Source organism: Macaca fascicularis, chromosome 10 (genome assembly GCF_037993035.2).
Source record: "Macaca fascicularis isolate 582-1 chromosome 10, T2T-MFA8v1.1".
Taxonomy (NCBI): domain Eukaryota; kingdom Metazoa; phylum Chordata; class Mammalia; order Primates; family Cercopithecidae; genus Macaca; species Macaca fascicularis.
In genome coordinates, this window is record NC_088384.1 from 25,304,809 (window position 1) to 25,530,301 (window position 225,493).

General features: G+C 44.6%; 1 protein-coding gene and 1 long non-coding RNA gene across 16 annotated transcripts; one reads left to right on the forward strand and one right to left on the reverse strand.

Annotated features, from left to right (window-relative positions):
• Nucleotides 1-370: 370 nt before the first annotated feature.
• On the reverse strand, nucleotides 371-217,712 carry SEZ6L (seizure related 6 homolog like). 15 transcript variants are annotated; one of them, XM_074004129.1, is made up of 18 exons: nucleotides 217,411-217,712; nucleotides 206,798-206,900; nucleotides 91,278-92,000; nucleotides 89,998-90,131; nucleotides 87,404-87,596; nucleotides 85,302-85,487; nucleotides 78,354-78,519; nucleotides 73,672-73,838; nucleotides 72,554-72,748; nucleotides 70,581-70,719; nucleotides 43,789-43,985; nucleotides 36,468-36,662; nucleotides 33,115-33,306; nucleotides 18,252-18,446; nucleotides 10,449-10,481; nucleotides 8,235-8,349; nucleotides 6,155-6,257; nucleotides 371-3,711 (listed from the first exon to the last, which is right to left on the reverse strand). In XM_074004129.1, exons 3-18 carry the CDS (start codon nucleotides 91,480-91,482, stop codon nucleotides 3,682-3,684), a joined length of 2,445 nt encoding a protein of 814 aa, XP_073860230.1. In that variant the 5' UTR covers nucleotides 91,483-92,000; nucleotides 206,798-206,900; nucleotides 217,411-217,712; the 3' UTR covers nucleotides 371-3,681. The 15 variants fall into 15 exon arrangements, with proteins under 15 accessions (XP_073860230.1, XP_045219837.2, XP_045219836.2 ...); XM_045363902.3 differs by lacking the exon at nucleotides 206,798-206,900 and having other exon boundaries at nucleotides 8,235-8,343; XM_045363901.3 differs by lacking the exon at nucleotides 206,798-206,900 and having other exon boundaries at nucleotides 8,235-8,346.
• Nucleotides 217,461-225,254, forward strand: LOC135965461 (uncharacterized). Its single transcript, XR_012418914.1, has 6 exons — nucleotides 217,461-217,579; nucleotides 217,970-218,171; nucleotides 222,662-223,132; nucleotides 223,879-224,020; nucleotides 224,741-224,937; nucleotides 225,024-225,254. It is a non-coding gene; the product is annotated as an uncharacterized lncRNA (long non-coding RNA).
• Nucleotides 225,255-225,493: the final 239 nt, after the last annotated feature.

Consider the following 225,493-nt stretch of genomic DNA (forward strand, 5'->3'; position numbering starts at 1 on the left):
CATCTATAAGCCAGGAAGAGAGCTCTCACCAGGAACTGAATTGGCTGGTACCCTGATCTTGGACTTCTCAGTCTCTAGAACTTTTAGAAACAGGTTTCTGTTGTTTAATCCATCTAGTCTGTGGTATTTTCTTTTGACAGGCTGAGCTAAGACAGGGAGGATGGTGGAACATCTGATGATGGCAGTGCCGTCAAATCCATCTTGTCCCTAACATCCCTTGAAGGTCCCAGAACCATTCCAGAGTGGGATGTCCTGTCTTAGCATCCAAAGTATCCGTAGGTGTTACCCCAACCCAATCCCCAGAAACTGGAAACATTCCATTTGGTCCCGTCCTGAAGTGTCTGTAACAAAAATCCCACACACTTGAGTCTTTTTCATCGGTTTTATTAGCATCAATATATACAAAGTGGAAAATGACTTAATTTCATTATTCTAGCTTAGAAAGTTTGTTTTGCTTTTTATTCCGTTTGGCGATAAAATGGAAATGAAGATTTCCCAGGAGAAAGCCTACCTTTGGGGGTGCTGAACAACTCAAATAATATCTGACCTCAAATGACCCATCATGCTTAGTCAAGGACATAGGAAGGTCATGCCCTTTGGATTCACTCAAAGGGCATTTTTGCCTGAGGCCCATGCCTCAGCCTAAAGCTACCCACATATTTGCCAAATCACTACTTCTTACACAACCCTCCTGATTATGCAGACGCTTTGCTTCCTTCTGGGCTGTGTGGCAGTTTTCAAAGCTATCAGCCTGAGGTTCTATAGGCTCTCCAAGGGGTGAGCTTCAAAAGATCATAGTTAAAGCACATCTATGAAACTAAGTAAGAATGGCCATCAGGTAGCGATCAGAATACTTATGTTAGCTAAATAATTCTACAAAAAAAAAAAAAAAAAAAAAAAAGCAAAAAGCTGAGCTCCAAGCTAAAGAGGGTCGAGTGTGTGCATTTTTAAAGCACAGGGTGGTAGCTGACAGATACAGCTTATATGAATTAGCATGTAATACACACCATCACATGCATTCTCTGAAGCTCACAATCTCTGTAAACGTATTTCCCCACTGTTTTAAAAACAAAGAGTGGCTTGTAGGAAGGCTCAGTCCATTCTCGAGTTTCTCAAGAGTGTATCCTATTCAAAAATATTTAATCCCAATGGGTTTTAATATTGATCTTATAAAAACAGACGTCTATGAACTGTAATGAGATGCCTTGCACATTTTTGGCACTATTGTTTTTTTACCTTTACGTATTACAAATACACATTCAGATATTTTAAAAAGAAAAATAGACACCAACCTGTCTTTTCAATCACACTGTACATCGTTGAACTCATATGATCCTTCTCTAGGCTAAAACAAACTTTTAAAACATGGTTACAGGTGCGGTACTACTAAGACAGAACTGAGACACTGGTCTCCTGAAAAAAACAACAATGACAGCAACAACAACAAAAAAACAAAAAACCCAACGCCTTTTCTATCTTTCCAATAGCGAATAAGAACACCTGGGGTGTGGCCTGGCTAGTTTTGGGGATAGGGTTAGGATAAAGATTTATATTTTGTCAGTCTTTATAGAAGGCAAATGTTTAGTTTTCACATAACCATAATATGTTCTAAAATCAAATATTATTAATAGAGTCTTCACTCCAGGTGACCCAGGGTTAGGGTTAGAATAAGCATCCAATAAAATGGATTGGGTTCTGCCTTTTAAGGAAAGGTTACATTATTTTTGTTGTTATCTTTCTCCAAACATGACATTGTTCACTAATGGCCTGGAACACTTCTCTGGTTCTTGCATTAAATGGGGCTTTGGGTCCTGGAAAACAGCCTTTAGCTATTTCTTGCCATGGACCACACAAGCATGCCTTCAGGAGTATACATGCAAGATTCTTTTCTGGCAGAAGGAAAATATTCTGGTCTTAGACCCCAAGATTGAGGTCTGAGTTCCTGCTGGCAAGGAGAGTACATGTGTGCATAAAACCAGCTTTCCCTATCTTGCTTAAGATGTTTTCAATGTAACCACCAAAACATAGATTCCCCACCATTCTCCCTATGGCTAGAAAGATCTTTTCTTGTTTGAAAACCAGCAGACTTGAAACAATTCCAGAGAGAATGGGAGGCACCAAAGAGAGTTCCAAATGCCACTGAGCCCGTGTGCCTGTCCAAGCCATTGACTGTCACCACCACGTCACCGGTCCCAGGGAGGTGAGTCTGCTTTACACATAGTATTTCTTCCATGCACCCGCACCCTCCACCTTCTCTTTATTCCTGTATTTAGAAAAGAATTTTCCAAAGAGTCACACATGCACCAGCTTCACTGGGTTGGGGGAAAGCAGACCCTGATAAAATAGGAGGAATGCCCGTGTGATTAGATGTGGGGCTATAGAATCCTTTCTGGATGAAATTCCTCTCTCTGTTTTCATTGTTGTTCAGGTCAGACGATACAGGATTCCACTGGACGGTTTGCTGTGATTTAAAATCTCCTGCCCCTGTTCTCTGCAGCTCCTCAGTCAGCATTCACACCACCCTCCAACATTCAGACAGCTTCAGAGAATAGAAAAATAGTTTCTTCTCATAGGACCTCCCGCCCCCTGAAATACTTGATGGCAAGTATACTCTGAAGATGACACCTTTTAGAGAATCAGTGCACTTGACTCTCCTCTATTTTGAGAGCTGAGAGATATTCCAGAACCCCAGGAGAAAACAGAGCTCACCCCTGGATTTCCAAACATAGCACCTCCTTTTTCCCATCACAAATCCTTGTCACTGTATGAGTGGGGCCGCCGGTGCCTCCTAAGCCTGTGTGTTTATTATCACAGCTTGAGAGTGGCTTGCTGAACATGGTGATTGATTCTGGCACTCGTAGCATAAATTACGTGCTCTTTCATCGTTGAAAGAGTGTCAAAGAACAGAACATTTTATTAACCCACTTCCCTTACCCAACGATCCCCCTCACCCAATTCTTCATTGGAACTCTCAAATCTCTCATTTTTTCTCTGAAAAATTCCCTTTGGTCATTTGTCACCTTTTAAGAAGGAAAACGTTTTCTTGTTTTGTCACTGTCCAGCAAGGCTAGAGTGGTAAAAGACAATGTTTATGTAACACCTTTGCTACCTTCAGAAGAACTGTGAGAGGGAGGGGATGTGGTAAAACCTTTCGGAAGCTGGTAGAATGGGAAGAGAGGACACAGAATTTGTTTTGGAGCGCAGTTCCCCAAATGGGTTTAAGTACCCATGCTAAATTCCAACCCAAACTAAGCCAACAAGAAATACCCTTTCCAACCTAATCTTGGGACTTAGATTTGTACTGAAAACACCATGGGCATGGTTCCCAAAGATGCATGCAATTCGATGCAGCCTTAGCATGGCATTGCTGATGGGAGAAACTCCATCTGTTGTTTTGTGTTTTTGCTGCCGCGATTTGCCACTTTGCAAGTCTTCCACCTGCCTTCAGAATTGAGGCTGTAACATGAATTTTGCTGAGGCCGCAAAACATCCAAACCCACACCTATTTCACTTTTAAATATAATAAATACAGGGAAGAAAACAGTAAACCTTCAATAAAGAGTCTAAAGAAAAGACAGTCGACATTCTGGGGTTTCAATCAAATGCCACATGGTCTCTGGATGAATGTCTCGAGGAGATTGTGGCTGAGTTCACAAGTCCCCTTCTCAGGTGTAGCTCTCTTTAGATAGAAACCTCATACTCTCTGGTTTCCTGCAAGAGAGAGAAGCACAGATTGGTCAAACCCTTGTGTGGTAGAGTGATATACATAGGGGGATGCAGTTCTTGGCACCTCCGTATGTCCATGCCCTTGGTCGTGACTTTGCAGTGCCCTCTCACTCTGACCCTGACTTGCTTTTGCCAATGGGTTATAAGGAAATGGGGTACAACAGCTGCTTGAAACATACTTGTATGTTTCTGCTCACATCCTGCCCATCTGTCATCACCATGAGCTAGGCTTTAGTCGCTGCAGGAAAATGAAAGACACACAAAGCAGAGCTGAGTCACCCAGCCATCAACCAGACAATGTCAGGATTACCACCCAGCTAAAATGCTGACCCACAGACTGAAGAGCAAATGAATGCTTGTTGCATTAAGCCATTGAGTTTGGAGATGTTTGTTACTCAGCATTACTATAGCTCTAGGTCACTGATACACTCTACTAATAAGTATTCATAATGTCTAGTCTCTAAAATTCTTTATTTCAGTCTGACCTTTTCCCATGATTTCAAAGCAAGCTACATAGAATGCAAAACAACATATGCCCTGATCTACCATTGCCATATGAAATGACTACAACATGTGGGTAGTTGAATTTCTTCAATATTTATGGAGTGTGAGTAATGTATTCCAAGCCCCAGGGACAAGGAGCAAGGAGATAGAAGAAGTCACAGGCTCAGTCCTGGAAGTTGTCACTGTCACATACTTTAATGGAAGTCTCCAGCTCCCATTCAGCCAACACAGATGTGCAATCACATCTATGCTTCATGGTACATGGGAGTGTGGTGGGCAGGCCCCAAGGTGGTCTCCATGATCCCCACCTCCTGGGGCTCATGCCTTTGTGTGGTCTCCTTCTTTTAAGGGTGGGTAGAGCCTGTGACTTGATTCTAACTAGGAGAATACACAGGTACTAGGATGTCACTTCCATGTTTGCATGACACAGGCTTGTGACTTCTATCTTGCAAGATGACTCTCTCTCTCATGGTGACTTTGAAGAAGCCAGCTGCTATGTCATGAGACGCTCTATGGAGAGGCCCACATGGAAGAAACTGAGGGTGGCCCCTAGAAGACAGCTCAAAGAAATTGAGGCCCTCATTCTAACAACCTGCAAGGAACTGAATGCTGTCAACAACCATGTGAGTTTGGAAGTGGATCCTTCCCTGGTTGAGCCTCAGATGAGACTGCAGCCCAGTTGCTGCCTTGTTTGTAGCCTGTGAGTCATAAAGCAGGGAGTCCAGCTAAGCTGTGCCTGGCTTCCTGACTTATAGAAACTATGAGATAATAAATGTGTGTTGTTAATTTAGGCCCCTAAGTTTGCAGTAATATTGTTACACATCAATAGATAACTAATACAGGAGATCAGAGGAAGTGGAGGTGAAGGAAGGTTAGTGGGACAAGAAACAAGTCAGGTTTATTCCCCCCAAACATTGGGAGATGGCTGCACATCGTTACACAGTGAATTTGAAGGATGATGGTTTTGCAAAGTCATAACCAGCCTTTTGCTTCCTCGCATGTGCCCTGGACCTTTGCACATGCTCTCCCATCTGTCTGACATCCTCTTCAGCCCACCGTCCAAGCCCTAACCACTTCCCATGTCTCAGCTATACTCTCACTTTCTCAACGATGCCTTGCCCAACTCCAAGTGTCCTCATTATACATTCTCCTAGCAATTTTTTCATAGTCCTTAAAAAGTATTATTTGTTGTAATCAAAATATTCATGGACACATTGGATTGTCGGAGGTCCAAGGGAGGCAAGATAGCATCGCGATTAAGAGTGTCAGGTTGAATTTGCATCCTGGCTTCAGGCTGTGCATCCTGGCTGTGCGCCACCTTGGCCAAATTATTCTTTCCTCTCTCTGGACCTCAATGTCCTCATCAATCAATTAGAGATAACTGTGGAATGTATTGCAGAGAGCTGCAAGGATTCAAGGAGATTATGCATTTAAAGTGCTCAGCACATGACATGTATTATTATTGATAATAGTAATTCACAAGATGGTAAACTCATTACTGGTGGAATCTGTGTCTGTTCGGGTTCATGACTATGTTCCTAGCACCTAACACAGGGTCTGACACTCAAATGTGTAGGGATGTTTCACATGCCTTTGAATAAAGGGTGGAGCCCAGTGGGATGTGTGGGAATGCTGTACATTGCCACCAGACCACTGGTGGTCTGCTGTCTGTGGGTCTTGGGTGCAGCCTCTTTTTTCTGTGGGTGTTCTGCTGACAGTAATCAGCCTCTTGGGCTCGTCCTCAGCACCAATCACTTGTAAAGAGAGCTGGGTTCTCCCAGCAGTTATCTCTTTAGGGCTCTTCGTGGGGATAAGAGAGGACCACTGGCTGTGCGCAATAGGAAATGAAATGTTTTGTCTTATTGTTGGTGAATTCAGAGCAAAGAGGGAGGGAATTGGAAAGAGACGAGAGAGATCAACTCACCCCTGTCTCATAAATGGGGTTGTCAAACTCGGTTTCCACGGTGATCTGGCTGTAGGGGTGGGAGTACATCAGAGGCAGGCGGAGATTGGAATAGTAGCGACATCTAGGGGAGAGAAAGGAGACAGAAGTTACTTCTCCCCAGCTAGGAGACACATTACAATATTGAACGGGAACAGTTGGTGCCACTTCCTGAGCAGCAGCACCTCTGTAAATGACAACGAGGATGTGTGCAAACAGCCTTTCGCAGGCGAGAATCCTAGTGAGGTGAAAGCAGAAATCATAACTGCTCTCAACTTGCAACCCAGGCAGCGAGAACCAAAGGCTTGTGACCCCCTCTTACTAGGGAGGGGGCGGAGCTTAATTTGTTTTCTCCTGGAAGGTCACTCAGGTCCCTCTTGAATGCAAAGGGAAACAAGAACAAGGATGAGCATTTATTGAGCACCTACTGCATGCCATATTGCCTTAGATCAGCCTTCCTTGACCACCTATTTATTTATTTATTTGTTTTGAGACAGGGTCTTGCTCTGTCACCGAGGTTGTAGCGCAGTGGTGTCTCACTGCAACCTCTGCCTCCCGGGCTCAAGTGATTCTTCTCCCTGCACGCACCACCACACTTGGCTAATTTTTTTTTTTTTTAAAGAGACGAGATCTCACTATATTGCCCATTTCCCAAGCTGGTCTCAAACTCCTGGGCCCAAGCAATCCTCCAGCCTTGGCCTCCCAAAGCGCTGGGATTATGGGGATAAACCACTATGCCTGGCCCATGACCACCTATTTAAAGGTGATTTCTCTGTTACTCACCACACCTAACCATTTCCTTCATTGTGTTTATCTTAGTGTGTTATAATTTATTTGTGTACTTACTCTACCCTGCCCCCAGTAGACTGTGGGCTCCATAAGGGCAGGGACGATTTATGTTAGGCATGTTCCTGCCTCAGAACCTTTGTACATGCTGTTTCCCTGCATGAAACCCTCCTTTTTCACATATCTGCATAGGTTTCTTTTGTTTTTGAAATGGAGTCTTGCTCTGTTGCCCAGGCTGGAGTGCAGTGCCACGATCTCGGCTCACTGCAATCTCCTCCTCCGAGGTTCAATTGATTCTTCTGCCTCAGCGTCCCAAGTAGCTGGGATTACAGGCGCCCACCACCATGCCCAGGCGAATTTTATGTTTTCTTTTTTTGTAGTAGAGATGGGGGTTCCACCATGTTGGCCAGGCTGGTCTCGAACTCCTGACTTCAAGTGATTCGCCTGCCTTGGCCTCCCAAAGTCCTGGGATTACAGGTGTCAGCCATCATGCCTGGCCTGCATAGGTTTCTCATGATCACTTTCAAGTCCTTGCTCAAACGTCATTTCTCAGTGGGGCCTCCTCTAGCTACATTATTTAAAAGTCAACCACCACTTCTATTCCAGAATTCTTGCCCCCTCCCAGCCTTCTCTTCCTGCACTTATCAGTTTTTAACACATATATTTGCTTACATACTTTGCTTACTGTCTATCTTTCCTTGTTAGAACTTGAACCCCAGGAGAGCAAATATTTCCTTCTATTTTTTTTTTTTTCACAAATGATGTTTCTAGTACCCAGAAAACTGCCTGGCACCTAGTAGGTGCTCAACAACAGTGAATGTGAATGAATGAGTGGCTATTCTGGGACATGGTTTAATCTCTTCCTTCTGCATTCAATGCAAGTTTCTATGACCCCCAACACCTGGGACAGTGTCTGATATACAACAGATTGCCAATAGATATTTGTTGAATAAATGAGTGAATGCATGAGTGAGTGATGGAAGGAACTAATCAACATGTCTGGCAATATGTCATATCTACGTCCTCCACTAAACCATAACCTCCTTGAGGGCAGGAATAGTATTTGTCTTACTTGCTTGGAGGCTTCATAATTGCCCAGTGTAAATATTTATCCCACAGAATTGGGCTGAATCTGGGGGCATCTCTGCGATCACACAAATGCCACTATGCTCGAGCTACAGGTGGAGACCTTGAGGCTCAGAGAGGTGAACCGCCCAGTCCCTCTGAGTGCTGGTGGCTGAGTGCTTGGCAGTCGTCTCCCCCATCAGCTCCCTACCTTGTGATGTAAATGTAGGCTCCTCCCAGCAGTAAGGAGATGATGAGGACCGGGATGAAGATAGCCAGGGCCATGTTCCCCCCTTCCAGCGACGTCTCTGCTGCCGCTTCTGCTACTGAACACAGGAGCCAGTGAGGTCCTCATTTCCCAGGTATCTGACTCCCATTGAGTGCCCACCTGCCCAGTTCTCCACCCTTTGGAGACGGCTTTCCAAGGTCTAAGGCTCTGTGAGGGCCTTAGACCTTGGAGGGCCATCTATAAAGACTAGAGGAAATGGTGCTGTTCCTTTGCAAGAGGTCCCAGACTCATCCTTGGGTGGGTTGGCCATAAGAGCTACAGAAAATCACACTGTTTGAAACCTGATCATACCATTCCCATTTTTGGGGGGCTACAGTTAAAATCTGGTTAAAGTCCAATTCACAGGAAGACTAGGAGAAAACCCCAAATTCAGTAACCGGGAAAGCAGATCTGCTGGACATTCCATGGAGTGGAGAAGAGAAACAGGAATGGGTCTGGACCCCAGATGCAGGAGTGGTGGGCGAATCTGGGTTTGTGTGTGTCGTTGAGTTGAACAGTGCTGGTGGTTTCTCACCCACAAGGTTTCTAAGGGATTCTCAGACCTGGTGCTCACCTGTGGAGCGGGGAGCTTGTTGCATGCAGACTGGCGGGCCCCTCCTAGACCTTTTGAGTCCCACTCTCCAGTCCAGGAGTGGGCTCTGAGCATTGGGGACAGCTCTCCGTCCTGCACACCCCAGTGACACCCCAACTCTGAAGGCGCGGCGTTGATTCCCAGAGGCTACCCTTGCACATTCCCTGGCTGCTCTCTCAACCTCCCATTATTTGTGGCAATTGCAAGAACTAGAACAGCTGTTGCAGGGGCCTGGGGCAGAGGGCTGCTTTCCCAGCATAGCTTGAAGGCGGATCCTCCATCCCTTCTAGAAACTTGGCCCCCAGGTTTCCTCTGCCATTCTCCACGGTCACATCTAATAGAGCTTGGCTGTACACCAATCTATAACCCATTAACCACCACTTTATGGGGTCTGAAAAATCAATCCTAATACCCACAATAAATGCATGAGCACAAAACGTTACGATGGCTCTCATAAGCTCCAAGCAACCCCCAGCCCTTTGAGACGTTCTCATGGTTCATTGGTTGGCAAAAGGCAGAAAAAGGATACTCTGAATGGAGACTAACACGAAGTGCCCTCTATTTTCCAAGCGGAGTGTCTAATTCATGCTCCTTCACTTATATTTGAGCCCTGGTTCCACCCGCTTGGATTCAAGTGTTGTCTGTTACAAGGAACAGCCACTAGTGAAATGTAATTTACATAGCCCCAGATTCTAAGTGAACTCATTATTGTCAGAAAGCTAAAGATGGCTCCAGGAATAATCAAAACTGCTTGATTGGGTAAAAACACTTTTTTTTAAAATAAAAGAAACAATATATTACAGTATATATTTTAAAATATATATACTATAATATACTGTATTTGTATTTCCATGTATATACAGTAATATATTACAGTATATATTTTACATCACAGCCCCGGTGAGTGGTTTTGTACCGAATTCAATAGCGGTGACATAGAACGCTGGACATTTCACACACGGGAGGGGTTGGAAAGGGAAGGAACCACAAAATGAAAACAAAACTGAAATAAAATCCTGGATAGATTTTAACATCTGCTCCTCATGAATAAGTCTCAGTTGGGAATTTCTAATAAAAGGAGAGCTGAAGTAAGGAGACATGGGAGAAGGGGTGGGTATGTTGAGGGGAAAAAAGACTCAAGGAAAAATGGACCATTGAATGTTTCCAGGGCAAACTCTTCTCTCTGGAAACCAGGAGGACTCTCAGCCTGAAAGGTGACACGTCACCAGATTTAGTTCCCTTTCTAGAATGGCATCATGAAAAGTTTTACAATAGGGTTATGCCTTTCTCAGGCTCATGGGCTGTGAGCTTTCCTTGTCTCGTTGCTGTTACCATGTAGAGAACAGCTGTCAAATCCCTTTCAGGTTACTCGCAGGATCCTGACTTGCAAATCCCATAATTTTTTTCCCTTACAATATTATTTTAAAATTATCTTTGGCAGTGTGAAGGTAGAATTTATTTATTTTTTTAAGTGTCTAAATAAAGATATTCAAAGACCTGCCCTTGTTTTGTGTGCTATTAGTTTGATTTATTAAACTTTTTTTTTTTTTCATTCTGGAACTCACCTTCTAAAGCATGTTCAAAACTGTCTTGATTAACTGAAAGAGAAATCAGGAAGCATTGGTCAATGTAAAGTGAATTCACTTCATTTGCATGAAATGAGGCCAAAAAATTAGATGCAAAAGCCCATGCCATGCTTTGGTGAAGTTAGTGTTATGTTTTGACTTGTCTTGGGCCACTATAATCAGTGAACGTGCCTGGGGACTCTTCACTTCCTAAGTTCCCAAGAGAAGATGAGATAGATAAGACCCAACGTCAACAACAGTGATAGTGAATAATTACTGAACACTCACCGCGTGTCCAAAATTGTGCCAAGAACTCTATATACATTTGCTCATTTAACCCTCATGACAATCTTGTTAGGTCAATGCTATTATCATCCCCATTTTACAGATGAGCAAACAGAGGTTCAGAGAAGTGAAGCGACTTCTCTGACATCACACAGCTTCTCAGTGATGGAGGCAGGATTTCTATCTGGGTTGCTCAAGCTCTGTGGTTTCTGCTCTCAATCATGTGGTTAGGGTCTTTTCATCATTTTCACATGGGGCAAAGCACGAATGGATTGCGAGGCCCAAGACCTTTATACAAAATCCAGCCAGAGATGGATCTGTTTTCTTGTTTTGAAGACTATCTATGTACACCTCTCTAATTTCATTCTTATTTCTTTTTATTTGATGAGGCTTTGTATTCCATGTGAAACTATTTTTTTTTTTTTTTTGAGAAGGAATCTCGCTCTGTCGCCCAGGCTGGAGTGCAGTGGCGCACGGTCTCTGCTGACTGCACAAACGATTTTTAATCATTTATATTTTCTGTAAAACTTCTCTGGAGGTTCAAGATGATGGGGACTGGCACCCCATCTTTGTCATCAGTCATGGTGGTAGCTGAGCACAAAAAAATACCAACAAGGATGGACGTTTATTACAGGAATGCAAAACCCCAGCGTGAAGGACTTCGATGAAAAAATTGCAGCATTAGGGGATAGGAGAGAGTGGCCACCAAAGGCTTAGCTATACTCATGTCTCCAATCCCAAGACATCCTAATCCATGCCTTGGTTAAAGTCACTCTCTGGTTTACGCCATCATCACACCATGACAACAAAACCAGCTGAAAAGCTAGCTGGCTAACTAAGTGCACACATCTCTGCAGCTTTGGCATCAAGAAAATGGAAAGATTGAAGCAGATGGTCCCGCCCCAAGATGTGAGTCGCACCGTGGTTGAGTGGGAGTGCGTGAATGTCCATGGAATCCTAGAACTGGGAGGAGGCATTGAATCTTGTGTCCCTTGGAGCCCCGTGCTCATGGACCGCAGGGGGCATGTTAAATGCAGATTCCTGGGTCATTCCTGGGACTTGCCAGGGCAGTATTCTCAGGGGTGGACCTCTGCAGGTCTCACCAATGCCCCAGCAGTGCTGATGCATCCAGTGGGCTCACTGGCTCCTCTTTAGAAACTCTGATCTGGGCTCCCCCAGTTAGTTCACAAAAAGGGAAACCAAGGTCAGAGAGGGAAGGAGGCTCACTCAAGGTCACACAGGTGGTCCACAGCAGAACCGGGCTGGAGCCTGGGGGCCCCATGTCCCAGTCAGGTGGTCTCACATTGGCATTGAGTTGCTTCCCCTCCTGCAGACCACAATGTCATGCATCCCAGTTTCTTTTTCTGAAGAGGAAGTGATTTATCATTTGCGTACAGAGTTGGTGGTGGGATGCATCTCAGGAGTGGAAATGGGGAGGGAAGAAAGGTGCAGGGGTGTCCCGAGAGCCTTTCCTGTTAGCAATTCCATCACAGCTGTGGGAGAAAGCAGTGAGCTGGTGCACCTTGTGGGGCTTCTAGGGATGCTAGCCCATAGAAAAGAGAGGTTTCAGGGATCACCTGCAAAATGGAGCCTCTTTTTAGCTTTCCTGGTTTTTTTCTTTTTTTTTGGTCATTTGTGTATATTCTTTTTTTTTTTTTTTTTTTTACAGAATCTTGCTCTGTCACCCAGGCTGGAGTGCAGTGGTGCGATCTCGGCTCACTGCAACCTCAGCCTCCCGGTTTCAAGCAATTCTCCTACTTCAGCCTCCAAGTAGCTGAGATTACAGGTGCACACTACCATGCCCCGCTACATTTGTGTATATTCTGATGGTAGTTTTATTTTCCTATCAGTTTGGCAGCATGTAAAAAACATTGAAAACATACAGTGCTGGTGAGGATGTGGAGAAATGGACATTATTACACGTTGTTGGTGAGCATGGATTGCTCCAATTGCGGGCAACGATTTGGTGACATCCAGGACAACTCCGTATCCACAGGCCTTTGCCCACACCATCAATCCTGCTTTGAGGAACCTGTCCTGCAGGGTGAAAAGTGCCAGCATCCAAGGATTCATGGGCAAGAATGTTTTTGCAAAACAAAACAAACAAAAAACTGGAAGAGAACTGATGTCTCCATCAACAGAGGAAGGGCTGAATGCACTGGGGAACAGGCAAAGTGTGGAATGATGGGTGGCAATTAAAAAAAATAACATGGTGCTACATTTGTAATAAGTAAAACACAAAGTACAGCATGATATGGAACCCCCCCCTTTTTTTTCTTTTGATACAGGGTCTTGCTCCCTCTCCCAGGCTGGAGTGCAGTGGCGCAGTCATGGCTCACTGCAGCCTCAACCTCCTGGGCTCAAGCAATACTCCCGCCTCAGCTTCCCAAGTAGTTGGGACTGCAGGAGCGTGTCACCATGCCCGGCTAATTTTTTTGATTTTTTTGTAGAGATGAGGTCCCACTATTTTGCCTAGGCTGGTCTCAAACTCCCAGGCTCAAGTGATCTTCCCACCTCGGCTCCCGAAGTACTGGGATTACAGGTGTAAGCCACCACACCCAGGTTTTTTTTTTTTTTTTTCTATAAAGCAAAAACAAACATCCCTCTCTCTTTCCAAGTATATCTGCGTGTACAAGCCTAGGAAAAGGTGTGACACTGGAAATTCAGGCTGGCTTCCGCAGAAGAAAGAAAGGGATGGAAGAGAGAGGAAAACTCTGCTCCTTCCATTTGAAACTCTGATTTCTTCTACTTGTTCCATGAGATACCTTCGCAATTAATCCAAGAAGAATTTAAAAAGCCACGTGGCAGATACAAACACGCTGTCCAGGCCAAAGTGGCCCTTTTCATGGTTTTCTTATTTGAGTTTTTTTTTTTTTTTTTGAGACAGAGTCTCGCTCTGTCGCCCAGGCTGGAGAGCAGTGGCACGATCTCGGCTCACTGCAAGCTCCGCCTCCCAGGTTCACGCCATTCTCCTGCCTCAGCTTCCCGAGTAGCTGGGACTACAGGCGCCCGCCACCACACCCGGCTAATTTTTTTTTATTTTTAGTAGAGACGGGGTTTCACTGTGTTAGCCAGGATGGTCTCCATCTCCTGACCTCGTGATCCGCCCGCCTCCGCCTCCCAAAGTGCTGGGATTACAGGCGTGAGCCACCGCGCCCGGCCAAGGTTCATTAAGAAACAAATCCTGCTAAGTTTTCTCCCCTGCAGAAAACTCCTCAACAACGTCAAATTAACTTCAATTAATGTCCATATGACAGTTACAGGGTTCACAGGCAATCTTTACTCAGGAACTTCCCAATACTTAAGCTCTACAGAGCAGGTTTCCTGTACTATCAAAAATAAATTTAGGCCGGGCGCGGTGGCTCACGCCTGTAATCCCAGCACTTTGGGAGGCCGAGGTGGGCGGGTCACGAGGTCGGGAGATCGAGACCATCCTGGCTAACACGGTGAAACCCTGTCTCTACTAAGAATACAAAAAATTAGCCGGGCGTGGTGGCGGGTGCCTCTAGTCCCAGATACTCGGGAGGCTGAGGCAGGAGAATGGTGTGAACCCGGGAGCGGAGGTTGCAGGGAGCCGAGATCGCGCCACTGCACTCCAGCCTGGGCGACAGAGGGAGACTCCGTCTCGGGGAAAAAAAAAAAAAAAAAAAAAAAAGAAGAAGAAGAAGAAAAAGAACTGCTTATATAAGTCATTGTCATTCATGTGATGAGCCCCTGCTTGATACCCGGTAAGATTAAATTGCATCCCCTATGCTAGTGTTTCGCATACTTGGCTGATGACACAATTCACCTGTGCCGTTAAACTGGTCCCTGGGTCCTGCTTCAGACCCAGTGAATCAGAATCTCAGTGGAAAGGGCTCAGGACTCTGTTTATGTTTGCACTAAATGTTTGGAAATCACGGCCTTAAATGGTTCTCAAATTCAAAGTGCATTTGAGAGCTTGTTAAAATGTTTATTCCAGGCCCGCCTCTCAATGATTTTGGCTTGGGAGATCTGGGGTAGATTCGGGAATGTGTGAACACACCTAGGTTTCCATGCTGCTGTGATTGGCTGGTTGGGGGTCTTTCTTAGTAGCCCTGAAAGTGGGAAATTTACAGTCATGAGATGAGGGTTCAAGTCCAAGCTTTGTCTTGTACTAGCTGCATGACTTTGGGAAAGTCACTTAACTTCTCTGAGCTTCTCCTTCTACATCTGTAAAACAGGTAAGATGACTCACCTATTTTAGTGGTCATAAGACTTAAATGAGGTGATTCAGGGTTTTTTTTTTTTTTTTTTTTCTTTTAGGTAGATAAAATTCACATAACCTAAAATTAACCATTTTAAAGTGTTAACAATTCAGGGGCATTTAGCACATTCACAATGTTGCACAACCATGACCTCTGTCTAGTTCCAAAACATGTTCATCATCTCCAAAACAAGCCCCACACTCATTAAGCAGTCCCTAGACAACCACGACTCTGCTTTCTGTCTCTATGGATTTACCCATGCTAGATGTTTCCTATAAACAGAATCTTAAAACATGTGACCTTTTGTGTCTGGCTTCCTTCACTTAACATAATGGCTTTGAGGTTCATCCGTGTTGTGGCATGTGTCAATATTTCATTCCTTTTTTTCTGGCTGAATAATATTCCCTTTTTTCTGCTACACTTTTGTTTATCCATTCATCAGTTGAGGGGCATTTGGGTTGTTTCTATCTTGTGGCTCTCGTGAATAGTGCTGCTATAAACATTCATAGACAGTGTTTGTTTGAACACCTGTTTTCACTTCTTTTGGAAATATACCTCAGAGTGGACAAACTAGCTGGGAACGTAGTTTTAAGTCTCAGAGCTGGGGTTCATGAATAAGGCATTTGGGGATCCACTGGAGTTATGGGTTCCCAAGTAGAGACATAAAACTTCATGCTTCTGTTCCTTCTGGAGGGCAAATTCAGTGCCTTTTGCCTGATTCTCAAAGGGGCATTAATGCAATAAAGGTTAAGATCCACTGGCCTAAAACACTGAACATATTTCCATTACTATGACTGACTGTGCACTTCAAAGATCCAGATAAACGAATCCAAATTTTACTCAGTGTGTTACAACTTAATTTTAGTGATGAGTGTTCAATGGATTCTAAGATGCAATTTTCTCACTTCACCATCTGGGAGGTCGGGGCGAGGCTTAAAGCAATAGTGTGTAATAATAACTGCCACCAGGTGGCGCTCATGATTCGCCGTGTGCACAAACGTGGGGGCGTAAGAGTATCAGGGTTTGCAGAATGCCAGGCAGCACCCTGGGAGATCACCCCGTAGGCAGTGGGAGAACACTCCTAACCCATGGGAACTAATTCGTTGTGAGAAGGCGGTGCAAGAGGTGGGAAATAATTAAGCAGTGTTCTCTAAGCAGGGGTCAAAGGCAGGCAGAGGTTGGACGCAGTAATCACAGTACTTTGGGAGGCCGAGGTGGGAGGATCGCTTGAGGCCAGGAGTAGAGACCAGCCTGGGCAACATAGCAAGATCCCCATCTCTACAAAAATAAAAAAATTTAGCTGGGCATGGTGGCGCGCACTTGTGATTCCAGCCGCACGGGAGGCTGAAGTGGGAGGATTGCTTGAGCCCAGGAGATTGAGGCTGCAGTGAGTCATGATCACGCCACTGCATTCCAGCCTGTGCAACAGAGCAAGACCCTGTCTCCAAACAAACAAACAAACAAACAAACAAAAACAAACAAACAACAAATAAACAAAAACCAGGCTGGTTCACAGGGCAGGGACTAGGGCAAGGCGAGGCGTCTAGGGCGAGAAGTGTACGGAGACTCTTTTTTAAAGGCTGTTCTATGGGACACTTGGTCACCTCCTTACATTTTTCGCCTCAGGCACCTCTCTTGCCTCAACCTCGTCCCAGCCCTGCCTCAATGTAACTGCAAGCCCCTTGTATCAAAGACTTTAGTTCGTTATGGACATTCCTACTGAATTCTGCATCCTTGATGCTTTAATGGGACAGGAGCAATATATATATGTACACATGTGTATGTATATGTATGCATATACATGTATGTATGTAAATGTATATATATTTTAGTACAGAATGACATTCAACTGGAGCAATATTGAGTGGAGGTTAATGTTGAAGACCTGGAGTAAAAAATGATTCTACAGCTGGGTGTGGTGGCTCATACCTGCAATCCCAGCTACTCAGAGGCAGAGGAGGGGGGATTGCTGAGGTCAGGAGTTCTAGGCCAGCCTGGGCAACATAGCAAGACCCTGTCTCTACAAAAAAATTTAGTAATAATTTAGAAAATCAAAAGTGCCAGACTTTGAAGGTGGGGAACTTTTAAATACACTGGAACCAGTTTATTTTGCTTGTTATTTTGTTTGTTTGTTTGAGACAGAGTCTCGGTCTATTACCCAGGCTGGAGTACAGTAGCGTGATCACAGCTCATTGCAACCTCTGTCTCCTGGGCTCAAGTGATCCTCCCACCTTAGCCTCCCAAGTAGCTGGGACTACAGGCACATGTCACTATTCGGGTTAATTTTTGTATTATTATTATTATTTTTTTTGTAGAAATGGTTTCACCATGTTACCCCAGGCTGGTCTCGAACTCCTGGGCTCAAGCAATCCTCCCACCTCCGCTTCCCAAAATGCTAGGATTACAGGTGTGAGCCACTGCGCCTAGGCTGCTTATATTTTCATTTCAACATTTTCATAATTGTGATATATGATAAAAAGCTTAAAGCTTAAAGACCTTTTTATTTATTTATTTATTTATTTTTATTTTTAGATAGAATCTCACTGTGTCATTACAGGCTGGAGTGCAGTGGTGTGATCTCAGTTCACTGCAACCTCCGCCGCCCGGGTTCAAGTGATTCTCCTGCCTCAGCCTCCCGAGTAGCTGGAACTTCAGGCATGCACCACTATGCCAGGCTATTTTTTTTTAATTTTTAGTAGAGATGGGGTTTCACCATGTTGGCCAGGCTGGTCTTGAACTCCTGACCTCAAGTGATCTGCCTGTCTCGGCCTCCCAAAGTGTTGGGATTACAGGCGTGAGCCACTGTGCCTGGCCAAAAGCTCCTTTAGTAAGTAAAAATAAAAATTCTAAGCCAGGAGAAGACATTGTGTCATAGTGTAATTGGCGACATTTTTTTTTCTTTTTTAGTGGTGACATCTTAGATTTAATGAAGTACAGTAGCTCAGCTTTTTATTATTTTAAAATTTATTTTAATTTTTTTGAGATAGAGTCTTGCTATGTCCAGGCTGGAGTGTAATGGCATGATCAAGGCTCAGTGCAACCTTGACCTCCTAGGCTCAGGTGATCCTCCCATCTCAGCCTCCTGAGTAGCTGGGACTACAGGTGTGTGCCCAACTACGTTTTTTTTTTTTTTTTTTTTTTTTTTTTTTAATAGAGATGGGGGTCTCACTATGTTCCCTAGGCTGGTCTCGAACTCCTAGTCCAACTTTTTAGAGCAAGTTCAGAACTCCTGTGAGCCAATCCTGACATCTCCAGGGCCCGTGGACCCTGTGTGGTGAGTAGGTTTCTTTACCTTTACACACGGGCAGGGGCCCGTTCCAGTGGGATGGTTGTCCCAGGATGCAGCGGATGGTCACTTCGCCCATGAGCTCAAAGCCTTCGTAGCACATGAAAGTGAGGGACTCTCCTGGCAGGTAGAGTCGCTTGTACAGGATTTGGTATCCATTTTCAGGCAGCCCTGGGTTGTCACATGCCAGGGACTCCTCCGCTGAAATGCAAGCCAGAAGGAGCTCTGATGAGATGATGTAAATCTTTGGGGAGTCCTGCTCAGAATCTCTGTGATCTAGCTTTGGTCAGCCTCTCCAGCATCCTCTGTCTGCATCCCCACCTCGCGTCAGACTGTTTTCTATTTCTCAAACTCTCCTTTCTGTCTTCCACCTCTGGGCACAGATTACATATGGGCAAGGTAGAATGAAGTTGGCTGTGGAATCAAGGTTAAAATATGAGTTCCATTACTTATTAGCTGTGTGATCGCCAGCAAGTGGCATAACCTTTCTGATCCTTAGTTTCCCCATTAGCGTAATGATGATCAAAGGATTATCTATCTTACAGGAATTTGGAGGACTAAAAGAGATAAATAAAGAAATGCGTAAGATGTTTTTGGCATGTCATAGGTGCTTAGTAAATGATGGACGGTGGGGGTGTTTAATTATGAAATCTTCTCCTTGCTTTTCACCTGACACCTAACCTGCGCATCCATCATGACTAGGTCTTGTCTTTCAACACTCAGTCTTCATTTCTCCTTCTCCAGGAAGCCTTCCTTGATGCCTCCTACCATCAACTGAGTCGTCAGTCTTCTTAGTTTTTCCAGCACTGCATGCACTGTATTGTACTGAATTATTTATCTGTTTCTCTCACTGGAGATGAGCCTGTTAGAGCAAGCTTGAAGCTCAGGGCCTGGGATTTAGTAGGAATGCAATAAAAGGCCCCAACTATTAAAAATAAGCCCACACTGCCATCTGGTGACCATTCTCTTCAGCTGCAGACACAAAGCTCCCGGTAGCCTAAGACACCCAGGCTGGAGTGCAGTGGTGCAACCCCGGCTCACTGCAGCGTCAACCTCCCAGGGTCAAGCAATTCCCCTGCTTAAGCCTTCTGAGTAGCTGGGACTAAGGGCGTGTCCGGCCACACCCGGCATTTTTTTTTTTTTTTTTTTTTAGTACAGATAGCGCCTTGCTATGCCTCTCAAGCTGGTCTCAAACTCCTGGGCTCAAGCAATCCTCCTGCCTCAGCCACCCAAGATGCTGGGATCATAGTATTTATTGGAGAGTTGAACCTACAGGTTTAACCCATTTCAGGCCCCAGATGAAATCTAGTCCTTTTTCAGCACCTGGATAGAATGGACAGCTAGCAAATTGCTTCACACACAGGACTACACATCCGAAAACATTATAAACTTTATTATTTAAAAAATTTTAAATTGTGGTAAAATCCACATAACATAAAACTGACCATCTTAACCATTTTAAGTGTACGGTCCAGTAGGTTAGTGTACTTTTACATTCTTGGGCAACTTATGTCCAGAACTCTTTTCATCTTGCGATTCTTACACTCTATATGCATTAAACAACTTATCCCTAGCCCCTGGTATCCCCCATTCTACTTTCTGTCTCTATGAAGTTGACAGCTCTAGCTATCGCGTGTAAGTGGAATCAAATGGTATTTGCCTTCTGCGACTGGCTTCTTTCACTTAGCGTAATGTCCTCAAAGTTCATCTAGGTTGTAAGATGTGTCAACAATTTTCTTCTTTCTCAAGGCTGACTAATATTCAATTGTAGGCAGGTGCTACATTTTGTTTTTTGTTCATCTTTCGATGGACACTTAGGTAGCTTCCCCTTTTGGCTACTCTGAACAATACTGCTATGAACAAGAGTGCACATGTTAAGATATGCCCAGATTTCTGACCCACAGAAACTGTCAGATAATAAACCTGTGTTGTTTGAAGCATCTTATTTTGCAAGATGAATCTCAAGCATCCCTTCAAGACCCAGATTGCTACCCAAAGGCAGGTGGGAACTCTGTCTTATCACCATCATAACTTTAGAATCTTTTCTGGCACCTCTTTCCCACGCTTAAAACTCATATTATGCTCATACCCAGTACAATGTCTGGTTCACAGAAAGCATTCCTTTATTTACCCAAATAATGTTTATTGAGCAATTACTACGTGCCAACAACATAAGTAGTACTGAGGACACAGAGGTGAATAAAATAGATATAATCCCTGGTCCTGTGGTACTCGTGGTTCAAGGCACACAGTACGATATAGGTCCCAGCTGGAACCTTTTTCTCTGTGAACATGACTTACATCTGGGCTCTACTTAGCTTGAGCAATGTCAACTAAAACAATAGTTACCAAGCTTTCACAAATTAGGAGATTTCAAATAATAACTTAGATTTCTGGATTCTTCTGAAACATTAGAAGATTGGACAATACTGGGTTCACATAGTTACATGGCAATGACTGGCTGGAGTTGAGAACTGGCTTTCCCTGTTAGACCAGGAATATTCTTTACTTTGGCCCCAATCTCTGCCACTCCCTATTGCCTGGCCTTGTAGGCATTTAAATATATCACTTTTCCCATGAAAAGATGAATGAATCAATTGATGAGTATGTTTGAGTCACAGTAATCACCACACATGAAGAATCGGGGCTTTGATCTCCTCCAGTGGGTGGATGGGTAGGAATCTGGCTTCTAGTCTTGAGGTTGAAGGGTTTTCCTTTATACGTCGATAGCAGTCTTCACTGGGACCTATGAACTGTTTCCTTCCCACCCTTGAAATCTAGCCCAGAAGTAGCCTGTGGAAAGAGACTTTCCAGGTCACTGTGCAGCTGGAGTTGCATCTTGGATGACACCATAGATAGCTCTGGCGGGCACCCTTGCATTTATTCAGAAAATATCTCAAGAGTGCTTACTTCACGCCCAGCAATGCATCCAGCAATGGGGTAAGGAGGTGAATCTGACACCATTCCTGCCCTCTAACGCTCATGGTCTGCATGCTCTAAGGGGCCAAGCAAATGTGTAAATGGACAATGTAATTAAAAATGGCAGGTGCCATAGAAGAGAGAAACTCTGAAGACCCTGGCTGGCTGGAGAAGACCGCTAACGCAGTCAAGGGAAGGGGCTGTTGGAATAGTTGAGCGAGAGAGGCAGAGATGCTGAATGTACTTCCCTTTCCACAAGATTCCCAGAGATGAGGCAATAAGTGGTTCAGCTGACACTTGGCCAAGGCTAATCCTTCCACTAATTGAAGGTCATTTGTATACTTGAAGTTTATCCCCTGGCATTCCAGAGCAGGATGGCTATGCAGCCAATGCTTCTGTGTCTGAGCCCAGAGTCAAATCACAAAGCCTTGCTTAAATCAATCATGGGGCTCCCTCCAAGGCAGCACTCTATTATGTGTTTATGGACGAGACCTAAAAGGGCTGGCAAGGGATCATTAACCCTGCAGAGCGTGCCTTGGGGATGGGCTGTAGGAAGGGAGAATTTTATTTTTATTTTCACAGCCTGTGCTTTGTAGTATTTTTTTTTTTTTTTTAATGCAGGGTGGGTCTGCATTATTTTACAATAAACATAGATGGTATAATGAATGTTTTATAATGTACATTATAATATTTATAATATACATTATAAACCCAGTGCCATTCATGTTCTAATGATTCCTCTGAAAATATCCTTAGGAAGTCTTTGGTCCTCAATCCAGCTGAGCTCGCTGCTGCATCCTTGGCAGCCTGGTACAGGATAGGAGCCCAATAAATGTTTCTTGAAAGACCTCACATCATTTCATTTAAAGGCAAATTGCAGAGTAGAAGCGCTTGGGCTCAAGTGTCCAAGGGCTCAGGATTCAGATCCTAGTTGTACGTCTGTGAGCACAACTGACCTCTCTGAGCCTCAGTTTCCTCATCTTGAAAATGGGCTATCTCATGGCATTGTTATGAGAATTAAATAAGCTTATGCACATGAGATAGGCAGCATATAGTGAGCACCCAATACACACTGATTATTTTTATGACTTTTATAACTCTTGTCATATTTTCATACCAATTGTACTGTTGTTTACTTAATACGTATATATACACATATACGTGTGTGTGTATATATATATATATGGAGAGAGAGAGAGAAAGAGAGAGATGGAGTCTCACTCTGTCACTCAAGATGTAGTGCAGTGGCATGATCTCAGCTCACTGCAACCTCAGCCTTCTGGGTCCAAGCGATTTTCCTGCCTCTGCCTCCTGAGTAGCTGGGACTACAGTCATGTGCCACCACGCCTAGCTAATTTTTTTTTTTTTTTTGTATTTTTAGTAGAGACGGGGTTCCACCATTTTGGCCAGGCTGATCTCGAACTCCTGACCTCAAGTGATCCATCCACCGCAGCCTCCCAAAGTGCTGGGATTACAGGCGTGAGCCACCACACCTGTCCTCTTTAATATATTTTTGTAAATTTCTATTTACTTGTTTTTCTATTTAGATTGCACTATATAATTTAGCCTCACTCTAAATAATAATAGTCTTATAATCAGAGGCTTCACATGTCAGTTTTAATTTTTCTAGTTTTCTAAGCCAAATGACTCACAAAAAGTTCATCTGGACACTGTTTAAAGCCGCATGGGTACTCCCGTAATGTATCTAATACTCCTACTCCTCGGGAAATGCAGCCCGGTGCACTACACTTCATCGTTTTTGAACTCCTAGAGTCCAGAATACACTCTCCGGTTTTTTTGTTTTTTTGTTTTCTTTTTAGACTGTAGACTCTGTTACTCCAACATTCCATCCGTGTGCTAGGAGCTGGGTGTGAAGTAGTGAATTAGAGAATCATGGTTTCTGTTCTCCCAGAACTCAGTCGAGTGGGGAACAGAGAGCAGTTATCGGGTCATTGCAACCCAGTGTGATCTCAGTTGTGCTGGAGAAAGCGCAGAGGAGAAGCCTCACTTTCCCTCCCCCTGGTGGGGGAGGCTTTTTCTTGTTGACATTGGTGGCTCCCTTCAGAGAACACAAATCCCTATTGTGTTACCTGCAGTGCAGCAAAATGACCAGCAGGTGGCAGTGGCAACACAAAAGAATTCCCCCAAGAACCTTTCCCTGGAAATTGTCTTTGATAAATTAACAGATTAATTAATACAACACACATTTATTGTACACCTTCTGTGTGCCAGGCATTGTATGCGCCGGGCATACAATGATGAGCAAGGTGAACATGGTCCCTGCTTTCAAGTAACTTAACGCTAAATCAATCCTCTATGTATTCTACAAGTATCTCTTGGTACCAAACCTGTGCTAAACACGGTCCTCGCCCTGGGGAGGTAGAAGGTGGATAAAGTATAAATCATTAGACCTGGATTTGTAAAGGAGGATATTGACAGCTGACCTAGGAGCAGGAGCCCCAGGCTAAGTGCTAGAGTGGCCTTGGGTTATCCTGTGCCCTGGCTCTGCCCCCTATGATATTTTAATTTAATTAGTCACCCAGAGTATTCTTTTTTAAAACTCTCCAGGCGATTTTAAAGTTTGGCAAGGACTCAGAACCACTGCTTTGGTGTCCTGGCATGGTTAACATATGAACTCATCATTTAATTAATTTCCAAAATATTTGCACAACCATTCTGTATTAGATGATTTGCATATATTATTTCTCATCCTCCCGCAAAGTCCTTGAAGGTAATAACAATCATGACCAAAACAGCCAACATTTACAATATTTACTGAGTGCATTCTCTGAGCCAGATTCCATTCTGAGTGTTTTATATCTATGAACTCATTTAGTTATCACAACAACCCTAAGACACAGATGTTACATCTTCATTCCTAATTCATTTTATTTTTACTTTTGAGACAGGGTCTCACTCTTTTACCCAGGCTGGAGTGCAGTGGCATGAACACAGCTCATTTCAGCCTTGACCTCCCTCTCATGTGATCCTCCCACCTTAGCCTCCCGAGTAGCTGGGACCACTGGCGTGCACCACCATGCCTGGCTAATTTAAAATTTTTTTTATGAAGACAGGGTCCTGAGGACCCTGAGGTTACCCAGGCTGGTCTTGAACTCCTGGCCTCAAGTGATCCTCCTGTCTCATTCTTTCAAGGTGCTGAGATTACGGGCGTGAGCCATCATGCCTAATCATCATCCCCATTGTATATCCAAGACAAATGGAGCACAGAACTGTTGGGTAACAAGTCAAAGGTCACAGGCTAATTAGTGGTATAAATAAGATTCAAATCCAGGTGGTCCGAATCTGGTTTTAACCACTGCACCATGCAACCATTTTACAGATGAGAAAACTGAGGCTCAGGTGGAACTCACTGGTGAAAATTCCCCTCAAGCAGGAAGTGGCTGAGCTGCGAATTGAGCTGAGGATTCTCTAGCTTTCAAGTCAGCCTGATTCGATTTTGACCCAGTCCTCAGTAAGAGTTTGAAAACAAGGCCGGGCGCGGTGGCTCAAGCCTGTAATCCCGGCACTTTGGGAGGCCGAGACGGGCAGATCACGAGGTTAGGAGATCGAGACCATCTTGGCTAACACGGTGAAACCCCGTCTCTACTAAAAAATACAAAAAACTAGCCGGGCGAGTTGGCGGGTGCCTGTAGTCCTAGCTACTCGGGAGGCTGAGGCAGGAGAATGGCTAAACCCCGGGAGGCGGAGCTTGCAGTGAGCTGAGATCCGGCCATTGCACTCCAGCCTGGGCGACAGAGCGAGACTCTGTCTAAAAAAAAAAAAAAAGAGAGTTTGAAAACAATGTCATATGGAATTTTTCCCCAGCAGGAACCAGCTCTTGGAAGGCATTTGTGTGTATCTTCAGTGCCTAGAAGATGGCAGAAAAGTGAAAGGAATAGGAGCTTGAATTTGAAACTGGAGGCCTGTGTCTGCTGCACCACCTTGAGTGAGTTGCTTATGTCTCCGGACCCCATTTTTCCTGCCCATAAACGGGCTGGATCTTAGCTGAGACATGGCTGAGCAGTGACATGTAGTCACACTTTGAAATAAGATCATCTAAGGCAGATTTTCTCAACTTAGACAGGGTTTACATTTGGAATGGATAATTCTTTGTGGTGGGGGCTGTCCTGGGCACTGGAGGATATTGAACAGCGTCCCGGACCCTGATCTGCCAGAAGCCGGTAGCACCCCTCTTCCTTGACAAGTTGTGACAACTCATAATTTCTCTAGAAATTGTATTGACACACGTCCCCTGGGAAGCAAAATCGCCTCTGGTTGAAAACCACTGGTCGAATGTTTTAAACAATTCGGGTTGCAACTGGTGTAACTCCAGCCGTTCTCTCCCAGGAGTGCAAATGAATTGGACCGATGGCCTTATAGATCTAATCACAAACCTACCCTCATTTCTATTTTCTTTTTCCATTTTCCTCTGTCTTTAACAATAGGAGAAAATGTATATTTCTGGAGCACATTTGAACAACATGCTCGAAAGCCATCCCCTAGTAACAGTTACAAATGGTTTGCGATATACCCTACAAGTAGTGGAGCTTTGAAACAGAGTGGTGATTAGCAGCCGATGTTAATTGAAGACTTGCTATGTGCCAGGCACACCATTAATTAAAAGCCTTTATCTTTATGATTGTCTTGTTCGTGTTTCAATCTTTCTGATGAGAAAGCTGGCTTGTATAAAGTCTTGGTGCTTGTAAGAGGCAGGGCTGGGGTACAAACCTAGATGTGCCGGTTTTGAGTGCTGTCCGTGTAATAGTAGGCACTTCCATTTTGTAACAAAAGGCCCTTCTTTTACCCAAATCCCCGAGGTTATCATGGATTTCTCTGAGAGACCGCTTTCCCAGAGACAGAGATTTCTAAATGAGGACAGGCACTCAGCTAACACTGGACATGCTGGTTAAGACGTGGCCACAGGAGACGGCTCAACAGTAGAAGCTCCTACTGTGGCCACAGTCTGGCCACAGCACCTGTAGGCTCTGTCCGGGCTGGGAAATCCCTGTGTCTCATATCCCAGGTGTTCTGGGCTCAGGGCTGTGATGAACGAGGGCCTTCCCGGGGAATGGCTGTCTTTTAAGCAAGCTAAGTGACTCCTGGAGAGCCACCCATAAAACCCTGGCTGGATTTGTCAGATTCTTGTTACTTTTAGTGGTGTGGTTTATGTCTCTGGGATGGGTACCTCAGGAGTCGTCCACCACGTCCCTATCAAAGAGGGGAAGTTGCAGCAAAGCGGAGGTGTGATAAAGACCACATTCGTTTTGCTAACAATATCAGCAACAGTAATAGTAACATTGTTTATTGAGCCTCTTGGGCCTGGGGGATTCAAGGATCAACTGGAGACAATCCTAGCAAATGAGTTATGTGTTTGATTCTATATATTTAAAAAAATTATTTCCCTTTCTTACTCTAGGGAATGTGATTCTACAAACATATAAACAGATCATTTCAATAAACTGCAGCAGCTGTGGTGACAGATGTCACTGTAGGTTCCATGGGAATTCTGAGGAGAGAAACACCACCCAGCCTAGGGAATCAGGGAGGACTTCCTGGAGGAGGTGATATTGACGATTCCTTCACAGACCTGTCTCTCCACCCTCCTTTCCAAATAGGCCCCAGGTTCCATGAGAATGTGGGTCATATCTGTTTATACTTTACTGTTTTTTCCAGGGACTAGTGCCAGGGTTCCCAAACTGTGCACCAACGTGACCCAGGATGCCACCAGGAACTCACAAGGGTGCTGTGGGATTTTAAAAAAGTTCTGAGGGCCGGGGCCGGGCACAGTGGCTCACAGCTGTAATCCCAGCACTTTGGGGGGCCGAGGCGGGTGGATCACAAGGTCAGGAGATCAATACCATCCTGGCTAACATGGTGAAACCCCATCTCTACTAAAAATACAAAAAATTAGCCGGGCGTGGTGGCAGGCACCTGTAGTCCCAGCTACTTGGGAGGCTGAGGCAGGAGAATGACGTGAACTTGGGAGGCAGAGCTTGCAGTGAGCCGAGATCGCGCCACTGCACTCCAGCCTGGGCAACAGAGCCAGACTCCATCTCAAAAAAAAAAAAAAAAGTTCCGAGGAAACACAATGATATGTTGGAAAAAAAAAAAAAAAAAAAAGAGCTCGAGATAGTTCACCGTTTCAAACATTATATTGCACCACCTTTTTTTCGATGATGACCCATCATTGCAAAGTTGGATTTTTTTGTGGTGCTTGTGCTAAAAAGCAAGAACTGTGACAAAATCAACATGGAACAGGAAATTAGGGTGGTGAAGTCCCATCTGATCCTAACGTTTGAGAAGTTTTGCACAGCCCAACAGGAATACACATCTCGTAGCAGCAATTGTTGTTATTATTATTATTATTATTATTATTATTATTATTATTAGAGACAAAGTCTTGCTCTATCTCCCAGGCTGGAGTGCAGTGGCGTGATCTCTGCTCACTGCAACCTCTGTCTCCCGGGTTCCAGTGATTCTTCTGCCTCAGCCTCCTGGGTAGCTGGGATTATAGGCACGTGCCATCACACCCAGCTAATTTTTGTATTTTTAGTAGAGACAGGGTTTCACTATGTTGGCCAGGCTGGTATTGAACTCCTGACCTCAGGTGATCTGCCCGCCTCAGCCTCCCAAAGCGCTAGGATTACAGGCATGAGCCACCACACCCGGCCAGCAATTGTCATTATTTCCATAATGAAAAAAACCATTTTTCTTTTAATGTATGTGCATTACTTTTTCAAATGGCTACTACGTTGTGAAGAGGTAACTATTCATTCAGTTGTTTGTACCTAACTGTTTAATAAATGGAATTGTTGGGTGTTTTGGCCTAGGAAATCTCTGAAATAATTCATGCGACACCAAGGGTATTGTGAGTTGAGAAAGTTTGGGAACCTCTGTCCTAACGTGTGCCTGCATATAGGAGGCCTGAACAACTGAGTAAGTTGAATGACTGAGCTGCTCCCAACAATCCTTCTTGGTAAAGGGTATTATTTTCTTTCACAGATGGGGGCTCTGATGCCCAGAGAGGGCAAGTTACTTGCCCAAGGTCACACAGCAGAACTGGAGGGTGTGTTTGACTTTGACACCCAGACTCTTCCCTTTAGCTCTGCCTGACCTGTGTGTTCTAAAAGTGTCCTGGGGTAAATGGACTAGGATTAAAAAGACATGGCTTTGAGTTCCAGGGGACCAAACTATGGCTTCGGGCAAGTGACTGGGCAAGAGGTTGTAGACACCCAGAGCTTATGCAGTTTTCTTTCCTTGTTTTCTTTTTTCTTTTTTGTTGAGACTTCCTCTGCCGCCCAGGCTGGAGTACAGTGGTGTGATCTCTGCTCACTGCAACCTCCGCCTCCCAGGCTCAAGCGATTCTCCTGCCTCAGCCTCCTGAGTAGCTCAGATGGCAGGTGCCCACCGTCAAGCCTGGCTAATTTTTGTATTTTTAGTAGAGACGGGGGTTTCACCATGTTGGCCAGGCTGGTCTGGAACTCCTGACCTCAAGTGATCCTCCTGCCTCAGCCTCCCACAAGTGTTGGGATTACAGGCGTGAGCCACCGCACCACTGGGCCCGGCGGCTCATGCAGTTTTCCGTCTGCTTCATGAACTTCTTGGTGGAAGATCTTTGTCCACTCTTAAGCACCAAAGGTTTGCCCAAAAGCTGAACCGTAGAGTGATGAGGTTGGGAAGATGCTTTTGGGTTTGGTCAGGCTTGAGTTACAATTCTGGTCTTCCTTTCTGTTGCGTGACCTCAGGAAAGCTACTCACCGTCTCCAGTCCTTCTTTGCCTGCTTTTAAGTGGACAGGCATTCACCTATGCAATGTCTGTGAGGCTGAACAGTGTTAGTGCCAGGGAAAAGGTCAGCCTACTGAAGGGGCTCATCAAATCGGTGCTGTTCCCTTTGTTCAGTCGACAAAATGTTTCAAAGCTGTTTTATGTCCGACAGCCTCAACCTTAAAAATGCCTTCAGAACCTAGACTGCATCCTCCCTCTTACTCAGGAGCTGCGCTGCCAGGATCTGACCATCTCTCGCCTCCTGTGTTATCTCCCATCAGCCTCGCCTGCTTGTCACGTCGCTGCCACCACACGCCGGGCTCTTCTTCAGGCTTTTGGGAGTACTGTGTGTCTCCTGACACCCCGCGTGGCTCGTGAACTCATTAGCATAGGTGTCAGGGAAGCCGTCTCTACTCAGACTGCGGATCCAACGCTGAGATCTCAGGGAAAAGTGTCCCCGAAGGGAGGGAGGAAGGCTTGCCTCTTGGAAATCCAGCAGCAGCTGCCGCAGCTCAGAGGGTCTTTAGAGACTGGGTCTCATCGGCGAAGTGCTTTTTCTTTTTTAAAAAATGATGTCTCCACCTTTCAGTATTTTAATAGAAGCTTTTGTTTTAAGCTTTTCATCTCTGGGTCTCTGCAGCTGGAGTTACTAAAGTGGCTGCTTCTGATCACTCTTGTAGTCACTAGAAGGAAATGGGAATGGCACTCACGTCCTAGGGCTGCCCTTGACAAAGGACCACAAACGGAGGGGCTTGGGACAGCAGAAACTTATTGGCTTGTAGTACTGGGAGGCTGGAAGTCCAAAATCAAGGTGTCAGCAGGGCCATGCTCCCTCTGAAAGCTGCAGTGGGGGGATCCTTCCTTCGTGCTCCCTGGCTTGCAGCTGTATCACTCCAGTCTCTCCCTCTGTCATCCCGTGGCCTTCTCTGTATCCGTGTCCCCATCTGTGTTCAGATTTCCCTCTTCTTACAAGGACACCAGTCATTGGATCGACACCCATCTTAATCCAGTATGACCTCAGTTTAACTTGACCACATCTGCAAAGATTCTATTTCTAATCAAATCCACAGTTACAAATACTGTGGGTTAGGACTTCAAAGATGCTATGTCCAATCCAGGTCACAGTTACAGATACTGTGGGTTAGGACTTTGAAGACCCTATTTCCAGTCAAGGTCACAGTTACAGATACCATGGGTTAGGACGTCAAAGACGCTATGTCCAATCAAGGTCACAGTTACAGATACTGTGGGTTAGGAACTTGACATATCTTTTTGGGGATGGATGGAACCTATAACAGGAACCAACCAATGTGGACTTGGCCCAAGGTTCTGGGGCTTGGGGACGAAGTGTGGTTGTGGTTAAGGGGCTAGGGTTAGTACGTGTGTATAAATACACGCACACGCATACATTCACAAATATATATATATATATAGTGTCTAGAAATGTGTCTTACACATTCAATGAGAGATGATTCTTGTTATCTGTACTTCCCTCTGATTATCAGTTTCCTTAATATATGCGTATATGCATATATATGTACACATGTACACACATTATATATGCATACATATACACACATGCATACACATTATATATGCACGCACATGCACACATATGTATATGCATATATACACATGCACATATATGTACATGCATATATTCACACGTACACGTGTTATATATGCACATATATGTACGTACACACATATATGCACATACACACGTAACACATTGCATATGCATATACACACGTACACACATGCATATGCATATACACACATACATACATATTAGATATGCATATATACACATATGTACACACATTATATATGCATATACACATATACACACATATGTACACACATTATATATGCATATACACACATGTACACACATGTATATGCATATATATACACACATATTATATATGCATATATGCATATGCACACATATATACATATATACACCTATGTACACATATTATATATATGCATATATACACATATGTACACATATTGTGTATATATACACATATGTACACATATTGTGTATATATACACATATGTACACATATTGTGTATATATACACATATGTACACACATTATACATGCATATATATACACATGTACACACACTATATATACACACATACACAAAAGCACATGTTTACAGATATGTGTAGTGTGCTTAGCAGTGTGTCTTATACATTCAATAAGTAACTCTTGTTCTTATCTGTACAGTGGGGGCAGTTGCATTTTATCTCTAAGTCATCCTGCAGTTGTATTCTATCTCTCAGCTTCCCCTCAGCTCTGAAATTCTGGGACTCTGACTAAAAAGACAGATGGAGACACAGGGCTGTGTGGTCCAAGAATCCCTGTTACTTGTGGAAACAGAATAATAAAGTCTGCCTTTTTGAGAAGAGAAAATAAGAACACAGAAATGGAAAATTTTCTCTCACAAGAAAAGGATCAGATGTTAAGGGAAATCTGGGAAGTAAGTACTGTGGGCCTAAAACTCTTCATTCTTTTGGGGTCTGTAGAGTAAAGCCCTTCTGCGGGCTGAGGAAGCTGAATTTATGAACTAGCAAACGGGAACTTGGCTTTGGCTGGCTCATGAATAGAGCAGAGAGGAAGGTCTCTTGTGAGTTTGAATTTGGCTGTGCCCTGTCTTCAACGAGAAGTGACAGATATCTCTATTTTTATTTTCCTGCCAGGAATAAAAGAGTTAATGCATGCGCCATTCTTAGAACGACACCTGGCATACAGTAAGTGCTCAGTAAGTATCAGCCTATCCAATGAAAACAGATAAAGACTTTCTTGCTTTCTGGTTGCCTTTCTGCAGTTTGCTCATCTGAATTGTAGAGCTGCTTGTTAGTGCGGTCATCGAAATTTGTGAAGCCTGTTTTAGGTAGTTGTGAGAAGTCACAAAACATAGCCACTATAGGAGGTGGCCAAGTCTATAAATTGTACACAGTGTTACTCACATCAGATGTAGGGGAATTTATAATCAACTTACAAGAATTCTATTTTTTCTTTTCCCTTTTTTCGCTCCCCCCAGAGTTAAATTCTTGGTTCTTCAACACTATCAAGACCTCAGTGTGGCTTCTGGAGTTTGAGCTGGCTGTATTCCAAATGGAGTTGTTCACAACACACTAATTTAAAATATTAGTGCAGCTGACAGTTTCTAACCCCCAAAATACTGTGTAAGACTCTGCTCCTTCCATATAACTTCATGCTTTCTTTATGCAATGACTGTGAACGCTGTTTGTACATCAGAATCCCTGGAGAGCTTTGAAGTAGTATCCTCTTCTTTTTGCACCCAGGCTAGAGTGCAGTGACACAATCACACCTCACTGCAGCCTTGACCTCTCGGGCTCAAGCAATCCTCTCACCTCAGCCTCCTGAGCAGCTGGGACACCAGGCACACACTACCGTGCCCGGCTGATTTCTGTAGTTTTTTGGTAGAGACAGGGTTTCGCCATGTTGCCCAGACTGGTCTCAAACTCTTGGCTGCCTTGACCTCCCAAAGTTCTGGGATTACAGGTGTTAGCCACCACACCTAGCATAGTATCCTCTTCTTAAAATGAAACCAGTGAGGCCAAGGCCGTGGCTCACGCCTGTAATCCCAGCACTTTGGGAGGCCAAGGTGAGTGGATCATTTGAGGTCAAGAGTTCAAGACCAGCCTGGCCAACATAGTGAAACCCCATCTCTACTAAAAATATAAAAATTAGCCAGGCATGGTGGCATGCTCCTGTAATCCTAGCTACTCTGGAGGCTGAGGCACAAGAATCACTTGAACCGGGAGGTGGAGATTGCAGTGAGCCAAGATGGCACCACTGCACCCCAGCCTGGGTGACATAGTGGGACTCCGTCTAAAAAATAAAAATAAAAATAAAAAGAAGGAAAGAAAGAAACCAATGATACCATGCACCTAGGGCTACTTGAGGAAGAAAGAGTGACATTTGGTAGAAGACTTAGAGCAATGCAAGATAAATTTACCATAAATGTTATAGTATGTGTGCCCCCAATCCGTATTAGGTACTGTTGTGCCATAGTAACAATAATAAAAGCCCCTATCGAAAGGTAGAATGCTTTCTCCTAGCAGCCCAGCCTCCCATCGTGAACAAGAGGAAGTGAATCTGCTTCTACCTACTGGGGACCCAATTCAACAAACAGGACTCACAAACGCAGTGGGGCAGGCGAGACGTCCAGATGGGAGTCCCTGTTTCGCGGCTGTAGCAGGTCAGAAGAGAACTCCCTTCAAGCACAAAACCAGGGTTGCAGGTGTATTGGATGGTGGTCCCCACCAGCAGCACAGGATCCGAAATTAAGCGGGTCGAATGATCCACCTCTCCGGGGTCGGTACAATACATAACTACACGGGATGAAACCAGACCAAGTGGACGTCAGACCTCTGGATGACCGTGGGTTTGCTGAGAATTACAGAATGATTTAGAAAGTTTCCTAACTTGGCAGGGCGCGATGGCTCCTGCCTGTAATCCCAGCACTTTGAGAGGCCGAGGCGGACGGATCACGAGGTCAGGAGATCGAGACCATCCTGGTTAACACGGTGAAACCCCGTCTCTACTAAAAACGCAAAAAATTAGCTGGTCGTGGTGGCGGGCGCGGTGGCGGGCGCCTGTAGTCCCAGCTACTTGGGAGGCTGAGGCAGGAGAATGGCGTGAACCCGGGAGGTGGAGCTTGCAGTGAGCTGAGATCCGGCCACTGCACTCCAGCCTGGGGGACACAGTGAGACTCCTCAAAAAAAAAAAAAAAAAAAAAAAAAAGAAAGAAAGAAAGTTTCCTAACTTAGTTCTTTTCCTTTTTGGAAGATAATGTATCTTCTGCCTGATAAAGGTGGCTGGAGAATAGGCCAGGAGAAAATAGCCTTGAATTTAATTCCTCCTTTTCCTCCTTTAAGAATTTGCCCAAAGAGATGGGGCGCAGTGGCTCATGCCTGTAATCCTAGGACTTGAAAGGGAAGACAGAGGTGGATGAATCGCTTGAGCTCAGGAGTTCGAGACCAGTCTGGGCAACATAGCGAGATCCAGTCTCTACAAAAAACACAAAAATTAATGGGGCATGGTGCCATACACCTGTTGTTCCAGCTACTCAGGAGGCTGAGGTGAGAGGATCGCTTGAGGCTGGGAGGTCAAGGCTGCAGTGAGCCATGATGGCACCACTGCACTCCAGCCTGGGCAACAGAGTGAGACCTTGTCTCAAAAAAAAAAAAAAATATATATATATATATATACACACACACACACACACACACACGTACATATATATGAATTTGCCCAAATAATTTGCATCAGGGTCCAAAGACCTATGTATAAGGTTGCACATTGCATTATTATTTGTAGTTTTTTTTTTTTTTAAAAAAGGAAACATTGCAAATAGTTTAACAGGGAAATAGTAAAGTATCATGGAATAGCCATCCCGTGAAATTCTGAGCAACTCTTAAAGAGAAGAAAATGAGGGGGAGCCTTCACTGCTTTCTCTGCAGTGCTGGAATATAGTAAAATAAGTATTCATTACTTTGCACATGAAAAAATCAATATAGATAAAAGGAAAACAATAAACCAATTAAAAGAGAATAAGTTGGACAACATGTATGATATGAAAAGATATCCACATTTCTGAGCAGAAAAAAAGCAGATGCAGGATTTTTAAGAATGGACCTGCTGGGTGCAGTGGCTCATGCCTGTAATCCCAACTCTCTGGGAGGCCGAGGCAGGAGGATCGCTTGAGGCCAGGAGTTTGAGACCAGCCTGGGCAAGATAGCAACACCCCTGTCTCTGCAAAAAAAATGTTTTAAATTAGCTGGGTGTGGTTGTTCACGTCTGTAATCCCAGCATTTTGGGAGGCTGTGGTGGGAGGATTGCTTGAGTCCAAAACCTTGAGGTTATAGTGAGCTATGGTTGACATATGACACATATATAGATGTCTATGTGTGACATGTGATGTATGTATGATGTGCATGTACACACACACAATTGAAGCAATATAGAATAAATTTTTAACAGTGGCATTATTTCCAAAGAGTAACATCATCAAAGTTTTTCACCTTCTATTCTATCATTTTACTACTGCTTGGGTACTATAAGTAAGCATCGTTACCAATGTCATTTTAAGATATGGCTATATATGTCTTTCAATGTCAAGACAGGAGTTTAGCCAATGAAAGCTGTTAACAGCATCCAGTGATTTCTATGGGGAGACCATTGTGCCAAGGGGTTTTTCTGACCTCATTTCATCAGAAGAGAGAACAACAGAGGTGATTTGGTGGGTCTCCTCTGTCTTGGATGGAGGATAAGTGAGAGACCCAGCATGGAAATGCAAACAGTCCCACACAGAAGGGGCCCAATTCAAATTTATTTCCTCCAATTTTGGTCTTTTCTTGGCAAAAAATGAGGCAGGTAAGACTTCTATGGGGAACCAGTTCATGTTCATTCCAATCTCTTAAAATGGTTAAATAATAATGATTTTTCCCTCCCTCCCTTCCTCTCCTCTCCTCTCCCTTCTCTCTTTTTCCCTCCTTCCCTCCCTCCCTCCTTCCCTCCCTCCCTCCCTTCCTTCCTTCCCTTCCCTCCCTTCCTTCCTTCCCTTTCCTCCCTTCCCTCCCATTCCCTTCCCTCCCCTCCCCTTCCCTTCCCTTCCCTTGTCTTCCCTTCCATTTCCTTCCCTTCCTTCCCTTTCCTCCCCTTCCTTCCCTTTCCTCCCCTTCCTTCCCTTCCCTTCCCTCCCTTCCTCCTTTCCTCCCTTTCTCCCTTTCTCTCTCTTTCTTTCTCTCTCTCTCTTTCTTTCTCTTCCTTCCTTTCTCCCTTTCTCTCTCTTTCTTTCTCTCTCTTTCTTTCCCTTCCTTCCTTCCTTCCTTCCTTCCTTCCTTCCTTCCTTCCTTCCTTCCTTCCTTCCTTCCTTCTCTCTCTCTCTCTCTCTCTTTCCTTGCCACCCCTCTCAACAGGGTTTTGCTCTGTCACCCAGGCTAAAGGGCAGAGGCATAATCACAGCTCGAACTCCTGGGCTCCAGCAATCCTCCTGTCTCAGCCTCCTGAGTAGCTAGGACTACAGGTATGTCCCACCACACCCAGCTAATTTTTATGTTTATTAGTATTTTTTAGAGATGGTGTCTCACTGTATTGCCCAGGCTGCTATCAAACTCATGGGCTCAAATGATGCTCCCACCTCAGCCTCCCAAAGCACTAGGATTACAGGCACAAGCCACTACACCCAGCCAAATGTTCTTTTTCACCAGGCTACATACACTCCCCTTCACTGGAGTTCACACCACTCCCTAATGTCTCACACACAGCTTATCTCACTCATTTACATTATGGGCCAGGTTTCTGAAGGCACCTGAGTCTGTGATCCCACTGACGGTTATAAAATGACATTTGTGAGCAATGCTCGTGAATTGGTGGGGTAGGGGGAGTCCAGATTCTACATTAAACAGCTCCACGGCACCCACCCAGAAAAGATCCCTAGAAGGGATTTGCCACCCAGGGACCTAGGGGAAGGACACAAGACCACTCTTACTTTTCTCACAAAATGGGGGGTCGCTGCTCCAGCTGAGGTCCCACTGGCAGGTGAGGGTGTCACTGCCCACGATGTCGTAGCCGGGGTCACACTGGTAGGTGATTCTGGCTCCCCGCACCAGCTCTGTGTGAGAAGTGGTTTTCCAGCCATTCTGGATCTCGGGTAAATCTGAGCAGGAGTCATTCCTTGACACCTCTTTAAAAGAGAAACGTCAGCCTTAGATGGGGGAAGCAGTCTTATTCTTGGGGCCTCCTTTTATGAAGGCTAGAGGGATGAGCGAAGAGAAAAAAAAGCCTCTAGAAATGAGCAACACGCTTCCAAAATCACTTAACTGGCAAGAGCTCGTCGATAGTGAGGCTTTATGGTTACCTCTCTCTGGGGGCCACTGAACTCACTGAACATTGTCCTGGTTTGATAAAACCAGTCTAGGATTTCGAGTCAGACAGAATCCTAGCTCTGCCACTTACTAACGGTGTGACGGGGAGACAGTCGCTTTTTGACTCTGCAGCTCAGGATCCTTGACCTTTCATGAGGGAGTAATTATAACGGCATCTGCCTCACTGTGGCTGCTGCTCACCGGATGTCACTGGATGACTCTCGCCTCCGAGGGTTTACACTCTTTTAAAATTTTTTTTATTTTTGTTTTTTATTTTATTTTTGTTTTTGATTTATTATTATTATTATTGTCATCATCGTTATTTTTACAGGCAGGGTCTCTGTTGCTCAGGCTAGAGTGCGAGGGTGTGATCATAGCTCTCCACAGCCTCAAACTCCTGGGCTCAAGTGATCCTCCCACCTCAGCCTCCTAAGTAGCTGGGACGACAGTCATGTACCATCACGGCCTGGCTAATTTTTAAAAATTTTTCTGTAGAGATGAGGTCTTGCTATGTTGTCTGGGCTTGTCTTGAAGCCTTGGGCTCAAGCAATCCTACTGCCTGGGCCTCCCAAAATGTTGAGATTACAGGCATGAGCCACTGTACCCAGCAGAATTTACACTCTTGTGTAGTCCTCACCAACACTGAATAGGAGATTGGAAAAGTGGCCCTGGGTGGCTTCCGAGGTTAGGTCATAACCACATTGAGGTTCTCCCCTTGCTCTCTGTTGAATCACTCGTTTCAGCAGAAGCAGCTGCCATATTGTGAGGATGCTCAAGCAGCCCTCCAGAGAGACCCACAGGAAGAGAAACTGAGGCCTTCTGTCAACAGTTGGCATTGACGTGCCAGCCACATGTGTGAGCCGTTTGGAGGTTCATCATCCAGTGCTCATCAAGCCTTCAGATGACTGCAGCTCTGGCTGGCATCTTGACTGGAGCCTCATGAGAGACCCCAGGGCAAAGCCATCCAACTCATGCTACTCCTGAATTTCTAACCCAGAGAAACTGCAAGATGATAAATGTTTACTGCTAATTTGGGGTATAATCTATGACACACCAATAGGTGATTAATATGCTCAGCTTCATCCTAAGAATACCTATAAATCCATGAGTTTGGTGAATAAGTAATATATGCATTTTTAATATTCATTAAGAGAAATAATTAGCCATCAAAATAAAAACAAGCTGGGCACAGTGGCTCCTGCCTGTAATCTCAGCACTTTGGGAAGCCAAGGCAGGAGGATTGCTTGAGCCCAGGAGTTTGAGATCAGTTTGGACAATATAGGGAGACCCCTTCATCTCTACAAAAACAATAACAAAACTAAAAAATGAGCCAGGTATGATGGCAAGTGTCTGTAGTCCCAGCTACTCAGGAGGCTGAGGTGGGAGGATTGCTTGAATCCAGGAGTTTGAGACTGCAGTGAGCCATGAAAGCATCACTGCACTCCAGGCTGGGTGACAGAGTGGGACCCTGTCTCAAAAGAAAAGAAAAAAAAAAAACCAATTTGAACAAAAATAAATAAAAATAAACCGTTGGTATATTCTTCAAATCCAATTGCATATCATTAGTGAACATGAAGCATACTCCAGAAAATGCTACCCGCAGCTTATTACTGTGTCTTTCTCTGTAATTGTTCTGTTTTTCTCCTACAAACTCTTGTTACTAAGGTAGCAATGCATGGAAAACTATTACTATTCTTGCTTCAAAGTGCCCACTGCACAGATTTGGAGGAGCGAGCTAATTATGTTGTATAATTAATTTGCAGTTCTTATGTGCTTCTGGGGAACGCAGAGCACCTCCGCCGTCTGCAGGAAAGTCATTCTGAGAACCAAGCAATGGCTTTTCCCGGGATTTCATCATGATTTTATTTGGGGAAAGGAGATCTCATGGGTGTCTGCAAGAAGAAGGGTAAGAAAATAGCTTCGAGAATTGCTTGGTGGGGGGACAGGAGCCTCTATTTTTAGGCCTCTGAAAAATCAGCCAAGCCCTGGATTTGGGACACAGCTGCAGATGCTCAGACTGTGGATGAAAGGGGAGAAATGGGAGCAGACACCAGAAATATGGTCTGCCTTGAGCCAAATGCTTTGAGACGGAGAAAGGCTTGCTTGTCTGATTTTTCAATACGGGCCACCACGGCTTCACGCTCCCGTGGGACCTCCTGTCTCCTTGGTGGCACCCACTGCATTTGTAATTTCTCAGTTGCTGCCACGATATAGAAGAAGCTTGGCTTAAATCTTGTCCCCACTGTTTACTAACTGGGTGGCCTTGGCTAAGTCACTTAACCTTCCTGTTCTTCAGATCCCGGGGCCTGTACCCCAGGGACCCTGATTCAGGAACACGCATTTTTACCAAGTACCCTAAGTAGAGGTTTCTAGAATGGTCCATCCCCATGGGCCCTTGTTAACTTTGCTAAGAATTAAAAAACTGCCCTATAACCTTCTTGTTCTTTGGATTCAGGGCCTGTACCCCAGAGACACTGGTTCAGGAACATGCATTTTTTTACCAAACACCCTAAGTGGAGGTTCTGGAATGGTCTGTTCCCATGGGCCCTTGTTAACTTTAGTAAGAATTAGAAAACTGCCCTAGGAGTTGGAAGACTTCTTTTCTAGTCTTCTTTCTTTTTTAAAGAAATGGTGTGACTCCAGTCATGCCCATTAACTGCTCTAAGCCTCATTGTTCTCATCTGCAGAGTGGAGTCAATAATTATTGCATTGCCTATTCCAATGGGCAATGTGAAAGTTAAGTAACATGCAGGATATGATGATGTTGTGTGAACACTAAGATGAGTTAGATGGATTCATTTGTTTGTTTGACTGAGATATTATGAGCATCTTATTAGACGCTAGAAATACAGGGATCTGAAGTCATGGTTTCAGTCTCATGGTCAAGATTAGCACCAAGATTCAATTTTTGTGCAAAAGAAATGCACAAATGCACTTAATACACACCACCATCTACCATTTCATGCTCATGGCAGACATCACTAATCAAGCACAGCCTTCTGTTTGTTTGAATCAGGTGGAAACCTCCCAATCCTCAAAACAGCACTCCAGGGAGCCACTGTCATTTGATTGGAGTTGACTTACAATATGGAGCTTAGTTATTATCCTAGACTCAGAGGAATAAACACACAACAAATAACCAAAGTCTTCTCAAAAAGTACTGCTTACTCGCCTCTGTTTCTTAATCCCTTCCATCCCATGCATTTGGCCAGAGACAGTGGGCAAAGAACAGGAAACAGTGAATGGGTCTTTGCATCTCTCTGTTCAAAGGTGAATTCTGGGAGGTAGAATTCACATTCCAGAACCATGTAGGCCCAGAGTCTTCCTGTGGAAGGCTCTAATTGCAATCATAGCAGATAAACTTTGGCCACCTTCCAGAGCTGGGCTTAGGCATTTAGGTCAATATAGGAGCTTCAGAATTCTCTAGTGACCACAGGAACCCTTGACCCTACCATCTGATGCATCCATTGAATGGGAGTTACATATGTGTATGGTAAAATCTAGATCCAGAATGGTAAATACCCTTTTCATGCCCATGGCAGGCATCACTAATCAATCATGACATTCTTTGCCATAGACTTTAGGCATGACCTCCTTGGAGTTCTTTCAACATGGTCTTCAACATAAGTAGTAAGCAACTGAGTGGCATCACAATTAGCTAGAATGGTCTGTTTGCCATTCTTGTAAAATTAACTGTGTGTCTCTTTAACAGGAATAACAATCAAGAGCTGTTCTCTCTTTTTTTTGTTACCCAAACTAGCCAAGCTGTGTATCCTTGAAAAACATTCTCTGCAATCCTTTGCCTGCCTCTTCCCCAGCATCAGCTTGTGATCCTGATATTGTCTATTAATGGGACTGCCTTTCTCGTTTCCACTAATGCCTTAAGGGTAGGGAGAATATTCTATTCATCTCTATATCCTGGTATGCAGAGCCTACCAAATAGGAGGTGTCAAGGGATTTTTTTATGAACCAAATCCTCTGGAAAATGGAGATAATGCATTTGAAGATAAAATAAAATAATATATGTTAAAGTGCTTGCCGACTGTAAGTTGTCATACAAATCACAAAAAGTTTCAACTTCAATTAACAAGAACACTTCTTCTTCAAGAAAGTGAACACTGGCCAGACTTTCTGGTTAACCTTGATCAGCCTTGGATAGAGTCAGAGTCAGATTTTTTTTTTTTTTTGGCATCAAGCTGAATGCAGGTTTGGAATACTGACTTGGGCACTAGGGGAGATAAATAAGCAAAACCATGACCTCATCTTTCAGTGGAGAGGGAGAGGACATCTAAGGAGAGAGACAGGAGCCAGGAGACCAGAGATTCCTCCAAAGGCAGCTGAGTCTGGAGGGTGTATTGCCTGGACAGCCAACATGAGTTATCCCCTAAAGCCCAGGGCACTGCCCAGAAAAGAGCAGGGAACCCACACAAAATTGTAGCAATAACATTCTGAAAATATTTAGCAGCACAATCAAAGGTAAAAAGGCCCCTGGGAAACATAAAAAAGAAGATCAATACTCGTGTTAGCCTCTCTGAGAGGAGGACATGTAGCAGGCAGGGATGAAAAATGTTCACCATATGGAAATAAAAACACAAGAAATGTACTTTGGCATGCATGAGGCTTCTTGAGACAGCCCATGGTCAAGGGGGTAGCTTGGTTTTTTAGGTGCAAGTGCTGGTACAGAGGACAATTCATATTATTAGGTTGGCGCAGAAGTAATTGCAGTTTTTGCAAATTAAAACTCCAAAAACCGTAATCGCTTCTGCACCAACCTAGTTAGAGACGGACAATTCTTTTTTTTTTTTTCTTTTCTTTTCTTTCCTTTTCTTTTTACTTTTCTTTCTTTTTTTTTTTTTTTTTTGAGACAGAGTCTCGCTCTGTTGCCCAGGCAGGAGTGCAGTGGCACAATCTCGGCTCACTGCAACCTCTGCCTCCCAGGTTCACACCATTCTCCTGCCTCAGCCTCCTGAGTAGCTGGGACTACAGGTTCCTGCCACCACACCCAGCTAATATATATATATATATATATATATATTTTTTTTTTTTTTTAGTAGAGACAGGGTTTCACTGCATTAGCCAGGATGGTCTTGATCTCCCGACCTTGTGATCTGCCCGCCTCAGCCTCCCAAAGTGCTGGGATTACAGGAGTGAGCCACCGCGCCCGGCCTAGTTGGACATTTCTTTAAGTGAAGGGGGAGAAAGAACCAAAGACATGGAATCTTGCTCCAACCACAGGGTCTTTGGTGGTAGTGGTGGTGGCAGAGGGCTAGGTAGGACGAATTCTCCTTTTCTCTGCTCCATCCTGGAAATCAAGATGCCAATCGAATTCCTGGGAAGTGCAAGCACATTTCCTAATCACTGGCCGAATCCTGCCCATTGAAATTCTTGGGGTGCAACCACCCACCCATTCTTCTGGATGTCAAAGGTTGCTACGTCTTAATTACCCTCTGTGTCTCCCAGGTTCTCCGCTGCTGCCCAAAATGTTGGGGGTGAAGGAAGCTTTGGAGCTGGGAATGAGGAAGCGTGGATGGGAGCTCAGCTCTGCCCCTGATGAGAAACCCTTCATCCTTGGTTGCCCAGGGTTTCTTCTGCTGGGACACAATAGGGCTGGACCAATTCCTCTGTTAGTGCAAGTCTCTTCTGGGGCTGGGATGAGTCGGACTTCATGGTGTCCCAGTCCTCTGACATCTGGGAATGTTGGTAGTTCGGACTAGAGTGGTGACCATAGAAAGATGGGGACACGTGCTTGGATTTGAGACCTATTGTAACAGTGGAGCTGAGAGGATGGATTGGATATGGGGACAAGGAAGGAGGAAGCAGCCTGAGAAACCAGGAGAGCTGTGGTGTCATTTCCTAGGATTGGCAGACAGCAGGGGATGCAGTTGAGTGGTGGTGGTGGTGGGCAGGAGAAGAAGTCATTCTGTTTTGCCATGTTAAATCTGACATGTCTACTGGATGGAGGCAAGGGAGGAGTTGGCAGGGAGTTGGACAGATGGATTTGGAGTTTAAGGTCAAGGTTGTAAGTACGAACCGGTCAATGGATATCGGTACTGTTTAAATCCATGGGACCAGATGAGGGCATGGAGGGACTGAGTCTAGCCGGAAAAGAAGATACAGTCCAGGATGGAGCCTGGGACCCTCTGGTGTTTAAAGGTTGAACAGGAGTGGGGGATAGAGCCAATAATGAATGAGGGAGAGTTACAGGGTGGGAAATGAGAAGGGAAGAGTGTGATTGGATGAAAGCACAGGAGGGGTTATGGGAGTGTGTGAGCTTAGCTTGAATTTGATAGCATTTTTTTGTTGTTGTTGTTTGTTTTGTTTTGTTTGTTTTAGGATGAGTGGGAGAGATACGGTTTGGAGGCCACGTTGAGGATCAGGAAAGACACCTCTTGCATCTATAGCTCCTAGAGTACATGAAGTGGGAGAGGAAGACTGTCCTTGTTCAACGAGGCTACAGGAAAAGAAGAGGTCTTAGAGGAGAGCTGAGCTTCAGTTCAGGCCAGAAGGTGAAGACACTGTTTGAGAAGTTGCACAAATTGGGAAGAAATTAGGAAGTATGTTGATATAAGATCTCAGCTGACCACAAATGAAACATGAGGACAACAGGCTCTCAGCTGACCACACATGAAACATAAGTTATGAGGCACTGTTTACTAAATCCTGGTATCAACCTTGTGGAATAGGTATCACTATTCCCATCTTACAGATGACAAAAAGAAGGCTCAGACAGGTTCAGTAACTTTCCCAAGGCCACACAGACCTTGATGACCGTGCTGGGGCTCAAACCCTGGTCCTCATGACTAGAGAGCCCAGGCTCTTAAACATGACTGTGCCAACACAATGAAAAATCAGTGTAGTACAAAATTTCCAAATAACCTTGAGGAAACCACCTTACCCTGCATCTAAACACAAAGAAAAAATAAATTGACCAGATGAGACACCTACCTATGTAGTTCATGATAAATCCCTGGCCCTTTCCAAAGATGAGGCCAGCAGGGTCCGAATGGAACTGGATGGTTAAGTCTGGCGTGGAGGAGTACAGCTTCTGGGGGCCACTGTTCCCAAGGTACTGCCCCAAGATGTGGGGCATGACCTCGTCGCCATCGTAGATGGTCAAGATGTCACTGTTGCTCAGATTCAGGCTTGGAGGACAGAGAAGAGGGAGAGTCATGTGAAACAGAGTATGGGAATTCAATAAGCCCTTGATTAACTTTTTCAGGCAATACACAATTTCTTAAGTGTGTATGTGTCACGCCCTAGACTAGTTGTCTTACCCCCAGGCTGAGGGTAAGATTGGCATAGACTGCAAATGTGACACAGAGATTCGTAAGTCATTCTTTTTGAGACAGAGTCTTACTCTGTCACCCAGGCTAGAGTGCGGTGGCACAATCTCAGCTCACTGCAACCTGTGCCTCCCAGGTTCAAGCAATTCTCCTGTCTCAGCCTCCTGAGTAGCTGGGACTACAGGTGCACGCCGCTATGTCTGGCTAATTGTTTTTGTATTTTGTAGAGATAGGGTTTCACCATGTTGCCCAGGCTGGTCTCGAACTCCTGAGCTCAGGCAGTCTGCCCACCTTGGCCTCCCGAAGTGCTAGGATTACAGGTGTGAGCCACCGTGTCCGGCCATCAATTGGGTTTTTGAAGACACATTGATGCAATGGTCTTGCCTGCATGGGACTCATTGCAAAGTCAAATGCTGTAAGAAGAATCACCTTCAAAACTCCCATTATCAGCAACCATTTCGTAGGTGACAACTCTGTGTTAGGCACCAGCCTACAGGCTGGGGCTATGACCTGCATCTTTCATTCTTCTTCAATGCAGAACATGCTGACAGCTTGCTAATTACAACTTGCATCTTTATATAAGGTGAAATGATCTTTCCATTTATCATGGGACAAATTCCTCAAAGTCAACTGAGTTATCCATTATGTTTAAGGGGTAGGGCAGAGGTGGGATGGAGGCACCTTATTTATGAGACATACTCAAACCCGTCACCATTCATACCGTTAAAGGATGACACATTTTCAAAGACTCCAATGCAAGAAAGTACCTTGACACTAAATAATTAAACCACAATGGACAGTTAATAATCCAGAAATCACTTCAATATACCACAGAAACATGTGCCATCTTAGACATGCTAGATACAATTGATCTCTAATTGAAAGAATGCCAGAAAATTCACCTTTGGCTTCATCCATCATGGACAGATATAAACTCATATTTCTTTCTTTCCTTTTTTCTTATTTCCCTCTCTCTATCTTCTCTCTCTCATGTCTTTCTCCTTTTCTTGTCTCCTTCTCCTTAATTAATTTTTTTTTGAGCATTTACTATGAGCCAGGCACTGTGCTGCGCTCAGAAGGGTCACAGAGTAGTGATCTATTTAGATTTGTAAGCCAGGGATTGTGGCAGGAGTTATAATCAAAGTAAGGACAGAGAAAATAAGGAGAAACTGAGATTGGGGGCTTCCTGGAAGCCTTCCTGGAGGAGGTGATGTTTCTTGCTCTGAAGCCTCAAGAAGGAGTAGGAGACCCCGAGGCAGATAAACAGAGAGCAGGGAGTCCAGGTGCAGTGGCTTACACCTGTAATCCCAGCACTTTTGGAGGCTGAGGTGGGAGGATTGTTTGAGGCCAGGAGTTGAAGACCATTCTGGGCAACAAAGAGAGACCCTGTCTCTACAAAAAAAAGAAAAAAAAAGAAAAGAAAAGAAAGTCCGTGCATGGTAGTTCATGCCTATAATCCCAGCACTTTGGGAGGCCAAGGCAGGCAGATCACGAGGACAAGAGATCAAAACCAGCCTGGCCAACATGGTGAAACCCCATCTCTACTAAAAAAAAAAAAAAAAAAAAAAAAAAAATTAGCCAGGTGTGGTGGCAGATGCCTGTAGTCCCAGCTACTCAGAAGGCTGAGGCAGGAGAATCACTTGAACCCAGGAGGTGGAGGTTGCAGTGAGCCAAGATTGTGCCACTGCACTCCAGCGTGGGCAGAGAAGCGAGACCCCATCTCAAAAACAAAAACAAACAAACAAACAAAAATTCTGGTGTGGTGGTGCACCTCTGTAGTCCTAGCTTCTCAGGAGGCTGAGGCAGGAGGACTGCTTGAGCCCAGAAGTTTGAGGCTATAGTGAGCTATGATTGTGCTATTGTATTCCAGCCTGGGCAACAGAGCGAGAACCCATCTCACAAAACAAAACAAAACAAAACAAAAAACAAAACAAAACAATAAATGGTAGGGAGAAGGCAGAGGGAAGAAAGGAGTAAGACCATGTTTCCGAAAGGAATTTGCCCAGTGGTCAGTGTGCCTGGGGTATGGGGATAGGCATAGGAGCCTGCAGAGTTCTGCAGGGATTAGACCAGGAAGGGCTTAAATTGCCAAGCTTCGACATTTGGACATCATCTTACAGGAGATGGGGAGACACTGAAGGGTTTTATACAGGAACTGCATGACTGAGCAATTCAGTGCCAGAGGAGAGGTGTTCCAGGAAACGGCCCTGAGCAGAGTTCCCGAAACTGATGCAGACTGACAGTGGCTCTCCCTGCTGATAGCTTCATCCAATGGCCAACGGTGGTGTTTGCTGCTAGTCTGGGAGTAGGGAGGCGAGATGGCAACTATCCATGTTGGTGTTTCAGGTGGTCAGAACGAAACAACAGAAACACAAAGAAAGGTATCGAAAGTTTGCTTCCGGGAGGCAGGGATTGTATTTTATTCACCCTAATACCTTCCACCATAGTTCCTCATGTAAAGTTGCTCTAAGGGGTGGCTTAGGGAGATTTTGATTGCCCCCCAAATTTTCATCAGTTTCCCCTATGCTACTCCCAAAACGTCTTCTTCAAATAAAAGCTATCTGCTTGCTTTGCACACATGTCTTCCAGACAAAGCCCCAGACTCCTCCTACCCCCTGACAGTTTTTAACTAGATTGAAACCCCTAAACCTTTGCCATATTGAAATTCTGGAGTTGCCACTTTTTTCTTGCACACAGTAGGTGCTCAATAAATGCTAAGGTATGAAAGAGCCTGCCAGAGAGTCTACTTGACAGCGAAAAGAGTGAGACTGATGTCAACTTTGGACCTATGGTAGGGAAGGACGTCTTTAGCTCTAAGTACCATAAAACATCGATTGTTCATGAAAGTGCTGGATTAGACTAGTGTGAAACATGGTAGATGGCAAATATATTCCTTAAGCCGACTTCACAGCTGATCCACTGGTAACAGTAGTTTACAGACAATGCGCATCTTGGCTTTATTCTTTCACTTCAATGACAAAATGCAGTAACAGCATCTTCAAGGGTGTAGATAGCTTTCATTTTAAAACCATACGGCAACTCTTTGTTCTCCATAAAATAGGATGGAGTGATGTGCTGGGAAAAGCACACTGGCTTGGAAATCATAAAGCTTTGGCTTGATTCTCAGCTTTGTCACTGTCATGGAAGGTATGTGGTTTTTCTGAAATTTCTTATCTGTGAATCAGCCTTAATATTCCTCGTCTATGTCATGAGCTCTGGGGATGAGGTGAGGCAGGCAGAATGTCTGGACTCAAATTCCAGCTTCACCGTTAGCACCTGAGCAAGCTTGGTGAGGTCATTTGAATGTTATGTTGTTATATTCCACTTTCATTTTTGGCATCATCATCATTACCATCACCATCATCACTATCGTCATCCTCATCATCATCACCATCATCCTTCTTTGAATTTCTGTTTCTGCCAAATGACATCAGATGATTTATGTCAGTGGTTTTCAACTAGGGGCAGTTTTCCTCACAGGTGACATTTGGCAATGTCTGGAAACATATTTTTCCTAACTGGGTGGGTACCATGGGTGAGTGGAGGCCAGGGATGCTGTTAAACATACTGCAGTGCACAAGACGGCCCCTCACCCCAAAAAAGTATCTAGTCCAAAATGTCAATAGGGCTAAACTTGAGAAACCATGACTTACATAAATGCACATTGTAAACTGTGCAACAAACTATTAAATGCAATTTATCCTGTTGTCCTGAAATTTTAGCAGTGGCTCCCTAAGCTAAGAACAAGACAATAGGTGCAGTGCATTCCCACTTTCCAAAGAGAGATACTTGGCTGTTGATTGCATTTGGATTCTCCAGATGCAGAGATCAAGCAAAGATACAAATGTCTTTTGAAGTCTGGCTTGTCTGGGAGGCCATCCCAGGCAGCACTGGTGGGCAAATGAGACAAGATGAAGGGAAGGACTCAATGAAGAGTGCATTGATGAGCAGGTTTCACTGTGCATTTTGGGTTCAGTCCTGCAGGAAATTTAGAGATGGTGCAGAACACATCCATTGGGAGAAGGAGCTGGGGTATTTATCCTCCAGTTCCCATCCTTTATTGACTGAGGGCTGCTCCTGGATGTGTTGAGTCCCTAACACTTCTGGCCTGCCCATGTGACCACATGGCATCAGAGAAAGGCTGGAGAAGTGGACAGGGGCTTGCAGTAGGAAGTCATTATGGGCACATGGTGGCAAGTATTGCACGGTTTAGACAGAGTACCAATGGCATCATCTACTACCATTGATGCAGCTCTTACAGTCTGAGCCCTTCTTCCCACCTCTAGCTTATATAAGAGAAGGAGAAGAATGCATTGGGCCATTGAGGAGGCTGGCAGGAAGGACTGTCTTGAGGGGAGAGGTCACTGTGGGGCATAATAGGAGGAAGGGTAGAATGTGTATCACCCTCACATTAAGCCTAGTGAGGAGGGCTTCAAGGGAACTCTTCGTGACTTGGCAGGTGCCTTTCTTTTGTAGCTTGGATAACAGTGGCTGGATTTGATGCTCAGTAAGATAAATGATAAAATCAGACTGGGGCTGTGTGCCTGCCTCTGGGCAGAGCAAGGAGAATAAAAATGGGTATTGACAGTGAGCATCCCATCGCTGATGACAGTAGGGATATGATCTATGTTTTCTGGGTCTAGTTGTGAACTTTGCAGGCAGAAGCCAACTATAGGTCTCCTTACAAGTGGCCTTGTACTGAAAGGGTGATAGAACCCCAGCAAAGGGGAAAGTTAAGAGCAGCTGGGCTTAGGAGACTTTCCCACATTGAACACCCTGTAAAAGACAAAAAACTCAGCATTCTATATATTCTGTAACATAACAGTGTAGCCAAACTAGGGTCTCCTGTTCCCTTACCTCCCTTGCCTGTTGTCTGCAAAATTCCCTGCCAGAGGAGCACTGTGGCGGGAGGGATGAAGTTTCAAAATGAATGATACTTAGGGTTATAAGATTTTCAGACTGGACTGCACTTATTGTTACCAGAAGACCTATGAAAACGCAGCTTTCACCCAGAGGAAAAAAAATAATATAGAATGTGCCTGAAGGGTCACTGGGAGAAAGAATCAAGTTACTCTCTGCCTCATTCTTCTGAATCTGCTTTTTTGACAGACTGGTTCCAATTATGTACACAGAGGCTGGCAATTTAGTTTTTTCCCCTCAATGCAAAGAGAAGCCTTCATTTTCACTTGCTCATCCATGTATTTACCAAGTGCATTTCGTGCCCCTGGAATCGGACCATTGTAAGCAACCAAGATGAAAATGTGTTGAGTTCACTGCAGGGAGAGCCACGGGGCAGAGCGTGGTTTTCCGCTGAGGTCTGAATTGAGATGTCAGCTAGATACGATCCAAGGAGGCGCTGGGAAAGTGGGATGGCAGTTTGACTCCAGGATGAAGGGGAGATGGAGAGATGCAGGCACGCTTGGTCTGACTGTGATGGGGAGTGGCAGGATCCCCTCTGGGAGAATCCCATAGGACCACAGAGCTTCCCAAGACCAGACCCTGCCCACTCCGGCCCCCCTCAGGTGCCAGAGTGAAAGGCTTTCCACAGGCACAAAGCGTGAGCTCCTGGTGGAAGACCTCAGCTCCCATCTCCCCCTCTACAGTCCACCTCTGTCTTCTTGGTCACTGTCGCATGCTATGCTCAGACCATCAACACCTTTCTCTTGGGCCGTTGGACAGCACCTCGGTGGTTTCCTGACCTCATCCTCACCTGGCCCTGATACTCCTCCCCTTAGCAGCCAGATGAATCTTTCCAGAAAGTAAATCGGATCTGTTCCCTCAACAGATGAATGAGTGAGCAAAATACGGTCTATTTGTGCAGTGGAGTTATTATTCAGCCATAAAAAGGAATGCAGCAGTGGCCCACGTGCAGCACGGGTGAACCTCGGAAACATGACATGCAGAGAAAGAAGCCAGCCCTGAAAAGCCACCTATTGAATGACTCCATTTATAAGGAATATCCAGAATAGGGAAATCCACAGAGAGAGAAGGCAGATGGGTGGTTATCAAGGGTTACGGGGTGAGGAGAAGTATGCGGAACAATTGCTCAATTGGTATGGAATTTGTTTTTGGGGTGATGGAAATGTTTTGGCGCTAGATAGAAGTGTTGGTTGCACAACATTGTAAATGTACCACACACATAGATACATATGTTGTATATCTTAAAATGACTAATTGTATGTTGTATGAATTTCACCTCAATTAAAAAAAAATCTTAGGATAGAGTGCAAACTTCTAACCCTAGTCTCAAGGTTCTGTAGGTCTATCTTTTGCATTACTCCCTGCCCCATCCCTGCCGCCTTATTTCTGACTCTCTCTTCCAAGCCATTATTTTACCTCCAACCAGACTGCATTGCTCACCAGTCTTTCCAAAGCACGATGCTCTTGGCGACCTCTGGGACTTTCCACATTCCCTTCCCCGTGCCCTGAATTCTCCACCTGGGAAACTCCTACCCACCCCTTAGTTTCAGCCTTCTATGATTCACTATTGCACAGAGCCCTCAGCATCCCCTTCTGGTCTGGGCTACAGCCCTTGTGATCACCCTCCTTATGGAGCTCAGTCAGCACTCAGGGCTCCGTTGGTCTGGGGATGCTTGTCTGCAGCAGATCAGGAGCTCCCCGAGGCCCTAGGGCTCAGCACCATGCTGAGTGTGTGTCTCTGGTGAACCAGTGCCAGCTCAGGGCATAGGGCCAGGTTTTGGGCTCAGCTCTTGCACAGAGTGGACTGTGGCTTTGACCCCAACCCCTACCTAGGACCCTAACCCCGACTGGACTCTTCCCTGCTCCAACTTTGGGAAGGGGACTTCTCTCAGCCAGTGCCCTGGCTGCTTTCAGCACTTGCTCCCCAGGGGTTAAGTTGAAAACTTCGATATCAGAGGGAGGCTGACCCAAGGGATTTCTGCCCCGCCTGCCTCTAGGGCTCCTTGTTGGTCATGCCTTCATTCTTCTTGGATATGCAGGTCACCAGAGTCGAGTCCGATGCCACCTGACACCCTGCATGCCTGAGAGACCACTCCAAAGCCAACCCACTGGCTTGTCCAGCTTGTCTAACCTCCTCTCCTTCCCCAAAATGACCCTGCTCTGGTCACATTCTGTGGCCCCTACAAGGTCCTGAGCAGCCATTTGTGGACATGCCATTTAGTGTTCCCACTTCTGGCTGCTTCCTTTAACTCCTCCCTTTCTCAGGGCAGTGAAAACACCGGTCCCATTGGATAGCTGAGAAAGCATTTCCCAGGACCCACATTTAGCTTTTGAATAACAACAGTGCTGTCCGCCAAGTATCAAGCATTCAAACAACCTCACAAAGTAGGACTTGCTCCTTTATGCACATAGGGAAACTGAGGCTCAACCAGGAATGTCAGGGTTCAAACCTAGGTCTGTTGATGACACAGCTTGAGATCTGAACCACAATTTTATACAACAGCCCATGAAAGCTACATATACACGTTTTCAAGAAGTGTGCCCCGACTGAGTCTTGTATCAGAAAACATGACTTAAAAAACCACATATAAAATCTTCATTATAGCTGGGCATGGTGGTTCATGCTTGTGATCCCAGCGCTTTGAGAGGCCAAGACTGGAGGATCACTTGAGTTCAGCAGTTTAAGATTGGCCTGGGCAACATAGTGAAACCCCCATCTCTATAAAAAATAAAAACATTAGCCAGGCACGGTGGCATATGCCTGTGGTCCCAGCTACTCGGGAGGCTGAGATGGGGAGATCACTTGAGCACTGGCGGTTGAGGCTGCAGTGAGCTTTGATTGCACCACTGTACTCTAGCATGGGTGACACAGTGAGATGCTGTCTCAAAAAACAAAACAAAACAAAAAAACAACACACAAAAAAACAAAAAAACCCAACAACAATAAAACAAAAAACAAAACAAACAAACAAAAAATCTGGACCGGGCACGGTGGCTCACACGTGTAATTCCAGCACTTTGGGAGGCCAAGGTTGGTGTTATAGAACACTAGAAGCTATTCTTCCTTTCTAGCTGTGATTTTTGTATTACAGACTTCTTTTTTTTTTAAATTAAATTAAAAATTATTTTTGAGACACAGTCTTGCTCTGTCGCCCAGGCTGGAGTGCAGTGGTGTGGTCTCAGCTCATTGCAACCCCCACCCTCTGGGTTTAAGCGATTCTCCTGCCTCAGCCTCCCAAGTAGCTGGGATTACAGGCACGTGCCACCACGCCCGGCTAATTTTTGTGCTTTTTAGTGGAGGCAGGGTTTCATTGGCTGGGCTGGGCTGGTCTCAAACTCCTGACCTCAGGTGATCTGCCTGCCTTGGCCTCCCAAAGTGCTGGGATACAGGCTTGAGCCACCGCGCCCAGCCCAGACTTCTTGTTTTAAAAAGATTTTGTCTCCCTAACATTTTACATTTCTTGGTAACAAATATTCTTTGTGTTTTGTTCATGGTTATTATTGATCAGGTATAACGGAGTTTGCAATAAAATCAGTGTTAATCTAGTTACTTAGTCTGGGTGGCTTAATTTTGATAGATAAGAGGTTTCTGTTATGGTTTTTGAAATATTTAGAGAGATCTGGGGAAAGATACATAAGAAAGTAATTGCATTTAGGGAGGAGAGCCAGGGAGGGGCTGTTTGCTGGGGAAGGATGGGAAACTCAATTTTCACAGTAGACTCTTTTGTACCTTTGAATTTTGAATCATGTGAATGTAGTACCTCTTCAAAAAAGATAAAAACAGCCTAAGGGACCCTCATTGCTTTCACTGGGGTCTAGAGGGTGGAAGAGGTGAGGATAGAACGCAAATTAGAATCTGACACAGACCAGCGAACCCATCTCGGGTAATGTAATCCTTCTCCTCACCTGCAGAGGGCAGTGCATGCCTAAGCATGGAATGGGCTGACTTCGCGGAGGTGCCCTTTTTACCCCAACCAATCAGGAGCCTGGATATGGGGAGTAGGTGGTAGGTGAGGTTGGTAACTATTGAACTAGAGTCAATATTCCAGAGAGGGCATAGAAAGGCATGATGAGCAAGCCCCCTTTCTTTTCCTTATTCCTTTCTAAACAAACGGTTGACCCTTGGCTTAGAAATCTTGCCTTTAAAAGGCTTTTTCGAGCCTCATTCACAGGACGATTTTAGGTAGGCAAACATACTTTAAAATGTCTAATGTTTATGCATTTCTTTAAATGCGAATTAGAAAAATATATAAATATATGGTTTGCACATCAAACTTCTAATTTCATGGACATTATTTTGGTTGGAGTAAGCCAAGTGAAAAAGGCAAGCCAATTTACATGCATTTTCGGAAAAACAAAAACGGTAACACAAAAAGAAGTAGCTGGTAATAGAACCGGACTGTGGAAACCGCAAAAATTAGCCCACAGACTCAAGTCCAGTTTCTCAGCCTGACCTCCCAGGAAGTCCACAGCTGGGTCTCAGCCCATCTCTTGCTGTCTCAAACACCCAGTACACCAAGCCCCTTGCAGCCCCTAGACCCTTAAAGCCTCCATCTTTCATGCCTTAGCTCATGCTGGTCTCTCTACCTCGAAAGCCCTCTTCTCTCTTCTCTGCTAGACAACACCTTACTAATTCCCCAGGATCCCTCTGTCCACCCCGCATTTACAGCTATGTAATAATTAGCTAAGGTTTTCAAGTGCTTTTCAAAGCACTTTACATGCACCATTTCATCTTATCCTCGGACTAACCCCGTAAGTATGACTATTCACACCCATTTCACAGATAAGCCTACTGAGGTGCCCAGAGGTGAGGAAACATGCTCACGCTCAAACAGCTGGTTATATAGCAGTGTCAGAATCCAAACAGACGTTTCTGGAAGACAAAGCCTGAGCAACAGACCAGCAACCTTCATCTGCCTGTATTGGCTCCCTGAAGTCACATGTCTTTACCCGGATTCCTGGAGGCCATCCAGGACTTGGCACAGGTGAACTAAAGGTCACTTAAATGAAGGAATGACAGCGAATTTATGTCCATTTTCCAGATGAGGAAACTGAGGCTCAGGGGAATTAAATGACTTTCCTAAGAAAACACTATCTTGCACTTTGGGCAAGATCTTTACGGAACAGTAGAGATACTGATGAAATAAATCATAGGATCTAAAGGAAAGAAAAACAAGAATCAAAACCTGTAAATTCAGTTGTATGCATTAAAACTTTGATAAAATATTTGTAGTTTTTTTTTTTTGAAGGCCTTAGAAGGGACATGTTTAAAGTTGTTTTGTATCTGTTTTCTCATCTGATCCCCTTACCCACATAGTCAGGTGGTCAGAGAAAAAAACGTTATGAATCCCATTTTACAGAGGAGTAGACTGAGCCCCAAAGGCCCAGATCCTAAGGCCTCTGTGCTCCTTTCAGATGCGGCACAACTTTGCCAGGCACCTCTCAGCACCACAGAATTGCCTAGGGACCTTTGACCTAGTGAAACCCAATTAAATTTGCTTTCAATGTAATTTGATAAAATGGCAGACAGGACAAGAAACCATGTCAGCTCCAGGGAGGACGTAGAAAACCAGTATCTTTGGCTCCCTAATAGGACACTTTAAAACACACAAAAATGATGACTTTTCTTTTTGTTTCTTTTTTTTTTTTTTTAAGATGGTGTTTCACTCTGTCATCCAGGCTGGAGTGCAAAGGCATGATCTTGGCTCACTGCAACCTCCGCCTCCCGAGTTCAAGCTATTTTCCAGCTTTAGCCTCCCAAGCAGCTGGGACTACAGGCACCTGCCACCGTCCCTGGCTAATTTTTGTATTTTTAGTAGAGACGGGGTTTCACCGTGTTAGCCAGTATGGTCTCGAACTTTTGACCTCAGATGATCCACCCGCCTTGGCCTCCCAAAATGCTGGGATTACAGGCTTGAGCCACCGTGCCTGGCCTGTTTTCTTAGTCTCTTCTTTGTTCTTTCTTTCTTCCTTTCCTTCCACCCTCTCTTCCTCCCCATTTCTCTCCAAAAATATTCACCAAAACGCTTCTCTACTCCAGGCTGTGAACCCACTACCCCATGGTTCTCAATCCTGGCTGCACATCAGAATCCCTGGGGAGATTTAAAAACTCCTGATCCCAGGCTGCACTCCAGACAAATCAGGCCATCAGAAACTCTGGGGGTGGAGACTGGGCATTAGTGTCGCTTAAAACTCCCATCCCCAGGGGGTTCCCCGGGCAGTTGGGACTGAGGGCCGCAGACCCGGAGTTTTCAGCCTGAATGAGACACAGCCCTGATTTCAGAGAGGCTCCCAGTCTCCATCGCCTTTCTTCTTTTCTTCCTTTTCTCCATTTCCTCCTCCTTTCTCCCTTTTCTCAATTTCCTTCTTATTCTCAAAGAGAAAAAGAGTAGGAAAGAGATTCCCGTTCTCGGCCTGCCATCCCTCTGGGCCTGCCGCCACAGGCAGCTTAAGCAGTTTCTCATTTCCACGTCCCTGGACTGAGCCATCTCTGAAGGCAGCGGGCGACGCTCTGGCAAGGTCACTGATAATGTTTTACACCCAGACCCATGACCAGGAAACCCCAACAGCTCCCCAGATGCTTTGCCTACAAAGACGGCTGTCCTTAACTACCCTGGTGTTTCACCTCCAGCTCAGGAGGCAGCATTAAGAGAACAGGTTCAAATTCTAGCTGGAGGACCTCGAGGAAGCAGATTAGCCTTTCTGAGCCTCAGTGTTGCCACCTGTAAAATGGGGATAATGTTGTTGAGAGCCGTAAATGACAATTAATGTCAGGAATTCCACTACGAGAGTATTTTTCCTCTATTACAAAAACTATTTATAAGGAACTAGGCACCCTGCTGAGGGGCAAGGGCGGGATGGCAACAAATCCTGGCATGACGAGACCTCAGTAAGGGTCTTTCTGACCTGTGACTGGAGAAGAGGCTTCCCAGCCCGGGTCTCAGTTTCCTCAGATGCAAATCTCAGAATACACAAATTGCAAAAAAGTCCATTAACAATGGTCATGACCAAGCCACTACATGCTTCTCTCTGTGGAGCAGGCTGGATCCACACACTTTCCCCATTTCCCCATTCAATATCAAGGAAGGGGTTGATCTGGGGATACAAGGCTTTAGAAATAGGCTGCTGAGGCCTGAGTTTTCCAGACCTAGGGGTGACCCCAGATGGCATCTGTGGCCCTTCCAGGAATTTCCTCTGTGGCATTGCCCACATTGCTTCCTTTTTCCGGATGTAAGCTTCCCCAGTTTTATAAAACACGGAGTGGAACCCAGGGTCGTCTACATTCCGGGGCATCTAAGTCAGGGTGCGAGAGCTCGCCTCGAGGGACGCGTGATCGGCTGGTGAGGTTGGATGTGTGTGTGGCAGTATGTGTGTGTGTGGTGTGTGGCGTGGTGTGTGTGATGTGTGTAGTGTCAGGTGGTGTGTGTGTCGTGTGTCATGTGGTATGTGTGGTGTGTGTGTGGTGTGTGTTTAGCGTCATGTGGTGTGTGTGTGTGGTGTGTGTGTGGTGTGTGTGGTGTGTGTGGTGTGTGTTTAGTGTCATGTGGTGTGTGTGTTGGGTGTGTGGTGTGTGTAGTGTCATGTGGCATGTGTGGTGTGTGTGTGCTGGTGTGGTGTGTGGTGTGTGTGTGCACGGGTGTCTGTGGTGTGTGTAGTGTCATGTGGTGTGTGCATGGGTGTGTGTGTGTGTTATGTATGTGGTGTGTGTACGATGTGTGTAGTGTCATGTGGTGTGTGGTGTGTGTGGTGTGTGTGTGGTGTATGTAGTGTCATGTGGTGCATAGTGTGTATGGGGGTGTGTGTTGTGTGTGTTAGACTGTGTGGTGTGTGTAGCATTGTGTGGTGTGTGTGTTGTATGTAGTGTCATGTGGTGTGGCATGTGTGGAGTGTGTGTGGTGTGTGTGGGTGTGTGTGTGGTGTGTGTTAGGGTGTGTGGTGTGTGTAGTGTCATGTGTTGTGTGTGTGTTAGGGCGTGTGGTGTGTGTAGTGTTGTGTGGTGTGTGTGGTGTGTGTTAGGGTGTGTAGTATGTGTAGCATTGTGTAGTGTGTGTGGTGTGTGTGTGGGTGTATGTGTGTGGTGTGTGTAGTGTTGTGTGTTGTGTGTGTTGTGTGTGTGGGTGTATGTGTGTGGTGTGTGTAGTGTTGTGTGGTGTGTGTGTGGTGTGTGGTATATACTACCGCACACACACAGACACGCACGTGTGCAGAGGGTGGTGGGCCAGGGCTCTGCATTGCTGGAAGAAGAGTTGACGGAGCTTTTCCCAGCAGAAGCTGGCAGTGGCTGGGGTCGCCGCCTCCTGCCGTTCTGCATCTGCATCGTGCACATACTCTTGAAGGCCTCCCCTGGAGAAAGCCTTGGTGTGGCCAATCCGAGCAGCCAGAACACCCCCAGGAAACTGTACGCAGGGGCCGCCCCCACCTGTCGTGGGAACTCCTCCAGGAAAACCGAACCCTTTGAAACCTGGAGGGCTTGTCCCAGCTTCTCCCCGGAAGGCCCCAGAGGGGCTTGCAGGAGCTTCCCCAGGCCTTGGCCATCACAGGACCAGGCCTGGGTCATCACAGGACCAGGCCAGACCAGTGCTGCTGCCCATCTGCCTCCTGCCTGGCTTCCTGCCACCTCCACCCACCTCTGCCTTCCTCCCAGGGGTGCTGTCTAAGTGGCAGGTCTGACTACACTGCTTGCTTGCTCAGCTCTCAAGGGAGGGTGGCTGCCCTCAGGATGAAGTCGGTTCTACTCTGTGAAGCAGGGTTGAGGGGTGATGAGAGGTGTGAGGCTGGCACTCCTGGGTCTAAGTGGCGAGCCATTTTACCCCTCCGAGGAGGAATGCTGTTCTCATCTATTACATGGAGAACACATCATGTGACTCTCCTAGGTAGCTCTGAGAATTAACTAAGAGGTAACGTGCTCAGAACAGAGCTTGGCACAAAGGTAAGGGCATGTGGGTGTTTTGGCACCACAGTAATCCATGTGAGTGATTATTGTCATCTCCAGACCTCTGATAATTGGATGCAACTCTAGCCACATGGTGTGCCCGCAATAAACACTCGTTGAATAGTAAGTGCAGGAGGACAGTGCATGTCAGGGACTCGTAAAACAAGCAGTCGTGTCTCCCTAAGATGTCAGGTCTAATTGCATTAGAATGCCTTGAGTTTGTAGGGGGCGCACCAATAAGGCAATGTCCAGCTCAGACAGAGAGCAGGTCTCCTCCCGAGTAGGCTCTTGCAATCACCAAGGTGAGAAGAGCGTGGCGTGGCTGAGGAGCAAAACACAGGCATGAGTTGGTGGAGGACCTACCCGTGGTGCTTGTGTTTCCAAGTTACCACCGCAATCCCCTGCAAATCGTGGGGAAGAGGAAGGTAATCATTTAGGTGGGATACCTGGGTAAGAACTGTGTATGGATTCTCTTCATTCCTACTGTAACACTCAAACTGCAAGCTCAGAGGGATCAATATGTGTGTGTGTGTGTGTGTGTGTGTGTGTTGTGTGTGTGATTATGCAAACGAGCTCAGTTTGTACACAGGACCATGGGCCATGGGAGGAATTAATCGTCATCACAGCTGCCAATTAAATTGTTGAGTGTGTGTAATGTACCAAGCCCTTGCCAAGTGCTTCTGCACATGGTATAATTTCATCATCTCAGGAACTCGAAGAGATGGGTGCCACTGTTATTTTCATTTGAAAGATGAAAGAAACCGAGGCCCAGAGAAGTGGGGTGACTTCATCCAAGGTCACACAGCCACTCAGTGGAAGAATTGAGACTAGAACCCAAGACTTCTTACTGTAGGTGAAGGCTTCTTCCTGTCCCTGAAGGAATTCAAGATCGTTCCAGAGTGTCTCCCACATGCTGAAAGCCTCACGTAGGGAAAGAAACGTTTTCTGAGTCTTCTCTATGCCAGGCACCAAGCCCTAGGTGCAAATCTTATCTCTTATTCTTCCTAGCTGTGAGATTTTACACAAGTTCCTTCAGCTCTCTGAGCCTCAGTTTCCTCATCTGTAAAATGGGGATAATGATGCTCAGACCTCATGGGATCATTGTACACAGTGATATCATTTGGAACTTTGGGCTGGAACCAGGAGACCTGAGTTCTAGTCTCCACTCTTCTGTGGTCATGGTAGCTTGAGAGCAAAGATGATCCCAAAGCTTGGCCCCTCTCTGTATCCACACCATATCTCTGGGCTGGGCCTTGCTTTGTGGCTTGCCATAGGATATGGCAGATGCACTGCTGTGCCACTTCCTAGTCTGGGCTCAAGAGGCCTTGAATGCTGCTTCTCCATTTCTTGAAACCCTGGCCAGTCACCACGGAAACAAGCCCAAGCTAGCAATTGGAGGATGAGAGGCACCTGGAGCAGAGATCCGTGTCTATGTCAATCCCAGTCTATGCCCACCTAGACCACGACAGCCAACCCACCTCCAAATACGTGAAGAAGGCCAGTGGCCGCCCAGAGACCCATCTGCGAACCCAGCTAAGACCAGAAGCACCACGCTGACCTGTAGACTCATGAACAGAAATACATGCCTGCTGTTTGATGCCAGTGAGTTTGGGATGGTTTGTTATACGGCAATAGCTGACTGATACAGTGGTCTTGGGGCAATGTCTTCCCATCTCTAGGCCTCAATTTCCTCATTTGCAACATGATGGAATTTGGGCTCTATGAAATTTTCTGCTCCTTTTCTAATGCCTTCGAACTTTTGGCTCCAGGGAAATCCTGTCTCCTCTTTGCTAATGGGCCAGAAGATCTGAGTTCAGCCAGTTTTATTTTTGTCGCGGGCATTTCTCCTGTTATTTTTGCTGATATCTGGAAATCTATTCTCCCAGGGCTAATGTTGTCCTCAACTCTTGAATCTCCCTCCTCCTTGCCTGGCTCTCAGGTAGAAGTCTTACAGTCCAAAGCAGCTATATCTCTGTTTGAAGAACTGAAGTGCCTCTGGAGAAGGCACTTAATTTTTAGGGCTTGGAATTAACTTAGCACAGAACAGGTTGGCAGCGGCTGAAGAGGACTGTTCCGCAGCTATCAATCATATGGTTACCTGGGTTTGTTATTAGGCCTTTTTATTTCCTGGTTAGAGAACCGTGCTGGGGCTCACAAACAGGGAGCAACGTTGGGAACTCTGCGGAGGAGCAAAGGAAGGCACGCTGGAGCCTGGTTGAGACTTTTTCCCTGCAGAGATAGATGTATGTTCGCAGCAGATGTCCAGGAAACAGGGAGCAGGAAACATTCTGAGCCTCAATTTCTTCTTCTGTAAGATGGAGCTGGAAATTTCTCCCATGTGGAGCACTTTGCTACCTTTGTGTGTGTGTGTGTGTGTCTGTGTGTGTGTGTGTGTGTGTGGTTACAAACTGGCTTTGGTCTTAGAGACCTGGGTTCAAGTCTCTAAGACCATCTCTGACTTACACACATCCTAGTTGTGTGACCTTGGGCAAGCAGTTTCATCTCTCTCAGCCTCAGTTTCTTCATCTGCACAAAGGAGTAGTCATACTGACATGATGTAGATATTGCATAGGGTACTGATACTGCATTGGAGAGTGAAATGAGTTACTATAGGTAAAGAAAGCACGTAAAGACTGGCACGTTGTAAGTACTCAATGAATGTCAGATGTTGGTCTTTCATCATCATCATCATCATCAATGAGATAATGTGTGCCTGTATTTATCATAAAGTCTGGGATATAGTAGGGGTAAAAATAGTGTTAGCTATGGTTATCTGCCTATCTTGTGTCAGAAACCTTATGTTATTTGTTATTTTAACTTTTACATGACTTAATTAATTTACACACCCACCTCCTCTCTCTCTCTCTCTCTCTCTCTTTTTAGAAACAGGGTCTCACTATGTTGCCCAAGCTGGTCTCAACACCTGAGCTCAGGTGATCCTCCCACCTCAGCCTCTCAAGTAGCTGGGACCACAGCTGCATGCCACCATGTCTGGCTAATTTTTAAATTATTTGCAGAGACGGGGTCTTGCTTTGTTGCCCAGGCTGGTCTTGAACTCCTGGGCTCAAGCGATCCTCCCACCTTGGCTTCCAAAAGTGCTGGAATTACAGGCATGAGCCACCGTGCCCAGCCTTACCATCTCTTTCGTTCAACAGATATTTATCAAGCACTTTCTTTGTACCAGACACTGGGGATAAAGTGAACAAAATATCCCATTGTGGGGGCAGGCACCATCACCTTCAATAATCTGTCTGAGGCCACAGAGCTGGTGAACATCAGGATGGACTCACATACGCCTCTTTTTGACTCTAGATGCTTTTATGTCTCCTTGGCCGTAAGGCGTCTTCAAGGTTGTGGCCCCTGTGCTGAGCTCTTGTGGCCACAAGCAGGTTGTCTTTCTGGTCCTCTCTTGCTGTGTGATACTTGCTAAGCTTGGGGCCCCTCTCGGATCTTCTATTCCACGATGACTTCACCAATGTTAGTTCCCTTATTTTCCTTTCCGTAATTTATTTTGAGAGTTGGGGAGGGCGTGGGGGGAGAGAATAAATGAGAGAGAGAGGAGAGCAATATGAGAAGTCCCTTAGGATGTCAGTTTCTGTTCAGTTGTGTTTTTAGGGTAAGAGGCAGATTTCTGATGGAGCTGGGAGGGATACATGGTGGGTTAGGGCGGCATTTGGGGTGTAAAGAAGGTTTAGCCTGAGGGCTCCTGACTCATCCCAAGTTGATGCACCCTCCTTCTTTCCTCCATCCAACAATGAGGGCAGATGGTTCTCACTGATGCTGTGGTTCGGAGCATTTGTTCCATGCCTAATGGTCACTGTCGTCACTGCTTGAATCCTTTGCTTATGACACTTTTCTCCCATTAACTCCGGGCAACTGGCACTCTTCAAGATTCCTTCTGGATGTCACCTTCTCAGGGACATTTCCATAATTCACGGAGATAAATCTAGTTCCCGTCTACCTCCCCAACTCCCTCTCCAAGCCACAGGACTTTGCTTACATTTTGCCACGTTGTCTGTTTATGGCTGTATGTCCCTTCGTGAACTTTGAGTCCCTACAGGCCTGGGAGCCTTCTTGTGTCATTGCTGCATTGCCGAGACACACAGCTGGTGCCCCGAAAGCTGTTCAAGTCAGTGGAAGCAGAGGCTATGGTGTGGGCTCCGTCTTTGCTAGCTGTGTGACCTGAGGAAGCCACGTAACCTCTCTGTGCTCTCATGACCCAATCCATAAAGTGGTAATGATAATATCTGCCTTATCTGAGGATTCCTGATAATAGTAGTCTCCATTTGTGAGGCACCAACTACGTGCCAGATAACATGCAATGTGCTTGGCATACATTATCTCTAATTTGGGTAATTACCCTTCTGTAATTATCTCTACCCACATTAGCTCTAATTTATGTCATTATTATCTCTGCATAATAATGTTCACATTTATTATTGCTCACGGACCTAAACGATGCAGCTCAGGGTCCACCTAGCACATAGTAGGTTTTTAATAAATGGTAACTAATTAGAACCGCCATGCCCATGGTATCAACAGACTGCCCAGTAGACAAAGAGGGCTAGAGATCCCCTCTCGCCTGGCACATGTGGCTTACGTCCTCATTCATGACTCAGCAGACAGCTAAGTCATGCGCCTACTATGGGCCACCTACCCAGCTCGGTCTGCAGTGCAAACTCCCTCCTCCTCGTCGATGTGAAAAATAACAATTGCAAACACTTAGGAGGGCTGAGGGGCCTGGAGGACGGAATTATTTTTACTATCAAACCCAAATTGGTTTACTAAAACTGTCAGTGGAAAACCAAGCAAGATAAATTAAACCCAGCAGCTCTTGGGCCTCACGTAACCCTGGCTGTTGAGATGCTATTTTCACTCCCTCTGTGGGAGGGAGGAGGTGCCAAGTCCAGATGCCACTCTGCCAAGCGTGTGCCAAGCTTGTCGGCGTGAGCCTCGGGCTGGTGACCAGAGGACGCAGCTCCCTTCTGCAAAGCTTTAATCTCTTTAAGTGCTTAAACCCTTTTCCTGCTGCCCAATTTGGGGAAGCCCAGACTCCCTAATGTGGCCTTCAAGGCATGGCTGAGTCCCACTCACTGCCAGGCTGTCCTACTTCATGGATGCGTCCTTGAACTCCAGACACACAGGGTCGTGGAGACATGGCAAGTGGGGTGAAAGTCCAAGCTCCACCAGCTTCTAGCTGTGCGATCACAGGCACTCTCCCAACACCCCGAGCCTCAGTTTACTCATCTGGAAAATGGAGATAACAACAGAACCCAAGGCATGTGCTTGTCGTGAAGATGTCTAGGATGTAAATGCTTGGGATATCCTAAGTGCTCAGCAAATATTAAATATCATGGACAGTTAAGAAGGGAGCTGTGCTTTCCTGCCTCTGGACCTTAGCACATGTTGTTCCTTTTGGCTGGAACACTGTTCCCCTCCATCTCTGCCCATCTTCTCTCTGGCTTTCAGGTCTTAGCATAGATCGGGGTTTCTCTGCTTCAACACCATTGATATTTTGGGTCAGCTCATTCTTTGTGGTGGGTATTGTCCTGTGCGTTGTCGGATGCATAGCAGCATCCCTGGCCTGTCACCAGTAGATGCTGGCGGTGCTGTCCACCCCACCCTCCAGTTGTCCCAACCAGAAGTGCCTCCAGACATTGGCAAGTGTCCCCTGGTGCAAGATAGCTCCTGGTTGAGAAAAACTGACTTAGACTTTACTGTTCTCAGAACAGCTTCTCCCTCACATTCTCAGCCAGGCTCACCTTCCCTCACTCTGGGCCCCCAGAGGGCTATATTTCCTCTTGCTGGTGCTGTGTCAGCCTACGACATGGCTCCCCGAGGGCAGGGCTGCATCTGTTTTGCTCACTGCCAGGGCCCAGCCTCAATACCTGCTACATAGTGGATGCTCAATAAATATTTGTGGAATCGAATTAAACTTGCTCAGTGACAAAAATGACAGTCCTCACATGTCCATGATGATTAAACCTGGGACTGAATAGATTTTGATATCACTGCAAATCCTAAGGCCCCGGGATGACGCTGGCTGCTTGTCCTAACGCAAGTCATGACAGCTGCCTTGGGGAGGGCGATGCTCCCCTTATTGGCCCCATTCTGAGCCTGTCTGTGGTTCCATCATCACTTCCTACTTGGCTTAGTGTCCAGTGCTCAGAATATCCGGGAGAATGAAATAGGCTTCCCAAGCGCCATGGCACTTGGTCCCTGAACTCTGCCAGCATATCTCGGCATCGCTGGATTGGGGGACCTTGAAGTCCCCCTCCCGCTAGATATTCTGATTCTCAGGTCTGTGATGACACATCTTTTGACACCATAACCCTATAAAATGTTCTCTTGGGGAGTCCTCCTACTTCTGTTATTTAATACTTTACTTGATAATTTTTAGCTAAATTTATTTCTTATCAACCCAGGTTCCTTGTCATGTAACAAACCTGTATTTATTAAAAAAATGGAGGCCACGTCCCCAGAAAGTCTTTCCATATTTTTCTGACCCTCTTTCTTTCTTTCCCTCCATGTGCATCATAGCCAGCAGAACACAAATTTGGGTTCGAATTCTCCCTTTGAAGCCTCATGTCTGTATGATCGTACAAGCTATATTTATTTCATTGGCTTTTATTTATTAAGCACCTACAATGGGCCATGCACTGGTCTATATGTTAGGGTTACAGCAGTGAATAAGACAGAAAATAAGCTCCTGCTCTTCTCATGGAGGTGACGTTCCAGGTGGAGGTGGTGGGAGTTGAAATACTTCAAGATATACTACAATGTGTAGTGCGTTGGGTGGTGGCGAGGGCTCTGGAAGTGAAGCAAAGTCAGAGGATGGAGAGTTGGGGAGCAAGCTCTGCAGATATTTGAGGCAGAGCATCCCAATGGCAGAGGAGACAGCAGTGCAAAGGCCCTGAGGTATGCGTGTGGAATGCCAAGAAGGCGAATATGGTCGAATATACCATACAGAAAGGAGAAGAGAGGAATAAAGTGATGCTGGAGATGTAACCAGAGCTAGATCCCGTAGGGCCTTTTGTAAGAACACTGGCTTTACCTCCGAATAAAACAGGGAGCTATGGCAGAACTTCGAGCAGAGCATGGGTGATATGACTTAGGTTGTAACAGGATCACTCAGAGTGTTGGTTAAAAAGAGCCCAGAGCGGGCAAAAGTGGGAACGAGGATACCTCAAAGGCCATTGCAATAATCCCGGGAAGACACGGGGGTGGCTTGGACCCTGCAGGTGGCAGTGGAGGTATCAGAACTGCTTGGACTCTGGGAAGACTTTGACTTTTGAGTAGAAGCAACAGGATTTCCTGAAGATTTGGTCACAGGGTATGGGAGAAAGAGAAAGGTCCGGTTCACAGTGAGTGTGCTGGGCTGGGGGCAGGCTCATACGGGCTTGTGAGAGCTAATGGTTACATGTCCAGGCATTTGGAGAGCCTGTTGTCATTACGTTGTTAGCTTGAAACGGGTCATAGTGGGAGTATTTACACCGCGGAAATTGACAGATGCTACCAATCGGGGTGTGGCCCACTGTGCCCCCAACTTGCTAAAAAAGCCAGCACTCCACTGAGCCAGAATAACACCAAGGGTTCTGTTTCTGTTGTTGTTTGTTTGAATTTTTCCCCAAGCGGCAGGTGGAATAGATCATACCTTACACATATGGGAAAGATGGGGTAAAATAGGTATAATAGATAAATAAATATCTCCCTATAAATAGATATAAGGAGGGAGAATCAGGAGTTTGACTTCGAATACGTTTAATTTGAGATGCCTCTTAGACATCCAAGTGAACTGGTGAGGAAGCAAGAGGATATAATTAAATGTAATAGTTGCACCTACTTCATGGGATTAATCCAAAGAGCAAATAATACAATTTATTTTTAACTTACACAAGGTAAAAATTAATGTTAGTAAAGACCTTGAAAATAGTAAGTGCTTCAAAACGTGCATTTCTTCATTGCGGCAACGAGAAAGGAGCTAAATCCTTCAATCACCTTAATCGTTTGCAAGAGTGGCAAACTGATGGCCCTCAGTTTGGATGCAGCCAGTAGGCACTTTTTTTTTTTTTTTTGAAGGAGGGGATGCTATTTTTAAAAATTGAATTTATGACCGGGGGCAGTGGCTCATGCCTGTAATCCCAGCACTTTGGGAGGCGCAGGCGGGCAGATCAACTGAGGTCAGGAGTTTGAGACCAGCCTGGCCAACATGGTGAAACCCCATCTCTATTAAAAATACAAAAATTAGCCAGGTGTGGTGGCGCACACCTGTAATCCCAACGACTCAGGAGGCTGAGGCAGGAGAATCGCTTGAACCTGGGAGTTGGAGGTTGCAGTGAGCTGAGACGGCACCACTGCATTCCAGCCTGGGTGACAGTGAGACTCTGTCGCAAAAAATAAAATAAAATAAAATAAAATAAAAATTGAATTTAAATGATTTTAGATAGGGCATGTACTTCCTAATTCATCACAGATCCCTCCCCTCCATATAATCTCACACCAGCTCTAAATCCTGTATTTATGTTGCCTGGCCCTTCATGATTTTGAATTTGCATCTACCCTTGATTCAAGGCAGCCCATCATTTTGCAGAGGAGGAATCTAAGGCCCAGAGAGGCTAGGTGCTGGGTCCAGGGCTGCTGAGGGCATGGAGTATCAGGGCAGGGAGGCAGGAAACTGAGGGTCCTCTCTCCTAGTCAACGCTCAATCTACGACTGCGAAAATGTTCAGAAGACAGAAAGTCTGCCCCCGCTGCAAGGGCTCCCTTGCTGATGCTAACACCAGTGGCCTGGCTTTGGGGAAGCTTTAATTGCTTGAGATTCCCAGATCGGCTGCCCCATCGCATGCATGCTTAGTGGTAGAAGTAAAACCCAATCTGGTGTCAGGCTGAAGGTTAATTGAATATTTGATGCCTAGAGATGATGAAAGTAAAGATTCCCATTTTCTTGTTTCCTCCTCCAGACCTCTGGCACCAAAGGGAGATGTGGGCCCGACTTATTTAAGCAAAACCACCCATCTGGGAGGCTTCCTGTGAGGCGAGAAGAGGAGAGCCAAGCAGAAGAGGGGGGATTATAGATGACTTCATGGGGCCTAGAGCTGGGCGGGATCTTCTGCCAGAGAAGCCAAGAACTCAGGAGTTTGTCGTACCTTCTCTTGGCTGAAGACAGGTGGTTTTCCTGGTAACTTCTGGGGAAAGGAATTCATAAGCTGGAACCATAAATTTGTATTTATGGACAAGGACAAGGGGGCAACACAGAAGGCTTCCTAAGGGATGCAGCCTTAGAATAAAGTTTTCTATGTGAAGCTTCAGCTAAGAAGACCCCAGAGCTTCCCTTGGATCCATTCCCTCTGTAGCCCCTACCCACCTGCCATGCTTTGCTCCAGCCACGTTAAACTTTATGCCATTAAGTGGGTCACACTCTCTCATTTCCAGGCTTATAGATGCTTTGCAGATGCCCTTATCATGTAGGTAGGACATGCTGCTGCTGCTGCTGCTTCTCCTTCTCCTTCTCCTTCTCCTTCTTCCTCTTCCCCTTCCCCTTCTCCTTCTCCTTCTCCTTCCTTCTCCTTCTCCTTCTCCTCCTCCTCCTCCACCTCCTTCTCTTCCTCCTTCTTCTTTTCTTTTTCTTTCTTTCTTTCTTTTTTTTTTTTTTTCTGAGACAGAGTCTCGCTCTGTCACCCAGGCTGGAGTACAGTGGCGTGATCTCGGCTTACCACAATCTCCACCTCCCAGGTTCAGGTGATTCTCTTGCCTCAGCCTCCTGAATAGCTGAGGTTACAGGTGCCCACCGCAACGCCTGGCTAAGTTTTGTATTTTTAGTAGAGGCGGGGTTTCACCATGTTGGCTGGGCTGGTCTTGAACTCCTGACCTCAAATGATCCACCCACCTCGGCCTCCCAAAGTGCTGGGATTACAAGCGTGAGCCACCATGCCTGGCCGGGGCATTCTTCTTTTCCCCCCATCACCTGCCTACCTTCTCTTTCATGGTATTATAGAAGTCACTTCTTCCTGGGAGCCCTCCTGATTTCACTCAGGTGCCCTCACCTGCCTGTCACTGCTCCTTTCACACTGCATTTACTTTCTTCCCTGCCTCACCTGCTAGGCATGCAGGGTGAGGACTGCCCTGCTTTTCTCACAACTGTATCTTCAATGCTAAGCCTGCTACTGGCACACAGTAGGTACACAGTAATTTTTTCCCTAGAGTTAAGAGAGACAACCCATTCCATTCTTTTTAATATGAATTTTACCACTGAAGAAACAACCATTAGAACCTTTCCAGCACATAAAATTATGCTTGCCTTATAGTAGACACTCAAACAATTTGTTTGGAATGAATGAATAAGCATCTTATTCCAGACTCTAGAAGTCAGAGAGAAACGAATGGGGGGAAGAGGATGAGGTCTATTTAATTCAATTTTAATTTTAACTTTTTTGTTAGAGACAGAGTCTTACTCTGTTGCCCAGGCTGAAGTGCAGTGGTGTGATCATGGCTCACTGCAGCATGGAACTCCAGGGCTCAAGTAATCCTCTCACCTGAGCCTCCCAGGTAGCTGGGACTACAGGTGCCACCAAGCCTGGCTAGTTTTTTTAATTGTTTGTAAAGATGGGGGTCTCACTATGTTGCCTAGGCTGGTCTTGAACTCCTGGCCCTAAGTGATTCTCCTACCTCAGCCTCTCAAAATGTTGAGATTACAGGTGTGAGCCACTGTGCCCAGACGAGGATGAGCTTTATTGAGGAGTGAGGCAATGGGCAAGGAACGCGAAAAATCTGCCTCCAGCAGCCACAAAGCATTGATATTCCAAGACCCCCTTACAGGAGAGAAAAACTGAGGCCCAGAGAGAGGCGAGAACAGGTGAGCCCAGCCCAAAGTCATATGTGAAGGAGGTGGAATTCTTTCTTAGATTGGCCTGACCCCAAGTCCACAAGGGGTGGCTATTCAAGCTGTGTAAGTCTCTGACTCCGCTGGAGAAGGAGGTTCTGGGACAACCTCTGGGGACACTTTTTTTTTTTGAGACAGGGTCTTACTTTGTCACCCGGGCTGGAGTGCAGTGGCATGATCACGGCTCACTGCAGCCTCAATTTCCCAGGCTCAAGAGATCCTCCCATCTCAGCCTCTCAAGTAGCTGGTACCACAGGCGTGTGCCACCACACCCAGCTAATTTTTGTTTTTTTGAAGAGATAGGATGCCCCTATGTTGTTGGGATTGGTGTCAAACTCCTGGTCTCAAGCAGTCCTCCTGCCTCAGCCTCCCAAAGTGTTCGGGTTACAGTCATGAGCCACGGCACCTAGCCTAAGGACACTCTTGCTGCATCTAAGGAACAACCTCAAAAGCCAGTCACTAATAATTTGAAAATAATGTCTCTTTCTCTTGCAAGGTTCCTCTGCAGAGCCAGACAACCCTGAGTGCTGCTTCCCCAGCCTGCTGGGTTTCAGCACTCTCTCCTCCCCCAACCACCCTCCCGTCTGCCACCTGGGTCTGCCGGGAACTCTGTATTCTGCTTGCTCCAGACACCACCATCTGTCTTTGTCCACTTCTCACCCCCATCTCACATGGGGCAGTGGAAAGAGCATGACTGAGAAGCCACAGAAGCCTGAATTTCAGCTACTCGCTGGCTTTCTGGGTGGCCTCCCTGCATTTCTGCTGCCTTCTCAGACAGTGGGGTTAATGACCTCCCAGGCAGGGTTCTTTGTGAGAATGACCTAAGACAGAAATGTTTAGAGCAGTCACTTTTGCATCTGGCCCAGAGTAACTGCTTCCCTGCAAATGTCACCCTCATGGGGAGCTAGCGGGGAACATTCTGGATGGAGAATCTAATGGTTACCCCCTGTGAATATGAGAAACCCAGCCGCACAGCCAAGTAAGTCTGTTCATTAAAAACATTTTTTTTTCATTCAGCAATCATTTCCTGAACATCTACTGTGTATCAGGCTCTGTGTTAGACTGTGGAGACAGAGGGTGGTCAGACCCAGCCCCAGTGGAGAGGACCTTCTGGTTTAGCTGAGGGAGACAAACAGGAAAATAAACAACTGTAGTCCTGTAAACAAGTGTTATAGTGCCCCCCTCTCCCTGGCCACACTGGCCATTCGGTCCTTTGAAAATGAGATGCTTGCCACAGGGCCTTTGCACATTCTGTTCATTTAGGATGCATCACTCCAACTCATCTTTTAGTTCTGAGCTTTAGTATCAGAACCTTGGGGAAGACTTTTCTGATCTTCCTCTTTATATCAAATTCCAGTTATAGAATCTCATAGCACCATTCACCTCTCCTTACATCCCTTATTGAAGTTAGAGTGTGCAATTATTTGTGTATGCCCTCATTTCATATTTGTTTCCTTAGACTGAATTTCCCAAAGATAGGGACTCTCTCTCTCTCTCTCTCTCTCTCTCTCTCTCTCTCTCTCTCTCTCTCTGTGTGTGTGTGTGTGTGTGCGCGCGCACGCTGCTGTTGTCAATCTCACTATGGGAATGCCTGTTCTCTGCACAGTCCCTGGCACATAGTAGATGCTTAGTTACTACTGGTTGAAAGAATAAAGCAGGAGCAATTTCTTTCCCAATCTCCCAAATTTTGCCAAATTAGAGGACAGCCCATTATAAACACTCACAACTGGATATCTAAGAAGATCCGTTTCTCTTCTCCCACGTGGATCTTCCAGATACAATCTTCACCTTCCATGTAGGGCTCCGGCCAGTTTGGGGACAGTACCACCCCAGCCACAGCAGAGAGCTCACCACCGCACATGGCTGTAAAAGACAGACAGGCAGGAAGGCGGACTTTATTTGTAAAGAAGTCAGTGTGGCATAGCGGCTAACCCTGTGGGCTATGAAGTCAGACAGCCGTGAATCTCTGTGTACTGTGGACAGGTGCCTTTACCTCAGGCAGCCAGCACGTGTGTGTGTGTGTGTGTGTGTGTGTGTGTGTGTGTGTGTGTGTGTGTGTGTAATGATTAAATGAGAGCTGGCCAGCTGCCTGCCCTGCAGCTGACAGTTGGTAAAAGTTGGGCTAAGGAGTGCTATTGCTCTTTCAAGACCAAGGATGGAGCTCAGTGGTCAGAATGACTCCTCAACAGCCTCTGCTCTTTTGCAGGGTGAGTAGTGGCTAAGAGACCGCTCACTCAAGTTAGGTGGTCCCAGGGTTCCAATCTTGTCTCTGCTGCTAACAATCTGTAAGAGGAGGTATGTAATTTCCCAGAGCCTCAGCTCCCTTTCTCTATAAAATGGGGGCAATACCACCGCCAGCCTCATTGGGTGATTTTGAGGCTTAAGCTCATGAATGTCAAACATGCTGCACAGCGCCTGGCACGTGGTAGCTGCTCGATAATTTAGATAATGTTGCTATGACAGGTCCCGGCCCTGAACTGGAAGCAGAGATGTGGCTGCGGCAGGTGCCCTTTAAATTCCACTCTGTGTTTACCGCTTTGGAAAGTTCTCAACATGGCAGAGGCCAAAGCACCAATAAATTCCGCTCTGTTAAACCGGCACATCTAATATAGGGATCAATTCCTCACCATGGCAAGGCTGTGATTTCACGCCAACTGCCATTGAGGCGGTGGCTGCCAAGAGTGAGGGCACCCTTCATTACTCCACATGCTACCAGGAGACCCAGGCTCAGGGTGGCTCAGCGGCCTTGAATATGGGGAAATGGGCCGGGCGCGATGCTCATGCCTGTAATCCCAGCACTTTGGGAGGCCAAGGCAGGTGGATCACCTGAGGTCAGGAGTTCAAGACCAGCCTGGCTAATACGGTGAAACCCTGTCTCTACTAAAAATACAGAATTAGCCGGGCGTTGTGGCCCATGCCTGTAACCCCAGCTACTCAGGAGGCTGAGACAGGAGAATTGCTTGAACCCGGGAGGCAGAGGCTGCAGTGAGCCAAACGAGTCTCCATCTCAACAATGCCAAAAAGAATATGGGGAAACTGGCAGGACAGTCCACTGGAGCCTGTGTAGATGAGGGTTCTCTGCAGCCAACACTGTCCAGTGGGGCTCAGAGCACAGTACTCTGAGAGCAGAGAGACCTGAGTTCCATTCCTGTCCCTGCCAATTCCCCTCAGTGTGTTCTTAAACAGGTCACTTCATAGCATTAGTTTTCTCACCTGCAAATAGGGCTGATAGAATCTACTTTATAAGGCTATGGTGAGGTTGAAATCAGATAATGCACATACACCCTTAGCAAAGCACTGGTAGCATAATTATTACACACCAATTAAGAACTATTATTATTCTTATTAGTGAGATTCAGGGCTGCCCTGGGTTGTTGCATGGGTTGTGCACTGCACAAGCATGCATAGCAGAGGGAGTATTTACGAGCTGAAATCCATGCAGTATTCAGCTCACCAAGCTGTGCACTATGGGACCTATGCCCGGAGGAAGGCGCACCTTTTAAAATTTACCCATTTTGTAATTTTCTCAAGACCTGCACCAACCCTGAACCAAAGGACAGTGAACCTTGGAAAGGGTTCTAATCCTAAAATTGGTATGAAAACTGGGGACAGGCCTCTAAGCTGGGGCCTTGGTCTTCTCATCTGAAGGGTGGAGGTCCCTGGGGTGCCATGGGAAGAGTGTCGTGGGTCCGCTCACCTCTGCAGAGGGGCTCCGTGTCATTCCAGTATGGGTCCCGCACATTGATGCATTCGATGATGGCCGGGCCCTGCTCCAGGGAGTGGCCGGGGTCGCAGGTGAACTCCACTATAGTCCCAATGTTATAGGTCGGGTCGGATGTAGTGAAGTTCCCATTCTGGATGTAGGGCTCGTAGCAGTGGCCTTTCTCAAACGCTGAGGAAGGGAAACAAAGAGAGGCAGGAGTTCAGATGAGTCAGGGACTACCCCATGGTGCTGTATTTCAGAAGATGGGTCTCCTGTGCTGTTTAGAAAAGCCCTAAAGAAAACAAGTACCAAATCACATGTCCTGGTTCCAGACGATGTGCTGAGAACCCTGGGGCCACCCAGTTGACTCCTTGGGGCCTCATTTAAACAAATCTAAAATAGGAATAAGAATCTCTGTCTTCTCCACCCTGTGGAGTTGTTGTGTTTTAATACCTTTCCACGTCCGATTCCACAGAAGGATCTTCAGAGCCCTGATTTTTTTTGCCACTGGAAACTGTAGGGTTGTCTATGATAAAAACCAACTTTTCTTGGCAAAGCCAGAACAGAAGGTCCTCCAACATACATGAAATGCCCAGCGAATCCCTTCTTCAAGAGTCAGGGTCTCAGCAGGAGGGGCTCTTGCTAAATTCTTCTTGGAAGATGAAGTGGCTGAATTATAAGAGGTCTACTAGGTGGAGTGGAGCAGAGCTTAAGGGCTCCCCAGTACAGGATGGACAGAGATCTTAACTCCATCCTTGTTCACTGGTGGTCTTGGGCAGGTCACCCAAGTTTCTTAAACCTCAGTTTCCTCACCGAAAATCAGATAGAATAACAGTTCTAATGTTTCAGTGTGATGAGGATCAAACATGATGCAGAAGCTGAAATCCAAGGAGACAATGCACAGAAGGCACTGAGCACGTAGTAAGTGCACAGCTAATGGTAGGCATTATTATTAACAAAACCAAGAGCCTGTCTTTGGAAACCAAAGGATCCACATGGCCACGGGATTTCCCACATCCTTCGCAGCCCAGATTTCTATCTCCCCATGCTTTCCCTGCTCCCAGGCTACTCCCAGCCCCACAAGAGAAGGGGAAGCCCCCAGGGACCCTCACCCTCAAATCGGATGTTGAAGGTGGAGGCTGCTCGGGCCTGGTCGGACGTGAACTCGATACGGATGGTGTCGCCCTCGCTCAGCAGGCCCTCAAAAGGGACACTCTCAGTTTGAAGGGAGTCGTAGAGAAGAGCTGACTTGTTGGTCTGCCCGCTGTGAACCGTCATCCTGGTAGTGGGAGCAGAGAGACAGAGGGACACTGACAGATTTTCCTGGGTCACTGACATGGCAGAGGAAGGGGTGTGCTATGACTGCCACCTCTGGAGCCTCATTACCTGATCCCAAACCTAACTCTGCCTCTTTTTTTTTTTTTTTTTCTTTCTTTTTGATGGAGTTTCACTCATGTTGCCCAGCCTGGAGTTCAATGGTGCGATCTTGGCTCACTGCAACCTCTGCCTCCCACGTTCAAGCGATTCTCCTGTCTCAGCCTCCCGAGTAGCTGGGATTACAGATGTGCCCCACCATACCCAGCAAATTTTTGTATTTTTAGTAGAGACAGGGTTTCACCATGTTGGCCAGGCTGGTCTCGAACTTCTGACCTCAGGTGATCCACCTGCTTTAGCCTCCCAAAGTGCTTACAGGCGTGAGCCACCTTGCCCAGTCCTGACTTTGCCTCTTATGTGCTCAGACAAGTGTCATCTTATCAAACCCGTTTCCTCTTCTGTACAATGGGACTAAATGCATGTCCTGGCTTCCTTATGATTTATTCTGAGGTTGTAGGGAGAGTAATGTATATGATGTAATAAACCAAACGATGAACTAATGAATTGATGTTGACTATTATTATTAATTGAGAAGTTGGAATTAATGGACTAATCTCATTGCCGAAAGGGTGGCTTATTTGGTCAGGCAGACCTGGGTGTGAGTCCTGACTCCGTCACTTCTGACCTGTGTCACTTTGCACAAGAACACTTCACCTCTCTGAGTCTCTGTTTTCTCATCTGTAAAATGGGTACAATTGCACCTATATCAGAGTGTGGGGCGCGGTGGCTCATGTCTATAATCCCAGCACTTTGGGAGGCCAAGGTGGGTGGATCATGTGAGGTCAGGAGTTAGATACCAGCCTGGCCAACATCATGACACTCCGTCTCTACTAAAAATACAAAAATTAGTCAGGTATGGTGGCGTGTGCCCGTAGTCCCTGCTACTCTGGAGGCTGAGGCAGGAGAATCACTTGAACCAGGAAGCCAGAGATCGCAGTGAGCTGAGATTGAGCCACTGTACTCCAGCTTGGGTGACAGAGCAAGATTCAGTCTAAAAAATAAAAAATAAAAAAAAAAAATTAACAGGGCACAGTAGGTAAGTTTTCTTTATTAAGCATTTGACCCCCGCCAGGCTCTGTCTCTGATCCCCATTTTCTAAGAGCACTGTGTGGGAAGTCAGGAGTCATAATTCTCGTTTCCCAATTCCCCATCTGGATTAACATTAAGTCTTAAAACATCTTTCAGCCTCAGTGTCCTCAACTGTGAAAGGAGGGACCTGACCATAGTGTCGTTCTGACCTATCTTACAGGTGGGCTTTGAGAATATTTCAAAATAAAAAGTGCCCTGAAAAATAAAATGTGTTAAACAAAATGTTGGGTATTTATTTTTATTGTTATTAAAGCTATTTGAACTTGACTCCTTGCCAGCCTTGGTTTTTTAAAGAAATTATGCAAAAGTGGTGAAGAAAACAGTATACAAATTAGATAAGTTTCTTTTATGGAGTCATAAACACACATTTTTAAGCCTTTGAGGTTTTTACTGACTCATAAAAATAGTTTATTTTATGTTGCCCAGATGAATTTCTAATGTCACTAAGATGTATAAATGTTGGAGCCACAGTTGGTTTCTTTCGCTATATGTCCAGTATGGCTGAGGCAAGGATGGGGGCTGTGGTGAAGTCCAGGGGGCATCCCAGGAGTGGGAAGGGGCATTGACATAGTCTTCTGATTCCTGATGACTCTGTGGTATCTTAGGGACTGTGTGTTGGGACACCTCTTTCAAAGAACAGGAGCCTTTGGCAAAGAGGGTTTCTCTGGAGGAAAGCTTCAAGATCTCAACATCTCTATAGACTATTAATCTTTTAAAACCAGCAATTTTCTAATCATATTTTCTAGAATGTCTGCAATAGTAATGTATTTTCTCTCAAATTCTTATGTAGTCTATGGTCAAATGGATTTGCAAAATACTGAATTAAATAAAAATTAAATTTTTTTTTTCCTGCAGGACTTAACAGTACCTTTGTTAGCTAGTACATATTAAGACCTTTCAAGGCAAGGATAGGGTGGGCACAGTGTCTTCCAAACATGCTTGACTATAGAAGTCATTTTTTATGGGGCATGTTGTGAGACGAGTTTAGAAAGAGTTCATTTGGAGGGAAATCATCTTACAATCTTTATTCATGTCCCTCCTCTACTAAAAAGCCTTCCATGGCTCTCTATTGCCTGTAAAAGTAGCCTGGCATTCAAAGTCCTTCAGGATATAACCCCAGTCTACATTCCCAGATCTCTTTCCTCCTGTTCCCGTGAGAACTTCTGCTGCAGCTCCCCAACACATTTACTAATTCTTTCCTCTACATCTTCGTGCTCATCCCCCAATTCTCCATGCCTGGAATACCCTCCTTTTGTATTCTTTGGACCCATTATCCAATCTCCTTCCATTTTGACTTTAGGTCAAAGTCTTATTTCTTTTGTAGAGTCCTATCTAGCTCTGAGTTCTTGCAACTGACATATTGTGGTATTTTAGCCATTTCCCCTCAATAAAGTGCATGGGACAGACATAATTGATTTCTCTTTTCTTCTTGGCCCAGAGAGTAGTGTCTTCATCGTTTTTTTGTGTGTGTTGACCTTAAAGCTTGATGAACTCTACAAACTTCTTTTCCTACTGATACACTTGAAAGCTGGTTTTTTTCCCTGGTAAGTGTCAACTCATACAGATCTTTGCAGGACCCCAGAGAAACTGCTAGTGACCAGTACCAGTGGGGGGCCCACTTGTCAGGATTTAAACAACTTGCAGAAAATACTCATTTTGATGCATTCTTTTGTCTCTGCTAATTCTTGTTGTCTAGTATAAACTTAAGCTTGGCTCATCTCAAGCACCCCTCAGAAGAGGCAGATCTGAGGTCTAAGATTTGGAAATGGTCCTTCACCAAGGGTTCCCGTGCCTGGATTTTCAGAGTCTCCAGAAGAAAGGATAGGGAATCTGATTTTTAAAGAGCTCCCCAGCTTATTATTCTGGTGCTGCTGAAAAGCCATGTTTGGGAGCCCCTGCTTGATACCTTACACTTTAAAGAAGCAATTTATCGATATACAGTTGTTCTGGATAAAGCTGAACTGCCTAGACGGAAGTGGACTCAAGAAGCATGGGAAAATTATTCAGTTGTCTTTTTGTTTTTTTTAAAAAAGTCTTTCCAACCTAAAGACCTGATAGTCTAGGTTTGACCCATCAAAGAAGCCAAAACACGAGAATTCTTAGATCAAAAATTCTAAGGTGGGGGCATTCTGGAAGTGCAATAAACACTGCCAGTGCCCTACCCTCTCCTACCCCTCAGCAGTCAACTGCTCCCACATTTTCTGCTGGCCTCCGACCACAAATCTCTGAGAATCAGTCAACTCAACCAGCTCAAAGGGTGGCAGCTGATGTTGGGGATAGTTAGTGCTCCTCATCGCATCTCTCATCCAGTGATGAATGGGAGCTGGTGCATAAATACCCCAGCTCCCTCACTCTTCCAACAGGTCCACTCTGAGGTATGCTCAACACAGTTGCCCAGAGGTCTCCAGTGGACAGAATCCCAATTTTCCCAGCAGTCACCTGATTATTAGTGCAACTAGTATTCACAATCTCACTTTCCCACGCACCTCCTAGTGCTTAGTAGGATTAGCTCCCCAGTAAACTACTTCCTCTCACATCCTTATCACCATGTTTGATTCCAAGGAAACCCAATTCACGACAGCAAGTCAAAACAGCTAAAGTCCTAGTTTTCTATACTATCTTAGAATGAGATCGCAGAATAATCCAGAATATTCTAGAACAAGACCCCATAATATTCTAGAATAAGACCCCAGAATATCCCAGAATAAGATCCCAGAATATTTCAGAACATTCTGGAGTAAGACCCCAGAATTTCTAGAATAAGATCCCCAAATATTCTAGAATAAGATCCCAGAATACTAAAGTTGTATAATGCTGGATTCTGTGCATATTATTAAGAGTCTACAGACACACTCTTGCTGAGATACTGCCTGGTAACTTCTCTCTAGTTCTTTCACGTGCATACGTCTAGTTTTTCCTTCTCAATTTCCTATCATGCCAGAAACTAATATTTTCTACTTCTTTCCTATTCTCCATGGAGCCTAATATATGGCTGGGTACTGAGCAGATGATCAATACGTACTCCCTTTTTGTTCAACTGCAAAAAGGGGTGTGCAAGAGAAAGAACAGGGCAGTTCCCTTTTTGCCTCTTCCCCTAGCCTGCTGTATGAGCTGGGACAGGTCCCTTTCCTTCTGCATGCCCCAGTTTCCTTATCTGTAAAAGGAAGACATTGAAGCTGATGGTGTCTAAGATATTTGTCATCCACCCCAGCTCTTCTTTTCTTGAATTCCGTGAGCCAAAACTTCAGCCATTTCAAGACTCCAAGTCCCCAAGCCATGTTCTAATATTCTGGGAGGAAACGGAGTTGGGTGTGGACCTTCAGAGCTTTACCTGTCCTTGTCATGCAGCGACAGCCTCTCAAAGTGCAGGTGCAGCTTCTGGCCCTCTGGAGCTTCAATCGTCCAGACGCAGAATTGGCTCCCATTGGTGTTTCCAGGGTAACTTGGGGAGAGGACGCGGCCGATGGTGGCATTGTGCACTGTCCCTCCACAAGGAGCTGGATCCAGAAAGGGGTGGGTGGGCAATGTGAGAGAGCAGAGAGAGAGAGAAAGAGAGGAGAGAGACAGAGAGAGAAATGAGAGAGAGAGAGAAAGAGAGAGAGAGAGAGAGAGAGAAGGAAGTGAGTGTTTCACTCTCTGCTGATCCCCACCGCTGCCCCTTGCCTAGGGTGAAACATCAGAGACCTGGAGCGGGAAGAAACAGGGCAGGGAGAGAAAGCTTGGAAGGGAATTGTCCTCCTGGGAGGAAATTCTCCTGTTTGACAGGAGATTTCACTCTCCAATTGGAACCATCAACATGTGTATTTCATGGTAGAGAATGACTGCTATTTAATGACAGTTCTATGGTGCTGGCTGTGCCCTGACTTTTAATCACAAAATGGCAATCAAGAAGGATATAAACAGGCAGTTCACAAAAGAAGAAATATATTTCTAGTACTAAGTAAGCACAAAAAAATTCAGCCTCACTAATAAAAAATGAAATGCAAATCTAAACTGTATTCTACTTTCATCCACCTAATTGGCCAAGATAAAAAGCAGCCATAAAATCTGGAGATGGTAAGGGTGATGGGAAAGGCTCACTCTCATCATAACTAGTTAGAATGCAAACTGTTATGACCTTTCAGGAGGATGATTTAGTGAAAAGCCTAGAAAACATGCTCAAACACTTTGACCTGGCAAATATGGTTCTGGATAATTATAATAAGAAAAGATTTACAGATTTGCACCGAGAGTTAGGAATGAGGATATCTTGTTTCTAAGAATGAAAAATAACAAACAAACAAACAAAAAACCAAGATGAATGTCCACTCATTTTTAGTGAAATACGTCATGTGCCACATAACAGTATTTCAATTTACAACAGAGCGCATATATGATAGTGGCCCCATAAGATTTTAATATTATATTTTTATTGTATCTTTTCTATGTTTAGATAAACAAACACCATTGTGTTAAAAGTATTCAGCACAGTAACATGCTGTACAGGTTAGTAGCTGAGAAGCAATAGGCTGTACCATATAGCCTAGGTGTGTAGTAGGCTATACCATCAAGGTTCGTGTACATACACTCTATGATGTTGATGCAATGATGACGTCACCTAGAGATGCATTTCCTAGAACATATCCCCATCGTTAAGTAATGCATAACTGTAAATACACTCCAGCCATTCAGAAATTAAATACCATGTTCTCAAAGAATACTTCAGCATATAGGAAGATGCTGCTTTTTAAGTGGAAACAAACAAAAAAAAACCAGTTAGAAAATAGTGTGCCATACCTATTTTAATGAGATATTTGCAAGGATCTATTGAGACCATGAATATAAAAGTGATTTGTTCCTATTTCTTACACTTCACTATTTCTTGAAAAATTTCTTACCAGAATCATCTATTACTTTTATCATAAAAATCTAATAAAAAATATTAAAAAGTGATGTGTGCACTGGAAAGAACACTTTCCAGTTCACAAGCAAGAAGGTGTTCTTATTTGTACTCTAATTCTTAGGAAATATTTGGTTCTGAGGAAATTGTTTTCTCACGTACTATTTGGGAGAGCAGTTTTGAATTTTCTTTTCTCTTTTTTTGAGACTTTTCTTTTCTTTTTTTTTGAAACAAAGTTCTGCTCTGTCACTGAGGCTAGAGTGCAGTGGCATGATCTCGGCTCACAGCAACCTCTGCCTCCCGGGTTCAAGCGATTCTCCTGCCTCAGCCTCCTGAGTAGCTGGGATTACAGGTGCCCACTACCACGCCCGGCTAATTTTTGTATTTTCAGTAGAGATGGGGTTTCACCATCTTGGCCAGGCTGGTCTCAAACCCTTGACCTCGTAATCCACCTGCCTTGGCCTCCCAAAATGCCGGGATTACAGGCATGAGCCGCTGCACTTGGCCAGTTTTGAATTTTCTAAGGAGAGGTGGTGGGCAGCAGACACCTCTCACTGACTGTCACAGGCAGTCCAGGAGGAAGGGATGTGAAGTATAGCCCAGGGTTATGACTGGGTAAAGTCCTACACCACGACCAGGGTTTCACTGGGAGCCATTTCTGTCTTTCAGGAGGATCAAAGGAGCTTGAAAAATATTTCCTTCCCTAGCACAGGACGCTTGGTTCCCCCTTCCTTTTCAGAGAAATAGGAGAGGAAGCAAAAGTGGGACAGGTTATTTGGAACCATCTCACAGATGGCTAAGGTGTTTGTAGGTTCCACAAAAGCTGGGACACTTTTTGTTTGCTTGCTTTCATCATAATACCAGCAACCAGAAGAGCTCCTGGTGTGTAGAATGTGGTCAGTAAATATTTATTGAGTAACAACCATTAATTTTGCAAAATAGGAAAAAAGAAGTTCAAGGTGTTACGCCACTTCCTCAAGGACATACACATAATAAGTGGAGCAGTTGAGATTCAAGCTCAGGCTGCCTCACTCCAGTATCTCTTACTGAAGTCGCTACTCCGCTGTCTGTCTTATTTATGATAACCTGTTAATCCAGAAAGGTACATGGAATATAGTGAGTGCTTTATAAAATGTTTCTTGAATGAAAGAATGAATATTTTTTCCTTTTTGTATCTCTAGTATCAGCTCAAAGCTTGATACATAGCAGGTACCCATTAAATGTTTGTTGAATGATAGTATGACTGAATGGGGCTTGTGGTAGCAGAGAAGGGTGGATAACTCTTCTCTCCGCTCCAGACTGTGTTGTGACCTACAGCAAAGACATTGCCAAGAAGCTCCATACTTCTTTCAGGACCACAGACAGAAAACTAGATTCATTTCTCTCTCCAGGCTGCCCTTCTGTCCTAGAGGAGAGGTTGTCCTGTGAAATAAGCCAGCCCTAGGTTCAAACCTTGCCAGTTAGCTGCTGTGGATCTAAGACAAGTCACTTGAGTTTACCCACTGTAAAATGGTGATAAGTCCACCCTCCTTATAGGACAGTAGTGAGAAATCAATGAAATGATGGGTACGGGGAGCTTAGTGCCATTCCTGGCACAGAGTGGGCACTCAAAGCATAGTCAATTCTATTGCCCTGTGGTTCAGGAGCTGAGTGATGGAGGACACTGTCCCTGGTGGGGGGCTCTGGCCATCTGTCCTCCCAAGCCGTTGATCGTTTGCAGCTTCTCTGCTTCCCTTCTTTGCCTGATTAAGCCGACTGATGGCTCTGTTTGGCTTCAATTTGCCAGCCGTGCCTTCCCATCCATCTTTCTTAGTACAAATTGAAGCTTAATTCCTCCCTGATTTCACACATAGATAAAAATTAATGTAAGAGAGGCGTGGAAACCAACTGCCCTATGGTTTGGATTTTTATCTTTGTTTAAAAAAAAGAAAGAAAAATTCTGGAGGGCCTTGGGGGAACAATACTGTAACAATTAAATCTCGGAATTCATCATTAACTCTCATTTGCTTTTTGAGCTCCACTTGGCTATGAATAACTGGAGGGTGGGAATTATGTTTTATTATTTCCAATATTGTCTTCACACACGGCTCCTAGCCTGGCACATAGTAGGTGGCAGGGCAACCTATGCTGTCTCAACCACCATCAGGACTTTCGAGAATTCCGAAAGGGTTTTGTTCTCTTGAGAGCTGAAGATGACCAAGGCTGTGCCTACTGGTACAGGGATAGTGTGGTACAGACCAGTGCTTCTCCAGGTGTAATGTGCACATGAGTCACCCAAGGGACATGTTAAAGTGAACATTTTGATTCATTTGGTTTTGCATGGAGCTCAGGATTATGCATTTCTAATAATTTTGCTAGTCTGAGGAGCACACTTTGAGTAAGGAAGCTGTAAGGGGAAGAGCTCAGGAGAGAAGGGTTCTGGACTAAGTTCTGCCACTTCAAGTATGTTACTTCATCTCTCTAAGCCTCATTCTCTTTTCCTATGAAAGTGGTAATCTTATCTCCCTGAGTTCAAGTGAAATAGTAGATATTGTCCATCTTGATTTCCATGGATGCACTCTGACCACCCTCAATCATTTTTGCCAAATAGAAGTCAGAATGATCACCCTTATGCTTACATTTTTCCAGATATCTCCTGCCTAGTCCACCTGTCTTCTCAAGACCTTGAGCAGTACAGTTTCTGACCACTGCCCCAGCCTCCTGTCCTGATATTTTCTCTGCACTTTAGCCAGATTGATCTTATGTATTTATTTGCTCTCTCAAACTCATTGAGTTCCTTCCCACCTCTGAACCTTAGCATATGCTAGTGCATCTGCCTGGAATGATCCCCTCCCCCCCCGGCCATTTTCCACCCTCAGTCTATTTCCTACTCAACTTCCAAATCTTGGCGTGTCATCAGGTAATCCTTCCTTGACCCTTCGCTCATCACTGTCCTCCTCCCAGGTGAGGTCCTCTATCACATCTTCTTCCTGCACACGTTTTCTCCACTGCAACGCCTCTCACAATCACTGGTGTCTTCTCTGTCCTCACTCGGCATCATTCCACCCTGTGAATTTCTTTCCTGGTCCTTAACACAATCTGTTACCAGCATGTTTGCATCCTTGTTTACTCATTTACACACTACAGCCTCACCTTGACTAGAAACTCTGTGACAGCAGGAACTGGGTCAGGGTTCCTGCAATAGCTCTAGCAACAGGTGCAATGCCTACCACACAGTGAGTGCTCAATGGATGTTTGTTGAATGAGTACATAGATAGGAAAGCCTCTGAATGACAAACAATGCCCAACAGGTGCTTAAAATTCCATCTGTCCTTGAAGTCTCAGATTCTATCAGCTGGCTCAGCAGGCCTACTTCTCTTTACTAGAGGGCATCAGACTGCCTCAGCAGCCTACCTTCAACAATTTCTGGGCTGGGCGTGGTGGCTCACGCCTGTAATCCCAGCACTTTGGGAGGCCGAGGTGGGTGGATCACAAGGTCAAGAGATCGAGAGCACCCTGGCTAACACAGTGAAACCCCATCTCTAGTAAAAATACAAAAAATTAGCCGGGCGTGGTGGTGGGTGCCTGTAGTCCCACCTGCTCGGGAGGCAGGAGAATGGCGTGAACCCGGGGGGCGGAGCTTGCAGTGAGTGGAGATCATGCCACTGCACTGCAGCCTGGGCTACAGAGAGAGACTCCATCTCAAAAAAAAAAAAAAAAAAAACCACCACCACAACAAACAAACAAACAAAATTTCTGTGTGGTGACTGAGTAAGTGACTTCATCTCCATGAGCCTCATCTGTAAAATGGGGATAATGGCTCCCATCCTATGGGATTGCTGTGAGGATTAAATGCAGCTGCTGGCATGGTGCACAACACACATTGGCTGGGCTTGAAAAATGGCAGTAGTTACACTCAAAGCACACGAAAGAAAAGAAAAAAATTATTTTATTTTTTTATGTAAAAGCTTTGTGCATCAAATAACACTGTTAAGAAATGAAAAGACAACCCATGAAATGGGAGAAAATATTTGCAAACCACTGATAAGGGTCTAGTGATCAGAATATATAATGAATGCTTACAACTCAACAATAAAAAGACAAACAACCTGATAAAAAATGGGCAAAGGACTTGACTAGACATTTCCCCCAAGAAGATCTACAAATGGCCAAACACACACGTGAAAAGATGCTTGACATCATTAATCATCAGGGAAATGGAAATTAACACCACGAGATCCCTTCATACCCATAAGGATGGCTATAATAAAAACAATGACGTGGAAAATAACATGTGTGGGCAAGGATGTGGAGAAACTGGTACCCTCACATTGCTGGGGGGAAGTAAAATGGTGCAGCTGCTGTGGAAAATCATTTGATGGTTCCTCAAAAAGTTATCCCTACAATGACCATAAGACCCAGCAATCCCACTCTCAAGTATATATTTAAGAGAAATGAAAACCATATCCACACAAAAAACTTGCGTACAAGTATTCATAGCAGCATTGTTCCTAATAGCTGAAAAGTAGAAACAACTCAAATGTCTACTAATGAATAAACAGATCGACAAAATGTGGTACATCCATACAATGGAATATTATTCAGCCATAAAAAGAAATGAAGTACTGATACATGCTACAACATGCATGAACCTTGAAAACACAGTGCTAAGTGCTAAGTGAAAGAAGTCAGACATAAAAGTCACATATTGGCCGGGCGCGGTGGCTCACGCCTGTAATCCCTGCACTTTGGGAGGCCGAGGCGGGCGGATCACGAGGTCAGGAGATCGAGACCATCCTGGCTAACACGGTGAAACCCCGTCTCTACTAAAATACAAAAAATTAGCCGGGTGCGGTGGCGGGCGCCTGTAGTCCCAGCTACTCGGGAGGCTGAGGCAGGAGAATGGCGCGAACCCGGGAGGCGGAGCTTGCAGTGAGCCGAGATGGTGCCACTGCACTCCAGCCTGGGCTACAGAGTGAAGACTCCGCCTCAAAAAAAAAAAAAAAAAGTCACATATTATATGATTCAATTTACATAAAATACCCACAGTAGATAAACCCACGGAGACAGAATGCAGATGGATGGTTGCCGGGGAGTGTGGGGAGGAAGGAGGGGTGGGGAGTGACTGCTTTCAGTACAGTGTTTCCATTTGGGGCGTTAAAGATGTTTCAGAGCTAGATAGTAGTGATGGTTGCACAGTAGTGTGAACATACTAAAATGTCTCCAGTGTTAAATTTCATATTATGTGTATTTTGCTCCAATACAAAAAACTAAATAAATAGCAATAGTCATCTATATTTGGAGCAGTTTCTTCCCCTTGGCTGAAAGCCATTCCCTGAGGTCACTCGTGATGTTCTACAGGTTGGTCTTTCCCCTCTCAGCTGGACCATCAGGTTTGGTCCGGCTGAGACTGGAGCATACCTGAGCAGATGGGCTCCTGGCTGCTCCAGTGCGGCTTGGAGGCATTGATGCACGTCAGCATCTTAGCGCCCTGGAGCTCATAGCCCAGGTGGCAGTGGAAGTGGGCCACCCCACCTGAGTGCAGGTCCATCACCGTGACATCCCCAGAGTCAGGCCGGCGGGGAAAGTTGCAGCTCAGCATGAAGGCTGGGAAGAAATGCAGAGGCAGACTCAGTCACTACTCGGAGCGGGAGATCAAGAACCTGACCCACATCCTGGGAGCCAATTTGTGCTGGGGAGAGAAGATGAGGCCCCTGGGGACTCCAGAGCTCCAGAGAACGCTATTTTTGTGACTCTCTTTGATCATATAGTGCTGAAGCTGCCAGGTTAGCACTTTCTTGGGGCTTAAAAATTGCCACTTTGCCTAACCAGAGACAGCGGGTTTGGGATGAAAAACGAGTTTCCATACCTCCTTTGAACCTATCTCTATCTATGTGGACACAAAATGGCCTTCTCTCTGGGACTGGGAGGGGCAAGACCACCCAGGAAGTTTAGTCCCACCTGCATGCACATCTTGGGTGCTTGTTAAAAATGCAGATGCTTGAACCAGGTCTTTGGGAAATGCCCAAGGATATGAAAGCTTGAGAACTACTGGCCTGTGAGACAAGAGCTTGGGGTTTGGAGGGAAAACCAATGTTAGTTTACATTCTTACTCTATCAATTACAAATGATGTCACCTTGAGACAAGGACTTAGTGCCTCCACCTTACAGGTGGTGGAAGGGATTAAATGAGATAACACAGAGAAAGAGCCTCCTTCGCAGTCAGTAGATGGGGGTAGTAAAAGGGTGCATGGGGCCATATTGAATTCTTCAGTTTTCACAAGAGGATGTCAAATTCATCCTAGCTTCTTCACCCTAGACCATAGTCTGACTTCTGCTGCAGCATAGAATATCTGTATTCTCAGTACTGATTAGGAGGAGTACATTCACGTTCACAATTCAAATTCCTTTTTGTTGTTGCTTTTAAATTCACAACAACAGCAAAGGGAAGTATCCATATTGAAAGGCTGTGATGAAGTGGACACTCCCCTATACAGTCATCCACCTGTTTCAGAAACAGGTGAGAGAAAAGTTGAAAAGAGTTATTGTTTTGAAATGTCTGGATGATTTGATACAAAACATGATGACTCTCAATATCTGGTTGCATGGTTCACAAATCCACTTTCCATTCAGATATTTCAGCAGTTGGTAAGTATCCAAGGGAAAGTTCCTGGGTGAGGCAAAGGAGACCTGAAGTCATGGGAACTGCGCAGGAGGAAATGGGGTGGAGGGAGAGGGGAAGAAAAGAGGAAGAAAAAGGGGGACTAGGAAAGGAGAGAGAGAGAGAGAGAAGGGAGGGAAAATAGAGGGTGGAAAGGAAGAGAAAGAGAGGAGGAAATGAAGAAACACACAAGAAGAGAGGGAGGAGAAAAGAAGGAAGGAGAAAGGAAGTAAGAGAAGAGAGGAATGAACAGAGAGCAAAACAGAGGAGACTTAGGAACAGACCAAAAGGAAAAACAGTAGAGGAAGAAGAAAAGAGAGAAGGATCCTGTTAAGGCTCTTTATCAGGAGTCTGTGGACACACAGGGGATCTACGTATTGAAATCAGGGTCTGCCAACTTGAATGAAGGGAAGTTACATGCTTATTTTCATTAGCCTCTACCTTAGCTGTGCTATTTCCTGACAACAAACTGCAACATTGTAGTAGAACCTGTGACTTTGACACCAAGAGAAACCACAGATATTTTTCACATCATAACGGATATCTCAGCATATTTCTTATGCTCCTTAGTACTTTGAAATGTCAACAATTATAAGAACTACTAGAAGATATTGTTTAATGAATTAATAAAAAGCACATAGATTATGGCATCATAGATTATAACAGTATTTTGATAACTGCAATTCAGTAATACTGTTTTCTTTAAACTTGTATATATTTTATTTTATACTTTAAAAAACATTATTGTGAGAAGGGGTTTGTGGGTTTTACCAAACTGTCAGAGAGGCCCCTGGCACAAAAAGTTTTAAAATCCTTTTCTCCAGAGGGAAACTGAGGCTCATCAGCCTTGGCCTGATCCTACCCTGGTAGTGTAGCTGGAAGGTCCCAAGGCCGTCGTCCTGGAAGGTCCGGAAGTAGACGGAGATGGTGTTGGTGGGGCTTCGGATTACCTGACCCTCCACCAGGAGTGTCTGGTTGGCCAGGACGGTCAGGGTGGGGCCATCCACCCCGCGGATGGACAGCAGTTCCCCCTCGGACAGGTTCACACTCTTCACCTGGGAACAGGCAGAAGCAGACAGAGACACACTCTGAGTTGTGTTTGAGACAGAGCCCTCTGAGGTTGCAAAGATGTCACTGAAAAGTGGCCCAGGCACTGATAGCCCCTGGTCAATGGGACCGCTGGATCCCATACCCAGCCCACAGGAGCCCTGGGAACATCAAGGTCCCTCTAATTTCCCCAGAATCCAAGGGGATAGAGTGAAACCAAACTGCAAGGCAGAGGCATTGCAAGGGACTTGCAATGTGAGGCCCCCATTGCTGTGTCCTGTAAGAGGGGTCTTTGGCAGAGGCCCTGGATGCTAGCGGGTGGGATACATTATCCTGGAGCTGGTAAGTGGAGGCAGCATTTGGATCAGCTTGTGCTTGAGGTCCAATCTCCAGGGAGCCGGGAGAGGCATTCCACCAGAATGTATACTCTCCAAGGATAGGGATTTCTCCATGCTGTTCCATGTTTCCAGTGCCTAGAATAGTACCTGGCACATATTAGGTGCTCAGAAAATATTACAAAAAGATTGAATATGTTCTTCCATTTTCTGCATAAATTGGTAAGTGAGGGGTGGAGTCCTCATTTCTAGGGCACTCTCTGGCCCACTCTCTTATCCTCCCAAATGGTGGCTACAACTGCAGGACAATCAACCTCTACCTCAAAGGATCAGGCGCTTGCTTTGCCATTTACACTCTGCGGGATTTGAGAAGAAAGAAAGGAGATACTTTAGTTGTATGCAGGGAGGCTGAACAAATGGTATGTGCATGTGTGTGTGTAAGGGAGACTTTAGTCAGGTTTCCATGCCCAATTTGAAGACTTATGCTTTTATGAGTAGGGTTTGGAATTTTAGTTTCTCTGCCTCTCCTCTAAACAGGGCAGGCCTTACCCACAAGCTCTTCTTCCTTCAGGCCTTATATCTTATCCTCTTTTCTCTTGGATGAACTCCTACTCATTCACCAAAGCCCCATTAAAATTGCCCTCATCTATGAGACCTTCCCTGATTGCCAAGGAGTTTGCCTGTCCCTTTGCTGTGATTCCACAACATCCTCTGTAGACACCAACTAGAGTCCCTATTAAATGGCATCCTATGTATTTCTCTTTTAGGGCAGGCATTGCATCAGTTTTTTATATCAATATATTCTCCTGTATCAACAGCTTTGCCTGGCGCATAGCAATTGCTCAATGAATGAATGAATACTGTGCCTGGTAAAAGGCTCCACACAGTGTTGGACACATAGTGGGTCCAATACTCTTCATGACATGGAGGAAAGGGTTCATTAAGCACTAGAATCATCTGGACTGCAGATTTTCTCCAGTTTATTTTAATTCCATGAACAATTATTAAGCACTGACAGTGTGCCACACACTGTGCAAAGCTCTGGGGTCTGCAAAGACTACAGGTTCTACTGCTGAGGGGCCTACCTTTTATTTTTGTGAAAACAAAAACAAAAACAAAAACCCTTCCTAAGGTAAGGTCATACACCTGCCCCAGCTCAGAAACTTTTGATGGCTTTTTATTTCCCATGAGAAAAAGGAACATATTCAGGGTGATTAGCATACTGAAGATAACGGATAACATGCACTGCATGGTCGCGATTTCTGCTGGGCTCTGGCCAAATGATCTCTCTCTCTCTCCTCTCTCTCTCTCTGCTGGACTGTGGCCAAATGCTCTCTGCATTGTCATATTTTCTGCTCCCTCAAATTTTAAAAAGCAGTAACGTTATTCCTATTTTATTGATGGGGAAACTGAGGCTCAGAGAGGTGAATCTCCTTGCTCAAAGTCACGCAGTTTTAACTGGAAGAGGTAGGACTTAAAACCCAGATGTTTGAGCATTATGCCATCCTGCTTTTCCTCTCTTACTGTGTGGGCAAAAGTTTAAGAATAAAATGTTCTAATAATCAGAAAATGAAGGAAAGCAAGCAAACAAGCAAGCAAGCAAGCAAGCAAGAAAGAAGGAGAAAGAGAAAGAGAAAGAAGCAAGAACGCAAGCAAGCAAGCAAGAAAGAGAAAGAGAAAAAGAAAGAGAGAGAAAGAAACAAGCAAGCAAGCAAGCAAGAATCAAATGAATCTGGTGGAGCTTCTGTGTGTGTGTGTGTGTGTGTGTGTGTGTGTGTGTGTGTGTGACAGAGAGAGAGAGAGAGAGAGAGAGACAGAGAGAGAGATAAGCAGAGTATCAAGGGATTTTCCTTCTGGGAAATGCCTCAGAATTTGTCAGCATGTCCCCTCCATCCCTACCAAGATATTTTAGCGAGGCATTGAGTTAAGAACTCCTACTCATTCGCCAAAACCCAGCTAAAGTTGGCCTGGTCTAGCAAAGACGGAACCAAACTGGTAAGCCTGACTCATGCAATCCTCCTGAGACTTCCTGCTAGAAGAGGCTGCCTCTTGTGAGATACCCTCCTGGGGTTACCTGGAGCTCCACCCCATAGCCAGTGTAGACTGTCACGTTGTATGTGCACTCCAGAAAGTTGTTGAGGGGCAGCGGTGGGTAGTCGCTGGAGTCAATGTACCCCTCAGGATTGGAGAAGCTTACACTGCAGAGAGCTGGAAGGAAGGACTTTAATTAGGACACCAAAGACAACTTGGATGTAAGCTCAACCATGGGCTGTGGGGTGGAATGGGGGCTTTAGGGGAACCTGCATTTTGCTGTTCCCATCTGTCCTTCTGCTGTTAATTCGTCAGCTCCAGAATCGACATGATAATAAAAATAGCAATAATTGATGGGAATGATCGCTTACTATATCCTGCTAGGCACCATTTTAGCCAGTCAACAGGGGTGACCCCACTCATTCTCATAGGGACGGATAATATTTCATCCCCATTTTACAGGGAAGTAAACAAAAGCTCAGAGAGGGGCCAAGCTCAAACAGCAAGCAGGATTTGGACCCAGAGCTCACATGCTTAGGAGGATGGCCACACTGCACTTGTCCAAAACCCGTGTATGCTTGACAACTGGGGGTCCCTCTCCCATTTTAAAGATGGTAGAGAAGACTGGAGCACAGAAGCGCATTTTGTCAAGTCTAGAAAACACATGCGATGCTAAAGGTAATGTACTTTGAAAAGGCTAGTGGCTTTGAAGCAGGTTAAATGAAGAATTCTGTTCCCAGATGAAAAGATTCTGAATCTTGCTCATTAGCTGTGTGACCTTTGGCAGGTTGTTTGGGGGTCTCAGGGTTTCAGTTGTTTCATCTTTAAAATGGGGATGTTGGCTGAGTGTCCTGGCTCATGCCTGTAGTCCCAGTGCTTTGGGAGGCTGAGGTGGGAGGATTGCTTGAGCCCAGGAGTTCCCCAGCCTGGACAACAAGCAAGACCCCCTTTCTAAAAAAAAAAAAAAAATTAGCTGGACATCATGGTGCATGCTTGTAGTCCCAGCTACTAAAGAGGCGGAGGCAAGAGGATCACTTGAGCATGGGAGTTTGAGGCTGCAGTGAGCTATGATCGTGCCATGGCACTCCAGCCTGGGTGACAGATCAAGACCCTGTTGCTAAAACAACCTCCCAAAACAACAACAAACAAATGAAATGAGGCTGTTAATTCTGAGCCACAGGGCGAAACTCATAGTCAGTGCTCAATAGATGGTAACTGATGGTGGGGCTTGGGCTTCTTGAGCTTCCTCTACCTCCATGCCCTGAGCATAGTGAGTGCCTCATGGCTGTTTCAGGAGGGCTTCAGAAGTTGGGGGCTCCATACCTGGTGCCTGCTCGGTGGTGATGACCGTGGTGGTGATAATGGTGGAGGTAGTAGTCTCCTGGCTCTCTTCTGAGGCTGACCCAGTCAGCTCATTCTCACCTTTGTCCATCAGGGCCATGGGGCTGGTGTCCTCTTGTGGGGCCTCCTGGGCCATGTCAGGCCCAGGTTCCCCAGGTTCTGACCTCTGGGGGAGCGTGTGGGCCATATAGGGCTGCGAAGTGAAGGGGGAGATTTGCAGGGGTGCGGGTGTTGTGGGGACTGCACTCTCCTTTCTGTCCAGCCAGAGGGGTACTTCTGATGCTTCCTCGGAGGCCACAATAGGGTCTGGGTCCCCCGGTGGGCCAGGCTTCTCCGTGGAGGAGGAGAGGAGACCCAGGCCCTGGGACGCTGGCTGGGACCCCGCCCTTTGGACAGTGGCTGCAGAGGTGGCCTTGGGCCTCAGCTGCTTCCTGGCGGAGTTCACCTGCTTGAGCGAAGGCGGTTTCTTCTTGGGGGGCAAGGCGTGCTTGGGGCGGGCCTCCTCTGGAAGCAGCGGTGACAGGGCTGGGGTGTCGTGATGTGCAGAGGGTAGGGTCCCATCCAGCTCCAGCTCTCCCAGCACTTCCCCGGACTGTGAGGAACTGGGGGGTGCAGTTACCAGTCTCTCTTCGGGGTGCTCTTTGCCAGGACTGCCTCTCTCCAGGGCTCCTGAGGGCAGGAGGTAAGGACCCTCGGGAAGAGCGTCTTGGAAGAGGAGAAAAGACACCAATTAGTTTGGGGAGATTTAGGACCTTCACCTGCTGTCAGACTCTGAGGATGGCCCTCCTAAGGGCGGTGCCCAAGGCTCGTCAGGCTGGCCTCTAAACCAACTCTTCCTTTCTCTGTCCCTCCCTTCATTTCTTTTTTCTCCTCCTTCCCTCTCACCCTCTTCCTCTTCTTTCTTCCTTCTTTTCCTCCTACCCTCCCTCTCTCTCCTTCCTACCCTCCCTCTCTCTCCTTCCTTCCTTCCTTCTTCCTCCTTCCTCTTTTCTTTCTTTCTTCCTTCTTCCTCCTTCCTCTTCTTTCTTTCTTTCTTTCTTTCTTTCTTTCTTTCTTTCTTTCTTTCTTTCTTTCTTTCTTTCTTTCTTTCTTTCTTTCTTTCTCTCTCTCTCTCTCTCTTTCTTTCTTTCTTTCTTTCTTTCTTTCTTTCTTTCTTTCTTTCTTTCTTTTCTTCTTCCCTCCCTCCCTTCCTCCCTCCTTCCTTTCTTCTTCCATTTTTCTTTCTTCCTTCCTCCTTCATTTCCTTCCCTCATTCCTCCACTTCCTTCCTTCCTTCTTTTTCCTGAAGACTTGGGCTTGATCATGCCAGGACTGAGTTAAGCATTAGGAGTATAGAAACAAAAAGCACAGGGGTCTCACTGCCTGGTTGTATATGTACTGGGAAAGGGGATGGGAAAGTAGACACAATCATATTTGATATGATGAATGCTTGGAAAGAGAAAAGCTTGTGTGCTAGGAGGACAGAGAAGACAGGCCCCTAACCCCGTCTGCAGGACAGGCCTGCTGTGTACAGTTGGGCAGATTGCTCCCTGTACAAAGACATGCGGCGGCTAAGAGGATGAGTGGAGATGGACACCAGGCCACACTCTCTTTTCCAAGCTGTGTGCTCTGGCTGGGCTTGTTAGGGGGAGCAAAGTTTTTTTTAAATTCAAGTTTTAATTTTAAGTTCTGGGGCACATGCGCAGGATGTGCAGGTTTGTTACATAGGTAAACATGTGCCACGGTGGTTTGCTGCACCCATCAACCCATTGCCTAGTTATGAAGCCCAGCATGCATTACCTATTTTTCCTAATGCTCTCCTTTCCCCCGCCCCAACCCCCAACAGGCCCCAGTGTGTGCTATTCCCCTCCCTGTGTCCATGTGTTCTCATTGTTCAGCTCCCACTTGTAAGTGAGAACATGTGGTGTTTGGTTTTCTGTTCCTGCCTTAGTTTGCTAGGGATAACGTCTTCCAGCTCCATCCATGTCCCTGCAAAGGACATGATTTTGTTTGTCTTTATGGCTGCATAGTATTCCACGGTGTACATGTGCCACATTTTCTTTACCCAGTCTATCATTGATGGGCATTGGGTTGATTCCACATCTTTGCTATTGTGAATAGTGCAGCAATGAACATGGGCATACGTGTACCTTTGTAATAGAATGATTTATATTCTTTTGGGTATATACCCAGTAATGGGATTGCTGGGTCAAATGGTATTTCTGGTTCTAGATATCTGAGGAATCTCAGCACCGTCTTCCACAATGGTTGAATTAATTTATATTCCCACCAACAGTGTAAAAGCGGGGTTGGGGGAAGTAAATTTTAAACTGAAAGAGTGTAAGAGTGACCTTGTGGGAGACACGGAAATATTTTAGGATTCAGAATCACGAGGCAGATTCAGAACAGAGGCCTGTGTGAAGACCCACGGAGGTTTGGAGGCTGGGCAGAGGTGGGCACAAAAGAATTGGAAGGGGTTTTGGAGCACAAGTGGAGGGTACGGGGGATAAAGCTGGTATGATAGGGAGACAGGGGCCAGGCCCTGGAGGGCCTTGTATACCTTGCAAACTTCTTGTAATTCATTTTGTTTTTTCTGGAGACGGATCTCACGACGGCTGGTTGCAAACTCCTGGAATCAAGTAATCCTCCCACCTCGGTCCCCATCCTTACGATTTATTTTTGTCTTGAAGGTAAAACCATTTAGTCATTTTAAAGAAGGGCTGGCCCAGGCGGCTATCTGGAAGAATGGTGCTGGAAACCAGCATTGTTTGCTTTTTAAAGACCCAGTTCTGCCAATTGCTGGTTAACGACTTCACTCTCCGAGCCTCAGTTCCCTCAGCTGTCAAATGGGGCTATCATTACCTGTTTCCTGGGGTTGCCATCATTCAGCGAGTTGATGTGTGCAAAGCACTTAGGACAGCGCCTCACCCGTAGTGAGTGCTTAGCAAATGCCAGCTGCCGTCACGGTTTTTACTCTTGTCATTGCAATCACAGCCCCTCGGCAGGAAACTGGAGCAATCAGAACATCCCTGTGATGATGTCTAGATAGAGAGGAATTACATCACGGGGACAAAGGCCCTCAGACTGATAGCTGTCCTTGTCGATTTTCTGCAGAGAGACACTCACTCAGCTACAGTCTCTAGGCCCTCCAGTGCTGTCATTTAAATTTATTTCAGCAGTCGTTGGAGAGGCTCATTTACTTTCATGGAGTTGGCGGCAGTGGCTTAATCTATATAGACTGCAACAGTTTGCAACTGGCATCAACAAATGTTCCTGTTGTGTAACATTGATTACCAGCCAGTGTTCCTTCCAGGCCGCCAGTGATGCTGGGCCAGGAGTGGGTATCTGGGAGCTGTGTGAGTGGATGGTATTAGGGCAGGTCAAGGTCATTCAGGCATCAGGCAGATTTCCTAGTCTAAGGTGGGGAGTAGTGAAGCTTCAGAGTTAGGGTTCAAATCCTGCCGGTTACAGTTACAAGCTGAGTGAGTCTGGGCAAGTCCTTGAAACTTACTGAGGTTCAGCAGCCTCTTCTGTATAATGTATAATATAATTCTATCTACCTTGTTGGATTAGACCAGACGTGGATCTGCCCCAAAGCAATGGCTTTTATGCTCACTGTTGCTTTTCTAAAATGATTGATGTTGACCATCTTTGTAGACAGTGGAGTGAAAAGAGGGGGAAGGGACAAAAAGACAGGGGGAGGGGAGGGGTCAGGACACCCAGCTTCCAAGACCCAGCTGTGGTACAACACAAAGTACTTGGATACAACCAGGAGCTGGGGGACCTGGGTGGTGTCCTATCTTGGCCACTATTCACTAGCATGACTCTGCACGGGTCTCCTCTTCTCTCCATCTCCTCTATGTGTCAAAGGGGCAGCCAGACTGCATATGATGGAAGAGCCTTTCTAGCTCAGACATTGTTGGGTTTTTGAAATGACCAGGGAATTGACAATTGTTCTTAGAGCCATTTGTTAACCCTGCTAAATTGGGGAAGGTAACTGCTGAATCCCAACAGGGAGTTTTATTTATTTATTTATTTTTTTGGATTATCTGGCCAGCCAGCTCTTTTACAAACATTACCCCTTGATTATAAGCAGGAACGAGAGAGAGAGAGACAGACAGAGAGAGAGGGAGAGAGAGAGCATGATTGGGAGCACACATTGTGTCATCTGCACACAAGGAGGTGACCAAAAGCACATCAATTCACCTTATCCAAAACAACAGTGATATTTATAATGTTTTAGTTTTGATTGCTTTGTTGAGTGATGAAGAGGGCTTTGCATCCATTGCCTCGTTTTTAATTCTTTCTCAACCTTATCAGGCAGAAATTATTGTTCCTATTTTCTGAATGATCAAAGTGAGGTTTTGGGATGTTAAATCAATTTTGAGGTCACACAGCAAAGCTGGGTTTCAAATCTCAGTTTTTCTGACCCCAAAGACCATGCTACTAGCTCTCTTAAGAAATATGGGATATTGGTGTCATTTGGCATCCTCCTCCTCAGTTTAAATCAGCCTCTTCCCTTTCCCCCTCATTTTGTTTGTCTCTGTTGGGTGGGCTAGAGTGTTTTTCTAATCTCCAACCCCACCCCTGCAGAATTCAGACCCAGCACATCTGAATCTCCAGGGCTGGGTCTTGGGAAGCTGATGATTGAAAAAGTCCTCTGGTGACTTTTATTATCAGGGTTGTCAGGGAAGTTTGGGAACATGTGAACCCACCTGACTTACTACGTGTTCCTCATCTGTTTTGTCTTCTAAGTGCCTGAGGACACAGGTAGCAGGAAACAAAGTATGGGTTTGTGCAGCAGGTGGTGACTCTTTGACTCTTTCAAGGCTTGTGATCTCCTCTAGCAATCCCAGTCCTCCAAGACCCAAATACAGTCAAAGGAACAGAAGGAAATGCAAGAAAACAGATTCCCTAATTGGCTCCCTCTTCACAGCTGCTGTTCTTACTCTCTGGGTCCCCCAGGGTACAAGGGTGCTAACCACAGCAGCTATAAAGCACTTTAGGAAGGAAACCCAGCTGGGTCCGGAGTCAGCCTTTTCCCACTGAAAACCTGACCATCAAGGAGAGTTTTGTATCCACCAGATAAATTCATCTCTCAGTCCCTACCATGCCCTTTTCCTTAATCATACACAGGCTTGGATCTTGCTAGCTGGCTCCAAACTTAAGGCCAAGTCCAACACAGATGATATGCATCTGTGGTCTGCAACATAGGCAGCCCACAGGCCTCATTCTTAGCCAGGATGTTGGCCAGATTAGTGCCGTGCAAAACCAAGTCCCATTGGGAATTAGCGAAAATTGTACTTCAGGGCCTCAGCAGGAAACTGGAGCAATCAGAATATCCCCATGATGATGTCCAGATAGAGAAGAATTACGTCATGGGGACAAAACTCCGTATCCAGCAACTTTATAACTTGCTCCAATAGCCTTGTTTTTCTTGGTGTCCGATGACCACTGAGTTAAATTAACTCATTTTTTTCAGACATTTAAAATTTTCAAACATGATAGTCACATTTATCTGATTCTTCCTTTATTATGTACATACGGAGCTCTACTCAAATGCGGTAAATCAATCAATCAAAGTGTTGGGTGTTCACTTTCTCCTACGGTTGACACTCGACACAAGAGACTGAACATTCTAAGATACGGCCCCTGCCCTCAAGGAGTCAGGAAAACAGACACACGCTGATAATCCACTACAGAGATCGAACAGAAGAAATGGCGCTTTCCTTAAATGCACGCTGATGTTGCTTTTCCCCCCAGGGACAGAGCCATGCCACATCGAAGGCAGTTGAACATTTGTTCTGCCATCCAAGTTGGGGAGGCAGTGTATCTCTCTTTCTCTCCCATTTTTCTAACTTTGATGGGGAGATAGGAGATTAGACTAGGAACATCCCATTAAAGTGAAAAAAAAAAAAAAAGGCACAAGCTCGGCCAGGTGTGGTGGATTACACCTGTAATCCCAGCACTTTGGGAGGCTGAGGCAGGCAGATCACTTGAGGTCAGGAGTTGAAGACCAGCCTGGCCAACATTGTGAAATCCCATCTCTACTAAAAATACAAACATTAGTCAGGTGTGGTGGCAGGTGCCTGTAATCCCAGCTACTTGGGAAGCTGAGGCAGGAGAATCGCTTGAACCCAGAAGGTGGAGGTGTCACTGAGCCACTTACTGCACTGCAGCTTGGGCAACAGAGCAAAAATTCCATCTCAAAAAAAAAAAAAAAAAAAAAAGAAAGAAAGAAAAAGCACAAGCTCTGAAGCTGAAGGTTTGTATCTTAAATCCCCAGCCGCAGCAGAACGCCTGGGAGAGGCACAGAATTCCAAGCAGTAGCGTGACACATCATCGTGCAGGCACAAGGTGATGTGAGTGAAGAAACGAGAGCTGGGAGATGCTACTGCTATAATGTTCAGTGAAAAGAACGAGATATAAAATTCTATGGTATGTGTGAAAATGACTAGAAGCAACCAAGTAAAACAAATTGCAATGCAGAGAATCATGTTTTGACTTGAAGAATGGCGCTAAGATGGAGGCCCTGGGGGCCTCTGGGTGTATTTTCTCCTTCCTACTTTTTGGCATTTTCCAAAATATGTATAATAAGTACTTAAAAGACTTTCTTAAATGAAATAAATATTTACAGAACGAGCTGACTTTAAGATGCTGTCTCTAGCCCCTGGTGATTGAGAGGTCTAGGAATGCACACACATGGTTGTAACCACAGAAGCACTTCACAGACTGAGTCACTGAGCCTCTCTGGAATGCAGTTTCCTGGTGGAGATGACCACCATTTTTCCCTCATGGCACTATGTACAGTAACTACCTTTAGGACGCAGGACTGGCAGGTGAATCAATGGATGTATTTTCGGTAAAAGGTACTGCAGAAATGCTAGTCACTATTCTAATCCTCATTAATACCCAATCCAGTGGTTATTTCTTATACTTCAGACTCCACAATACAAAGACTCGCCCAACCTGCCTTGGTAGTTTGTTTGGCCCCAACGGGGACAAAACCGAAAACAAATATCACATCTTAAAGATCCAAAGGCTCCTGGAGATCATGATTACAAACTGCCCAGCAAACGAGTGTGAGGTTCAAAGAGGGGAAGCAGTTGTCCAGAGTCAACACAGCACTTCAGTAGCAGTGAAAGAACAAGGCTGTTTGAGGCTTGAAAAACCACAGCAGAGCACATCAAACAAAATTAAAAACAAAGCCAGGAACATCTGGACTGATGAAGGCATAGAATCAGCTGTACTGCCAGTTACTTTTATGCCTTCGATATCTAGGCTTGATCATTTTTGCTGGGTGACAAGGGGCTGCTCTGTGCATTGTAGGAAATGGAGCAGCACCCCTAGCTTCTACCCACTAGATACCAGCAGCAAACCTCCCCCAACCTGCATGCCCTACCCTCCCATCCTCTGTCCAGTTGTGACAACCAAAAATGATTCCAAACACTGCCAGATGTTTCCCTGGGTGGCACGGTTGCTTCTGGTTGAAGACCACTGGGTTAATCACAGTGAACACAACACAGACGTGATCTAGCGCTGCCCTCAGGACTGAGAAAGTCTTCCTTTCCAATTCCTGGAATTGATCAGTTTTGTGTTGCTTGTATCATTGAATTTTAGGGTCGGACAAGATCTTAGCTTAATCTCTATTTTATAAATAAAGAAGTTGGATTTAGCGAGAGCTGAGTTTCCCTGTCTCGGGCACGTTTGATAATCACTTCATTCATCCATTTATCATTCATTCATTCATTCATTCATTCATTCATTCATTCAGGACTTATGACATGCTCGTCACTGGGCCAGGCAACAGCTACTAGCACCCCGAGGTCCACTTGGAAGGATAGATTCATAGTGTTGATCCCATTTGCACTTTGAGAAGACCTTCTGGAACAAAAGGCAGAGGTGGTGGTGGCCTTGCGGGCAGCAGGGGTCTTCCCTATCAGTCAGTTGCAACCCTCTGCCTGTATGCCCATGCTAACAACACTGCTATTCAAGTGGCGATTTATACTCCACAGAGTTCATTCCCTCTTACGCTCTCATTCCGCTCTCCAAACAATACTGTAAAGTTGACATCTTGTTTTTCCCATTTTACAGGTGAAAAAAAAAAAAAAGGTTCCTACAGGGGAAGTGACCTGTTCAAGATCATAGAGAGAAAACTGGGGTAGAGTTAGACACTTTCTGACATTGTTTCCCGTGCACTTTTCCTCTTTCCCACATCTTCAAATAATTATTTCCTGTGAAATAGTTTATTCAAAAAATTCAAGAATACCCGAGAGGTAAGAAATAAAAAATACAAGCATTTCTCTCCCACGTTCTGTTCACCAATCCTGCTTTCTACAGGGTATCCGTGTTAATTGTAATCTTGTTTAAACCATTGTTAGGGTTTTTTTTTTTTTTTTTTTCCCTATGGAAGTACGTGGGAGGTAAGAAATAAAAAATACAAGCATTTCGCTCCCACGTTCTGTTCACCAATCCTGCTTTCTACAGGGTATCAGTGTTAATTGTAATCTTGTTTAAACCGTTGTTAGGGTTTTTTTTTTTTCTATGGAGTTCTGTTCTGTCATCCAGGCTGGAGTGCAGCGGTGCAATCTCAGCTCACTGCAACCTCCACCTCCTGGGTTTAAGTGATCCTCCCATTTCAATCTCCAGAACAGTTAGGGTTACAGGCATGAGCCAATATGCCTGGCTAATTTTTTTCTGTATTTTTAGTAGAGACAGGGTTGCACCATGTTGACCAGGCTGGTCTTGAACTCCTGAGCTCAAGTGATCCATGTGCCTTGGCCTCCCAAAGTGCTGGGATGATAGGCGTGAGCCACTGCACCCCGCCAAGTCTTGTTTCGTCTCTAAATAAAATGTATTGATATAAAAACTGTTACATATTTTTACTTTAAAAGGCAAAATAGCACTTAGGAGTGTGAGATTGGGAGTCAGAACTGTTTGTGTTCTGGACTTAGCTCACCGTTACTGCCGGGAAGACCCTGGACAGCTGCTCCCCTCCTCCGGGGCTCACTGTTCTCATCTGTAAGGTGGGATTTCATCAGTTTTGTCTTTTGGAGTTGTTAGACAGTAAAATGAAATCATGCCAGTAAAACGCAGAGCTCACACAGCATCCTGCCAGCCATCATGAACACATATGTCATTTTCTATCTGTCTGAACATTTACAAAGTTATCACATGGCATATATTGTTCTGTCACTTACTAACACATTTTGATATATTTCAGTCAATCAAAAAGAGTTAAAGGCTAACGCAGCAAATACCCACATATGTGCACCTTCATCTTAAAGAATAGAATATTCCTGATACAGTTGAAGCCCCTGCCTTTCCTCCCCCATAACATTCTCCATCTCCTTCTCCACCCCCTGGGAATGGACTACTGCCCTGAATGTGGCATTTAGCATTCTCATGTATTATGTGCACTTGTTCTTATTTTACTGCTATTATTTATTGTATGCATTTATTTGTTACAGATATAAATATCTGTGAACAATATATGGCATTGTGTTGTACATTTTAAAATATTATATAAATGCTGTCATACCATAGGAATTATCCCGAAACCTGCTTTTTTTCTGTTGTTGTTGTTGTTGTTGTTGATCAACACTTTATGGAATTCATCTGTGTTGATAAGTATAGTTGAGACAGATTCATTTTTCACTGCTGTATAGTATTCCACTACATTAGTATTCTACCACCAACTTTGTACTTAGAAGCCATGGGCTTTCGGCTAGAACATACACAGTCACTTTACTCTTTTTAAATGATTACATTAAAATATATACGTCACTGAAGCAGTCTCCTATTGACTAATGCTTGAATGATTGCCATTCCCCTCCCTTCCTCCAATTAGTACCACAATTAATACGCATCTTTGGTGATTACATTCACATAATTTCTTAAGGAGGGTGTACTAGAAGTTGTATTGCAACCAGATGCAATGGCTCACGCCTGTAATCCCAGCACTCTGGGAGGCCAAGACGGGTGGATCATGAGGTCAGGAGTTCAAGACCAGCCTGGCCAATATGGTGAAACGCCGTCTCTATTAAAAATACAAAAATTAGCCAGGCATGGTGGCGTGCCTGTAGTCCCAGCTACTCGGGAGGCTGAGGCAGAAGAATCGCTTGAACCCGGGAAGTGGAGGTTGCAGTGAGCCAAAATCACACCACTGCACTCAAGCCTGGGCGACAGGGCGAGATTCCATCTTAAAAAAAAAAATTGCATTGCTCATTGCTCAGCCAAAAGATTTTTACACATTTAAAATTTTGATTGACATAGAGAAAAAAATCACCTTCAGAATAACCTGAACCTATTTACCCTGCCACCAACTCTATTGGAGAGTGCTGCTGCTCTTCAGTAGTGAAGTCAGCATTTCATTTCTGATGATTTTAACTAGACCGTCTAAATTGGAATCTGGGGCAGCTGGATACTGGCACGGGAGGCTTCTAAAAAGCCCCCTTGATGATTTTTGAGGTGCTCTCTAGCTTTCTCTAGATGCTGCTTTCTACCTGAAGCTGTGCTTCCAGTTGGTCCCAACCTTTCACCTGCCTTACCACACTTTTATCTCAAGAGTATCCAGGGAGCCTATTCTAGGGTGCTTTGCAGACGTGCTCCACATCAACCAGAGTTTATGTAACAGGTCAGACTGGAGATCCATGGTAAATGAGGGCTAGGAAGACAGTCTGGGTTCAATGGCGTGAGAACCAAAGAGGCTTCACTGAAACAGCAATAGATTTTTAGGTAAACAGGCTGCCTGGTCATGTCCCAAAGCTGAGGGACCTTTGTGGTCATTGACACGTACTAGCATGTTGCAAAGTGTTCACAATACAAAGCATTGTTTACAGTAGCAAAAGTCTGGAAACAACATATACACCCCTCCACAGAGGACTAGTTATATGATTGTAGAAACACAGTAAAATATCTACAGGGTTTAAAGGAATGAGATGAAGTCACTGGTGAATAACATAGAGTGTAACATGGCAAGAACTTTCAAAATTATTTGTACATCTTCCCTTTGACTCATGAGTCTGCTTCTGGGAATTTATCCTACAGAGAGATGTTTGCCCATGTGCAAAGTGATACACAGATGGGTTAAGCAATGCAGCCGCATTTGTAGTAGAAAAAGACTAGAGGATAAATCAAGAATACGTCAATAAACTTAAGTCAATTACAGAACATCCAGGTGGAATGCCATGCAGCTGAGACAAGAGAATGATGACGCTATCTATGCACCGAAGAGGAGAGGTGGCCAAGGATTCTGTAATGTTAAAAAGTAAGATGCAGTGGAATCTAAAAGGTGGAACTCACAGAAGCAGAAGGTAGAATGGTGTTTACCAGCAGGGTGGGTAGGGGCAGGTAGGGATTAAGGAGATGTTGGTCAAAGAATACATAATTTAAATTAGGAGTTCTTAGTTTGTTTTCCACTGCTTATCACAGAACGTTGGAACTGGTTAATTTGTAAAGAAAAGAAGGCTGGGCGCGGTGGCTCACACCTGTAATCCCAGCACTTTGGGAGGCCAAGGCAGGTGGATCACGAGGTCAGGAGATCAAGACCATCTTGGCTAACACGGTGAAACCCCGTCTCTACTAAAAAAAATACAAAAAAACTAGCCGGGCGTGGTGGCGGCCGCCTGTAGTCCCAGCTACTCTAGAGGCTGAGGCAGGAGAATGGCGTAAACCCGGGAGGGGGAGCTTGCAGTGAGCTGAGATCGCGCCACTGCACTCCAGCCTGGGCGACAGAGCGAGACTCTGTCTCAAAAAAAAAAAAAAAAAAAAAAAGAAAGAAAAAAAAAAAGAAAAGAAACTTATTTCTTACAATTCTGGAGGCTGAGAAGCCCATGGCTTGGCATCTGGTGAGGCCTTCCTCCTGGTGGGGACTCTCACAGGGACGCAGAGCCTCACGAGGCTGCAGGGCGGAGCATGCTAATATGCTCATATCTCTCTTCTGCTTCTTATAAAGCCACCAATTGTACTCCTATGATAACCCATTAATCCATTAATCCATTAATTCAGGAGTGGTTAATCCATTTGTGAGGGCAAAGCCCTCCTGATCCAACAGCCTCTTAAAGGCACCACCTCTCAATACTGTCACCCTGGGGATTAAATTCCAACATGAGTCTTAGAAGGGACAATAATTTAAGCCAAAGCATAGGAGGGATAAGTTTAAGGGATCCATTGTATGACATGATGACTACAGTGAATAACAAGGTATTGTATCCTTAAAAATTGCTAAGAGATTAGATTACAAGTGTTCTTACCCCCCAAAATAATAAGTGTGTGAAGTAGGGCATGTGTTAATTAGCTTGACTTAGCCATTCCACGATGCCTGCATATTTCAAAACATCATGTTGTATATATTTATCATATACAATGACTAATTTTATTAGTCAATTAAAAATAGACAAATTTTGAAAAATGAGTTCTCTGAACACCAGGTTTCCCTTGGGTTCAGCTCTATGTCAATACAGATGCAGCGGAGGTGAGCAGCTCAGAATTGAACTGTAATGACAGTTCTTTGCTCATAAGGGTGGAGTGGGGAGAGGTGGGGGTGTAGAGTGCAGTTTTAGGAATGTTTTCAGACTATATAGACAAATTAGCTGCTTAGTCCTACTAGCAATAAAGGAGACTTCTTTCTAAAAAGAAAACAAAAACCAAGGTGCTGAATGATGTGCAGAGTATGTTACCTTTTGTGCAAAAACAGGGAGAGAAAATAAGGCTACATATATTTGCATTTGCTTACCTGTGCATAAAGGAGCTTTGAAAGAATATACAAGAAATGAACTGTGCTGGTTATAGGGGAGGTGAGGCATTGGAAATAGAATCATGAGGAATAAAGGTGGAAAGGAGAATTTTCATTATAGACTTTTTCTTACATGCATATATGTGTATATATGTGTGTATAAATGTATGTATGTATTTATAGGGAGACTATTACTTATTCGAAAACAGTGTAACAAATTGAAAAATAATAAAAAGAATGGCATAGCTGTATGTCAACACAATTCAGTGTGAAGCAAGAAGAATCAAGGTAGGCAGGTGTGCATCCCAGCCCTCATGTGTGTATATTTGAAGCAGGTAATGGGCTTTGCCTCAGCAGAGTAGAAATGAGGTTTGGGCTCAAAGAGAGAACCACTTTTTATTTTTTTTATTGTGTATCATTTTATACAGTTTGATTGTTTTGCCACATGAATGCTATTTTTATAGCAACAATTAAAGAAGAAATAATTAACTCCCTTTGTCACCTCAATTTCAGAGGAGGGCAGAGAACAAACCCTAGCCTTCTCAGGTTTTCTAACTACTCTTACATTTCCGTGGGGAGCAGGGAAATCTGCTTCTCTCCTGCAGGGAGTCCCCAAGAAAAGACACTTGGGTTCTACCTCTCCAGGGGGAGGAGGGATGTTTGGGGGCATTTAGCAAATGCTGAGGAGCTGATGATGTTTCCAGAAGTTCTGTAATTCTGAACGTAGCTGTGCATGGGTGACAGGGAGCAAGGTGTAGACATTACTCACACAAGAGCAAGTGCCCTGGCCCCATCCTGATGGAAACTGCTACAGCCTTGTCCTCAGCCTTCTCATAGATCAGTTGTTCTTACTTCCTTTCTTTTCGCCCAATTTTTTCCTCAGGATGAACATGGACAGATCTCTATTCCATGTACTTCCTCTACCTGGAGATGAATTTATTGGCAGTGAGAGAGGAAAGGCAGGAAAGAAGAGGAGGAGGCTGGGGTCATCGATTGACTCTATGTGATTCTACACCTCCAATGTCATGGCACAGGAAAACCCCAAGACCCCCAGCCTTCCTCTTCCTATTAGTGTCAGTGGCTGGGTGGGAAAGCAAGGCTGGAAGCAAAGCCCCATCACATTCTCCTATAAGCAGTTCACCCTCCATGGGAGGAGAGACAAAGAAAATCTCAATACTGGGTCTGCCTAAACCAGGAGGCCATCCAGTGTTCATCCCTTAGGTTCTGCTCAACACTGTGAAAAAAGTCGCCTAAGGCGATTACTTGCAGTGGCGTGGTGCAGTCACAGACAGAGCATAGGAAATACCCAAGGGAAATGCCTAACTTTCCATGGGAAGTGGAGGCACTGGAGAGTCATTCAGCGTGGTTGGGTGGGAAGTTGAATGAGCTCAACTTTTCCTTTTTTCCTTCTTTCCTTCCCTTTCTTCCCTGTTTCCTCCCTTCCTCCCTCCCTCCCTCCCTCCCTTCCTTCCTTCCTTCCTTCCTTCCTTCCTTCCTTCCTTCCTTCCTCCCTCCCTCCCTCTCTCCCTCCCTCCCTCTCTCCCTCCTTCACTCCCTCTCTCCTTCCTTCCTCTTTCTTTTCCTTCCTTCCTTCTTTCCTTCCTTCCTTCTTTCCTTCCTTCCTCCCTCCCTCTCTCCCTCCTTCACTCCCTCTCTCCTTCCTTCCTCTTTCTTTCTTTTCCTTCCTTCCTTTCTTCCTTCTTTTCTTATCTTTCCTTCTCTCTTTTCTTTCTTTCTTTCCTTTCTTTCTTTCTTTCTTTCTTTCTTTCTTTCTTTCTTTCTTTCTTTCTTTCTTTCTTTCTTTCTTTCTTTCTTTCTTTCTTTCCTTCCTTCCTTCCTTCTTTCTTTATTCCCTTTCTTTTCTTTTTTTAAAAAAACTAATTCCTTTTAGTGAATGGAACACATTTCATTGTTACAATACACCAAAGAACCTGGGTCCCACCACAAGAGAAGCCAGGAGAGCAAGCTGTCTCTTAAAAAGACATTTTTAGGAATGTAATCATGTCCTTTGCAGCAACATGAATGGAGCTGGAGGCATATCATAAGTCAGAAACACAAAACCAAATACCGCATGTTCTCACTTAGAAGTGGAAGCTAAACAATGGGAACACGTGGACATAAAGATGGAAATAGTAGACCCTGGAGGCTCCAAAGGTGGAGAGGGTGGAAGAGGGGTGAGGGTTGAAAACTTACCTATCAGGCACCACATTTACTATTTTGGTAATAGGTCCGCTAGAAGCCCAAACCTCATCGTTATGCAATATATTCATGTAACACACTGCACCTGGACCCCCTGAATCTAAAATTGAAAATTTTAAAGAAAGATATTTCTTTTTAGATATCTCATTATTCCCAGAGCGATTGTTAGGAAAACCCTGCTTCTTTCCTGGCCCTCACTCCACAACCTCCTTGCTGGCCTCCACAGCAGCCAGAGTGATCGTTCTAAACCACCCCCCTTCCCTGGCCGGTGGTCCTTCCTGGTAAACTTCAAATTCCTTACCTTTCCCTGGGAAGTTCCTGGTGATCTCTTCCAGCAAATTTCCCCATCCTTATTTCTCACTGCCTGCCTCATGGCAACTAAATTATTTCAGTTATCCTGAGTTCAATTAATCAATGCCTCTCTCTCTCCCTCTCTTCTAAGATATCCAGCATTTTCATAGCCTATTATCTTTACTTGGATTTACTCTCCTTCCCTCAATTCTTAACTCCACCAAAGAAATAAGCCAAAACATTAATCACACTCTCATAATTACCTGGCTCCTTTCCTGTCTTCCCTACTAGGAGGAAGTTTCTTGAGGAGAGAGATCATGTCCACCCTATTCATCACTGTCTCCCCAGAGCCCATTCTGTGGCCGTGGTCCTGACACATAGTAGGCCCCCCGTTAATATCTATTTAATGAATCACAAATGTGCCTGCGGTGCTGAGAAAAAGACTTGGTGTGTATGACAAAGTCGATCTCTTTAAGTGACGGATTATAGATTTGTAGATGGTTTATGCTACTGGTTATCACAAAGGTTAATCTTTGGTAAACTTAATCCTAGATAAACGTTTCCTACCAGCAAAGAACATGAAGGCAGCTCATCCACATAACTCGCAGGGTTTGCTTTAGCATTAGGAATTCAAACAGAAGCCCAACTGATTAATTTCCTGCTGTTCTCTCCCTTTTCTGGCATATGCTACGGTCATACAAATGGAGCGGGGATTTTTGCCACCCTAAACAGCACATAAACTGCACACGTGAACTCACACCCTGGATATCTCCTGAGTCTGCCGCAGAAACCTAGGGACCTTTGAGGGACTTGTAGCAGGTGTTAAGCGGGAACGCTTGTGCAGATAAGAAAAGAGTCTTTCAGTCTGGGTGCAGTGGCTCACACCTGGAATCCTAGTGCTTTGGGAGACAAAGGTGGGAGGACTGCTTGAGCCCGGGAGTTAGAGGCTGCAGTGAGATGTGATCCTGCCGCTGTACTCCAGCCTGGGTGACAGAGAGACTATATTAAAAAAAAAAAGACTCAGTGTTTCGGCTACAAGAGTAATTACTGGATAATCGTCTTCTGTGAGCTGGCTCCCCCACGAATGGGCCTCCTTTGTAATTCATGTTGGGTTCAGAAAGCCTTGAACATTCTTTTATGTCCAGTTACATCTCATTAGAGTGTTGGCTGGGCCCTGCATCCATCTTCCCCGTGAATAAGCCCAGAGAGCCTGGCACAGGAGCATGATCTTGCCCTTGTATCTTTAGCAATCTGATTAACTGTGGCTGACATCAATGCCAACTGATTAGCATTTAAACACTCCTCTTCCTTTCCTCCTCCACATCCACCTCCCCTCCCACCCCACACACCCCTACTCCTTTAGCATCTCATGGTACAGCTTTGTGAATTCTTGCAGGTAGCCAGCGAGGGGGAGAGGAATGCAGTGTGATTTATGTGTGTACATACACAAAAAATCAGTGAGTCATTGAGGGAGGGAGACAGACACACCAGTCAGCACAGAGAGGAAGCTCAGGGTGGGAAATCGATCTGGATTCAATTACCTATATGCTATACTTCAATTACCTATGTAGAGAAATATAATACTTGGAAATGAAATCAGTTTGCCAAGTGAATTTAAAAGCCATCATGAGTAAGTTAACAATTTCTCTCCACCCGTTTGCTCCGATTCCCAGATAAGAATAAAGAGTAGCTTGGCCTTCCCAGATACTTACAAGGATGTGCTCAGAGGTAGAAAAGATCTGGGAAATCAGGAGACCTGGATTCTAGCACTGGTTTTGCCCCCAAGTTGCCATGTGTCCTTGAGCAAATTCCATCTCTCAAAACCTCAAGTTTCCTGCTTTGTAAAGTTTGGACAATAATCTTTGACTGGTTAACCTTAAAGAAACACTGGGGTAAGGCAAGGGTTGGGTTTTAGATGTTGAAAGCAGTCTTACAAATGCAAGGCTTAATTGGTCTCATTTAAGAGACAGGAACTGTACTCTCTTTAGACATAACAGGGACAACAGTGGCTTTGTGATGGTTAACTTCATTTTAATGGTGAGCAAACTGGGGCTCTGAGAGGGGTGCCACAGCTGGTAAGCGGCAAGGCCGGGATTTGAAGTAGGGCTGGCTGACCCACACACCTATGCCCCAGTGAGGTGAGAGAAGGGGCTGTATTTGCTCCGTGTCTCTCCTCCAGCCAGCCTCCGAATCCTGGCCTGGCTGTGTCCAGAGTGAGCACCACCTATTACAAACAAATCAGCAGGAGATCTGCTCCAGCTAAAAGGTCCCCAGTGACTCCTCAGGGAAGGAGCCCTGGGGATGAAGGAGGACACTTGGTGGCCCCAAAGGTAACTGAGAGCCAGGTGCTCCAATTGAGGATTAGACTGCAGAAAAAGGTGGGAGAATAACTTCTGTAAAGGCAGAGCCAAAAGGCACCTAGGAGGTGGGGTGCTAGCCTAGCACCCTCATTTTACAGATGGGCAAACTGAGGCCTGTGGTGTGACAGAAAAAGCTCTGGGCTAGGACAGCCAGAAAGCCTTATTAACTCACTCTGTGGCCTTTGGGAAGTCCATTGTCATTTCTGGGCCTCAACTTACCCTCTGTATAATGGAATCATTCCTTCAAATAAAACCTTAAGAGGAATGACAGTATAGGTGCTCTTTGACTTATGATGGGATTACATCCCGACTAACCCATTGTAAATGGAAAATATCTTAAGTTGAAAATGCATTTAATACACCTAATCTACTGAACATCCTGGCTTAGCCTAGCCTACCTTAAACACGTTCAGAACACTTACATAGGCCTACAGTTAGGCAAAATCATCTAACATAAAGCCCTATTTTATAATGAATTTAAAGAATTTTGAATCAAAATTCAAAGTTAGAGGTACTGAATACGTATCTCTTTTGCAACATTGTACATTCAAAATAAAAAAAAAGTCAAACCATCGTAAGTTGGGGACCATCTGTACACTGTTGTGCAGTAAAGGATTAACTCAGCAGGTCTGGGTTGTCCACACCCTGCACAGTCTGGACAAAGGTTTGGCCTTTGAGCTTGGCTCCAGAGAGGTAATCTCTAAGTCCTTGGAATATCCTGCTTGATTAGAGTCTTTTGTACCTAGGGGCCTTAGGCAATGCCAGTGTTAGCAAGATACTCCATGCTAACATCGTGATTGATGGTGGGGGCCTTGGCCTTGGTATTAGCTTGACATCTGGAGAGGCTGGAGACTAAGGGTAGCCACATGAGTGGTCAATCATGCCTGTATGACCAACCCCAGATAAAACCCTGGGCACTGAAGGTCAGGTGAGTTTCCCTAATTTGCAATACTCTGGGGAGGTGGGGGGAGGTGGCCATAACACCATTGCTGGGAGAAGTGCTGTCCATGAGGCCCCACACGGAGAGGAAAGCTGGAAGCTGTGCCTGGTTTCTTGGACTCTGCCTCATGCACCTCTTCCCTTTGTTGATTTCAGTCTGTGTCCTTTCCCTGTAATAAACCTTACGGTCCTGGGTATGATGCCTTTCTGAGTTCTGAGTCCTTCTAGTGAATTATTGAAGCTGAAGTAGTCCAGGGGACCACTGAGCCCTAATAATAAGTAAAAAATAGGGGCACATGGATTTAATCAGGAGTGGGGGCAGGAGTCTGAGAGCAGCTCCCTAAGTTTTCCCCTTACTCGAATCATCTTTGATAATGATGATGGTGATGATGAAGGCCAATGGTGATAAGTGCTTGTTACATGTCAGGTCCTATATTCATGGTCCTATATCCAAGGTCCTATATCCAAAGTCCTACATTCAAGGTCCTATATCCAAGGTCCTATATCCAAGGTTCTACATGCAAGGTCCTATATTCAAGGTCCTATATCCATGGTCCTATATTCAAGGTCCTATATCCATGGTCTTAAACTTATGGATCATTTCATTCGCTCCTCTCAACATCCCTGGGAGGTAGAGAATGTTAATACCCACATTTTACAAATGAGGAAATTGAAGCTTAGCTCAGTTTAGCCACTTGCTCAAAGCAATATAGGTTATAGATGACAGTGCCGGGATTTGAACATAAGCTGAAAAGCACTGGACAGAAAGCTCTCTAATAGCCCTTCCAAATCTCATGTTTTATGGATGGGTGATCCTAAGGTACAATTTCTCTTTTGGGGCCATGGCTGAGAATTGCAGGGCTTGGAGGGAGAAATAGTTTCTGCTTATCGCCCCTGCTCTCTCAGGTGACTCTGTCCATGCCAGGTCTACACCTGCTGACTTCTCGGTCAACTTGAAGAAGAATTTGGATCTTAAACGAAAGAAGAAAATGTCCAGAGTCTATTCTATTCTATTCCATCCCGTCCTACCCCACCCCAATCTATCCCATCTTGCACCATCTCACCCCACGGCAGCCCAGATCCCAGTCATCCTGTAATCCTCTATTGAGCACCACTTTGAGCTAGGAGGACACAGGGATGCACAACACATCATCTCTACCCTCTTCCTCCAGAGTTAAGGTTCTCACTGGGCAGCGGAGCCCCAGTGCATGTGGGGGAGTAGACTGGCATCATCTAATGCCAAGCCCCAGGCTCCTCCATTCTTTGAGTCGTGGGCCTTGATGTCTGCCTCCTGGAGTCCAGCCAGCCTCTGCCCAGAGCCTAACGAGCTATCTTAGCCAACAAGAACAATGCCTCGGATGTGTGTGGGCCTGAGGCCGAGGCGGTGCACAGAGCCTCCCTTCACTTGCGGGCTTGCCCAGTGGGCAGGTGCTGGGTGTGGGGCTTGGGGAAGCATAGGAGGAGGCAAATTTAATGGTCCTCAGAGTGGCCATTGTCAGCTCTCCACCTGGCAGGGGCTACACAGAGCGCCTCAGTGCCCTGGCGCCCACCTGGCCCCCTTCACAGGCATGATGCCTGCATGCGGTGGCACTGGGCCATTTTCCTGGGGTGGGGGAAAGATGCCCTTTTATTCACTCAGCAGCAACTCTGCCAAGGTTGGTTAAGCACGCGTGGGGCTTGTGACACGAGAAAGAGAGGAAGAGAGAGAGGCAGAGAGATGGAGAAGGAAAGATGCCAGTTCCCCTCACCCATGAACAATAGCGACAACTTCATTCACATGATGATAGCAACTCTTTCATAATGACAGCCATGACTACCACTTTTTTCAACCTTCCAATGTGCTAAGTGTTTTACATGCATTGTCTCATTTAATCCTCAGAACTACTCTGTCATGTGGGGACTGTTGCTTTCTACATTTTGCAGATGGGGAAACTGAGGCTCAGAGACAGAAGTACACACACGCACAAACACACTGAGAGAGGCTGATGGGTCTGGGATTCACACCCAAGTCTGTCTGATATGAGCCCCATTAACTACTAGCTCTATTTTATTTTAGGTGACGTTAAGAGCATTCTAAATACCTTATTTAATTTTCACAATAAAATGAATTCACTCATGAATTCATTCATTCATCCATACCCTCATATAGCTGTTCAACAAACACTCACTACAAACCCAGTGGCCGCCAGGTGCTTTGCTAAGGAACATGGAAGGTAATATAAAATACTCCAGAGTCCCTGCTTTTTCCTCTGTAAGGCACCCACACCTTTCTGAGGCTATGGAACCAGGGGCAAGGGCCACCCCAAAGTTTATCCTTCACCCCTGCCTACCCAGTCTGGGTTTTCCACTGGGCTTAAGATGACAAGATGCAACCTGGCCCAGTGACAATAACACTGGGTAAAATTTCAGTTTTTTTTTTGTGTGGCCCAAACACAAACTAAGTGTTTGGGGTCCAACACCCAAAGTGAGGGATGTCATGTAGAACCTATTTAGAGTCATATGGTCCTAAGCATATCTTTTCATGTTTTTTATAAACTTTTACTGAATGTAACTCACACAAAGAAAAATCCCCCCAGTTGTAAGAACACAGCTTGATGAAATTCCTCAAATGAGATCTGGATAAATAGCTACCCGATCAATATGCAAAACATTTCCAGCACACTCAAAATTTTTTGGTTTGCTCTCTTCATTGAATTCATTGGCTCATTATGCAACGTGTTCTCTTTTGTATCTGGCTTATTTCAGTCGACATTATATTTGCAAGATTTATCTACGTTGCTGCATGTAGTAGTAGTTCATTCCTTGTTTCTCACCGTGTAGTATTCCATTTTATGACAACACCACAATTTATTCATCTTATGGCTACCTCACAGTTTATCCATTTTACTGCTGATGGGCATTTGAGTTGCTTCACAGTTATTATTATGAATAGTACAACTGTAGACAATTCTTCTGTTAGTCCGCTCTCGCACTGCCACGAAGAATTACCCAAAGCTGAGTAGTTTAGAAAGAAAAGAGGTTTAATTGGCTCACGGTTCCATGGGCTGTACAGAAAGTATGGTGCCAGCATCTCCTGGGCTTCTGGGGAGGCATCAGGGAGCTTTCAATCACGGCAGAAGATGAAGCGGGAGCAAGCACATCACACGGCAAGAACAGAAACAAGAGAGAGAAGGGGGAGGTCCCAGACTCTTGTAAACAACCAGATCTGGCAGGAACTGACCGAGAACTCATTCTTCACCAAGGGAAAGACGCTAAGCCATTTATGATCATGAGGGGGGATCCGTTCCCACGATCCAACACCTGCCACCAGGCTCCACCTCCAACACTGGGGATCACATTTCAACATGAGATTTGGAGGGGACACATATCCAAACAATATCAATTCCATTCGGTGTTTTTGTTGTATGTGTATATTCATTTCTGTTAGGAATGTTCCCAACAGGATGCTGGTTGCAGGATATGGTACTTTTGTATTTAATAGATACTAACAAAGATTGAGTGCAAGTGTTCTGATTTTGATGAAGAATCCAGACAGCTGCTTTCCTATGATGTAGTAACCAGCAGAGCAACAGAAACCTAATGTTGTTTATATAAACACTAGTAGTAATTACTATTTTATTGCTGTTCTATGGGTCCTATCCTTCAGGGACTTGGGAATGAAGGGATGCGCTAAGCACTGAATGAATGGTTTGGATAAAAACCCAGACGCATGTGCACCCAAAGAGGCCAATCTGACATTATTATTCTAATACAAATTGTCATCTTCTGAGGGTCGACTGGCCATGCTTCATCCTTATTTTTGTATATGGATCATTAGTGGACATCTCATTATGCCCTCGAATGGGGATTGCTTCTCACAGCTTCCTCTTTAACTAAGCATGAAATGAGTGCAGGGGCTGGGCTCGCCTTTAATGAAGTTTCAAGGTGGCTGCCCACTCATGGGGGTTGGAAGCTCGAGGCTGGGGAGCAGGTTGTCCAGGCAGAAGGAGGAATGATGAGTGTCCCAGCAGACACCAGCAAGGGCTTTTCCATGAGAGCCAGCCTTAGGCAACCAGGCTTTAAGCTTGAGACAATGCCTCCTCCACTATTCCACCTGACCCCCTCTTGATGAGGAAGAGCTAAAGAAGGGTACAAAGATAAAATTGCGCAAATCTTCAGTAATCCAAAATGTAAATCTCTAAAGGATCTGAATGCATGTCCTCTCCCTGCAGAGCACTGAAGATGTCTATAGCTCCTATTCCATATGTTTGCTTCTTATTTTTTGTCCATCATATCTATGCTGTTTCTTCCTCCAGGAGTGCTTCACTCTCGGACACACTCACACATACACACACGCACACACACCCCTCACAATTGTCAGCACCAACATCTCTGTTTCCCAAATCTCTGATAATTCTATTTCAAGTTAAGTCTCCTGTTTCGTGTTTTGTTTTTGTTTCACAGATGCAAAGGAATTCTTATTCCAGAGTTGGAGAAATTGAGGCCCAGGGAGGAAAGGTGACTTGTCCAGTGTTACTCAGGAAGAAATAAAGATAACAACAAGAACAACAACAATAATATCTCCATAATAATCACTGAGCTCTCCCTGTGTGCATTAACTGATCTGAACATTCTACCACACATCATCTTATTCAATCCTTCTGTGCCAGGTTCTATTTTTGGGGGGGTCCATTTTATAGATATGAAAACTGAGGTTCAGAAAAATGAAATTGTCATCATGAAGCTTCTGAAGGCAGGCTTAGCAGTGTCCCTGGGTCTGTCCAAGGCCGGGGCAAGTGTCCTTAACCACTTCTCATGTCCTTGCTCCTCTGAGTCTTTCTCCGGGGTCTTTTCCCTGACACTGTCTTTCTTGTCCCCTTCTGGGATGGCTTCTCTTCCCTCTCTTTTCTGGTCCTTTTCCTTTGTGCACTCGACTTGTAACACCAGAATGACAACTCATTGGCCATAGCTGGAACAACACTGGTGGCCGAGATAATACAATATTGATCTTCCCACGGTAGACTCTGTGCCTTGTAACCGAGTGGAAGGGAGATTAATGCCGGGCCCTGGCAGATAGCAAACAGCATCTGTAAGGCAGCTTCTGTGACAGGCAGGATAACATGCTTTATTAGCCTCATGACAAGACGATGTTTTACCACATTTTTTGATCAGAGACTGGGAGATGTTAGCAGCAAAATATGTTTGGGAGGCAGTCACGCTGCATAAACAGCAAATGAAAAATAAAGGCAAGGACGGGAGCTGGTGTGTCGAAGATTGGGATTAACCTCAAGTTTCCAAAGGGACACAGAAAATGCAATGAATGCTCAGATCAGCAAACAACCAGGTTAGGGTTGCAATCTTGACCTGGGGCGGTGTTAGCAATACCTTCTCCCACTCCTGCTCTAGGTTTATGCATCCATTCAAGTTCCTGAGACCCTGCCAGAGAGCAGTGGGTTCTGCTAGTTCAAGCTCTGAGGGAGCCTTCTCCTACATGAGTAAAAGACCACGTGCAGCAGTATCTCCGGGGCTGATTTTTAAAAGGCAGATTTCTAGGCTTCATTCTGACCCACTGATGTAGGTGAGAGCAAGGTGTTTGCACTCTTACCAAGGACTCTAGATGAGTCTCAAGCCTGTTAACATTTAAGAACCACTGCCTTCAGGAGTTCTGGACATGGGGAAAATTACATCCCATAATACCCCCTAACCATGCCATTCCACCAGCACAGCATTGAACAGCATCATAGTTAATCATGTGACATTTTAAGCACTGTTTCATGTCAAGTGCAGAGTCACATCCATTGTCCTGTTTGATCCTAGAGCAAAAACTTTGCAGGGGAGAAATTATCCTTCTCACTTTATAGATAAAATAATTGAGGTTCAGAGAGGCTAAAGGGCTGGGCAAAAGCCCTCACATTGGGTAAATAAACCAGGCAGTATTTATTCCCTAACCCTTCTTCAGACACATCTTGCTTTCTGAAAATTTCCATAGGCCACTGGTTCTCAACTGAGGATAATTTTGTCCTCCAGAGGACATTTGGCAATGTCGGGAGAAAGTTTTAGTTGTCACAACTAGGGCAGTGGTGCTACTGGTGTATAGTGGGTGGAGGCCAAGGATGTTGCTAAACATCCTACAATGCACGGGACAGGCACCTTTCCCACAGCAAAGAATTATGCATCCCGAATGTCAGTTGTGCTGCGGTGGAGAGACCCTGGCCTATGTGCCCTCTGCTCCATCCCATCAGATTTATTCTGAGTTCATTGAGACGTCTCCAGGGAATTTTTGGCTTAAGGGATCTTATGATCAGATTAAGGTGCTAGATCCCCTGGCTACAGAAGAGGGAGTGTACTGGACTGGAGAAAGAGTCAAACCAGGAGACCAGTTTAGGAAGCTAATTTAACAGTTGCATGACCTTGGTCATGTTGCCCCTCCTTGCTGAACCTCAGTTTCCTGTTAGGTAAAGCAGGGGTGGAGGGGCTAGGCAAAACAAGATGCCTCTTAACACTTTAAAAATGTTCTATGATCTAATTCCATCTAATTTTCTGTTCATACCGGGTGACCGACTTCAGAAAGAGAGACAAGATCTGAGAGGCTGGCCCAGGTGGAGGACAAAGTCATTGTGCATGTTGGCCAATCCGTCTTCCCACCTCATCAGCCAGATTTGTTCCACATTAAAAAGGAAACTCCCGAGGCAGAGAATGCATTGGAAGGAAATTGGATTGGAATTTAATTGATGGCCTGGGCGATTTGCCACAGTCATTAAATTGCCCTGAAAAGCCAGCCCATTGTTCTATAGAGAGGCAACACGGCTTTGTTTGGATAGTGCCATGTGTATGAACTCAGTTTCTTCCCCACTGGGCCCAATGTGCGTAGAAGCCTCTCTTTGATGCCAATGGGCCAGATGCAGCCAGACTTCCTCTTCCTGTTGGTCTTTGGCACATCCTGATTGGGAGGGTCTTGAATTCAGCAAACCCTCTAACTCCTGCCTCTTAATTTCAGTCACCTTCCCTGCAGTCCTGGTGAGCTCTCTCATCTGACCTCAAATCCTTAAATCCCCTCCATGGATCTCCATTATCTATGCCAGCAATCCCCAAATTCACTATTCTATGGGCTATTGAGAAATATGCCTCAAAAGTTAAGTTTGAAGTGCTTTTTCTGCCTCTTGCATAATTAAAATGCCTACTTTCATGGTAGAGGCTCTGACAAGTCCTGCAGCAAAAAGAAAATGTGTTTAGCTTGGTTGAAGCTATGTTTCCCAAATAATTTACATAATGAATTTCCCCACGTCCCCTTTACCCAGAGCTCACTTATTTACATCTTGTAAAATAGTGTTTTGCAGAATTCCAGTTTGGGAAATATTGACCTATAAATGGAACTACAAAATCTTTAGCTTAGCATTCAAAGCTCTCTATAAAAAGGTCCTTGGCTATGTCACCAGCCTCATGTCCTACTTTCCAGCACTCATTTCACAGCCATATCAAACCCCTGGATACTTTCCGTGTTTTGAAAACTCACGTTTTGGAAGGGCAGGCAGGAAAACTTGGCAGTTACAGCCAAGCTTGGCATCACAGGATTAGTAAAGCCACTGAGGCACATTTTTTTGCCATTTCCTAGCAGTGTGAGCTTAAAGAGTTAACCATCGTGACCTCAATCTCCTCACCTGTGAAATGGGTATGAGAGCACCACCTCATATGGTAGTTGTGAGAATTAAATGAGCAGATGCAAGTAAAGAGCCTAGAACATAGTAAATAATAAATGTTAGCTCTTGGTTTAATTATATTACTATGACTCTGTACACACGATTTCCTCTGCTTAAAATACCTTCCCTCTAATTGGCCATCTGGTGAGGATGAGCCTCTACTCATCTCAGCTCTAACATCATTTCTTTGCAAAGCCTTCTTTAGATCCCTTTGATAGAAATAGGTGCTTCTTCCCCTCTATTCCAGCCGCCCCTTGCATTCATTCATTTGTTGCTTTCACCTTGCATTCATTCACTCACTTGTTGCTTTATGCATTTAATTCTGATTGAGCCTCTACTCTGCCTGCCACTTTATAGGTACTGGGAACACAGTGGAAACAGAACTGACCTGGTCTCTGCCCTAAGTCTAGAAAGAAAGTCAGACTTGAATAAAGCAAGGCAAAGATGATGAGCTGCAACCAAGATGAGAGCTATGGGGACACTTACTGGGGCCTTGGTTTGTATTCTTGCTCCTAATATATTGCTTTTTATTTTATATTTTTTTAACACACAACACAAATGTTTCATGTAATAGTCACAAATCATCTCTGTGGGCCAAGCGGTCAACTCTGCCATCAAGGAGCCAGCAGTCGAGCATAGCACAGCCTCCGAGCCTCTTGCTCTGACTCCCATAAATTCCACACACACCCGTGTGCACTGTCCTTGTGAGCTGGTCCTGCCCAGCACCTTGGTGGCCTTGACTAGCTTGATAGGCTGCATACAGCTCATGTCCATGATGGCACAAGGCATTGGTCAGGTGGAGAGCCTTATATGTTGCATTATAATGACTTGTTTTCAGGAACATCCCCCCAGCAAACTGGGAGCTCCTCCAGGGAGCCAGACTGAGTTCTTGGACCATGGAAGATGGGACCAAAATATTTACTGAATAGGAAGAAGGCCTGGGAGTAGCAGAGGTTGGGAATGACCCTCATCTCCCCGCCTGCTCCTAGGACATCAAAGGCGTGTCTGCCTCTTGCCACCAACCACAAACCCGAGCCCTTAAGACGGAGAAGAGAGAATGACCTGGTTTATTCTATTTGAAGAACTCAGAGTTCCCAGTGCCCTGGGTGCCTCTTAGAGCTCCATTTTTATTTCTTAAAGAAAAATAATAAACCAGGTTAGCTCTAAAGAAGATGGATAGGAATGAAGGCAGGCTAACAGGCGGTCTGCAGCTCTCTGAGGTGCTTTCCTTGTCAGTTCCAGTGAGAGGAAGAGAGAAAAGACACGATTCTTCAAATAGCTCTTCTCTTTTTGGGGAATATGTAATCGTCTCAATTAAAACACAGACCAGAATATTTAATGGCATGGAAATTGATTTTGATGCTATTTAAATAATTTCCCCCTAGAGTAGACGGGTATTACTTGGCCTAATTTGATGGAAGCATTCATTTTTTTTCTCAGCTCAGAACTTGTGTGAGGGAGGTTCTGTTCACACAAGGCAGATCTGAATTCCTATCAGGCTCAGAGGACTTTTCCGGGTTACCAGAAGAGGACAGAGCATAAGCTAAGGCAATTCGGGTTGACAAGAGAAGTGCACAGTGTGGTGTAAGGAAACTTGCCCCAGCTATGACATCATTACCTCCTCCCAGGATAAGTTTTCATGATGCCCAGCCATAGGGAGGAGCTTCCAGAAACTGGGGAATATAGGATCTTGCTGTACTGTTCGAAATGTCATTAAGAGTGGGGGCTAAAGGGGGAGAGATCAGAGATAGGTTGCCCTGCCTATAAACTTCCTCCACCCCTAAAACACATCTAGTGCAACATGAATGTACTATAACCTGCAGAATATCCCCATGTTATTGTCTCTAAGTTGCTTTTCTTGGAAGAAGATACAAGGAAGGGAGGAAATAAACTCATATTTGCTGCTTGCTAGGCACTTGCAGAAGCTCCATAAAAACTCCAAACTTCACGTCCCAATCATTTCCCCTTCTTGTGATAACAGAAAATCCGTGGGTTTAAAGCAGGAGTTGGCAAACTACAGCCCATTGGCCAAATTTGACTTTCCTCCTGTTTTTGTAAATTTAAGTTTCATTGGAACATGGTCCTGCTTCTTCTTTTTATGTATTGTGTAAAGATGCTTTCATGCAGAGTTGAATAGACGCCCCAGAGACTAAATAACTATCAAAGCCTAAAATATTTACTATTTGACCCTTTAGAGAAAAAGTTTGCCAATCCCTGGCAAATATCTGTCCCTTTAGAGAAGTATAAACATACGATATTACCATGTATTTTAATAGATAAACTTTAAAAAGGTCAAATTTTGATAATTTCATGGGTTCTATCTAATGACCCAATTTGGCATTAAATCCTGGAAGTCATACAGCTTGTTTCATCCATCTTCCTCATGTGTATTTGCATAGTAAATAGAACTGAAGCTCAGAGAGTTTAAGTGATTTGCCCAAGGTCACACAGCTGCAAAATGACAAGATCAGTACACAAGCCCAGGGGCCCAAGTCGAAGCCCCACAAGCTTTTCCTGCTCCCTGTGCCTCCTACCAGAAAGAGCCCTGACAAAACTTGTGCTCTATTGTCAGCCTCAGAACCCTCATAGTTAGCAAATATTCATATTCCCCCATGCAGTACTTGCCCTAGCAAATGCAGCCTCAGAATCTGTCAAGAATCCAGAATTGGAGTGACCCTGAGTTTACTCTTTGTGTTGCTAACACCAAGTTTTGTGACTGGAATCCTTCATCTGAGAGATGGCCAAAGATAATCTTAGCTGTCCATGTTGCAGGGTTTACACGCTCCTCAAAAGCAATGGGGGTGGGGGTGTGGTTTCACACACGAGATAGAGGGAACATCGCTAGAATTGCAAAGACCACTCTACTTTCTGGCTGGAGCTTCGAGAGGCATTAAAAGTGGAAGCAAAAAGATCAGTTCAGGTGAGAGATGATGAGGCATGGTTAGCTGTGGGGACTAAAAGGTGAACAAGATTTAAAATAGATCTGTTTAGAGTCAAGAGGTGTTGGGATTGAGTTAACTAGAGAGGGGAGAAGGCTAAGAGAAGGAGGAGATCAAGGAGGATGCCCAGGCTTCTGCCTGAGCAACCAGGTGGAGTGGAGACTTTCCCGAACTGTAAGTGCCGAGTAAGGACCAGCTTGCGGAAGATCAGATTTGCCCTACAGGTCACTGCCTAAAAGGGAAACTGTCTATCTCAGATGATTGTTGGGAAGTGGGACAACATTTGTGCAGAGCTGAACATACAGTCTGTATTCCTTAAATGTGTGATTTGAGAAGATAAAAGGATGTCAACAAAGGCATTATGGCAGGATGGAAAGAATGTGGGTTTTGGAATCACTTTTCATTCAAATCCAGCATCTTCCACTTACACACGAAGTGATCTTGGATGCTTTATTTTACTTATCTGAGTCTTGATGTCTCATCCAGGGATATCGAGACATGAACGAGCAGACACGGGGCTAAGTGCACTTGCATATCTCCGTTAGCCTTCACATGCACCCTGATGGGTGGGGGCTACTTCTGCCAGGCTTGTTTTACAGATGAGGACAAGAAGGCTCAGAGAAGTAAGCATACTTGCCCCCATGTTACACAGCAAGCAGTGGTATTGGATTTGAAATGCAGGACTGTAAAGTCTGCAGGTAATAACTTTCCCCTCCTGGGGGAAAGAGTTGTGGAAATGAATCCAGGGGAAGACCTAGTGTGGTATGTGGCACCCGGTAGACCATGGGAAGCATGAAAGTGCTGAGTGATACCAAGAGTCCTTTCCATAGGAATTTAGGGGAACCAGGGCTAGGTGCTCATGGGGGCTTCTTTGTGGAAATGACATTAATTCTGAGACTGAATGGTAGTCAATATAGCAGGGCAAGACCATGGGAAGAAGGAAAAATGGATGTAGCTGCTCAAAATAGGAGCTTAGTGATTTTGTGAATTGAAAAGAAGTCAAAGTTCTCAGTCCTGTGCTCAAACCATTTCCTCATCGTTGTGATCCCTTTTGAAAGTCTAGTGAATTCATATTGGTCTCCTTTTAGGGACCAAGACTTCTCTTGATAAAGAATTTGAGCTTCATGTTCTGGGCTTTCAGAAGTTCCCCCATCAACCTACGCACGTGCTGGTCCTCCTTTTCCCCTCTGGCTAGTCTTTCTTACCTGGATTTCAGGTTCTCAGCTTAAGCATCACCTCCCTGGCTTTCTAGACTAGTTCTGTCACCCATTACAAGCTCCCTGTGCTGGTAACACTTACATCTGTCCTTCACACTAGGAAAGAAGTCTGAGAGTGGGAATGGTATCTGCGTTTACAAAACCAGCGCCGGCAGCTGCAATATGGGCACGTAGAAAAGGCTATGTACTAAATACTTGGATGAAAGAATGAATGAATAAGTTTGTGTGTTACATCCTGGTTCCTAATCACATCTGGATTAATATCTTTCTCTTTTTCCTCTCAAAGATTTCTGCAGATTTACATGAGGAGATCTGCTGCAGTTGAGTCTCACACCTACCATACATGTTCTTCTTCTCACAAGAAGGGTCATGTATTTCTTTTTAAAAGAGATAGATGATAGATAGATACATAAATAGATAAAATATATCAATATATAAAAGATGCATATATCTTTATATATCAATATAAATATATATTTGTTTATATATCAATATATTAACTATAGATAGATAGATAGATAGATTCCCATTATACCGCTGGCCACCAGATTATTTCCAGAATTCTTTTATCTAATAGAACTTACTTGCTACCCGGGAAACAAGAGAAAACCCAAATGGTTTGACTAAGCTTTCAAGACCTTCTAGGGCTGGGTCAAACAAACCCCTTATTTCCCTCTGATTCCCAGTCGTGTAGGCTAACTCTTCCTCACTTCTGGTTGATCACTCAGCTGAAATCCACTGGTCTCCTCTGTTGCTCCTCCTTGACCAATCCCACCTCCTCCTTAAAGCTACCTCCAATCACCTCAGTCCAATCTGACTTTTCTGAAATACCCGCATCCGTTTTGTCTGAACCACGCTTTTTATTATTTTATCCCCATTTTTTTCATGCTTATCTACCCTCCCAACTCTATTCTTTCAAAGGAGAGACCTCGTGTTGGCCAATTTTGTCTTCTTACAGCACCTGTACTTTATGCTTAGTAGGTACACACTGCTTGTCTCCTCTGTGTAACAAACATTTCTCCGGTAACTCCTTGTTCGTTGTCTGTCTTCCTCATTAGATTATGAATTTCACAGGGTTAAGGACTATGATTCATCTCTGTATCCTCTGTTTCCTGAATCCATGCAATATAGTAAGTGGTCGATAAATGTTTGTTGAAGCAAACAAAAATATAAAGTGGGCAAAAGACACCCTACACAACAAATGGTGCCGGGATAATTGGCAAGCCACATGTAGGAGAATGAAACTGGATCCTCATCTCTCACTTTATACAAAAATCAACTCAAGATTGATCAAGGACTTAAATCTAAGACTTGAAACTATAAAACTTCCAGAAGATACATCGGATAACCCTTCTAGACATTGGCTTAGGCAAAGACTTCATGACCAAGAACCCAAAAGCAAATGCAACAAAAAGAAAGATAAATAGGTGGGACTTAATTAAACTAAAGAGCTTCTGCTCAATAAAAGGAACAGTCAGCAGAGTAAACAGACTACCCACAGAATGAGAGAAAATCTTCACAATCTATACATCCAATGAAGGACTAATATCCAGAATCTACAATGAACTTAAATAAATTAGCAAGAAAAAACCAAACAATCCCATCAAGAAGTAGGCTAAGGATATAAATAGATAATTCTCAAAAGAAGATATACAAATGGCCAACAAACATATGAAAAAATGCTCAACATCACTAATGATCAGGTATATGCAAGTCAAAATCACAAGGCAATACCATCTTACTCCTGCAAGAATGGCCATAATAAAAAAATCAAAATATAATATACGTTGGCATGGATGCAGTGAAAAGAGGACACTTCTACACTGCTGGTGGGAATGTAAACTAGTATAACCACTATGGACTACAGTGTAGAGATTCCTTAAAGAACTAAAACTAGAACTACCATTTGATCCAGCAATTCTACTACTGGGTATCTACCCAGAGGAAAAAAAGTCATTATATGAAAAAGATACTTGCACACACATGTTTATAGCAGCACAATTTGCTGTTGCAAAAATATGAAACCACCTCAAATGCCCATCAATCAATGAGCAGATAAAGGAATTGTGATATATATATAATATATATATATACACTATCAATTATATATATAATGGATATATAATATATAATATCAATTCTTTCAAAAAGAATTGCCTCAATTCTTTCCAAAATTGTCATATGTATATATGATGGAATATTACTCAGCCACAAAAAGGAACAAATTAATGGCATTCACAGCAACCTGGATGGAACTGAAGACTATTATTCTAAGCATAATAACTCAAAAATGGAAAACCAAGCATCATATGTTCTTATCATAAGTGGGAGCTAAGCTATGAGGATGAAAAGGCATAAGAACGATACTATAGACTTCAGGGACTTGGAGGAAATAGTGGGAGGGGGTGAGGGATAAAAGAGTACAAATTGCGTTCAGTGTATACTGTTCAGGTGATGAGTGCACCAAAATCTCACAAATCGCCACTGAAGAACTTACTCATGTAACCAAATACCACCTGTTCCCCCCCAAAACCTATGGAAATAATAGAAATTTTAAAAAGTAAATGTTTGTTGGATGTATTCAAATGCATGCCTCAAACTGACGTTTATCTTTGCATTGTGTAGAATTTATTCCTCTATTAGGTTAATAATAACCTTAAGCATGCCAAATCACGATATGGGAGGGCGGAGTTGTAATGATTTCCCCACTGAAGTTCCCAGAGGGAAAATCAATTTGTAATTGGTGGAAACATAATCAAACGTTCATAAAATTAGATCCCTACATAGTCACACCTAAATCGTGGTTCAATTTTTTTCTTTAATAGCACGTAAATCACAAGTTTTTCATCAATAAATTAGGAGAAATTATGAGCTCTGGGAGGTGTGACAGATATGATTGACATTCCAGGATTAGAAGGTGGCCCTGCAAGCAGCCCAGAACACAATGGCATTTCAGCACAGCGGACAGCACCCCGCATGGGTGCCTCCTTTAAATACTTGAGCTATTCATGTGGTGGATGGCGACCTCAGCAGATCATGCCCTTACGAGCTCCGACACCTGTGTTAAGAAACCTCGGGGTATCTCTCCAAGTTGAGTCTCCTGTCTGCCCTCCTGACCCCTTTATTCTCCCACGATCTTTCCTGCTGTTTCAATATTTGTACTCAGTTTTTGCCTCTTACCGATCTTGTTGAATTTGTGCTTTTGCTTTTTCTTGGTAGGCTGAGTTGAAAAGGAAAACTAGTTGGAGCAGAGTAGCCTCCCAGCTGCTATTACATGGGTTCCTCACCTTTCTCTCCTCCTCGGATTGCCCTTGAAGGCTGAACTCTATTTTGAAATCATTACTATAGGTACATGGGCTATTTTTGCCTCAATTCTTTCCAAAATTGTCAAGGACAGAGAGAGATATCAACAATTATTATCCTGCCTCTCTTGGTGCTGACCATTTCATCCTCACCTTCTCACCCCAACCTTACCCCAAAGCTCTTTTCTTTCTCTCATTTGGGATGAAAAATATTTTTCTTCTCATTTCAGCTATTGTGGTAGTCCTAGCGCAAGTCAGAAATCTGAAAATCTCACATTTCTGCTCCCTCTTTATCCAGTCAATCCCAAAGTTTTGTTCGTTTTTAAACTTAATCATTTCCTTTACCGCCATTGGGCCATGTCCACTAGCCCAAACTAATATCATCTCTTCCTTAGATGATTACAACGGTCTCTTCACTAGTTGCCCCGACTCCAATCTTTCCCTCCAAAAGATCCTCCTTCCATGATGATTTTTCTAAAATTCAAATAGGACCATATTATTCCCCAGCTTAAAATCCTTCAGATTTCCTCCCTCAGAATAGGTCTGACGTTTTCAAACATTGTGTAAAAGGCCCTTCAAGTCCATCCAGGTCTGCACTTGCAGCCTCAACTCCTTCACTCCCCTTCTTACCCCAGATCCTTTATAATTCAGTTACAGAGAACTATGTATCATTTTTTTAGATAGATATGATATATAGCATAGTGATTGGAAATACAGACCCAACAGTCAGACTGCAATAAATACTGCAATTTGCTAGTGGTATGTAATATCATTGTACCCAAATTTCCTCATTTAAACACAGAAAATAATATAGTAGGTTAATGGGATAATTCACACAGGAGGTCTCCACATGGTGCCACTTTAATTATCATCAAATGTACTGTTTTCTCTGTCCTTGGTTCATGCTGGTGCTTTTGCCCTTTCTTTTGCATCTGGTTAATTGCTAGCTTGTCTTCAACTCTCAATTCAGGCATTGCCTCCTCCAGGAAGCCCCTTTGGATTCTGCAGCTGGGGTGATGACTCCCTGCCCACTTCTTACACTGTCCTGTAACCATTCCCATGTCTGACACGCTACATGACTATGAGCAGCGTCTTTCCTTTCTTCATCCTCAGTGCCTGTGCGGTGCCTGATGTGGGGTTGAAACTCGGGGAGCACCTGTTGAATGAATGGATATGTAAGAAACTTACTCTTCTATGCGTCTTTGTGTATTTCAAAGGTAGAGGCTATACCTTCTCTTCTGGTCTCTCCTCCATAGCTCTCCACCCAGATCTGGGCAGAGTGGATGCTCACAAAAGACTGTTTAGTTAGAATGAATCGGAGATGACAGACTCATTCCGGAGTCCTCTCGTGGCCATCTTGATAGAGGGAAAGGGCGGCTGGCTGGCAGGAGCACGCAGATAAAGCGGGCCAGAGTTGGTATAAGCCATTTATTCTTCTGAAAGAATTAAAGCTAATCTTTCATGAGCAGTCTGGTCGGATTCTCATTTCGAATACAGATGCTATCAGGGTCTTAGATGTGATAAAGTCCCTGGGGTTTCTACAAGACTCTGAATGCTGTCTGGAGTTAAATGCCTGTTCTCCTCCAAGCTCCAGCAACTCCCTCCAGATCACTGAGTGACAGACACCTGGCTGCAGGGAAAAGCCAGGTTCTCCTTACAGCCTGGAGTAATGGGGATAGGACAGCCTCTGTATGACCTGTTCTCTCTCTTCATGGCTGTCCCTCTTTAGTCCTCAGACCTCAGTGTAAATGTCACCTCCTCAGAAGAGCCTTCTCCTGCCACCTTAAATTAAGAAATCCTTATAATTTTACTGATGCCTTTGATTACTGGGAGCTCCCTGAGGGCAGGAATCGTCCATCCAGTCTGCCATTACATTCTTCTTATCAACACAGTACCTTGTACTTAGCAAGTTTTCAATAAATATTTATGGAGGAAATTAATAGACAGGAAATAGGAGTGTTGTGAGATGCTAGAAAATAATTTCATTTCTCCGGCTTGTTTCCTCTCCTGTAAAATGAGAAGTTAAATGGGATTTTGTAGGTTTTTTCCCCAGATCCATCATCTATAAGCTTATAGGAATGAGATCAAGATAAAAGTATTTTGCATTGGGTGCTTCTTTTCAAAGACTAGAGCTTGCTTAGGTGCATTTACCTAGATTGGGGTTACTTAACCTCAATACAATTGAAATTTGGGCTGGATAATTCTTTATGATAGGAGACTGTCATGTGCATTGTAGGATGTTTAATAGCATCTCTAATCTCTACTCTCTAGATGCCAGCAGTAACCCCACCCCACCTCAGTTGTGACCATCAAAAACATCTCCAGACATTTTCATATGTCCCTTGGAGAGCAAAATTGCTCCCGCCCCTGTTGAAAACCACTGGCCCAGACCATGGTGGCTCTGATGATCACGCTCAGGAGTCTACACTTGCTCCTGCTTCGAATCTAACCTGAACGTTCTCTGCTGCAACAGGAGCATGTTTCCTCTTGAAGGAATCTCAGCAGATGACAAACTCCCTCCATGGCAGTAGATGTCAGGCCTGAGTGAGCATCAGAACCCCAGGGAGGGCTTGTTAAAGCACAAATGCCAGGCCCCACCCCCCAAGTTTCTGACCTAGTAGGTCTGTGGAAGGGTCTGAGATTTTGTATTTTTAACAAGGTCCCAGGTGATGCTGATGCTGCTGGTCCAGGAACCAGGCTATGAAACCAGTGTCTTATGGCAGTGGTTCCCAGTCCTGGAAGTCCACGAGAGTCACCTGGAGAGCTTTTACCAATCCTTATGCCTGGGCAACACCTCAGTGCGCTGCATCAGCCTCTGGGGTGGCACTGAGGCATCTGTGTCCTTTAAAGCTCTCCAGGTGATTCCAATGTTTCAGACAAGGTTGAGAACTTCTGTACTGTGGCACAGAGCAAGCCATGGGTCTCTTCTATGTTTTCTACATTCTGTGTGCATTCGAAAAGAGACCTTTGACCATTTTGGCTATGGGGAAATACTGGAATGGAGGAATCTTGCTTTTCATTCATGTGGTGGTTTCCTCCTCACTCAGGTGGCCTCTTATCCGCTTCCTTTGTTCATTTATTAGCTTATCTCCTTGTCCCCATATTCCTTTGTTATTTATTCTTTCATGCACACATCCCTGGCATCCCTGAATACCCCTCTAGCTTATCTGCCTTTCATTCCTACCTAGTCTCTTATTGAAATTTGGGCTTACCTCTCCAACTATTTGCTCATGCTCCTTCCCATTTTTATCTTTGCTCATTTCTCCTTTTGTGAGCAGAGAGGGCAGGAGAAGGATGAATAAGGCAACAGGTCTTCATACATAGAACTCCCTTCCTCTTCCCCACCTTCCTTCCTAATCTTCCTTTGAACTTCAGCTTAACCGTCACTCCCTTGATCTCCCAGGGCAGCCTAAACCTCACTCAAGTGCTCTTCCAACACCAAAGATCTCACAGATGTAAATTTACAATGATTTTAAATGGGCTGATGGCTGCTTGTCTGCCCCACGTGGCTGTCTGCTCCACGAAGGCAGGGGCCCTATTTATTTCACTTTTATTGGATTCCTAGTGACTAGCACCAAGCCTTCCCTGAGCAGGTGCTCAACTCTGCGAGGTCAAATAGACAACTGCTGCATGTTACCCCCTCCTTCTGCCTCTAGGGATGCTTTTGCTCTGCTGGAGAAAGCAGACATGGAGATGACAGCTCCAAGACTCTTTTCCCAGCAACTGTGAGCTGGGATGAGTTCTGAGATTTCCTAGTAGAGATACGAACAGGCCTAATTCCCTCTATCTTGGTAAAAATTATCCTCAGGAGTCATGAAGGATTTCTCGGGGTGGCCTCAAGTGCTGGCATTTTGATTCAGGCTCACAAACCCCACAGAAAGTCTTTCTCTTCCATGTAGTGGGCAAGGGAGACTTCTGTTAGCCATCTTCTTTGTTTGGAGACACCACTTTGAAATCTCAAATTGTCTAACATTTACACAGCAGAGGGGATTCTCCTCTGTCAAGGCCACCCAGATTGGAAAACTGTGGGGGGTTATCCCAGGCCTCCTTCAAGCATTAACCAGGCTCCCAAGGGAAGCAAAGGGCAAGTGTATAAATGCAGATGCCTGGGCCTTAGATAGATAAGTCTTAAGATGCCTTCACATCCTATGGTTATGGAAAAATAGGCATTGGAGTCTTGCATTGGTGTTTTCATGGGTGTGTACTCATCTCCAAATCCATCAAATTGCATGTAACAAATACCTACACATTTTGGTATGCCTGTTACACCTCAATAAAGTGGTTTTAAAAAGAGAGAATTCTAAAGTATTCTTTAGAACTGTTCTTCACAATGTATCCCAGGTTGGCTCCACTGGAGGCTCCTTTATCCAAGGAAACTGGAAACAATGACTTGCTCATCAACAATGAGCTAGGACCAGGTGATAGAATTCTGAGGACAGGAAACAGCCCTGAAATTCATGCCTGGAGACACCCACTCCTTAACAAAGAGAGCTGTATAGGATATCCCCCTATCCACTGTCTTGGTAGCTGTCCACTTAGCTTAGCTTGCTGGGGTTGTATTCTAGACCCTCCTCATTAAGACCCCTGACACTCACCCTCCAGTAGGACAGATGCTCAATTCCTCTGGTCTCACTGCTAGTAGAGAGGAAGAATTAATGGTGATAGTACTGTCTGTAGAGGACTCAACAAATGCTCAGCACTCTGTTGGGTGTTTTACATGTGCTATTTATTTATTTTTAAAGACAGGATCTCACTTTTTCACCCCAGCTGGAGTGCAGTGTCACAATCATAGCTCACTGCAGCCTCAAATTCCTGGGTTCAAGTAATCCTTCCACTGTGGCCTCCCAAAGTACTGGGATTGCAGACTCGAGCCACTGCAGCTGGCCTACATGTGTTCATTCTCTTTGACATTTTTCCTTTCCTCCCTCCTTGTCTCCTTTCCTGCTTCCCTTCTCCTTCTTCTGTCCCTTTCCCTCCTCACTTCGCCTCTTCCTTTTTTTTTTTTCAGTGCTAGCTATAATGAGCATCTTTGTGTATACAACTTTTGCTACAGTTGAATCCATCTTCAAGCAGAAATTCCCTGGAATGAAATCCTTTGGTCAAAAGGCATGAACAATTTTACCGCTCTAGCTGAACAGATTTGCCACGTTGCTTTCCTAAGGGGTCTTTCAAATTACAAAGCACCTGAGCTTACCAATGTTCTAATAACCTTGCCAACACCAAGTGTTATTGGTTTAAACATTCTAAGCTAATTTAGCTGGTGTAATGTGGTCCCTCAAGGGTAGTTTCAGGTGCATTTACTTGACCTCTACGAAGGATGAACATTTCCCATGAGTTTTCCACTTGTGTTTCATCCTTGGTGAGTTATTTAATTATACATTCTGTCTATTTATGTTTTGTGGTCCAGATTTTTAAGATTAAAGCTTTGAATGAATTATATTATAAACTCATGCTTATAAAATATTTTTTCCTCATTATCACCCATCCCAGGAGCCTTTTAAGATGATTTTTGCATGAAAATTTAATACTGCAGATATACTGTATACTTATTTATATACTATAGGAGATCTGTGTTTTATACATGCACAGGAACTTAAGCACCAATTTTTGTCCCTTTGGGGGCAATATTGTCCTCATTGAGAATGTATACAGTAAACTAAATTTAACTAAATAGTTCAACTAAATAATAATGTACTAATGATAAAGAACCAAATAATAATTGAACTAACTAAATAAACTAACTCCAACAAGCATTTTCTGGGCATCTATCATGTACAAACAATGAGTTTAGCACTGTGGGTTTAAAAAGTGAAGTCAAGAGCCCTGATGTATTTTCTTCTAGGACTTTTAATGCAAACAGGTGAAAAAGTTGAGAAAGGACATTGCAAATGGGGGGTAAAAGGAACAGCCTAAATAAGGGTCTAGGGACAGTCAAAAAAACCAACTAAATATCATCAGCAGCAGCAGCCGTACCACCAACAATAAGGGATGCCAGAGGCAGGGCAACAGACACATTTTACGCAGGAGTGGAGAACTGGAGCCAAAACTACACTGGTGACGCCCTTCTGCTGCATAAGAAGGGGTATCCTGGTGGTCAAAGAGAAGCCTAGGAGCAGGAAGACCTCGTTCAAAGCCAGATGTGTAATTTACTTACACTGTGATTCTGGGCCAGCCACATCATTTTGGATTTCAAATTTATAAAACGGAGGAGAATAATGATACCCACCCCTCTAGGGAGATGTGAGGATTAAATGAAATAATTCACTCTCAACTCTTTTTCCCAATGCCTGGCCCAGAGGTAGGACCCAAAGACTGTTTGCTACCATTATTAATATTACTCTTTGTTGAACTTAAAGCAGAACTACCATTTGACCTAGCAATCTGGTTAGGTTACTGGGCATATATCCAAAAGAAAATAAGTCATTCTACTAAAACGACGCATGCACTTGCATGTCCATTACAGCACTATTCACCATAGCGAAGACATGGAATCCACCTAGGTGCCCATCAATCATGGATTGGATAAAACAAATGTGGTACATATACACTGTGAAATACTATGCAGCCATAAACAAAGAACAAAATCATGTCCCTAGCAGCAACATGGATACAGCAGGGTGCCATTTTCCTGTTATCCTAAGTGAGTTAACTCAGGAACAGAAAGTCAAATAGTGCATGTTCTCACTTACAAGTGGAAGCTAAACATTGGATACATATGTACATCAAGATGGTCGCAATAGACACTTGGGCTACTAGAGGGAGGAGTGAGGGAGGGGGACAAGACTGAAAACCTAAAGATTGGGTAATATGCTCAGTACTTGGGTGATGCGATCATTCATACTCCAAACCTCAGCATCATGTAATATACCCATGTAACAAACCTGCACATGTACCCCATGAATCTAAAATAAAAGTTGAAATAACTATATATGTGTGTGTATATATATATGTGTATATATGTATATATGTATGTATATACATATATTCATGTATGTGTATGTGTGTGTGTGTGTATATATATACACACACACGTATGTTTCTTTGTCAATTTTGAGAACTTCATCTGTATGCCATCAAATATCTGAGGTGGGGAAAGATTCTGCAAAGAGGTTTTACAAGGATCTTGGGAAGAGTCTGAACTTCAGATAGAGAACCAAAAATAAGTGCATAAATCACTGAAAAACTAAATTACTTCCTTTCTAGGGTTAGGTTACCCTTTTCTTAGCCCAATCCTTTCCTTTTTTCATTCTCTAGTCCAGCTTCTTAAATTTGAGTGTGCGCACAAGACACCTGGGGACCTTGTTAAAATGTAGACTCTGACTGGGTAGGTCTGGGATGGGATCCAAGAGTCTGCATTTCTAACTAGCTCCCAGGTGCTGCTGCTGCTGCTGTTCACAGACCACCCTTGGAGTTATGTTGCCCCAGTGAGTTTAAATAGGGGTGGGGTGGGGGTGATCTCAGAACTCAAAAGGCATCCAGGGAGATGCATGGGGAGGAGGAGGGAGTGGGCCGGACACCCCCACTTACTTCCAGGGGGATGTGTGGCCACACACAGGACCACTCCTTTGCTCTATCAGGCAAGACTTGAATGTGTGTTGGGAGATAGATGTCCACCCTGGCTCAGGGACTGTCAGTCTACCTGGCCCTGGGGTGAGACACCTCCATTTCACAAATACCACTGAGCAGTTGCCATAATGACATCCCCTTTTCAGGGGCACTGATTCTGTGCAGGCACTTTGCTGCCTTACCAAAGATCCCCCTAGCAGCCCTAAGCAAACAAGATGGGATTTGAATAAAAAACTAAGTCCAAGCCTCCTCCCACCACCCCAAACACACAAACCCAAGATGCCTGACTTTCTCCAGCTCCCCTTCAGTCTTTACAGGCCCTGAAGTAGCTTCTGGCGCATGCAGAGTGTACATAAGTGTACATTATGTACAAGTCATTATGTTTCCTTAATCTGATTACAATGAGGTAGGAATGTCATCACTCACATTCTACAGATGAAGACATTGTGGCTTAAGGAGACAGTACGATGATGTCGACACTGGAAGCATTCTGAATATTTGGTGTGACTTCTATACAGTACCTGGCACACAGTGGGTTCTGATGCTGGGCTGTCATCAGGGACTCGTCCAGGTATTGCAGCTTTTCCTTGTCCCTGCCCTGCAGTCCTCCAAATGCACCCTGAACTCTGTCCAGCCTGGCTCTCTATGATGGAGGTACAGACAGAACTCTATCAGTTAGAGTCAGGTGACTACCTGGACACTCTCTGGAGGCTGAGGGCAGGCAGGGACATCAATGGGACAGCCCAGGTCAGCGTGGATTCTAATGATGATGGTGTCAATGTGTGATCATCTGGAGACCACTTAAGTGCCTGCTTTGCATGGATCATCTTGCAGAATCTGTCTAGTGGGATGTGAGATTTCCGCTACATCATCACCATTTTATAAAATCCCAAAGCCTAGAAAGGATATATTAGTTTCTGAGAGCTGCCACAACAAATTACCACCATCTAGCTGGTTTAGAATAACAGCAATGGATTCTCTCACGGTCCTGGAGGCTAGAAGTCCAAGGTCGCAGTGTCAGCAGGGCCATGCCTTTTCTGTAGGCTCCAGGGAAGACTCCTTCCTTGTGTCTTTCAGTAGTGGCAGCCCCTGGCAATCCTTGGTGTTCCTCGGCTTGCAGTTGCATCACTCTCATATCTGCCCCCATCATCACATGGCATTCTTCTCTGAGCGTGTCTCTCTGCATCTCCCCATGACCTTCTTAGGAAGACACCAGTCATTGGACTTAAGGCCCACCCCAATCCAATATGACCCCATCTGACTAATTACATCTGCAAAGACCTTATTTCCAAATAAGGTTACATCCTGAGCTTTTCGGTAGACATGAATTTGGGGAGGGTGGGGACACTGTTCAACGCTGTACAGAGGAGGAATGACTTGCCTGAAGAAGCAGCAGAGCTCAGTGTCGATCCCAGATTCTGTGAAGCCCAAGTCCATGCCTTTTTTTTAAGCGATTTTCTTCATAACATCATTAGGACCTATCTGCCCTACAAATGTCCTTTGTTTACTTGAATCTTAAGTGTGCCAAGTGTGGGCAAAAAGAACACGGCCAGGCAGTCATTTCACATCATGAGGTGAGGGTCTGGGGTCTTCCTATTCATATAACAGAGTCTATCTCTACCTCTCAATTCAGACAACAATAAAATGGCACACCCTTGATATTTGCAAAGCCTTCTAGAGTTTGCAAAGCACGTTCGCACCCGGCACTGTGAGAATGACCTCTCAAGAATTTCACATAGTTCAAATTGTCACCCCCATTTATCTGACGGAAACATTGAGACCCGGACGGTGCCATAAGGAAATGCATTAGAAGATGGGTTGGAAGTTCCAAAGTACTGTGCTAATGAAGGGGGTTATTAATAACTCTAATTAAGAGCAGCAACAACAATGCTAATCGTCTCTACCCATTACAGATTCAATTCTATGCAATAAACATTTCCAGGAGCAGTGCTATGTACTCAACAAATATTATGTCATTTAATTCAATTAACAGCAACCACCCAGGAGAAATGTTGTGGGATTAATTGACTCAATTGCAAGGAGGAGCAGTAGCGGGTTTGAAACTTTGTACTTTTGTACTTGGAAATACTTTTTTTTTCCTTTGGGCATTGGTGAGTAAAAAAAGAAGACAGAAAGTCTGGAGTTAGAGGAGAGAAAATGACTTTTCCACTAAGACAAATATGAGAGGGTCTGCTTCTACCTTCTTCTCTAGATAAATGACTAGAGGGTCTTGGGATTAGAAAGCAGTATGCCCCATTCTCTTCCTTCTATTTCTTTCTTTCTTTTCTTCCTTTCAACAAATGTGAGGGTCCATCACATTTTCAAATACTCAGATTGGGTTAGGGTTAGGGTTAGTAACACAATGTGGACTAAATCTGTAGTGGGTAACAGAAGGTGTCTTTCCTTCGTTTTTTTTTTTTTTTCTTTTTGAGACGGAGTCTTGCTCAGTCGCCCAGGTTGGAGTGCAGTGGTGCGATCTCGGCTCACTGCAACCTCCACCTCCCCAGTTCACGCCATTCTCCCACCTCAGCCTCCCTAGTAGCTGGGACTACAGGTGCCCGCCACTGCACCCAACTAATTTTTTTTGTATTTTTAGTAGAGATGGGGTTTCACCCTGTTAGCCAGGATGGTCTCGATCTCCTGACCTCGTGATCTGCCCACCTTGGCCTCCCAAAGTGCTGCGATTACAGGCGTGAGACACCGTGCCCGGCCCGGAAGGTGTCTTTCTGCAACAGGAGAGTCTGTGTCTTACAAGGGTCTGAACTCAGGATTCTCAGTTGAATTTAGGATCACCTAGAAAGGAAACGAACATGGAACCCAGACCCAGTGAGAGAACTCAGGGAGAGGTGATTTGGTCAGTTATTAAGACTAGGACAAGTGAATGTCTAAGGACTACCTCCCCTAATAAGTTTCAACTCCCACAAGCAATCCTGTCTTGATATGTGTAGAACACACCATTTCATTTTTATGAACTCTTGTAGCAATTTCTTAAAAACACATTTTTGCATTGTCTGCTTTGGCATATAGTTTCACATTCTAACTATGTGGAGTATTTACGGGGGTCATCATCTTTGTCCTTTGTAGCAGGTAGCAGCAGCCTAGGTATTACAATAATAGCAATGATAAAACAGCAATGCTAATAATAATGATGACAATAGCAGCAGCAGCAACAACAATAAAATGAAAATAAGGAGACTGTAGAGCCAGCATTCCCATCTGATACATAAGGACAAGAAGATTAAAGAGAAAGGAAGTGACTCTATCAAGGTCACACACTAGTCAGTGGCCAGTCTCAGAGGAGGACCCGGTGTTCTAAAAGCCAGCATTCTTTAATCGCAATGCCAGATTACAATAACTGCGAGCATTTTGACCTGCTTACCCTGACCCTGGCATTGTGTAGGAAGCTTGGCAAACAATATTGCAAGTCATCACAAAAACTAAAAGGAGGCACCACCATCATGTCAGCCCATTTTCCAGATGGTCCAAGTCCCCATGGTGTAAAACGCATGCCAAATGGGGAAGGGTGGGCTTGGGAGAGTCCCTCCCTGGAGGAGGGAGAAGGAGCCTGCAGAACAGGTTCAAGGGAGTTCAAGGGCTGCCTGGGAGCCTGCACCCCTGTTCCAGCCAAACATCTTTGTCTCTGGTCTCTCTTGTTCAATTTTACTGCATCCCAGTTTTTCTAAAGTCAGGCTCTCAGCAGCTGGGGATGCTGGCTTCAGGGTCCACAGGAATGGTGCCTGGGGAATTTGCATAGCTACCTTGGCTACAGGCAAGCAAAAGGTTGCCATGGAAACCCTTCATCCCTTCTCAGACCTGCAGCCTGTTCTCCCTCCCGTGATGCTCCATCCCCCACCTCCCAACCACAAAGGGGCAGGGGAAACCAGAGCGCCCCAACAAAGGCAGGTGCACTTAAGGGTTATCTTTTGATGTGAGCTGGCTTCTTTGCCCCTGGTCCCCTTCAAACCCATCCTTGCGTGCTGGCCAAATAATTATTACTTGTCCAGTTCAGATCATGTCATTTCCCTGCTCAAAACCCTCCGTGGCTACCCATTGCTGAAGGAGCAAACACAAATCCCCTGTTCTGCTATTTAAGTCTCCCTCTCTGCCTCTCTTCTCCAACTCAGCTACACTGAAATCCCATCAGTCCATGGGTTCCCAGAGGGATCCCAACAGCCTTGTTCATTGTGGCTTCGCTGGTGCCTACTATAGCTCCTGGTGCATAGTAGGCACTTGGGAAGGGGGAAAAAACAGAAGAGAAGGGAGGAATAAAAAGTGCCAACCTTTCCTACCCTCAACATAGCCTTTGCTTCAGTTTCCTGTGAGACAAATTGGAGTTTGACATCCTTCCTCAAGACGCCTCCTCCAAGACCAGGTAGGTGCACACCTCAACTCCTGCCAAATTCTACCTATCCTTGAAAGCTCAATGCAGATGCCACTTCCTCCAGTGAGACTTCCTAGATACACTATTTAAAACAAATATCTCTCTGTTCTAGAGCTCTCTGTGACTGAGCTGTGTGTCCACAGAGCACCTTTCTCTCTCCTTGGGAGGCCCTTTGAATGTAGAAACTCTGTATTCCTCATTCCTGTGCCATCCCTCTCCCCAGTGGCTAGGACTTAATGCCAAATGGTGCTCAAGAAACAAATGGAAGCAAATAAGTTTTTAAGTCATTCATATCAAAGGGCATGGTGATTTTCCATGATTTTAGGGCTTCTCAACTGATCTCATTTTATTGCAATGTTCACAGCTTCTTCAATGCACATGCAACTTGGGTGATGGGTCACCCTGCTTGTTTTTCTTTTCTCTTCTCTTCTTTCTCTTTCTTTCCTTCCTTCTTTCTTTCTTTCTTTCTTTCTTTCTTTCTTTCTTTCTTTCTTTCTTTCTTTCTTTCTTTCTTTCTTTTCTTTCTTTCTTTCTTTCTTTCTTTCTTTCTTTCTTTCTTTCTTTCTTTCTTTCTTTCTTTCTTTCTTTCTTTCTTTCTTTCTTTCTTTCTTTCTTTCTTTCTTTCTTTCTTTCTTTTTCTCTCTCTCTTTCTCTCTCTCTCTCTCTGAGATAAGTTCTCACCTTGTCACCCAGGCTTGAGTGCAGTGATGTGATCTCAGCTCACTGTAGCCTCAACCTCCCAGCTTCAAGCGATCCTCCTGCTTCAGCCTCCTAAGTAGCTGGGACTATAGGTGTGTGCCACCACGCCCGGCTAATTTTTGTATTTTTGGTAGACACAGGGTTTCACGATGTTGCCCAGGCTGGTCTCAAACTCCTGAGCTCAAGTGATCCATCCAGCTCAGCCTCCCAAAGTGCTGGCATTACCGGCATAAGCCACCACGCCAGGCCTCCCTCCTCATTTTTCTTCTGCAGGGCCTTAATGGATTAAATCAAACTACCAGACCAAGTGCTTTGATGAACTTAGGGCTCTCTCTTCCTCCTCTTCTTTTAGTTGCCCTACTGTCATCCTTGGCCTCTTTATAATCTGTTCTCCACGTATCAGCTAGAGGTATCAGCTAGTGTTGTGAGCGACCACAACAAGGTCGCTGAAAACCCTCCAGTGGCTTCCTGTCTCTTTAAGACACCCTCAGTCTCTAAAATGATTGTTCTCCTCCATCTCCACCCTTCCCTCACTTACTCTGATCCAGCACCCTGGACTTTTTGCTGTTTCCTGAACATCCCCAGTGTGGTCCTGCCTCAAGGCCTTTGCACATGCTCTGTCAGAATGCTGTGCACCAGTTATTTGTATGGCTCATGTCCTATTCACTCAGCTCTCTCTGCTCAGTGCAGTCTTCTCACAGAGGCTTTTCCTGCTTATCCATTATCTGAAATCCTCCTTACCCCTGCTTCACTTTCTCCATGGCACCCTCTGATAAATTCAACGGATATTTGTTCATCCTTTATATTCTTGTGGTGGGTCAAATTGTCTCCCTCAAAGATATATGTTCGAATCCTAACCCCCGTGCCTGTGAATGTGACCTTTTTGGAAATTGAGTCATTGCAGATATAATCAAGTTAAGATGAGATCATTCAGAATTACAGTGGGCCCTGATCCAATGACTGGCATCCTTATAAGAGGAGGGAAATTTGGCCACAGAGACAAAGAGAAGGTCATGTGAGACAGAGGCAGAGTGATGCATCTATAAGTAGAGAATACCAAGGATTGCAAGGCAAACACCAGAAACAAAGACACAGAGCAGGTTCACCCTCAGAATCTCCAGAAGGAACCAACCTTGCTGACATCTTGGTTTCAGACTCCTGGCCTCTAGAAGAGTGAGAAAATACATATCCGTTGTTTTAAGCTGCTTGGTTTGTGTCACTTTTTCATGATGGCCCTAGGGCACTAACCAACTCCAAGAGGACTGGGATTGTGTTTCCTGCTAAATCCCTGCCATCTGGACCACTGCCTGGCAAGAGAAGACACTTTACCAACATTTTTTTAGATAAATAAAAGAATTCATTTTTCAAATCTTCATCAAGAACAACTATGTGCCCAGTGCTGTGTTAAGTTCAGGTAAGTTTCAGGTTAATCTGAGGCCCCAGCATCTCCTCTTCCAAGGAGAAACCATATATAGACGCATCTGCATCCACCCCCACCCCCAACACCTGCCCACCCACCGAAGAAGTTCAGAATAGTAATCATTGTTCTCTCTTATATTGTTTTTATTTTTCTTTTTCCTCTCTCCAGTTCCACAGGTATCAATAGTTGTGGTTCTTAAACCACTTTTCCAGTTTCTCAAGCACTTTCAGCCCTATCATCACACATGACCCTCACTAACAAGCCGGCAAGCCACGAGCTTCAGCTGGACTTACTATCACTATCCCGATTTTGTCCAAGAGAGGTTTGTCCAAGATCACCCAGCTGGGGAGGGGCTTGAGCCTAGGGCAGTTTACCTCATACAGAATGAGACTGGCCCCATGGCCTGGAGGATATCAGTGAAGGAGCGTCTCGGGAAGCAACCCCGAGGTAGTGTTAGGAAGCATTTATTGAGTGCCTACTGTGTGAAGTCAGCCTCTGTGCTGGGCAGGGCATACAACCCCGTGCACTGAGACAGAAATGGGGAATTGGGGCTCCATGATTTCAGCAACCTGCCTGGGCAGCAAGTCTGAACGCCAGCTTCACTGAGAGCTATTTGATTTGGTCAAGTGACACCCTGTCTTTGAACTCTGAAGACACCTATAGCGGCATCTGCATCCACCTCCCCTAACACTTGCCCACCCACCGAATAAGTCAGTTTTCCATGAGCCTGTGAGATACGGTGACTTTCCTCAATGTGCACCGAGTCCCTTAACCACAGTTAATCACAGCATCTCACTTTAAATAAACCTTAAGGGAGCCTAGCTTGTCCTCCTGGTGTCCCTGGTGCCCAGACTCATGTGCCATTAAGCCTGTGACGTTAATGGAGAGTTACTGCAGCCTGCGGCATGAGGCAAAGAGGCTCCTCTTAAGATAAGATGGGAGTCTGAAAGCCCAAAAGCTATATTTAAGGGAGTTTTAGAAGTGTTTGTTTTTAAAATATAATGAAATGGTTATTATCAACTTTTTTCCTTTCTCCTCCTGCCTTCTTCCCAAACAGGTGCAGTGAGATTAGTGGTAATTTAAAAAGCAGGATTGCCTCTGTGTCAATTTCCCGCTAATGAGCAAAACACGCCGTGTAATTGCTATGTATTGAACGAGGCAACAATACATTTTCAGTGGCTGTTTAATATGCTGGGGCTTGGTTTAACAGATGTTCTGAGACTCGCTTTCCAAGACGGAGGAGCCAAGCCCAGAAGGAGACGGTGACATTTCCCTTTCTTTTGCCTCTGTCCAGTGCTGGGTCCCTTGGAGGGCATGAGGCAAGGCCACGTGAGACACAGTCGGTGCTAGATTCCTGGAGACAGAGCTGAGGGGAGGTCTTGACACCTGCGGGGGTAGCAAGCAGGGGAAGATGACAATTCATTCCTCTTATGATCTTCACTATAAGGGGCACCAAGCCCTGGGTCATGACAAGGTCTTATATTTAGCGTGTACTTGCAGCCTGTCAGGGCTGTCCCTTGCTAGCTCTGTGACCCTCTCATGTGACTTTAACCTCTCTTGAGTCTGAGCTTCACCATCTTTTGAATGGGGATAACAGGCAACACATCTCATGAGGATGAAATGATGAATGAACAGGGCTGTTCCCCTGCCTGGACTCTTCTCTAGAGTGTCTACACCTTTCTCCCTCACTTGGGTGCATGGATGCCTACTGTACATTGCCTTCCTCTGTCTGCCTCTGGCAAATGCTTTGTGCTGGAGGTTGGTGGACATGGAGGACAAATGTCACCATCTTCCTAGGTCTTTCCAGAATGCCCTGTTGCCTGCTCTCTCCTTGACATGCTCCTTGTTTCTACCAGAGCACCTGACACCCTCCAACACTCTGTGTAACTCACATATTTCTGTTTGTTTGTTTCTCATCCTCTGTCTCTCCTTATTAGAAGGTAAGCTCCACGAGGGCAAGGATTTATGGCCTTTTTCTTCCACAGATGACTCGGAAATGCCTAGAACAGTACCTGGCACACAGTAGGTGCTCCACTAATGCTGAATGAATGATGCATGTGGAAGGCTGAGTCTAGTTCCCACAACACAGTAGTAGCTCAATAATAATAGCTTATAATTTATTATTATTTAATTATTATTAAATTGCCTCAAGCAATTACATGTCCACTGTCTGTCAGGCCTGGATGGGACCAGATGCCATTAACTACATACTCAGTCCTCCCAACAACCAAGCATAAGGCAGGTACTATTATCATGCCCGTTTGACAGAGGCTCAGGAATGACTGCCCACATTCACACAGTTGACAAGGAATAGGGGGCTGATTCAGCATCACATCTAGGACTGAGTCCCAAGTCCTCTTTTCAGGACTTGGGTGCCTGAATGGGGGAGGCACCTGATGAATGGGACTCTCCTTCCATCAAAGGGGAGGGGCTGTTTGGTTTGAGCCTTTGAAAAAATGTCAAACATAAGAGAAGGAGAGAGGGTGTATGAGACAGAGGAAACAGCATGAGCAAAGGTGTGGGGGTCTACCAGATGTATTACTTGTGCATCCTCTATGTGCCCAGCCCAAGGCAAGATGCAATGGTGTGTGTGTGTGTGTGTGTGTGTGTTGGGGGGGATACACAAAAAGTTCTTTCCTTGCATTGGAGAGGGGGTGGAGGGAAGTAGCTCCCAACACCAGTGGATAATAAAAGAAAGAGTAAAACAAATACCACAATGTAATCAATATTTGCAGCTCAAGAAACCCCAGCCCCAGCCTTGTTGAGGGAAGTTGAATTCTCTGAGTTCGGCCAAGGGTGAGGTGAAGGTGCGAGTGGAGGGGGACTGTGTGTAGTGGTGGGGGCATGGCAGAGGGGATTGGGGTTGGGAGAGAATGAATACAAAATGAATGGCTTTGTGCTTGGGTCTGCAAGCAGCAGCAGCAGGTCACACCAGCAGGTTCAGGATGCATTTGGCCACCATGGAAAGTGAAAGGAGAATGTTTTACAACCTCAGTGGCTCTGCGAGTCAGAAAACCACAGCAACTCCATGCTGGTAAGAAACCAGGGGGAGACAAGTTGCCCCTCGGATCTGAGGAAGAGGTAGCAGGTGGTGTTAGAAGGATTTGGGGTTGGAGTCAGGGGTCTGGGGTCTCGTCTTGAATCAGTCCTTCCAGGTGCTCCAAGGCCGAGAGAAAGGACTTTGGTTTCAGAGTACTGGAGGCTTGGATTTAGGTGTGGGTTCTCCTCGCTAGTTTCATTTCCTTCTATACAAAATGAAGATTCCCACAATCCCTTTTCACGGTCTCAATGGATAAAATGCTGCTTTGTGAACAGCATTAAACAAGAGGGTGCAGAACCTGCCTGATGATGCTTGAGAAGGCTTCAAAAGAACTTGCTGGCTAACTGGCAAGTGCCTCTTGATCACCTACTATGAGCAAATGCTGAGGTGCGTGCTGGGGATAGGGGACCTAAAGCCACAGCCCTCTCCATCCTACCCTGCCCCCCAGCTGGCCAGATGCTTCCCCTCCTTTTTTTTGAGACAGGGTTTCACTCTGTCACCCAGGCTGGAGAACAGTGGCCTGATCATGGCTCACTGCATCATCGAATTCCTGGATTCATGCAATCCTCCCCCCTCAGCCTCCCAAGTAGCTGGGACCACAAGCACATGACATCATGCCCAGCTAATTTTTTAAATTTTTTGTAGAGATGGGGTCTTGCTATATTGCCCAGGGTGGTCTTGAACTCCTGGTCTCAAGCGATCCTCTTGCTTTGGCCTCCCAAAGAGTTGAGATTACAGGGTTGAGCCACTAGGTATGGGCCCAGTCACACTTCCAGAGTCACACTGGACTTTCTGTAGCTTCAACCCAGCAGTTACAACATGGTGTTCCAGTTATTTTGAGAGGCACAGCAGCCTAGTGGTCACCAGCAGGGGTTTGAGTTGGAAGGAACTGGTTCGAATCACGGTTCCTTCCTAACTGCATGAACCTCAGTCAAGTGACTAACCCTTTCCATGCCTCAGCTTTTCCATCTGCAAACTCTGGGTAAAAATAAGACCTATCATCTCATTAGGCAATGGAGAAGATTAAATGAAATAACTTATGCGAAGCTTATTGCTGGTGCCCAATAAACAGCAGGTATTCCTATTTTTGCTATTATTGTTACTGCTGTTGTTATTTATGTACTTTCTTTATCTGGCCACTTATGCTGCTGCCTCCTGGGAAGCAGTGCCTGCGTTTTACTCCTATTTGACATCCGCAAGGGATCGGAACTGCCTGGCTCATCGTAGGTGCTAATCAAGAGTTTCGAAGTGGATGAAGGAGTGGTTGAATGAATGCCATCTTGTCATGAGGCCATCTTCATAAACACGGTTCCTCAACTTTTGTCTTCTTCCAGATGGAATGCATATTTTTAGTTCTTGCACATCCTTCTGTGTTTCCCTCCTGAGTGCTTTGCCCCGTGGCAGCCCACAGTGGGTCCGTACAAAACACCAGCCTGAATGCCTACACAGCCCTTCAGGCTAAACTCTTCTAGGACACAACCTTTCCATCAACTGCATGGGGCCTGGAGCTACTTCTTAGCCCCTTTGCCCTTCTGCCTGCTCTGACCAATGCCCTGCCCCTTTCATTAATAATGGGGACATGATTTGCTCAAGTCCCAACCTTTATTCGTTCACTGCTCTGGGATATCAGTAAGACGTTTACTCTTCCACCTCCCCCTGGGAACTTGGGTTCCACAGCTCCTTTATCAACAATAATCCCAGGCTGCAGGCCTGATGGTGGAAAATGAATATTCTGGCTGCTTTTCAGTTTCTAGATTGATTGGGGACAAACGGGAACTCAGCCCTCTCAACCAATCATCCAAGGCAGTCAACTGTAACTAGGTGTACATTTAAACAGCCAGCGTGTGAAATAGCACACTTGTGCTCTGCTGATTAAAAAAATATCCAAATCATTATTCCCCACCTTCACAGGCTTGGAGGCCTGGGAGCAGGTGGGGTGGGGTGGGTGGCAGATGAGGCTGCCTCAGTAGCCCTAACCATTTCATCATTAGTATCCACCCACCCACCATGCATTGTACATAATAAAATGTGCTTTGTCTTCCACACTGTATAGGTGAACAAATAAATCACTCAGTTCCTTGGTTTTAGTAAAACAATAAGAGCAGCCCTGGTGTAGTGTTTACTTTGTTCCAAGCACTTTGCATATATGAACTCACTTCATCTTCCCAACAACCCTACAGGTAGGTACCATCAGGATACTCATCTTACAGATGAAGAAACTGAGGCACAGGGAGGTGAAATAACTTGCAAGGTTTATCCACTGTATAAGTGGCTCTGGTTCCCACTCTGACATTTTTGGATTCCTTCATGCAAACATTTTATTGGGAGTTTCCTACTTGTGAGACGTTGCACCAGAACCTGAGAATACACAAAAGACCTGGTCCCTGCTCATTGTGGGAAATAGGCGTGTAATTGAAGGAATGAAGCAGCGGCTAACATTCATTAGAGCTTACTCAGTGGTGAGTCAGTGCTAAGAACCTTCACAGTAATAGTTCTCATGACAACCATATGAGGTAGAAACTTGATTATCCTTGTTTGACACACAGGGAAACTGAGGCTCGGGGAGGGGAAGTGGGGAAGTCACGCCTCGAGTTGAGGAGCTAAGCCTGGATTTGAACCCAGCCCTGTGTGACTCAACATCCCACTGCCTAGAGACCCCCGGGCAGCTAGCCCAGCCTGGATGGTCAGCGGCAGCTTCTGGGAGTGGGAAGACTGAGAGTGAGGCAGAGAATGAAAGGGGGAGCAGAGACAGGTTCCGGTAGAGGGTTCTGGATATGAATAAGGCTGGTGTGTTTGGAGGACTGTTGTGTATGGGGGATTCTGCATGGCCAGAAGGCAGAGGAGAGGCTGAGGGTAGCCACACCAAGCTGAGGCTCAGAGGCCAGGGTCAGGATGTCATCCTGCAGTTATTACTGATTGATTTTAAGCTAGAAAAACCTGACTCTTTTAGCTAGCACATTCAGCCTTAGTTTTGCTAAGTAGAATCGCCATTAGAGTTTTCAAAACCCTTAGTTTCTCTCTCAGCACCCTCCTCCCCCTGCCCATCACTCCTTTCAAGGACTATTAGAGTCAGGGGACTCCAGATTTGAAACTGGTGGTTTAGTCTATAATCAACTTTTTGAAGGATGCTTTGGAAATAAGTGTCACAACCTCAATCAATCAAGTCCACAGGCTTGGAAAGTTTGACTATCTCCCATTTCCATACCCAATATTTAAAAAATTTACCTTCCCAGAGAGATCGACCAAATGCATAAATAAATGGAATAAAAAATAAGACAGGGTCTGTTTTGGAGAGCCGCTGGCAATGGCCGAGCCACACTATGAGAGTCATACATCATTCAGGCATGAGGGAGTTTCAATAACACCCAAGTTCTCAAGCAATTAGAGGGTCGGTCCCCCTCTGTTCAGCTCCAGGAGAACTAATGGGTTGGCCATGCCAAATCTCCAGAGCTGAGCCTCACGTTGCATCCCCATCTGCCCTCAAATTCCAAAGGCAATTGGGGCTCAGTGGCAGGTTTAATGGCATGGGTAGATAAAATACTTTCCTGAATCCATCTGGAGGGACTGTCATGGCTGGGAAATTGGTGGACAGGAAGGAGGCTTTTGTGGGGACAGCAGCCTGAGATGCAGATTTGGGGTTGCCCGAGACAGGGGGAGGGGATCCAACCTGGAGGGCAGGGCCGAGGCCAGGCCAAGGCTAGGAGGTGCCTCTGATGTTACGAGCACTTTCCAAGGCCGCAAGCCCAGTGACTCATGCAACTTCACGAAACTTCTCTGCCACTTTGAAGACAGAGTTTTTCTTACTTGATCTGCTCACATTCCTTCTTTCTCTGCTTGGAATTCTCTGATGGCTTCCCCGTGGCCCTCTGAATGAAGCAGACTCTTCTTAATGACTGGAGAGGCCTCTATTCTACCCCTCTGGCCTTGGAGATCCATGTTCCAGGTATGAGCTGCTATACTTCCCCAAAAGGGTAGGTTAATTCAAGGCCCTAAGCCTTTTGCTTGTCATTTTCTTGGCTTAGAATGCCTTCTCTTTCTTCCTTGGCCTAGAATGCCTTCCCTCTCTTTCACCTGGCTAATGTCTATTTATCACCTCATCCAGGGAGTCTTCCTGGAATGCGTCCATCTCTCAGCTGCCCTCAACCTACATGCTCCCACAGCGTCGGTGCTTCCCCATCATAGCCTTGTCTCTTTGCCCCTCCAGCCAGGACAACTCTGAGGGCAGCAGCAGTGTCTGTATCTTATACATTATTGTGTTCCTAGTGTCTACCAATGTGTCTGGCCCATGGTAAATATTGAGTAAATGTTTGTTGAATTCATTAATGAAAATTAAGTAAATGAATAAATGCATGGATATTCTATGACAGTGGTTCTCAACCAAGAGTGACTTTGTCCCCAGAGGGACATGTTTGCTTGGGGATATGGAGGAGGTGCTACTGGCATCCAGTGAAGAGAGGCCAGGGATGCTGTTGAACACCATGCAATGCACAGGATGGGCTTCCGCTTCTCCACCCTCCTGTCCCAAACCAGGCAGTATCCAACCCCAAATGCCAATAGTGCCAAATTTGAGAGACTCAACTCTATGACTAGGTCCTGTGTTCACTACTGTAGGGGATGGAAGAGAAGGCAAAGGCATATTTCCCGTCCCCAGTGAACATGCAATATGGTGAGACATACAAAAGCAACATCCGAGAAAGCACTAGGAAACAGAATAAGACACTAACATTTATTGAATGCCTCCCAGTATCAGCCATTGGGGGTATCTCTACCCTGTTGAACTCCTACTCATCCTTCAAGACTTAACTTAAATATCACCTCTTCCAGGTATCCTTCCCTGATACCCTAACTCAGACCCAATCTGTCATTTCTCTCCGCTACTGCAGTTTTCATCACACTTTCCTGTAATTGTTTGTATATGTTGCTTTCTCCCTTCTAGACTGAGGACAGGACTGTGCTCCATTTGCCTTTATTTCTCTGGTGCCTACAGCATAGTATATAGTTTAGTAAATGTTTGGGAAAATGAACTTCAGAAATAGGCCTATTGTGGCTATCAAGCCAGCAGTTGGGTTTCCCCACCTTCTGCTGAGATGTCCAGGCATAGAGATGAACCCCCAGCCTTTTTCAGGACCTTATACAGAGGAGAGATGCTGTTCTGGGCTGTCGGTACTTTGTCATTGACTTTCCTGCCAAGCCAGAGAGCAAGACGTTCTCCCAAGGAGCACGTCAACCAACGAGCTATAAATTAGAAAGGAAAAAAAAAGGTCTGCTAATTCCGACCCACTCTATTTTTTACTCGCAGCTGCTAGGGAGGGAATGCACTGGCTTTCGGATGGAACATTTCTTTGGCTTAAGTTTCCCTCTCTCTGCTGGCCCCATTATTTCCTTCCCCCAAGGTCCAGCCTAGCTGGAGCCAAGAGAGCGTGGGCTTTGGGATCACACAAACCTGGGTTCCAATTCGGGCCAATCTGTCTTTCCTGGGAACTTCCCAAGATGCAGCAAGGAGCTAACGTGATGCTTCAGAATGACTCCTCTGTCCCCTCTCTTGGATCCTGACACCACAATTTCCACAAGGTGGTCAGAAAGTCCTCTACAGTGTCAAGTGGCTGATTCACATCCCCCATGCTGTCGCTTCCAGTTGCACTAAGAATACCATCAAACTCCTACATTGGCATCAGAACCCCATGTGAACTGACTACTCCTGGCTTCCCAGCCTCACTTCCTGCACTCCTGTTTTTCTTCCCAAAGCCCAGCCAGGCTGAGTGAGCCTGGTCCTCCATCTGGTGCTTGCCCTTGCCTGGAACCGTCTTATTCCAGGTCTCCACCTGACTGGCTCCTCCTCACTGCCCAGGCCCCAGCTCAAATGTCACCTTCTACGGGGGACTACCTTTCTAGGGAACCACATTTACCCCCTTCCCCCATACCCTAACACTCATTATGACACTGTCTGCATAGCAGGGGTCACAATGTCAAATTACCTTGCTTATTGGTGGGTTTACTTGTTTGTCATCTGTGTTCCATGTTCAGACCAGAGGTTTGCATGTAGTATGTGCTCAAAAAATACATGTGGAATGAGGGAGAGGAAGTTCTGATCTGGCACGTTCTCCCTCAGCTTGGAGAATCAGGGACTGGAGCAAAGGTGTGGGACCTTGGCCCACATGCTCAACTTCGAGCCTCAGCTTCCTCATCTGTAAAATGAGTGTAATAGACTTCCCTTCCTCACAGTGGTGCCAGGAGGCATGGGATTCTATGAATACAGCATAGCCCTCCTCTTTCCTTATTATTTCTTCCCTGTGTGGGAAGGTAGACAGTGAGGACTTGGGGAAGGCTCCTTCAGGGTCCTCAGCCCCCAACCCTGGACAAACGTCCACCTTCCACCTGCAAAGATGTGCCGGGGAGGATCACGCCACGCACGGCAGGATGAAGGCAGCTCCAGGAAGAGGTGTCGCATGAGGAGAGAGAGTGAATGTCCCTGAGGAAGCGGCTTCGCTGGAGACAGGGGAAGGCTTCAGACAATATCTAATTTGTATTCTCTAAGCAATGCAAGAGGACACTGCATCTCCAAAAAGGGAACAATTGGAGATTAGGGACGATTGCTGTGAGAGAAAACCTTGTTTAAATCTATTACTGAACAAAAATGGTCTTCGGGTTTTGAAAGGAAAATTTGTGTCTCTGCCTCAATCTTAGATTAACCCATGGTGGAGCGCCGCTGAGTACACACGGGTGTGTGTGTCGGGGGAGGACAGAGTCTAATAGCTGACATTTTACAGTGTTTCTAAAACCCCTGGGCTAAATGCTTACCTGCAGGGTCCTTCTGAAGCTCCAGACTACTTTCTGACATCGTCCCCGTGGTCATCCCTGTTTTATAGATAAGGAGACTGGGGCTCGAGGGGTTAAATACAGTCATGTGTCACTTAATGACAGGGATATGTTCTGAGAAATGTATAATTATGTGGTTTTGTGGTTGTGTGACCATCACAGAGTGCACTTGCACAAACCTAGATGGGACAGCCTACTACACACCTAGGCTGGATGCTGTAGCCTATTGCTCCTGGCTGCAAACCGGTACAGCATGTGACTGCACCAATTATTGTAGGCAACTGTAATGCAATGGTAAGTATTTCTGTATCGAAGCATGAAAAAGGTGCAGTGAAAATATGATATTATAATGTGATGAGACCACCATTGTATATGTGGTCCGTCTTGACTGAAATGTTGTTAAGCGGCACATGGGTGTATTATGTACAAAGTCACATAGTCAGGGCAGGTAAGGTTGACATTGGAATACATGTCTGTCATTTCCAGAGTTCGGGCTTTTAGCCTGTGTGTGTGTGTGTGTGTGTGTGTGTGTGTGTGTGAGAGAGAGAGAGAGAGAGAGAGAGAGAGAGAGAGAGAGAGAGACTTAATGACTTTCAGGGCAGGAGGGTCCTCAGAATTCAGCTCATATTGCTACTTCCTTTCATAGATGGGGAAACTGAGACTCCCTTTGGGTAAGGACTTTTCTTGGTGCTATAGTTGCTCTGAAACCAGAAGGCGAATGGGAATTCTTCTTTTTTTTCTTTTTTTTTTAGACAGTCTCGCTCTGTCGCTCAGGCTGTAGTGCAATGGCGTGATCTCGGCTCACGGCAAGCTCCGCCTCCAGGGTTCACGCCATTCTCCTGCCTCAGCCTCCTGCGTAGCTGGGACTACAGGTGCCCACCACCATGCCCGGCTAATTTTTTGTGTTTTTAGTAGAGACGGGGTTTCACCATGTTAGCTAGGATGGTTTTGATCTCCTGACCTCATCATCTGCCTGCCTCGGCCTCCCAAAGTGCTGGGATTATAGGCGTGAGTCACCACGCCCAGCGGAGAATGGGAATTCTTATTGAATGAGTGCTCACTAGGTGCCAGGAACTGTGTTAAGCCTTCACATTTTTCTCGCCTACCCCATGAGCCCCATTTCACACCTGAGGAAACAGCCTTAGAGAAGCTAAGTCACTGCTCAGAGTGACGGAGTAAGTAGGTGGTGGGGCTTGCATTCAAACCCAGGTCTGTTGCAGTGCCCCATGGAGTGCTGTTTGAGGACCCCAGGGCAGGTAGCTTTTCCCTCCACGTGCATGTCCCTCATGTCACAGGATGACAAACTGGCTTACCACGGTCCACAGCCATGGCACTTGCAGTTGGCCTCCACTCAGGTGACAGCTAAGGGCCGAGCTTAGGTTGGAATTGATTTTGACTAGTGGTCACTTGCTTAGCCACAGAGGACTGGGGGCTTCTGCATTGCGGGGGCAGGCAAGGAAGCTCAGAATGCTTTCTGCCTCTGCCAGGTTGTGGAGCCAGATGCCAAGGTAGGGCGGGTGATGAATGACCTGTCTCTGGAGCCTCGACACAGAGTTATTAGCTTGAAGGCAGCACCAAAGGAAGAATAGAACCAACGTGGGCAACAAGTCTACTTCTAGGGCCATTACTCAGTGTGGTAGAAACCACATCCCCTACTGCAAACTCTCACTGGACAATGACTGCTGGTCTCCTTACACTACAGATAGAGACGTCTCTTACAAACAGAAAACTCTGCATAGGCTTCCCAGCATATTGAGAATCAAACTGAGGTAGGAGGCAGGACTAGACACTGGAGGCAGAGATCAGACACTGAACCAAATTGAGGACTAGCTAAACCAGGGCCAGGATGGAAGCACCTCCCCATAAGACAAGCTCACCAGAGTTCCATGTCAGTCTACCATTGCCATGGCAACACCCGGAAGTTACAGCCCCTTTCCGTGGCAAGGACCAAACAACTCTGAAGTTAGCACCCTCGTCCTAGAAATTTCTGCATAAACCACCCCTTAATTTGCATGTAATTAAAAGTGGGTATAAATATGAGTGCATAGAGGTCTCTGAGCCGCTGCTCTGGGCACACTGTTATGGGGTAGCCGGGCTCCACAAGGAGGAATACCTCTTGCGGCTGCTGCTGTGCATTGCTACTTCAATAAAAGTTGCTGCTTAACACCACTGGCTGGCCCTTGAATTCTTTCCTAGGCAAAGCCAAGAACCCTTCTGGGCTAAGCCCCAGTTTTGGGGCTTGCTCATCTTTCATCCAAACGGACTCCTATGCTGGCCTGGAATGCCTTGGGTGACTTGTCCCTAGGTCACCGTGCTGGCCTCGTCAATAATCAACCTCTCCATGGCTCACTATACTTCAGCTGCACTGGCCTCCTTTTGGTTCCCTAGACATATCAAAATCTTCCCCTCCTTAGCATCTTTGCTTTCACAGCTTGGAAAGCATTCTCCCCAGCTCTTTCCAGAACATTCTCCCCGGTTCTTCCTGGGGCTCCCTCCCTCCCTTTATTCAGGCTTCTGCTTAAATATCCCCTTCTTGCTGAAGCCTCATCTGGCCCCTCTGGCCAGTGGTGACTGCAGGCAGTCTCCAGTCCATTTCCCTGAAGAATTTCCTCAGTCCTTATTCTAGCAGCATTTTCTGTTTATCTAGCTGTGTGCTGAATGTTTATTATCTGATTTATCCCTTTAGAATATAAGGACCACAAAAGTAGGAAACTTGTCCGTCTTGCTCATGGCTGTTATCCCAGCACTTAGTTCTGTGCCTGGTGCAGAGTTAGTGCTCGGTAAGTATTTGCTGAATGAGCAAATACTGACCTGACCAGGGTCCCAAAGCACGAGAGAGACAGTGCAATCAGGGCAGTCTGCGTGAAGGAGAAACTCTTCTTTTTTTACCTTGATGGTTAAGGAGTAACCCTCACGTGGTTACCTTTTTTCTCCCTCAGTTTCCCAAATTGTAAAATGAGGGGCTTGATGAGATGGTTCTCATGGCCCTGCTAGCTCTGCCTCTGGGTTTCATGAAACAGCAGATTCTGCTTGTCTCAGTCACCCTTAGCTCTACAGCCTGTAAGCTGAGCTGGAGGGATGCCTGTTCCTGTGGATGCTGATGCCAGGACCACGGCTTAGCCTCAGCTCCTACACAGCAGACGTCTTCACAGCTGCGGGCGCTGTGCATGGCTTCTCAGATGCTGTGCCCAGGAGATTATTGACGAACATGATGCCACATGTATTAAGAACAATTCCAGGGCTGAGAGAGAGAAGGCTTATTTTAGCAAGAGAATTTGGGCCTTCCCTTTCTTCTGGAATATCTGCAGGACCTGACTTGCCTTTCCTGGCAGAGCAGGGGGCATTTGTTAACACCTGCACCTGGCTTTGAACAGCCCTAACCTGGGGTCATGAAATGCTTCTTAGCTCAGTGATGGTTCCCAATCCTGGCTGCACATTTGAATCATCTGGGGGACTTTTTAAAAAAATACCTGCTTCCAGGTCCCATTCCCAGGGACCCTGTCTCAGCAGATCTGGAGTGAGTCCTATGCCTTGGTGTTTTGTAAATGTTCCCTAAGGGATGCTGAGGTACAGTTGTGTTAAGGACCTCAGGCTATACATAAATTCGGGCAGCAGAGTCAGAATCCTCCAGAGGATGTGTCTTAAGTCACAGATTGCTAGACCTCACCCCAGAGCTGCTGAATCAAAATCCCTATTGGCAATCGGTAGGGTTTGAGAGTCTTCTAATATGCAGCCTGAGATATTGTTATGCATATTAATTATTTTGATTTTTTTTTTAAACAGCAGAATGGAGACATTATTGACATACAATAAATTACACATTTAAAGAGTACAGTTTCAGGCCCGGGGCAGAGCCTGACATATAGGAGACACTCAATAAAAGTTAATATAATTGATTAAAATGTCTCTCGAGGCCGGGTGCGGTGGCTCACACCTGTAATCCCAGCACTTGGGGAGACCAAGCTGGGTGCATCACCTGAGGTCAGGAGTTCCAGACAAACCTGGCCAACATGGCAACCCTGACTCTACTAGAAACAGAAAAATTAGCCAGGTGTGGTGGCACATGCCTATAATCCCAGCCACTCGGGAGGCTGAGGCAGGAGAATTGCTTGAATCTGGGAGGCAGAGATTGCAGCGAGCCAAGATCGTGCCACTGCACTCCAGCCTGGTGGCAGGGCAAGACTTTGTCTCAAAAATTAAAAAAAAGTACAGTTTAATGCAATTCAACATACATACATCCATGAAACCATCACTACAATCAACATATTGGTCGTAGGTAATCCCTCAAAAGCGTCCTCTGATGCACCTTAAACTTTGAGCCTCACTGGCTTAGAGTAAAAATTTGAGCAGGTGAGCACAGTAACAAAGGGGCCAGACTCGGGTTCCTGTTCTGGTGCAGCCATTGAGTAGCTGTGGGACCTCGTGGAAGTTGCTTTTCCTCTCAGAGCCTCAACTGCCTCATTGCAATGGTTCCCTATCCCATGTGTTATTGTGATCATTAAAGGAGATGTTTGGAGAGCACTTTGCTCTAAGCAAGCCCCCAGTCAGTGTCAACTACCATTCATATTAGATTAGATCCACCATCATCTCTGCTATCCTCAAGGCGGGCTGAGAGGAGGAAGCAGAACTGGGAAGGAGGGAAGGTTGAGAAGGGTGAGGAGGTGCAGAGGACTGAATGATTTTGTCCTCTTCTGCACTGGGTACCCGTTGCCCAGCACCATGCTGGTGTATACATGGTTTTCAATAAAAACGTGTGGAGTGACAAATGGCATAGTGTCACGTACAGGACATTGGGGCAGAGGGCAGGGGGCAGGGCGTGTACTGTAGCGGTATCTTCCCATCCTAACTCCGCCCCTCACCTTCACTAACCTCGCCCGACCACATTTCCCCACTCTGATTAGGGCCACAAGCCTGCAGTCTGGTCCTTCATTGACCCAGACTCTCATTTTTTAGAGCATGGTTATTTCCTGGGAATACCTCCTTTCATTTTCTGCTCATTTGTTTTTCTTCAGAAGTTCATTTGTTCACGGACTTGCTCATTTAATCCACTGTTCAGGCAGGCAAGCATATTCATTTAATCATTTCTGCACCTCTGTTGGCGGGTGCCTGTGTTATCCTAGCACTTAGCCGCTTCATGGAAGGTGATTGATAAACGTTTGTTAAGTAAGTGAATGCAGAGGAAGCAGGCTCCCTGTCCTGCACTGTTCCCAGGGACGATTTTATCAAAGGACATTATTTTGCCCCTTTCTCCACTCCCACGGGGCCTGTGTCCCTTCTGTGGCCATTGGCACATTTTTACAGACGGCATTGTGAGTTCTCCACACATGTGTGCAAATCTTTTGTCACCAAGTGAGCATCCCAGTCCTGGAGGGCAGAGGCCACTCCACAGACTTCCCTGGCACTCCAAGTGCCTATCATAGTGTCTTGTACACAGTCAGCACCCAAAGTGACATTTGGAGGTGACAGATCCAATCACTCATAATCGTACTATGAACAAAGGCTGGATGTGGTGGCTTCCGCCTCTAATCCCAGTGCTTTCAGAGGCCGAGATGAGAGGATCACTTCAAGCAAGGAGTTCAAGACCAGCCTAGGAAACATAGAAAGAACCAGTCTCTATAAAAAAAAAATTAAAAATTAGCTGGGCATGATGGCATATGCCTATAGCCCCAGCTACTCGGAAAGCTGAGGTGGGGAGATTGCTTGAATCCAGGAGTTCAAGGCTACAGTGAGCTATGATCACACCACTGCCCTCCAACCTGGGCAACAGAGTGAGACCTCAACTCTAAAAATAAAACAAAACCCAACAAATACTATTAACTGAGCTTCTAGTCAAGATCTGACACTTTCTACCCGTCAGCTCATTAGATCCTCAGAATAACCCCTTGGGATGTTATCATCCAGTTTTTAAGCTTGAGGAAATTGGGGCTCAGAGAAATTAAGCAGCCACATAGCCTTCAGCTGCAGAGCAAGATTCTGAGCCCGAATCTACAGGACTCCAAAGACAGTGCTCTCTCCAGCCACTCATTCAGCAGACGTTCGCTGAGCAGAGACTATGTGCCAGACACTGCACCGGGGATGTGTGGGGAACAAAAATAGACAAGTGCACATGTTCATGGAGCTTGTATCAGTTAGAATTGAACTGAGCTGCTAGTAACAGGAAACCCTGACCTACTGGCAGTAAGAGGTCCGTGGCACATGGACCAAAACTGACCAGACCACCAACAACAGTGACAACAAGGACCTCAACTCCTCTTTCTGCTCCCTCATCTTTATTGTGTGGTTTCATTCTTCATGGTAGAAGGGGTCTTTGTCTCTCTATTTCAGAGAGGAACAAAGGGAAGGGGCAAAAGGAAAAAGGGCATCCAAGTTGAGTCTGCTCTCTTCAAAATCTCTCCTGCAAGTCTCAGCTGGCACCTTCTCCTTACATCTCATTGGCCAGATGGTGTCACATGGCCATTCCTGGGTGCAAAGAAGGCTGGGAATTCAGCCATTGTAGAGAAAGGCTAGAGAGGACGTGGTGGTGGAGGTTGGGTGTTGAGTAAACTTATCCATAGTTTCTGCCATAGAGCTCACCAGGAGACTGATTTCAACTCAATAATCACACACACACACACACACACACAGACGCACACAAAAAACCCACAAAGGTACATTTACTAGCTGAGATAAGGGCTCTGGAGGAAAAGATTTTGATTCTCTGATATACTTAAGGTTCTGATTTCAAATGTGAGGGTGCTTGGGTGCAGCAGAGAGGTGCTATCCAGAACTGATGCTTGAGCTGGAATTTGAGAAGCCACTAAGTGAACTTGGTGAAAGTTGGAGGAAAGTGTGTTGCAGGCCCATGGAACAGCTTGTGCAGTGGTGAGAGGTGGGCAGGGAACCAGACCACGCTGGGAACAGTGGATCACATTCATCATTGTGGTCTTTATTCTGAAGCAATGGGGAGCCACAGAAGAGTTTTATAACAGGAAGGTGGAGTTGGCAGATGTGTGTTTTAAAGAGATCTCTATGGCAAGCAATGTGAAGGATGGATGGAAAGCAAGACAAGCTGGAAGCCAAAGGCCCAGTGAGGGATGGTTGCAGTTGGCCAGGTGAGAGCTGATGGTGGCGTAGACTAGGGCAGTGGCAGCAGGGATGGAGAAAATCGAGCTACTTTGAGAATATTTAGGAGGCAAAATTAACAGGACTTGGAGCTGGATGGATAAGGGAAGTGAGAGAGAGCAAGGAGTAATGGATGACTTTCAAGTTTTTGTTTTGCTCAACCACACATATGGTGACATCGTTCACTAAGCCAGCAAATAGTGCAGAGAGAGGACCAGGTCTACGGCATGGGGGTAATCTTGAATTTAGAAGTGAAAGCCAAGGGAAGATTTACTGCTGGGTGGAACTAGAAGCCATTCTTTCTTTGCAAAGTCCTTCACCCTCCAGACAGCCATAGTCAGTCAGCCCAACTTGTTCCTAAATGCAGCTGCTTAAGGTTTCTCGTGGAGTCCCACTTACTTACTTCCTGTCCAGATTGCAAATTGCCATTTGGGATGGCAACAATTTTCCTCAAGCACATCCCTAATCCCTCTTTCTCAGTGGGGAACACAATGCATTATCCTAACATGGCTAAAAACATCATCTTGTTTGTCTTTCTTCTTTGAGTCATCTAATTCCTCAGCCATGGATGCTGGGCTAGGGTCACTGTGTTTTCCCTTCTATGTTTTTCAGCTTGTCCTTGAAAAAAAATCCCCCCACCCTCCTTCTCAAAATCAGTCAATCCGAGTCTAATAGCTTCTGACAGACTGAGTGATCCTGCTGCTCAAAACTAGTAATGGAGGAGCAAGAGCTGGCTTGGCAGTGGTTGTGATTCTTAGTATTATGTGGATGGCATTGATCAGGGGAAGGCAAGCCAACCTCTCTGACTGAGTTGGCTTCCTGACCAGTGATGAGCTCGTCCTGTGTTTGGTGTGACAAGTTATCTGCCTGACAGAGTTCCTGCGAGTTGCACCAAGCTAATCAGAAAACTGAAATTACTTGAGCCTTGGAGAAATTGGAGTGTTCTTCCTCTCTCTTGATGCCCTGAGTTGTAGAATGGCTGTGACAAATCTTTTCAAGTCACTTTAGGATCAGACCACCACAGATTCTTCAAACATCGATTTTTTTTCATTTGTTTATAGTATCTTATTTGTTTGTTTGTTTTATGTCCCAAAGTAAAACATGTTAATTGTAGAGCTTTTTTTGTAATAATAGCTGGTGGCACATCTAAAACAGATTTTCTAATTTAAGCCCTGCTGAACTGCAGATGGCTGCAGAGTCATGTGGTTGCAGTTCTAAATCCCTGAGTTGGGGGTAGTTTGTTACGCAGCAGTATCGTGGCAATAGCTGACTGATGCAGATTATCAACATCTACCTAACTATTTAAGCTCTAATCTAGGAGGCATCCTTGATTGCTTACCTTCTCCTTTACCCTCCACAGCCAGGCTATTAGCACTTCCTGCCAGCTTGACTTCTAAAACATATCCTGTATCTGTATGCTCTCCTCCATCACCACTGCCACCACCCTAATCCTATGTCAAACCTCTGTAGACTCTTATCCAAACAACTGCAATAACTTCCTACCAGTTTCCCACTTTGTCTTTCTGAAGTCTAGTGGCCAGAGTGAGTTTTACACAATCCTATGAGGCCACTCCCTGATCTAATCTCAACAGAGAATTCCCATTACGCATAGAATAAGCTCAAACTCCTTGCCATGGGCTCAAAGGTACTAGATAATCTGTGCCTGTCTCCTTCTCTAATAGCTCATATTTCTCTCCCCCTTTGCCCCTGCACCCAGTAACAGAGAACAGAAGCTGAGCCAGGGCCCGCCAGGCTGACTCTTAGTTCAGGTTTCCTTCTGCCCCATACCCCTCGTTGGAGTAATAGGTTTCCTTAAATCTCCCTAACTCCCCCTTGGTTATAGAACCTCTGAGACAGCCAGCATGAGTTGAATTCTTTGTTTCTTCTTCTAACTTGGTTTCTGCCTCCAAAGGTCTTTCATGATTTACAGACTCCTAGAATTAATTGTCAGCAACAGCCAGTGTTATTAGGGATTTTTCAATTGGCTCCAGGATTGTGTATTAATTCAACTTTTTTATCTCCTTGAGACATTTTATTCAATGATGATAACCCACTGAGTCCACCATTGATCCCTTGATGCTTAATAACGAGGCCAATTTAATACTAATTAGTTCCAGTATTGCATATATTTTCATTAAAAGCAGAAATGATGGGTCAAATTTAGTAAGTGATGAATTATCAGATCCAGACTGTACCAGCTTTATTTTATAAATGCCTAGTATTCCCCAAACTCTCCAATTTACCACCTTCTCCCTATCCGGGGGCCTTAATTATAATGACAATTATGATGACAATGACCATGATGATAATAATTACTATTGTTGATATTTACTGAGGGCATTTCATGTACCAGGCACCATACTAAGTGTTTTATATGCATTATTTGATTTAAAATGCACAATAATCCTTGTCAGTGGGTTCTATTGTTATCTCCACATTTTGGAGGAGGAAACTGAGTTCCAGAGAAATGAAGGGATTTTTTTTTCAGGGTCCCACGGCTAAAAATCAGCAGGGCCAAGATTCAAACTCAGGCTGATCATAAATCCACATTCTTAGCTCCTAAGCAATACCTCTTACCACTGAAGGGAAGGCTGAGGAGCCACAATTTGTGCTTGAAATTAAACTTGTGAAATCCAATTTACTCTATAATATAATTAAAAATAGATTGTGTTCTATGCAAGGAAATGTAGTGGCTTATATTGCAAAATTTTAGTATGTGGAGGATTCATCTATGAGGCAAGAGCAACACGTGAAATATCATTAACTCTGGAATGAGACCTACCTGGACTTGAAGTTTCATTTTACTTCTTGGTAGTTGCATTATCTTTGACAGGAGACTTGGTTCACATATAACCTATTTTCTCTCTTCTTCTGCTCGTATCATCTAACAGCACTGTGATATACCCATTTTGTGGGTGGAAGACAGAACAGCTAAGGAAAGAATCCTGTGACTACCATGTCTGGGGTGAGCTGCTGCAGCTCGTACGGTGGAGGTGGCCACAAAGACGTTACAACAAAAGTAAAAAGTTCACATCTTATAGTTCAGGAATTCTCAACCTAGGTGCTATGGACATTTGGGGCCAGATAATTATTTTTTGTAGGAGGCTGTCCCATGCATCATAGTATGTTAACCAGCCTCTCTGGACTCTACACAGTAGATGCCAGTAGGAAACACCCCAGAAATGTCTCCAGATATTGTCAGATGTCTCCTGGTGGGCAAAATTGCACCCAGTTAAGAACCACTGCGATGGATAAAATTGTAACAACAAGTCAAGGGATAGAGATTTCCCACTGGGTTCTAGTATGTAATATACCCTGTTTACATAAATGAGAACATTTTTTATGTAAACCCATTTTCAAATCATTTCACATGAATGTGGGGGTTCCCCCCAGTTTTTCCCTATGATTTGTCTTATACAAATCATAGGATTTGTCTTATACAACAGAGGATTTTGCTATTCAGCAAACATGATGCTTTCTCTCCAATCCTCAGCTTTTTTTTTTCTCTCCAGAATGATAGGCATGGCAATACCTAGGCTTTAGGATTGCTAGAAGGCTCTGTGTCAAGTGGCTAGAATAGAAGAAAGGCTCAATAATGCTGGTCACCTCTTCCCCTTGCAGAGCCAGCAATAACTCCTTCCAGAGGAAGAGGTGGGTGATGCAATGGAGTAAAGGCAACTGGCCAGTGAGGCCTTCAGTTTGTGTCTCAGCCCTGTCACTGCCTTGCTGTGTGACCTTGCATAAGCCACTTAACCTCTCTGTGCCTCACTTGCTCCATCTGTAAAGTGAGGAAGTTGGACTAAAACCCCTCAAAGGTGCTCCATGTGCTGCACTCTAGGTTCTTGAGAGACTGGGCATGGCAGCAGTTCCCTAGGCAAGCACCAGAATCATCTAAGGAATGGACTAAAATGCAGATTCATAGGCTATAACTCTAGAGTTTCTGATTTAGTAAGTCTGGACTGAATCCCAGAAATCGTCATTTTTCACTAGCCACCCACTGCCACCCCCAGCGACTATGTGGAGGGAGCACCGGGCCCATGCTCTGGGAAACTGTCTTCTCTCCTATTGATACCTCAACAGGGAAATAGTATTAGAAGCCCACACAAGCTTGTTCACAACATGCACACAGATTGCTTTTTCATTTGTCTCTGGTTTCCTGCAATAAGGCCATTTCTAAAAGATTGGCTTGGATAAAACCATTGGCAAACTGATTCTCACCTACCATAAATCTTTAGAAATGAAACTTTTTTGACTTGGGTCCAAGGAGAAATCAATCAATAAGCATTCCGGTTATCCAGTCCTGTGCTAGGGAGTGTGTGTGTGTGTGTGTGTGTGTGTGTGTGTGGCGCACATGCGCGCGTGAGTTCAGGCACACACACACCAGGTACGAGAGGTGGTGCTTTTCTCTTAGAACCTTAAAATATTGTTGAGTAGATGAGACAGTCACAGGTTAGATAACAATAGTAATGATAGCCATTGACATGAGCTAGTGCTTGCTATGTGCTGGGCTTCACATGAAGCTCCTTGCATACTTTGTCAGGGTGTAAGTCTTCCTAATACCTCTGTGAGGCAATGTGTCTATTTCACACTTGGAACAATGGAGGCTCTGGGAGTTGGAATGACTTTCTCAGTCAATTTCTAGCAAAGTGACAGAGCCAAAATTCTGCCAGCTAGTTTTCCTCCTACAGGCCTGTGATGGTGACCACTACCCAATGCTAACAAGTGCTATGAGTGGTTTCAATTAGGGAAGGTGAGAGTGTGCAATCAAGATGTTAATTGGAAATTAGATTGGAGGAACACTACAAGGCTTGAAAAAAGACCAGTCTCTGTGGGCTGGAACAGACCACAGGGGTAAGATTTAACTGCACCTTGAAGGATGAAGGGAGGATCAGGTGAAGAAGAGCAGTGGGTAAGCTAACCAGGCAAAAGAAGGAATCTGATTTGTATTTAATACTTTATTTGTTCAATGTTCATTGACTCTTCCAAAGGAAATTTGCCTGTTTTTCCCTCTCTCCATCCCTACTCCTTTCCTCTTCCTCTCCCTCTCTTCTTTCTTTTCTTTCCTTTTTTATCCATACACCTTTCCTTCCTTCCCTCCCACCTTCCTCCCTTTCTTCCTTCCATCCAACCAACCACTCATCATCTATCCATCCATCCATCCATCCATCCATCCATCCATCCATCCATCCAGTATTTATTGTGTGATGTAAGCACATTCCCCCTTCCTTCCTTTCTCCTTCTCCCAATTAATCCATTCTTTTATTCATCTTGTGCTACCTGAGTGCTTACTGGGTGCTAGACCCCATGCTAAGCTCTGGGGATACCCAGTGGCCCCTGCCATGGATGAGCTCACAATCTAATGGAGGAGGGACAGGCAGAGGATTGCAGGACCATATGACAGTGACTGTGACAGGTTCTATAGGCTTTACACATGGTGACATCATAGGGATGAGTTCCAGCCAGGGGAAGAAGCCTGTGTAGCACCTGTCTCATCATCATCTCACCTGGCAATGAGATCTGCTTCACCCAAGGCAACTGACAGACAGGCAACTAAGTGGAGAGTCAGGAGCCCTGCAACCCAATGCTAGGTGTGCGACTAGGCCTCGGTCTCCTCATCTGCACAATGGGGACACAACAGCTGCTCTGCCTGCCTCAGAGGAATGTGGGGAGAATTGAGGGGGAGAGGGTCAACGGCAGATTCATTGTTATTACTGCTGCTGACTTACAATTCTATGCAAATGTCAGCTTCACTGGCAGGGTTTTGCCAGTCTTGTTCATTGATGTAGCTCCAGGACCCAGAATAGTACCTGCCTGGTACATGGCCAGAGAGAAGTAAATATTTGTTGAATGATCAATGTATGATGATGTCCATTTTGTAGATATAGCATCTGTGGCCCAGAAAGGTGGAGCCGCTTGCCTGGGGTCTCACAGTGGAAGGTGGTGGACCTAGGGTTCTAACGAGCTACCACACTCCCACGTCTGTGTCTTTTTCCACTTCCTGTGAGGCTTATTTCACCCATCAAAGCTCACTGGCATCCACACCCCAGAAGGCTCTTCACCTGCCTGGTGTGCTGTTGGACAGACACTGTTCTTCCTTTTTAATTTTTGTTTTATTTTAAGTTCCAGGATACATGTGCAGGTGTGCAGGTTTGTTACATAGGTAAACGTGTCCCATGGTGGTTTGTTGCTCTTGTCAACCCATAACCTAGGTATCCTCTTTGTTGCTGAGGCTACATCTGCCCTATTCACATAGCCAGAACTTTAATGATCCTCCTTGGACTTCTCCTCTTAGTTGTTTGAACTATTATTTCTTTTTCTCATGGCCTCAGAGTTTTAAAAATGCCCTTAGAAAGTGGTTAATTTACTGGCTTGTGTAAGTTTCCTGGGTTCAGGAGATGGATTCACATCAAATAGGTTCTCGAAGTCTGAGACAAAAGTCTGTATGGAAAATAAAGAAGCAAGTACTATAATTTGCTCAGTGAAACTTTCTAATTTCTTAATTCTTTCAAACTGTCTATATATAAACCAGATTTTGTGGAAAAAAAAAAGGCAAGAGGGCTCAGACTTAGCCAATCTTGTTCATTTTTTCATTGTGGGGTTGTTTTCTTCCTACCTGCTTTCCTACTGATATTTGCCAGGAGCGAAAAAAAAACTTGTATTTCTCGAACATCTTCTATGAAGAACTGGGAATATTTACAAGATTTGTTTTATTTAAACATTACAACCGCCCTGTGAGTAAGGTGATGCTATTTCTACTTTGCTAGTGGAGGGAGCTCAGGCTTAAAGAAGTGATGTGCCAATTAGGGGCATAACCAGCACGCTAATCCAGGACTTTCTGGCTATGGCTGGGGAATGATTTAAGGCCAAGAAATAGAAAGGAAAAGACCATGACTCTTCAGGGGGACCGGGTGCTTACTTCGCCTCTTTTTTCTTTTTTTTTTGACGGAGTCTCATTCCGTTGCCTAGGCTGGAGTGCAGTGGCACAATCTCAGCTCACTGCAACCTCCACCTCCTGGGTTCAAGAGATTCTCCTGCCTCAGCCTCCCAAGTAACTGGGATTACAGGCATGCACCACCACACCTGGCTAATTTTTGTATTTTTAGTAGAGACAGAGTTTCACAATGTTGGCCAGGCTGATCCACCTGCCTTGGCCTCCCAGAGTGCTGGGATTACAGGCATACACCACTACAACCGGCTAATTTTTGTATTTTTAGTAGAGACAGAGTTTCACCATGTTGGCTGGGCTGGTCTTGAACTCCTGACCTCCAGTGATCCACCCGCCTCAGCCTCCCAAAATGCTAAGATTATAGGCATGAGCCAGCACACCCAGCCTACTTCACGTCTTTAAGTCTCAGTTTTATATATATATATATATATAACTAACAGTTCAATTGAGAATACATGGACACAGGGAGGGGAATATTACACACCAGGACCTGTCGGGAGGTGGGGAGCAAGGGGAGGGAGAGCATTAGGACAAGTACCTAATGCATGTGGGGCTTAAAACCTAGATGACGGGTTGATAGGTGCAGCAAATCACCATGGCACATGTATTTTACCTATGTAACAAACCTGCACGTTCTGCATATGTATCCCAAAACTTAAAAGTAAAACAAATGAACAAAACAAAACAAAAAACCTAGTGGTTCAGAGGGCTTTGGTTAAGGTTGCAAAGGGATAATAATGAATGGATATTTATAAAGTGCTCAGCACTGGCCTGACACAAAGCATGCCCTCAATAAATGGGAGACATTGTTTTTCTTTCTCTCTACCTGATGGCTGTTTATATTCCCGCATCTGTTTTCCTACTCAACTGTGTGTTCAACAAAGGCAGGAAGGGTGTCTAATTTACCTCTGCTCTCCAGCACTCATGAGATTGACAGGACAGAGAAGGGTCCTTGCAGAGGGAGCCCATGTCTGTATTCATTTCTTGTCTACACCAGCCTCAGAAGTGTCTTCTATGTTCAGAATTCACCTCTCATGAGAGAAATCCAGGCACTTTACTTTCCAGTGCAGCAGGTGGCAAGGGAATTTTAGAAAATGCCGCATGGCAGGACCTAAGGGGAAATCCCTTGAGGCAGAGGAGTCCTACAGAAGACCATGTTGTATCTGCGAGGCCCACTTGGGGCCATATAAGTTGATCTTGGAAGAACTGTGGGGCCTTGTCATCCATTTTACAGATTGGAAGAGTGAGGCCCAGAGTGGGGGACTTGCTCATGGCCACACAAATTGAAATTGGATGGGCAGGGACTTAACATTACCTAATTAAACAATCACATTAATGTGGAACCACAAATAGATGGATACCCCAGAGGAAGAGAGAGAGCTGTCTTCAGAAGTGACACTTACACTGAGGTCTGAAAGAGAAGTAGGAGGTAATCAGGTCAAAAGTCAGGAAGGGGTTTACAGAAATGTGTAGGAAGAGGGAACAGCAGGTACAAAAGCCCTGTGGTGGGAGGAGCCACAAGAAGATCAGTGTGGCCGAAAGAAAAAAGGAAGGATGTCACTGATACAGAAGAAGATAGCCAGGACCTGATTGTGCATGTCTTGTCAGTTCCAGAGAAGAGTCTGGGTTTGGTTTTAAGGGTTGGAGGGTTATTGTCAGTGCTGGGTTTTGAAATGACACTATGGTGGTGGGAAGGGAAGAATGGGGCATTCTGGGGTCCCAGCTCTGCTACCTACCAACAGTGTAATTCTGAAGGAGTACAAGTTGCCACACATGCACTTAAAGCTATTGTGTGCAATAAATGAGATGATAATTAATGAGTTACTGTTATCATCATTAGTCAAAAGAGCACAGCACTAAAGAGTCAGGAGTCCTGGGTTCAAATCCCAGTTATTCCCATTTAACCCTCAGGGGTGCAGGAGAGCCCAGTGGTTAAGAGCTCTGGCATTGTGACAACAGATATCAAGGGGTCCAGGCTAAACCCTACCACTTTCCCCCTGGTTATATGGCCATGAGCAAGTGACTTTTCCTCTCAAAGCCTAAGATTTTCCATATGCAAACTGGGGACAATAATGAGAATGACCTAGCGGATGGTTGTATAGATTTAATACAAATTAATGGCATGATTTCTGATAAATTGTGGCCATTTTGATGATGATGATGGCCAAATTGGTTTTATTCACATAAGGATGCTGCTTTTACCTGCTGGACCTTTTCTTCTTCTTTTTTGTTTTTTTAGATGGAGTCTCACTCTGTCACCAAGGCTGGAGTGCAATGGTGCAATCTCGGCTCACTGCAACCTCCGCCTCCCAGGTTCAAGTGATTCTCCTGCTTCAGCCTCCTGATTAACTGGGATTACAGGTGCACACCACCACACCAGCTAATTATTGTACTTTTAGTGGAGACAGAGTTTTACCAGGTTGGCCAGGCTGGTCTCGAACTCCTGACCTTGTGATCTGTCCGCCTCAGCCTCCCAAAGTGCTGAGATTACAGGTATGAGCCACCGTACTCGGTCCCTGCTGGATCATTACTTAGGACAATAAACTAAACACCCACCACTTGGGGACAGGTCAGCTGTCCCCTTAGGGATTGAGTGATTTCTCAGGAAAAGTTCTGAGACAGGAAAGATTGATTTAGCAGAAAGAACTAGACCATTTCCAGCTCCTCCACCAACTGACCACCTGGGACTGTGCAAGGTCCCAGCTCTCCCTGGTTTTCTGTTTCTTCCTCTCTGGGCTTTGCTTCTGACAAGGGCTGTTCCTTTAAGCTTGCCGGATGGTCAGAATGCTCTAGTTCGGGGGCAAGGAGAGAAGAAGATGGGAATCACTCAAATTCAATTTCTGTGGCTTCACCAAGTGCTCCCGTCATGCGATAAGGAGCGTCCGGGACCTCTGCTCTGCTTCTGTCAGTGAGCAGTTGGGATGGTTCAGTGCCTTGCAAAGCGAGCTCATCACATCAGGCTGTTCACACTGCTCTGTAGATAAGGCTCAGCTCATCAGTTAAGATGCCCTAAACGTTTCCTCCGACCCCTGCTTACCCCAGGCGAATGGCCCTTCTTCCCAGAGGTGAACACATCTGAAAGGATCCCTGACAACTCACTGGGATTGAGCCCTTGATCCAAACCCACCTCAGGCTGGGGGCACAACCTTTAGTCTATGAAATGAAGGCCTGGGGAATTCTTTTCAATCATTCATTTACCTCTTTATGGGGTTTCCTTTTTGCTCCCTTTTTTCTCTTTACCTCTCACAGCTTGACTCTCCAATGTTCTTATGGTTTGAGAAGGATTGAGCCTTTTCTTTTTTTCTTTCATCCCTTCCTGAGTCTCCATTAGGGATCAGTTTTCTTTTGGAAACAAAAGGAATTGCCTCTCCCATTTTGGTTTGCCATTTCAAGATGGTGGGAGTCATCTATCCAGCAAGTTTTCCAAGCAAGGAAAAAGAAGACCAGGACCTCACCAAGAACATGCAGAAGTATATCTGAGTGGGAGGTGGGGTGAAGGTTGATAAATTAACTATTGGGTAAAATGTTTAATATTTGGGTGATGGGTGTACTAGAGTCTAACCTCCACCACTGTACATGTAAAACCTGTGTAACAAACAAGCACATGTACCTAGTGAAACTAAAATTTTTTAAAAAAGAAGTACATTTTAAGCCAAACATAAACTCTACAGTGATCTCATTTAACATCATGATTAAAACCATACATTTAAGTAAATTACAAAGTTACTGATACATGTAATTTGGTGTTGGCTTCTAACCAAGTACCATCCATGTGATGAAAGTTCAGAGCTGAGAAACATTTTTCTTGAACGATTCTGTTCTCCTGCCTTAAAAAGTGTGTACCACCTCTTCAAGGAGAACTACAAACCACTGCTCAGTGAAATAAAAGAGGACACAAACAAATGGAAGAACATACCATGCTCATGGATAGGAAGAATCAATATCATGAAAATGGCCATACTGCCCAAGGTAATTTATAGATTCAATGCCATCCCCATCAAGCTACCAATGAGTTTCTTCACAGAATTGGAAAAAACTGCTTTAAAGTTCATATGGAACCAAAAAAGAGCCCGCATCTCCAAGACAATCCTAAGTCAAAAGAACAAAGCTGGAGGCATCACGCTACCTGACTTCAAACTATACTACAAGGCTACAGTAACCAAAACAGCATGGTACTGGTACCAAAACAGAGATATAGACCAATGGAACAGAACAGAGCCCTCAGAAATAATACCACACATCTACAGCCATCTGATCTTTGACAAACCTGAGAGAAACAAGAAATGGGGAAAGGATTCCCTATTTAATAAATGGTGCTGGGAAAATTGGCTAGCCATAAGTAGAAAGCTGAAACTGGATCCTTTCCTTACTCCTTATACGAAAATTAATTCAAGATGGATTAGAGACTTAAATGTTAGACCTAATACCATAAAAATCCTAGAGGAAAACCTAGGTAGTACCATTCAGGACATAGGCATGGGCAAAGACTTCATGTCTAAAACACCAAAAGCAACGGCAGCAAAAGCCAAAATTGACAAATGGGATCTCATTAAACTAAAGAACTTCTGCACAGCAAAAGAAACTACCATCAGAGTGAACAGGCAACCTACAGAATGGGAGAAAATTTTTGCAATCTACTCATCTGACAAAGGGCTAATATCCAGAACCTACAAAGAACTCAAACAAATTTACAAGAAAAAAACAAACAACCCCATCAAAAAGTGGGCAAAGGACATGAACAGACATTTCTCAAAAGAAGACATTCATACAGCCAACAGACACATGAAAAAATGCTCATCATCACTGGCCATCAGAGAAATGCAAATCAAAACCACAATGAGATACCATCTCACACCAGTTAGAATGGCAATCATTAAAAAGTCAGGAAACAACAGGTGCTGGAGAGGATGTGGAGAAATAGGAACACTTTTACACTGTTGGTGGGATTGTAAACTAGTTCAACCATTATGGAAAACAGTATGGCGATTCCTCAAGGATCTAGAACTAGATGTACCACATGACCCAGCCATCCCATTACTGGGTATATACCCAAAGGATTATAAATTATGCTGCTATAAAGACACATGCACACGTATGTTTATTGCAGCACTATTCACAATAGCAAAGACTTGGAATCAACCCAAATGTCCATCAGCGACAGATTGGATTAAGAAAATGTGGCACATATACACCATGGAATACTATGCAGCCATAAAAAAGGATGAGTTTGAGTCCTTTGTAGGGACTTGGATGCAGCTGGAATCCATCATTCTTAGCAAACTATCACAAGAACAGAAAACCAAACACCGCATGTTCTCACTCATAGGTGGGAACTGAACAATGAGATCACTCGGACTCAGGAAGGGGAACATCACACACCGGGGCCTATCATGGGGAGGGGGGAGGGGGGAGGGATTGCATTGGGAGTTATACCTGATGTAAATGACGAGTTGATGGGTGCAGCACACCAACATGGCACAAGTATACATATGTAACAAACCTGCACGTTATGCACATGTACCCTACAACTTAAAGTATAATAATAATAAATAAATTTAAAAAAAAAAAGTGTGTACCACTTTCTATTTCTTTAGTTCAACAAACACTTATTTAGTGCCTGCCCAATGAATACGTACTAAATCACATTGAGCATTTTTTTTTTATCCTATGCCAGGCACTCTAAATGTATTCCTTTAGAGTAGTCATTTATATGCTTCTATTCATCAGTGTTATAAGTTTGATCAATGCCATGCCCACTACCCATCCAGAAACAACCCCGCAAACTCTGTCTATTCCCCAAATCATAATTCTGTTTTCTACTTTTTTCCCCTTCTTTCAGTCTCTTTCTGACTACAGGCAACCCACTCTTTTCTTCCTCCCCTCCAAATCTGGGCCAACTGGCTCCAAAATCCTTTTGTTGAAGCTTCTGAAAAAAAACAAGGTGTTGCTGTCTGTCTGTTCACACCTTTTCTCTGGGCAAGCTGCTTCCTTCCTGAAATTCCGCAGGAGATCCGACCAGCATTTCTTATATATAATACTCCACATGATATTCCTGCTTTGTATAGTTCTGGCTCCTTCAGGACTTTAAAGTTTTTTCCTCCCTCTTCTTCCCCATCAGGGAATCTATAACCTTTAATCCATGTTCCTGCAAATGTTCTATCTGAGAAAACGGGTCTAGGATGCAAGTAGCTAAGAATAGCTGACGTTTATTGGTTCTTTTCCGTGTGCCGGGCCCTGCATGAAATACTTCCCATGCATCTACTTCTTTAATCCTCAGGACAGCTCTGTGAGGCAGGCACTATCACTGCTTCTGTTTCTCAGATAAAGAAACCGGGCTCAGAGAGATGAAGTGAGTTGCTCAAGGACACACAGCTAGGTTTAAAACAACATTTATCCCAAAGCCTTTTTTTCTTAACCACTAGACTGTATAGCTTTTCCTTCCCAAGATGCTCAAGAAGCTCACTGATCTCCAAAGTCATTAGTTTCTCTTGCAGTTGGCAGACCTCTTTGAATTCTTGAAATACTACTATGAATGCCACTGGTTATTAAGCAATGTGTGGACAGAGGCCATCATTGGGAAGTCCCTGTACTGCCTCTGTGCCTTGCACTATGTTGGGCTTGTCCTGTGGGCCCAATCCATGCTTGCTCAAGGTCTTTCTTTCTTTTTCTTTTTTTAAGAGATAGGGTCTCATTTTATTGCCCAAACTGGAGAGCAGTGGCATGATCACTGCAGCCTAGACTTCCTAAGTTCAAGCAGTCCTAACGCATCAGCTTCCCAAGTAGGTGAGACTACAGGTGCACGGCACTACACCCAGCTAAGGTTTGTATTTTCTGTAAAGACAGGGTCTTACCTAGGCTTGTCTCAAATTCCCGGTCTCAGCCATCCACCTGCCTCAGCCTCTCAAAATCCACATTCTAATTAAAGAATTTTGCCTAGTCCAGCTGTGTGCTTGGTGTTAGGAAGAAAAGGGAAGGTTTAATTTCTCTCGTCAATTAAGAAAATAAATAAACAAAAGTAAACAGGGGTTGTTAACTTAGTATGCAGGGATAGGCTTGGGGGGTGTCATCTGTGAATGAACTGTATTTTGGGGTGACAATGTCCATGGCTATGAGTTGATTACAATCCTCTAAACAGATAAAGATTGCATGTGTTATGACAGCTTCCATAGTAAAGGCAAAGTTCAAGCTAAAGTGAACACATCAGTGTTTCCACTCTGCAGATCGGAAAGCGAATGCCCAGCGTGGTAAAGGTTCATGTCCAGGACCACCCAGTCGGTGTCTGGAGCCAGAAGCTGAATTCACTTCCTTGCTTCCTAGTATTAGGTCTCTAACGCTCTCATTTGGAATTGTAATAGTCCATTGTTAAGTCAAAGACTCCTTTTCCATGATGAAGCAGCTATTTTGCTTTAAAAGAAAACCTGGGGGTCAGGGAGAAGGTTATATGGCTAAGTTAAACCTCGTCTCAGCCAGTCACAGAATTCATACTGACCATTATTAGTGGGAGGAATGGAGGGAGCCTAAGCCCACCCATCCTTCAGGATTTATGACTCAGCCCTCCTGGATGCTCACATATCTAGCATTGGGCTTTTGTTCTGATAACAGGGCTTCTGTCTTCATCTGGACCTTCAGCCTATGCCTTGTTAATTCTACTTTATTTTTGCCAATCCCTGTCCCAAGCATGGGAGTTCTGACCCCAAGGCTGAGGTCCATCCTCTCACTCTAATCCCACTCTGATGCATGGCCACCATTTTCAATCTTAGTCTCCAGGGACCACATTTGGCCTTTCCTCTCATCTCCAGCTTCTCACTCTTTCTCCCCACAGTGCCATCCTTCTTTCTCAAGGGGCACGGTCTACTTTCAAGGCCTTTATCTTGGCCAGGCGTGGTGGCTCACACCTGTAATCCCAGCACATTGGGAGGCTGAGATGGGAGAATCCTTGGAGCCCAGGAGTTTGAGACCAGCCTGGACAACATGGTGAAAACCCATGTCTACAAAAAATACAAACATGGGCGGGCATGGTGGCACATGCCTGTGGTCCCAGCTTCTCAGGAGGCTGAGGTAGGAGAGTCACCTAAGCCTGGGAAGTTGAGGCAGCAGTGAGCCATGATGGTGCCACTACACTCTATCCTGAGTGAAAGAGTGAGATCTTGCCTCAGGAAAAAAAAAAAAAAAGCCCTTTGTCTTGAAGCATTGCTTAGAGCAATGGGTTTTCCAACTTGTTTTAGCTATAGAATCTTTTATTCCAAGGAGAACATATCATGAATCTCAACATAGAAAGAAGATAAAAATGGAGTTTCCTGGCTGAAACTCCATGGGACTGTAAAACCTTTACATTCTATTTATGATAAAGACCAGGCCCCGTGCCATGATCTGAAAGGCTATGTGTGGTCTGAAATTTCCCCATTTCCCTGTCTCATCTCCGCCCACTGACCTGCTTCTAATTCCTTAAACTCTGGGTGTTCCCTCTCATCCCAGGCCTCTGAAATCTACCATCCTCTTTGGAATAGTCTGTCCTTGCTCTCCTTCACCTAGTTAGCTTCCACTGGTCCTTCACATTTTATTATTTCACTGGGAAATCTTTCCCAGCCGTCAGGTCTAGACTGAAATCCCTGTTATGAAAATGCATGGCTCCATATCCCTCTCCTCATTTATATTTGATTTATTTTGGGTCCGCATGAATTTTGTCTACCTTTGCTTACCATTCTGCTTGTCACAAACAGTCTCTTTCTTTTTTTAATTTTAATTTTTATTTAATTTAATTTTTTTTTTAGAGACGAGGTCTCATTATGTTGCCCAGGCTGGTCTCAAACTCCTGGCCTCAAGTGATCCTCTCACCTCAGCCTGCTGAGAAGCTGGGATTACAGGTGTGAGCCACCACACTTGGCTACAAAATAGGCTGTTAATAAATATATGATGATGCTTGAATGGGATGGGAGGCTCTAAAGCCATCTGGCCTGACCTTCACTTTCTTGATTTCTATTGGCTACCGATGGAAAAAAACACTGGACTGAATTATTTGTAAGGTATCTTTTGAGCCTAACGCTCTACAGAACTATTGTTGCAGCTCCAGTTGCATATAAAATGGAGTAGCAGTGTGGGCAGGTGGGCAGAGCTGGGTCTCTCTTCCTTTAGACTTTATATTCTGGGCCTAGGACCTGAAGGTGGGTAGTTAGTTTGCTTCCTCCCCATAGCCTTGCTTCTGGATGACACTGATCTTCAGTGAAATGGCAAAGAGTTTGGCCAACACCATTAACAGCCCAATGTCATTTCAACAAACTGCATCCACTAAATGGCAGGACTGAAAGTGTACTATAGCAGAACCTTTTGAAAGAAAAAAGGGAAATCTTGAACTAGTTCTTCCTTTTGTTGGGTGGAAATTTCCTTCACAACAGTACAGACTTGGTTGGCTCCCAAAGCTCTCTTCTTCAAGAAACAGACCTAGGCAAGTCTGTGGAGATCAGGGCTTGAGGCTTCCAAAGCTTAGGGGCAAGATTGGCAGGGTCAGGTGCCCACAAAGGCTGGCAAAAAATGCAGATGAGTGAAGTGGAGCTGGTGGGTCCATAGTATATAAGAGAATGCAGTGGGCCAAATTAAGGAGCAGGCTACTGCTACTCTACCCCAGTCAACTGTTGGAGTGCGGGAGGGTGAGTCCCAGGTTGTCAACTCTTCTGATTTTTCTAGGGATGCCTGACATTGGAATTGCCATGCAAAGTCTTCTATTTTAAATGTTGGAACTAATCCTATAAAGTGTTACAAAATATTTCCAGGCCAAACCCGAAAATGCATGTGGGCTAGTTTTGGCTTGCGGGCTCTCTTCTGATTAGGAGTTTGGAAAAATCTCCAACTTCTTTTGTCTTCCTAGGAGTCCTTTGGATTATAATAATAATAAAAAAAAATTCATTCTGAGAATGGAGATGAGAAAAGAGGAAATGTGCCCGGGGCTGCCGGGCTGGCGTATGAATGTCCACGCACCCACTCTACCAGGCAAAACACAAAAGAAACCGCCCCCAGGGAAGCTGACTAGGCCACTGTGGCATGTTACTGACATCGGAATTACATTAAATTATCACCACACGAGTGCCTTCCACTGTTGTTATTTGTGTTCCAAAATATCCCAATGAATTCTAAAAGGAGCGTTATGTTCCCTTAAAGAGAAGAACCTAATGTTCTGTCCTTTATTAGAACCCACTCAGGAAAATGAGCTCATTGTGAATGTGAGCCTTCCCTCCTCTCTGGGGGCAGAGAAGGAAACAGGGAGAATTGATGAAGGCTTTTGATTAGTTCACTGACAAGTTTTCTTTTGGTTTTATTGTTGCTTTGTCTTTCCCCCAACAGAAGTCCACCTGATGGTCTCAGATCAGAACCAATGTGAAGATGGGGTATGTGCACTGGCCTGAAGGGCAGGGGGAGGGCCATGTTTCATCTCTACTGAGAGGCTTCCCAGATGGTTGGACTAAGTGTCATCCTCCCAGTTACTCACCTTGGTTCACAAACAAATGATATTTTTTGCTAACATAGGTGCATAGTATTTACAGTTTCATAATACATATTTTTTTCATTGACCCATCCTTCTGCCTTCCTTCCTTCCTTCCTCCCTCCCTTCCTCCTTCCCTTCTTTCCTTCCTTCCTCTTTCTTTTGTTCTTGCATTCTATCCATCTATTTTTCTTTGCTCCTCCTTCCCTCCCTCCCCCTTCCTTCCTGCCATCCATACATCCACATATTCATCTTCCTTCCTTCCCTCCTTTTTTTCCTTCCCTCTTTCCTTCCTTCCTTCCTTCCTTCCTTCCTTCCTTCCTTCTTTCCTTCCTTCCTCCCTCCCTCCCTCTTTCCCTCCCTCTCACCCTTTTTCCTTTCTTCTTGCCATCCATTCATGCATATATCCATATTCCCTCCTTCTTTGCTTCCTTCCTCTCTCCCTTCTTTCCTTCCTTCCTTCCTTCATTCATTCCTTCTTTCCTCTTTCTTTTTTCCTTTCTTCCATCCATCCATCTATTCATCTTTGTTTCTTCCTCCTTCTTCCCTTCCTCTTTCCCTTGCTTCCTTCCTTCTCTCTTCTCTCCCTCTCTCCTTCCTTCCTCCCCTTTCTTTTTTCCTTCCTTCCTGTCATCCATCTATCCATCCATCTATCCATGTTTTTTCCTTCCTACCTTATTTCTTCCTTTCTTCCTTCCTCCCTCTTTCTTCTTTCATTTTTTCCTGCCATCTATCCATCTTTCTTCCTTCCTTCTCCATCCATCCATCCATCCATATATCTTCCTTCCTTCCTCCCTCCCTCTTTCTTCTTTCATTTTTTCCTGCCACCTATCCATCTTTCTTCCTTCCTTCTCCATCCATCCATCCATATATCTTCCTTCCTTCCTTCCTTCCCTCCTTCCCTCTCCTTTTCATCCATCCATTTCTTTATTCATGAAACATGTACTGAGCATTCTCTATGTGCCAGGCACTGTGATAGGCAGAATGGGTAAAATGCACCTAGTTGAATCACATCAGATGCATATTGAAATTGTATAAATTCATCTCTACTAGCTCATGAGAAAGAATGTTTCTTTGAATTATTTGGCTTAATATTCTACAAAGTGAGTATATACCAAGAACCAGCACGCTATAAACCATGGGTACCTGTTACTTGCCTGGTTAGCCTCACTCTTTTCATAACTTTCAAGGTGTGAGCAATTTGCTTCACCAACTGGTTTTAGATTACAGCATAAGACAGGCATGGCAAGGGCTTCTGGGTTTCCACCAAAAGCCATTTCCTTTTCCTCCTGGGCACAAAGCTAGACTACATGCCTCAGCCTCTCTTCCAGGCAGGGAATGACTGAGTTCTGTCTATGGAATGAGGACAAAGAGGCTATGCTATCTCCAGGCCCTGTCCATTAAAAGCTCCTATGTGAACCTCTACATTCTTTCTTCCCTTGTCTTCCAGATGAGAGCTGAGGATCTATCGAAGAACTCTAGGGCCCTGGGATGGTGAAGCCTCAAGATAGAAGAAATCTGTGAGTCTGAGTGATCATGAGTAATGTAGCTCGTTGACTTGGAATGTCTGCAAATTGACATTTTATGAGCAAGGGATAAATTATTATGGCTCAATGTTGCTGAGGTTTTGGGGTTTATTCAAAACAGCACCTAGCATTATTTACCCTAACTCATGTAGCGGCTATTTCACCAAATGAAGAAATGGTAATCTAGTGTAAGACTGGATTGAAATCTGGCTCTGTTGGATTGATAGAGGAGGTGTGTGGTCCTCCAGTATGGTTCCTTGATATGTGATTTCTGCTTTAGGAGCTGACTTTAGACTCTCCAACATAGACATAACATGTGACTTCTCCATATGCAGTATCCTGCAGAATGGCTCACTGATAAAGCAATTCAAACTAAGGTAATGATTTGGTCAGATGAGGAGGTAAACACCTTAATTCCCATCTTCCCAGCACATAACACCACAACACTTTCAGTCACCATTTCTGCACAAGTGGGATGTTAACTTGGCCTTCTCTGACCAGGTGACTATAGCAAGGAATTCCCAGACATTCTTTCAGAAACTCTGGTCCTAGATCAGGCTGGAACTCAGTTCAACAACATTTCCAGTCCAGGTGGCCTTATTCATATTTGAATAGGGACAAAAATCCCAACCCCAAAGATCGTGGGTTACAAATGAGAAATACACACACATGCACACACATGTATGTGCACACAGGCACACATGTGCACACACACATACACACAACTACTGTGCCTGGTGTACAGTATACTTTTTTAAATCCTGTAAAAACAAAATCAGATTCTAAGATTTTCTTCAGGGATCAAAGAATAGACACCTTTCAAAAATGTAAGAATGTAATGATGGGTCACCCTGACCCTCCCACAAATAACAACTATAACCTCTGAAGGCAGTGGAAAGTGAACAAAAACACCCAGACTTTGTCAGAGTTAAAACCTGGAAGAAGGTAATGGCCTGAGGTAACTCATTTGTTTCCGTGGCATTTAACATTAGAACAGGCTGAAGTCAGTACTGTCTGGGGAAGCTAAAATCCAAGAAAAGCTCATATTCATTCTGGCCTGAAGAAACAGAGGATAGAATTTGGGACAAATACATTTTCTGGAAAATGAGTGGAAATCCCTGAGAAGAGATAGTTGGACGTTGGGCACGGTGGCTCACACCTGTAATCCCAACATTTTGGGAGGCCAATGTGGGCAGATTGCCTGAGCTCAGGAGTTTGAGACCAGCCTGGGCAACACGATGAAACCCCATCTCTACTACAATACAAAAAGCATGGCAGTGTGCACCTATAATCTCAGTTACTGGGGAGGCTGAGTCAGGAGAATCACTGGAACCCGGGAGGCAGAGGTCACAGTGAGCTGAGATCACGTCACTGCACTCCAGCCTGCGTGACAGAGCAAGACTTCATCTCAGAAAAAAAAAAAAAAAAGAAAAAGAAAAAAAAAGAGATAGTTATAAATAAGGAGCCCTCAATTCCATTCATTAACTGCCCATGTCCTTATCTGATCTCTGAACTTCGCACATATGAGATGCAGAATAGAGAGTAAGCTGTTCAGCTAAAGATAGGAGAAAAGAACTGAAATTTCAGTTGTCACACAAAAGATAGAGTTTTGCTAGAGTCCAACCAAATGAATTTCCAGCTGAAACAAAAATATCAACACTCTTCAAAGGAATGTAACCAAATCTATAGTTTCTACAATATAGTATTAGCCGCATATGGATTTCAACCCTGAATACCTTGACATACAAAGAATCCGGGAAATTTAACACAGGTTCAGGACACAAGACATCAACTAAGACCCACTCCACGATGATCTAGATGTTGAAATTATGAGACCAAGATGTCAAGGAAGTAACTATAACTAAGCCTAATAAACTAAAAGAAGATATGGTTGAAATCAATGAAAAGATAGAAAGTGTCAGTAATGAAATGAAAACTATAAAGAAGAACAGAAACTCTGGAATGGAAAACTATATATAAAATTAAATATTCACTGATGGAGCTTAAAAGCAGAATGAAGATGACAGAGGAAAGAGTAAATAAACTTGATGCTAGGTCAACAGAAATTATTTAATCTGAAGAAAAGAAAGAAAAAAGATTAAGAAGAATAAAGCCCAGGGATTTGTGGGAAATATGAAAAGATTACACACACACACACACACAGACAGAGTCAAGAAGTAGAAAAAAAGAGAATGGGGCAGTAAACAAATTTAAATATATAATGGTAGAAAATTTATCAAATTTGATGAAACATACATTTACAGAATCAAGGAGTTAGCCAACTCCAGCAGGATAAATATGAAGAAAACTATGACTACGTATGTCATAGTCAAACTACTAAAAAATCTAAAATAAAGAAAAAATATTGAAAGCATCTAAAGAAAACAAACATATCGTATACAGGATGTATTTGAAACTGTGTACATGTTGTATGCATATGCATGATAAGTTGAAACCTCATGGATTTCTCATCATAAATTATGGAAGCCAGAAGCCAATGAATTAATAGCTTTAAAGTTTTAAAAGAGAAAACATTTTTTCAAAAGAGATTTCTATACTAAGCTAAAATAGCTTTCGAGAATGAAAAGTGAACTAAAGACATATTCAGATAAAAGTAACTAAGAAAATCTATCACCCAGAAAAGCTAAAGAAAATTCATCAGACTGAAGGAAAATGACACCAAATAAAAATTAAGTTCTTCACGAAAAATCAGGAGTATTGGAAGTTGTCAGTATGTGAGTAAACATAAATAACCAACTAACGTTTTCTCTCAATTTCCTTAAAATACACATGAATATTTAAAGCAAAAATTATAACATTGCCGTGGGCTTATAAGGTATGTAGATGTATTACACACAGCGACTATAGCATAAAGGATGGTGGATGAGGGGTCAATCGAAAGGTCAATAATTACAAGGTTTCTAAATGTCATGTAAAGTGATAACTTTAAGTAGAATATGAAAAGTTAAGGATATATGATGTAAGTCCTAGAACAACCACCCAAAATACAAAGATATATAGCAAAAAAACCAGGAGGTAAATTAAAATGTAATTCTAAAATATTAAAAGAATTTGAAAGAAGACTGGAAAGGAGGAATAGAGGAAGAAAAACAGAAGGGCAAACAGAGAAAAAAAATACTAAGATGGAAGAGTTAAATCCACCCATATCAATAAATACTGTAAGTGTTGTTATGATGATAGCTAACATTTGTTAAGGACTTATGATGTGCCAGGTACTTTACGTGAATTATTTCATCTGATCCTGATAACAACTTTGTAAGATAAATACTTGATTCCATTGATGAAGAAATTGAGGGTCAGGGAAGCTAAATGTCTTGCTTCAGGTGATGAAGCAACAATTGGTAAAGCCAATATATGAGGTCTCACTGCAAAGCTTATAATCGTTTTACAGCATCCTGCCTCTAACTAAGGTGGTTACTAAGCCTCGTGGTGTCAAAGCAAGATGAATGGAATACTGTGGTGCCTTCTCCTCCCCAATTATCTCCTAACAATTACAGTGGGTGCAAGTGACTTGAAAACAAAACAAAACAAAACAGAAAAAGAGCACCATAAGAGAAAATACCTGTCCTAATAGCTACCTTTGGCAAGAGTGCCCCCATATGCCAACCCCTAGTAAAGCTAATATTGAATTTATGCTTTTTGCTTTAAAGAATATTTTAGATGCATTAAGAAGAAAATAAGCGTTGTCAAGGTTCACAAAACACTGGGTTATTCCGGAGATCTCCATTAGAAATAAATTGTCCCTGGAGCTTTCAAAATAAATCATCGTGGCTTCATCAGGGATAGAAGATTAGCTTTAAGTCCAATACTTCAATGCCATTTTGAATTTTCTGTCCAGAAAGAGATAGCTCAGTTTCTCTGAGTTCATCTAACTTTCTCTGATAATTTAGTTTAAAATAAGTTTCTCTAGGTTATGTGACAGCAACTCAAGTGGGTGCTGTTTTTTTATTTCCTAGGATACTGTGATTATCTCAATTTATACTCCAGAGATAATACAATATGGATGGCTAGACCATCTCGTTGTTTCAGCACAGACAAGGGCCAGTCTGTGCTTTTCGGGATTTTTAGGTCACTCGTGTTATTGGCAGCAGTTTAGTGTTAGTCAGATGGCTGTGGTTTTGAATCCTGACTCTTCAACTTATTAGCTGTGTAACCTTGGACAAGGAATTTTACCTTTCTGGGTTTTAGTTTCCTCATTTTCAAAATGGGGATGGTATCTACTGCATGGGAGTTTTGAAAGGTAGGTAAGATAAGACATGCAAAGGATGTAACAAAGTGGCTGGCATATAGTAAGCACTTAATTAAATGTTTTTAAAATTATGACCAGGTGCGGTGGCTCACGCCTGCAATCCCAGCACCTTGGGAGGCCGAGGCGGACGGATCATGAGGTCAGGAGATTGAGACCATCCTGGCTAACACGGTGAAACCCCGTCTCTACTAAAAATACAAAAAAAATTAACTGGGCATGATGGTGGGTGCCTGTAGTCCCAGCTACACAGGAGGCTGAGGCAGGAGAATGGCGTGAACCCCAGAGGCGGAGCTTGCAGTGAACCAAGATCACACCACTGCACTCCAGCCCGGGCGAGAGAGTGACTCTGTCTCAAAAAGAAAAAAAAAAAAAAAATATATATATATATATATATAAAATATATATTTTATTTATATATATATATATATATATATATATATACTGTGCAGAACTCTTGGATCCTAGAGGGTTGAGGTGCTATCACTGCTCTGGAGTAGGAATTGGGGGTAAAGGAGGCGGTTCTGGACATTTTCTCAGAAAAGGGACCATTGGGGTTGGGCCCTCAAGGGCGAACAGTAATTTTCAAAGGGAGTAGAATGAAGAGGCTGTTCCAGATAGTGCTAACAGTATTTGCAAAGACATGTAGTGCAGCATTGCCTAGAGTGGTGGGAATAAGCCTGGAAATTTATGATATGGCAGAGTTGTGAAGGGTTATGTTTGTAGAGTGAAGGAGTTGCACATTTATTCTATAGGAGAGGCCACCAAGTTATTGGATGCTGAGAGTGACACATTGCAGGCTCTTTTGGGGGAAGATCACTGCAACAGGAGGGTGAAGGATGAATTCCAGAGCATAAACTGGACACCTGGAGGGTCTGGAAGTTCTGACATGATGGTTCCCATGAGTGGGAATGGTGGCCTGGACAGGGTTGGTATCTCAAATCATCACACAGATTACTAGCTAGTCACTGGGAAATGCTTAAAAAGAAAAAAAAGATTCATTCTCTTGAGGAGGAAGACATTCTGCTAAATTGATTCTTGAAGAGACTCTCGGGAGAATTACAATTAATTCAAGAATAAAGCAATTTAGTTAGAGCAGTGTGATTGGATTGGGGGAGTTGGTAAAATGCCCGTTTCAGCCCCCCCTTTCCCCATCCCCCACCACTGAGATTTTGGTGTGGAGAGTTTACGATGGATAATCAGAAACCACATTTTTAATAGTTGCCCCGGGTGATTCTGATGTAGGTGGTCCAGGACTCGCACTTAGAGAAACAGCAGTTTAGAGATAAAAGAGTTACAGGCATGGTGTAGTTAGAAAGCCTTGCAAACCTGAATCGAAGCAAGGCTTTGTGAGATAAGCAATTAAGGTAAACCTCAGGAAGAAGGTCAGTTGTGAGCTGAATCACAAAGGAGGAGAAGAGGAGTGGGGAGCATATTTTAGGTGAGGAATTCAGCACTAATAACAACTGATGTCTACTCACTGGCAATGAGAAGACCATCCTGATGCATGTACGTCACTGAACATAACCTTGGAGAGCAAAAAGTCACCAGACTTGAAAGGCCTTGAATGCCAGGAAAGTGTTGGTAATTGGTAGTGTTTAAGTTGATGGACTGCACCAAAGACAGGCATCCCTATTCTTGAACAAAGAAGAGGCAGTGAAATCTGCCACATAAATGGAGTTCCTTTTCTCTTTAAATTTGACATTATTTATTTGCCAGTTATACCAATGGAAAGGAATAATGAAGAGGAAAACAAGGATAAAAGGGAACTAGATCTGGTGGTTCAGTTATCTCTTGGTTACCTGACAGGGGTCTGTTCACATGAAAAGCCAAGTGGGCTGCTGGCTGGCACATGTCACATTGGTTTGAAGTGAGGTCTTTTACCAGAAAGAGAGATAGAGCTGGGCAGGGGCAGTGAATAGAACCACAGCACAGATTGTTGTGGAGTTTCTTGAAAAAAACTGTCAGAAGGTCCAGAAAATGGATCCAGCTCATTAGAGCATATCTGCTCCTGTCTTTGGCAAATGTGATGAGCTCCAACCTGCCTGGAGCCTTCCCATATAGCATTCCCTCTGGCAGAACACTCTTCGACCTGCTCTCCTCCTAGGAAACTGCTTCACCTCTTTCCACTCTCAGCAAAAAAAAAAAACACATGTCCTTAAGGAAACCTAACCACACTTCCAGACTACATTAGATGTGGATTATAGATAATCTCACAGCAATAGATCTCGGTAGTTAAGAACAAAGACTCTGGCATCAGAATTCCTGAATTTAGGTTGTATAACCTAAATTATAGCTTATAGCTTAAATTATCACTTATAGCTGTGTGATGTTGGGAAAACTCCTTAACCTCTTCTAGCCTCAGCTTCCTCATCTGTAAAATGGGGTGATATTCATAATATCTGTTTCATAACTCAGTGTGATTATATATTGAGCTAATGGATATAAAGTGCCTAGAATGATGACTAGCACATAGTAAGTGCTATATTTGTGGTATGCCCATTATTTTAGGGCCCTCTATACTGTTATTTTGAAGCACCCATCACAATAGCGGTTAGTAATTATGTGTATGATCATCTGTGTCATGACCCACTTCCCATATGGATTAAGAGTCCCAAGAGGGACCATGTCTGTATTGTAACTTTCTATGATTCTAGTACCTGGCACATTGTAGATACTCAAGAAATATGTATTGAATGGCAGTATCTAATCAAATTTTCATAGTACATATGGGAAAGCAATGAGATGTAGGAATGGAAGAGTACTTTCCTGAGGTCACAGAGGAGTGGGTACTAGAATTGCAGAGTAAGTTCTAGAATTAGGGTGTCTGGAGATTTGAAACACTTGGGGAAGCATTTCGGAAGCTTTCTGCCCCATTCAAAGCCATGGTAGTAACAACCCTCTTGCCTCATAAAATGCAGGGCAAATGATCAGAAATAAAAGTTGAAACCTCGCCTTACCCTCTCCCTCTCTCTGCTCCTACTCTTCTTCAGCTCTTAAGGGGTCTACATTGTTCAAAATAACCCTTTCTGTACCTCACTTGGAGGTTTATGTGACGGTTCAGGTCTTGAGCTCTTAAGTGAAACATACCAGGGTTCCAAACCTGGTTGACTATGGGACCCTGGTTGTGTCCAACACCTCTCTGAACGTCAGTTTTTTTTAACTGTAGCATGGAGTAATAAAGTGTCCATATTCTGGAGTTAATGTAAGATTTGAATGAGAAGATGATGCCTGGCATATAGCATGTGCTTAGTAAGTGGTCCTGTGATTGTTACATCCTTATTTTATGTAGGAAGACTAGGCTCAGAGAGGAAAGAAATGTGACAAATGACAAATACAAATGAATTGACTCATCCATTCAAGAAGCTTGTACCTACACCTTCTATATATTTGCTGCTTGCCAAAGATGTGAACAATAAACAGCCCTCATCTCAGAGAGCTCAGAGGCTAGTGGGATAGAGCTATCAGTTAACAATCACAACATGCCCAATGGCTGCTATGTGTGAAGGAACATATCTGGGATTCAGGGAGCACAAAGGCCTCATATAGCTCAATCTGGAGGTGTCCGGAGAGGGCTAAGGACATTCCAGTCAAAGGTGCATGGCACAGAGATGAAAGTGAGCAACTCGCGACTGACAGCTTCATTTCAACAAATGTCTAAGGAGCCACACTTATGTACCCCACAGGGGTCTAGGACCTAGAGATGTGTTCTAGACACTGACACCTTGATGGTTCATAAATGAAACACAAAGGCAGAAGCTAAGTTGCAGGCACAGATTTGCAGTAGAGTTGCTTCTCACCAAAGCAACTCTAGGAATTGCTCCACCAATGGGAGCTGCAATGATAATCTGTCCTCAGTGGTTTAAACAGAAAAACAAAAGTGGGCTGCAATAAATGGAAACTTTGTTACAAATTTGAAAACTAAATAGTGCCCTTTTTTTTGCCTCTTAGATATTTTATTTTATTTTATTTTATTATTTTTTAAATTATACTTTAAGTTCTAGGGTACATGTGCATAAGGTGCAGGTTTGTTACATATGTATACTTGTGCCATGTTGGTGTGCTGCACCCATCAACTCATCAGCACCCATCAACTCGTCATTTACATCAGGTATAACCCCCAATGCAATCCCTCCCCCCTCCCCATGATAGGCCCCGGTGTGTGATGTTCCCCTTCCCGAGTCCAAGTGATCTCATTGTTCAGTTCCCACCTATGAGTGACAACATGCGGTGTTTGGTTTTCTGTTCTTGCGATAGTTTGCTGAGAATGATGGTTTCTAGCTGCATCCATGTCCCTACAAAGGACACAAACTCATCCTTTTTTATGGCTGCATAGTATTCCATGGTGTATATGTGCCACATTTTCTTAATCCAATCTGTCACTGATGGACATTTGGGTTGATTCCAAGTCTAATACCATTCAGGACATAGGCATGGGCAAGGACTTCATGTCTAAAACACAAAAAGCAACGGCAACAAAAGCCAAAATTGACAAATGGGATCTAATTAAACTAAAGAGCTTCTGCACAGCAAAAGAAACTACCATCAGAGTGAACAGGCAACCTACAGAATGGGAGAAAATTTTTGCAATCTACTCATCTGACAAAGGGCTAATATCCAGAACCTACAAAGAACTCAAATAAATTTACAAGAAAAAAACAAACAACCCCATCAAAAAGTGGGCAAAGGATATGAACAGACATTTCTCAAAAGAAGACATTCATACAGCCAACAGACACATGAAAAAATGCTCATCATCACTAGCCATCAGAGAAATGCAAATCAAAACCATGATGAGATACCATCTCACACCAGTTAGAATGGCAATCATTAAAAAGTCAGGAAACAACAGGTGCTGGAGAGGATGTGGAGAAATAGGAACACTTTTACACTGTTGGTGGAATTGTAAACTAGTTCAACCATTATGGAAAACAGTATGGCGATTCCTCAAGGATCTAGAACTGGAAGTACCATATGACCCAGCCATCCCATTACTGGGTATATACCCAGAGGCCCAAAGGATTATAAATCATGCTGCTATAAAGACACATGCACACGTATGTTTATTGCGGCACTATTCACAATAGTGCTCTTTAAATATTATAATTAGGGAAAATTATTGCAGCCCAGTATTAAGGTATTAAATTATTTCTTTTGAACTTTAGTTAATGATGACTAATGATTCGTCCCATGCAAGCTCGATACTACAGTTAGTGGAGAATACTCTAAATCACTGGGCTGATCATTCTTCTAAAGGTCTGCTCTATTTTTGTGTGGTTGTGATTGAATAGTAGATCTGCCCTTCCACCCACCTCATCATTAAATTCTCCCTCTCCTCTGCCACTCACCTCATCAGAAAAAAAGTAAGACATAAAATTGATGAATTGTTTACTGAAAAAAGAATATCAGAGTTAACCCCTGTCACCTTCCCATCCCTCTAGCTTACGATTCTGTGCCTGACAGTGTCCTCAAGGGAGAGTTTTGGGGAGGAAGCTGGGTAGCCCTCTCATCCATCAATCTCAAGGGTTAGGAACATTCCATAGACAGCCCGTGCCTCCTTCACTGTCTATTAGGGAATGTGCCATCATGAATTTATGAAGACCCACGAGAACGTTTGTGCTGCTTCAGCTGTACCTTCCTGTGGCTTAGGAGGATGGGGAAGTGACCTTTTCATTTTCCTATGGGATCATCTAGCAACAGATTCTGCTTTTACATGATTCAGAGATTTAACCATTTGTTTAAAGGAATGCATGTGGAGACAGACACAGGTATGAGAGAGAATGAAAAATCTGACTCAGCTGTTGTCTTCCTTTTAGAAAATTAATAAAATAATAATAATATCAGTTACCACGTATTGGTCTCCTACTCTGGGCCAGGGCTGTGAAAATGTTTTTGGAGGTATTAGCTTATTTGACCAACTTCAACTACCCTGGAAGGCAGACATTACTTTTCTCATTTTAAAGATAAGAAAACCGAGGCTCAGAGCAATTAAGGCAATTGTCGCAAACAGTGGTAGTATGGGCTTTAAATACAAGTAGTCATTGCTAAAGCCTATTCTTTTTAACATACCACCCTTCTACCACCTCCAGAGACGTTTTATTTTATTTTATTTTTATTTTTTATTTTTGAGATGGAGTCTTGCTCTGTCTCCCAGACTGGAGTAGAGTGGCGCAATCTTGGCTTGCTGCAACCTCTGCCTCCCAGATTCAAGTAATTCTCCTGCTTCAGCCTCCCAAGTAGCTGAGATTGCAGGCACAAGCCACCCTACCCGGCAAATTTCCTTATTTTTATTTTTATTTTTTTGTATTTTCAGTAGAGACAGGGTTTCACCATGTTGGCCAGGCTGGTCTTGAACTCCTGACCTCAAGTGATCCACCAGCCTCAGTCTCCCGAAGTGCTGGGATTACAGGTGTGAGCCACCGTGCCTGGCCTCCAGAGACATTTTAATCAATTATGTTAAGTTTTATTGAGTGTCTACTGCACGCCAGCCTCTGCCAGAGGCTCGGGCTCTGAGCTGCATAAAACATACTCTCTCTGGAAGAGCTTATAGTTCAGCTGAGAGAAAAGACAAGTCCACTGAGGAGCAAAACCTAGATGAGATATGAGTGCAAGGACCCATAGGCTTCGAGAAGGCCTGTTGGGGGAACCAGCCCTGTTGGGGGAAATGGAGGAGTCTTTGAATTGGGCTGGGATTCTGTATGGGGTTTTGACTAGGTGAGGCTTTGACTGGCGGAGGTAAGTAATACGGAAGGTCCAGCTTGAACAAAGGCTGAGAGGTGGGGAATGTATTTGGGAGATAGTGAGTCATCCAAGTGGTTCAAGCAGAGAGCGATTGTAGGAGTGAGGTTAGATATGTTACCCAGAACCCCAGAACGAAAGCTGGAACTGGACAGAGGCACAGTCTGTTTAATCAGGGGATAGGCATGATGAGAGAAGTCCTTTAAAATGACAAATCCAGCTACTGGCTGGAGGCTGAGAAGGCTGATAGCACACAGGGAGCAGTGGCCAAGCTGGCCTTCAAAGTCATATTAACTAACACCAAAGCCTGGGTTATGCCCACTGCACCACATTGCCTTCCTCATCTCCTTCCACCTCAAATAGGGGCTCCAGTAGTTCAAAAATACTGAGATCTCAGCCCAGGAAGGTGATACTGGGAAGTGGGTGGCTGGTGGGGATTCCACAAGCCCTGTCCACTAACTTGAGGTGGGACTGAAGAAAGAAGGAGTTGCTGTCAGCCTATGAACCCCTTGAAGGCAGCAGCTGTGTCTCTCGCACCAACCACCAAGCCTGGTGCATAGTCAGTGCTCAAAAAAATTACTGAAAGGATGGATCATATGCACACAAACACACATACACACATACCCAGGCATGCACATGCATACACACACATACACATATATGCAAACACATACATGCACAGAAACACATACACACACCATCATACACATACTTCCAAAGTTCCATAGTGGAAGAAAGAAGGGAAGTTAAAAGGAAATAAATACATTAGGAGGAGGAAGTGGTTTGAGGCAGGGAGAAGGAAGGAGTGGAATCCAGGAAGGCTTGGGAAGCAGTGCTACATTCCAGTCCCATTCCCACCACTTCCTCCTGGTGTGATCTTTGCTCAGTAGCTTAACTACATAGCCTCAGTGCCTCACCTGTAAAATCACAGTACCAAGTTGATAGGGCTGTTGTGAGATTTAGAGAGGACAACCCACGTGAAATGCTCAGCCAAGCACCTGACTCCTGATAAACAGAGATGTAAGGTGCTGAATACGAGATATGTGAGACTCACTGGCCATGGGAGGTGCTCTAGAGCTGTCAGCTCCCTTTCCTCCTCTTTGTATGTTTAGTTCAGCCTCAAGGCCTGTGGGACTGAATCTACAACTTCCAATCTTGGCATGCTGAAAGAGGACTCTACTCATTTGCTGAGAGTATAACTTAGCAGAAAGGGATTCACCAAACTGAGCTAAAAAGCTGCCCTGACAGTCTTAAATGAATCCTTGCCTCTCGTCCTGGATGTACTTCTCTTTGCTTAAATTTTGCTGCACAAATATGGTTTGGAAACATTGAGAGGTAATGGAACTTCACATATGATAGAATCAATTAAATTAATCTCTCCCCAAAAGCATCAGGTAGACAAATTGAACCAATGCAATTAAAGAGATTGCTTTTGCCTCTCCTTTAAGTTGTCATTTTGTATAAAGTAGCTCCCAACGTCATCAAACTGTTGGTTTTCTCTCGGATGAATAGACACAAGTTAAGTCAGTTCTTAGAAAAATCTTTCCCTCCCAGGCTTTCTATTCTGAAAACAACAGGCTAAAGATTAGCCCAGAAGGTAAACAGTAGCTGGAAGCTGGGAGCTATGTTCGGTCCCTACTAAGCAACAGGCCCTGGGAGCTGTGTTCAGTCCTTACTAAGCAACAGGCCCTGGGAGCTGTGTTCAGTCCCTACTAAGCAACAGGCCCTGGGAGCTGTGTTCAGTCCCTACTAAGCAACAGGACCTGGGAGCTGTGTGCAGTCCCTACTAAGCAACAGGCCATGGGAGCTGTGTGCAGTCCCTACTAAGCAACAGGCCCTGGGAGCTGTGTGCAGTCCCTTCTAAGCAACAGGCCCTGGGTTCTTTGAGCGCTGGGTGTGGTTCTTCATTTTTGCACCACAGGCTTTAACTCAGTAGTTGGTGCAAAAGGTTGGTCGGTGATTGGTAATGGGCTAATTTTTTCCATTGCTAATTTGTAAGTGATTTGGACCATCTTTTTCCATTCTTTAGGCCTCAATTATCTCATCTTATCAATGGGCAGAAGATTATTTTAGGGACCTGTTCAGAGCTGATAATCCCTGACTTGTCTTCAGTAAGCTAGATGTGTCATGAAGTTTCCAGTGACTCTCTGCTTATCCCGTTGACTCTCCAAGTTACTGGAAACATTTCCATCAGCTTCCCACTGGCCAGAATACAGCCACGTGGCCACATCGAACCACAAGGGAGGCAGAGACTTGCAGTATATTCCAGGTGGCCACATCTCCAGCTAATGTGAAAATTTTGTTATTAAAGACAGGAGGAGGTGGGAACGCCTACTGGGAGCAGTCTCAGCTTCACAGGTCCTAAAGGAAATGTCACAAAGATTCTTCCCCCATGAATGGGATCACAGCCCTTGTAAAAGGGCTCCAGGGAATTAGTGAGGCCCTGTTGGCCATTCTGTCTACTGCTGTGTGAGGCCACAGTGTTCATCTTCTCTGGAAGATGCAACAACAGGCACCATCCTGGAAGCAGAGAACAGCCCTCACCAGACACCAAACCTGCCAGTGCCAGCATCTAGAACTGTAAGAAGCAGATTTCTATTATTTATAAATTACCCAGTCTGTGGTATACGCTGGTATTATATCAGCATAAACTAACCAAGGTATTTCCTGGTTTTATTTTATACTTGTTGTCCCCATTGTCTCTCTGTACATCTGTGTTCTTGCAATGACTGTCCACACCACAAGTTTTCAAAGGAATCCCTGAATCTAAGTTCACAGTCTTTGGATAATCTCAGTGACAATCAATATTTATACAGCTTTATGGACTTTCTGAAGTACTTTTACATGTATTATCCATTAGATCTTGGAGAGAGCCTTGCAAAGCCTTTAAGACTAACCTCATTGTCATCATCATGATAATTGTCATCATTCTGATCACCTCCGTTTCATAGATGCAAAACCTGAGGCTCAGCAAGGTTAAATAACTTGCCCAATGGAAGCCAAGATTTGAACTCAGTTGTGTCTGATTTGTACACACGTGTAGTCTCAAAGAGCAAAGAGATGGATAATTGCATGAGTTAAGAAAACCCTAGGTAGACCGGTAGCTTCTCCTTTTGCCCCAGTCCATCCGTAAGTTTGGTCAAATCTTCAGGGAGATGTGGTGTCATCAAAGCCCTCTGGAGAATCCACAGAGAGAGACGACCATGCCAGGGTTGCCTAGGAATTCCATGCAAGTAAAGGAAGCTACACAGATTGCCCATTTACCACTTTCTCTAAATCCATCATTTATTGGATGGCAGCGTTCTCTTTGGTCACAGCAGCTTGAAAGCAACCCAAAGGCCACTCGCATGTCTAAGTCGCCCAAGTCTACTGAAGATTGGAACGATCAAGGTGAAAAGTCTCTGTCACCTAGGAAGGAAGCCTGTGTTCCATTTAGGAAAAAAGTGTTTCTCTTACATATTATATAACCCCAGAGAGGCAGTTGCTTAGCAACTGAGCCCAGTTGACTGGGCTGGGAGTAGTTATTAACTCTTCCTACAGTCAACCAACATTGTTGAGTCTTCCTGGAAGGCCACCAGCCACCCCATTTCCATAACAGAAAGCTCATGCCTTTCATTTGTCGCTACACCAGGACCCCTCCTGTCTGTCTTCTCAGCAGAGTTGCAGTTCTCTCCTCCTGCGAAGCATGACAACATATGCACAATGTTACTTACTCACCTGGTAAGACCAGCCTCAGGCTTTCCCCAACCTGCGAAAACCCACTTGGCCATTTTAGTTACATGAAACTGAACACCTGTCATGCAATAGAAGGTAAATGTACACGTAGCAATGTGAAAAAAATTACGTTGTCAATGAGCATTTATGGAGCGAGTACTATGTGCCAGTAGCAGGCTTGGGTGCTGGGAATCAATAGGGAACAAGATAGTGCCTCACACTAATGGACCTTACATTCTAGTGGGGGAGATAGAATGAAAAGAAATAAATAACAAGAAAAAAATAAAGCGCTCTGATTGTGGTGAGTGTTATGAAGGAAATAAAATAAGATGATATGAAAGAAACAGTGTCTGTATGGAAGGGGTGTATCTACACCTAAATCTATCTACATGCACCTCTCTAAGATGTATCAGCAAACAAGATGCATCCACATGCCGTATGCACTGTGTTGCTGACAATAGGGATTTTCCATTCAATGTTAGTGTTGCAAGAGCCTTAGAGCTGATCTTGTTTACTCTCTAAAGTCTTTCCTATTGCAGCAGAGTTACCATCTGATCCAACCAGTCACTCAAGCAGTAACTGGGGAGACGTCCTTGAGGCTCTCTTCTCCCCTTTCCCCACATTTTATCTATCAGCAAGTCTACGGACTTTAACTTCAAGATAGACCTTGAACCTGTTGCTTCTCCCTATCCACACAGGGTCCACTCAAGTCCAAGCCACCATTCTGCCTCACTGAGATGAGTATAGCTTTCTGCCTGGTCTTTCCCTACCATTCATTCTCCACCCAGCAGTCAAAGTGAGTTTTCAAAATTGAAGGTGAGACCCCATGACACAATCCTCTGCTTAACACCTCTCAATGGCTTCCTTCCCACTATTCTTAAGTTGCCTCCAACTTTTGCTGCAGGACTGTGTGTATTCTGGAGCCTGACTTTGTCTTTCACCCCATTTCTGACCAGGCTTGCCCTCATGTGCTATGCTCCGGCTACACTGGCCTTAGTTCTTACTCAGACCGAGTGAGGTCATTGTATTAGGGTGTTCTTGCACTGCTATTCAGAAATACCCGAGACTGGGTAATTTATAAAGAAAAGAGTCTTAATTGGCTCATGGTTCTGCAGATTGTATAGGAAGCATAGCGGCTTCTCCTTCTGGGGAGGTCTCAGAAAACTCACAAAACTGGTGGAAGATGAAGGGGAAGCAGACACATCTTCCATGGCCAGAGCAGGAGCAAGAAGAGAAAGGGGAGGTGCCACATACTTTTAAACAACCAGATATCAAGAGAACTCACTATCATGAGACCAGTACCAAGAAGATGGTGCTAAACTATTCATGAAGGACCATCCCCTTGATCAACTCTCCTCCCACCAACTCTGTCTCCAACACTGGGGATTACAATTTGACATGAGATTTGGGCAAGGACACAGCTCAAAACCATATCACTCATTCCTTCCTCGGGGCTTTGCACATGCTATTTCCTTTGTTCTTGACCTGATAACTCCCTATTCATCCATCAGATGTTAGTTTAAAGGTTAATGCCTCATAGAAGCCTTCCATGACCACCTGATCTCAGCACCCTGATTGATGCTTTTACAGCATTTATTTCTATTTGTAATCACACACACACACTAAATATATATGTATATACACACACACTCACATACATACACATACGTATACATACACACACATATTAACTTACTTATTGTCTTTCTTCTCTGATATATTGAGCATGGAGACCATTTGGTCACTGTATCATCAGACATCATCAGATTCCACCCCAGGGCTTGACACATAGTGATAATTTTTACATATTTCTTTTTGCTAAATAAGTGAATAAATATGACATAATAGAATAGCTAGAATATATTGAGTGCTTACTATATTACAAGCACAGTGCCAAACACTTTACATATTATGATCTCATTTAATCTTCATGGTAACCCAGTGAGACAGGCAGGAGTACCCCCATTTTAGAAATGACTAAGCTGAGATTACAAAAGAGGCGCTGATAAGACCAAGGTCACATAGCTAGGCAGTGGCGAGGCTGAAATTAGAACTAAGCTTCCTCTGACTTTCCAGGTTGCGCTTTCAAGTCACTATATAATTCCTAATACTCCGAAGAGTTTTACCACACTTTTGTCACTTCCTCTTTGCTTTATCATGTGAGGAATATTTAACTCATTGGCAGTGTATCAAAGACAGCTTGAGAGTTTGAGGTGGCACTTCAGGTAAGCCCAGTCTGGCTGGTCTTGCAAAGTCAGGCAAAGTCCAGTTATCTGAACAACCAGAGCAGAGCAGACAAAAGAGTGAACCAAAATAACTCCCCACACTGAGTCATTCCCAGTTGTGCCTGGGAGGCTTTGCAGCGCAGAGCATCTTTCTATTTCTTTATGTCCTGTCCGGCACCAACTGTTATTAAAAAGAATATGTCAGTGGATGTAGCTGACCCCAACCAGTTCTGGAAGCTGAGGGAACTTGGTTTGGATTAAAATAAGATAATTCAAACTGCACCATTTACTGGGCACTTAGGATGTGCTGAACATTTAAGTAAGACCTTTACATGCGTTTGTCCCTCTGGGTGGGAGCTACTCCTGCTCCTATTTGACAGGTGAGGATACAGAGAAATGCAGTTGCTTGCTTTGGTTGCACAGCTTGTAAGTAGAGGTGTTGGGATTCAAATCAAGGTAGGTAAAAGTCCAGAGTGCAAGCTCTTGACAATTGTATTCTATTTCCTACACTACCAGGAACACCTCCTCCCCATGATCCCTCAACTCTTTTCTAAGAGCCTAGTGCATATTATGTCCAATGGTTGATTCATTGCTGATTCCAAAATGTCTTCAGCTTGGCCAGGATTAAAATTACAGTGGATCACAAACAGTTGACCTGCAATCCAATCTTGCCAACCAGTGACTGTAATGCCAGGCTTTCTGAATTCAGGGGTAAGGATAGAACTCCATGTGCACATTTAATCTACATCTTCTTAACTTCAGGATGCCCTCGTTATAACAAAGATCTGCAGGATAATCATGCTAGACAATACCATTGTCTTCCATTTGCATCGCACTGCCAATAACATTTGCTTTTGTAAAGGCCAAAAAGAACAACAGAATGTGCTATCTTGTGTAATAGCACCAAGGGTTTCAAAAAGACCTTGGTTTTCCCATCTGTGACATAGGAATTATGGGAGTATGGTGGCATATGAGGTTGCTTTCAACCCAAGTTCTTGCCTGCAAGCTTTGAGCTTGCTCTTTCCTGAGCTTACAATGCCTTTCTCTCTCCCATCTTTACATTGCTGAGTTTTACTCAGCCTTTGGGATCCAGGAGGAATCATCTCCTCCAGGAAGCCTCCCCTGACTCCCAGTCTGGGTCAGGTGCATCCCTGGACTTCTGTGTCTTATCCCTATCACAGGACACATTGCTCTTTGTCAAAATTGTTTATAAACCCAACCTCCAACCAGCCTCTGAGTCTCTTGCAGGCAGTGATTTCATTCTGGTTAACTTCTTTCCCTCATTAACTAGCACAGTTCCTGACATCCAGGAGATACCCAACACGAGTGTACTGCATACACATCACCATGAACTCCAGCATGGTAATTATTCCTGGAAGAATTTAGTCCAAATAGCAACAGACAATTGAGCAGAATTGAAGGCCATGGGAAGCCTGAATATCATGGAGACTCAAGAAGCATATAGAAACATAAAGAGAAAATTGCTTTTCGAAATTGAAACAAAACAAAGAAAAGATTTGCACAGGCTGTTAACAGAGGATTCCTTGGTGCAGTGGGATGAGGATGGGATAATTAACTTTCTCAACACATCTCCCAAATGTTCAAAAATGTCTAATAAAGAAAAAAAAAGCAAATTATAAAAAAGAATACCTTTCTCATTTATGCATTTTCCACTATTTTAGGACAAGGTACACCATGTGATAGCAGAACCACATCAGGCCAGGGTCAGCCATTTGTCTAGGCAAAAACTTGCTTTGTGATCTTGGGTATGTTACCTCCACTCCCTGTGTTGAACATGCTTCATCATTTAAAAAGGGAGACAGGCTGGGATATTCACCAAGGGCTCCAATTCGTATACATGCTGAAGCATTAAACCGTATTTGTTTGATGTGAATTTTTTCCAGTGACAAACTGGGAGTTTTCTCCCTGGGGAATTCTCTTACTTTCCCATGTTCAAAGACACACAGACTACTCACAATTCCCTGCTGTTGTAAAAGCAATTTGTCTTCATTATCCTAAACCTTTCAGCACTTCTTGAAACCTCTTTTTATATAGGAAAAAAAAATGTTCCCAATGTGATCACAGGAGATAAATCTGCGATTTCACATTTCAAAAAGTAATCAAAATACTCCCTGCTAGAGTAGATACTCATTACGATTTACAGTGAGCCCTTGAAATCATCTTTATCTTCTCCCTGCATCTGTCCAGAAGGATTGTTTCTATTTGGGACAGGAATGCTTAAAAGGGTGGAGGGCAAACATGAAGCAGTCCCCTTAGTGTGACGTTGATGCTTCATGTATGGTTCCCTTATATATCTATTTTATTATCTTGGGTTGACCAGATAGCTCTTTTGCATAATCTCTCTGTCTTCATCCAATTAGAATCTGGGAAATGCAGGAAGGATGTTTAAAAGACTTTGGAAATGGGCCTATTTTACCCATTAGGCCCTGAGGCCTACAAGCTTTTTAAGAGCCCATGAAAATCCCTGAGAGCTGAAAATAATATATTGGCTCCAAAATAGTAAAAGAAAACTGCAAAAGCAAAATTAATAAAGGCTTAAATTAAATGCCTCCACAACACGCCGTTATATCAACCTCAGTGTTTTCTAAATTTAGTGTTCATAAAAGTTTCATTATATTTGAAAAGAGTTGATGAGTTAGAGTCTCATCTCACAAGAATTCCTGCGTATGCTTGATGATGTTCAAGAAATTATAGGTATATATAAATTGAGAGAGTTACTGGTAACAATATAATTTCAAAAACATAACTTTAATACTTCTTCTTAAATGTTACAATAAGAATTCTTTAAATTTGTATGCTATGACGTGAGTGTGAGACTCCAAAATAATACTGCTTAGATTAAATCAAGGTCTTAAAATGGCTTTGCATAGGATGGGTTGATGAATGGACAGGTTGATGGAGAGATGGCAGGATGGATTGGTGGACAGATTAATGAATGGATTCATCAACAGGTGGATGAGTGGACAGGTGTATGTAAGGATGGATGAACATGTGGGTGGATGGATGGACAGATAAAAGGATGCATTGATGAAAGGATGGACAGGATGTGATGAACAGATGAATGGATAATGGAAGGATAGATGGATGGATGGATAGATTCATCAATAGGAGGATGAGTGGAAAGATGATTGGATGAATGGACAGGTGTATGGATGAAGAGGTGGGTAGATGGATGGACAGATAACTGGATGCATTGATGAATGGATGGACAGGGGATAATGGGCAGACGAATGGATGGATGGATAGATGGATGGATGGATGGATGGATGGATGGATGGATGGATGAAGTGACTTGCTTAATATCACTCAGTGAGTTAGTGGATGTGCCCTGACTCCTGACTTTCGAGCTGTCATTAAAGACATTTAAATTTAGTCACAATCACTTGAACACAAGGACTGGAAGTGTCCTGTGAGGCCAGATGGTACAACTTGCTCATTTTGCAGATTAGGAAACTGAGGCTCAGAGAAGGCAAATGACTTAGTTGATGGCAGATTATTTTTTATTTCCAACTTCTATTTTAAGTTCAGGGACACATGTGCAGGATGTGCAGGTTTGTTACATAGGAAAACGTGTGCCATGCTGGTTTGCTGCACGGATCATCCCGTCACCTAGACATTAAGCCCAGTATCCATTAACTATTCTTCCTGATGCTCTCTCTCCTCCCATCCCCGACCCTCCAACAGACCCTAGTGTGTTTTGTTCCCCACCATGTGTCCATGTGTTCTCATAATTCAGCTCCCACTTATAAGTGGGAGCATGCAGTAGTTGGTTTTCTGTTTCTGCATTAATTTGTTGAGGATAATGCCTTCCAGCTCCATCCATGTCCCTGCAAAGGACATGATTGCATTCCTTTTTATGGATGCATGGTATTCCATGGCATATATGTACCACATTTTCTTTATCCAGTCTACCACTGATGGGCATTTAGGTTGATTCCATGTCTTTGCTATTGTGAATAGTGCTGCATAGAACATACACATGCATGTATCTTTATAATAGAATTATTTATATTCCTTTGAATGTATACCCAGTAATGGGATTGCTGGGTCAAAGGCTATTTCTGGGTGACAGATTTTCTTTATTCTCATTAAACAAGAGGTTGTTGCTTAAATGTTTGCCTCTTAGAGAGACCTGACATGGACCTATTGCTCAAACATCCTATGTATTTACAGGATAATGTTTTACAACTGATGACAACTCACTGGTAAACTCACAGGCCTCTGTCTTGCCACACCCCAGGATCTTTTTCTGCACACTTTCCATGCTTTCTCCTGCAGAAGGCAAGGTGGTAAATGGCAGTGTTGGGTCTGGATGCAAGCCACTTTGTTAACTGGGGAGAAACATGTCTGCTTAATTCACAATTGGGTCATTTTATTATTAGCACACACTCAGTTCCTTTACGAGTCTTTCAGATATTGATTGAGACATGGCAGGAAAAAATAAAAAGAAAGCTCTTGATTCCTTAACATGCTGGACTTCTCTGTGACTTTTCTCTTGGCGAACATCTCCTGACATTCCTTTGGCAAGTCCCCACCTCCCACTTTCAGTCCACGTGTTGGAGGAGGTCAGGGCTGGCCAGTCAGGGTCCTACATGGTTTCGGCCCCAGTGACTTGTTCACAGATGAGCACATGAACCAAGGCTGACTATATACTTAATCCTCTCCACAACCCTGTGAAATGGGTACCATTATAAACCCCTGTTAAAGATGAGAAAACTGAGGCACAGAGAGATGAAATAATTTGCCTGAGATAAGTGGCAGAGATGGGATTTGAACTCAAGCAGCCTGATTTTAAGTCAGCGTGCTTAACCTATAATCATCCTGCCTCTTAGTACTTGATGTATAATATGTCCTCCAAAAATACCAGTTGATGGGTTTTGTAGGTGCTAAAATGTATACATATATATCTTTGCTCCCACCAAGTGCATAATTTATAACTTGAAAGTGAGTTAATCCCTGGGATACTTGGACTCAATAACCTCATGTAACTTTACACATATGACAACTTGTTTACCTGAAAATTTGCTTCTTGGTAACCTCAGCTATGTGGAAACCACCAAGAACTAACAATGGGTGAAGAATAAAAACCTCCAAATGGCAAATGGTCAAAGTGGGTTTTAAAACTGGCGAAAGTTTTTCTTTTCTTTTCTTTTCTTTTCTTTTCTTTTTTAGTGTGGAGTCTTGCTTGGTCGCCCAGGCTGGAGTGCAGGGGCGCGATCTCAGCTCACTGCAAGCTCTGCCTCCTGGGTTCACGCCATTCTCCTGGCTCAGCCTCCCGAGTAGCTGGAACTACAGGGGCCAGTCACCACGCCCGGCTAATTTTTTTGTGTTTTTAGTAGAGTCGGGGTTTCACCGTGTTAGCCAGGATGGTCTCGATCTCCTGACCTCGAGATCCGCCTGCCTCGGCCTCCCAAAGTGCTGGGATTGTAGGCGTGAGCCACCGCGCCCAGCGGAAGTTTTTCATGGAAGAGTCCCTCTTTCTGATTTTTCATATTACAGTTGTCTGTCAGTATCCACCTAAGACTGGTTCCAGGACCCCCAAGGATACCAAGATCCATGGATGCTCAAGTTCCTTATAGAAAATGGAGTAATATTTGCATATAACTTATGCACATCATCTCAAACACTTTAAATCATCTCTAGATTATTTATAATACCTGATAGAATGTAAATGCTATGTAAATAGTTGTTATAGTATATTGGTTTTTAAATTTTAAGTTTGTATTATTTTCTATCATTGTATTGTTATTTTCATTGTTTTTAAAAAATATTTTCAATCCACAGTTGGTTGAATACTCAGATGAGAAGCTCTCAGATACAGAGGGAAGATTGACTGTATTTATATGTGAATGTTATCTGCTTTCTCAGCTCAAAGTAATTTAGAAAATGGTAATCTGGGAGGAATTAAGTGTAGCATTGTGCAAAGAGTCTTTGACTCAAGAGTCAGACTAATCCAGATGCAGATCCCAGTCAGGGAACATAAAGTACCAGACAAGTCAAGGACTTCACTTCTCTGAGCTTCAGTTTCCTCATCTGTGAAATGGTGGCAATAATGGTATCGACCTCATAATATTGCTTCAAGGAGGACATTAAGTCATTGGTGTAAAGTGCAAATAGTAGGTCCTTGACAAATAATATCCATTTTCATTGACTATTGACAAGTTTTTATTCCTTCCCAGACTCATTTTTCTCATTTATAAACTATGATTTATAACAAAAATCCTCCTGGACCATTTCACAAAGTTGTTGAATAGCAAAGTAAGGTAATGGAAATAAAAGTGTTTTGTAAGTGGTCTCTTAAGTATAAGGCAGAATTACATTTATTAGTGCTAGAGCAGTAGAAATTATACTATTGTTAATATTTCCTACTACTATTAATCATCATTATGACTACTGCTATTATTTTTACTGCTGGTACTATAAAAGAATACTGATATTGGCCCTTAGATTCCTGCATTCTCTCACAATAATCTCCTGGGTTAAGACTGACCACACTTGGCGTGAACACTTAGAGCCATGGCTTTTCTGTTGAACCTGAACTAACTGCACCTCCTTTGTTGCAGAAAAGAATTAGACAAGGGTTCCTTTGTGCAAGGAGACACAGACATAAACCAACGATGGAGTACAGAGTGGCGAATACCTAGCATAGTACCCGCTCAGCACATGGGAACAGTGCTAATCGTGACTTAGTACAAGGGAGTGGTAGGTTATAGATGACTGCCAAGTCATGTTTAGAGAGCTTCAGCTTTCACTTTTGCTCTTAGGACACTCTCTCTTGGAATCCAGCTCCCATGCTGGGAGAAGCCCAAGTCACATGAGGGAAAACTTATATGCTCGGGTGACAAGCAGCTCAAGCTACCAGACACTCGGCTGAACCCCTTGGAGGCTCAGAGATGATTTGGCTCTTTTCAATACCACGGTGAGCAGAAGAATCTCCATGCAGAACTCAGTCAAACCACAGAATCATGTGAGACAATAATATTTGTTATTTTAAGCCACTAAATTTCGGGGATGGTTTGTTATGCAACAATAGTTAACTAAAACAAAGTGGGTATGGGTACTCCAATGTGATGCCCGTAACTCAGCTTAGACAGGCAGGGAAGGCTCCCTGGAAGAGGGTACATGTGCAAATCATATGAGATTTGCTGGTTATGCAGATGAAGAGCGGTCCTAGCTCTTCTCAGTTATGGGTGAACCCTCTTCTCTACATGATACATTTTGAGTCCAAGGCAGGTCAGCAATGAGGACCAGAATTTTAAATTCTCCTCTCACCTGGATAATTGTTTCTCCTCTTTAGGGATCAGCCCCACTTCCCTGGCTTTAAATCAAAATGACAGGGCTTCCAAATTGGTTCAGGTTCTCATGCATTTGTAAAAATGTCTTTTGCTGGAAAAGGCTTGGTATATCTAATTTCTGCCCCAAGCACATTTTTATAGTTCAGCTATATTATAAATGTCATTTAATTTACCCAGCAATGTTGGCCCTACATTAAACCGAGAGCCAGTGATAATACATATAAGATTCTTTTTGTGCAGTCTGATCAGGGTTTGGGAGGTGGGGAGGGGTGGATTTAATCATCATTTGCCCAAATTTATATTCTTTCCCTCTCTCTGTTGCTTTTTTCTGTATTCTAGACACTATGGGGAGCAACAAAGAAAACTTTCAAAACACCCAGCCATGTTTAAGACGGCAAGTCTGCAGATGAGTTGGAGGTTTTAGACACAGCCAAAGGGTCAAAGGCTGGGAATCTGGTGGACGTTTTAGCAAGTGCAGAGCATCAGCCTCCCTTCCATTGCAATCGAAAAGAAATTGCACCAGGAGCGGTGGGCTTGGTGGAATGGAATTCAAATTGATGTGGTCTGGTTCTGTGTCCCCACCCAAATCTCATCTTGAATTGTAAGGCAAATTGTAATCCCCATGTGTTGGGAGAGGAATCTCGTGGGAGGTGATTAGATCATGGGGGTGGTTCCGCCATGCTGTTCTCATGATAGTGAGTGAGTTCTCACAAGATCTGAGAAGGGGCTTTCCCCCCTTCACTTGGCACTTCTCTTTCCTGCCACCATGTGAAGATGGACATGTTTGCTTCCCCTTCTGCCATGATTACAGGTTTTCTTAGGCCTTCCCAGCCATGCAGAACTGTGAGTCAATTACCTCTTTCCTTTATAATTTAACCAGTCTCAGGCAGTTCTTCATAGCAGCGTGAAAACAAACTAATATACAAATTGTCCCTGACCTTAGCGGGGAGGCTAGGAGAGGTGACCCTATCTTAAGCTGAGAGGTGTGGGATATAATTAACTCCTTCAAATCCTATCTGTGAGGACCTCCTAAATGATTCCTCTTTTGTCTTTAATGCTCTCATTTTCACTTCATAGACAGCATTATCAAACCCAAAAATCCCCTCCCCTGCTCCTTAGCACAGCTGAGAATAAGCCCCCAACACCTCCCAGCAAGTCCTCCCTGCCCTACAGGATCAGGGCCTGGCCACTGACAATGATTCTCTGCTTGATCAAACTTTAATCAGGCCCCTGAGCCTTCTTCTAGGCCAATTTGTGCACTTCCTTGTGGAATCCAATTTTAGAAAAGAAGCTGCTAAATCACTTTAGCAAGAACCCCACGCTCTGGATATCTGATCACCTTCTATATCTGATCAGGTCCCTCATCCTCCACCATCCCCAGGTGATGTCTGATCATGCTGGCATGCCTTCAGCAAGAATACTGTTAGGTGGATTTAAGAGAATCTCTTTTACCCCTGATGTTTCCTTTCAGTAGTTTTCCATCCACTAACTTCCCCGCCCCTACTTTGCACCTTGGGTATAAATTCCAAATTTCCCATTCGTATTTGGAGTTAGCCCAGTCTCCCCCCCTGCAAAATCCCATTGCAGTGGTTCTCATCAGAGTGATGGTCCTGAATCAAGTTTGTCTTATTATGCTTTAACAAGTATTAACAACTGAATCATTGTTTTTCTTTAACACTTTCTCTTAACTTCATTTCGCCCACTTCATTCTCTGTTCAGGATATTCTGGCCACACTGGCTTCTTGTCAGTTCTTCAAATGCCCCAAACTCTAGGGACTTATCTCTGGTCAAACCAAGAGTTGAATCCTGAGTGCCCACAGGTCCCTGGCAGCTGCTCCCCTGCAAGTGCAGGAGCGGAAAGGAGGGCTGATGGTAGCAATAATTCATGTCAGGGAGGCTGTCCCTGGTGCACAGCAAACCAGGGTGTGATCAATCACACACTTCACAGGGCACATTTATTTGGCTCATTAAAAGAGTTAACTAGATTTTCAGGGAAGAGAGGATTCCAGGAGAGCAGGGCTACCTCTGGGGAGGGAATATGGTGGGCTAAGAGTAGATTCCCACCCCTATTCATAAGACAAAGAGGTGGCAAATTCTTTTAAAGTCACATAGACACGGATATGCATGCAGGGTCTTACTAGCTGCGTAATCTTGAGAGAATTGCTTAATCTCTCCAAGCCTCAGTGGCTCCTGCTGTAAAATGGAAGTGTCAGGGCCCACCCCACTGGTCTCATATGTGGCTTAAATGAGATCACGTGAGTAAAGGGTTTAGCATATGCCTGGCATATAAATGGTGGACATAATTATCATGAACAAAGGAATCATAAAAGGTCATGGCTTGGGGGTCAAATCATCCAGGTGAAGTTTACTGATAGCCTCAGAAAAATCCAGAAGGCAGCATGTACAGCTCAATCATGGGTCCGACTCAGTAGGCAGGGGTATAGCTGGGTTTCTGGGTCTTTAAAAGCTCTTCATGTGATTTTAACTCATAGTCCATTTTGGAAACTATGATTCAGCCCAGGCCACTAAATTTAGAGATGGAGAAACTAAGGACCAGAGAGGGACAGAAATGGGCCCAAGGTCACACAGCATATTTTTGGCAACCGTGTCATCTCCAGAACTCATGTCTCTGACTCTCATTGGGTGGTCTTTCTGGTAATTCATACTGAGAAATTATATGTTAGATCAAGGTGTCTGGTTGTGGCTGGTGCCCTCAAGGGCAGTGTGACAGAGGGATTCCCATTCTCTTTGAGATTCTAGATGTTCTCAGAATCTCCCAGCTCTCTTTTTAACCCCTTCACATACATAGTATCCCTTAGAATGTCTGAAGTTCATTGGAAGCCCTTAATCTTGTTTAATATCACAGATTTGTTTTGTTTTGTTTTGTTTTTAGACAGTGTCTTGCTCTGTTGCCCAGGCTGGAGTGCAGTGGAGCGATCTCGGCTCACTGCAGCCTCTGCCACCTGGGTTCAAGCAATTCTCCTGACTCAGCCTCCCAAGTAGCTGGGACTACAGGCGTATGCCCCCAGGCCTGGTTAATTTTTGTATTTTTAGTAGAGATGAGGTTTCACCAGGTTGTCCAGGCTGGTCTCAAACTCCTGACCTCAGGTGATTCACCTGCCTTGGCCTCCCAAAGTGCTGCGATTACAGGCGTGAGCCACCACAGCTGCCCTCTATCAGAGATTAATAAGCCTAACCTTTTTTTTTTTCTTATTGTAGGGGTAGGCCATTGTTTCTACCCCATTCTGCAAACATCGAATGATCTGCATGCTCTGGGGTATGCAGCCCAGCACACAAAATATTAATGGATATTTATTGAATAAATGAATGAATGTTTTGGACCAGCAAATGAATGAAAGATCACAGGAAGCATACATTTCTTGAGGGCTGGGCTAGTTTTTGTTCCAGCACCTACAGCAGAGCCTACAAAATAGACATTTATTAAATATTTGTTTATTGGGATTGAATCAGTGAATCAGATTCTGAATTTCCCATGGCCTAGTGGGAAAGAGAGATGCATAAACAAATACTAAGAATAGAGCAGGCTCGTTACTATAGCAAGGGCACCAGCCTGGTGCCATGGAAGCATTGTGGCAGAAGTGGGGCAGAGAGGGAGGCAGGCATCTGGTTAGGGATCCCAGAAGTGGGGTACAGGGGCACCCTTGCTTGGTACTAGACACTGGGTGGAGGGAACCATTGAAGACAGCCTGACTTAGGGGAATTCTAGGCCTTGTTTCAATCATGGCAAAGAGGCCCAAGAAGGAGAAAGGCAAGTGATAGGCCAATATGGGCTGCATGCTGACATTTTGTAAGAATCCAAAGTCTATATGCCCAAATTGAGGGTCATCCTATTAAATAATGGGTCTGTACTCTTCCAAAATGTCAATGTCAGGATAACTAAAACCAAGGCACTGTTTCATGGTGGAGTCTCTCTGACCCTCGGGTTGCTGAGAAACAGAACTAATTTTCCATAGTACTAGTCCTCGGAGTTGTTTTTGACAATCAAATGCAATAATGGGTACCTTCTGCCATGTGCTAAGCATAAGAAATGACTATTTATTTTTATTATTACTTAGAATAAAACTACCCCAGGACCCAAAGGAATTAATTTGTTTCTGGCCAAACCTCATTAACTGATTGTCCAAGTTTATGCTTTATGGAAATAGAGTGCATATTATTTATATCTATACACACGCTCAGCTGCATCTACATAATTCTCTGCAGTTCTGCTCAGGATATATTTTCCCACATTCACAAAAGAAGGAAATGCCAACATATTGTTGCAATAATTGAAGGCAGTAACGTCGCTCTCAGCAGGCCCCTTTGGAGTTCTCTTCTGCCTCTGTGAAGTCTGGGATGGTTATTGGAGGTTCTCTTAAAGTGACATATTTATTTCACCCATTAAAGGAACATCAACTAGATTTTTTTTTTCTTGTTGAAGTTAAGGAAGACCAAACGAGCTTGCTTTGTTTGGATAGCAACCAGGGCTCTAGGGAGTGGTCTCAGGAATTCATGGCTCCCAACCCTGGTCCCTTGGAGAAAGTTGCCCCCTGCCTGGAAGTTATCAGGACAACATAGAAGTGAGAATAGGAGAGAAGAAAAGAACTATTCATACCTGGGTTTGAATAATGGTTAGATAAGTTATTTGAGGGCAAGGATGTGTTTTGTTTCTCTCTGTATCCCTAGTACTTATCAAGTGATTGGTACAGAGTAGAATGTCTAAAATAAAGAGAAAGTAGGTCTTGGATAAAAGAATGAATGCGTCATGACTCCAGCACTGTTTAGCCATCTGACCTCAGCTTCCTTATGTATAATCAAATGGCTGTTAGGCACCCTTAAAGGTTCTGCTAACAATTAAGCAAGATTCTGTAAATGAAGCCATTAATAGGGATTCTAGTATATTACAGGAGTTTGTTTCCTTCTCAGCCTTCCCAGAGGTCTGGTTTCTTTAGAACCAGGGAAGCAGTCTGGTAGAGACACAAGCACTGCTCTCTGGAAGCCCCTTGCTAAGCAGTTGCTCCTGATGTCACTCATTCACAGGTGGAAAGGCTCCCGGCAGACAAGCCACACCCTTGTGGTGCCTCCTCTAGGGTTTTGTGGCTGATCTGAGATAAACCTTGATTATGAAACAACAGCCAGAGAATGATGGTTGTACTCACTTGGACCCCTGCCTTCTGCTTGGAACCTCCATTTTATTAAATGAGATAATAACATACCTTAAATTGGGAAGGTGTGCATAGATGTGGTTGTTGTAAAGTCAATGCTCCTCATTGAATTCCCACAGAACGTTTTCTCTGTGGGGATCATAAAATTGTAAATTCTGTTCTAGCTGGTTATTATATACCAAGGCCCCTTTCCTGTATCAAGACACTTAGGAAGGGTCATGCATTCATTTATTCACAGTGGTATCTATATCAAGTACCTAATTTGTGTGTCAGGTGCTGTGCTAAGCTCTTGATCAAAAATTTCTGATTTCTGTCTCACATCAACTCAATGAAAAAGGTGCAGTTAGTTATTTTCCTTGCACATGCTATTTCCATAAAGCACAAATATCTTGCCCAAAGTTATGCAGCCAGTAAATGATAAAGCTGGGATGCAGACTCAGGCCTTGGACCTGAAATTCTGAGGTCTTAGCCACCATCACACACCCAATGAGCACCTGCTGACTACCTGGTATGCCAAGCACTGAGCCAAATGTTGGTGACCTAGACATGAGGAGTTTCTAGTCTTCTAAGAAGATAGCCATTCATTCATACACATGCTAATAAGAATCATTTCTTGCATACTAATTAAGAACAATAACACTTCAGCATTTATTCATTCAACATGTCTGCACTTACTGAGTTTCAACTATCTGGGAGATGTAGTGTTGAGAGGTGGGGATTGGGAGAGGATAAAACAGTCCTTGCCTTGGAGGGACCTCAGTCTAGAGGGGAGAAAGGCTTTCAAACACATGCACCTCTGGGGCAGTGATTAATAATGATTATAATCCATTCATTGTAAGGCAGCCACGCATCTCGTGACTGAGCTCTCGCTGTGTTCTAGCACAATTCTAGGTCCTGAGCTCAAAATAACTTCATGTGGGTACACAATGATATGTATTTTTTAGAATTTCTTGTAATATCAAGTGGACTACAGACATTGCATATTTAATGATAATGATATAGTATGTTATTATATATTACATATAGTGTAAAATTATTGAGCTTCTGCTACGTACCAGCCACTATTCTACAAGTTTTACAGGGTCAGCTCATAACTCCTCACCACAATCCCAGGATGTAAGTCCATTTATCATTTTCATTTCACAGTTAAGGAAATCGAGGCCAAGAGAGGTTAAGTAATTTACTCAAGCTTACGCATTTGGATTAACAAGAAAGGCTTTCTTTAAAAACAACAACTACAAATAGCAACAACAACAAAAACTTTGTTTATAACCCCAACTGAAGTTAAAACATGCAAATTAACCTAGCATATCATTTTTTATTTATGCCATAAATTATGCAAATTTCCTTTCCTGAAGCCCTGGAAAACTAGGCTTGATTCCACATATTTTACATTAATTTCCAAGGTGGTTGGCCCCAAATTAGCTTTCCACTCTGTTAAACCTGCTTTAAAAGGGGGCATAGAAGGTGGAGGCTTGATCAGAAGTCCTTAGGGAATGAGAAGTCTTGGGAGCTCTGTCCTTCTTCCTCTGCAAATTGATTCATAGTTCAGTGGCATACTTCCATATTCAGGGCTGCCACATATGGCAGCAAAGGTTGTGCACTGCTTAATTCCAAGGGGTACCATTCACATACATGCAATATAAATAGCTCCCTCTGGAGTTGTGCAGGATGGTAGTCACATGCATTACATTCTCTCTATCCATCCTGCACGGAGAGGCAAGGGAAAAATTCTATTCTCATTTTGCAGATGGAAACTGAGGCTTGAGGATATTCAGTGACTTGCTCCAGCATGACTCAACACAGAATTGGCAGAGTTGGGATCCACAGTCAGTCCTACCTCAGTCCTAAGCCTGTGCTGAGTCTCCCATTCAGAATGCTCACTCTGGGTACGTTGTTCTAAACATCTCCTTTCCCTGTTTGCATAATATTAAAACTTTGTAGAAAAATGGTCACCAAAACCATGCATGGAGCCACATGTTTGAAAAATACATTCTGTGGTCCTACTGACCTCCCTTATTGCACTTAATTCCACTGTCATCATTCCAGATGAATCTCTCATGGGAAAAGAGGAGAGCTCCTGGGACCCCATCTTGAGGCTTCTTTTCATTTTCCACTCCAACCTGATTTTCAATGCCTGGATCACTTTTAAATGCCTAAATACACCAGTTTATGAGGCTCCCTCTTTTCTAGCTCTCTATCACCCCCAACTCCTACTCTAAATAATTTTTTCCTAAGTCAGGTTTACCCAAATAATGTGAAGATTGCACATTTTTTGCAAAGGCTTTTGTGTTCTATGTCCAAACACTTTGAGTCATAGCTGAAGACTGCATGTCATTCATTCATTGGTTCATGCATTCACTTATTTATTCAACAGAATAGCTAAGAATAAAGAGATAATAAAAGTCAACTCCTAACCCTGAAAATCTCATTGTATAGCACAGAGGGAGGCAAGTCAACAGATAGTTACAATGATGACAGGATTCTTCCCAGTTTTCTTGGATGTGATTATCAGACAGGCCACATCTTGATGAATATGTGTCTTACTGGCAAAAGGGTTGCAGAGCCATATCCTGGAAATGAGAAGAGTTGAGAAGCAACTATCAAGGCCAGCAGTGAAAGCGTGTGAGACTTCATCAGTGGCAATTGCTCTATCCCAAGGTATGGTTTTGTGTTACATGGCATGCTTTCCATACCAGTCACAGATGATTGGATTAAGTATGAAGAACCAACCTATTGCCCAGTTACCCAGTGTAAAGGACTAGGCAGAAATCATTTGCGCTCTCTCCATGCTGTCTCATATGGCGGCCATGAGCCACACATAGCTACTAGGCACTTGAAATGTGGCTAGTGGGACTGAGGAACTCAATTTTTAATACAATTTGATTTTAATTAATTTTAATTTAAATATCTACATGTGGTTCTTGGCTACCATATTAGATAGTGCACATGTGGTGATTATGCTGGAGAAGCCATAATAGCAAATGGGTAAGTGGAGGCGAGGAGAGATCTATGGTGAGTGAGCAGAAGGAATTAGGCAATAGAGAGGAAGCCAGAACGAACAGATGCGTGGGGAGAAGCAGATGCATGCAAGAGAGAAGTGGAGAGAGTCCTGGAATGTTCTTGGCTCAATATTTGCAGTATCCTTAGAGCAAACCTTCTTATTCTTCAGCTATCCTGAATGAGTCTTTGCTCTAAATGTCTTAGACCCTTTTTGGCTTCTATAACAAAATACCATAAACTGGGTGGCTTATAAGCGACCCTGAACATTATTCCTCACAGTTCTGGAGACTGGGAAGTCCAAGATCAATGTGCTGGCAAATTCAGGATCTGGTGACGGCCTGTTTCTTATATATCACAGCTTCTTGCTTCCACGTTTCCACCTCTCATGGTGAAAGGGGTGAGGTGTGTCTCCCCCTTTTTTTTAGATACAAGGTTTTGCTCAGTCACCCAGGCTGGAGTGCAGTGGTGCAGTCATAGCTCACTGCAGCCTTGAACTCCTGGGATGCAGTGGGTCCCTCCATCGCAGCCTCCTGAGTAGCTGGGACTACAGGCATATGCCACCAGACCAGGATAATTTTTAGATTTTTTTTGTAGAGATGGAGTTTTTCTATGTTGTCCAGGCTGGTCTAGAGCTCCTGGCCTCAAGTGATCCTCCTGCCTCAGCTTCCCAATGTGCTGGGATTATAGGCACGAGCCTCCACACCTGGCCTCAGGCCTCTTTTATAAGAGTACTTATTCCATTCATGGGACCACTACTTTCGTGACCTAATGAATTCCCCAAAGCCCCATCTGCTAATACCATCAGCAGAGGGGTTAGGATTTCAACCTATACATTGGTGTTGGGGGAGGGGACACAAATATTCCAACCATAGCACTATACCACAAAAATCACATTAGAATATATTATTTCCTCTCTTGGAAGCCATCGCTGACCTGAGAATCAGCTCAGTCCATCAGTAACAACAGCAACTCATAATTCCCCTCCTCATCCTCATCACTACCACCCACTCCATCATCTCAGAGTTAAGTGACTTGTTGAAGATCACAGCATTAGGTTGGAACCCATATCTCTTGGACTTCAGGGTCTGTGTTTTTTTATTATGGTGTACGGCTTTGAAGAGCCCATTCCATTTTGGCAATGTGAACTCACCAATTTATGACGCTAAGCTAAACTGGGAATAGGTGAGACCAGACAAGGAAACTGACACCTGGAGGCTTATACCCACTAAGACTTGTCCTGAGCTTCATACCCCAGAAGCTATACTGTATCCACCTACCTTGTTCTAATCTCCAGCCCCAAAACATCCCCGGGGTCCACTACTTGCTCTGGGCTGGCACCAACTGCATTAGCTATGCCTCACTCAATCTTTCCCTACTCTCCACACCCTAGATCCCCAGTGGATTTCTCAATCAGCCACTATCCATGACCCATGGTGAGAGTAAGGAAGTCTAGGAGGGGTACCTGGCCTGGTCCCTGGGTCTTCTTGAGCCTCTTCATTTAACTCTTGCTTGCTTGACTCAAGCCATCTGCTTGGATGGCACTATTCCCAGGTGCAAGCTTATCTGCTGGTGCCTTGAAGATTCAAGTACGAAGTCAGCAGGGGAGGGAGCTATGGCTTGATTGCCACTTCTACCAAAGCCTCTTTCATGCAGTCAGTCTTCCACGAACACATAAGGTAAATGTCCCATGTGGATAATAGAAGCCGGTGGTTTACTGAAAACAGATACCCTTAAAACTTCCATTGCCACACTCCTTGGGTCTCAGGACATAAACTTGAGGGGGGTAGGGATTCTGTTTTTCTTGAAAGTAAGTGGAAGTCACTTTAGAATGGGAGTCAGAGGACAGGAGTAAGGGGTTCAAGTCCTGGCTCTGCCACTCACAGTTGGGACTTTGAGTAAGTCCTTTCTTGTCTCTGGGTCTCTTTCCTCGATAAAATGAAAATATCGGGGAGAGGATTGAGGCAGATAAGGATCCCAAATAATTGCTAGAATCTGACTGATATTACAGACAGCAAGGAAGCCTACTCTAACTATACAACCTCTCTCCCACATCATATTATCCCTGAGAAGTGGGCAGAACACAGACCCTCACTCCTATGCAAGGCCCAGTGCCAGCTCAAGGTGACAAAGTGGCTTGACTGAGGAGGCACATCTAATAAGAAGCAACAGACTGAAACTCAGGCTGCTCTGACTCTAGAGTCTGGGTTTGTATTCACTTTGCTATACTGTCCCAGTTTTCAGCTGGGCATTTGCTGTTTTTGAAGTTACCAGAGACCTAAGAGAAGGCAGATTCTACAATAAGCAGTAGGCTGTCCAGAACATTTCTGCTTTGAAATGAGCTTAGGTCCAGGGTGAATAGTTGCAAGCAGTATTTCCTTTGGAAAGAAAGATGGCTTCAGTGAGGACCCAATGAATGGCCTATCTTGTGGTTTTGTGTTTGCACAAAGATGTTTTCTTTTCTCTTTACAAAGTGTATTTCTCTCCTCCTTCCATCTTTCAATTTTCCTTTCTCTTCCTCCTTTTTTGTAGAGTTGTTTAGTGATTTCACATCTACTATCTCATTGATTTTCCTCCACAGCAATCCTATGAGGTTGGACACCATTGTTATTCCCATTTTTGAGGTAAAAAATCAAGGTTTATACAGGCTGCCTAAGACCACACAAGACAGGAGAGTCAGGAATTAAATTCAGACGTCAGGACTCTAACTTCACCTCCCCAAAAGTAAGATTAAGAGGAAAACTAATTTAACACAATGGGTTGAGAACTTATAGTGGATTAGATACAGGCTAAGAGACATATGAATAAGATTCAGTTGAGGTTTTCTAAGAGTTCATTGCATAGGGGGAGGGAATTATGTAAATTGGCAACTCAGGCATTATCAGTGTATGAATTACCCGTAGCAGAGGGATAAAATGTGATAAGGGGCCAAGAGAATCACTTATAATTGGCATAGAGAGGAGAGAAGCAAGAGAAGACTTCACAGAAAAGGAAAATTAGGGACTGGGTTCTGAAGGATGCATAGAAGTTTACTAGGTTAATAGTATAGCAATAATGGCAAATTTTTATTGAGTGCTTGCAATGAGCTAGGTATATCCACATACATTGACGAGTCTTAACAAACTTTTAATGTAAATCTAATCCTCTTATTTTATATATCAGGCCAAAACAGGCCTAGAGAACTAAAGTAAATAGCTCAAGATCATGCTGCATAAGTAAGCCAGTTGGGAATTTAATTTAGTCCTCTCTACACAACCAGCTATGTGCTCCTCTAGGATGACAGTCCAGGCTGCAGGAATAGCATGAGTAAGATGAGAATAGGGCTCACACACAAGCCCTCAAAGTAGGTATGGAAGAGGCTGGGATAAACTGTTTTCTGTCTCGGAAAGCTGACTTGGGACACCTGGCATTTGCCACTGGATGAGAAAGCATCTCCCCTCCTGGAGTCCTGTCAAACCACCTTGATCTCCAGGCTTGCATCAGTTCTCCATTTCCATTTTGCTCTGTGCTATGTGATACCCACATCTTCATGCCCCAGTATCTGGAACAAGTGTGGGCTTTGGAATCAAAGAGTTCTGGGGTTGAATCCTGACTCCATCGCTCATTGCCCATGAGACCCTGAGTGCTTATACCGTTTTGACTCAGTTGCCTTGTCTGTAAAATCTAGTTTATCATATCATCTGATAGGAATGGATGAGGATCAAATAAGTGAATACACGATAAACACAAAGACAGCCTCCTGGCACAGAGTAGGCCCACAATAAATGGCAAATAGCAGTGTTATATTTGCTATAACGCTGGCTGTAACAAGCCCAGGAAGAAGCACATGCGGGTGTTTGAGGTCTTCGGCCTTCCATGCCAGCACTTACTTCCTCAAGGCTTGATTTCTTAGTATGTGCAAAGCATCTTAACCCTCTTGTACCATCCCAGCCCTGTGAGGACAGCTTTATTAATGTGGTAGTGATTATTGTGATCCATCTCACAGAAGGAAAAATTGAGACTCATAGATAGGAAATGGTTTAGCTTAGGTCCTGAATTTAGGGACTTACAGAAACCAATTTTATACAGTGTGAGTTATCCGTTAATGGTTGGGTGACCTGGAAACTTGAGAAATTGCAAACAGTCACATCATTTCGGTGCCAACCGATGAACCAGTTAGTCTACTCACTCTCTTTTATGAGGTTTTCTCCTTTCCTTGACTAGAAAGAACAATCCCTATGTTCATCTTTTCTGGGAACTACTGAAGGTTGGTTTTGGTCTCTGTCCTGTCAGTCTTTGGAGTTTGGTGCACTCACCCATCCAGACTATCTGCACATTAATGGTGAAAGGGTCTTTCTCGCACATTTCATTTAGAAATGCAAAAGGACAAAGCTTGGAAGGCACCATGGATTTAAACCTTGCCTATGCATAACTCAGCTTCTCTAAGGCTTGGTTTCCTCATCTAAAAAATGAAATGATATTATTAAAATTAATTAAAATAACCAATGTAAGTGCCTGAGATATAGTAAAGGCTCACTAACTATAATGATTGTGAATTAGTTGCCTACAAATAAAATTGTAACCTGTTTAACCTTATGACTCACTTCAATTTGACCAGCTTTACTTAAATGCTTGCTATGTGTGCCAGGGACGGTGTTAGGCATTGAGTACACATCCCATGCGCATCTGGCAAACACACATCATCCCTTCCTGTGAACCATCAGAATCTGTACATGGTCTTGGGGAATGCAGGATATAAAAGGTAGTAGTGGGACTTGATGTTATGATTCTGACACCAGCCTGGGTTTGAGGCTGGACTTCAATCCCTTTCTTGGTTTTGTAATGCTAGGCACATTGCTTAACCTCTCAGTACCCCAGTTTCCCCAGTCCATACAATGCAGATAACAACTGCATCTCTCTCATGGGCTATTGTGAGGATTCTCTGCACACATCCATATAAACCACTTATTTATAAGGCTTGGAACAAAATCAACACTCAATAAATGCTGTTTGCATTGCTTAAACTCAGTCCTTGCCATGTTCTAGTAAATTATATCACGTGGGTCCACTGACCTCCTCCCAACTCACCATCCTTTCACCCTCTCCTCAAAGCAGTTCTATTCCCTGCCCTGCTCCCTATTGTCACAGCCACCAAAGGGATGCTTCTAAGGAACTACAGTAACCAGAGGATTATGCAAACATGCAAATCCACTAAAGCAGTGTTTACCCAGGGCTGTGTGATGCTGTCTGTGCTCAGCAGCTGGGCCTCGCTGCCTTCCGAGAAGATTCCTTCGGTGTCATCACAACCTCTAGTGGACAATAGCGAACACCGCGGCTCAAAGTCCTTTGTTCCAGCTCTCATCTACCCAGCCCGTGAAGTTCAGGGCAGAGCAGGGAGGACAGGCAGGTCCGACAGATTCTCTTTTTTTTTTTTTTTGAGCGTGAGCATGTGCACCTGCCTACTTTCTCCTCCCACTCGCTCCTCTGTTTCCTCTCTCCAATTCCGCGGGGGTGTGATGTGTTCTGAGAGTGAAGCCTTCAGGATTTTCCCTATCCTACTGTAGAAATTTCTCCTCTGGCTGCTGGTACCTGTCACATCCCCTTCAGGGCCAGCTCAAATGCTACCTGCTCCAGGAAGCCTTCACTGACCACCCCTGGTGAGAATTAAACACATCCACGTGAGGTCCCATAGATCTCCGATATCCCCCCCGCCCCCCAAAGCACTCACCACATGGCATGGATGGTAGTAGTTTACCTGCAGATGTCTCTTGCTAGGCTGCCATTACTGGGGCAGGAGCCTTATCATATTATAATTCTCCAGCACCCAACACAAGGTCTACCGCATGCATAGTGCTATAGATCGAATGTCTGTGTCCCCCCAAATCAATATGTTGATGGCCTTATCCCCAATGTAATGACATTTGGAGGTGAAGCCTTTGGGAATTAATTAGATTAAAATGAAGTCATAAAGATAGGGCCTCCATGATAAGGATTAGTTCACTTCTAAGATGAGGAGACCAGGGCTCTCTGTCCCTATTGGCCATATGAGAATTTAGCTAGGAAGTGGCTGTCTGCAAAGCAGAAAGAGAGATGACAGACGCTCACCAGATACTGAGTCTGCTGGCGCTCTGAGCTTGGACTTTCCAGCCTCCAGAAATGTGAGAAACAAATTTCTGTTGTTTAAACCACCCTATCTAAGGCATTTTTGTTATAGCAGGCTGAACTAAGACACATAGGAAGTGCTCGGTAAATTCAAATGAATGAATGAAAGGGCAAATGTCTTCTTCCGGAAGACTTGCTTCTTATGTCTTATTTCCAACCATTAACCTGCTATCCTGCATCTGCTCGATCTCCAGTACCAGGAACTCTGATTCCTGACGGTAATATTGAGGTTCAAAAAGAAACAGCATGAGAGTTTGGATGGGAAGGGTGTCTGTACCAGGCAATGTCAAATTCTCATCTGCCAAAGATGAGAATACAGGTAACTGGAGCTACTCATTATCCCCCTCCCACCCCTTTCTACTTTAGCCTGAATTATCCCAATATTGACACCAACATCTGCTTCATGCCAATCGCAGAGATTTGTTTTCTTGGTGTCTACTAATAGGAGCAGTTTGCCCTTTGGAAAGCAGGGAAAGAAAACACTACTTGAGTACCTACTCTGTGCCAGCTGCTTTTACATGCATTATGTAATCCCTGCAACCATCCTTCCAGGCTGGTATCATCAGTCCTCCTTCCCCTGCCCCCACTCCTTAGATGGTGAAATGGAAGTTGAGATAAAATAGTTCTGCTGAAGGCCATGCATTAACAAACAGTGGATCTGGCCTCTGGACCCAGGTCACTCTAATTATGGAGCTACACTTATTTTCCTGGACTTTATAAATCTCATTCCAGTGCCCAGCTCAGTCAAACTCCCCAGAACTGCCTTGCCACAGTCTCTTGGATGTTTTGCAGTTTGACTTCATGAAGGAAACTACAAAAATACAAAAAGGGCAGTTGGATCGACACTTTCCTTGGAGCATTCTCCTGGCTTTTTATCTTTTCTTTCTCTTTTTCACTGCGTGTGTCAAGAGTGACCAATAATTTTTCTTTGAGAAACAGGAATCAAATGTAGTAAGCAGAAAGAGGGAGGGGAGAGATGATGGCAAGGCCTCCAGGCTGAGAAGAGCTCCATTCTGCTGACCTTTGGTGTTGCACACACCTGGTTATTCCACAGGTCAGAATTCCCCTCTCTTCTGCCCTTAGTCGCCAATTATAGCTTGGAGCGCCCCTAGTGGAGGTCTGCACAGTGGGTATATTGGAGAAATTGTCTCTGGACAGTATAGGAGGGCCAGTAAATTGAGCCCGTTTGAACAGCTTGCAGGAATGGACTTGTAAGCAAAAATAAGAAAACAAGCCACTCTGATCGAAAATATCCTTTTGCCTTGGAAGGGGAAGAAAATGAATGTAACATTATTTTCCTAATACCCAACTGAGCCATATGAACACAAGATGAATCTCTCAAGCTTAGGTAAGGTGGCCCCTGGCAGGAACGGGCAAAAGTCTACGGAAAATAATGCCAATCCGTAATGAAAATAGTCTTTAAGTGAATCTAACAACAACACACGTTAGAGACTGGGGAAGCAGCAAATCTGAGTCTTATTGAGCAATACTGAATTTGCCTTATTAATTCAAGAGAAAAAGAAAAGAAATTATACTTAGACTCTGCAGTCTTAGCACGCAGCTACAATTATTCCCCATGTGCATATCTTAGACAATAAGGAGTCTCTTCAAAAACAAGTTATACTTTATACTTATTCATGCCTTACAGCGAAATGGCCCAGAGAACCACGTGACCTGCATAAGAATGTAGCAACAAGTCCCTTTTGAGTATTTACAAATCCCCTCACTCCACCACAAACAGAAGAACTAGTTTGCAACAATGAGTTAGGTGAATGGTTCTCCATCTGAGTGGATGTTGGGCTTTATATTAAAAACAGAACTTATCGTGGAAGGTCAATTGTCTCCAAATGCACCACCAGACTCGGCAGTGCTCATTGGCCAATCTCACTCCTTCCTTATGACTCAGAATCAGAACCACACAGTTATTAATGAGCTTTCTGAAGTAGCACATCACTTGACTTTAATTTGGTGGTGACCTGAAGTTAATTTAAAAAATATGCTGGCTATCCATAGTGTTGAGCAGTTGGAAAAATAGTATGAAATGTCTTAAAAATTAAACACACGCACGTATCCCCCTGCTTTTACAATGTGTTTGAAGCCAGTGAAGGAAACAGAATAGGAAATCCTTGTCTTAGATGACAATTCAATACGTGCCATTAAGACAATTTTTTTTTTTTTTTTCCCTGCAAGGTGGTGTATTGGAGAGTGGAGTCCTCAAAGGTAGAGCTGCTTTAGAAAATCCAGTAAGCTGCCGTGTAGCTTCAGGCTCTTTTTGTATGTGTGTTAGTCACAACACAGATTCAAAAGGGGGTGGGGGAGGGAGAGCTGGACTCAGTTCAAGGCCACCAAGCCATTGTTAGAAAGAGACAGCTAATTAAGAAAGGCCATGCTGTGGTGGAAACGATGTGTTTAAACCAAATCTCTTTCCCTATCTTTCCCAGAGAAATTGTCCAGACCTGGTGTAAACTGTGGATATCATGGCCTCATAAGAAAAAGGGGAGGGGGTTCTTCAATGATATGCTTTGTTAAACAAAAGGTGATGAATAATTTCCTTTGCTCTGCACTCCGGGCTCTACATTTAAAAAGACGGGGAGATGGGGGATAAAATGCCTGATTTATGCTGAGGGGGGCACTCCAGGCCACCGGGAAAGGTTGAAGGGAAAGGAACCCAGAGCCCGGGCCCATGGAGCGGAGAGCTGTCCAGGGCCTTTGGTGCTGAAAGCAGGTGTGTGCGCGCTAGGGGTCCAGAACTGCCCGGGAAAGAACACCGCCAGTCCCCCAACTCTGAGTCAAGACGGTGCAAATGACAGAGGCGGTGCCCCAGATGAGCACAGTGCCCGCTCTCCCTCTGTCTTCAGCCTGGGCAGACCCTGCAGCTGCCTGCTTTTTTACACGTGAGGAGCGCATTTCTGGGAACTGGAGTTAGACCTTGCAAGAAGGCCGGGTCCGGTGGCCAACTAACGCTCCCATTGGCTTTCGGGTCTCCAAGGTGCCTGAGAAAAGCCCCGAAGCTCTGAGGATTAGCTTTGGGTGAGTTAGGCATTGCACCCCTCTCTCTATCTGGCCCTCTCCCCGACCCATAACTTTTCCTGGGGTACCTTACCGGGGTGGACAGAGGGTATGGCTCCAGGTCTGAGAAGGAGGAGCTGTCATTCTCTGCTAAACTTGGGCCCCTCTTCCCATTCAGCAAACACGTGGTAGGTGAAACTAACACCCCCCACCCCCATTCCTAACAGTGATCAGAGATGCTAGGCTGTCGGGAAGAGAGTAGAGGGGAGTCCGTTCAGGTTCCCAACTGCTAACTAATATCTCTTCTCCCTCTCCTACCAAGTTCTCAGAGCCCTCAACCCCCTCCACCGGCCTCTGGCGAAAGCCACACCCAAGTCCGGTATCCTGACGCTTGGCTGAGATCAATCCAGGAACACAGCCCCTCGGGGCAGCCTGAACCAAAGGAGTCAAGGGTTTCTGAGGTGTCGTGGGGGAGCGGCAAATGCACTGTTTGAGTCTAGTCCTCAGTTGCAGGGTGGGTCAGCTGCTCACCCCCCTTCCTGTCCTCTCCCCGAGAGGAAGAGAATTATCTGGCACCCAGCCCCGGGTGCGGTTGCAGAGAAGCTCCGGGAATTTGGGGTTTGGAGGCGACCCCACTCCAAGGAGATCCTCTTTGGCTGCAAAGGAGAATCAGCCTCACAGCCGGGGAAGACCGAAAGGGAGCCCGCAGCCGAAGCAGGGAAGCGCCCGAGTCCTTCAACACATCCCCACCTCCACACTCCCATCAGCCCGGGCCAAGGGGACGCGCGGTTCCTAGCCCCGAATTTGGGCAGCCACCACCGCTCCCCATCCCGGCGGGTGGTGCCTGAGTCGCCTTGGTCAGCCCCGACCCCTGGCCGCCCCGCTCTCCCGGCAACTTTGCCCCCTGCCCGCCCCGCCCCTCGGGGCGCTTACCTCTCTCCAGCGCTGCCGCCGGGCTCCCCAGGAGCAGAGCGAGGAACAGCGAGATCCCGCCGAGTCCCGCGGCTGGCGGCCGGGCCGCGGGCATCGTGGCTGCAGGGGGCGCGGAGCCGCGGGCTGCGGGGCGGGCGGACGGCGCGGGAGCCGGGAAAGGAAGGCAGCGGTGAGCTAGGAAGGGGAGGCGGGAGCGAGGGAGGGGGCCGCGGGCCGGGGCAGCTTCCGGAGCCCCCCGAGCGGACGCGCGCTCAGCCCCGCGGTCGCTCTGGCCGAGCTGCGCCGGGCGCGGGCGGGCGAGTGAGGAGGAGCCGGCGAGCGAGCGAACGAGCGTGGAGCGAGCGGGAGGAGGGAGGGGGCTGGGGCCGAGTCTGTGCCGAGCGAGTGCAGGGAGGGAGGGGGCGGGCGAGCGGGCAGCAGGCTGGAGGGGCCGCGGCGGCGCCGGGGGTGCCAGCCGCCTCCTCTGGCCGCCGGCCCGTCGGCCCTGCAAAGTTTAAAGCCAATTCCCTTTGCGTCCTGGGAGCCGAGCGTTTTCTCTCTCTGCTGACACTCCCAGCAGCCCTGCCTGGCCAGGCCAGGCTGGAGAGCACCCGGACCATTTTCCAGACGGTGAGATGGAGGCCTGGAAACCGAGCTTATGAGCAGCCCGGAGCTTTCCATTGCCTGCTCAGCCTTCCAGATACATCCCAGTTCCAGTTCTCTCCAGGCCCCTCTGGGATCCAGCCAGCCTGCTTCCCCGCCAGGGCCCCGCTGCTTCCAAAGTGAGTCCCCATAACCTAGAAAGTCTGTAACTCTGTGGATCCGGTGAGATCTGTGAATCTACCAGAACACTACACATAGCCACAAAATTGTGGCTGCAACCTAACAGGAGGGGTCTGGACCCCTCTGAAGCCCAATCACGAACTCTAAATTAAGATCCATCTCTACTTTTTAATCTGAGCCCGGTCTCCCATAACCCCACTGCCGGCAGGCCACTAGAGCTGAGAGGCTTCCTCTCAGGTCAGCCCCTTACCTCTTCCTGTACCTGCTTCCCCAGCTGGGCAGGACTGCAAGGCCCACCTCGGCCGCACTCTTGCCCAGGCCTGATTCTCAAGCAACGTGTCTTTTCTCCACAAACAGAGATAGTGAGGGACAATCAATGAGGGAGACAAGCAGATACTTGGGGACAGACGTTGGCGGAGAGCTAGGTGGGGACAAGCTTCTGCACAGTCCTGGAGACTGACTGTCCCTCCCCGCCTAGCCTTGGCAGACCGGTCAGGCTTTGCAGGCCTCTCACCCAATTTAGAAGCTGTCCTCCTCCCACTACCCTACCTTGCCATACTATCTACACACTGCAGCCTGAACAGGCAGAGAGAGCAGATGGAGAGAAGGTTGCAGGCAGCAACAGGGGGAGGAATATGTCTTTAGCAGCGTGGTGGAGCCGGGAGTCCCTAGAAAGAATGGGTGGGGGAGGTGAACACTGGATGGAGGAGGAAAGGCGGGGGCACTCTGGCCCAGGGTTTCAGAAGACTCTCCACACCCAGAGCTTCCCCATTTACTCTTTGAAACAATGCTCTTTTACAGGCCACTCACTATAGGCCCAGACCTGCCTCAGGCTTTGGGGGACAGAGAATCCCCCATAAAATCCTATCCTTGGCTGCAAGAGGTTTCCATTCCTGGCAGTAAACCTAACTGGTTTTTATAAAGGTGGCTGAGGCAGGGGTGCAGGAGGGCTGATTTCTCCTTTGGAGAAGATGAAGCACTCTATGCTTTACTGTATGAAGCTGCCAGCTCTCTGTGGAGTGACCTTGCCTGTTTGTTTGTGGCTGTACACTCAGGCTCTGTATAGTATAGTGCTAGCATGCAGTGGATGCTCAGTGAGACTTGTTCAATGGAAGCATAAAGAAGCAAGGAAGATGGAGGAAGAGGTGAAAGGAAAGAAAGTGAGCGAGAGAAAAAAAAAGAGATAGGTTAGCTCCATACTTGGAGGCAAGGAAACTATTTTTAATTCTTAGGTTCAGGGGTACGTGTGCAGGTTTGTTATGTGTGCAAACTTGTGTCATGGGAGTTTGTTGTACAGATGATTTCATCACCTAGGTATTAAGCCTAGTACTCAATAGTTATTTTTTTCTGATCCTTTCCCTCCTCCTGCCATCCACCCTCTAGTAGGCCCCTATGTGTATTGTTCCCCTCTATGTGTCTGTGTGCCCTCATCATTTAACTCCCATCTATAAGTGAGAACTTGTGATATTTGGTTTTCTGTTCCTGCATTAGTGTGCTGAGGATAATGGTCTTCAGTTCCATTCATGCTTTTGCAAAGAACGTGCTCTCATTCTTTTTTATGGCTGCATAGTATTCCATGGTGTATATGTACCATATGTATATTCTCATTCATTGATGAGCATTTAGGTTGATTCCACGTCTCTGCTCTTGTGAATAATGCTGCAATGAACATACGTGTGCAAGTGTCTTTATAATGGAATAATTTATATTCCTTTGGGTATATACCCAGTAATGTCAGACAACCTACAGAATGGGAGAAGATTTTTGCAAACTATGCATCTGCAAAGGTCTAATATCCAGCATCTATAAGGAACTTAAACAAATTTACAAGAAAATAAAACCAAACAACCCAACTGAAAAGGAAACTGTTGTATAAAGAATCCACTGTTTGCCAGGTGCTGTCCCACACTGAGCACGGTCTCTCATTTCAATTTCATAATCATCCTGATAATGAGGTGTGGTTATTGCCATCTGACAGATAAGTATCTGATTTTTTGTGGAGGGTCCCAACCCAGCCAAGGTCACTCAGTCAGGCAGCAGTGGGATTTGGCAGATTCAAGGCCAGCCCCGATTACAGAGCCAGAACTTTCACAGGCTACTTCCCAGAAATTTGGTGGCTGCCTCTGTACTATGATTTGGTTGCTACCTCCTGAAGCTTCAACCCCTCCTCACTACCAGAAGGGCCACAATCACTAAAAGTCCATCACTGAGGTTACTCACTTTGGTAAGTACATTGAACTTCTAGAGCATTGCTTGCATGCAGGTGTCTTATGTAGAAGAAATGACACTGTAAACCATGAACCCACGGAACATATGGGCAGAGATTTACCCATTCCATTTGCTGGCTGAAACAAGGCACAGAGGAAAGTCTTCAGAAAATGGGACACAGACCCGATTATCTGAGATTGTGATGTTGGGAAGGTGAAGTGATTATTTAGGAGCAATATCAAGACTATTTTTGGAAGAAGAAATAGCATAATAGAAATAGAATTCTGAGAGGGACTAGAACAGTTTGCAGATGAAAATCTGCAATCACAATTTTGATAGCCATTTTACAGATGAGAAAACTGAGGTCCAGGGAGGCAAAGTAACTTGCTCGATATCATACACTTGGTTTACATTTTACCTTTTACTCTTTCCATGGCAGTGACGTTTGTGGTCTAACAGGGCACTTCCTGCCTAGATTCTAGTGTCAGGGTGAGCTTCCTGCTACCCAAAGCTGCTGGGGAGATAATTTTAGTTTCTCTGCTGATTAGATGATGTGTGCCTACAATTCTATTCACCTTATATTTTGTCATGTGATAAACAGGGCATCAGCTCTTATGTGGTTAAAATTAGTACAATAGTGACAAAGGGTTATATCCTAGCCTCACCTCTTCCTTATAGGATGACAATGGCAAGTTACTTAACCTCTCTGAGCTTTATTTTCCTCTTCTGAGAAGTAGGGATAAAAATAACACTTATCACATGGAGTGATCGACATAAATGGATAATAATATCCTCGTGGATGAGGGGGTATTATGGCACTTGTTTCCTAGGGTTATGGAGAAGATCCCATGAACTGATGGACTAAAGACTAGTGTTGTGTGATATTAAGTGAGTCACCAGTCTCTCTGGGGCTCTGTTTCCCTATTCATCTACCCACCTATCTACACACCCACCTATTTATCCCTATATTCATTAGCCCATGCATCCATCCAACAATTCATCTATCGCTCTACCTACCCTTCCTTCTTTCCTCCCTTTCTTTTCTTCTTTCCTTCCTCCCTTCCATTCATCCATTCATCCACCCGTCCATTCACTCAACCACCCACCCACTCACCCATCTGTCCATCTATCTACAAATACTGTTTGAGCATTTACTATTTATTGAATGGCTACCATGTGGCAAACAGTGCTGAGTGCTGTGGATGCAACAGACTCTGTCTCTGGCTCTCCAGGGCTGACAGTCTAGTGAAGTCTGGCAACACAAGGGCCCAGATCGCTTCCAAAATTAATGCTGTATGCCAGGGGAGGCAGTTTAGCAGAGTGGTTAAAAGCCTGGGCCTTCAAACCCAACCAGCCTCAATTTGAATGGTTGATCTGCTACTAACTAACAGTGCTATGATTTTGAACAACTGAATTAAACTTCCAGTAATGATTTCAACAAAAGGCTATCATTTAGCAATCAATGACACAATCATTATAAAGCACTTAGGATAGTGCCTATGTCAGGCACTGTCCTGGGCACTGACGATACAGCAGTGAACAAGACAGAGTTCTTGCTCTCTGGAGCCTATTTTGTACAGATGAGAAATAGACCATAAAGTCATTAATAAATGGGAATTTGAGAAAGCTCCAATTTGATGAGGAAGATAAAGCAAGGTGATTTGAGAGTAAAAGAGGCAAGTTCTTTTTGAATGATCAGGGATGGGTTCCTAAAATAGGAGACATTCAAGTAGAGAAAGGAACAATGAGACAGACACCAAGCGCAGATTGCAGCACATTCCTGGTGGAAAACACAGCCAGTGCAAGGTCCTGAGGCTAAAACAGGGTCATTGCAATTAATGGAAGTCATTGTCATCGTGTGTGTGATCCCATGTCTTTGCCTACTCAGATCATGATTAATCAGGGACGTGATTTTGAGGTCATCAGACAGCCTGTGCTCAGTGACTACTGCCTCCATCAATGTACATTTATTCACACCCCCGCCCTGCCAAACCTTGCAGCGTGTATCTCCCTTAGGAACATCTGGTTGATGGGAAGATTTTAATCACTGAGAGAAAAAAAGAGAAAAATATTTTGTCTTAGGGTAAAAATGAAATACAAAAAAAAAAGACATCTTAAAAGATAAGAAGAAAAAAAAGATAAGAAAAAAATTAAAAGAAAAAAAAGTCCCAGCAATAGTATGTCTCAGGAGACAAACCCACCGTGGATCTTTCAAGGGAAGGCAGAGGATCCAACTAGTGTCTCCATGATCTATTTTCAATTTGGTCCTTGTAACTTGCAGATGGGCCTGTGCAGCGTCATTCAGGAAGCCCGTGGTACTCACATCACTTTGGCCAGATGCTAACAAGAAAATGATCCACTGTGACGCAGCTGACCCCATCCAGTGCATCCACATTACCTGGAAAGAAGCAATTATGCCCCTTTGGTTTCCTTGGAAATGCTCGGTCTGTCTGTACCATCCTCCCTGGCTCTTGAGAAATACCCATGCACAGTGGAGCTTTGACAGGGAAGCAGTGCGTTTACTTTCAAACTGAAAGTTTACAGAATACAAAGTGAGCCTATAAGATGGATGGCCATTCTCCAGAGGCTTGTTGGCCAGACAGGAAGGAAAACCAGTGCACCATCAGGAATGTGGAGGAGACTGAAAGAGAGGGACAAACATATTGGATTGCATCGGGCCCCCACAGTCAAGTTCCTGCAAACCCAGCTGGGATATTTTCCTGACTAAGGGTTATGGTCTTGGGCCTCAAAGGTGAGAAGAAAAATCAATTAAAGATACTGTGTATATTTATACACTCTGTTGGCATTAGAAACTGTAACACATACATTTTTCAGTCCATAAAGAACAGGCTGCATCAGCACAGCGATACACATGTATGGGTTTTTCTAAGACTTTTGTGTTTGGGGACCCCACAAGTCCATGTGCCCTTTGGAATCAGCAGGTTTATTTGGAGTCAGACGTATCAGAGCTCTCTCCTATGTGAGTAACTTTTAAAAGTCGATTTACTTGTCGTTTAAGGTGAAGAATATTAGTAATAGTTCCTAGGGTTGTTATGGGAGTAAAAGAGGGGATGCATGTTCAGTGCTGAACTGATTACCCAGCCTGTAGTAGGTGCTCAATAAACAGGAGCAACGATTAAGGATTATATAAATTGTACATGAAAAATGGAACCCAAATACTAGAAAAATCTCTTCTCTCATAGGGTTTATTAGGTGTCTTCATGGATGTCTAGACCCAGAGGAAAGTCCAGCTGGGGTTAAGGCTGCAGAATAAGTAAAACTTCCAAACCCATCAGGGGCTTGGTCAATCTGACCCATTTTTTTTGTGTGAGCCTCCTCACTCAAAATTAACTGAGGCAGCACTGTTCTGTTCAATTACAGGAACATTCTCCAGCCCTTCGACTTCCTCTCAAATCTCACCCCTCTCTTAGTATGGAATATTGAAAAGGCCAGACTGGGTCAGGTCCCTACTGATCAATAGCCTGTCCTTTCTCTCAGCTCCCCAGTCAAAGCCCAGCCTCTGTGCCAGGGAGGACACAAGAGGACAGAGACAGCGTCTGTGTCAGGAGGAGGGAAGAAGGACTAATGTCTGCGGACCCTCCGAGGCTCACAGGGAGAAGCCACACACTCACAGCACCAGGTCTGTGGTTTTTCATGACCCCACACTGTCCCCTAGAAGGAAGTACCACCCAGCAGAAACAGAAGCCAAGGAATTTCCCCACAGAGATCATGGCATGGGCTTGAGCTCAATGGACAGTGGGCGGAAATTGGAAAGCCCAGAGCCTCCACCACTAAGTCCTATGTGACTTCTGTAAGTCCCTTGCCCACTCTGATTCTTAATTCACCCATATGAAAAATTAGGAAAAATGATCTCTCAGTTCTGAAATTCAATAATTCTATGATGTCAGCAACTGGACCCAAGAGATGATGAGTTCTACTATGGTTGTCTTGATGAAAGTAAAAGCTGACTTTTTTTAAGCAGCTGCTTAGAGTTTACCACTTGATAGTTCATGTAATCCTTACAACCACTCTAGAAGGTTAGTATTATTATAACCCAAACTCCTACCTTATCCTATAGGACCCATCTGATCTGGTCTCTCCTCCCTATTTGGCCTTATCTCGTACCTCCTTTTATAAAGCCCCAGCTGCAAGGATTCTAATCTTAGATCTTTCCAGGACTTTTCTCTTGCTGCGCCCCTGCCTGGAAGGCCTTTCCTTCTGATATATAAGCAGCTGGCTCTTTCTCCTCTTTCTGTGGCTGGCTAGACTGGCATCTCATCAGAGAGAACAACCTTGGCTTTAAATCTTTCTTAGCCTATATCACTATCTACAATGATCTCTCTTATTTATGTGTTTGCAGGTATATTATCTCTGTTCTCCCACTTGACTTTAAGCTCAATGAATGCCAGGACCCTTAAAACAAAGCACATAGCAAGTTTTCAGTGAAGTCTTGTTAATTTTCAAATGGAGGAATAAATGAACGACTATATTTCCACTTTGCAGATGAGTAAACAGAGGCTCGGAGAGGTGATGAAATTTGCCAACAGTCACCGATCAGTAAGTATGACAGAAGTAGGACTGGAACCCAGGGCTGTCTGACCTCTGGCTTGAGTCTATAACCACTTGGCCATACTGCCTTTCAGTTCCAGGAACAGGTGATGCTTCCTGGCAGTAAGATTCTAAACCAGCAGGAGTTCCCAGCCAGAGACATGATCTAAGTGCCAATGGCTGAATGTCTGTGAGCATTTGAAGTCATTGTAAGAACAGGCAACGTTAGCGGCACCATTAAAGCCTGCTGTTCCTCCAGCCCATCACTGCCATCCCCACCTATTAAAATAATGGTATGAAAAATAAACAGCCTTTATGGACAATTTTATACAGTGCACGCATTGTTTGTTTCTCTTACTGTTTCCATGGCAGTGACGTTTGTTCTCAGGATAACTTCAGGTTGCTGCATGATGGAAGGGAATGGAATAAAATTACTTGAGAGGAAATTGCCAAGCACAGACTTTTTCTTCTTCAGATGCCCCACACCCCAGCACTTAACAGCAGCCACACCCTGAAGTCTTAAGCACAGGATAAAGGCTTCCCCTTAACCTACAGCCTTCCATGG

What these genes read in the sequence shown, in the direction of transcription:
- SEZ6L (XM_045363900.3), bottom strand. Translation starts at nt 217,504, where the DNA reads ATGCCCGCGGCCCGGCCGCCAGCCGCGGGACTCGGCGGGATCTCGCTG. An exon ending in CACCACCGAGCAGGCACCAG is followed by an intron (nt 90,132 to 91,277) that starts GTATGGAGCCCC and finishes CCTTCCTTCCAG; the next exon opens with CTCTCTGCAGTGTAAGCTTC. An exon ending in CACGGAGCCCCTCTGCAGAG is followed by an intron (nt 70,720 to 72,553) that starts GTGAGCGGACCC and finishes TGTCTTTTACAG; the next exon opens with CCATGTGCGGTGGTGAGCTC.